At 33.1% G+C, this 217,565-nt stretch overlaps 1 protein-coding gene and 2 long non-coding RNA genes across 9 annotated transcripts; 2 read left to right on the plus strand and 1 right to left on the minus strand.

Moving 5' to 3' along the window:
* The first annotated feature begins 2,023 nt into the window (after positions 1-2,023).
* LOC135843516 (homeobox protein Hox-A7-like) lies at positions 2,024-205,292 on the plus strand. Of its 6 annotated transcripts, none has more exons than XR_010558330.1 (4): positions 2,024-2,240; positions 109,661-109,770; positions 154,255-154,300; positions 204,598-204,734. XR_010558330.1 is itself a non-coding variant. In XM_065361448.1 (2 exons), the coding sequence occupies exons 1-2, from the start codon at positions 199,800-199,802 to the stop codon at positions 205,005-205,007; spliced, it is 867 nt and encodes a 288-aa protein (XP_065217520.1). In that variant the 5' UTR covers positions 199,235-199,799; the 3' UTR covers positions 205,008-205,292. The 6 variants fall into 6 exon arrangements, 1 of the variants encoding a protein (XP_065217520.1); XR_010558329.1 differs by lacking the exon at positions 2,024-2,240 and adding an exon at positions 15,394-15,579; XR_010558331.1 differs by lacking the exon at positions 2,024-2,240 and adding an exon at positions 21,372-21,507.
* On the minus strand, positions 192,348-195,290 carry LOC135844631 (uncharacterized). 2 transcript variants are annotated; one of them, XR_010558588.1, is made up of 3 exons: positions 195,135-195,290; positions 194,840-195,024; positions 192,348-194,749 (listed from the first exon to the last, which is right to left on the minus strand). It is a non-coding gene; the product is annotated as an uncharacterized LOC135844631 (long non-coding RNA). The 2 variants fall into 2 exon arrangements; XR_010558589.1 differs by having other exon boundaries at positions 194,840-195,000; positions 195,135-195,267.
* A 1,356-nt stretch (positions 205,293-206,648) lies between the features above and the next one.
* Positions 206,649-208,598, plus strand: LOC135843518 (uncharacterized). The gene is made up of 3 exons (XR_010558334.1): positions 206,649-206,839; positions 206,916-207,122; positions 207,208-208,598. It is a non-coding gene; the product is annotated as an uncharacterized LOC135843518 (long non-coding RNA).
* Positions 208,599-217,565: the final 8,967 nt, after the last annotated feature.

Raw genomic sequence — 217,565 nt, forward strand, 5'->3', positions numbered from 1 at the left:
AATTGGGGATGAATCAAATTCCATAACTTATTGTGTGGAAAGGACCGAAAAAGATGAATTTTTCAATTTTTTCTTTCGAAAGAAAATTTTGAATTTGAACCGTCCACCAAAAAGATTTTGAAAATTTGAGCCCAACTTGATCAAATTCAGCCTTTTTAATATAAAATTTGGTAAAAATTTTGAAAGATTGGTTCTTCCAGCTCAAATTTATTATATTTCAAACCGTTTTTCCAGAGCTAAAACCACCGGAGACCCCAAAATAGCTCAAAAAGATCATCAACTGATCAGTTTTGGAGATCAAAAATTGGGGATGAATCAAATTCTATAACTTATTGTGTAGAAAAGACCGAAAAAGACGAATTTGTCAAATTTTTCTTTCGAAAGAAAATTTTGAATTTGAACCGCCCATCAGAAAGATTTTGAAAAATTGAGCTCAACTTGATCAGGATGGATGAATAAGATGTTTTTTATTTTTTTTTCAAAAAAACTTATAGGGTGATGATTGAGAAAATTTTAGATTTGAATCTCCTGAAATATATTTTCAAAATTTGTGCCTTAGTCAGTCAAAAAGTCACATTGACGGTGTATCCAAATTTATGGATACTGAATTTCATTTTCGCTATTTTATGGCAATTTTTTTCAAAATAAGAAGTTCTAAAAATCTGCAGCTCGCTTCAGAACGACTTGAAACCATCATCAGTCGGTTTCATAATTAATAAAATATGATACAAACCAAATTTCAGCTGTCCACTTCAATTTGAAAGAATTTTCAGTTTTCCTTAGGAAAAAGGCCAGAAAATTTTCAAAAATTTTCCAAAAATTGAAAAAAATGAACACACGGAATGAATTTTTTTTGCCCAAAAATGTTTCTGCCAGTAGAGCTATCATACTTGTAAGTAGCTCTATTTTCTAAATCATAATTATGTGCTTTAAAAAAAGCACGAAATGTGTTCTAAAAAAAATCATTATAATTCATGATGAAAGGTGAAACAATCCGTGAAAAAATTTTGAGCAGATGCAAAAATACTCGATGTTGCATAAAAAATTGGAAAATTTGTTTGAAATCAGTGGAAAATATCATGAAAGTTACTCAACATTGCATGAAGTTCAAGTGTATTGATAAAAATTTGTTGAAAGTGTTTCAAAAAGGAATTTTGATGAAGCATATGAAATCTTCTTCTCTCCTCCGTTAAAAGACATTAAAATCTTCAAAATTGACGAAAAACTTGAAAAAATGAAAAATTTTCAAATTTAAAGTAGTGAAAGTTGCTGAAATCACGAAAATTGATGCAGGCATGTGATGTTTTTTTCTTTTTTCAAAATTAGCCAAGTAAACTTTGAATAATTTGTGAGAAATTTCGATTTTCAAGACTTTCTTCAAAAAGTTCTATTTGATCAAAAAAATGACTAGGTACCTATACCTACTTTGTATTAAAAAATTTGTTTTGTATGGGTAACTTATGCTGTAATTTTCGCAATCAAAACAAGAGCTTTTCAATCTCTTCAGCTGTCTGGTGCTGCCTTTAAGCTCGATAGGTATATAGAAATCTTCCCCCTCCCCCCCGACCTTATATCAATATTATGTTGTTTGATCTGCGAAAGCTCCGATCTAAATTTTTGTTTACTGCGAGTGAGTAAATAGATAATTAAGTAGGTACGTATAGATAGATATACCTACTTCAGAGCAACTTAGTCTGCGAAGACCTTCCTTTCCAGCTTACGTTAGAAGCACTTTTCTTTTATTTGTTGTTTGATTTCTTACGTACGTCCATAAAATACACATCCTCATTAATCGATGATACAATTTTTAAAGTATGATTTCGTCATCGTTTTAATCGTTCACGAATACTACGTATGGTATCCTAACGTAAGTGTAAGTTCAAACAATAATTAAATTTCGGTACTGCACCATACCATACGTCAATAGGTACCCAATACCTCTCTGTACCTATTCACCTCTTTGTAAATACCATATGAAACAGACAGCACACACCTGCGTTAAATAACAATCGCTTGAAGGTTAAATCGAAAAACTAGAACAATTTTCATATCATCGCATTCGAAACCGTGCTACTGGTATATTCGACTTCGCAGTGTATTATATTTTTTTCGAAATAAAAAATACTAAAATTCCAATGGAAAGCACGAGCATTGCAACGTGTTTAATCGTATTATATTTTATAGTTTATTATTTGACTATGCTGTTCACCATTATGTCCTGGGATTATAAACGGTTCAAGGTAAGCTTAATTAAAACGAAATTTTAAACCAGTTCGAAACGTTTAGGTGGTATTATGTAAAATTGGGAGGGGGAGAGAGTGAGCATATCCAAAGGGTTGAGAATATACATAACAGATTGAAGAATTCATTAAACTCGTATACTATACAGAATCAGTCAAGTTGTCAGTAAAGGATTACTTTGACGTTGGCGTTCAAACAGGCGAAACAATGGAACCCTTTTGGTAGATATACATAAAGGAGAGGGCTGGATGAGTGTATAGTTAATTAAATTTAAAACTAGTTTTGTTGCTATACGATGATGCAGTATCTTGTACAAGGGTTAGAAGAGTATGGTGTTGATTTTTCTGCAATGGCCGTTTTTCGATGGTAGAAAATTTTCATATACGAATCAATTATTATTTTAGATGGCGTTGTATCGAAACGTGGCAAGATTTATACGAAAATGAAAATATAGGTAGGTACACGTATACTAGAAAGGAAGAAGAAGGACGACTCGACAGCACGTATTGTGAAAATAAATGTCACATTCGAAAGGACGTTTTGCGAATGGTTGTCGTGTGCTAGGGAAGTGTTGGGTGTGAGGCCTCTCGCGCTATGAATATTGAAGCAATGAATCTTTGGCTTTTGCGGTGAAACGTTAAACCTTTTACTTAAACGTATTTTAAGTTTCACGCGTCTACTACGCGCCTCTGTTCGCCAAAAGGGAAAAGCGTGTCGGAAAAACGGTACCGGCAGCCAAGTATTTTCACCATGCTATAGCATATACATAACACAACCAAAGAGTCAGGGAGGTATAAGAAGGGAGGTTACACCGTTCGTCGCCCGTTCATCGTAGCCGTTGGCAACATTGATTTATACGAAATTGAGGAGGTGTAGAGGAAAAATGACTTTTCCATATCTATACGAGTTTTCCCTCCGAATGGCAGCACTGTGTTGGAAAAGTTTCGTTCTATTATAACCTCATCCTCGTCTAGCAGGATAAGTTTTTCGAAAACTTTATCCTCGTCGCACTTAGCCAGCCAGCGAGTTCATCAAAACGAGTTAGCTCTCAGCTCTCTTGATGTGGAAGTGATAAAGGGCCGCTTCATAAATTTCGCTTTTCACTTTTGCCGTTTCGTTGAGCTTATCCTGCCGTATTCTGTCGTTGCTATATATTTTTTTCTATATTCGTTCTCGACTCTCTTTCTCTATCCAGCCAACACTGTAGAGCTGTATTCGTCGCTCACCTTTTTTTTTTTTTTTTTTCGCTATTTCTTTATGTACATTCGCAGCAGCAGTAGTATCCCTATCGGTTAATCTTTTACATACTTTTTCATTTTTATTCTAGTGATATTCTCTATATACCTATACATGGATGATTTCCTGTGTTTGTTTTCAGCGTTGGCTCGTTTTAACGCCGAGTTTGCGAAAATACACCCCACCTAATACATTTTTTCTCAACTTGTACCTACCTACAGTTACCTATCTGCAATACGACGAGTTAAATTAAAAAATTAATCGGCTTTGCTACACCGCACCGCAGATTATAACGTCGAGTTGGCCTGGCTATTTCATTTAGCCTGCTGAAATGCTGAATTGCCTACTTTTGTTTTCATACTTTTTGTGCAGATTTGAAAATATCGAAAAATGTTTCTCATTTTTACTGGAATTTCTTCTACCTTATTCCTGCCTACTTTTTCCTCTTCTGTGTTCATATTGCATACAATTTTTCTAACATCTACAGTGTACACCTACAACGAACGTAGCTGATGATAGAAAAATCTCTATAGAATATATTTACGTATCTATCATTTGCGAATAAGTATGCGTCAGCGTCAAGGGAAATTGCATCTTTCACAAACGGAAATTAAAAAATTTTTCGCATCGTTTATCCCATACTAACTGCAAGATGTTGAAGCTGGTTGTGTAATACATTATTTTGCGCTGTTTCCAATCCAAAGCATATGCTAATAAATCTTTCTGAAACTAGCCAAACAGTATAGTGAATTGAACGAACAGTGACAAGAGAAAAGGAAAGACTATACGATGAAAAATGACCGTAAGTTTTTTCTTGGGAGAAAAAAAGCGAGGTTTTCAAATCGTGTATATGTTTTTGATTTGGAGAAGAAAATATAGACATTTTAATAGGAAATTGTTTCACGAACTTGCAATTTCTTGTTAAAAATGTCAAACTTTTTGAAGGCTGAAATGTTAGAAGTGGTTGAACTGAAAGAAAATCTTTTTGTGGTTTCGAAGAAAATGGGCAGAAGATTGGAAATTAGTTATTGAAATTTAAAAAGCTCGAAATCGAATTTTCAGGATGAACGGATAATTTTTTCGAAACTTTTTATAGAAGCAAAGGGATTCAAATTAAGTGTTTTCTTCAACTTTTGCAAAAATTGGATTCGCAGAAACCAGAAAATCACAGACTTTTGTTCATTTTACAAGAAATCCAAACATTTGCACGAAAATGATTTTTAAGCAATTTTGAAGAATTCTGAGCACAAAATCGAACTACTGTAGAATTTTTGGAATTTTTAGAAAAAATTATAAGTGTTGTGCGACTCATCAAAATTAATAAATCCAAATACCTACCTATTCCAATCTACAATGATTTTCAAGCAATTTTGAAGAATTTTAAGGCCAATAAAATTGGATCATGATTTTTGAAATTTTAGAAAAAGTTGTCACGTGACTTCTCAAAATAGACTAAAATCTCAGGTGAAATTTAAATATTTTGACGAAAATAATTTTTGAGAAATTTTGAAGAATTTTGAGGTCAATAATGTGGTCATGATTTTCGACATTTTTGAAAAACATCGTCAAGTGACCTATCAAAATGGGTTAAAATTTCACAAAAAAATTAAATATTTCAACAAAAATCATTTTCGAGCAATTTTGAAGAATTTTAAGCTCAAAACTGAAAAGATTTTGGAAACAGTTAAAAATGTTATGGGTTGAAATCTTACGAGAAATTCAAATATTTCATAGAAAGCTATTTTTGAGCTATTTTGAAGAATTCTGTGCTCAAAATTGAAGTAGGATTTTTGAAAAAAGTTGAAAGTGTCATGCGATTGGTCAAACTTCAAATTGGTAAAAATTGGCTCATCACGTGATCTCATTTTCATTTTTTTTTTTCAAAATTGAAGACCTGAAGGGGTAGGAGAAGGGTCTTGTATAGAAAATAATGGATAAGTATTCGAACTCTGAAAGGAATCTCTTGATCTCTCAATCAGCGATTTTGCTCAAATTTTCAGTATGGTCCAAAGGGGCTCATAGAGTTTCTCATAAGAATGAAAAAATTTCAGTTATCCAGTGGAAAACTTGAGAGTCTTAAGTACAGAGGTTTGAATTTTTCAAAATAGGTATGTTCTCAACAAATTTTATAAATTTCTTCTGAAGGAAGCTTTTTTCTACAAATTATTTTTTTTCATAGAGAATTAATTTTTTTGGACTTTGAATTTCAATTTATCTCGTGAAGGGGAGAGTAGATGCCCAATCAAACATTTTGAAATTTTAATGCCCAAAAATTGGTGTCCAAAAATTACTCATATTGAAAGAGAAGGAACTTCAAAACGTCATGAATGTTGGAATACCACCAAAATAGAAACTTTCTAAAGTTTGTAGCTGCTCAATGGTCCATTTTGGAATTTGAATCTTTTTAGAAAATTTGGGGCCATGTTCTCGCAAAGAGACTGGAAACGTTCTAGCACATAGGATAATATAACAATTTTTCGAATTTTACCCATCTTTTTGAAAAATTCGCCCCCTCCCCCATAACATTTCATTTTGAGTACATTCATCAAAATGTGCTTAAAATGCCAACAGTCGTTGACAAACATATGAAAAGAAACGCCATTTTCAAATAATTTTTTGATCATTTTGTGACATTTTTGTACCACTTTGAAAAATGTTGTGCTCAGTGGGGCTCTCAATTTTTTTTAGAGATAATTGAAATTTTCAGTGAGCTGCATGCTCCACTGACAAAATGAGTGAAATATGCTGACTCAGTTCAATGCCTCCAAATTAATTACAATCCAAATGTGGCTCTACACTTTCGAAAGTTTTTTGAATTTGGATCAAAATTGAGTGCTTTTTGTTCGTTAAAAAGTTAAGATAATGAAGGAGATCTTCGAATAATTTTTTCAAATTTTTAGATGGTAACTTCCAGCATTTGCATTCATTAAGGGAAATTGAAAGTTTAGTTAGCTTTCATCGTGAGAGTAAAATTTTGAGATTTTGGAATCTTAATCACTGGTTTTGAATCACCTGACTAGGAAAATTATGTGTTCTAAATTCAGCATTTCTTGAGATATGAGCTTTCAAAATTATGCAATTCCCGCAAAGACAATCCCAAATACGACGAAAAATGAGAAACCCTTACTCCGACCCCCCTCGAGATTATAGACGTTTACTGTGGGGGTTATTTAACTATAAGACCATATGTATAATGAGAAAACTTATAGGAAAAATTTATTGCCAAACCGAGGAGGGCCGGTCTTCAGACATCCTGGAAGTGGGAGTCTGCTCCATTTAAAAAATTCTCAGCGTTGGTATCCTTTGCAATGGTTCTTTTTGTTTTAACGACTCTTTGGCAAAAAACTCTCACGACAATAATAGCAATTAACCACCACGTGATAGGATATATTGAAAAATGAAAAGAAAACGAACATGTGTTGTGGATCTGGAAAGTTTTCTTCAGCTGTGAATAAAACCAATGTCTTATTTGTTTGAATTACTTATCATGCGGTTATAAAATCTGTATAGTCTATGCTATGCTTCGTTTGCCAAAAGTCGGATTTTGTGTTAATTCGTGGCGATGTGTTCTTTGGTTTTTCACTCGGAACTCGTGATATGTGTGAAGCTTCAAACCGATAGCTGCCAGTTCCATCGATCATCGTTTAAGTATCGTAGAATTTGATTTTCAATCATGCTTGTTTGTGACTGTTGAATCTACTAATTTTTGGTGTGAAAGAATTCTATACAGCAATTTCAAGAATATGAGACCTGCTTCAAAGGAAACTTTTTTTCACTACAAATCTTGGGAACCCATCTTGTTCAATTTTTTTTTTTTTAATATTGGCGTTCGTTAAGTATCAGAAAATTCTTCAATTTCTGTGTTTTTCAACACAGTGTCAGAATAACATTTACCTAGTCAAATAGATTTTTAAAGAATAATTTGGATCTAGTTTGATTTTTCTTACTTTTGGAATTGTTTCATTTTTTTTTTAAATTACCTAACAGAAAATGTATTAATTTTTTGGCATTTCAGGTGAAATATCGATATTTTCTACTAATTTTTAAATTTTTTTCTCAAATTTCGACCTCCCGTCAACTAATTTGCAAATTTTGATTTTTATCTGTTCATTTCATCAGTTTTGAGAATAATTCAGACATGCTAGAATTCCCAGGCTGGTACAAAACACCCCTACGATTTACATTTTCCACCCTCATTTTGTACATATCTATAGTCCCTATATCAACTCTGCAGAAGCCTTACCATCCACATCTCTACATACTCGGGCTCAATCACGATGACGTAATCGAGTTCTCTCTCCGAGTAACACGTGTGTATTTTCTAACCACTCGTATAGGAATCGTACTTTTATCATAATCAATACTTTGCTCGTACAGAACAAGATTATAAAGTCTGCCCATTAATGGCCTTCGCCTTTATCAGTATACACTTTTTCATGTATACCTATCTCTAGATACATAATATTAGATACAATAACCTATGCGAAGAAAATTATTTTCACGCACTGTGAGTTCAAATTGTACGTACTCAGCATCAATGAGAACATATCCTTAATTAGACTTGAACATAGGCGTTGAAAAAATTACGCTTATGAAAAAACAAACATGTTACGATCGGAGATAACACAAAATATTGCGTGGTAGTTAAGTACTTTACATGTATCTCATCTCGCTGCTTTTTTTCCCCACACTCTGATTCGACGTTATTTTGAATAAACTAAAATTACCTAGGTAGATATTATGCTTACGAGTTGCAACAAAATACAGTCTTTCGTGTGTTTAATTATGCTGTAGAAAAATAATTACTGTGGGTTAATTGGTCAAGTTGGTTGAAAAATAAATGTGGATTTTTACTTAAAATATTCGTTGAAAGTCTCTGAGAGGGTGAGGAGGTTCAAATTTTGTTTAAAAAATAATTAAGCACGATTTTCATTCAATAATAAATTCGAAAACTTACCTAAAATGTGACGTAGTGATTAATACATAATTTATAAAACTTGTGATTGATAAAATAGAAAAATAAATTTGAATGAAATTATTTCAATTATTGAACCTAACTGAACAATTTCGATTTTTTTTAAATATACAGGGCTCCAGCGTATCAAATTTTTTCAATTTAAATTAAATTAAGTACATAGGTAAGATAGTAAGCAGAAATTTGGTTTAAAGCCCTATTTTCAACCTGCCAAATCAAACAAGATTTTTTGAAAGCTAGAAAATCCAAAACTCGTTAAAATGCACAATTTTCAAGAAATCTGGAAACCATCATTAATTGAGTGGCTTCACGGAAAAAGGGCCTTAGTCAATTTTTTTCAATGATTTTTACAAGTTCAAAACTGAATATGGTGGAATTAATAAAAAAAAATAATTTTAAATACCTACATTCAGAATTGTAAATATCAGAAAAACAAAAAAAATTGACCAAGGCCCCTTTTCCATGGAACCCCTTAATTGGCCCCTGACGTTGAAAATAGAATTTGAACTAATAATGTCTGCTTTCTGTCACAACTTTATCAATTTTTTTTCATTTTTTTCAAATTCCTGTGATACTAAAAAATGACATTTTCTCCTGAAATTTTAACTGGAGTTGCATTTTTGTACCTAATAATGATCTTCTGATTTTTCTCATTTGTGAGAAAATTCTCATCATTCTCTCCCTCATCAAATTAAATCTTTTTAGTAGATCATTGTTTGGAACTAGAGCTGAATTTCAATTTTCAAACGTTTGTTTGTTTATCCTCTTGTGTTAGTAATTCATTCTCCTTTTCTTTTTCATGGCTCATTAAGAGAGAATTCCTCATCTCGTCAACTTTGAAAATAAAAAAAATAAATTAAAAAAACACGAAACTAAATAAGACAAAAAATTAGAAATCTTAAACAAAAAGATCTCAAAGAGTAAAAAAAAAATCGAAAAAAATATCTTGTATAAATGCCTAATCTTCTAAACAGTTATCTACTCTAATCCAAAGCAAAACAAAACTGAACGAAAGCAAAAAAAAATCAATGCAAAAGACGAAATCTCTCCACAGGTGCAGTTGTCACCATGTAACGGTTTCACCCAACATGTAATTTCTATTCGTACTCGTTAATCTCACCCCATAACTAATTCACACCCCGAATTGTATATAAAACCTTATACATGTAGAAAGCACACGTTCAACGACACGAAATTCCGTACGGACTCGCAGAATACCATCATTGTTAATGTTACCCTCGATGAATTTATGAATCACTGTATGAAGAAGTGAAATCAATCCAATGTGTACACATACAATACCTACCAAGTAGCTACAATATAGCTATAGATACAGCAAAAGGCAAAAACCATATCGTCGAGAGCAAATAGGTATCAGGTATCACGTATAGGATAAAATTTACAGGTCAACGAAAATGTAAAAAGTACACAAATTTTTCCTGTTTTGGTGCGGATTACACGCGATAGAAATAGGTGTACGGTTATAGCGCGAACAAGAATGTCGCAAAGTATTGATTTATGGCGCAACCAAGTTTTTCCCTCCTCCCATAAGCCCATTCTAGTTGGCTGCCTTTACTCTCTATGGTGGTTTGTGAAAAACAGCAGCATTTATGGTAATGGAAAAGCAACTGTTATGACTAATTTATAAAACATGTTGAAATGATGAAAAAAAGCAAATGTTTTCTCATTACCGAGAATTATTACACTGCGCAGACGATGAAAGATAAAAATCACGCGGTTATAGCGAAAATTGAAAATATACAATAAAAAATCAACTCTATTTTATACCATAAATTACCTCGCGACTAAAGTGTTATGTAATTTTAAATACGTTACGGATGGTACTATTTTTTTTTCGCTTTCGCTATATACACGTTGCGAATACAGTTTTAGTGCCTTTTAATGGCCTAGTGTCGTCGAGATTACAAGAAGGGTCTTTTCGTTGGTACATAGTTGGTATTCAAAACGTGGTTAGCATTTTTTTGCGCTCTCTATCTCTCTCTATCGCGTTTTCGTTTTTGGTCTGGTCGTCGTTGTTGTTGTTGTTGTTGTTGCAGACAATACTATGTAGATATCTAGACCCCTCCATCCGTCTCATCTTGCTATATTGAATTTATGGTCGAATATTTTTCAATTTTTTGTACTCGTATTGTCTTTTTTTTTAACTCTTTGAATGAAACGTCATCCGGAGCATAGATTGTTTTTTTTCATCTGTAGGTACTGGTGTAGAAGTTTGATTCTAGCAGGGGTCCATGTATGGTTGGAACAAGTGGAGTAAATGTTTACCTCTGTTGAGATTTCGATTATTCATAAGCAACCTCTCAATTAATGTATTCTATCTTAATCTTTTATCGCTGCTTTTGGATGATCAAAAGTCAACCTTTCAAGATGATGAATTTAGAAGATATTTTTTACCCTCAATACCTCCCTACCTGTGCATACATATTTGGATTTTTTGAAAGGGTGTTTACCTTCATCATTTTTTTATGCTTTCGCGAAAACCATTTTTGAGTAAAATTTGATGACTTGAGCAAATCATTAAGGTTAAGTATCTACTCATATCTACTTGAAAAAAAAATAATATGGACCTGAAAGAGATCAACAAAGCAATGACTCTGTATTTTTCACTAAATTACCATGGTTAATTTCCTTTTAAAAATTAAAAAAAAAATGAAAGATGTCTTGACTGAGAAAGAACAACTTTTGGGCTTTGAGTTAGGTACACATAATAAGAAAAACACAGAACACGTCAAATGCTCTTTTTTAAAGGATTACTTACTACGATGACTTTTTTCCGCTTAAAATGAATATCGCACATACATGATAGAAAATAACTCGATCTTTTCGTAAGATCCTTAGAATAAAATAAACCATTTGAGCTGGATATTGAGTTACAACACCTAATTCAAAACACCTTCCTCTTGCAATCGACAAAGCATCATTTTTCTTCAATTTTTGTACAACATATCAACTTCTTGGTACCTAGATATTTGTTGTTTTAGTTTAGTTTATGAACTGATACATATTTCTGAAGTTGAGTGACCACTTCCAGTAGCGTAATAGAGTTTCACACTGTATGACGACCTCTACTATTATATGACAATGGAAAACCAAATAATTTACATTCTGGGTCATTCCACGTCAATTGGACCAAAAAGTGGTAGGTGTGTTCGGCGATTTTTTTGAAATTTTTCCTGTGGAAAGACCTTCCGAAGGGATGACCAATGGCGCAAATCGCAGCCCTCTAGCCCATTTTTAACGGCAGCCAGGGGGTGTCAAAGTTTTCAGTGAACCTAAAATATCATCCATTTCAGCAGTGGATTGCTCGATAACCGCGATACCTACCAAAATGGAACTTTTTCCCATAGTTAGAGGTTTTGAAAGGCTTTTTGGGGATATCATAAAAATCAGTGTTGCCACTTTTTTTCGTACAAAAAATTAGCTCAAAAAGTTTCAAAACGTAGATTTCATATCGTTCCGACTCTCAAAAATTCTGAAAAAAATATATTGTGGACAACTGTTCATGCTGAACAACATATTAAAAAATTGGGATGGTAACTTGTAACAAAGTCGATTTTAAAAAATTTAAACTTTGCGAAAAAATGTGATTTTTTGATCTAAAACATGAAAAAAGTTTTGATTGGTAAAGTTGACCTATTTGACCCCTATTTTTACGTATCTGTTGAAAAAGTTGAGAAAACCCCTTTCACTCAATAAAATAAAGTCATCACAAAAAAATCAAAATTCAAAAAAATTCAATTTTCAATTTCAAACATCAAAAACAGTTTAAATTTATTTAGTTGTCTTGTTTTGACCACTTTCTGACGTATTTCATGAAAAAGTTGATAAAAATCTCACTTACAGCAAAAAAAAATGAAATTTGCTTTTTTTTGAATTTTTTTGAATTTTGATTTTTTTGTGATGAGTTAATTTCACCGAGTGAAGGGGTTTTTTCAACTTTTTCAACAGATATGTAAAAATAAGGGTCAAATAGGTCAACTTTACCAATCAAAACTTTCTTTCATGTTTTAAATCGAAAAATCGCATTTTTTCGCAAAGTTTAAATTTTTTAAAATCGACTTTATTACAAGTTACCATCTCAATTTTTTGATATGTTGTTCAGCATGAACAGTTGTCCATAATATATTTTTTTCAGAATTTTTGAAAGTCGGAACGATATGAAACCTACGTTTTGAAACTTTTTGAGCTAATTTTTTGTACGAAAAAAAGTGGCAACACTGATTTTTATGATATCCCCAAAAAGCCTTTCAAAACCTCTAACTATGGGAAAAAGTTCCATTTTGGTAGGTATCGCGGTTATCGAGCAATCCACTGCTGAAATGGATGATATTTTAGGTTCACTGAAAACTTTGACACCCCCTGGCTGCCGTTAAAAATGGGCTAGAGGGCTGCGATTTGCGCCATTGGTCATCCCTTCGGAAGGTCTTTCCACAGGAAAAATTTCAAAAAAATCGCCGAACCCACCTACCACTTCTTGGTCCAATTGACGTGGAATGACCCTTCTAGGATAACGTCTTCAAACCTACTCTGGCAGATAATGTACTTTGGTAGGTATTCTTTTAATAATAATTTGTTTTTTATTTTGATTATTCAATCTTGTTTAGTCTTTTTTCAGCTTTCAAACTAATAGGTATATTATTATTATTTTTCAATAACCAATTCACTTAAATTATTCTTATATTATTTTTCAATTTTTTTACATTTAACCTTATTTTTCAATTTGAATACCTACATATTTTGTTCTCTTTTCATTTTTTAAATTTATACAGGCAGCCTAATTTTTCCAGCATTGTAAATCTTTTTTTAAAAAATTTCTTGGCCATTTTTTTTTTAACAACTTGAAGTTGCAATTTTTCAAATACGCATGGCGATGAAGAAATGGTATCATTATTTTATCAACTTGTTTTTTTCCAATTTTTTTTTTTTTTTTTGAATATATTTTTTTTACATTTTTCAAATTTAGCTATATTTTGAAGAACTGTTTTGTTCATCAAAATTTTTTTACGTGCTATTATTACGTTGTTGAATCATTTTTCTTCAACTTTAAAAATTTCTTAAATTCAACATTCAAATTTTTAGCCTAAAACTTTTTTTATAATGTTCAACTATTCTTCCATTAATTTTTTTAAAACTCCACGAGAACATGTTCAAGTTTTGAAAAATTAATAAAAATGTAGGTACCACTTACCTTACTCATTTTTTCCAAATTATGGATACAATTGAGGTAAAATTGCAGAAAATTTTCCTAAAAGCTGCCAACCCCTTCACAGTACTTTCTTAACACTTTTGAAGATTGCTTTTTGCAATGTTTTCAGAAAAATATTGAAATGAAAAGCTTTTTTGAAGTACATAATTATTATATTAATTTTTTTTTTAAAAGGTAAAGGGTAGTTCTAGGAGTTTTTTTCATGCTCAAGCAGGCATATCTGCATCTGAATACACATACATGAAATGATGAACCTCCTCCCATTTAATTTTCAATATTTTGTTTCAATTTTTTTAAAATAAAAATTGTCTTTTGATTTTGAATAATATTTTTTTCAGGTGTCAGACAGTAAAAAATGAACTTGAAAATATACGAATTGAATTGAGAAGACAATTTTATTGAGCAATTATTCCTCTCTCGCCTTTACAATTCTTTAATATAGGTACATGTGTTATTTCAAAATATCATTGATGAAATCAAAAAATTTTAAAAAATTTTTATTTAAAACTTCAATTTCAAATGAAAAATGTAAATCACTCATAGAAAAATTCGCATTCAAGCATAATTAATGTTTCTCGATCCTATCCTCCCCTCCCTCAACAAAAAATTCCTCTTATTTTTTATTCTTATTCAGATATGATAAAGAAAAGCTTTGGATGATGAAAAGAGAATTTTTCTGATGATGATGTAAATTAAAGGGAAATCTTTCCAGTTCAGCTTCTTTCTAAATAATAATGATTCTTTCGAATGTTGTTTGGCTAATACCATTATAGGTCTTGATGATGAACGTTGTGAAAAAATTCCAAAAATTGAACAATTAAAATTCATCATTTCTGAAAAATGTTTTAAAATTTTGAGATAATCTGATTTAAAAGCAATTAATCTCTTTTCTCTCGTTATTCGACTTACGAAGTTATACTCGTATTGTGCATTTTTTCATTTTCCCTTAGTTTTAAATAGACAGGTAAATTAATTAATTTTGAAATAAGATAGGTATTTAAAACATTTAAATGTTTAGATAGGTAAGTACCTATTTTGTTGGGTTTCCAAATTATTCATATTCAGAACTACCTATCGATTCCCTCCACTTCCCCTCGTGCTATAAAAAATTTCGACACTGCCGTTCACCAAACTTCGTATTGATTTTCGTTTACTTTGCAGCACGCAATATGGCTTTAAAAAGGAAATAGGTACTACCTACACATCACTCAAGTTATTCTATAATACCAGTTTTAAAATTCTTCACCCTTTGAGTTGATGTATACACACTTCACGACTTCATCACCGCATCGAAAGACTTTTGTATCGATTGGTAGGTAGATAGGTACTCGTATATATAGCAGTCGAAGTGAAATGCGAATGAGAAATTTGCACCGCTCGTACATCCCCAGCCCCGGTCCACAGTTTCACACACGTTTTAAAAAATTCCATTTGAGGAAAGCGAGCTTATATTAGGTTTGACTAGAATTTTGAATTTGGCGCCACTGCTAGATATGGTAGGGCTATGTAGAGGCCATGCTGGTTTTGGGTGTACACGGAACACGTCACTCCCATTTTCACTTAATAACTGTCAGAATAAAATCACTTCGTAAAGGTTTAGAACCCGCCCAAAAAACCATCTCATTGGTCGGACTAAATTACAGTCATTTGTTGTTATCATTTTATAAATTACCGATAATTTATCACGTGTCGCTACTATACCTTCAATTTTTTCTCTCTTTTTGTATTTGTTTTTTTCCTATTCTTCTCTTCTTCTTCTGTCTTTTTTTTACGGCGCGTTTTCAATTCCAGTTGCGTATTAAAATTTTCTCTCTAAGGCGATGCTGCCATCTGGTGTTGGTTGATGGTATATTCTGGTTCGTTATGGTAATCAGCTGAGATCGCCGCGAAACAGCAGCAGGTAAGATTAAGTAATTAGTTTAGATGATGGGTCAATCGAATGTATGAAAAGGGAGGTTAGATTCATTTTTAAGTCATTAAATTGTACAGTATACGGGGTTTTATGGCATTTATGACGAAAAATTTCAGAGAAAATTGGGAAAATTTTAGGGAAATTGCATATGGGTTGGGAATACATTGTTATTTAATCCAGAAAATTAGAAAGGGAGAGAGTTTCCATATTTTGAATTCACAAAATATCATAATTTGACCAACCTATGTACGTACCTATGTAACTATACCTATACTCTTTATGGGGACATCATTTTAATTTAAGAATATAGACCTTAAGTATTTATTTCTTGAAATTTCATGATGGCCTTTTGAAGTAGACGTCTCACTCTCTACCTCCCTCTCACCCCAAAAAATACAACTGGACAATCATTAGATATAAGTTACCTACTTACATGAATATTTAGCATATTAGGTTCAATTTGTGAGCATTTTATCTCGAACGGATGTGGAAATATTAGAAGTTCTATTGCATCTACTTATCTGTGCATATTTCAAGATAATTCCAAAACCAGTAGAAACATAACCAAATAAGCATAAAAGAATACTCTAAAATGCAAATGCAGCAATAAAGCTTTCTTCGCCATATTTCTGTTAAATAATTACAGAACTGTACAATATACGTATTTGGTAATACCTGTACTGTCTTTTGACCACTCAGTCATTGATATGAGGAACTTACCTATCTCGTACAATAAATCATGTGGGATTTTCGGCAAAAATATAACTTATAGAAAGCGAACTGAATGTAATAAAACTTGATCTATCGATTCACTTTCATTTGGTGCAGACAATTTAATACAAAAAGGTGTTTTTATTAATCACCTATGCTCAAATATTGAAATAGGTAATTATTTACGTTGCATGGAACGATTGATTGATTTTTAAGCATCTGGCAATTTTTCCAATCATCATTAGGTTTTTTTTTCTTTTAATGATGCGAGATTAATATACCTACACCTATAGATACATTTATGTATTTTGTGAGGCGATATAAAATCTCACTTGCATAAGCCAGTGAGAGAGAACCTGAAGTTTATTTCTATTTCCTATATGAACTACACAGCAGTAGCAAGAGAGAGGGCACAATATAACGGATCTTGGATCTAGATCCATACATATTTGAGGAATTTTTTGTGTTTTCTATAAATGAAGAAGTTTTGAGAGTTTCTAATGAATGATGTAACTTCTCATTTCTCCTTTGTTTGTACATCAAAATTATTTGGTTCCTGTATAGGAAGGGAAAACTGGAAAACTCTCTTTAAGTAAATTTATGATTTTGACTTACTTATCAGTATTTCAAGTCTTGACCCTTGGGTTCAATGCGTCATGATAAGTATTCATTCTACAAAGTCTAATAAGACATTTCAGGCAATAAATGTTTACGCAGTTTCATTGTGATCAGTTTTTTGGAGCTGAAAAAATTGAAAATTACTTACATTCCACTAAATTTGAGGTAGAATTCCCAAAAGTAGGTTTAACTCTGCACCTGCCTTCACTGTCCATTTTTTAGATTTTTTTCTATCCTTCTGCTCCATAAATATTCAAATTAGGTATACCTATACTTGTTAGGTAGGTGTCAAATGCAGAACTATGTACAAGACTGAAAAAGCTTCAGAAGAGTCCCAAAAGGGAAAGGAGCTCATGGGAGGTTCTCGTTGACGATTATACTACTTACATTCGCTTTATTTTAAGTCAATGATTTTGTACCAAACTACTTACAATAGAAAATCACTAATTTTGTGAACTCGCGTCCTCTGATTTGGACAAAACCAAGCTAAATCGAAAAAGTACGAAAGTTTATTTTTGAATTTCTGACGAATTTTCAAAAATTTATCAATTTTAAAAACGTTTCTATCATAATTTTTTAGAAAATTGTATCTTATAAAAACAAACAAAATATGTAAATAATGAATCTTCTTCCTTATTTTGAAAACTATCAATTTTAGGCCATTCTGGAGCCTCCTGCGGGTTTTCAAGTTTCTCGAAGAATTTCAGATTGTTCTACGTAGAAGTGCTGAAAATTAACTTTCGCATCTCTATAACTGTAGACTAGATTTGAAATTTTATCTGGTGTGGATAAGTAACTGAACCATTTGAAAACAATGTAGGTATTTGAAAACATTTTGAGACCTCCACAGTACCATACATAACTTGAAATTTTTGAAAAAAAATTCAAAATTTTGCTAATACGGCTTCAAAATAGCCTAACAACGATTGTTTTTGAGTCGATCGGTCAAATATAGCACACCAAACGATATATGTAAATTAAAAAAAAAACACTCGTTATATGATGTTTAAGAGGATTCAATTTTTCCAATTTTTTGTTAAAATTCACAAATTGCAGTCGGAAATTCATTTTTGAACTGTCACTCCTGGAATTTTTGAAATTTCTACACACACACACACCAATTCAATTGCACAAAATTTTTGTGAATTTTTCAAAAGTTTGCCAAAAATTTAAAAATCAACTTTAATACCTAAGTATTTAAACGTTGCTCCTCAGAAGGCAGCCTATCAAAAAATCAATGAAAATAAAATCATTTACCTCAATAAAACATTCAAAATTAATTTAAAATACGCGAACTTCATTTCACTTCGAAAACGAAAACTATCAGTTTCAGGCGATTCTGGAGCCTCCTGCGGGTTTTCAATTTTCTCGAGGAATTTCAGATTGCTCTGGAAGTGCTGAAAATGAACTTTCGCGTCTCTATAACTGTACATTAGAAATTTCCTCTGGTGTGGATAAGTAACTGAACTATTTGAAAACAATCTATGTATTTGAAAACATTTTTGAATCCTCCGGAGTAGATGACTTGAAATTTTTGAAAAAAAAAATTAATTACCTATGCTGAATGCTTCAAAAAATGGCCCAAAAACGATTGTTTTTGAATCGATCGGTCAATATAAATTAACAAAAAAAAAAAACACTCGTGATACGATGTATAAGAGGATTCAATTTTTCCAATTTTTTGTTGAAATTCACACAAATTGCAGTCAAAAATTCACTTTTGAACTGGCACTCCTGGAATTTCTATGTGCTTATTATCTAAACACTCAAAACAGACAATATGGAGTGTTTAATAAGCACTAACCAATAAGTTAATAATTAACACTGAAAGTGATCACGTACTTGATTTTTTTCAAGGTGATTTGAAATTTCTGGAGAAAAATTAACTCACTGGAGGCTTTATTTAGAGTGGCCTAAAAGTGGAAGTTTTCGAAGTAAGAGAGAGGACTAAAATGAAATAATTAGGCACACACACCAATTCAATTGCATAATATTTTTTTTGAATTTTTCAAAAGTTTGCCAAAAATTTAAAAATTAACTTCAATACTTTAAGTATTTAAACACTGTATTCCTAAGAAGACATCCTATCAAAAAATCAATGAAAATAAAATCATTTACCTATAAGTAATTCTATATTCAATAGAATAATCGTAGCTAGTACTTACTTCGATCTCAAATCGGTTACATAGATAAACATTGATGTGAAATAGTAACCTATGTTTCTGGCGAATTATTTGAAGTGGAATTGATTTTTTTTCAAGAACGTTTTTTTAAAAAGATATTTCGTGCAAAATTCAATTTTTTCAATTTTTTGTTGAAATTCACAAATTGCAGTCAAAAATTCACTTTTGAGCTAGCACTTCTGGAATTTCTATGTGCTTTTGTGCTTATTATCTAAACACTCAAAGCAGTCGACAGAATTCACTAACCACAGTTATCAATTAACACTGAAAGTGATCACATACTCAATTTTTTTCAAGGTGATTTGAAATTTCTGGAGAAATAATTAACTCACTGGAGATGGGGGCTCCAGAGTGACCTAGAAGTGGAAGTTGTCGAAGTAAGTGAGAGGACTAAAATGAAATAATTAGACACACACACACACACACACACACACACACACACACACACACACACACACACACACACACACACGCACACATCATTACCGACGAACCCTACCATGATGGGACCCAATTTAATTGCACAAACAATTTTTGAATTTTTGAATTTTTCAAAAGTTTGCCAAAAATTTAAAAATCAACTTTAATACCTAAGTATTTAAACGTTGCTCCTCAGAAGGCAGCCTATCAAAAAACCAATGAAAATAAAATCATTTACCTATAACTGAATTCAATAAAACATTGAAAATTAAAGTTCACCAGACAATTAATAATTTAGTAGGTATAATCTTACGTTGGGTGTAATAATCTAGTAATTATAAACACCAAAAAAAAAAAATTAAAATTCGGACAGAAGTTATAAAATTTAACTTTTGTAGCCATTAAATGTAATGAAAGAGCGTAAATTTTAAAGATTATTCTATTGAAAAAAAAAAACGTTCGATAAGAAAATTTATGAAGATTTGCGCCACGAAACATAGGTAAGTAAACAAAATTGCGGAACATAAAATTTCCAATTGTTGAGTGATGAGATATTTTGAACAAAAATGAAAAACTTGAACTTCGATGGTCATTTTTTTCGCACCAACTTTTCAATTAAGTAACCACTTGACAATCATAACAAAATAATCACCAATCATATTACACACATAGAAAATATAGGTATAAAAAAATTAAGAAATTACACTCGATATTTCCAACAAAAAAAAATCCCCATCCCCTTGTCTTCGAAAAAGAAAAGAAACACCCATAAATCACGCTTTGAAAACTATGTGCAACCTGTGGAAGGAATGGAAACTAGGAAACCCCTTAAAATATATGGGTTCGAAAACATAAATACATAGATAATTCTCGGTGTAGTCTCGTGCATGCACTTTAATGGGTTAATTTTCACACACACACGTTCGCGTAATCCTCGAATGATAATCATTGTAAAATGCTTAATCAATGCAACGTGTATATTTATCACGTACCTATTACCTATACGCGTTATAATGACTTCATTTTCTCAACAACCAGTTCAAATGAATTCTGAATAGAATGATCGTTTGCATTATTACTGCAGAATGGTATTTATCGGCGATTTTTTTCCCTATAACCACCGAGTCTTTAGAGTTAAATTAATACCATATTATTTAGTAAATTGAAAAGTTCAACTTGAACGCAATTAATTGCCTGGAACCGGTTAAGCTGCGAAGATTAATTTAAAAAATTCACGCCGATTGTATATCTTTTATATACTTATAGCTGTAGAAGATGAAGAATTTTTGTGGATTACGTTATACTGCGCCAGATTAATACCTATCTTCTTTTTACTTTTATTTTTTCCGGCGAATTTAAATCATAGAGTGTATAGACCAACTCGTTAAGATTTTACCTAATCAAGGTTTTTCTTCGTAGATCTGTAATCGTTGCACAGGCTACCGTTTGTCTGAACGCAAGCTGAAATCTATAGAGAATTTCAAAAGCATCCGAGATGAGTCGCATATCTACACCTTTTACCTACTATACATCCTGTGATTTTTTTTTTCAATTAGCCTGCTGCATGTGAAATTTACATTCGAAACGAAAGCCGATCGATTGTATAAGTATATGGTAAGCAGATTCTGTGAAAAAAATCATCCCTGCTGGTTCTTTTCTGTACGAGATGTAATCTTATAAGGTTTTGTCCTGAATAACAAAGGATGTCGGTTTTTTTTTCTCTAAAAACATCTTCACGCTTCTCTGTTTGAGCTAATTTTGAATAACTATCGCTTTTTTTGTGTTTTTCTTTTGCTGGCCGGAGTGTTGCGAAACACGACAAATATCTAATTGGTCAGTGACGAATGATACGTGATGTTGGAATTATCGCGAATGTTGTGCTCATTTATATGTAGAAGTCTACCGTCTGTTTTGATAAATTCGACTCATACGAGAAGGGCTTTTCGTACTTGTCGATGTACCAAATGATCGAGTTGTATCGAAGGTAATTCTTGATGGATGATTTTTTTACTTGTCTTCGGTGATCTTGTTATGTGATGAAGGAAATGGATGTTCTTTATTGGTTAATGAATTGTTCGTTCAGAGGTACTTATTCGATTTTTAGTTTTTTTTTTTCGTTTTTAAAAGTGTTAGATTTGATGCGAATGTTTCGTGAAAGTAAATTGATAAAAAAAATCATATTTAAGAGGGTGGAAAAAGTAAAAAAGTTGAAATCTGAAAGGTGAATGAAAATTAAGCTATTGAATCCAAATACATAGGATATAAAAGAGAAGAAGATGTGCCCGTGTGATTTTTCATAAACTGACTAAGTTTAAAAGCAGTTTTTTTTTATGATCGTGCATACATAAACATAAATTATTTGATTTTATGTTTTTGAGAAAATAAGTACATATATCAAAAAACGAACCGTGTTTGAAATTGTTTTCCTGATGACCTCTTTGCAGTTTTTAAAACTTTTCAAGTTATTCTGAACAAAGTGATGGTGAAAGATTTAAATTACTTACTTATTATTTTTTTTTCAAGCTATAAAATTGTTTTTTTTTTCGGTGCCTATAAATGTATTTTTGTATAATGATTATATTTCGTTTTTTCGTTTCCATTATTGTTAGGTACCTAACTACACATAAATAAAGTAGACAAACTTGCTTGAAAAATCATCATAAGGGTAACGGCCCTATATTTTTACCCCCCTAAGGACATTTCTTGAAATTTCTTTTGACCTAATGAAGCTAGAGAAAAACTGAAAAGCGCATTGAAATCAGCGAACATTCTTTGACAAGATTCAGTGTTTGCCAAAAGTTTAATTTCATTAGGTTCGCCAAAAAAAAATATTTTTTGCAAAAAAACGAGTTCGCAATTTTTTTTACCCCCCAATTTTTTTTATGTTTTCAATTGTAATAACATAATTCAACGTTCCCTTACAAATTATTAATTAACCACGCCAAAAATTGTCCTTTTCGTTATCATCAGTATATTCATTGCTTGAAAACGTAATTGAAAATGAAACTGAAAATTTATAAAGATTATTTGAGCAAATTTTCAACAAAAAAATTCAATAATACACGTATTTTTGGGCTTTTGTTCTTCACAAGAAACTATTTTTTGGGAATTTTTTGCAGATATTGGTGGCGAAAAATTGCTGTGAAAGTTCCTGCTCCAATTTTCTGTTTTCATGTTAATGCTATACTCAAGGTCTTCAATTTGATACCCGTTTTTGTTTTGTTTGCTTTCATAGAAAACCTATATTAGAGGGGTATCATTCATTTATTCAATTTTTTTGGTTGATTTTTTACATTGATGTGATCAACTGTAGCAAGTGTTTTTTGGACAATATTATTTACAAAAGTTCAGAGCCGTACATTCAAATACTTCCCCAAAAATGAATAAGATTTATATCACGCCTTTAAACGGTCGTCAACGAGAAAACATTCTGAAAATTGAGGGGGGTAAAAAAATTAGAGAACAAAAATTAATATGGATTTTCTATTTTTTTACCCCCTCTAAAAATTTTTAGAAAACAATTTTGATGAAAAATAACTAGCTCATCTAATAGACAAGAGTGTGTAGAATTCAGCGATGTACTCACAAACTCATTTTGGTGAAAAATCAAAATACACTTTCTTAAAATTTTGTTAATAAAATTGACCAAAACTCACATCACATTTTTCAAAGTCTCCTGAACCATGAACATTGAATGGAAAATGCAGCTTTTCAAGGGCACTGTGTTCCAAAAGAAGCACAACACATGTTGATATGGTTTTCGAATTGATTCATAACTTTGGTGGCTTATTTTTCAGAAAATTCTTGGGGAGTAAAAAAAACTAGAGAGGGTAAAAAAAACTGGGCCGTTACCCCTAAAATACTTACGCAGGCCTACAAAATTTTGAAAATTTTTCAACCATTTCAGAAAATATGTACATATTTTCTCGAAATAGGATAATCATTATTTACCTACCTATTTAACAAACAAAAAAATTGACTTTGAGCCTTCAGTAGGTATATCACACAACTGTAGGTACCTAAGTAGACAATGAGACGATAGATCAATATTCTAGAGAATTGCTGTTTGAATATTTCATAAAGAAGATAGGTTTTTGAATAGTTCAAATCGACCCATAACCCATGACTGTTTTTTAAGGTCTATTAATGAATGTATACTTAATGTGTTGAGACAATTTTGAAATTTTTATTGGGGATCAATAAATTTAAATTACTCACAAAAAATACTTACCTACATTTTTTATATGTATGATTTTTAACGGTGAAAGTATGCTTAATGCGGCAAGGCTATAGCCGATTAGAATCCAAAAAGCAGAAATAACAGTTTTAAACTGGATAAAGTAAATCGAAACAACGTGAAAAAATAAAAATGCGTTTTTCGATCTCCGACGAATTTCGATAAATTACATTTGGGGTGAAAATGGGAAAAACCAAAATTTTAACAATTCGGCCTAGACTGCTGAAATTTTGAATGTGCTCTATTTTCATCGGTCCAAATCGATTGGAAACGATTTTGAACCGTTTTGAGCACTTCTGAAGCCCCCAGCGTATTTTTGATGCATGAAATTTCCACAAAATTTCACCAAATGAAGTTGAAAAGCTAAACTTTACTTTATATCACAATTTCAATACTTTGAGTCGATTGAAGGTGGTTTTAAGTGGTTTTGAAGCCTCCTCCTGTTTTTATGAGAGATCGAGGTTTTCAAAAAAGTTATAAAAATCGTATAAATTAATAAAGCGAGACTTTTTTAGAAAGTTTGATTAAAATAATGCCTTTTTCTGCAATAATTTTGGCAAAAAAAATTGTTTTTGGCAATTATTATTTTAATCATTAAAAGTAGGTAAAACAGGTTTCTTGGCCATTATGACAAAACATGTTTTTTTTTACCAAAATTGTGAAAAATCTTACCTACTTTATTGCATATACTGTGAAAAATTACACGCATTATTTTCTGAGACCGTATTTTTTCACCAGCGATTTCCATAATTGAAACTTTGACAAATTCACATAACCTACTCATACTCGCGTTTGTTTGACGACAAAGAATTTAAAATTCAATTTAGGTATGCCATATTTTTGACAAGTCAGGTCGACTGTAATGATTTTAAATGTTTTGTAACTCTTGGATTTTTTTTTGAAAATTCCAGTTTTCGAAAAAAAAAGATCTAAAATCTGTCCAATTCGAGATGGTTTTTATAGCACTTTTTGAAAATCTGGAGTTTTCAAAATACCTTTGACTGAACGCTCCAGAACGGCTTGAAATCAGCTTCGATCAATTCGGCATGTTGTAATTAGGATATAAAGTAAATTTTAGCTTTCCATTGCAACTTTATGAGGTGTGAGATTATGTAGATACCTATTTCAAATTTTCAAAAATCTGCTGGAGGCTCCAGAACTACTTGAAACGGGGATCAAAATAGGGTAAGTAAGACCCTACCTTGCACACAAAATTTGAACTTTATAGGTCAATTTGGTAACATTTTCATTTTTTCCTATTTTCTCCCAAATTTGATTTTCAAAAATTTCACCATTCACCTAAATACTAGATACGTAATAATGCACCTTAGTACCTAAAATTTCAGCCTAAAATTTCAGCTGGTGATGCATTTTTGAATGCTCTTTTAGATTTGGGGTTGTGCAATCCAAAAAAAAATTTCCAGTTGGGATGCCTCTCTTCTAAGTCGATTTCCAATTTTCAAGGGCGAGTAACTGATTTTAAATATTTTTTTAGACAATTTTTTCGACGTATTTCCTACCATCTTACCAATTTATAGAACTTTTCGAATGATCGAATTAACCTCCAGATCAGAAAAACGTGCTTCAACAGCATCACTTATTCACCCTATATCGATGGTCCCTTTCAATCGACATTTTTTTTCATCGTCATTATTTGGATAAATTCTATACGAATCGAACTTATTCAATTTTCACTCTTTACTCGATAATTCAGCTAAATTTTCAATATTCATTTTTTCCCCTGAAATCTGTAATTTTTCACTAAAAAAATTCCGATCATAAAAATAGTTACACTACCAAACTTGAGGCAAAGTTTAGGTACCTATCGAATTTCATTTTTCCATTTTTGGCAAATTTTTGAATATTCATCAGTATGATCTTTTTTTATTAAGGAGTGAAAGTTTAATGAAATTGGGGTGAAATACTCAAATTTGCTCTACGTTGATTTGTTGGGAACTTCAGAATAATGATTAGAAACTATTCAGACAATTTGAAAGGTCGAATAAAACAAGATACAAGTTACACTTCATAATTTCTGTGTTGATGCATCAACAATAAATTTATTTACTTACTTACTTACTTACTTAGGGATAGGGAAGTATGCCTTCTTTTGTGGTAGTTAATTCTGTTTTGGACTGGATGAAATTGTTATTCATGTTGAGAATTTTATTTCGCAGTTTTTCAGGCTGTTTCCCAACCTGGGAAAAGTCAAAAATATTTGTTCGTTTCTAAAGGGCTTGAAACTACGACAAATCCATTTCAGTGGTCGAAAATATATAGCACAAATCAAGTACTAGCTTTCCACATACCAACCTAATTATTAAATTTCAACTTTTTAAAAATTAAAAATGGGAAAATTTAAAAAAAAAAAATTAAAAATAAAATTCAACCCCTGAAATTTAACCGGGTGTTTTTTTTAAAAAAAATATATGTTTATGTCAAATTTGTAGAACGTTTTAAATTTCTTGAAAATTTGCTTCTTCAAAAATTCTCCAAAATATCATTTCAATTTAGTGGAATCCCGCCGTATATTATCAAGCCGCCGACTACGTCACGCCACGGAAAGCACATACACGCATTCCACTCACTCGCAGTACACGCTTATTATCATAACAATACTGGCTAATTCATTTCATTAGTTCCACGTCGACGTAAACATTCAGGCGGAAATGCAAACAAGGAATATTTTAATTTAGCGTATTGATAATGAAGCGTGGAATTTGACAAGATACTATGTACAGTCGACCTTGAATATATGGGTTAAAGCTTACCGTGTACGAACAGAAGCATCAAACAAACGGACTCATTTAAGCTAAATCGTTCGCATCGTGCTTATGTAAATTTAACACTTTACAGCGCGAACACTCTTCGCGTTACATAATCTGTTAATTATACTCCGCCACCACCACCTCACCTCGTCGTCGCCCTAGAGTATGCTATCTTTACATCAATATGGCATACCTACACTTGACAATGAAACCTCATACCATAATATATTTATGACTGACTATGAGTTTTGCTGATCAGCGGCAGCAGTCATAATATAAACGGTTGCGTTGCTTGGTACCTACTCGTAAATACACACCAGAATATTATGGTATGATATAAATTTCTTGTTCGAGTCGCAGGTACACAAATAAATACTTACACTTAAGGTGGAAGGTGGAACAAATCTAACAATAGTTTTTTATCCCTTGGTCGTGAACACAGATAGTGAACCTCCAGCCCTATATGTTACATGAGACCACCGTTGAATACAAATGATGTCGATGAAGAAAAAAAAAGAGCATCCAACTATTTTACTATTGTATTGTAAATTTTGTTTCGACAATACGCCGCGTAGATACGTTTTGATCGATTGATTAATCGATTTTTTTCTCTCCTCAGCTTTATGTCTACCTATAGGCCAAACCTAAGGTTCCGATGAAATTCACTAATTCCGGATCAATTAGGAGCACATTTGGTGTGGGGAAGTGGTAAAAAGATGGATTACCGATCACCTTTTGCCTGTTTGTTGATGCAGCAGTGAAATATTATTGGATTTTTGGTGGTTGCAGATACGCATCTGATTCGGTGTATCGGGTTGACTTGACTTATAACCCTCTATAGTGAAAATGGTGAATTTACTTGAGCTGGTTCATGAATGAATAAATTGGTGCTGAATTTCATTTTTGGTATTTTTTAGCAGTTTTTCCAAAACTGAGGAATCTAAAATCCGCTAGAGGTTCCAGAAGGGCTCGAACCTTCACCAAACGGCCCATAATGTCGAAAAATGTAAAAAAAAATCAAATTTTAGCTCTTCGTGTTCAGTGTTTACGCTTTCAAAAACAACATTTTTTCATCTTTTTATTTAAAATAGGTACTTAAAAATAATTTACTGGACATCCTGAAAATTTGTGCATAAATCTATCGAAATATCCGAGTTGACCATTTTCAGGAGGATTTTTCCAAAACTGGAAAATCCAGAAATCCACTGGAGGCTCTGGAAAGGCTCGAATCCCCTTCAACGTGATTAAAAAAAGTGAGAAATTGGGTAGTAATTGAATTTCAGCCCTTCGTGTTGGCGCTTTCAAAACCTACAAATTCTTTATTCCCTACAGATATACTTACAAATAATTTTGAATATAATATAACACGAATTATGTAAGGTACCTATTTTTAGACACTGTATAAGTACCTAAAAACGGAACGACGCGACGACGTTTTGTAGATATTACCTATCCTGGATATATGAATTTCTGGGTATGAATTCACTAGGAGTTAAAATATTTTTAAACATCAGAGTTGGACATTGACAAAAAAAAATGTTCAACTTGGAAGGACTAAGCCATGTTCTGGACAAATTTGATCTTGCATGAATTCATTTCATTTTGGCACTTTTTCCAAACAAGGAAAATCTATGAATCCGCTCCGCGCTCTGGAGGTTTTAGAATTACGTAGTTCGAGATCACCGCTATATAAAGTGAAACAAATTGAATTTAAGTAAATTAGATTAGATTGAAATACCTATTTAATGAAAGTAAAATCACTTTCAACTGAATTTAAAATGATTCAAATTAATTTGATGGATTTAAAATAAATCAAACTAAATAAGTAGGTATAGGTAGGTAATAAAATGTTGAAAAATTTATCGAATTAAAATTTCACATAAATTAAAAATAAATAAATAATTTACTAAGTGAGGTTGAATGAAATATTCATAAATAAAACATAAAACTGACTATAATTATAAAATAAGACGAAATTAAAAACTATCCGCTAGAGGTTTCTGAAGAGCTAAAATCTTCACGAAATGGTTCATAAAATCGAAAACATGTAGGTACAGAAATCAAATTTCAGCTCTTCGTGTTCACGCTTTTAAAAACCATTTTTTTTCATTTTTTAATTTTTTTTTCAATACTTAGGTAGGTACTTACCTATCAATGATAATTAATGGACAAATTCTGAAAATTTGTGCCTAAATCTATCGAAATGATCACAAAGACAAAATATCCGAGTTGGCCATTTTCAGGAAGATTTTCTCAAGAAGGGAAAATCCAAAAATCCACTGGAGGCTCTGGAAAGGCCTCTTCAATATGATTAATGAAGTGAGAAATTGGGTATAAATCAAATTTCAGCTCTTATTCGTGTTGACGCTTTCAAAAGCGAAAAATTTTTCATTCTTTACAAATACCTATTATTTACAAATTTGATTCTAAACATAATTTAACATAAATTGTCAGATAAAACAAACTGAACGATTTTTTGTGATTATATGTATTACTCTGGAGAGATTGAAACAAATTGAATTTAAGTAAATTAAACTTTCTATATTAAAATACCTACATGAATGAAAATGCAATCACATCAACTAAATTTAAAATGATTAAAATTAATTTAATGGATTTTTAAAAAATTAAACTAAATAAGTAGGTACTTAAGCTGATATAATTAAGAACCCAAATTTAAAAAAAATTATTGAATTAAAATTTCACATAAATTGAAATAAATTACCTACTGAGGGAGGTTGAATCTGTACTCATTAAATTCTAAATTGAAAATATGAACTAAATTAAACGAGAAGTTGACTGGTAAAATAATTAAAATTACATTAACTAATTAAATCAAATTGAAATAATAAATCAAATTAAACAAATTAATCAAAACAAAATCACTTCTATTCAATTCGATACCTATGGGTCGAAACAAATGTGCAAATCCTGATGTTAGATCGTTTTGTTAAAACACTTGTAAAAACGATGAAATTTTTGAGCATTTTATGCACGTTTTTTCGAAAACGTTCTATTCAGAAGACTTTAGATCTGAACAGTTGAAAACAAATTTTGGAAATTCTTGTTTTAATTGGTCGTATCTATTTAAGGATCACAAAGATGTAAAATCGAAATCCAAGCTTATAGGCGTTGAATATCATTTTGAGCCCTTTTATTCAATTTTTCCGAAGCTAGAAAATACAAAAGGAATCCCCGAAACGGATTGAAACCACTAACGATCGATTCAAGACGTCAAAAATAGTGTAGAAATCTAATCTCAGTATTCTATCTCGATGTGATCAAATTTTGAGTTTTTTTTGCGGAAAAATAAGTAAATCCACCTCAGTTTTGAAAAACTTGATAAAAATTGAAAAATGAAATTCAGTATCTGAAATTTACATAAGTGGAGTACTGTATGTATATTTTCAATGTTCTGATTTTTCTGTATAGCACGATGGCTTTTAAAAAATTTCTGTCACCGAGTCGATAAATAGAGGGGGATGGCTTTTTATAAAATTTCAAAAATTCTAGAAAAAATTTCAAAAATTCCGTGAAAAAATGAACGAAAACTCAAATAATTAACTTAAATTGAATGATCATTGAAAATTGATTTTTAATAAGAATAAATTAAAAATTTTTAATTATAAAATTGATAAAAAAAAATTAAAAATCTTTTATTTTTGAAAAAAAATATTGATTTAATTTTTCAGTAGGGTAAAGTCACCAGTAGTTGACATGATCCAGTAGTTGACACCTACGTCACAAAAATCGCCATTTTGGTGTCCCAGTGTGATTATTGAAAACACTGATTGCACTAAAAATTAATTCATACCTCGCTTATTATTGGCCGTGAGTTAGGTGATGATTATCAGTCATACTTTTTGCGTTTTATCAACTTTTATTTTCACCATGAAAATTTTGCAAAGTGTTTACAATTATTTTTCTACATCAAAAAATTTTGAACATTTTGAGATGGTTATTATACCATTTGAAAGCTAATGAGATACACTTTCTTTCTAACTACTTTTGATTGATTCATAATCACATTTTCATGCTCGATAAGCCGGGTGTCAATTACTGGGGTTTTTTGGACACTTTTTGAAATGATCGTAAAAATCTCAAAAATGCACTTACGAATGTGAAACACAAATCAAAATGTAAGGAAAACTGTGTTCTTTTAGATGTACTTACCAAAGTTTTCAAAAAAATATCAACTTGAGCTGTAGATTGTTTTTCATCAAAAAGTATCAAAAATCTGTTCAACTACTGGCGACTTTACCCTATAAGGGTTTTAAAAAAAGTTTTAAAAAATTTTATAAATGAAAAATAAATAAGGATATTTTCACTAAAAAAAAGTAGATAAAAAATTAATAAAACCCATAATTTAAAATTTAAAAAATAAATTTAATTTAAATTTAAATTAATACTTATTTTAAAAATAATTATTAAAAGGGCTAGTGGTCAGGTTGTCATGCCGGGAAATGATCTTTCTGGTCAAATTTCTACTGCACAGTATGCGTCCATAGCCTCATTCCAATAGGTACTTAAGGGAAAAATTGGTATTTTTGGAGGGCTCAAATTTGTTTTAAACACTTCAAAATGCTGGAGAATATTATTGGGCTAGTATAACTGCTTAGTAATAATTGAGGTTGTGGGTGCTGAATGTGATTTTGAGTCCTCCTTCTGTCATATTTTTCAAAAATGAAACATTGAAAAATCTGCTGAATGCTCAAAAATTATGTTAAAAAACATCTAAAATTGATTCGAAGGATCAAAAATAGAGCATAAATCAGATTTTAGCTCGTTTTATGACACTTTTGCGAACGAGAAATTTTTCATTATTTCTTCTGAAAACAATAATCTTTCCTCTGAAAATTTTTTGAATTTGAGCTGATGTAAAAAAAATTGGAAATTTGTACCAAAATCGATGCTGAAGGCCACTAAAATAGTAAATTCGAAGTGACAGGAGCTGAATTTAATTTGGAGTATTTTTTGTGGTTGATAGGTAGAGTCTTTTCCAAAACTAAAGACCATAAAAATCTGCTTAAGGTTTCAGAAAGAACTCCTTACCACCACAAATCAATTCGAAAGGTCCCTAAAATCAGTTTTAGTGTTCAAAAATGAAAACCGAAGAAAAAGTAATGATTCAGAATCATCATCATCTTATGCTCATTTAGCAAAAATAATTTCCCATAAAAAATTTCTCGAGACCCAAAAGAACTCACTCAAAATCTGATTTCACCTCTCGACGCCACCATGTAAAATTATTTTCCCATTTTTTTCAAGTTTGCGAATCTACAGCAAGCGTGTATTTTGGTATATGGCCAAATTTACAAAACGTTTATCAATTTCAGCTCCGTCGAAACTCATAGGCGCGTATAAAAGAAAATAATCCGCAGACGTCGTATATTTTACAAGATGCCAAAACAGAGCTTGCTGAGTATGAGAAGGATATACACGAAGAGAGAAGGGAAAAAACACAAGACCAAATTGAAAATCGTATAGATATTTATGTCTATGGTCGGTCTCATCATCACAATCATACAGTATGATGTCGATAAAGGACAAGTTGATTATTCGGTCTATATAGTTTACATAATCGGGATCACTTTATATAGAGTTACACACGAGTCAAAGGCTCATTAACTACATCCGCGTACATAGAGGCCGAAAAAAAAAGCGCGCGAGTGCGCTTCGAATTTCATTTAATTTTTATAATTATACCATCGAATAAACGAAGCGTGAGTTTCCGTTTTCTATCCGGGCGGGCATTTTTTACCCCTACGTTCTTTTTAATTAAACACTCCTTTCCATTTATAGTAGTTTCTCCGCATATACACAAAATATGTAAAATTCTCAAACGTAGCGAACTCTCTCGCAAGTCGCATCTCTACTTATAGCGAGGGGGTCCAGCAGGATGGGGGAAAATACAGTCTGATTAATGCAGCCGTCTAGATTCGGGGACACTACCGTCCTCATCGTTGGTTTTCGTGGTATGGAATGGTACGTATAAGTATTATAAGAAGAAAAATACAATTTAAAATCATTTTTTATAATAATGATTAATTACTAGATAAGAACGGCTTGAAGTTTGTACTACAACTTGTGGTTCGAACAAGTTGGTACTGTCAACTTGTTTAAGGCCCCCCACGTCTTGTAGCCTTGTACATATCGGGATCGGGGTACGTTTGGGCGTACGTATGACTATCCCAATCCCAAACATACGTATAGCAACAAAACTACGAATACATAACATGACAGCTGGACTTGCATCTTTTTAGGTGTAGGTACTACGAGCAGTGGTAGTTAAAAAAGCTCGTTATTGAATTTCCACGTTTTTATATTTTAAATTTTAATTTTTATTCTCATAGTTGACAGAATAGATACAGGTACACTTGACTTTAATTTATTCGCCAAAGACTCGGACTTTTATCTCGTTTCGTATTCCATTTTTGATTTTTTTCCCCTCGTTGACTTCTCTATTGGGAAAATTACCGGTACAGAGATGAGAGCGTATAAGAGTACAGATACTAGTGATCGGATGTTCCTCTTCGCCAGATGGTATGCCAAAGCGAAAAGAACCGCTGGTTGTGGATAGTTTTATGGAGTGTTTGCTAGGCGAGCAAATTAATCAAATTGTGATCGCATTCGCGCATCGTAAAACTGCTCTACGAACTATACGATAACCGCCAACATGGTTTTTTTATACATTAAAAGGTGTTACGAATCGGGTCCGGTGCCAAGTGACCATTCTTGGGTATTTCTCATTTTGTAAACACGCCGCACCGAAAGCTATAAGCCAAGCCGCCGTGTACACCGAGACTATAAGAGACCAAGGCAGACGTGTGTGTAAAGTTAATCCGTGAAAATAGTAATTTTTTTCACATATTTGAACTCTAACTTGAAGTAAGTATTATCGATATAAAACGTTCCGTTCCACGCCATCGTGGATCGATTTTATTCCATTTCAGTGGAGTTTACTTAAACAGGTAGAATAAATGGTATAAGGAATCCGATGGCGATGAATGACGATCAATGATCGAAAATAGTGTTTGTTGAATTAGTTGTATGTACTTACATGGTGTTATGAATCTCTGAAAATTCGCTTCATTTTGTGCACAATTATGACTGAGGTCAATAAGTCTTGTTTCGGAGAATTTTCTCTATCATGTTTTGTACGAAGAGTCGAAAAAATACGAATAAACCTCGAAGACTGTATTAAGAGCCAAAATTCGTTAGTTTTTTATTGCCAAAGATGATAATGTTTTCTTGAGAAAAATCTGAACGAATTTGAAAGGTCCCATACAAAAAAAGCAACGAATTACGAATGATGAAATCGTAGAACTTAAAATTACTTACTAGTCGTAGTTATCTGTTCATTTAGATTATAGTTGCAACTGAAAATTAAAATATCCAACTCCACTTTCATATTAATTAAATTGCACTGGGAATCGTTCGTGAACGAATGAATTATATACGTAATTCACGAAATCGAACACGGTAGGTATATCATGGTACAGGAATTTTCACAAACTTTCCAACGGTGTGCAACAAATTGAGATTGCACCAATCCCATTTTGTCAAAGTAGTGGAAATTTATTAAAAATAATGATTGGGTAGGTATATCACCTTATTTCGTCAATTCTTGAATGTGCATAAGGACCAATAGAGACAAAATGAACTTGAGGAAATTGGCCAAAAATTGACAATTTTGTAGGATCAGTTGATGACAGTAATATTTTTTTGACCAATTTAATTCATTATTTTCAAAATCGAATCAATTAGGTATTTAAATTTGATTTTTTAAAAATGGAATCCTCAAAAAATGAAAAAATAAAGGCCGAAAATGTGGGAAATAGCCTTGAAAAATATAAAAACTACGAATCATAATAAAAAATCAAGATAATATTCAAAATACCGAATTTACAAAAATTAAACCATTGAAAGTGAATAAACATTTACATAAGTATATTATACCATTATACATTATATAACTCAGCTTGAAAACTGCGTATATGTTGATGTGAACGACCTCTCTACAGAAATGTCAAACCAACCACTGACGAACCCTCACATCAACTTTATCCTCAAATATTACACCCCTACTCTCTCACCCTTCCATAAAAATATACCTAGGTACTTGAACAAAAATTCTTATTAAAAAAGTTGCAAAATCGTTGTACGTAAAACATGTTTTTTTTAATTTTTTAAAATCCAACAACGAAGTTCAGTTTTCAAAATTTTGGTTGTGGGTATTTTTTTTTAGCATAGGTATGCATACCTATGCTCTTTCAATCTAGCTTCTATATACGTACCTAGCTTGGTTTTGTTCAAATCGAAGTACGTCTGATCAAAAAGTTTCTTTTATAATCAGAAAAACTTACTGGTTTTGATTTTTTTTTTACAAGATCATGCGCAGCCATAAAACAGCTCCTGAAAAATGCTCAAAATAAAGATTAAAGGTTCTGGGAGAATTTGAATCTTTCAAAACAGTACAAAAATTGCTTCCTTAGTTATTATCATCATCGAGTCGTATAACGATTACCTCGTAATTTTCAATAATATACTTAGGTGGATTAGTAAGTATCACAGATAATGTTAGGTTGTATATAACTACATTCTGAACACTGAGTTAAAAACAAAATTTTGACTTTACGTCTCTTTTTTCAGTCAGAAATTTGAAATTTTTCATGAAAAACCTATAGTTACACAATAAACTTCGAGAAATTCATTTTTCAACTCGGAAAGTTTACTCACAAATTTCAGGTACTTACCTATCCACATGATAATGGGAATTTTAGTGCCTAATAAGTACCTACCTATTACAATACTAGATATTTATTAATTTTAAAGTGATTAAGGTGAAAGTAAATGAAAAATTATTGAATACTACCTATCTATAAAATTACATAGGTAAGAAAGATCATTTTTTTAAATTTTTAAATTATAGCTACCTACTTATTTTTTTAATATTATTTTTCACTCTAAAAAATTATGATTTATTGATAAAATAGGTACCTATATGTACCTACGTTACTTAATATTCTCGAGAATTTTCTCAAGGACTACAAAGGAGGATCGATTCATTCTAAAAATCTCACCTTCTTTGGTCATTTCTATAGGAAAATAACGTTCCTACTTCTGTAGTGAGAGGAATTTCCTGTTAAGAAAATGCATTTTTGGAACGAAAATGCTCGCTGGTCTGAATTTTGACTAAGAAGTTCATACAAGCGGAGGGATTGGATGAAAGGTATATTTACAAATGAAAAATAATTTCTGAATAGTTGGGTTCTGAAATGTCCATCTCGAGCAATGATTTTTCAACAAATCTTGAAAATCGAATACCACATTCTAAAAATCTCATCTTCTTTGGTCATTTCTGGAAAAATATAAATGAAGAGTAGGTATAATGGAAGGAAAAACACGAAACAATAATAATCTTTACCAAAAGAATAATTCATTTTCTCTCAAGAATAAACAGAGCAGTAGTCTTTGTACGTAAGTAGGTACGTAGGTATAAATTACCAGCAGATTATAATTACATAGCGTAAATTTTAAATCGTTTATTTCGATTACAATGTTGTCCGCAATCCGCGAGTTTAATTTATTAAAACGATAATTACGCGGTTAATTTGTTGGCAATTTTTTATCGCAGCACCGTCCCGTCCGCGCGCACGATTTTATTGCAAGCTGCATCAACAAGTTCACTCGGCGTAAAGTATCGTCGCTCGTTTAATACAACAACTTTGAAACGGTTTAATAGCCTTAAGATGTTAATCAACCGATAACGGTAGGTTGTTATTAATTCTAAATGTCCGCGTCCTATTACCCGTAGCATGGCCCAATCAACCAGCCCGCCATACAAATGTACGAAAAAAATTCAGTTTTACCAAGTACAAATACAAATTACTGCTGAGCACAGGGCAGATATGCGAAATCATCGTCAGATTAATGGGCGAGGATTTAAACAGCCGCCTATGGTGATTACTTTTTAAACGAGCTTTGAATTTACTCCGCTCTCCGGTGTTTTAATTATTGCTGTATGTAATGTACGCTGTGTAAAGGAATATAACAACAGCATGAATGAAGTGAAGTAGTTGCTATAGGCACATGGTACACCAGAGGGGAGGTTTAAAGATGTTTCAAGTGTGAATTTTGGGGCGAAATGTGAAGGACGTCGAGGTAGCATTGTGTTTGAATTGTTTTTCAGAGAAATTTATGTGAGAGAGCAAGTTTATACAAAACTTCATTCAAAATTTTAAGTTTGAATAAATGACAATTTTTTTGAAAATTATAAAAAATTAATCGAATATTATCAAAATGAAGACGTGAAATTTTGAAAAAATCACTTACTTACCTACCGCAAAATAATGTAGAAGAAAAAATTGTTTCAAAATACGTTGAAATGAGAAATGTTATAAGTAGGTAGAAACTTCAACATGAACTTTATTAAGTATGTATAATCATAAATGAAAAATAAATGAAGATACTTTTACTAAAAAAAAAGTAAAATAAAAAATTAATGAAATTCATAATTTTAAATTAATAAATTAAATACTTTAAACAATAAATTAAATAAAATGTTAAATCATTATTCATTTTAAAAATAAAAAATCTAAAAACTGATGAATAAATCTTGCAAAATTTGACCAAAATACGGCAAAGAATGCTTAAAATAACCAAAAATTGTTCAAATTTTGTAGGTAAAATTGGTCAAATATTACCTATTATACTGACTGATGGGTATCTACTTCTGCAGAAATTGGGTGAAGTATTATGAAAACTTGGAAACTGTTATTACTACTCATAGAAATAAAAAACATCTATTGCAAAAAAATTGCGCCTATAAAATCAGTCAAGTTAAGACATGAATTCAATTTAAGATGACTGGAAGTTGATGAAATAAAGCAAAATTTGGGGGAAAAATTGTAAAAATGTCTGAAATACTTACACGACAAAAAAAGTTGCTTTCTGAAAATTTTATACACCCGATAAATTTCTATTATCTTATAATAGAAGAAATCTTAATAAAATTACCTACTGTAATCTGGTCATTCGAGTTGTCAAGGGTCACCGGATTGTTTATGAGTAATCCTCTGTGCTGCTATACTCTGCCCCACGAAAGAAATGACCGATTCTAAACCGAAAAGTTTCTGTTTGTTGATTTATTGATACATATTTTGCAAAAACGTCATGATAACATACAAACAATCGACATAATTAGGTAACTATTTCTTCACACTGAATCACACTAAATACTTCGTTGATGTAAAAACCATAAAAGTTTACTTACTTATAGGTATCTATTTTTTTTAAAAATCATTAACCCTCAAATGCGACTACGTGGTGAAAATCACCACACCTGTTTTTGAAGCGAGCGTGACATCGTGCAAATGCTGCTAGTTGCTTCAACGTTGGGGCGCAAGATACTATGTACTATTGCGCTAACAGGGGAAATGCATGCGCCATTCAGCTACGATGGCAACTATTTTTTTAGGGGATTTCAAAGTTTTACCTTTTCAACTCGAATTTTCACGTGTGGCGTTGGTGTGGCATTCTAACGGATTTTATGAAAAAACTATGCATCCTAGGGAAAAAATGCCATGAAGGAAATTGTAGAGAATAAAATTTTCTTTCTGCTTAAAGCTGGTTATTTTTCTGTAGGATGCTTTGTTCAAACGATATTCGCATAAAACGTAGATATGGGTAACTAATGTCATATATTTTTATTTTCATTTATTATTTTTTTTTTTTAATGAGCACACTCGTATCCGAGAATTTTACCTTTACCCCACCCCTCACTCTTCAATCTCTTGTAGATGAATTTTCAGTATCCTACAATCCTCAGAGAGAAATCCCCAAAACATCCCTTTATTCATTGGTAAAAAAAAGTGTGTAAAATGCATTGTGGTGAATTTCACCACCTTGTGGCATTTTAAGGATTTTTTTAATGTGGCATTCCAAAGGTTAATACAGTAAAACCTCGATAAGTGCAAACTCAAAGGACAGGAAAAATTATTGCACTTATCGAGTTTTTCACTTGAAAAGGTTTGCACTTGGCAAGGTTATTTTCCCACAATTTGCACTTATCGAGATAAACAGTTCACAAAGGTTGCAATTTCCATTGCCTACGTAATTTTGCACTTATAGAGGTGAAACGTACAGCAACTTGCACTTATAGAGGTTAGATTCACCTACAATTTCTATTGTCTAGGTAATTTTGCACTTATAGAGGCAAAACGTACAGCAACTTGCACTTATAGAGGTTAAATTCGCCTACAATTTTTGTTACAGAGGTAATTTTGCACTTATAGAGGTGAAACGCACAGCAACGTGCACTTATAGAGGTAAAAGTGCTTCCTTCTTCCGAAAAATTGTTGCACTTATCGAGGTTACTATTGCACTTATGAAGGTGAATTTACATGGGAAATTGACTGTAGGGACCGGGGATTACATTTTTGTTGCACTTAACGCGAATTTGCACTTATCGAGGTTGCACTTATCGAGGTTTTACTGTATAACATAATGACGTTAACACCTGTAGAGGGCGTATCGCCTACTTCATAATTTTTTCATCATCGTTGAGCACATTCACATTCACATATATTTTTTCATTTTTACTCCAATTTGATCTGATTAGAAAAAATCGTAAGGGGGTAAAAATTGCCTGGAAATACATACTATGGCGTGAAAAAGTAGTATTCTCACTTGAAAAATTACGTTAAATACCCTAATATATGAATTTATCGTAATATCAGAAACGACAAACCCAACAATACAGCGATAGAAAACTGCTTTAATTACACCACAAACACGATGTCTATCATTAAACTTCAAAAACGGTACCCCCTCTTGGGAAATTTTTATTTTTTTGAAAAAATGTTACCCTCCGTTTGTCGTTCTCAGTAAAATCAGCACCAAATCACGGTAAAAAATTACCCATACACCCTTAAAAGAAAGCTGAGCGTAAAACTTTATTTGAAAATTGATTAAGTATGAGCATTTTCAATACGTTTTTCAAAATTTTCGTAAAAGAAGCTAAGAAACAAATGTCAACGTTTTTTTCATCGCTTAGTTATAATTTCTAGAATTTTATAGATCTGGTTTTAAATGAAACACATTTTTAAAAGTTTACTTACAATAGCCATGAAAATCGAAAAAAAATCGTATTTTGGTAGTACCTGTCCAAAAATAATCCTTCAATCTGGGAACAGGGACGTATCACCAATTGTACCATGAAAATACTCTTATTGTAATTTCACTGCCCGAGGCTTCGCAAAAAAATTTAATGCCCGTATTGACTTAGCTGCTCCAAAAAAATCGTCCAGTGTTGCGAGAGCTGTGAGCTGTGTAAATGTAGATCTATTCATTCAGCAAAAATGACAATCAGTTCTCAAACTACATATATCAACTCCTCTGAGCCGAATTTAATCATTTCCGACCATTCTGGAGCCTCCAGTGCGATTTTCAAATTTCTTCAGAAGAAACAAGTTTCTTGCAAATTTTGAAAATTTTCCAATAAATAAAAATTTTTGATTTTTTATCTCACATAAAAACATGCTCATCAAAAAGCTACACTCGCAGTAGTCGCAGGTGCCTGTGTGAAAATTGGCTCTATGTGGATGAACTTGTTAGAAGTTAAACAGGTCGAGAATAAACCTCTAGATTCTCAGCTGGCCAAATCAATTTACTGTGGCTTCTGAAGGAATTCAAAAATTCTGGAGAAATTTAAAATCACGCCGGATGGCTCCAGAATAATTAAAATTATTGAATTTGGTTTGTAGAATTGCCTATAATGCGGTTACAAGACTTACTTTTATCAGTTTCACTGAATAAATCTGAATTTTCTCCCTTAAAAAGCATCATTTATTCCAACTTCCTGATATGCCTCTAGATATTCTTGAACTATAGGTACATATATGGTCACTGTCTCAGTTGGCTCTAAATGCAGTCTGTCCATATGTTGGTGATTTTCATCTACCTCTCTCCTGTTCAATCTCATCATTTTTTAAACCCCTTTCTACCAATTAAATATCATCGAAAATTGGATAATTGCAATCGAACCCTTGTTCTCCCTTCCAGTCCCAAAATATATTCCCAAAAAATGTCAAGTTCTCTATAACATCATGTGAATATGATACAAAAGTTGTAAGTTGTATGATATGATATGATATAGGGTAGGAGGGGAAAATAGTTAGAAGTAGCTAAAAATTGATGAATAAATCTGACAAAATTTGATCAAAATACGGCAAAGACTGCTCAAAATTACCGAAAAGTGTTCAAATTATGTAGGTAGGTATGCAGATAAAATTGGTCAAATATTACCTATCGAACTGATGGGTATCTACTTCTGCAAAAATTGAGTAAAGTATTATGAAAACTTGAAAACTGTAAAATTCCAGTGGAAATCAGAAAAATCTAGCAAAATTTTGTAAAATTGATGCTCACCTATAAAACCGCTCAAAACACCATGAAATCGATGACTGGATTTACGTAACTTGATGAAATAAAGCAAAATTCGGAAGAAAATCTGCATAAAAATTCTAAAATACTCACATGACAAAAAAATTACTTACTGAAAATTTCATACAAAGCAAAATTTTATTTTTCCGTCAATTTCTAGACCGTGTCTGCAAAAAAAGTGGCCCTACTTACAAAATAGCGGCCATTTTGATTGAGGGGTCAGTCGAAATCGCAGATTTTGCGTACAAACATAGGACTTGCAAGAAATTTTTTAAGCCTTACAAATGCTGAAAGAGCAGGCAAAAATTTATCACCTGTCAAAATTTTAAGTGCCAAGATCGTGTCTTTTTTGATTTTTGGCAAATTTTTGAAAATCAAATTTAGGCCAAAAATGAGGGGAGAAAAACAAAATTTTATTAAATTGACCTAGAAAGCTGAAAATTGGCATATACTGTATTTTCCACCTGCTAAATCGCTTGAAAACTGTTTCAACCCATTTTTAGCAGTTTTGCTGAAGCCTCCAGTAGATTTTTGAAACTTGAAATTCCCACAAAATTTTATCAAATGGAGTTGGGAAGCCGAAATTCATTCTGAAAACTAATTTCAATACGCTACGAAGTCGACTGCAGATGAATTCCAAGTAGTTTTGGAGCCTCCAGCTACTTTTTGAGAATTACTGGAGCTTCCAGTTCCAGTACATTTTTGAAACTTTAAATTTCCACAAAAATTTCATCAAAATGAAGATGGAAAGCCAAAAACTCTGCACTTCAATTTCAACACCTTCTGAAAACGACTTCGGGTGGGTTAAAGTAATTTTGGAGCTTCCAGCGACTTTTTGAAAATTACTGGAGTCTCCAGCAGATTTTTGAAACTTGAAATTTTCACAACAATTTATCAAATGGAGTTGGAAAGCCGAAAGTTACTCCGCGAACTGATTTCAATTCGATATGAAGTCGACTGCAGGTGGTTTCAAGTGGTTTTGGAGCTTCCAGCTACTTTTTGGAAATTTCAATTTTCCAATAAACATCATAAAACTTGTTCAATTAATTTTAATCACGCGTGCTCGAGATTGGTGCTTGTTAATGACCTTCATGACAAATAACATAATACCCTCTATTTTTTTAAAAATAATTTGTAAAAAATTCACTCTTCTGCCACTGTTTGAGCTAGAAAGATGATGTTCAGTTGGCACCTTATTTTTGGGCTTATTTCGAAGTGGATTGCAGGCAGTTTCAATCCATTTTGAAGCCTCCTGCGCCTTTTTGGAAACTTCGTTTTTTTTTAAAAATGACACAAAATTTGTCCAAATTAACTTTAACACGTAGCGTGCTGTGCAAAATGAATTTCCACAATTTCAAAAAGTGTTTGCCTTGGAGAGATCTACACGTTGGCATCACACTCATCTAGGTCTGCCACACTACCTGTGGCCGGTTATCAGTTTCACTGATGAATATAAATTTTCTCCCTTAAAAAAGCATAAATAACCGAAAATGGGAACACTTTGAACGGTTTACTCGTCAGTCACTAGTAGTGATGTTATGAGCATATGCTCACCGAGCAAATGCGCGCAATTGCGCGCATATGCGAGCATTTGCGCCCAAAAATTTTGAGCAAATGCGCGAAATATGCGCGATGAAAAAAGCATGTGACATATCAAAATACACGCCAGAGGTCGCTATTAATGAATACACTAATAAAAACGCTATCAACTCAACTCACCTCCCCCCAAAGTCAGAAAATGAAATGATTTGAGCCATTTTTACTTTTATTCCACAACACTTACTTACTTGGTAAAGAGTGATGAATTTCTGTTTTATTTGATTCCCAACGTTTAAAATATTTGAAAAAGGTGTCCTTCAGAAAGTTCTGCTATTTTCCCCTTTTTTCATGATGTCCTGTTTGTTACACAATTTGTAGCCAACTCACTTCTATTTTTTAATCATAAAACAAAATTTGAGACTCTCCCTTCTGAAAAATATTGAAATATTTTTGGGAGAAAATGGCAAACCTTTAACGATGATCCCAGGTGATTTTGATAGGGTTCCTTCACTTAGGGGAACCCTAACAACTTTTGTACTTTCTACTTATTTTTTCTTCATATTTTTTTTTCTTTCTTTTGAAAATATCAATCAATCAATCAATTTTATTTATTTTGAATAATTTCTAAAAAATTTCTGTCAAGTGCGATAATAAATTTGAGGGGGGAGGGGAACATCTAAACATATAAAAATTTTGAATTGGAAAAAACTTGAAATGCTTTCTGAACAATTTTTTAATCATGAAACAAAAATTTAGGGGCTCATCTTACTAAAAAATATTGAGGTAGGTATTTTTGAAAAAATGTATTTTTTCATATTTTGATTCAAATTTTTTGAATTTCCTACTTATTTTTCCCTTATTTTGCTAATTTTAATTTCTAAAAATTATGACTCAAGTGATGATAAATTTGGGGGAAAATATCTGAACATTTTGAAAATTTTGAATTGAAAAAGAAATCGAGATATTTTCAAAAGTCGTGAAAAAAATCGATTGCAATAATATTGAACCACATCCCCCTGCCTCTTGAATAAAACATGAGAAATTGTCCTACTTTTGCCCTATTTTTTCATGTTTTTCTGTTTTTTGGACAACTTTTCTTGTTGAAGATCACAAATAGAAGCAAATAACATCAATTTGTGGAATTTGCGGGCAAATGCGCGCATACGCGCGCAAATGCTCACCTTGCGCGCAGGCAAATGAATATGCGCGCATTTTAACATCACTAGTCACTACCAATATCATGTTATTCCAATTTCCTGCTATGACTCCAGATAATAGATATCCATGAACTATGGTCACTGTCTCAGTTGGCTCTAACATGCAGTCTGTCCATATGTTGGTGTTTTTCATCTACCTCTCTCCTGTTCTATCTCATCATTTCTCCAACCCTTTCTACCTATCAAATTAAATGTCATCGAAAATCGGATAATTGCAATCGAACCCCTTCTCCCTTCCAGCCCCAAGATATATTTCCAAAAAATGCCAATTATATCTACATACATGAGTACATGACACAACTAACAGTTCTCTAACATGGTGTGAATATGATACAAAGCTACATGATATGATATAGGATAAGAGGGGGGGGGAAGTGGGTGAGAGAAAGCACTAAAGGTTTTCACGCAGAGGCAACGCAACGCAGCATCGAAGCGCAGACGGCGGGGGTGCGTATCGTTAATTTCATAAAATCGAAACTCTATAATGCTGGAAATATTGGAAGAGGCGCCAACAGGAAACGAAAATACTACAAGGATGGTGAAACGAACGAATACAGCACCACACAGAGGTACATAGATGTGAAGCCGAAGCGTATAGGCCTCCCTTTGGGGCTCGCTGACGTATGATGAATTGTGCCAGCCAAACGTCACCAAATGGAAGTACACGATACGAATAAGGATGGTGGATTTGTTACAAGGACGAGATGGCCGGAGCGGCGAAGCGGAGGCAGGCTGGCAAAGACAAATAAGGAGGTACGAGCGAGCGGTGTGGTGCAGCCTGAGCAAGGATGGAAGAGAGAGAGTGAGGTTTTTCAGTCAGTGAGTGTGAGAGAGAGCTAAAAAGGGAACAGCGAACGTACAGCATAGTATAGTACAACTGTACAAGAGGGTTGTTTTCTCCAACACGACAGAATTTCAGACATTGATAAATTCCTCAGTTGGGACGAAGCGTCGCATCGCCTTTCCACCTCTACGCTGCGTACTGTTGTTTGGAATTTGATGCTGAAATGACAAAATCAACCCTTATATTATTTATCAAAACTGCCGTACGATTGTTTCTTTTCATAAGCTTATATATTGTGATTTGTATTCGGTAGCATGAGAACGAAAGGGAATTTGCGGAATGCGTTTCGTTATAGAAATTAACATAAGATGAAGTATTTGCGGCCATTTATCATATACACCGAGAGCCGCCGCAGCGCACACTTTACCATATTATGTATATATTCGTATAAAGTGTATACGAGCCTTGTACGTGTAAACTCGCGCGAGCGCGCAAGTTCTTTCCCTATCTGGGTGTCTTTCTCTCTCTCTCGTGTAGAGGTACTCGATCTGTTCGTTTTTATTTCTCGCGAATACACTCTCGTTAATCGCCCATAAACGAGTACAATTTAATCTTCACGCTTATTTTTCTACGTGTTGGCGAAATTTTTCACGTAAATGGCGCCCTGTACCGTTCCATATATACCTGTTCCTAGTATGTAGTTATGTCGAGAATAATCGCACAGCCACCGTTGTTGTTGCTCCATAATCATGCTATGTAGCTTTACCTTATATCTAGTCTGCTATCTAGGCGTGGGAATTTTTCGACGTCGGTACCTATGGATAATACCCCTATCTGGCAAAAATAAGCGTACATCCTCTTGAAAGAGAGAAAATACAGATCTTGTTGTTTCAGTTGAAAAACTTCGTTTATGTACGTACTTTTTAACGAGTAGGTAGGTATGTGTTGCATGATGAGTATACCTAGAATAATCTCCTGCGAGGAAAAGGAAACAGAAAATCAATCTGTACAACATATGCCAATTTTTACAATTCATTTTCAAATCAGCAGCTGTTTAAAATGGAAAATTACTCGTTCAACTTTTATGTAGCCAGAAAAGATCAGACTGATTTATTTGAAAACTGATCGGCATTATACAGGCCTGATCGAAATCAGTCGCTCAGATTGTTTGATTAAATTTTCGAGTATGTAGAAATCAACCCCCGGAAAATGAGGTCAATTTGAAATTACTTACTCATGTCATGTACTTTTAACTTATTGAGTATTTAAATTGTAATTAATCGTTCTACATCAGCTGGAGTACTATCTACACATATTTCTGACCCTTGAATCAAACAGCTCAATTTTTTTTAAAAAGGTAATTTTTTATAAATCAAAACTTACACACACATTAAGGGTGAAGAAAAAAAACTAGTCCCGGATTTGGGCGAAAAGTGAGGAAACTTACTTCAAGTGGGACGCTATCCTGAAAATTTTTGAGCTCTCTATCGGTACAGGGACTCAGTTAGGAATGCTCAAAGTAGCGTAATTTTTGAAAAAAAAAAAAAAATCTTTAACCACTTTTTGGCCCTGTCACCCGTGCAAGCACCGATCACCCCCCCCCCTCCTTCTCCCAAAAGGTATGATTCGACTTTCTGAACAGTGAACCTACCAGTAATCCATTGATTTTTAATTTGAAATTTTGAAATCAGAATAATGTCGCGATTAATTTTGTAGCAATTTAATGGTACTTTTTAACAATTATAGTTATCTTTTGGGAAAATGTAAGGCTGAATTTGCACTCAACAAGTAGAAATGCCATTTTTTGAAAAACATCTGCTGAACTCGTAAGTCGCTTTGAAGAGGATTAAAAGTGGTACTACTTAAATGTCGAAGTCAATGGGACAGGAAAGTTCAGAAACTCAAATCGCATGATGTTTTCGGGAGTGACTGCTGTGACCAGAGTTCTGTACAGGTAACTGTATACCTAATCAAAAATGGTAGATAATAATTCACGTTCCAAAAAATTTACCCCACTTTGATGACATCTGGCTCCCGCTAAGGGTACTAAAAAATTTCTGGATTGTCTTCCACTAGCTCAAAGTGAATTTTCCTGCTACCCTAATGCACAAGGTGTCCCCTTTATGAGAAGTCACAAAAATGTATTTCAATCAGTGCTGATAACAAAACATAAATAAGAGAGTCATAAAATACAAGTGAGTGCATGCATTGTATGATTATACGAGTATGTAAAAAATAATAAAACTTGCAACAATGAAAAAAAAATGAAAATTAGTGAAAAAATTAGGCAACTATACTTATTGAATTATGATTTTGATTCTGAATAATAGAAATATGTACCTACTTAACTACCTACGTATTATCTAAAAATTCACTTTTTATTGAAGATAGTTCTAGGTACATTATTAGAGCTCGGATTTTTATGCACTTAAAAAATCATTTTATGCGCATAAAATATGCATTTATTCTGATCAAATTATGACAAAATATGCTCTTATCCATCAAAATATGCACTTTTATGCAACATCAATATTGGTATATATAGAAAGGATTTTTCATTTTAAATGTGGAAGAGAAGGCTAGAAAATTAAGAAATTCAAAAAAAAAGATGTTAAAGTCTTCAATTTTACTTTGAATAATCAATTCTAAGTTAACATACTACAAAATCACCTGAATGTGATGAAAAAATTTTTAAAATCTTTTTAAAACTTTTTTCAAGTTTTTACGTTTTTAATGAAAAGTACTACCAAAAAAAAATTTTTTGGCCAGAATTTCCTAAATATGACTGAAAAAAGGAAAAAATGGCCAAAATATGACGAATATGCGTTTAAAATGTCCAAAATATGCATTTATATGCATTTATGCCCAAAATATGCAAAATATGCACTAACAAGTTGGGCTCATTTTACTCAGAATTGAATGATTCACAAAAATCCATAAGATATGCGCGATCTTCTGCGATGAATGAAAATATGACAAATCATAAAAATCCGAGCTCTATACATTATATTAAATTTGTTGTTAGAAACTTTAAACGTAGTTGCTCACTGTGACTGATAAATCAAAAATCATCTTTCCCAACTCAATAGCCAAGTGGATTATCTAATTTAGGTATAGTTTTTTTGAGTGTTTTCGTGTCGGACACATGGAATGTTATTCACTAATCGAATAAACCATTATTGAAGTCAAAGCTCACTTGTATTATTTACCCAAGTAAAAGCTTGTAGAGTTGAGACAAATTCTCACAAAACCTTTAAATAAGTATTTAATACGAGTAAGTAGGTATTAGTTTTTTTTTTGTTTTTTTGATTTTCAACTTTTATGTGCCCTGAAAAGATCAGATCTGATTCATTTGAAAACTGATCGACATTATACAGGCCTGATCGAAATCAGTGGACCAGATTGTTTGATTAAATTTTCGATTATAGAAATCCCCGTCCAAAAAATTAAGTCAATTAGAAATTACTTACTCATGTCATCGCGGAAAACGGTTTCATTCTTTTAACAGCCGTACTCCTTCCATTTTCAATTTAAAATTAAAGAGTTGAAATATTCGAGTAGGCATATTTCTGACCCTTGTATCAAACCGCTCAAGTAAATCTTTTCTTTTGTATTAAAAAAGGTCAATTTTTATAAATCAGAAATAGGTACACACACAATAAGGCGGAGGAAAAAAAACTTGTTCCGGGATTTGGGCGCAAATTAGTGATAAAACTTGCTTCGAGTGGGACGCTACTCTGAAAAATTTTGAGTTCCGTATGCGGTACAGGGGCTGAGCCAGGAGTGCTCAAAGTATAGCGTAATTTTTGAAAAAAGAGTTCTTTAACCATTTTTTGGCACTGTCACCCGTGCAGGCCCCGATCACCTCCCCCCTTCTCCCAAAAAGTGTGATTCAACTTTCTGAATAGTAAACCTACTCGTAGGTACCTACATATATAATCCATTGATTTTGAATTTAAAATTCTTGAAATTAGAATAATCTCGCGATTAATTTTGTAGCAATTTAATGGTACTCTTTAACAATTAATTAAAACATCTTTTGGGAAAACTTAAGGCTGGATTTGCGCTCAACAGGTAGAAATTCCATTTTTTTTTTTTTTCAAATATCTGCTAAACTTGTAAGTCGCTTTGTAGAGGATTAAAAGTGGTGCTAAATGTTGAAGTCAACGGGATAGGAAGGTTCAGAAACTCAAATCGCACTGTTTTCGGGAATGGCTGCTGTGATTAGAGTTCTGCAGCTACAGATGTAACTGTACCTATTCAAAAATGGCAATAATTCACGTTCCAAAAAATTGACTGCACTTTGATGACCTCTGGCTCACCTTATATATGGCTAAGGGACAAGGGTACTAAAAAAATTTCTGGGTTGTCCATCACTAGCTCAAAGTGAATTTTCCTACCAATTTTCGTCAAAATCCCGGACATGTTTTCACTTTTCACCCTCATCCTAATGCATATTGAGGTGTCCCATTTATGAGAAGTCACAAAAATATGTAGTAGACCTATGAGGAAGATGATTTTCGAATCGAAAATATTTGAAAATCGCCTAAAAGAGGTTTACTTATTTCGATCAGTGCCGGTAACAAAAAATGAATAAAATGAAAGAACCGTAGTTATGTAAAAAAAATAATAAAACTCGCAAAAATGAAAAAAAAAAAAAAAATATGAAACTTGGTGGAAAAATTAGGCACTATTAAATCAAAATACGTATTAAGTATCTAAAAATTTACTTCTTAATATAGGTCCCGTATATTAAAGTTATAACCTATAGGTACATATTAGAAACTATATAAAGGTAAGTATTAGTAAGTACATAGTTGTTCACTGTTCACTGTGACTGATAAATTAAAAATCATCTTTCCCAACTCAATAGCCAAGTGGGGTATCCATACTGTTGAGAGTTAATTTTCGTTTAACAAGTTTTGATATTGTAATTTTTGTAAATATGTACATATGAAATACAGAAATGTACGCTCAATAACGTTGAAAAATCACAGAGTGGCCTAATACGGACTACCTGTAGATTTGTTGTGGCTTAGAAAATTTCACATAGGTACGTTATTCTGCAGAAAGTGATCCATATTAGGAACCCAAAATCGACTTTTCAAATTTTGACTCATTTCAGGAAAAAATTTACTTGACCCTCTTAGAATTTGCTATTATTGTCTTAATTGAACATCTTTCAATGTTAGGTATTTTATTGATTAAATAAGTTTTTATACCATTGCAGTCTTGGTTTTTTGAATTTTTAAAGTGGTCCATATTAGGGACCCAAAATTTACTTTTCAAATTTTAACACTTGGAAAAAAATTAATTTGACCCGTTTAGAATTTTTTGAAAAGTTTGCAGCTATAGAATATGATACTAGATAGATGTAGGTAGGTATGTAGGTACATTTTAAGCTATAGCAACAAAGTTTTCAGCTTAATTACAGCCACCACGACATTCAAAAACAAAAATGTGATCCATAATCGGTTACCTTACCAACCAACCAATCAGTAATCACTAATCACCCATTTAGCTGGTATAAAAGATTAGAAACAATATGGTGCATAAGGACCCTGATGCACCAATTTTTTAAGTACTTATCAGATATTATGGATTAGTAGCAGATTTACTCAAACCAGTGCTATAAATGCTGGTAAAAATTAAATAAGTATCAAGTCAAATCTTTATCATTGTGTCACATTTGCATGTACCTATACCAGACATCACCTTAAACTAATATGTACATATAAAAAGAGAGCACCTATAGTATGCACAACTATACACATATAAAATACTCATACATAGGTACTTGCAGCAATAAATATTAATGATACTGATAATTTAAACTAAAATTGAACCATTCAACATAAAGTTAATAAAAACAATTTACCAGTAACCATGGAGGCAGCCTACTTATTATGTATAGAGAGCCCAACGAGGAGTAAATATACCTACTTGAACATTAAAATTTTTATTGTTGCTATACTTACTACGTATTTTGGTATTGCATCAATGCTGTAGAATGCATACATCCTTGCAACATTTTTTAAGTTTGTTTTGAACAGTTTGTCAGACGTTATTAATTTGAATTCTTGTGGGATTGTTAGGAACAGATTTTGAAAATCCATGTCTAAATTAATAGAGAAGATGGCAAACTATTAGGATAAAATTACAAATAAAGAATTTGTCCAAAATGGAAAATCCAAAAATTCGCTGGAGGCTTCAGATTTACTTGAAAGTCGAAACCACCACCAATTGATTCGATGAGTTAAAAATGAGATACGAGTAGAAACTAAATTTCAGATCTCTCTCGATTTGATTAAATTTTTAGTTTGTGGAAAATAGCCTGTTAAATTTCAAAAATCTAAAAATGAAATTCAGAAGCTGAAATTCAGTCTGGTGATATTTTATGGATGCTCTTTTGACTTTCCTCTATTAAGTCTGAAAAATCGTCTCCTGTAAATAGCATGAATTTACTCTCTTCCCTCCTAACTTCCAAACTTTGGTTCCTGAAGATCAAACGAGTAGCTAAACGAAGTTTTATTTTTCAATTCTCACTTTCATCTTCTCCCCCCCCCCACCACAAAAAATACAAAAATGCTGAACGTTTAGCATATACTTACATCTACATTGACAAAGAGGTACCTACCATATTTACGAGTATTTCCTAACAATATTTATAGTTATATGGTTTTCCTCTGCAATAAATCATGACTTTCGATGTTTCAATACTACACAGACATCTAATAGATAATTTACTTAATTATTGTTCCAAGTCCAAATCGCTGTTTGGAAAAAGTCTTCCTGTACAAAAATAAAAAATAAGATGTAGGCGTAGGTAAGTAGGTATACGAGTATGTATGATAGATATAGAAATTGAAAACACATAACATTTTCTTCTTATTCCCCTATTATATCAACAATCCTCGTGGATGAAATAAACGGCCAAGTAATGGCTAATTGAAATGAGACATGTTGATATTTTGTTGGGCGAAATAAGAGTACCTTGATGTATTTTTATTCCTTGCAATAGGGTAAAAAATCTCGCGCAATTTTCTTTTTATTAAATGGAATTCCAATAGAATGGTGTGGTTAACAAACAAGCTTTCATTTGAAATGAAAAAACAAAGGTGTTTTGAACATTTTATCGATACCTTCTTGGAGAGTTTATCGTTCGGTGAAACTCTATACATTTAATGAAGTTCACCCAAAGCAATATGATTTTACCAAGTAGAATTCATCGTATAAGTATACGGTGAGCCGAAAGTTTTCCAACAAGTGTTGAAAACATATTCGTAGACGAAAAAAAATGACAGAATACTTACTTATGGAAAATTTTGAAAGCATATTGTCTGTTTTGGTTATCTCCGATAGTATATAAGGCTGGATTTTGAATTATTTACAGTTGAAAAATATTTAAAAATCTTCACAAGCAATGCCTTTTGGTACACCTCCTGTGCATCACTTCGAGAACCCCAATTAACATTCGAACAACTTTATTTCTCTAATCGTCAACATTGAAATAGAAAAAAAAAAGAAAGAAACAGAAAAAAAAGTCCACGAGACTAATTTTTAATTTCCAATTCCAACTCACGTATACGAGATTTAATAAATGAAACGACATTAATTGAACAAGAATATGGATTTGGTGAGTGGAAAAAAGCGACTGCAAAGATGTCGGCGTGTAGCTGAAACAACTTTATCCGTGTATCTGATATCACAGCCGATGGAGGCGAAAATCGAAAATTAATTGAAACGATATTCGAGTAGATATACGATAAATTGAAACATAATACGACGTATGTATAAGTAAGTATCTATACCAAAGATTTTAACCTATGATTTACACGTACAATGATGGAATTTCAATTATCAGTTTTTTTTATGCCATTCAAAAATAGTATGCAGTGAAAATACGTAGGTATACACTTTTTCGAAGTGAAATTGGCTGTGGCTACAAATAGGTGGAGTGAACTGGTGAGACTGGAAAAAATCTTTCGTATAATGGTGTCGTGAGAATCACACATCTTTTTTTTTGAACTTGGAATAGAGTGAAAAAAAGGCTATAAGTCGATAAATTGATTGAAAGGCTTTACTATAATAATTAATAATTAATAATTAATAATGAATATTATGATGATTTTTGATTTGGTCTTTGACTCGGATCTTGATTTTTATGTTATTTCTCCTTCAGTATTGCCAAATGATAATTGGGGTGTTATCTCTAAAAATGTATTGGGGGGGGGGGTTGCCTTATCTCAGACTTGTACTCAATCGATTGACTTGAAACATTGGTATATCTACTAAAGTGTAGAAGGCAATGATCTCGATTTTTCTCAAATTTTTTAAATCCCAACAACGACCTTGAAATTTGTTTTTAAACTATCAAATAAAATGTGAAAAAGGGTCCAAATTCGAAAAATTTTACATTATTTAATATTTTTGCAAATCAAACGATGGAAAAATTACTATTTATTTTTCAACCCTCTCGACACAAAAACAATTAATTTTGAGCCATTCTGGAGCCTCCAGCAAGTTATCAATTTTCTGGAGGGATCGAATGTAGACTTTAGCACCTCTATCTTTAGTTGGTATTTATTTTGTGGTAGCCCATTCGAAAATTTCAAACCGTCAACACTACTTTCCGAAGAAAAATTCCAAAAAAATCTGAGTTTTTTGAAACGATAGACTAGAAATGACTTACTAACTGTCCATGCAGATGCTTAACTCGAAAACAAACAGATTTAGGTCATTCCAGAGTCCCCAGCAATGAATTTTCAATTTTCTGTCGGAATTTCAAATTGCACTGGAAAGGTCAAGATTAACGTTTAGCGTTTATAGCTTCATGTCAGAGTTTAGAGACGGCCCTCTTGACCATTCTAGGCCGTTTCTGCAAAATTCCAGGGTTTTCAGGGCCAAAAGGGAATTTTTGACCATCAAATTAATTTTAGAAAAATGAAAGAAGGTGTTAAATTTTCCAAAATGACATCGCACAAATGACTTATTTATACATCGCCTGTTAAATTCAGTCATGTGTAGCATTTCGACTCAGGGAGTAGCTTAATTCGAATGTGAATTTCTTTCCAGAAAGGCTTAAAATCGTCAAAAGAGCCACCATTAAACCCTATCCAAAGTTATAGAAGCTCAAGTTCATTTTTGATCCCTGTACATGCATCTTACATTCCTGGAGAAAATTAAGATTATTCTGCTGGAAACTCACGAATCCAAAGTGATTGTTCTGCTATATTGAGAGGTTAAAATAATTAATCGCAACATTTCATTCAGAAAAAAAAACGTGAAAAGGGTTGGAAATTTGTAATATAGGTACGAGTAATATAACTTATGTAGTTTGTCAGCTTTTTTGAACTTTTGAAAACCCACCAAAAATCCAAGAATGAACTTATGTTTTTTCCCTCAAAATTGAACCCCCCTCCACAATGGTTAGAAAGTTCAAACTTGAATTTCAAAGTCGTTATTGGGGTCGACAAAATTTGGAAAAAAAACAAGACCATTGCTTTCTATAATACAACTGTACAGGTGAAAGACCTTCAAAAATGTAAAAAAGCAAATTTTTTCATGGCTTTTCCTTCTTAAATTGGACAATTTTAGCCGACATTTTTTTTGAACTATACGTGCCTTCAAAATGCACCAAACTTGTTATTTCAGAAAAAAATGTACGTCCTGAATCGATTTGAAACGGTTTTGAACCGCTTTGAGCAGTTCTAGAGCCGCCAGCTGATTTTCAAATGCACCAACAAAATTTTACTAAAAAGTCGTTGAAAAGCTAAAATTTCCTCTATACCCCAATTCTAACATGTTGAGTCGACTGGGGCTGGTTTCAAGCCGTTCTGGAGCCTTTAACGACATGGTGCTAGTTATTGACCCGCCGCTAGAGGAACCAAAACCGTTTGAAACCACCTACATAGAATCAAATCCACAAGTCAAAAGTAAGGTTTGAACTCAATTTCAGCTTTTTTTGGTCCAAAGTAAATGTTTTAAAGTTATGAAATCGCCGGACAAAAATGCTGTTCCGAACTGGCAGATATCAAATTTGGAAAAATGACGAGTATACTCGTATAATCGGTCAAATCAGTCTCCGAACAAACATCAATCGCGATCATCCATCCAAAAGTGAATTTGAACAGGTTTTAAAGCGTCTTTTTTTTCGAAAAGTAAAATTTCCAAGAAGTCGCTGGAGACTATAAAACGGTTTGAAACCAGCTCTAGTCAACTCTGCAAGTTGAAATTAAGGTGTAGGAAAAATTTCAACTTTCCAGCTTCATTTGTTAACATTTTTTGGCAATTCGAAGTCTCGAAAATCTATTGGAGGCTCCAGAATTGCTCAAAATGGTTCGAAACCGTTTCCAAACAATTTTTAGCAGGAGCAGGGGGGGTCGAAAATAGATAATTCATTTTTCAGATTTCTTAGGTCAATTTTTGAAATTTTGATTTTCATTTTTGGTTCAAATTTGAATTTTTAAACTCACCAAAAATAAAAAAATGCACTTGAAAATCTGAAATTTTGGCAGGTGATGTATTTTTGCACGCTCTTTCGATCTAGCTTTGTCTGGTTCAAAAATTTTTCTGTCAGTTAGGATACTTCCTCTGTTAGTACACTGAGAGAAATTTTCTTCGTAATTTTTGCTAAAAATTATGAGATTTTGGATGGAACCGAGAAATGGTATAAAAATCAAAATCTGAGTCGAAGGCCGAACCACTATATTTCCTAAACTATAGAGTTTTTCGTTTATGGCTACTTAAAATTCGTGTCAATCAGTCATCTTGAAAATTTCTCAATTTCACTCGTTCATATTTTTCTGTTCAAAAACACCAAAACAGGTATTTTAAGTAAATAATGGTCACCGATTTTTCCAAAATCAATTTCCCCTACAATTTTGTACGAGTAGTTAGGCAATATGTTCATCAGATACATTTTCTCGATGGGACCTCATTTAATCGAAATTTGCGGCTAGACATTCGCTACCCTACGCACGTATTTTTTTACACTGCGGTACAAATTCTTTGAGCGACTTGATAAACGAGAGATTTTCACAGTTGAACTTTCGTCTCGCAAGTTCAACTTTACACTAGACAATTCCCGAATGTTTTTTTAATTGCGTAATTTTACAACATTCATTTCACGCTTATTACGCTGCAACGTTTGTTTTATTCTTCACCCTGCCCTGCTGCCCTCTCATTACCCTGCAGCTGTACTTCTTGCGTTACCAGCGCGAAGGATCGCATCGGTCGTTTGCCTAACGTAAGAACTACGGAGAAGGTATAAGCACGAAGGGAGAGGGGAGTATTCCGAGTAAAAATGAACTCTTTTCTGTTGCTGCTCTATCTTGTTGCCGAACATTAACAAATTTAGACGTTGAGTCATTAGAAAGCGGAAAATTTTTTCCTTTTTCCTTAATTTCGCGCGTTTAAGTAATTAAAAAAGAAGAAAAAAAAAAGAATCTGCGAAGAGGACGCGAGGCGAATGAGCATGGTGTGTAAAGGAGAAAAAAAGAATGAGAAGAAAAAAAAAGGGAAAATCCATCTAATATTGCAGTAACTTTTCTTTGGTAAATTACAAGGCAGTCGAAAAACGAAAACTTTTGTTTTTCGCATTAGTGGAAGACTGTCGGAGAACGTAGAGTGGGAGGGCGGTTGGGAGGGGTGGGAAAATTGCGCTCGGTTCAGGGGGCAAGTTCGTTTTCGGGTAATGTGGCGGTGGTGCAGGAGGTGTAGCGGAATAGATTGATTGCCAGAGCTCTTGATTGAGGAACGCATTAACTTCTGCTCCCTTAACACTGGCAAGTTTTTCTTTGTGCCGTTTCCTTTTTAACATTTACTCCTGGTTTTCTAGTTGCTTCGGCTAGAAGCCATCTATCATCTGGAAAACAAACAACATTTCGTTTTCCTTTCTGCCCCTCTTTAATCATTATGATAGTTCACCCCTTTTACAAACCATTATCAACGTTTTAACCATTATCTTCGCTTGTAAACAGCGTTACTTAAAACAATAACAACCGAGTAAGGAAAATTTTCCAACAGCCCCACCACCACCCCTCCCACGTCTTTAATTAAATTACCAATTCGCCAGTCGGCAATTCCTCCTCCTCCTCGTGTTTTGAGGACACCCCCGAACTTTCGCCTTTTCCAAGGTACTTTTAAACTCCAAGAGATGACATCGCGAGTGCGGCGGGGCCCACCGTCGTCGCCTGAGCTGCGTCGCGACGCGATACCGTGATTTTCATCTCCACCTCATCATCGCGCAGCTCCGCCGCCGAGTTTTTGATGAATCGCGTTTTTCCCTAATTATTTTCTTTTATTAAGTTTTAATTTTTCGGTACAGCGACGGTTCGTCGGATTGCGCCGCCGAAAGACGCCCTCAAAACGAAAACAACGCGGCGGTATACAAACGACGAGCTTAATTAGTTTAGTTTTATATCGCGATTAGAGTTGAAATTGAAATATCCGTTGTAGTTTTAAATTAATAGTTTTCGGATTTTCGTCGAGCCACTTTCAGCTCTATATGTACTATACATTTAAAGATATTCTCGAGATGTTCTCGTGGCTGTTCTTTGAATGCAGCCAGGGACAAAATTAAAGGTTTTTTTCGAAGAGTAAGGGAAGGGGGTGATAATTTGCCGACTGATAGGGGGAAAAAATACCAATTTTGTCGAATAAAACGAAAGGTGAGAAAACAATTCTGCCAATTACATGATGGATTTTTTTATTTTGTAAGAGAGAAACAAATTAGCCTAATCCCCTTCAGTTTTGTCCCCGGTTGAATTGGGGGAATTATTCACACTGATTCATTTTTCTTTAAAAAAAATAAAATTATAGTTCATGAAAAAATTTAAAAATCGCGAAAAGTTAAGTGTTGTCTTACCTGATTGCATCGATGTGAGAAGTCAAGTTTTTTACTTCAAACTTTGTGAAAAGTCGATAATTCGAAACGTAAAACAACATTGTTCTTTGAATTCTCGATGATGATGCAAAAAACTGGTTTTTATGGCTTCAGCATTTTTAGTTTTCCGGAAAGTATAATATTTTTCAATGATATGAATAAGGCCCGAGCGAAGCGAGGGCGAGAGCTTCTTAAAATTCACAATTGTTTATTTTTTTCGGTACATAATTTTTAAGTATGTGTTCAAAAGAATCAACTTTTGCAAAAGTCAGAAATTATTTCCGAATTTTCTGCGAAAAATAGGGCATTTTTTTGATATTTTTGAGCAAAAATTGGGACCTTCTGGCAGTTTAGATTGGAATTCTAATAACTCAATATTATTTTTGATGTGAGTAGGAGAAGTCAATTTTTTTACACTTGAACTTTGTTCAGAGAAAGGAATTGAAGAATGATTTGGCCCGAGCGAAGCGAGGGCGAAAGCTGATTATATTGAATCTTAATGGGGAATGGTTCAAATCCCCATCCTTAGTTTCATCCCTGAATACAGCTTTAGGACCTGAGTCAGGATTCTTCTAGAGTGGAAATTTCCAAAAAGCTAGACCCACCACTTTTTGCTGGAAATTTGCTTCCGTATTCATTGTTTTGAAAGCTTTTCGGTTCGGTTTTACACGATTATAATACGTAAGACGTAAGAAGCAGACGCCTGTGCGTCACCTTTTCCTCCGAGTATTTTGTGTACACAGCTCATTTTCCTAGCACCGTTTTTCAGTCTGACTTTTGAGTCGACCGTGGTGGGGAAATTTTAATTTATGAAATTTCAAACTTTTTGACGCCTGGAAACCTGCAACGCAACATTCTGAATGTTTATGTTAGATTTAAATTAGATTAAGTACATATATAGACAAAGAACTGAATGGTAAATATTGAACTTTAAACATTCTCTAATCAATTATAGTCGGGGGCCCGCATAAGGATCAATTACACCCCCCCCCCATGAACCTCCGGGACAACTTTTTTCTCAAAGGAGGAGTCCTAAGGAACATTTCTAGCCCTTTTCCTGAAAAAAAGCATGGCCCTACTCACAAAACGGCGGCCATTTTGATTGACAGGTCATCCGAAATCGCAGATTTTGCGTTCCAACATAGGACTTGCACGAAACTTTTTAAACCTTACAGAGGTAGATCGAAAGAGCAGGCAAAAATTTGTCATCTGACAAAATTTCAAGTGCTAAAGTGTCTTTTTCGATTTTTGGTGAATTTTTGAAAATCAAATCAAGTCTGAAAATGAGGGGAAAAATCAAAATCTTACCAAATTGACCTAGAAAGCTGAAATTTGGGATATATCCTATTTTCGATCTGCCAAATCGATTGGAAACTGTTTCAGACCATTTAGAGTAGTTCTGGAGCCTCCAGCAGATTTTTGGAACTTGAAATCCCTACAAAATTTCATTAAATGTGGTAGATAAGACGAAATTCATTCTGAAAACTAATTTCAATACGCGACGAAGTCGACTGCAGGTGGATTTCAAGTCGTTTTGGAGTCTTCAGCAACTTTTTGAAAATTACTGGAGTCTCCAGCAGATTTTTGAAACTTGAAATTTCAATAAAATTTCATCAAATGGAGTTGGAAAACTGAAATTCACTCTGCACAGTACGTGCTAGAATTAATTCAAACAGATTTTGTGGCATTGGCATTAAAAAAAAAAAACTGAAGTTTTAAAAAAAGCCCAGGAGGTTCCAAAATACATAAAAAATAGGGTGTCAACTGAATCTCATCCTTCTACCTCAAATGGAGGTGAAAGGGTGAATTTTTAAAATTTTCAAATAAGTATGAAATCGATGCACAAAAAATATATGTTTCGAATTGGCGAAGTCTGATGCGATGGTCAAATACGCCGTCTTAGGAATGGGTACTGGGTAGGTTTTAAAATTGAAATGCATCGTAAATTTCGGTTTTCTAACTTCATTTGATGAAATTTTATTGAAATTTCAAGTTTCAAAAATTTGCTAGAGACTCCAGGAACTTTCAAACAGTCGCTGGAGGCTCCAAAATGACTCGAGCTCACCTGAAGTCGTCTTCAGAGTGTACTACAATTTAAGTGCAGAGCAAATTTCTGCTTTTCATCTCCATTTGATGAAATTTTGTGAAAATTTAAAGTTTTAGAAATTTACTGGAGGCTCCAGTAATTTTCAAAAAGTCAGTGGAAACTCCCAAAACGACTTTAAATCCGCCTGCAGTCGACTTCGTCGCGTATTGAAATTAGTTTGCAGAATGAATTTCGTCTTACCTACTCCATTTGATAAAATTTTGTGGGGATTTCAAGTTTCGAAAATCTGCTGCAGGCTCCAGAACTGCTCAAAACGGGTTGAAACGGGTTCCAATCGATTTGGCATATCGAAAATAGGGTATATCCCAAATTTCAGCTTTCCTGGTCAATTTGGTAAAATTTTGATTTTTTTCTACATTTTTGGCCCAAATTGGATTTTCAAAAATTCACCAAAAATCGAAAAAGACACTTTAGCACTTAAAATTTTGTCAGATGATAAATTTTTGCCTGCTTTTTCGATCTTCTTTTGTATTAAGACAAGGGCTAGAAATGTTCCTTAGGACTCCCCCCCCTTAAAGAAAAAAGTTGTCCCGGAGGATCGGCAGGGGGTGCTATTGATCCTTATGCGGGCATCTCGATTATTACTTACAATAATACGAGTTTTATTCGATCACCTTCCGATTGGCTACCCAATTTGTGAGATTTTTAATCACGAGAGAGGTGATCCAACCAGCAGAAATTCTTTACATCGGGAACAGAAAAAAAAATTAATATCATACAAAAATACATTTAGGTAAAATTTTAGTTGCTGAATTTCATTTTTTCGATTATTTGGTCAATGACCGAGTATTTTTTACGAGAAACTCGAAATTTGATCAAATGAGGATAGAAAATTAAAATTTGATTCATATGTAGGTACATTATTATTTAGTCAACATGACTGAAACAATTTTTGAAAATTTGCACCTAAATCGATCAAAAGGGTCTCAAAGATGACGAATTTGACGAGTTTTCCATTTCAATTCGACCAAATTTTGAGTTTTCAGTGGCAAATAGTAGCTTTCGAACTTTCAAGAATGTTGGTGTATTTTTTGGACTTTCTTGTACTTAGATTTTTTTTCTTGCTCCTATTCGAAGATTTTTCTGCTTTGGAGAAAACAAAATAATATAAAACGAAACAAAAACAAAAATAAAGAGAAAAAGTGCCTTCCCGGGAACCTTTTGATCATATCCCTTAATTGATTAGATAGACATACACGCAATAGCTATCTGTCATTTTTTATTCTGAAAATGTAAATTTTAAACAAACTTACATCTGGTGATCAGAAAATTAGGGCCTTTGCATAGAGCAAATTTTTTGGCGAAGTATCCCAGAGTTTTGACCAAAAATTAATATATGAGGCATCAATAGAAATAGAAGCTTTATCCAGCCATTTCTTCTTATCAGTTTCCTATTTCTTTATCTTCTTTTTCTTTAATATTTCAAAATATGCCTTTAAAAATTGGTCAACAAAGTACCAGAACACAGGTTTTCTACACTGAATACATTTTTGGTAGAAAAACTGTTTCTCCGATCGTTTTGCTTTGCCTTCTTGATTACATAAATTTTTCCCAGAAATCAAAACCTTCAAACAGTTATAAAAATTCTTCGTCTCCAAAACTTCCAGAATTTTTTTTAGAAGTTGGAGAATTCCAGAGGAAAATTTAAAAAAAAGTTGAACATTTGAATAGAAATGGGATCTAAAGGAGAAAATATGACCAGATAAATTTCTTTTCTGATTGACTCCTAATTTACCTACCATGTTTTGTACAACTTGAACTACAAAGGCCCAAAACGTGTGATTTTTTGCAACCTAAATTTTTCAACAAGCAGATTAGCTCCTATGTAAAAAAAATAAAATAAAAATAATTCCTTATCAAAAGAGTGTGCAAAATAAACCCACATATTATTTATCCTAAAATTATGTCGATTAACCACTTGACCTGCAGCTCTCCATGAAGACTAAACAGGCTCGTAAATTCAATGGAGAAAAAAAATCAAAAGACCAATTTCTACCTTACAATATCCCTGCCACCAAAACGATCACCGTAAAAAATAAAAGACAATCAAAGACCAGGGGTAAAAAAAAGCTAGCGAAAAAAATCATTTCATATAAAAGCACACGAGGTTTTTCGCGAGCTTTTGGAACTTCGTAATTAAATTTGCGGTGATCAGTTGGTTTCTGGCAAAGAAAGAGCCTTTGTTTATGTTGATAAATTACTTCTGCTTTTCTATTATGAATTCTCGACGTTTGCCTGGATGATTTACAGTTTTGCGTTTTGTACGGCGCGCGTCCCCGGCAAATATAATGCTTTATACCAGGAGTGTATGTAATATCGTTCCAAAACAAGCCAAGACGTTTTCTGTGGTCCTATTCTCTAGAAAAACGGAAACAAAACAAACCACTACACCGAACCACCCTTATTTTTGTCGCCAACACCTACTGCGATTTGAAAATCCGAGAAAAAAGACACGCGAACTCGGGATAGCTTTTTCTTATTAAAAAGCCGTCGTCGTGTACGCGTTTTAAAATACATAGGGTAGCTGTTGGGTTCTCTCTTTCTCTTTTTTTTATTCATTTTTTTTCCGCTTTACTTTACTCGGCAGCTCTTATGTTATATTTTTGATCGTGTGTAGCCTCTGGCTTTCTCTCTCAGTCATTTTCAAATCGTGTGGTGAACGGTATCCCTTCTCATATGCTAGTATTATAATACATATGAACAAGCCAGTGGTGAATTTCTCCACTTGGTCGATTGAAATACTCCGCCGTTATAGCTACTTTTGGTACAATATGCTTTTCATATGGATATAGACTGTATCAAAAAGTAGCATTTCTAATTTGCATGTCTGAGGGAAATCCAACTGTGCTTTTGTCTTCGTTCGTACAATTTCAACTTCGGTTTCTTCTTTTATGTACATTGCCAAAGTCTTTATCTTATCGAACGGATGCTGTCAATGTTTAGTTTCACAGCTTCGTATATGTACAGCTGAAATATCCCGATTGAATTTTTCTACGAGTTGATTTCTTGACATGTGTATCTACGTATGATCACCTACCTCCTCGATATTGAAAACCAGTCTTTCATTTGGTTTGGAAATGTTGAAAAAATTAAAAATTAAAAAGCTAAGGTGAAAAAAAAAACGTGTGAGGTTTCAAAACAAACGCACATAAACGTGACTTGTAAGTCGAATTGATTTTTATCGATTCGAGTTCTTGGTACAGAATTCTTCGGTCATGTATACCTACCTATGGATTTCGATTAAATGCCATCGTCTTTCAGTTGCTCTGTGATTGCATTTTAGTCATTTTTCGTACGATGAAATCTTTTTAGTATAACTATGTGGTTTGCATGAGACGAAATTAAAGATGGGGGGGGGCTGAAAATTTGCTGACTGATACGAGAACAAATATATGTACCAATTTTGCCAAATAAAACGAAAGATAAGAAAACAATTCTACCAGTTGACATTACAGGTAGGTTTTCTTTTAGCCTATAAGTAGTATAGGTACGGTGTGATACGTTGCTGAATAAAAGAAATTACCTATTCACATTTCACATTGATTCATTTTGCTTAAAAAAATTATAGTTCATAAAAAAATTTTAAAATCGCGAAAAGAACCTAAAGTGTTGTCTTACCTAATTGCATTTTTAATAATCGCGACATTTTTGGTAGTCTCTTCGAAACAACGCGATATTTTTAAACGACGACGCGATCATCTACGTGAGTATAAGATACCTACAGACCTACACTTACCTATAACTCAGATTGATTTAGATCGCGATTAATTGACAAACTACTAAGGGATTCCAGAAGAAAAACAAAAAAATCAAACTTTCAAAAATGACATGTCACGAGCAGTTCATTCACTTAGTTATTGTCTGTTGGGTTTTTATAACCTTTTATCTCATAAACTGTCAATTTTAGCCGTTCTGAAAACTCTGACAAGTTTCCAAGTTTCTGCAGAAACCTCAAATTGAAGTATAAAAGCTAAAAATAGGTTATTTTGGGATTGGGGAGGGGTTGGGGTTGAAATGTAGTTATCATTCACACGGGTTCGTTTCATTTTTTTTAAAAATGGAGAACTTAAAAATTCACCACAGGTAGTAGCAATTTTGAAAAATTTCCAATTTTCAAAAATTTGCCACAGCAATATCATTTTAAATAAAATTTTCAAAAACTCGCCAAAAATTGTGAAATTGACAGCAGTAGCTCAAATTTTTGTCATAGAGAGGTTTTCACCCATATTTTACCAGAATGACTTTTTTTTTTTTTACTTTTTCAAGATGAAAAATAATGGGATATTGATTTAATTGATCAGATTTAAATTTTAAAAAATTTGCTAAAAATCGGAAAATGAATATCAGGTCTTGAAATTTGACCTGGGGTGCATTTCATTCCCCTCTACCATCACTCTAGCTCAAATTTCAGCTTTCCATCTGAATTGTGAGGGGGGTGCAACCGAAAATATGCTGACTGATATGAGAACAAATACCAATTTTGTCAAATGAAACAAAATATGAGAGAACAATTCTACCTGTTGACATTATAGGCAGGTCTTTTTTTAGCATATAACTTAAGTACTTACCAATTGTTAGGGTGTGATAGCTGAAAAAAGGAATTATTCACATTTCACAATGATTCATTTTGCTTGAAAAAAATTATAGTTGATAAAAAAATTTGAAAATCGCGAAAAGTAAAGTGTCGTCTTACCTTATTGCATTTTTAATAATCGCGATAATTTCAGGACTCTATAGGTATTATATACGTACCGTTTATTGATTTAGATCGCAATTAATTGACAATTGTTAGTGATGTAAACAATTTTAATTTCATATGATCGGAAAATGAGTAGTTTCCTAGACAGTTTTGTGGTTGGAAAATACGTCTTTAACGCATCTATCAAAACAAGTGCGGAAAGTAGCTATTCTCCTCCCTAGGGAGGAAAGTAACTGTTTTCCGCACATGTTCACAAATTCGAAATTAGCCATTTTTTAAAATTTCAGCATTTATTTTCCTCTCATATGAAATGAAAATAGTATACTATTTCGTATTGTTCGTCAAACTGGGAACTCGAAATATAAACAAAAATTGCTTAAAATTCGTCAAAAAATTATGAAAAATCGATAAAAATACTCAACCCTTCAACTCAGAAATAACAACTTTTGGACCATTCCAGAGCCTTTAATAACTTCGCTTTTAATTTATTAGGGACTTCGTCAAATACATATTTTAGGCTGCCATAGGCTGTTGCTCGAGATTTCAACACGGCTTCGTTCAGAATTGAATTTTTGACAAACGAAAGGTATAGTTATTGTTTGTTGGGTTTTTATAACCTTTCATCTCATAAACTGCCAATTTTGGCCATCCTGAAGACTCTGACAAGTTTCCAAGTTGCAGAAACCTCAAATTGAAGTGTAAAAGCTAAAAATAGGTTATTTTCAGATCGGGGTCGCTCACACTGGTTCTTTTTATTTGAAAAAAAAAATGGAGAATTTGAAAAACACCATAGGATGGTAGCAATTTTTAAAAAATTTGCCAGAGCAATATTAAAATTATAGTACGTACTGTCTTATTCCCTCTATAAATGAAAATTTAATTGTTATACTTCTGTTCTTCGCATTTCATAGGATTCAAAAAAATGGCAAAAAATTCACTTTGGAGCCCACGCTCCTGGAATTTTGCGATTAGCACCTAAAACGACCAAAGGGGTATCCAATAGGCACCCACCAAACTTATAAGTACGTTCTAAGGTTCATTTTTGGCCCTTCCATGGAATTTAAAATTTCTGGAAAACATTTAAAAATCTCTTTAGGCTCCATAATGGTCCAAACTAGTACACTTACTAGAAGCCCGTCGCGACATTGTCGCGAAATCACTGCATTCTTTTTTTTTAAATAAGAAAAACAAAATCAATTTAAATTTTGAACTACCTACCAAAATTTTCAAAAGCATGTCTGGTGAGTGGATATTAAAACTGTGGAGGTGGATAGCAAAACGCAATAACTCCAAAATTACGAAAATTGAGTTTGATATCTATCCTTATGTAAAATTCAACGGGGAATCCATTCCCGGTGTCAGATTTTGTCCATCAGTTGAATATCATAGCGCAATCGAGGAAAACAAGTCTGATTTTAGAGCTAAATGCATTGAAAAATGAGATTTTGTTTGCAAAACGCAATAACTCCACTACTTTTTATACATTTCAGTTGCGCAGATGTGGTAACACTGTTTTTTTTCATCGGGTGGGTACTGAAAATCGTTGGGTAGGAGTTACTTAAAAAAATGGTGCTATCGTTGCCACTCTCTGAATGCCATATCACACACAGGAATTGTTTGAATTTCACATTTCATTTTTTTAATTGTTTTTTATCGAAAATTCTCGATTAAACATCAATTTTTTCAAATAAAAAATACGTTTTTTTGCAGAAAAACACCAAAAAAAAATTTTGCGTTCAAAACGCAATAACTTTTTTTTTTTTTCCTCACTGTGCTTACCCAGGTGACCGAAATTTTGAAATTGAGTGGAAATTTTATTTGTGGCACCTTCCCCTTTCATTTGACACCAATTTCGGAACTCGACCCCCCACCCTTCCCCTCCTGACAATTTTTCCTAATTTCCCAAAAAAACCAAAAATGGAGTTATTGCGTTTTGCTATCCACCTCCTCAACTATAGATTTAGATATAACCCGGTACGACTTGAGAAAAACGTTATTATGGACAAGTTGCCTATCTTTGAAATTTAAGGGGCAACCGAGCTTTTAAAAAAATTGCGAAAAACATATTTTTGAGCTTAGAAATGAGCAGTACTTAGGAAAATGAACAAATTTTGTTATTATGAATTTTTGTCCAACTTTGAAATTGAAGAGGCTAGAAATATTTTAGAAGAAATAATTGAAAAAAACGTGTTTTTGACATAGGGAATGGGCAGTACTTTGGAAAATAAACAAATTTTGTCATTATGAATTTTTGCCTAATTTTGAAATTGAAGAGGTCAGAAATATTCTAAAAGAAACAAAATATTTCTAGTCCCCTCAATTTCAAAGATAGGCAGAAATTCATAATAACTAAATTTGTTCATTTTCCAAGGTACGTACTACCCATTTCCAAGATCAAAAATACGTGTTTCGCAATTTTTTTTCAAAACTCGGTTGCCCCTTAAATTTTAAAGATAGGCAAGTTGTCAGTATAACGTTTTTTTTCAAGTCGTACCCGGTTATATCCAAATCTGAAGGTTTGACATCCACTCACCAGACACCCTGTATAGTTCACGAAAAAATTTAAAAATCGCGAAAAGCTAAGTGTTGTCTTACCTGATTGTAAGTATTTTGAACATTCGTTAATGCGTCTTACTTGACCCTCTCATTTTTTTGCACTTCCAGTGTAGTTTGATGCAATGTTCTGGAAAAAATACGAAGTTGAAAATATTGATAATTGATCGATTGACAAAATTATTATAATATCAGGAGATCAGTAGGTATGTTAAGTAAATATTATTTTTGCTCAGTTCAGTCACGTGGACTTGGGTCTTGAAATTTTTGTGACAGACTGCCGGTGCAAAAAACGTATCGTCGTTAAAATTCCTTTTGGTTGCTCTCATATTGATAAATTGACCTCAAAATTCTCAAAAATTTTCACAATTTTTCATGCGTAGCAGTTGGGTCTTAAAACACTCATTTAGCCACTGATATGTATTGGTAGAGTGTCTCAAGGTGGTGCAGAAAAATCAAAATTGCATTTTGCAAACTGGTAAAAATTTAATAAATTTTTTAGCCATGCAATTTTGAATTTTTTTTTAAAGTGCTAGTTAATTTTTTTAGGATTAGAAATTTCTATTTGGTGTCAATTTTCTTCTGCTCATATCCAATTTTGAAAATCCAAAAATGATGAGAGCCCTCATTTTGAAAAATTCAAAAATTTGTGAAATCCTAAATTTTACACTTGATTAACCGATAAGTTTAATGTGGACCGTCGTCGTACAACTCTCCTAATTTAAAAAATAAATCGAGGTACACATGAGCCCGGGTAAGATCCTTTTTGATATGAAACATCACATAATTGATCATGAAATCATTCTTCGAATGAAGATGGTCTCACTGGATTCCAAACTTACAAATCTCATCCACAAAATAAGTAAACTTGATTTTGTAAATTAGCCAAACTATCGTAAGTTCAATCTACTTGAAACAAGTTGAAAAACTTACGATTTTGCATATTCAACCTACCTACGTACCTAGTTCAAGTTTATGAAATTATTGTGAAGACAATGATATTACATGAACGATGTAATAATCCCAGCGATACGATCTAATCCATTAAAACGTGCATACAAATTAACAGTATACGCGATAACGTCGCTGTTGTTGCTCGTTTCCAAAAACAAGAGAGCTATCTTTCATTCTCAAACAGTAGTCTCGGCTGCTTGTTGAAGTAATTACAGATGGGGTGTACTCTTTTTGAAGTACCTACATTAATTATATCACCAACTATGATATCCTTTTTACTGGTTGGATCTTCCTTATGTGACGTTTACAAAAATAGAGCTGTCTATAGTTAGTTTATTGATACGTTGAAAAAAAGAGATGAGAAATTCCCAGCAAATATCAAACTTTCTATGTATGAAGAGGGAGGGGGACTTTGAAAATCTTGAAATTATTAGATGCTGAAATGTGCAGGATGCAGCTACTCGTATATGCTCTTTTAAAAAAAAATATGCTCTCAAAAAAATGAAAAAAAATTTGATATTGAGAAAGAAATTGGAAGAAATTCATAAAGAATGAGGTAAGGTAATTGAGGTTCACAATCGACCATTTTCACAATACGCCTGTTCAACAATTCCTCTCTCTGGCTCTTTCAGTCGAGTTTCTCGAGCACACATACTTAATTATAATTACAGTAAGTACACCGGTAAGTGTCGATGTGCAATCGATACAAGAGCTCCGGTTCGGATACCTTTTTTTTTTTACTCTGGTTCAAGTATCGAAGAAGAAAAATAGCCAGACTACGCGAGCTTTACGTAATCCCCGACTCGTAAACGTTTAATAATAAAGCGTATACACGAGAATGATTTTGAAAAAAGGAAACTAAAAACAACTTAGCAGGCGCGCGGGAGCGAGCGAATGCAAGAGGCGACGACGAAGAAGGGTGGCAAAACGTTGGCGGCGGCGAAAAGAAACGCAGCAGCGAATAAACCGGGGTACATAGAGAGAATAGCAAAGCAAGAGGCGGGGGATAAAGGTTGTAAGTGCTAAGTAAAGAAGGGTAGAGTAAGAAGCCATTAATAAAAGTGTCCAGAGTGTCAGGGTATTAATGTGAGTAATCAATTCAAGCGAGCTTTCTGTGTCCCTTCGCAACTTTTTCTTTATTTTTGCTCTCGCTCACACTCGCGAAAATAGTTTGCATTCGCCGTCTCTCTCGTACGTATGATCGCCGGAGCTTTTTGAAGCTTACAAATACATTTTTTTAGTCGAAAGATATAAAAATCTATCCGTGATAAATATAGTTCACTTTTCTTCCTATTCTTTTTTTCCCCGTAGTTTGAAACTACTTTAATGTAAATTAAGGCCTATATTTCACGTTGTATGATTGATAAATTCAATTATTTTTAGTCGGCTGGTTGTGCTGTTTTTTTCCCCTCTGCCTTTGCTTTCTCTTACTCTCCCATCTTTTGCGATGCGAGCGCGATCCGTATTCGCGAAATGTACACCTTTGCCGAAAAAAATTCACGCCGATAATGATATTTTTATCCTGTGTTTTACATGATGAGAGTAATGTGGCTATGATACGATGGATGTCTCATGGTTTTACAATTTTCTGGGCATTTAACTACAATACAATGCATAGTACTGTAAAAAAGGTGCACTATACCACAATTGGGGGGGGTACCTATCTCAATTATAGCTAAAAAAATTGTTGTTTTTGAACCGGTTCAGAGGAAAATTAGAAGAGCACGCAAAAATAGGTCGCCATCAGATTAACTTTGATAAGAGCTTATTTTATTTTTTCGATTTTTGACGACATTTTAAAAATTCAAAGGCTTATTTCCCATTATTTAAGTAAGTATTCAAAATTTTATCAAATTGAAATTCGACCAATTTCCGGAATACTTTTTTCCTCGAACCCCATCATCTCAAATGCACAAACGTGAGCAAAAGTTCAGTTTTTTGTCAAAAATGTAAAAAAATATTATCTGAGTACGTTTTCAATAAAAATTGCCAAAAAGATCTGTTTATTGTTGTTCAAATTGAAAATCAAAAATGCTGATTGTCTTTTCATCAAATTGTGAAAATTTTTTGTCACCCCTAACTATCCTAAAAATCTAGCTTTTTTTGCTGAAAAAAACTTTTTTAGGTCAAAATTGCCATAAAATTAGTTTTTTAAAATCACCAAAAAATCTTGTTTTTTTAAAAATCAAAACTACAAACATTAGGTAAAAAACTATTTTTTGGCAAATTGCCAAAAAAATACACACTAGGTATTCTTTTGTCAAAATTTCCAAAAAAAAAAGTTTTTTTCTCAGTTTGAATGGTTAGAAAGTCTAGTTTAGTTTCCAAAATTTCAAAAGGGCCAATTTTTTCTTCGTGATACCCAAGTAAATGTCTTGCTTTCTGTTTGTCCAAAAATGGCAAAAAAAATTCTCGGTACATGTACCTACTTAAATTTTTTATAAAAACTGAAAAAAAACACTCGTGTTTTCCCAAAATTGCCAAAAAAATCCTGTTTTTTTTTGCCAAAACAGAAGTAAAAAAAACTTGGAAAAAATTTCCAGGACTTCTTGCTTTATTTCTCGAAAAAATTTGGTTTTATTGTCAGCCAATTATACTCCCCCCCCCCCCAAAAAAACAAAGAAAAAGAATTAGTCAAAATTACCTAAAAAAATCTCAATTTTTTGACAAAATTACGAAAAATTTCATTTTTTTGAAAAAAATAGCCACATTTATTATAAAAATGTCCAGAAATTCCGATTTTTTGTCCAAATTCCAAAAGGCTTGTATAAAGTCCCAAAAAGCTTTTTTTTACCAAAATTGCAGGGAAAAAAACGTTTTTATGGTTAAAATTTTCCTAAAAACTTTGTTTTTTCTCGTAAAAAATCTAATTTTCTTTTCAAAATTGCAAAAAAATGAGTTTTATATCAAAATTACCAGAATATCTCAATTTTTTGCCAAAATTTCAAAATATACTTACTTATCACTTATTTCCATTAACTGTGAAAAAGAATCATTGTTTGTCAAAATTATCCAAGTTTCATTTTTCTGCCTAAATTTCCTCCCAAAAACGTTTTTTTTTCTCGTCACAATTTGCCTTGTTGCTGGTCAAAATTGCAAAAATTCCCCATTTTTTATTGTAAAATAACTGTAAAAAAAATACGTTTTGTCAAAATTGCCAAAAAAAAGTGTTTCTGTATCTATATTATCCAATGTAGCCGAAAAGTCTTGAGTTTTTTTTGCCAAAATTGCAAAAAAAAATCAAACTTTTTTGGATCAAAATTTTTAAAAAATTGTACCTACTTCAAGACTTATTGTAGCTGTTCAGAACTGCAAAAAATTCGTTTTTTTTTTCATCAATCTAACCAAAATTGTCATCTATTCCCGCAACTTTTTTGACAAAATTGCAATTTTGGGAAAACAACAGAAAAGTAAGAAAGTATTGAAAGTAGGTACCTACCTATTAAATTGTTTAGGAACCCCAGTAATTATCTAATTTTCAATTAAATTAAATCCCCTCATGATAAGTATGCTTAATTTGATCAAATTATTTACTCAATTAAAATTGATTTCGATAAATTATGCAACCTTTAAATCTACCTGTAGACGAAGATAATCCACTCATAAAGCAACATTACAGAAAATAGGCACATTTCAACGGAATTATCAACATTAAACTAGAAAATCCTCATTCGTATATAAAACAAGGCGATAAATCTTTTTTACGCGTGCATTTCTTCAATTGTTCGTATCGTGTAGGAAAAAGTTGAAAAGAATAACATCTAGATTGTATACATTTGCTTCAGTGTCAGTGTTACTGTTGCCCCTCGTATTGTCGAAGGCCATGATCAAGATCGCCATTTCTCTGAACAGCACATTAAGACGCGGTAAACGCTCGGCTAGTCGGTTAAATATGTATGATTTATAATATGAGTTTAATTAAAGCCTTTAATTACCAGTTAGCTGGCGAGTTTAGCATGTAATGAAGATGTTACACGATGGTTAACTATTTTACAAGCGTTTGTTGTGTATTTTTTTATTTTATTTTCGTGAATGCGTTTCTTATACAATTTGCGGTATTATTTCATTTGCTTTGCGTACGTATGTAGTAGATGTAGGTACATAGTATACGTAGGTATGCGTACAAGTATACTGTATTTTTTTGTGTAGGTACTGACGTCTATAACATTGTCTAGAAATAATGGCAAGGTATGAGTGATTACGTTGTAGTATAAATATATTATTTCGTACCATATAAATCATTCGACGAGAACCTAACGTTAGTTACAACATAATTACGTGGTCATGTATACTATTTATATACAAGGTGTCACAAAAATCCACACACCTATTTATAATGGATTAGTATGTATCTCGTTTTCAATTGATACCCATTTTTTTTGCACTTAGGCTCAAAATATTGAAAACTGTTCCATTTGGTAAAGTCATAATTAATTTTTTTTAAATCTGAAATGAAAGGAAACTTCAAATAAGCAATTTAAAAAAATATATCAATAAAATTATTTAATATGAACATTTCAAAAAAAAAAAAAAATACCCGAAAGGATGGGTACAATAGGTGAAATGCCTCTGTGCTCGAATTTTTGAAATTTTGATAAAACGTAGTTGGGTACTACCTTTAAAAAAAATTTGGAGCCAAAAAAATTCCCCTACCCCGCCCCCTGCCCATAATGGCAAAAAAAACGTTTTTTTTTCGGAGTAAAATCGTACTTCAACGAGTTTTGAATAAAAAATTTTGAATCCATCCAAAATATATGGGGGACACACGAGTCTGGCAACGTGAATTTTTTCAACTTTTTTGATCCCCCCCCCCCTCTTTAAAGAGGGACATATTGACAAAAGAAAATTTGAAAAAACCGGCGTATCTTCTAACGTAATTCTGATATGCGAAATTTTTTTCTTTCAAAAATACGTACTTACATAATACATATAATGTATCTATACATAAGTACTATATTTGGTATTTTTTTTTTTAAATTTTCATCCAGGTGGGTCGCCTTTAAAAACTCAAAAACCACTCAAAAATGTGTTTTTTGTGTCACGGAATCACCAAAAAAAGCGATATACTACCAATGACATAATTCTGAAATTTTGCACGAGGGCCCCCAAAAACAATAGAAAACCAATCAACTTCTTGAAACACCAATTTCAGAGGTTATAGACACTCTCTCCCATAATTTTGTGGCGATAGAAGATTGACGATATGGGTTTCGTTATCATATAAATCGAACTCGCTGAACACGAATAGGTATTAAGTTGGATTTGCAGTTGGACTCTTGTAAAGGTCACATTGGAGAGAGGGGATGCCCAAAAATTGAGGTTTTAGTGAAAAATGCTTCATTGTGGCATTATTTACGCCATGATCAGGAAGTTACCTGGTACGTATATAAACAGCGCTATATAATGAAGCATGTTCCACAAAAAATTCAATTTTTGGGGAACCCAACAACGCCTCGAGTGTGGCCATCAGAAGGTTAATTTCAACTTGAAATACAATTTCGTATTCGTGTTCAGTGGGATTCTTCGTAAATATTTCGCATCAATGATGCCAAATATATTGAAAGATATCATTTCTAAAACTGAAGAAATAGACTCACGTTTCCGCCTTATTATATTTTGGGTGCTGAATTCAAAATTCGTTGAAGTATGGTCCCCCCCCCCCCGAAAAAATGTATTTTCACCATTGTGGGCAACGGTGGAGGGTGGTGTGTGGGAAATTTTGTTGACTCCCACATTTTATTTTTTTTTTTTGAAAGAACCTAACTGTAACTAGGTATGTTTCATCAAAATTTCAAAAATCCGAGGACAGGGTCATTCTACCTATTTTACCCGGGAATATCCTTTTTACAAAATCAAAAATTTGAAATATTACTTACTTCTGTACAGCTGCCAAACTGGCTACGAGTATCTGTCTAATAAATAATCAATCCTGCGTACGCGGGTTGATGAAATTTCCTCAAAACAATAAAATAATATTAATAGAAAAAACAGCCTGCCTATAAAAATATGAGAAAATTAGAAAAATTATTATTTTCAAAAATCCAAAATTAGGTCTAAAGGAAAATCGATTTATAATGATTTGTTAACATTTTGAAATGAAACAAAACCATAAACAAAAAACATTATACATATGTACTTGGAAAATATTTTATACAAAATTAATTGAAGTAAGAAAGAAAATGAAGTGAGGTATCGTTGCATGTTTTCGTTCATTAAAAAAAAACTGAGACGATCAAGAAGAAAAACTAAAAAAAAATATTTGAAAGTGTAGTATACCTAATCTAACATCTCTAATTTCTCTCCACCAATTACGTAAACCATATACAAATAATTATGTCTTCCGACACCTACTTAAAAAAATTAAAACAAAACTTTTATTTAAAAAATCATATGATCATACTTGATAATAAAAAAAAGAAACAGAAACAAATATCAGGCAAGTTTTTCTAGTACATATATCTAAAAATGGATAGATATTATGTTTTAAAAAAAAACAAAAACAAAACAAACAAACAAAAATTTACCTATTTCATTTTGAACAATCTCTTACATTTTAACGATTATTATCTTAATAATTGAAACACTTAAAATTAAGGCAATATCTTACCTAACGAAAAAATTGCAACTTGAACATGACAGGTACATTTGTTGTTCTCTTTCGTTTTGCCGAACACAACCCTAGACATTTAATCCGGGAATGTTGAAGTTGATTATGAAATTGAGTTTCCTCAACCTTCACAAGAGAGGTATCCCACTTGTCAGGAAATTTTTAGAAGTGAACGGAGAAAAATCTAAGGAGCATCCGAAAATACATCCTCGGGCCAAATTTTGCGTTTCTTGATGGGAGATAGAACCTTCTCTGAACAATGAACATTCCTTAGGCCCCTCCTTTGAGTTTTGGCGAATGCTTCTTGTGCTTAAATAATTCCGTTTGGGGTCTTATTTCAATTTTTTTTTAATACGAATTCACCCCTTTTCCTATGAAAAGTCCATATTTAGTTTTATCAAATTAAGGCAGAACAATGAAATTTAACATACCTAAGTACATTGTATCTAGACTACTTCCAATCATCCAAATTAATTGGTAGTGGCGTGGGTTGTTCTAGAGTCTCCAGAAAATTCTTTGATTTTCTTATTTTGAAAATGAATGGCCAAAACTTAAAACGATGAGTTTCAAGTTTGAACCAACTTACAAAAAAAATTGCATCTTTTCAGCGTGATGCGCAGATGGTTGTACTGAAATTTTTTTCGCGATTAGAGGCCTTAAAAAGGTGTAATTAAGCTTCAAAGTTTTGATAAAATGTTTATACCGTTGCTGGAGGCTTCAAGATGAGTTTCAACAATTTTACGCCAGTTTGAAAAATTTTCAAAATTTTGATTCTAAAATACGAGGACGTTTTTGTGAACACAAATGGCATGAAGAAAATTTCAATGAAATGTGTTTTAGAAACTGGTTACTCTGATGAAAACATTTTCCTTTGCTTTCTAACCATCTATGCATAAGTGACAACTATCTAAAAGACTCAGAAAACAATTCCTTTTTTGGAAATCAAGGACCCAGCCAAGATATGGAGGAGGAGGGGGATCCAACGTATGAAAGTTTAAGTAAAATAATATACAAAGATGGGAGTTTTTCGCTCCGTGAACAAATTTTTTCAAAAAATTGTTGCCCTGTCTTCGCTTAAGCAGAATTTGACCTTCATTTTCATAAAGTAGGTAAAAGTAAGTACTACGACTGATTAAGTACCTAGGTATGGATTTTCAAAAAATCTCCTCAAATTTCAACGTTTTATGCCCAAACCCATCAAAAGGTTTTGTTTTATCCTCCCCTTGGAAACATTTTGGCTAGGCTACTATGTTAAGGTTACTAGAGATTACACAATTTTGAGGATCCTTGGCTTCAGCTGGGACTCCTCTTGCCAAGTTCTCTGGACCTCACGCATTGTTCTTCTTATCATACTTTCAAATTAGTAATACAGGAATACTTATACTTTAAATAAATCTTAGCAAATGATTATTTTTTAAACGCTGTTTTAATTCACTGAAACTTTCTTGAAATGCCTCATGCATATAGCGCCCAAATTTCAGCGAAAAAAATTCCCTTCTAAATCTCGAATTTGTAAAATTTCAAAACCTGCAATTCATAGGTACCTATAATTTAATTCAAAGGAAACTCAATGATACGAGTATATTATATCCTTTTTGCTTCCCTCATTCAAAACGAAACAAGAAGTGTGCCACACCAATCACTTTCTGGTATCCTTCGAAGGAAAAAAAAAATCCCAAAAAAAGAATGATGATGATGAAAGAAATTATCACCTAAGTAAACCACGGCGTTAACCTCTTAACGCGTACATAATAACAATACAAAAGCGGCAAGCAATTACAAAACGATAAATAATAAACACCTCGTAAATATATCGGTGACGATGAGGGAGCAAGATAGGAGAGAAATACTCTGGTATAGTAGCAGTTGAAAAAAAAAGCGCGCTCGGCGCAGCATTCGAATGTTTTCGTTGTTTACAAACAAAAGTCTACACCGAAAGCCGTTAAAGAGGTGTTGTAAGCCGACCATAAATTACTTAAGAGGAATTGAGCTACGAAGTAGGATCTCACTTGAACAAGAAGGGCAGCAAGTGGCTCATATATTTTATTACCCGAATAAAGAGTATACAGGGGCTCAGACTATCGTTAGCCCCCTGTGACCCGTACTAGACACCTTTAATACAGGTGCTGCAGACCTGTTTATTTTGGAAATCATTGAGACGTTAAAAAATCTATCTCGCACTATGGTGCAATTGTTTTATCGCCCATACTCGCGTGCTACATTAAATTTATTGCATTCGAAGAATACTCTCGACGTCTTTTACTATATATTTTATTTTCGTGTTTGTATTATTTTGTAAAACACCAACGTCGCGCGTCACCTCCTTTCATGCTGCTGCGGTTTTCCTCCCAGCTATACGTATTATGTACAGTGAAATCGTCTCTCCCTGCCCTCTTACCCTGTGCTTAGGATTTTGCTACTCTATCCTGTGTACCTATCTATAGTGTAGTGCTTTTATAACACCTCTCGTCACCTTCTGTATAACTGCACGAAAACGGTAATTTAATTAAAATTTTTACCACTCTACGTGTGTCCTGTCGTCTGCCTCTCTCGTAACCGATAAGATTTATCGTCGGAATTTGATTTTCTGCTGTTTTAATCTCGTTCGTCGTCATCGTCGTTCCTACTCCGGCGGATATTTTCGTTTAGACGCGCGTCCTGTCAAAATTATTATTTCGCTGTTTCAATCTTACACCGAGGTAAAGTTGTTGTGAGTCTTGTTCCGTAGGTAATATATAGACTTATAATATAGATTCGGATAATTTATGATTTTGTAAATAAACAAATATTGCATATGTATAAGGAAAGAACCACTATGGATGCATAGATGTGGTATTCTTACGCATCTTCACAATATACTTCTACTTGTGAGCCTATTTTCTTCGTGTAGGTTAAGGATTAGTATTTTTACTCGTACAGATGGGGGTTCCTTATAGTTTCAACGACCTCCTAAGAAGTTATGTAAATTTGCGAGGCATTTAAAATCTAATTGAAGAGCGAAAAAGACAGAAAGTTGTTCGAGTTGATTTTGCATAAGTGTGTTTATATTATTGCATAGATTAGGTATACCTACCTCTACTTGAAGTAGGGTAGAAAGTACATATTATGAAATTATTTTATAACCGCTTACAGTGATCCTTTTCGTCCTTCAGAGATCTAAAATGCTTAATTTGATGAATCCATTTTGAATAGGTTCTGTAGGAATAAAGAATATTCTTGTCAAAGATGAAAAGACATCTTTATTCAGATATACACCTGCAATCTGCAATTTTCTGGAGTATCTACTTACGTACGAGGAAACCTCTTTGGTCAGTCATAATTCATAAAAAGGGTTAAAATGAAAGTTATTTATGCCCTTCTATTACTTTGCTAATTTCAAACTTTGATTTGTTCTGGAGAGTTCTACATATTACTTTCAAATTTCTCTGAGAACGTCCTCGTGCTCTTAATACATTTTTTCAACAAAAAAATGATATTACATACCTGTATAATAAGTAGCTATCTAATTAATTGAAATGTAAAATATCTGGCAGCCTTGCACTGCACTTTTGCCAAGCTAAATAATAGAGAAAATTGAGCTTGAGTGACGACCAAAATTAAATTAAAATCAAAATAAAAAGATAGAATTTAAATTAAACCAAAAAAATTTATATAATACAATTATACCTAAAACAAAAAAATAAAAATTGAATAAAGCTGAAAAACGGAAATAAAACTAAACTCAATAATAAATTCCAAATTGAAACAAAACATAAAAATTAAAAACGCAACCTAAATTGATCTAAAAACAAAAAAATAGAATCAAATTACTCAAGTTACACTTGTTCAAAAATCAGAAGTGATACCTAATTACCTATACCTATTTGAATATTTCGAACACAGTGGAGCTGGCATATTTACAAGAGTCGTGTAAAACTCACATTCCTATGACTACCCCTCGTACAGTGCACGTGACAATCAAAAACATGAATTTACTACCTTCTAAACAATGATCAAATTTTTTTTTCTAAAATGACTTACTTACCAAGTAAAAATTTAAAAAATTCGAGATGAAAAAAAATTACTTACATTGCTTACAAATCCGATGTTAAGGTAAAAACATCGTTTTTGAGATCTGAGAAAAAATAATTACTTACAGCGTTTTTCGTGACAATCCGACAAATTCACCACTGCAAGCAATCTACGAGTAAAATGCGCTCGTGCATGGTTTAAAAAAGTGTAAACATTGATAATGAAAATAGTGAAGATTTCAAAACACCAACGTACTGTGTAAATACAAGTACATATTTTTCGTGTAAAAAAGGGAATTTCTTTGATTGTTTGGAAGTTCAGGTGAAATTTTATATATTATCAAAATTAAAGAGAACGAAACTCTCTATCGAATGTTGTAAAATTTTTATAATTTTGCTTAAGAATAACGATTTTATGAACACTTATATTTACCAATTTTTTCATTCTACAATTCTACATATCTCAACTTTAAACTAAAAATGCTCAAAATTTTCATCGAGCACACGAAAAAAGTTGACGGATTACGACCCAAATTCAGCAGAGACCTTTATTTTGAGTTGACAGTTAGGTATGTATAAGGAAAGAACCACTAGGGTATTCTTATGCATCTTTACAATATACTGTTAGTAGTGAACCTATTTTCTTCGTGTAGGTTAAGAATTATAGTATTTTTACTCGTACAGAGATGAGGGTTCGTACTTCCTCATAGTTTCAACGACCTCCTTAAGAAGTTATGTAAATTTGCAAGACGGAAAGTTGTTCGAGTTGATTTTGCACAAGTGTGTTTATATTATTGAATATATTTAGGTACTTATACCTCTACCTATATGTATGTACTTTAAAAAGGGTAGAAAGTATAATGAAATTATTTTATAACCGCTTATGGTGATCCTTTTCATCCTTCAGAGCTCTAAAATGCTTCATTTGATGAATGTACATATGGTGAATAGGTTCTGTAGGAATAGAGAATATTCTGTCAAATTTGATGAAAAGACATCTTTGTTCAGATACATCTGCAATCTGCAATTTTCTGGAGTATCTACTTACAAGGAAACCTCTTGGTCAGTCATAAAATAAGATAAGTATGTATTAAAGGTATTCATGTTTCATTAAATAGTTTAATCTGATTTGTTCTAGAAAGTTCTACTTACATAATTATTACTTTTAAATTTCTCTAAAAACGTCCTCGTGCTCTTAAAAAATTTTCTCACCAAAAAAAAAAAAAATGATAGGTATTACATACAGTAGGTAAGTATATAGCTTCCTAATTACGAGTAATTCAAATGTAAAATATCTTGCAGCCTTGCACTGCACTTTTGCCAAGTTTAATAAAAAGAAACTGAACTTGAGTGACGACCTAAATTAAATCAAAATCAAAAGATAGAATTTAAATTAAACCAAAAAATTTATATTAATACATAATAACTAGCACCTACCTGAATACTTACAATTAGAAAAAAAATAAAAAATGAATAGAACTGAAAAACAGAAATATAACTAAATAGGTAGGTAATAAATTTCAAACTGAAACAAAACATAAAAATTATAGACCCAACCTAAATTAATCTATAAGAATCAAATTAACATGAATTTACTATTAAACAATGCTCACATTTTTTTTTTTTAATGACTTACGCATACTTACTTATTAAGTGAAAATTCAAAAAATCCAAGATATAGAAAATTACTTACAATCTGAATTTTAGGTATTATAGATTGGTAAATATGTACTTACTTACTTCTTATACATTATAAAACAACGATTAGCGTTTTCGCGATGAAATAACTAATTGCAAAATACAAAATACATAAAATCAAACTAGAAAATAAATTTCAAATCAGAACGAATAAAATGGGTATAAAAAATCAAATTTGAAAAAATGAAATGGTAAATTTAGCAAAACCAAGACATGAAAACTAAAATAAAATTAAAAATACAAAATAAAATACAGGTAAAAAATGAAAACTGAATCACGTGAAAGGAGATTCACGATTATTCCTTATGGAAACTTTGAAAGATAAAAGTTCTCAGTGGATGCTCAATTTTCAAATTTAAGCATGCTAAATCATGAGAGCAATTATTTCAAAATTTGAACAAAATACAGTAGGATGTGTCGTTAGTCAGAAATTTAAAAAAAAATTCAATTTAAAAATACGTGACACAAAAATTTTTTTTTAAATTACTTATAATAAAATGTCCTCGCATCTTTTCATAACAAACAGATCTAATACCTTACCTATGTAGATAGATACGAGGGGTGATCAGAAAATTCTTGGACAATTGCTCCTATGTCGCGACTATTATAGCTATAGCGAGTCGAGTGAAGTGGCATTTGATAGCTTAAACCTTCCTCTTTCTAACGAGCTACTGGCGACCTTGTCTGGATGTTTAGTTTCAGTTGTACAGGCGGTTGAATGAGGTAGTGTCAGTATAGTTTTTCGATTTTTTTTTCTCAGTAAACATGATGATTTTCAAAAAACGAACAATTTTGTGTTTTGCTCGGGAAATCTTTCACGCAGTGTCTTGAAATGATGAGATCGGCTCTTTGGTGATTCAGTGAAGAGGACTACTGTTCATTTTTGGTACCAGAAATTCGCGAAAGACCGTTATTGATTGCAGATGATGCCAGAAGGGGGTGACCTCAAAATGCTCGCTCTCCAGAGCAAATTTCTCGAGTAGGCACTTTAATTCGTTCGAATAGATGTTTGACAATTTGAGAATCAAGTTCTTTTTTCAATTTGAGCTATGGGACCGTTCAAAAAATTCTCAAAGACGATTTAGAAATGACCAGGATTTGTGTGAAAATGGTTCCTCGGAAACACCTGTTTACAGATGCGCAGCCCCACTCCCGACGAATACGCGAAGTGCTTTGAAAAAAGGATCGTACGTTGGAAGAAGGTGGTTGCAACGGAGGGGGAGTATTTTGAGGGGGATAAGAATGCCTTAGATAATGAATCTCGTGATATTTTCAAATAAAAAAATTTTTTTTGCACTTCTATACTCCATTTTATAAAAATCGAAAAACTTTTCTGAGGTGACCTCATTAAAAGCACATTAGTTCGTGAACCACTGCATGAAATTGGTTCGTAAACTGCTTGTTGGAAAGAGGAAGGATTAAGCTATCGAATGGCACCTAGCGCAACTCTCTAGCTATAATAGTCGTGACATACGAACAACAATCCAAGAATTTTTTGATCACACCTCGTAAGGTACCTACGTTTTCTTTTAGGAGTTTGAGACCCTCAAGAGAGATCGTGTTATCAGGTATTTGAAATTATCAAGCGATAGAAAAACAAAAGCGCCGTAAAATTTACCTCCAAGTATGTACCTTGGGATGGATCGCCACCCCCCCCCCCCCCCCCAGTTTGCGGATTGTGACCAAATTCAGCAGAGGCTTTAATATTGAGATGACAGTTATAGGTACTCAGAAAAAATGTTAGCTTCGGAGGTGCTCCTGGAGAGTAGAAATGGGCCCTCAAAGAGAAAGCATTTTCGAAGAAATCTCGGTTTTTTCGCTCCTGTCGCTACCCAACCTGTTTTGGATAAATGACCCGTCTCAAATGAAAGTATCTGGATTACGCGTCGATCTATATATGCTGCTGCTGTCAAAATCCAAGAACACTTTTAGTGTTCTCCTAAATAACAATTGAAAATTTTAAATTCGCTCATTTTTGGATAAATTCAGGTTTTGAAAATTTCATCTTCCCAAAATTTCGCATTAATTTAACCAAAATATTGAAAAATATCATTTCTAAGACTGGGGAAATCTTTTGGAACGCAGTGGTGCCAATTTTTTGGACATTACTACCAATTTCAATAAAATCGAGAAAAAAAGCAAAAAATTCGGAATTTTTTTGGCAGCAATAGCATAGATCGACGTATAATCTGAAATAAATACTTTCATTTCGGACTGGGCTATTTTTCCCAAGACAGGATGGTAGCGACAGCAGCAAAAAAACACGAGTTTTTTGAAAATGCCTAATCTTTGAAAGTCCATTAATTCTTCCCTCCATTGGGAGCACTTTCGAAGCTAAAAATTATTCTGAGTAACTTTCAGCTCAAAACGAAGATCTCCGCTGAATTTGGTCATGGTTTCTCATCACATTTTGCATTTTTTGGTGCAAGAATTTTAGGAAAGATTACCTCTAAAGAAGGGGAAGACATTGACATTGACATTGACATTGACATTTATTTTTAAAGTGCTTACAACACAATAATATTTTGGTTTTAAAAGCACTTATACTATTTTTAAAAAAAATTAAACTAGATGGAGTAATTTTATCATTTTTGATTAATTTAATAATAATTATTAAAATTTAATTTATTATCAATGAATTTGTTTAAATCATCTTTTAGATTTTGAAGGTTTAAAAAGGGGCAAACAATCAAGTGGTTAAAAAAAATATCCAAACAATAAAAAAAAAATGGTACCAACTTATCTATAGGTATAATAATGTTAAATTAAGCTATGTTTTGGAAGGCGTTAATTCTGAAAACTGTTTGACTGCTGAATCAAAACTTTCACTTTCAACCAAACGTATGGCATTTTTCTAAATTAGGTATGCATCCCCAACCCTCCTTTCAAGCTTTCAGTTTTTGTTTTGTCGGTAAAGTGTTCCCAAATTATTTCAATTTACTTTTTTGATATATACCACTTGGATTCGCTGATAGGTACCTACCAATTTGTCCTGAATTAGTGGAAAAATTGCATGACGTTTACTTATAGTTGGCTGAGTTTTCAGAGAAGTGATTTCAAATTCCAAATTCGATTTTTTCATGTGAGCCCCCCTCACTCTACAACAATTCTGACCTCAAAAAATAGAAGAGAAAAATTCATTCTTCTGTACATGATTTGCTGTGTTCCTGTACATGATTTGCTGTGTTCAAATACGTGCAAACTTTCCTCCCTCCCCTACCCTTTGATCGAGCCTTTTGACCGTATCGCTTCGAATTCGAATGCATTTCCGATTGATGAAAAAACATCCTGAATTTTGACCGAAATCGAGAGAATTCCTACGGATAATTCGACATGATGCTTTTTTCCTTCATTCTTTCTCCTTTCAATTTAACCATCTCCGCAATTATTTTCGTTTTATTGCGGAACTTTAAATTTAAATGAAACCTCGTTGCATCGCGACTGCTGCGGTGAAATTTATACTTATAAAACATTGGTAACAAGTTGTAAAAGCATTGCACCTGACAACTGGTGCCGGCTGAATACGTGCCATAATTTTCGCGCACACCGCATTATTACGGTTTAAGCGTATTCAATTATCGAGACAAACGTTAAAAATATTAATCACTTTGTAACGAAATTTATTGACACCCTGTATAGGCGGCTTTACATTTGTAAACTCATAAATTAATACTATGGTAACCAACGTTATAAAATTAATATCGCGTGAGCTTGTATTATGAAAACCAATTATACTCTGCGAGACGAAGACCCTTTGGCGCGTTTACGTGGTATGTATTTTAATCCATTTGTTATATCAAAGGTTTTCGTATATATGTGGTATAGTAGGTCTAGGTACGTAGATGTACATACATACGTAGCTTATACTGTACAAAACTACGTACAAATGGGGAAAACAAAACGACCCAAAATTAGTAATCAATATGTTATAATTCGTGAGGTTGTTTTGAAAAGTTCCATCATTGTTTCCGTTGGCAACCGCGAAATAATTTAAAAATGATGCCATCGTAATTACCACAGTGCGTTAAAATTATGAATTTATGGGTCTCTTCTTCGAGCGTTACTCATCCGAGAGCCAATTTGGAATTTAAAATTTCGATGAGACTTTGGTGAGTTCGATTTCAATATTTGAGTCATATTATTAAAATTTTCATTGACAAAAATGCATAAATTTAAAACAATGATCTCAAATTCAGGAGAATGGGAGATGCTTTCATTTACCTACATGAGATAATTATTATTTATAATTAGATTATTTTTTCTATCTCTAGTCCAATTTACTTTTTTAAAAAAGAACGAGGAGTTGGGTGAAAATTGGTCGCAAAATAGAGAAAAACGAAATGAAAACAAAAAAAAAATCGAAAAAACGAAAAAACACCATCACGTTTTAAAAAGAACGAGCCCCGCACTGTCATGGGACGAAAATACTCGGTAAGTTGTTATACCGGATGAAGATCCAACGGTTTACCGTCAAGCAGGTTTATACGCAGAAGAACGCGATAAGAGGGAATAAGAGGGTGATATCATCCATCTTGGTTGCAATGAATCATGGGAGCGCGAGTTGAATGATGGAACAGCGAGTTCCGGGGATACCCCCTCGTACACCATGAACTCTTATATTCCGAAGGGATTACCGAAGCTGCCGCGCGCGTACAAAAGCACACCGAAAAAAAAAGAAGAAGAAAAAAAAGAGTAACCTAAAACAGAACACGAAGAAAAAAGAAACACGAAAATAAAAACGATACGTGGAAGAGGGAGCTACCCTTCGCTTGGTACCACCTTGCTATTATATTGCTAACCCTTATTCTTAACTATAGATTTCTTTTGATTGCATCATTAGTCTTTATTTAAACTGGATCAGACACAAGGCGGCGTAATACCGAAATATTCTTACAATAAGAAATCGTGCTTCGTTCGAATTAGTAAGGCGATACGCGTATACTTTTTTCGTTTTTCTTATTCGGTCTTCGATGATTTTGTTTCCCCTCTCTGGTTCCCTTGCCATTCTGCTTCGAATTGTTGTCATGTTCGAGCTAAACCTTTGCCTTTTTTTACCTAAATCATGAGAAAATGAAAGAATTATCCGTATCGAGTAATTATGAATGACTCTGTATTCCTTTAGGGTACTTATAGGACTACTCTATACCTAGGTACTATTTTCATTATTAAGTATATTTTTACCTGACTGAAACTACCCCCACAGCCGGAAATAATCCATCCCTAACAAATTATGTCTTTATCTTTATAGAAATATCGAAAATCATTTGAAAGATTTTGAATTTACCTTGACTTTTTCATTTAGTAAATTCTCTGCATTTCCATCTTATTGGAGAAGGAAAAAAGAATGAGAAATAAACGTATTGAAGTACTTACCTAACAACCATTAGCCAATTAGGGGAAAAAAAGAAAAATTAATAGGTATACTTACTTACTCATAATTAAATATTACGATTAATAAATTAACGTAAATGGAGAACGCAGCTCAACGAATACAATATTTTACAAAAATAAGCACCTCGCAGTTTTGATAACGTAAAAGTACCCTTACTTGCACTGTTTAAGACTCGCTCGTCAAATTTTTGATGTGTTTTGACAGTAGTCAGTATAAAGAAAACAGACCCTGAAATTGGTTTTTTCGAAAAGATTGTAGGTACAATGACCTAACGATGATAAGTGTACTGAGCGTCAAAACGTATAGGTACATATAAAACATACTTAAAAAATGATACATCAATGAATGAACGCTTCGCGTCAACATAAGCAGGCGAAATACGCGATTTTGAGTAACAAATTATAAATGGGCAACTATTTACCATTTCGTGTAATTTGAGCTTTGGCGCAGCCATATAAAAATATGATAAAAAAGAAAAGTTCGTCAAATTTTAGCAAAATTGGCACAAAAAATTGCGTAAACATGTTAAAAACGATATAAAAACACTAAAAAAAAAAAAGACGAAATTTTAGGAAATATTTAGAAAAATTCAGTGAAAATCAGGTAAAACTTTATTAAAATATGCTTAGTGACATGAAAATGCTCAACAAACATCAAAATCATCCAAAATTATCAAAAAAAAAAAAAAAAAAATTGAAAAAAAAATCGCAAATTTAGCATAAAACAGCATTTGAAGCTGTTTAAAATGACATTAAAACACTAAAAAGAAATATTAAAAATGATTAAAATTATCAAAAACTGGTGAAAGTTAGCTAAATTTAGCTCAAATTACTTAAAATGTTGTTAGATGAAATTGAAGTCACAAAAAAAGAAGTCTAAAAGCATTGCAATTGATAAAACATTAGGCTACATAGGTAGGTAGAGGTACCAATAGATAACCGATGGAATAGAACTAAACGTAAGAATTCAGTGAAACCTAAATAGGTACAGTATAGTGAAAAAAAAAAACATTTCAAATGACACGAAAATACTGATAGAGCATTTGAATCATCCAAACTAACCAAAAACTGACGACATTTCAGCAAAATTTGTCAAAATTTACCAAAATTCGCCAAAAACATTGAGTAAGTAAATACAAAAGTTAAAACCTGATGAAAACATGAAAAAAAATGATATAATGAAATAAAATCACTATTAATTATCATAAAGTGATAAAATTTGACCAAAACTCAGTAAAAGTTGCATAAAATTTTATTAAATTGCATTTAGTTTTTGAAAAATGATCAAAAACCGATGAAATTTCAGTTCAATTAAACAATTTTCGGGTAAAATTGCATAAAGCAGCGCTAAAACTTGTTAAAATGCCATGAGACCAGTTGAAAATGTCTAGGTATAAATGAAAAAGTTGACTCAAAAATTTGACCGATTAAAAAAAAATAATTAGCCTGAATTATTAAACATCACCTTACCAATAAAATTGAGGTCTTTGAATTTTTTATAAATGCAATTCTAATTATTTTTCTGTGCTTCCTTTTTCTATTATCATTTTTTTTACTCATTTCCCCATTTATTCATCATGCATTAATTTCCATTCTTTTTCACTCTTCGTTTTATTTTACTTCAAGCATTACTTGGGGGAGGGGATTAGTGATTACTGATTTTTTTCCCTTGTGTTTATAATTATTTTCGTTTTCAAACACCACAGTATTTTGATTTTCTCCACTTCTTTCTGTTTTTTTTTCTCTCACTTCTCCTATACAAAATGTTGTTCGTTCATTTCATTACATTGATAACTAGAGCTCGGATTTTTATGATTTGTCATATTTTCATTCATCGCAGAAGATCGCGCATATCCTATGGATTTTTGTGAATCATATAATTCTGAGTAAAATGAGCCCAACTTGTTAGCGCATATTTTGCATATTTTGGGCATAAATGCATGAAAATGCATATTTTAGACATTTTAAGCGCATATTCGTCATATTTTGCGCATTTTTTCCATTTTTCAGTCATATTTTGGAAATTTTGGTCAAAAAAAAACTTTTTTGGTAACATTTTAATTAAAAATTAAAAAACTGGGAGAAAAATTGAAAAAACGATTTTTAAATTTTTTTCACCATGTTGAGGCGATTTGCATGTTAACTTAAAATTGATTATTTAAAGTAAAATTGAAGACTTTAATTTCTTATTTTTGAATTTCTTAATTTTCTAGCCTTCCCTATACCTTTAAAATGAAGAATCCTTTCTATGAATACCAATATTGATATTGCATAAAAGTGCATATTTTGATGAATAAGGGCATATTTTGTCATTATTTGATCACAATAAATGCATATTTTATGCGCATAAAATGGCTTTTTTAGTGCATAAAAATCCGAGCTCTATTGATAACAAATACAAAATCTTATCGCATTTAAACAAAATGGCAGCGAAATGAAAGCCTAAAGTTATGAATGTTGAAAGTAATGCATTTTTAATTTTTTTAACTCAAACTAAAAAATTTTGAATCCTAAATATTTCATACGTGCCTATACATTTACATATCTAAACTACATTCACCTTATAAGGGACATTTTTAAAGCAAAAATAAGCGAATAAATCGGTCTAGTGCGAGAGGCTCGTTGATTGGGTCAAGACTTTCACAATTTGTTTCATATAAGGTACCTACATATTATCTAGATACTTTTCTATGTTTAAGTTTTATTTATCTCGTAAGGCAGCACCCAAGCGTTCCTCCTTTTATCTATAAAAGTGTCCTATGTTCATCTGATTTTATGCGAGTTTTAATCATCATAATTTATTTCATTTGAAAAAACTGACAAAATGAAATAAAATTTTAATCATTTCGAAAAAAAAAACTAATTATACCTTACCTACATTAAAATCTATAATGTAAAACTGGTGTAAGGCATTTGTGATCTTTTTCAGTGTCCCTATTGATGAAATATCATTTTTGATCAAGTGGAATAAAACTCTGCAAAAATTACACGATGTACGATGCACATAGGCTAAATTATAAATGCAGTAAAATCTCAAGAGAAAATGATCGGATCTGATTACCTACAATTAGCTCTGAACAGATCTAATCTTGTATGGTCAGATTCAACATGGATCTGGAGAATGTCAGAATCTGATCGAGTCTGATCTATAGATCAGATCTATTCAAGTCTCGTCAGATCCATTCAAATGTCCGGATCTGATCAGACCTGATCACATGGTACAATCATGTTCTCCAGCAATGAGCTTGAAAATAACTGAAAATGACTAAAAATTGATGAAATTTGAGCAACAATTGTTTGAAAATATTGTTCACATTCGATAAAGTATCTCAAAGTTGAAGTAAAAATGTCGCTAAAATCAAAAGTAATGTCTTCTTTGTGAAGAGAACGAGGAGCAATAAATGAATCGTGAACGATGATTTATATAAGTATGTAGTTAAAAATTATTATGAATCACGAATCACAGCTTTAAACAAAAACAGATTCGAAACATCGAATCAAATTACAGATTTTTTTATGCCTTGTGACTCGACTCGAATCGAATCATGATTCGGATTGCACTCAGTTCAGGTTTTGTTCATATAGTATGTAATATCAAATGAACTTCACTCCATAGTGCAGGAAAACATAAAAATACCAAAAAATAAAAAATACCTAATTCTCTTGTCATCAAAATCAAAAAGATTGAAGCCATCTTCAAAAAAACAGAAAACAAAAAATCTTTTTACATACATCTTTTTGTCATTCCTCGTGAATTCTTTTTTATTAATATGCAGTATCTACCTAATTATTAAAAATATAGGTACTCTAATTTTTTCTATTTCCAAGTAAGTACCTACCTACCTATATCTACATACCTACAGGGTGGACAGAAATATCGTGAACCCCAGAGAAAGTTTTTCATTGGAAATATAGGTTGGCAACGTGAAATAGATGCATATGGTTGGTGGAAAGTTATCATCTCCGTCCAACAACCAATCATATGCTATCATTATTATCTATCATTCACTGTGACCAACTGAAATACTTACAATTAGTGACATAAAAATGCTCAACAAACATCAAAATCATCCATAATTATCAACAAAAAAAAAAAAAAAAAAAAAATGAAATTGAAAAAAAAATCGCAAATTTAGCATATATGTAACAGCATTTGAAGCTGTTTAAAATGGAATTAAAACACTAAAAAGAAATATTAAAAATGATTAAAATTATCAAAAACTGGTGAAAGTTAGCTAAGTTTAGCTCAAATTACTTAAAATGTTGTAAGATGAAATTGAAGTCACGAAAAAAGAAGGCTAAAAGTATTGCAATTGATAAAACATTAGGCTACATAGGTAGGTAGAGGTACCAATAGATAACCGATGGAATAGAACCAAACGTCAGAATTCAGTGAAACCTAAATAGGTACAGTATAGTGAAAAAAAAAAACATTTCAAATGACACGAAAATACTGATAGAGTATTTGAATCATCCAAACTAACCAAAAACTGACGACATTTCAGCAAAATTTACCAAAATTCGCCTAAAACATTGAGTAAGTAAATACAAAAGTTAAAACCTGATGAAAACATGACAAAAAAAATAATGATATAATGAAATAAAATCACTATTAATTATTATTAAGTGATAAAATTTGACCAAATCTCAGTAAAAGCTGCATAAAATTTTATTAAATTGCATTTAGTTTTTGAAAAATTATCAAAAACCGATGAAATTTCAGTTGAATTGAACAACATTCGGGTAAAATTGCATAAAGCAGCGCTAAAACTTGTTAAAATGCCATGAGACCAGTTGAAAATGTCTATAAATGAAAAAATTGACTCAAAAATTTGAGCGATTGAAAAAAAATAATTAGCCTGAATTATTAAAGATCACCTTACCAATCCACTTCTTTCTGTTTTTTTTCTCTCACTTCTCCTATGAAAAATGTTGTTCGTTCATTTCATTACATTGATAACAAATAGGTATACCTACATACAAAATCTTATAACATTTAAACAAAATGTCAGCGAAATGAAAGCCCAAAGTTATGAATGTTCAAAATAATGCATTTTTAATTTTTTAAACTCAAACTAAAAAATGTTGAATCCTAAATGTTTCATATGTGCCTATACATTTACATATCTAATCTACATTCACCTTATAAGGGACATTTTTAAAACAAAAATAAGCGAAATCGGTCTAGTGGGAGAGGCTCGTTGATTGGGTCAAGACTTTCACAATTTTTTTCATATACATATTATCTAGATACTTTTCTATGTTTAAGTTTTATTTATCTCGTAAGGCAGCACCCAAGTGTTCCTCCTTTTATCTAAAAGTGTCCCATGTTCATCTGATTTTATGCGAGTTTTAATCATCATAATTTCATTAATTATACCTTACCTACATTAAAATCTAATGTAAAACTGATAATAAGGCATCCCTTACATTGACATTTTTGATCAAGTGGAATAAAACTCTGCAAAAATTACACGATGTACGATGTACGTAAGCTAAATTATAAATGCAGTAAAATCTCAAGAGAAAATGATCGGATCTGATTACTTACAATTAGCTCTGAACAGATCTAATCTTGTATGGTCAGCTTCAACATGAATCTGGAGAATGTCAGAATCTGATCGAGTCTGATCTATAGATCAGATCTATTCAAGTCTCGTCAGATCCATTCAAATGTCTGGATCTGATCAGACCTGATCACATAGTACAATCATGTTCTCCAGCAATGAGCTTGAAAATAACTGAAAATGACTGAAAATTGTTGAAATTTGAGCAACAATCGCTTGAAAATATCGTTTACATTCGATAAAGTATCTCAAAGTTGAAGTAAAAATGTCGCTAAAATCAAAAGTAATGTCTTCTTTATGAAGAGAACGAGAAGCAATAAATGATTCGTGAACGATGATTTATAAGTATGTAGTTGAAAATTATTATGAATCACGAATCACAGCTTTAAACAAAAACAGATTCGAAACATCGAATCAAATTACAGATTTTTTTATGCCTTGTGACTCGACTCGAATCGAATCATGATTCGGATTGCACTCAGTTCAGGTTTTGTTCATATAGTATGTAATATCAAATGAACTTCACTCCATAGTGCAGGAAAACATAAAAATACCAAAAAATAAAAAATAATTCTCTTGTCATTCAAAAAAACAGAAAACAAAAAATATTTTTACATCTTATTGTCATTCCTTGTGAATTTTTTTTTATTAATATGCAGTAGGTATCTACCTAATAATTATTAAAAATATAGGTACTCTAATTTTTTCTATTTCCAAGTAAGTACCTACAGGTACCTACCTATATCTATACATACCTACAGGATGGACAGAAATATCGTGAACCCCAGAGAAAGTTTTTCATTGAAAATATAGGTTGGAAACGTGAAATAAATGCATATGCCTGGTGGGAAATTATCATCTCGGTTCAACAACCAATCAAATGCTATCATTATTATCATTGGCTGTGGCCAACTGAAATACTTAGCAGAAAACTCTTTTTAGGGGTTCGCGATATTTCTGTCCACCCTGTATAGTCAAAGATCAAAAATAAACTTAATTTACCTACTTTATCTGATACAAAACATAAGATATTCATTTCAATCACATTTCTACATTTATTGACTATAGACACTGAACAATCAAATAATTATGATTGTACATACCTACATTGTACTTAAAAAGTTTTCTCACATTCTCTTTTACAATAAAAATCGTGGATTTAAAAAATTGGGACTTCATCCTCAAATCTCAAAGAGCAGATATAAAATCTGCATCAAAGGTACATTTTTGGAAGACGAGAATTTTGTTAGCATTTAAGCATTTACGTAGGGTACCTACTTATCTACATATAAACATCACATACAAAAAAGTATTCGCTCATTTTCAGAACTTTCTTCATCCTAATTATTTTTCATTTAGATATACAAAAGTAATTTCGAGCTGTAATGTTGCGTACCTACATTTTTATAATTACAACTCGAAGTTGCTGACTAGAATTAAATCGTTTGAAGTGCTGTTTAATGCGCATGCGTTAATCACTATAGAATTTAATAATAGTACTCATCAACCTGTATAGTATCTGTTTACTTCACAAGTATGTAATTACATGACGGTCCGATCTTCCATAAATCTCATTGGTCGTTGGCTAGTTACAAACGCGCGAGTATTAGAGCGAACAAGTACATGCATCCTTTTCCTATAGGTGTACTCGTATAGTTGTTATAGAATTAGAAGAGCAACAAAGTATCATATACGAAAGTTAGGTACTCGCAAATGAATGGTTTTATGTATTCCGACATTTTACTTTTGCAGTTGAAACCTAGGATTATCAATGCCAAACTAGCGTATATATTTCTACTTATAGGTCTATCTAATTAAGTAACGAAACGTCTCAAATGTACAGAATTTCTGGTCAGTGGGAAAATACCTTCTCAGTCTAAAGGAATAAGAATTCGTGTATTGTCCTTGGAATCCATTTTCTGGTTCACATAATCACTTATATTTGTCCGTGAACAAATATCAAATATCCGAAAATGTCGTAAATTTAAATTTCATCACACGCGAACTTTCGATACGGTCGTAGAATAGGTTTGAATTTTTAATTGCCAAATATACGAGTAGATGAGGCGAAGCTCGCGACGCACAAGGGTAGTAGAAAAATTCCCATCGGATACGGAACGTCGGTACGCGTTTTACGTGTCATTTTGTATTAGTGTTTAATTCGGGGCAAATGCGCAACAACGAGGTAAATTTAAAATGAATTAAGTTTAATCGCCATTGCCATTAAGCACAGTTTTGATGAATTTTTAAACGAAATCGATACTATTCGGGGTATTTGGGAAAAAAGTACGCGGATATATAGGGACGAAAATATAAAGCATAAGCACGTATTGTATTGCATAAATTAGACGGCGATAAATAATACAATTACGAAGACAAGTTTGAATTTCGAATTGGCGATTGGGTTGTCGATTTTCGACGAAATTATTTCAAAATAGAAGTTATATGTACAATCTATTACTGTGTGTGCCCATCATTGGATAAATTACGTTAAACGGCGACCTTCTGAATGGTCAACGATTAATCAGCACGTATTGAAAGAGCCTGATGATCGGTTATTTTGCAGTTATTACTCGTATAGTATGGATAACTACAGCCTGTCAGTTCAATTCTGCGACCAAAAAACAATTTTTTTTTTGAATGTGGCGTAGAATATTGATTAGAAGAGAAAACTAATTTTAGGAATGTTGAAATGTATAAGTACCTATATAAGGCTTGGCAGTAATAATTACCGCAAATTTACCTTTTCGACCCAAAAATCTTATTTTTTTGGATAAGCAGAGGTAGGTATCTAATCTAAAGGTGGACATATTTTTCTAATGACAAAAATGTAGGAAAAATTGAGGTGAAAATATTATTTAAAATGTGAGAAAGATGACAGAATACCTACTACACTGCCAGAATTTAAAACGCACTTTAATAAATAAATAATGAAAGGGCAAAAATTTTATAAAATTTATGAAAAATTTTCTATACCAACAAGGCGTTTGTGCAAAATATGCTATTTTTATTTTATTGAAAAATTTTATGTTTTCTGCCATAAATTATCATTATCGATCTAATCATAAGCGTGTGACTATTATCTGAAAGCCCACAATGTTATAATCGTTTCGTTTTCTGGCGCAATCGCCATGCTTTTGAAACGATAAAATGAGACAAGAATATGTTTCAATCGAATGAGTGACATTCAGCAGTTTAGGCAAATACCACAATAATGGTTTAAAATATAAGTAAGATTGGTTAAACATTTTGAAAATTAATGAAATACGAGTAGTAATAAAAATGATTAAAAATTATGAGCATACGACAATTCCAGCAATAGGTAGCAATATTTGAGAATTTTGGGAGGGAGAGGAATGGTATTTTTTGAAATTTTTGTCGAAAGAGCGATTTTTAAAAAATTAATTGTTAGTGAAAAAGTGAGGCTTTTTGGCGTTTTTTGGCGAAACAAGCGAGATTTTTCTATACTTAATAAATTAGGAAATAGAAAAAAATGAATTTGAAATTTTTTTGAAAAAACAACTTTTTGTCAGTTTTTGAAACAACTAGAATTTTTTACAATTTTTAAAAAAGAAGCAAGGCTAGCAATTTTTTGGTAAAACGTGAAACTTTAATATACTTTTTTGAAATTTTTACCGAAAAAGCTACAGTTTTTGAAATTTTTTGGTAAATACGAGTAAAAAAAATGAAACTTTTAATAATTGTTGGCGATTTTTGGCAAAAATGCGAGACTTTTGAACAATTAAAAAAAAATACATCAGTTTATTTTTATTTGTAAAGGCAATCATCCAACATAAAAAAACTACTCTCCCCTGGAAAAATCTAGGCCACCTGAACAGAAAAGAAGAAATCCTGATTACCAGACTAAGAATTGGCCACACAAAAATTACTCATAACCACTTATACCAAAAAGAACCAAAACCCTCATGCCAATTTTGCAGAAACGAACCCATATCCATCCAACACATACTTTTCAACTGTCCCCAACTAAAACAAAACAGACTTACACTACAGATAAAAGAAAACCCACCTACTATCCCTGACGATCCCTCAGAAATACAAAAATTCATCTCCCTAGTAGAAAACATCGGCCTCACAAACCAAATCTAGCCCCCCCCTTACGGGTGTAATAATCTTGTAATTATAAACACCCCAAAAAAAAAAAAAAAAAAAAAAAAAAAAAAATCAACTTTGGGTTCCTGCAATGTTTTTAAAAAACATTTTACCCTTCGCGGCATTCTTTGTTGGCGTTAGCGATGCATAAATTTTATGCATTTGCGCTAATCGATGCATAAACTTATTTGCGCTTCCGATTTGCTTTTTTTTTTTTGGTAATTTGTGCTTGCGATGTATGTACGCCCAAATATAGGTAAAATGTACTTATTGAAATAGAAGTTGAAAGTAACAACTTTATAAAAATCATAATGAATTTTTTTTTTAATTCCATTGTATAGGAAATATATTGAGAATGAAAAATTAGCTGAATTTATTACTTACAAGGTACCTATAGGTACAGAAGAATGAATTAAATTTCATAAAAATTTCTGTCCAGGTTGATGCAAAGCACAAAAAATGTAATTGATTTGACGTGCCCCTGGGTTTGACAGTAGCATGTGGCACATATTACACAAATTAAAAACAATTAATTGAGTAAAATTATTAATGACAAAAATGTAACAAAATTGAGGTGAAAATTATTTAAAATTCTAGAAAGATAACAGAATACTTGCTTATTAAAAGTACCAATCAATATTGAAGTTGATGGGAAAGTGACGTTTATAATGAAAAATCAAATACTCAAAAGTTCATAAAATACCAGCAACATGAACAAAAATTAATAAAAAAATGATGAATAATCGATTAAGTGATATGCAGTAGTTTGGACCAATACCGCAATTCTGACCAAAAAATATAAGCAAAAATTTATTGCAATTGACGAAAATGAGCAAAATTGTCATAAAAATGGTTAAAAATTATACGTATGTATGTAAGTAATAAAAATACTATCGCAAAAATAAAATAAAATCAAGAAAAATCATCACTTTTTAAAATTAAAAAACAAATTTTCATTCAGGACTGGGTCATTTTTCTCAAAACAGGTTAGAGAGAGCTCAAAGCGGAAAAACTACTTATACTCGTACAATTTTTTTGGAAATGTCCCTCTTTGAGCGCTCATATCTCGCCTCCAAGAGCACCTTCGAAGCTGGAAATTCGTTTCAGTAACTTTCAACTCGAAGTGAAGGTCTCTGCAGAGTTTGGTCCAAATCCGTTGACCTTTTTTTTTCGCGATCCATCCTTTTTTGTGTAGGTACATTTACGGTGAGACATTCCGAATTTTCAACATAAACGTGCGTATCTACATTAAATCGCTCAAAAGAGGTCGGTTCTGTTAATTTTGATTAAAATAGGCTCAAGAAACTCACTTGAAACAATACATATAAAATGAAATATATATACCTAAATGAAAAAAAGAAGTAATGATAGCGGACTGATTAGGTACATTAGAAAAAATAATAATAAAAATTCAAACGCCACTTTACTTGTCTAATTTTGTCAAGCAATTCACTCTGAAATACAAATTTGAGGAGTTTCATTCTTTAGAGAAACATTTTCAATCTTTTTCAAGATGGGGACCCCTTTCTTTTAGGAAATATGTTCCCACAATGTTTATAGCCGGTCAGTTCAATTATGAGACTGAATACCTATGGCTTAAAATAATTAATTAGAAGAGAAAACTAATTTTAGGAATGTTGAAATGTATAATAAGGCCTCGAGGTCAGTATATTATCACCTCTGCAAGAGTATACTTATCTACCTTGTCGACCCAAAATTCAAAAATTTGTGTTTTTTTTTTGGATAGGTACCTATAGATTTTTCTTTAGGTAAATAAATGTATTCTCACTTATCACAAGGTAAGATTTCCTGTATGATTTTAAAATCAAGTCTGAAGATACATACAGTAGTTTTCCCTCCTCAGTGGACTAAAAAAAAAAGATTCAAAAGTTTGAATATAGGTAGGTATTTAATGTATTGAAAAAGTAGATAAAAGTAACTACTTTGAAAAAATCATACTAAATTTTTTTTAAAAAATCCATTGTAGGAAAAATTGAGAATGAAAAATTAGCTGAATTCATTACTTGAATAGGTACATGGAAATGAATTAAAGTATCATTGAACGACACTACTCAAGATAAAAACTCATTTTTCATTTCTAGTATAGATATGTAAATACCTACGTATTATAAGTCCATCCACATTGAAATCAAATTTCATAAAAAGTTCGTTCCAGGTTTACGTAAAGCACAGAACATGTGATTTGATTTGATGTGGCCCTGGGTTTGACAGCAGCACGTGGCACATTACATAAATTAATAACAATTTGAGTAAAATTATTGATGACAAAAATGTAACAAAATTGAGGTGAAAATCATTTAAAATGCTGGAAAGATAACAGAATACTTACTTATCAGAAGTACCAATCAAAAAAAAAAAGTGTAATTTTTGTTAAGAATAATGATTGTTGTTCTATGATGCAACTATAGGTATATACTTAGATACCTTTATGTGAACTAGTGGTGGCAGCTTAAATATTTAAGTAGTGTTCAACCCCCTCCCCCTAAAGGGTGATTTCTACACCTTTATTCAATAAAAGTTAACAAAACAGAACAGTTTATTTAAAACAAAATTTGAAACACGATAATTTGTTCTTTTGAAATCCAAATATCCATCAAATTCTTGATTTCCTTCAATAATATATAATATACCTAAATTTTCAAGTTTAAACTTATGGAAGTACATTACAGCAATAATAACTATTGTTTAACCTTTTTGAGGTAATTTTTTCGTAATTTCATAATTTTTCCAAACCCCTGACTTTAGCCCATAATGCCAGACTTTTTCAGAGTTGTGCCAGTCACTTTCCCCGCGGTGCTACTGGCAGTGGCAACACAGGCAATACGAAGGTTGCCACCCTTGATTGTGAACGTCACAAAAAATTAGGTTTATTTACGTGAAGTTTACTAAAAAATTAAATACTTAAAAATTCATGAAATACTAGCAAAATGAACAAAAACTAATAAAAAATGATGAATAATCGATTAAGTGATATGCAACAGTTTGGGCCAACACCGCAATTATGGCCTAAAAATATAAGCAAAATTCATTGAAATTGCCGAAAGTAAGCGAAAAATTGCCATAAAAATGGTTAAAAATTGTATGTGAGTTATAAAAAATACTACCGCAAAAATAAATAAAACTAAAATAAAACCAAGAAAAATCATCACTTTTTAAAATTGAAAAACAAATTTTCATTCAGGACTGGGCCATTTTTCTCAAAACAGGTAATTTGAAAATCAAGTCTCAAGATACCTACAGTAGTTTTCCTTCCTCAGTGGACTAAAAAAAAAGATTCAAAAGTTGGAATATAGGTAGGGTAAGTGCAGGTAATATGGGGTACATAAGTTCAAACTCTTCCTGAATGGAGAGAAATTGATGAAAAATGAAAATTTTTGCGACATTCGAAAGTTCAAACATTTACCCATCTGTGATAAAAATTGTGGCCACTAAAAATCATTTTTACTATTTTTAATTTTTTTTTGAAAAAAAGCTCAAAGTTCACGTTTTTGAAAAAGTGCAGGTAATATGGGGTACCAATAAAAACTACAATAAAATGACTTTTGAAAAGCCAAAAAAAATGTTCTCCAGTTTTTACATTTATGTCACGCACAAACCATGGTTTCCCATGATTTTTTTCATAATTTTTTGATTTTTCCAAAAAGTTGTTGAAAATTCACCAAAAAATGGCAGATAACATGAAGTATTTGTAAAAATTAAAATAAACGAATAAAACAAACAGGAAAAATGATTTTTATTCATCATTTTTACATTTGTTAGTGTTTTGGTTCAGAATATGTCAAAAATCTGCGAAAAAACAAGGTACCCCATATTACCAGCATGTGAAAATTTCAACGCCAAAAATGTTCTATTTTTTTTTCAATTCAGAAAAACGACTCACTGAAAAAGTAAAGTATGAAATAGATAGTAAAATCATGGCTCTTTCAGACACTCTACTTGAAATTTCAAAAAAATATGTATTTTTCGCAAAAACGTTCAAAAAACTTGACGTATCTGTTTTGGGGTTGCATGAGAAAGTCACCACCGACGAATAAAAAAGAGTACACGTGACCAATCGCCTCCGGGTCTGATCAGATCATCTTAGAATCATTTAAAAACACTCCTTAAATTTTTTCCTGTTGGATAGCACCCATAGAATACGAAAAAAGCGGGTACCCATATTACTAGCAACCCCATATTACCTGCTTTTACCCTACTTAATGTATTGAAAAAGTAGATAAAAGTTACAACTTTGAAAAAATCATACAAATTTTTTTTTTTAAATCCATTGGTAGGAAAAATTGAGAATGAAAAATTAGCTGAATTTATTACTTGAGTAAGTACAGGGAAATGAATTAAAATATCATTGAACGACACTACTCAAGATAAAAACTCATTTTTCATTTCTAGTAGATACCTACGTATTATAAGTCCATCCACATTGAAATCAAATTTCATAAAAAGTTCGTTCCAGGTTTACGTAAAGCACAAAACATGTGATTTGATTTGATGCGGCCTTGGGTTTGACAGCAGCACGTGGCACATTACATGAATTAATAACAATTTGAGTAAAATTATTAATGACAAAAATTTAACAAACTTGAGGTGAAAATTATTTAAAATGCTGGAAAGATAACAGAATACTTACTTATCAGAAGTACCAATCAAAAAAATATAATATAACTTACATACTTACGGAGTTGTAACTTACTTTAATGAAACTTAGAATAAAATTTTAAAAAATCATCGCCAGTATTTAAAATTAAAAAACAAATTTTCATTTGGGACTGGGTCATTTTTACCAAAACAGGTTGGATAGAGGCAAAAGCGAAAACACCAAGATTTTTTCGAAAATGCTCCCTCATTGAGGGCTCTTTATTATTTCGCCCCCAAGGACACCTTCGAAGCAAGCATTTTTTTTTGAGTAACTTTCAACTCAGAATGAAGGTCCCTGCAGAGTTTGGTCAAAATCCGTTGACATTTATTTTCGCGATCCACCTTCTTTTGTGTACACAAATGTACACATCGAATATGGCAAAGTCGATTATTGAGCTTTTTCGAGCTTATACGGTGAAACCTTTTGAATTTTCAACATAAACCTGCACGTCTACACTTTAGAACCGTTCTATCGTCGAGAGGTCGTTTATCAAAATCGGTCAAGAGAGGTCGGTTCTGTTCTGTTAATCTTGGTTAAAATAGGCCCAAGAAACTCGCTTAAAAAAATATGTAAAACATTGAAATCCATTCTGAATTCGAAACTCATTTTTTATTTCTGTAAATATTATAAGTACAAATATCCCCACATTAAAATCAAATTTCATAAAAAGTTCTTTCCCGGTTGACGCAAAGCACCAAAAATGTACCATAATTGATTTGACGTGCTTCTGGGCTTGGCAGCAGCACTTGCTACATTACCTACATAAATTGGCTTATCAGTTAAGTAATTGAGTGAAATTATTAATGACAAAAATGTAGCAAAATTGAAGTGAAAATTATTTAAAATGCTGAAAAGATGACAGAATACTTACTATCGGAATTGTTTATAAACGTGTCAAAGACTTGTTGTTTGGTCTCAACTAATAAAATGGAAAAATGCAGCACTTAAATGTACAATGTTTTCGAAAATTCCATCTCATTGAAGGCTCATATCTCGCTACCAGGTGCCCTTCCAAAGCTAGAAATTTTTCTGGTTTACTTTCAACTCCAAATGAAGGTCTCCGCTGAATTTGATCAAAATTGTGTACACATCGAATACGGCAAAATCGATTATTAGGCTTTTTCGAGCTTACGGTGTAACCTTTCGAATTTTCAACATAAACCTGCACATCACATCTACACTTTGGAACCTTTATATCAAGAGGTCGTTGATCAAAATCGGTCAAGAGAGCTCGGTTTTGTTAATTTTAGTTAAAAGACACCCAAGAACCTCGTTTGAAAAAATATGTAGAACATGGAAATTATCCATTCTGAATTCGAAATGAAACAGAATAAAATAAATATATTACAAAAAGAAAATTTTACATTAGAAAAAATAAATACTTGAATAAAAATTTGAAACGCCACTTCACTTGTGAAATTTTGCCAAACAATTCACTCTGACGTACAAATTTAAGGACTTATTTTTTGGAGAAATATTTTCAATCTTTTACAAGATGGGAACCCCTTTTAGGAAATATGTTTCCACAATCACGCATCACAGACACCACTATACACCAGAATTATCCAGGTAAGCACGACCTTTAGTTTCTTGTTGCTTTCTGCCTTTCTAACTAACAACCTCTTCGCAAATCGCAAAACATTAATTGACCACACCGAACCATAAAACGATTAACACATCGTACATATTTCTACGATGATAAGAAATGCGCAACATGCATCATACTGCAGCATACAAGACGTATACCATCATACACATAAGCAGCAGAAGAAATACACCCTGCCCTCATCCGCCACGTCCTTGATATAGACGTGACTTTCGGTCGAAACGCGGTCGGCTATAATAACTTTATTAAACTTTTCAAATATCGTTAATCACCGAAGGTTGAAGGTGCTCGGTTTTTTTCGCCTTTATCCGTTTCCATCAGTCATAATGTTCTGGTCGAGTTCAATTTAAGAGACTGACATTTAAAAATTGCCTGTTGTCATTAAATGCCGCCATAGTTACACAAAACTAATAGGCATAAACTAATTACTCGCTTACCGTACATTAAGTTGAACACCTATTTGCACTTTAGAAAGTCAGAAGAGCTGGGAAATTACGTCGAGCCTCGCGCAAAAATACGCGCCCGGCATTAATTGCGCTCCGCAAGTACACAATATTAAACTTTCCTTTTAATTTTTCAAAATGACTCGGCAGATATTCGGACGAAAATTTTTTCACCGCGTGTGAATTTGATTTATGGCGGATGCTGGCCAAGTGTTAATAACTTAATACATTTACCGTTATAAGCTGATGGGCGGTATCTGGAACCCTGATGGAGATTAGAAATTTAGGTTTGTGTCGAATATATACTTACGATGTTGTAGATTAAGTGGAAGTGCTCAAAAGGGATGGATTTTTGTTATTATGTACTAACAAGGGTACAGTTTGCCACTCATGACGTTTACTTCGATTGAGCTGAAATTTTGCTCACTGGAAGATCATGACGTCCACACCTTTGAACCGAATTTTGAGCTGGTGATGCTGATGTTTATTTTAAAAAATTATTGATGAAAATTGTCCATTTGTAGGCATAATTTTCTACAAGAAAAATCAAAAGACATGAATCTGAAAATCCATTTTTATGCTGGGGTGGATTTTTCGAATCGATTTCCACCATTTTTGAACCAATCTGGAGCCTCCAGTGAAAATTTATTTTTCTCCAGTAATTTCAAATTGCTCCAGAAGGCGTTCTAATCAACTTCGGAAGCTGAAAATTAAATCCTGCTAATGAGTTTGACATTCTGAATTCATTAGGGCAGGTGAGTTGCAAATCGGGGATGAAGGTTACAAGTAAGTTTTTTTTCAAGTCAACAACCTCAAATTTTGAATAAATTCCAAAATTGGGTGAAATTTTGCGGAAATTCCAAATTTCAAAAATCTGCTATCTGAAACCGTTTTAAATCGATTTTGAGGATCGAAAATGAGGCAAGTGGTTACTAAATTCTAGCTTTCTGAGTCAATTTGGAGTCATTTTGATTTTTTTGCATTTTCGGGAGAAAGGGTATTCCCAGTTAAAATAGGTGAAATGACCCTGTTCCCAGATTTGGAAAATCATGATGGATTATTGTTGGGTACCTCCAATAAAAATTTTCGAGTGGAATTTCCGCCCCCCAACCTACCCCCTTGGTTTTTGCGTGAAAAATTCTGTACTTATCCGCGAGTAATGGGGATAAAATTCTGGTACCACGTGGAATGTGTAGGGGAAGCCTGGGCCTTTCAACACAATTTTTTTCAAAAATTTTTATCATAGTGGTGGGGGTAAAATTGACAAAAGAAAACTTTGAACCGCCACAGCTCCGAATTGAAGGGTTGGGCACCAAAACTGTTTTCGCCAAAATAATGTCTTTTTGCATGTATGTACTTTCTTTCTGTCAATCCATAAAATTGAAATTTTGTCTGCAAAAGGCATATTTGCAAAAAAAAACACTAAAAAATACACGTTTTTCGCGTTTTTTTTGCAAAATTATGCGAAATATGCGAAAAATGCATAGAACAAAAAATGTTGAGCGTCAAATTTTACTCTAGAAAACGTGTTCTAAAGGTTGTCAAAACACTCATCTACTGAAGTTAGCAAGAATGGTAATCATGAGCTCTGTGTAGAGATGTGCAGTCTGAAAAGTTAAAAGAGAAAAGTACTTTTCTTTCAATGAAAAGTTGAAAAGAAAAGTTCCTACTTTATCATTTCATCACTTTTCAGTTTTCACTAAAAAAAAATCGAGTGACCAATCAATTTACTCATCAGAGATCACATGACCTCATTGATGAAGTCAAATATCAAGTTTCACTCTTAACACTCCTCCACCTTCGCAATTCAGCACCCATTTTTGGTATTTTTAACAACATTTTTTCAAAACTGGAAAACCCAAAAATGTTAGAGGCTCTAGAAAGGCTCAAAACTACCACTATTCGATTAAGTACCTAGGTGAGAAAAAATGATTTGGTTTTTTTGTGTTTTAGATAGGCCAAAAATACATCAATTCGAAGCTCTTACAGAGAGCTTTAAAATGAGGCTCACACGATTTACTTTTCACAACTTTTCACACTTTTCAATGAACTTTTCACTTTTCATTTCACTAAAATTACTTTTCTGAAAAGTGCACATCTCAAGCTCTGTGAATGAAAAAATACAAACAAAATTCAAATTGAGGTCAGAGCGATTCAGTTGCAATTCTCAAAGTCTGTTCAATAATTTAAACACGTTTCCGCAAAGTTTGGTGAAAAAAATCCTTCAAAATGAAAATATCACAAGTAAAACTTACAAAAATTTACCAAGAATGGGCAAATTACCCAAAAATTGTTCAATAATCTAACTCAAAATCAATAATTGTAGATGATACAAATTTAGATTTGAATTTCAATTTTCAAAAATTTAAACCAAATCTTTTTCAAATCCAAAAGGTACCATACACACATGTTCAACAAATCTTACCAAAATTCAAAAACTTTGAAAAAATCCCAAAATTATACTAAAAAACTCATCTAAAATTCATTCTAGATCATAGATGGGTTCAAAATCAGATTATTGTCCCAAAATCAAGAGGTACTTTACGCGATTATAGAAAAATCAGATCAATTTCTCAAGAAAGTGAATGAAAAAAAGTGATTCCAAAAATAACCAAATGATGAATTATGCAATTTATATTTTTCAATGGAAATTATAAACCATAAAAAAATTGACTAACTTGATCCAAATTTGGTTTGACAATGAGAGGGAAAAAATTTTCGACCAAAATTGACCATGAAGAGGCACAAATCGTTTGACAATTTTTGAAAAAGCTGTACTTCCGGACTATTTCGGCTAACAACAAGATTTTATTGACCATTTTGGCATAAAACAGAATTTTTTGCATAGCTGGTGAATAAAAGGTATTTTCCCACAATATTCTGTTAAAAAAAGTAAAACTTGCTGACAATTTTGACAAAAAGCAGGAGTTTTGAAAATTTTGGCTATGAAAAATTTTGGCTAAAAGCAAGTTTTGTTCATTTTTCAAAAAATATTAGAACTTTTTTGGCAATGTCAGAAGAAAATGTATTTTTCAACAATGTGACCAAAAACAGTAAAATTTGACAAAAACAAGAATTTTCTGAAAATTTTGGCATAAGCAGGAATTTTTGACAAGTTTGCAGTAGCGATTTTTCGCCCCCCATATATGTAGCGACACGACCAACGTGACAATTATCGGAAAGCGCATGTGGCATAAATACCTCATCTCAAGACTTTGCTGCAAAGACGCGGTGCGTGTGCGTGCTTAGCTCAGTAGATGAGTGTTTTGACAACCTTTAGAACACGTTTACTAGAGTAAAATTTGATGCTCAACATTTTTTAATCTATGCATTTTTCGCATATTTCGCATAATTTTGCAAAAAAACGCGAAAAACGTGTATTTTTTAGTGTTTTTTGCAAATATGCCTTTTGCAGACAAAATTTCAATTTTATGGATTGGCAGAAAGAAAGTACATACATGCAAAAAGACATATTTTGGCGAAAACAGTTTTGGTGCCCAACCCTTCAATTCGGAGCTGTGGCGGTTCAAAGTTTTCTTTTGTCAATTTTACCCCCACCACTATGATAAAAATTTTTAAAAAAAATCGTGTTGAAAGGCCCAGGCTTCCCCTACACATTCCACGTGGTACCAGAATTTTATCCACATTACTCACGGATAAGTACAGAATTTTTCACGCAAAAACCAAGGGGGTAGGTTGGGGGGCGGAAATTCCACTCGAAAATTTTTATTGGAGGTACCCAACAATAATCCATCATGATTTTCCAAATCTGGGAACAGGGCCATTTCACCTATCTTAACTAGGAATACCCTTTAATTTTTTTTAGATCCCTCAAAAATCAAAAAATACACATTCAGCCTCCAAAATTTTGACTTTCGATGTACCTACGTATTATTGCGTGCTCTTTCGATTTGCCTATCTTACTTTTGTCCAAAAATTTTCCTTCCTTACGAGATCCCTCCCTCGTCAGTATACAGCTAACGCGATAGAGGTATGAAAAAATTAATTAAAATTCGTCGGTACGAAATATACGTCTGTTTGTGGAATACGTAATCGAAAATTCAGGAATTGATAATTTTTGCACAGTATAAAAATACCGTAGAAGGAGTAAGGCGAGCAATACGGCACGCCGGCGTCATGAAAAGTTTGCCAGAATACGAATTTTCATTTCGTATATATTTTGATAATAAGTATTCAAGAGGAAAGGGCATGATAAAACTCGAGAACCCTTTTGAATTTCATATTGTTTTAACGGATAACGAGGAAAATTTAATTTCCGAATGTCTAGCTCCTCATCTCCTGTTACCCTGATGAGTATCTCATCACGTCTACGTTCATCTCATTCAAATGAATAAACAGCAAACAAAACGAAAGCTACTCCCGGACTAAAACTTGTTAACTTTTAACCCTTTGCAGATTTTCCGTGAAGTACGCCTCTCAACCGCCTCGTCACTTCGGAGCTCGTTTTTCCATTTCGAACGTCGCCGTCCCACCTACACGCCACCCCCTCGTCCTAGTGCAGTATACTTTTACACGGGCCCGGTGACGCGCAAGAGACGCGCGAAATTAAAATAACTACATTGTTAATCTTATCACGTTATAAATGAAATTAATCTAACTTTCGCCCTTGTTAAGGTTAATAATTCGGCGTGATGCGATTTTATACGTGTCGTTCGTGTGAGGTGCAGATAGATATACGTAGGTACTTCATCGTATGAGAGGTACCTATAAATTATGGGAATTTCGATTTTTAAAAAATTATCGAGTGGAAAAAATATCTACTTATTAGTGAGAAGCGATCTTAAAGTTTTGTTCAAGGCCATCTTAATGAAGATTAGAGAATGGGAAAAACAAGAAAAATCACCTTTTTTGATATTTCAAGAAAATTTTGTTATTTTGGAGCCGAAATAATTCCCCTACCCCTCATAAAAAATAACATCAACTTTTGGATTTTGAATTGAAAAAAATTACGAGTGTAAGTAGAGACTTTAAGGGTGAGTTGGTGAAATCCACACTCTCACCAAACTAGACAAGACGGGCCCGAAAGGTTAGTTTTGATGTAAAACCATACCTACCCAAGTACCCAAGGAATTTTCGAGTCGATCTTCCGACCATGACCCGAATAATATGATCGTATAGGTATCTATTCCCAAATTTCAATATGTACCTATCTTCCAACTCTGGAGGGGATAATTAATTTTTTTTTTAATTCTCACTGAACACTCCAAATTAATTTTTTTTGAATATAAAAGGTTTTCTAAAGAGGGAGGGGGGGTGGTGGTTAAAAATGTTAAAAATTTGTGGAAAAAATGGGAGGGAGACATGACTGAAATTTTTCAAAAATTTAGACTATTGACTTTAAAGTTCAGCATATATATATTTGGGGGGGGGTGGAGCAAAAATTGGTGCAACTCATGTGCAACTTTAAAAAAATTATTATATCATTGTGCTTACCGCACTGATGGAAAATTTCAAAAGAATTTTGGGCCACCCCTCTAGAGATATGACATTTGATTTTCACGTGCATAAGAAGTCGTCACCTCGAAAGCAAAGAAGAGGGGAAGTAGGGAGGGAGTCAACATTTTGACAGAAGTGTTTCAACATTTTTGTGCCTTTTGACGCTAGTTTCTAAAAATTAAAAATTTCAGAAACGTACATGTTGAAAAAATCTCCATGAGTCTACCGAGAAATCTTGATTTCCAAGTAAGAAGGCTCGCAAAAGAGGTAGGTGCAAAGAAATGAGGAAAATTGCAATGAACGAAAACTTTCAATTTCTGAGCCCGAATTTTTTCAAATAACCCATTCTCAAAAAAAAGACTTCCAGTCCTCCTAGAACCTCCTTTTCAAAATAAACCATGGGAGCCAAGGGGAGGTTTTTTCTTGAAAAGAGGGTCCAATTATTTAGAAAAGTTCTGACCAGAAAACGAAATTTTTGGAAAAAAGTTCACAAAAGTATATTTTTTTTTCAGCAATTTTTTTCAACTTTGAAGTGTTCTAAGTACACAAAGGAACCAGCAGTTTTTTAGGAGGGGAAACGTGGAACGTTTTTTCTCAAAAGGTTGGCCAGAAATCGATTTTTTTTTTTTGAAATAACAAAACTACCTACGTGTAGGTAGGACTTATAATTTTATACTTTTCAATTATTTTTTTTCAATTTTGAGGGGCTGTATAGAGAGGGCTCCATCATATTTTCTCGAGAGGGGGAGCGAGGAACGTTTTTTCTTAGAAATATGGTTATTTCTAAATAATATGCATTTTGGCCAGAAATGAAAAAAAAAAAATTAAAAAGTTTACAGACTTCAATTTTGAATTTTTTTACATTTCTGAGTGGCTTTACACAAAGAGGACCAACACTATTTGGGAGGACTGAAGAAAAATTCGGACTCAGATGTGGGAAATATTTAAAAAAAAAAAACAACAACAATTTTGATTTAATATATTTTTTAAAATTTTTTTTTCTCAATTTGTGGGGCATTATTAGAGGGGCACTTAAATAGTTTGAAGGACCACAGAGAAAGCTTATTCTTATAGAAGAATTCAGAGGAAGAAATGAAAAATTTAGTTAAAGGATAATTTTAATTTTTTTTTCAAACTTACCATCAGAATCGAGGCTTCCCAGCATAACTTGATTTTATTCGTGAGTTGATGGCCTTCAGGAATTGTTTCCCATGAAAAGCAACAACTTGAGTGAGGTGGAATCAAAAAAATATTTATCTAACTAGATACTTAAGTATTTATTTACAATTCAGGTCTGCTTTGAATTCAAATTTTTCAAAAATACTGACCTTAAAAGAATAAACTGGGCAAAAAACGATGAAAAACACATTTTTGTACGTTTTGAATTATTTTCTAATGTGTTGTTCCAACTTTTAAGCTTTATGTTGTTCCATTAGGGTACAGCTTACTTCTTTAAAATTGCAAGTCATGACTTCCCTCTCGTTTTTTTCTATTTTTCAATATTTTCGACTCTCCCTGCTTCCTTAAAAAAAAAAAAAACTCTATAAATACGAAATTGAAAAAAAAAAAAATTTTGAAACAGACCTTCTAAAGGTGAAAAAAAATTGAACTTCGAGCAAATCATTACTCAAGGTAGAGTAGAGTATCGACTCAAAAAAAACTTCAGAGATGGTTCGGCAATAAAATTGACCGTTTGTGTGAGTTTCGTCCAATTTAATGAGAGTTCAGATTCAACCATTTACTCATGAAGGCTCATTTTTGAAAAACTGTGCACATTTTGCTCAGATCACAATATTCGCATTCAATTTTCGATCTCTATATAAACTTGCACCTTTCCTTTGAATTCACAACCATTTTATCTCCGCGCGTAATCTGGTAGATATGCCATTTCATGGCACGTGAGACAGGCTATATAATCCAAAAACCTCACACATTCGAATTACAATGTAATAAAAATACGTACATCTGTGATTTAAACCGACAATACTTGCCAACGTAATTAATTCAAACAGACGTACCTACCATAAAAACAGAAGAATGGAAAAAAAGGAAAACCATTGCCTAAATTTAGCTCATTAAAATGAATTATGCATCAACGAACACTTTCAAAGTCGTGTTTAAAGTCACATAATTCATATTAATTAAAATTAAATCGAAATTTTAAACTAATTACGATTATAATAAGGCCGGATATAGGCTCAGCACGGCGAGAGTATACCAAACGTTTATTGAAAAATGACAAAAAATACTGAGAAAGAACCGGTTGGCGAGATGCAACCATAAATACCGGTTGATGACTTCTGTCTCGCTCTCACACAGAAATAATTAAGAAAAAATTAATTTTTCGGTTATTAGTTAATTAAAAAGTATACCTAATACGAATGTTGTATATTTTCCAGGAGCTCAGACACTCGAACGATTTATTCCACGATAGTCCGGTAACTTACGTGGATTCGTCGAGGAATTTTCGCCTCATCTAATTCGCATCACATACCACACAACATATACGGTAAGTATCGTACCTAATACTTAGCTAATGATACTCACCTGGAAATAGACATTATATGAAAAGAAGTTGAAAAAAAAAACGCCACATGTCATTGACTCTTCAGGTAACTTGGTTACTTCCTGAAACATAAAAGAAAAGGAACAATATGTTCAAAGGTGGGCTATTTTTTTCAATACCTATTCAGGTGATCGTGGGAGCGAGCTAAGAATGAATACATTTGCATAATTGATTTTACAAAAGACTTTTTGTATATATTTGATCTCATATGGACCATCGATGACCATGGCCCAGGTAAGAAGAGTTCTTTTTCAACGACTGCAGTCTACTTCCTGGTATAGAATTCGGTCAAACGTTTTAGTTCGCGAAATGTTCGTTAGACTTGGGTGTTTTTTTTTCACTCTAAAAGCAATTCTGAGTAAGTAACTTGAAATATTACGACCTTGGCGAGTAGATGTGGACGGTGGCGTTATGAGGTGAAAAATAATTTCATAATTGAAAACACAGACTGGCTTTTACACGAATAATGTATTGTCTAGCCAGCAATAATTTTTCATTAAGGGTTGAAAAGCTCGCGCGAAGATTTACGCATGCATATTGTGGTGTAAAAAGCATACCGGGTACTGTCGTTCTAACTCAACTTATCTGTCGTTATCAATCCTCCTATACACTCTATTTTGCTTTTCTCGTATATTCGTATGTTACGTTTGTGTGCGTATTATTTAAAAACATCGTGTCTCTCATCTACACACATATGCAACCACCCGCGTAATGATAAATGTACGTAGATATGTTACCCACAGAACAGGGTGTCATAGGCTTAAGTACTGTTAGAAGGGAATATCGTACCGTAAACAAATGATAGCAGTAATAATAACATAAACGGAACGTCTAAACAAATTCCTCTCTACTGTCTGACAAAACGGTTTTAAAATTTATCGAACGTTTCTTCTTAGGTTTTTGTCAAAAAAAAAAAACAACACAATGCTGGTATCCAAGAATCGTGATCGACTGGGATTAAATTTTGTGAACATGATTAGGTGCCATTTTTATAGATATAAATGGGTACCTACCCATCTACGTCTATTCATTTTTACGATAGAAAGTTAATATTTCTATACAGAAATTTAATAATTGAATTTGGACAGCTAAAATTTACTCAGCACCTTAATTTCAACGTGCTGAATTGATTGGAAACGGTTTCGAGCCATTCTGTGGAGCCCCAGCCGCTTTTTGGAAATTTTTATTTTCGAAAAAACACCCGAAAATTATGTCAAAAATCCAAATTTAACTTTAACTTGAATAACTAACGTGCTGAAGTTAATTTAGACGGTTTGTATGGCATTTTTTGAAAATCTGGAATTTCCAAAGTATAGCTAGAGGCTTCAGAACGGCTTGAAACCATCTTCAATCGATCATAAGACGTTGAAATGGGCGTATAAAGCAAACTTTTAATCTTTTCAACTTCATTGGGTAAAATTTTACGAAAATTTCATCTTTCAATATTTACTGGAGGCTCCAGAACTGCAACTGCTCAGAATGGTTTCGAAACTGTTTTAAATCGATTTGAAGAATCGAAAATAGAGTGCGTACCTTTCAGATTAATTCTATACGTCAATTTTTAATTTTTTTGCATTTTTGGGTCTTTAATTTTTAAAAATTCACCAAAAATCGAAAAATGCACTTTTGCTCCAGAAATTTTAGCTGGTGTTACGTTTCGTGCATGAAATAGGAAAATATCCCACTCATGATTGGCCATCAACTTACCTAGAAAAATAATACAGTTCATTCATAATAGAAATTTCCAGCATCAATATTGCAGTCCATGCATACCTATAACCAAAATAAAAATTTTCATCATTTTCCTCCCTCTCATCATCCCTCTTAACACACCCAAATCCTTCATCAAACGATTAAATATTTATAAACAAATTAAACTCAGCTTATAGTCAATGTATCAAAAATTCAGAATCTCGTTCAATTCAAAACCCATCATAGCCCATTACATTACCCAGCTCTTTTCTTTTCTCGTATTTTTATTTTTCTTCTGCAACATTAAACGTGAATTTTCCACCTTCGAAAAGCAAATATTGATTTATTAGCTATTGAAAACATGCTCGATGAGCATGCCACGTAATAAATGAACGTTTCTGAGAAGCAGGTATCCGCGATAGTGTTCCAAGTGTGTGTATATGTGTAGTGGTGATTCTCAAGTCGACTCGACTGACATCCAAATGAATAACGTGTGAATGTAAAAATGACGAATGTCGGGCCGAAGGAAAAATACAAATACGCATTCGAGTACTACAGAATTGGCTTACGGGATAACGGAATTGATCTTGTTGATGTGTGAAAAGTCACGAGATGATTGATAATGAACGTGAAGAAATCTCTATACGGTTAACATCTCCTTACCATAGGTGCTGTGAGTTGGGCTGAAAAAGGAAACGAGGAGAAGAAATTAAGAAAGGAGAGTTTTTACTCGAGTGAAAATTTAAAAGCTTGGTATCTCTGGTGAAAATTTACCTGAGTGACTGAAAATGTCAGGAACAGGGGAAGTGACATGTTTTATGGAGCCTTTGAGAAATTGTGCCTGATTAGGTTTTTATTTCATGATCAAATAAGCCTAATTAATGAACGAAAGTGTGGAAAAAAGTGGTACGACAGGTAATTTCCGGTAAATTATTGTAATTTCTGGAAAATTATGGGTAATTTCTGGTAAATTACGGGTAATTTCTGGTGAATTACAGGTAATTTTTGGTAAATTACGGGTAATTTTTGGTAAATTACCAGGAATTTTTGTTAAATTATTGGTAATTTTGTACAATTTCTTTTAGGTGTTTGTTTGGTAGTTATTAGTGTTTTTTAACTAAATTGATGCCAATTTCTGGTAAATTACAGGAATTTTTGTTAAATTATGAGTAATTTTACGGGTACTTTCTGGTAAATTGAATTAGAGGTAATTTTTGGTAAATTATGGGTATTTTCTGGTAAATTACAGGTAACTTCTGGTAAATTACAGGTAACTTCTGGTAAATTACAGGTAACTTCTGGTAAATTACAGGTAACTTCTGGTAAATTACATGTAATTTTTGGTAAATTGCGGGTAATTTCTGATAAATTACCGGTAATTTTTGGTAAATTACCGGTAATTTCCTGGTTAATTACTGGTAATTTCATGGTTAATTACAGGTAATTTCCTGGTAAATTACAGGTATTTTCCTGGTAAATTACAAATAGTTTCTGGTAAATTACGGGTAATTTTTGGTAAATTACAGGTAATTTTTGGTAAATTACCAGTAATTTTTGTTAAATTATTGGGAATTTTTTACGATTTCTTTTTGGTGTTTGTTTGGTAGTTATTAGTTTTTTTCAACTGAATTGATGCCAATTTCTGGTAAATTACGGGAATTTTTGTTAAATTGTGGGTAATTTACAGGTAGTTTCTGGTAAATTGAATTAGAGGTAATTTTTGGTAAAATGGTAAATTATGAGTAATTTTTGGTAAAATGGTAAATTATGAGTAATTTTTGGTAATTTACTGGTAATTTTTGGTAAATTACTGGTAGTTTTTGGTAAATTACAGGTAATTACCTGGTAAATTACAGGCAATTTCTGGCAAATTACCGGTAACTTCTGGTAAAATTTGGTCAATTACTGGTAATTTTAATTAAAGGTTTAAGGAACTGATCACATTTTAAAGATTATTTTGTCTAACTTTTGAATCTTAGAGAGATTTATGACTTGAGCTCTGAACATGTCAATTTTTTCAATTCCATAATTACCTACTTTCGAGTATCTGCAAAAAATATCCATGACCATGATTTCAACATTTCTTTCATAGGTAACTTTCACATCAATTTTTCTTCTAACCCCCTCACCCCCACCGTCCACGGTATAAGATATTTATACACATGCCCCGTATATGCCTCAAAGAATTTTTTTCCTTTTTTTGAGCTTCGAATTCCAAGCTGAATTTCGCCCTTGCATTTGCATTTTGTCACCCCTCCACCCCATTTAATCCATACTTTGTAAGATTACAATAGCATGGGCTATTTTCTCGTGAAAACCGAGCTAAAAAAACAAATAAACATAACACGTAGTCGTTTAAAAAATTATCGTCACTGTTTTTAACCTCGCGCAACAACAAAATATGGCAAATTACATCGCCGAAAATAGGTGAATAAAAATACACGCCGGCTCATCCATCATCGGTGGTAACACAAGCTGTACATAAAATTAATATTTGATCCGACGCATACGTCAGCTATTAGAATGATTTTCATATCGTATGTATAAACTTATTGCACGTATTACATATACGTAGTACAATACAGTGTAGCAAAAGCAAAAGCTCTGGGCGGGCCGCAACGCTGAAAGTTTCCATTGCAAATGCGACTAGCGAGTCTGAGGGGTTTTGGGGGGTTTGGGTTATACGCCGGCACACTTTCCATTTCGACGCAAAATTCCATTAGACGCCACCGCACTGTTTTTTGACAAAGAGGGTGCCACGTACACACGTTATTTCACTGGCGCGGCCTACGAACCGTGACATGTCAAAATGGACAAATAATAACTACTCATTTATTTTGGTAAATCTTTCACTCTGTTTAATATTTCTGCTGTATATGTTTTCGTCTCTTTTCAACTTTCTCCTTTATTACCTCACTTTGTCGTTTGTGTTTGTCGAGTCTTTTTCCATCGGTTTCCACGCTGTATTCGGGTATACCCTGCTTGGCGTTTTGTCTTCTCTCTTGTGTGTCTGTATGTGTGACTGGTACTGGCGTACCCTGTATAGTATCGCATTTCCCTATGTATAAGCATATTTCCAGGCTATATAGTGTACAATGTAGCTTATACCTTACCTACTCTTTGGTAAAAAAATTAGCCCGATTGAATAATGTCCAACGGTAAATTATAATCGTACTTTCAACACCACGTTGTTCATTTTCTACAGAAGCAGCGAAGAGCACACGCAACGATAGACGAGGGAGAAAAATATATGGCACGTTCGAGAGCTCACTCGACTATACAACTATCTCGGCCCAAATTCCATCATAACCTATATCCATTTGTCAAGCGAAGGGAAAAAATCGGCAATGTATGAAAAATGAATACTCGATTAAAACAATCGAACATATTTCATCAAAATCCGCGCACCTTACGTCCATTCATTCCCTGGGCGCAGTTTGAATTCCATATACGATTAATAAATGACCGCACGTCTACTCGTTTCTCTTCATTTGAATTGAATTACTTCTCGATAAAGAGATCTCTTAGGTAAGCTTTTTTCCTCTTTTTCTCTCTCTTTCACTGTCTCTTGGACGAGAATTGGCAGTTGCCATAGAAGTGTGCTTGTGTGTAATTAACGTAAATGTAGCCGAAGATACAGAAACACAAATGGATTAAGCTGTCTCTATGTAAGTACAAGGTTGTTAATAAACGTGTCAATTGAAGAGGAAGTCGTTAAATACGTGTATATGACTTAGTTTATGTTTAAAGCCTCGTTAACCGACAATTACTGTTACACTGTGCGTTCATTTTAATTAACCGAAAGGTTAAGCCTATACCGAATCTGTGATTGCAACGAATTTACCGCATTTTGTCGCAGTACGTAGTCTAACAAAACCAGTGTCAATTAAACATGCCGAATTGAAAATTTTACCAGTTAAGATGTTTTTGGTATACGGAAATGCAACGAAATGGAGTAAAAATGGGGGGAGGGGGGACAAGTAGGCGTATAGACAGAAATCTTAAAAATCGATAAGCTTAAAATAGCTAATTACATACATTACCTGATTTTAAGTTCAAAATACTTTAACGTACTTACTCAAAAAATACATATCTATTATTTTTACCGAAACTTCATCTAGTGAATAATCTGGTGTGGTCTGTCAATCAAGACCAGGTTTTCAGCCTATACTGACTTGTCTGTCTGGCCTCTTGAAGCCATTAACCTGTATATCTGAACTCTCAAGGTCACTGACCTACCTGTCGAGTCCCCCAACGTCGTCTGTGTGTCTGTCTGTCCGGCCTCTCAAGGTCATTGATCCAACTACCCGGCATCCAAGAGTCGCATAACCTATTCGTTTACCTGTCCAATTTCTTAAGGTCATTGACCCGTCTGATCTGTACTCTCAAAGTCACTGATCTATCTGTTTATCCTCCCAAGAATGTCTGTCTGTCCTCTTAAGGCCATTGACATGTCAATATGACCTCTCAAGGTCGTCTGTCTGCCTGTCTGGACTCGTAAGGTCATTGACTCGTCTGTATAGCCTCTTGAGCTCACTGACCTACCTGTATAGCCTCTCAGAAATTCAGTAATTTTGTATCAAGTTCATATAAATCAGGCTTGGTATCTAAAAAATCCTTTTCAATATAAGTAAACATTTCAAAGATAATTTTTTTCTGAATTTTTAAGAGTTAGAGAGAGTTTTCAAAAGGGTGTGATAAAATTTTTGGACTGACCCAACCCCCCCCCCCCAAACCACAATCCTAGACCACTTTTAGAGTTCTCTACTGAGCTGTTGAAAATTTGCAAATCGCTCATTTTTGGGTAATTTTGTGCTTTAAAAAGTCATTTGTGAACATTTTCTGAAATTTTTTTTGAAAAATAAATAATAAATAAATATTTTTTATTAATTAGCCCTTTGTGGAGCAATTTAAGAATACTTGACCAATTTTGACCAAATTTTGTGCATATGCTATTCAAAGGTACCAATTTCAGTAGGTATAGACTTTGAAAAAAAATCTAGGTCAATTTCTCACGAAGTTTGAGGGGGTGGTTACCCATCAAAACCACTGCATACTAGGTGTTGAAAAAAATACATATGGATACTTGAAAGTCATAAGTTAATGAACTTTGAAATGAAAAGAAAGCGTTAAAAACGAAGAAGTAACGATAAAAAACGATAAAAGAAACTATAAAAAATGTTAAAAACCAAGAAAAAACAATAAAAAACATTAAAAAAACTGTAAAAAATGTTGAAAAAAATGATAGAAAATTTTAAAAACTAAGAAGAAACGATAGAAAATGTTGAAAGAAACGATAAAAAACATTGAAAACTAACAAGAAACAATGAAAAAAATTCAAAAAAACTATTAAAATTGTTAAAAGAAACAACAAAAAATGACAAAAACTATTAAGAAACGATAAGAAACGTTGAAATGAATGATAAAAAACATTAAAAACTAAAAAGAAACCATAAAAACATTAAAAACTCGAAAGAAAAAAACATGATAGTAGGTATCCTTTTGACACTACTGGCGCAGTGGTTTCATACTGTGACTCATGTAAAACTTCTCAGTAAACAAAATGTAATCACCTATTTGTTCTAAATTTTACTTTAATTGCTTCTTAATATCATAAAGTTGATGAAAATAGGTACTTAGCGCACTCTAGTGGATGGTTCAGAGGTGGTTTTGATGTGAAATCATGTCTAGCAAACCAGTAAAAAAATAAAAAGTAGGTGGTTTCACTGTGATACAACCTACCACTGCGCAACAAATGGGTAAACATTTCAAAGATAATTTTTTTCTGAATTTTTAAGAGTTAGAGAGAGTTTTCAAAAGGGTGTGATAAAATTTTTGGACTGACCCAACCCCCCCCCCCCCCAAACCACAATCCTAGACCACTTTTAGAGTTCTCTACTGAGCTGTTGAAAATTTGCAAATCGCTCATTTTTGGGTAATTTTGTGCTTTAAAAAGTCATTTGTGAACATTTTCTGAATTTTTTTTGAAAAATAAATAATAAATAAATATTTTTTATTAATTAGGTACATACCTGTGCCAAAACATTGAAAAATGCCATTTCTGAAACTGGGAAACGATTTTAGAATGCAGTGTTACCAATTTTCGGTCATTATTTCCAATTCCAAAAAAATCAAGAAGATGACCAAGGTTATTTTAAAATTGGCAATTAACGGCCGAAAAATTGACACCATTGCATTCCAAAACATCCTGTTCCCTGTCACTTTTTTACATCCCAAAGCAAATAGTTACAATTACATACAAAGCTTTCAAGGTCAAAATCTAGAATAACCACAACCATTCTATTCCCAATTCACATTTTTCGACGACGAGAAAAGAATAGCCAGATATTTAAAACGCTAATTAGTAATTTCACAAAAGAACACACCATCTTGGAGGTTGCCTTTTTCAACTCAATGTTGATTTTTAATTCGTCGATTAAATAAAATTGAAAATGTACCCTTTAAAAAGGAACATTTTACGAAATGACTGACATTAGGTTAGACTGCTATGCAATAAGTCAACGTTATAAGACGGCGTTTTATTATAAAGGAAGGGGCTCGGTAAACTCGCGTATTCACAGTGTACCGAGATTTTCATACTTTTAAAAAGACGCTTTTGTAATTTTTCTTCATAACTGTTAGCAATTAGATTCTTACGCGGAGTTGCAAAAATAAAAAAAATATATAGGTATAAAAAACTACGATTATTTATTCCGAGCAAGGGTGGCTTTTTTTCTCTGACCTACGTACGTCTAAGTTATGAAAAAAGGAAGAAGAAATAATGAAAGTGTAATTTTTCAACGTTAAAGATTAACTTATTTTGGGGGTTTCTTGTACACGTTGCTGTGGCTTTTATTTGAAAATATTTTTAGTTTCGCACTTAACGCTTCTTTTTTCTCTCTTAGGCTTACTAGGTACAACTTTGGCAAAAAAATAACGTTTAACAGACGACAATGTATTAATAAAAATTTTCACTTCATTATTATTTTTATTAATTTATGCGTTGTGGTAACTTTACGTTGAAGGTGATTCATTCTACGGACGAGAGAAAGAGATGGATAGGGTACGGATTATAGAATGAGTCGAGGTGCAGATTTAATTGCAAAAGTCAGCCGAAGAAGCAGATGTTGGAGAGGGTCTATGGGGGATTTTGGTTCAAGAATCGAAATATTTTGTATAAGATATTCAAAATCGTGTTTTTTTTTAAGAGCTGTAGCTTCCTGTGTTCTCAAATTTTTATACAGTTTTCATATACGAAAAAACAAAGTAAAAATAGCACAATGTGTCATTTATTTTTCAAACCAAAATTTAAAATTTAAATTTTACAAGACTTGTAATTGGAAGTTTTCATTTCCCCTTCCCGTATAACTTACCCTCGAAGCTTTTCAACTTCAGCGTTGGAAATTCACGAAAGAGTAGCTAATTAAAAAATATTCACTCAAACTACAAAAACTCGTAGAATTATTCCGAAAGAGTAAAGTTCTCGTCTGATTTGCTTCCTCTGTTCCAAACTATACGAGACGAGTAGAAAAAAAAACAACTATAGTACCTAAGCTAGAGATTTTCATTCTTTTTTTTTACCATCGTACCACTAAAAGTTTTTTCATTTTAAAGCGTTTTTTTTTTCAAAGTTCTCCGGAGATTTTGCGGACATTGATTGATTTTAAGAACAAATGACATTTTGAACAATCGCAAGTAAAGTTTTTCCATTTGGAAAAGTTAGCGGAGCGTTTATTGGACTCGCGAAAGCGTGTTTATTATACAGACCTTTTAAAAAAGGGTAAACGATTTTGACACTTTTTCAAAAACGAAGAACCATACGAGTCTCTGTCACTGTCCATCGAGATGGATTTTTACTGAAAAAGTTTCACGAACAGCAGATGTAGATCTTAATAACGCTGGTAATTTTTTAATTTGCTGGATATCAATGAATAAAGTTTTCAAGGGAAAGAATTTCGGATACGATACGGAAATTTGATGACGTGAAAATCAAAATATAGACCTTTTTGAGGGCACTGAGTTCAAATAATATCTCTTTTAATAGAAAATCAGGAAATAATACTCGTCTGTACCCCTTCAATAAGGGTATATAAACAAGCCATTTCAATTGCTCGTAACTTGATGAATTCAGGCAGTTGGGATAATGGACTTGAAAGTTGGATTTTTCGCAAACCTTTATCAAAAATTAGGCTGTGGTTTCAATAATGAGACAGATAGAGATTTCAATATCCTAATGTATCGCACAAGTGCCCAAATAAGATTCGATCAGAACCTCCCCGAGGCAGACTAAATAAACTAAGGAATTTTCCGATGATTTATTACAAATAGAAGTTACCCTCGAAGTGAGAAAAAATACCCAAAGCTTATAGAGAATCTCGTATGTGAGTTTACAAACATGGATGGCGTTCTCCCTTCGACTCGTAAGTATACGCATGATAATGGTAAAATCACGTATATTAAATTGGCGGCGTACCGAGAGCAGAGAGAGCGAGAAACAACCCTTATTTAAAAACTCACCCCCCTAGGAGAGGAAAAAATACACCCACAAGTTCGCAATTAATAAAAGCGAAAAAAACGCTTACTATGCACTGCGATTCAATCCAGAGGGAGACTGGAATAGGTGAAGGGGGAGGTGGTTCACCTTGCGAAACCTGTGCGTTTGTAATTACGCGTAAACTTACGGTACATTGAGAATGTGCGATGGTAAAAAGCTGGTGTAATTTTTCATCGTCATACGCAATGGCTTCCAGAAAGGTCGTTTTTATTTTAAAGTCAATTTCTCAACTGACGTACGATGAGAGGGAAAAGGAGGCAGAGAGGGCCTCCTCGGCAAGTTTTCAACCTCTGAGAAGACGGTGTGGTGCTTGCGGAGGGAACGGAGGAATGGATCCAGAGTATAAAAAAAAAGCGCTGCATTGAAAAACTAGGGTATAAGATAAAGACGAAAAAGCGATTTGTTAGTGACGGAAATACCGTCGCACAAAGTTACAGCCCTCGGTTTTTCACAATACTGCATACAAAATAGCGCGCGGCCCGGACGGCGAACGCGGTACGCGGGTACGAGGAGCCGTACCGAGCAGCCACGAAAAAAATATACACAAAGATCGGAGGAGATGCGTGATTTCGGTTTCAGCATGGCCGAAGTCTGTGAAACAAACTTGTCAGTGACAGAAAAGCACGTCACATTGACATGACCCACCCTTAATGACATATACTCGGGTATCCCTTTTTATCTGCTCCCGCCAGCCCGCGCGTACTCCCTAAACCCTTCGCTTCGTGTCGCTCTGGTCTGACAAATGATCTTTATGCCTGGCAGCCAAAGCATGACCGATTTCAGCCTCTCGCTGGCCCGATTCTAGAAGCCATTTTTATCAGCTGTCATTTTTCATAGTGTACTTTCGTGTTATCCGATATACACCCCCGGATATAATTCAAAATTTACCAATACCTGGCAAGTTTGTTTACTTTACATGAATATTGTTTACTTATAAGCAACACTTGAGCGTTTTGTCAACCATTTTTTTCCAGATTCTATACGTAGGTACTTTTTTCCCCCATATAGTATCCCATGAATGATCCTTAGGTACATTTTGTAGTTGATATTATCATTTTGTTTTCTCTGATTGTACTTGACTTATAGGTTGATGTATCTTTAACAAGTAAAAAATCAATTTATTGAGACATTTGAACAAGAAATCATTTAGCATAAGTACCAGTGATTTTTAAATTCACGAATATTGAAAATTTTAAAGCACTGAGATATTCGGTTTTGAACCCTATGTCTGATGAATTTTTGGAAAAGCTTGTTTCACAGCCAGCATAGCCAAAATTTCAGAATATTTCCCAAGTTAAAATTTGGCCATCCCCCCCCCCCGAAAAAATCAAAACATTGAAAATTCGTTGAATTAAAATATGTAATAAGGTGAAATTTGATTCATAGTCCATATTTAACCTCCTGAGTCGACTACTGGAACCTACAATAGATATTATTTAGAATTTTCAATTTTTAAAATTTCTTTCAAGACTTTCATAAGTAGGTAATTTTTAACAAAAAATTAAAATTTCAACTAACGAAGCACCCATGAATCATGGAGGCTTCGTAGATGATTTTCATCAAAAAAACAAAATTTCAACCTCCGAAGCACCCATGAATCATAGAGACTTCGTAAATGATTTTCAATAAGAAATCAAAATTTCAACCTCCGAAGCACCCATGAATCATAGAGACTTCGTAAATGATTTTCAACAATAAATTGAAATTTCAACCTACGAAGCACCCATGAATAATGGAGGCTTCGTAGGTGATTTTCAACAAGAAATCAAAATTTTAACCTTCGAAGCACCCATGAATCAAAGAGACTTTGTAAGTGATTTTCAACAAGAAATTGAAATTTCAACCTACGAAGCACTCACAAATCATGGAGACTTTGTAAGAGGTTTTCACAAAAAATTGAAATTTCAACCTTCAAAGCACCCATAAATCATGGAGGCTTCGTAGGTGATTTTCAACAAGAAATCAAAATTTTAACCTTCGAAGCACCCACAAATCATGGAGGCTTCGTAGGTGATTTTCAACATGAAATCAAAATTTCAACCTACGAAACACCCATGAACCATGGAGACTTTGTATGCGATTTTTAACAAAAAAATTGAAATTTCTACTTGCTAAGCACCCATGATTCGGAAGCTTCGTTGGTGACTTTGAACTAATAACAATTAAAATTTCAACCTCCGAAGCATCCATGAATCATGAAGACTTCGTAGGTGATTTCAACAAAAAATTAAATTTTAACCTACGAATCACCCATAAATCATGGAGGTTTCATAGATGATTTTTAACCAAAAAAAAATCAAAATTTCAAACTCCGAAGCACCCAGAATCATAGAGACTTCGTAGGTGATTTTCAACAAACAATTAAAATTTCAACCTACGAAGCACCTATGAATCATGGAGACTTTGTAGGTGATTTCAACAAAAAAATTAAATTTCAACCTACGAATCACCCATAAATCATGGAGGCTTCATAGGTGATTTTTAACAACAAAAAAAATCAAAATTTCAACTAACGAAGCACCCATGAATTATAGAGACTTCGTAAATGGTTTTAACAAAAAATTGAAATTTCAACCTACGAAGCGCACCTATGAATGGCTTCATAGGTGATTTTTAACAACAAAAAAAAATCAAAATTTCAACCTATACGAAGCACCTATGAATCATGGAGGCTTCGTAGGTGATTTTCAACAAAAAAATTGAAATTTCAACCTACGAAGCACCTATGAATCATGGAGGCTTCGTAGGTGATTTTCAACAAAAAAAAATATAAATTTTAACCTCAAAGGCACCCATGAATTATAGAGACTTCGTAGGTGATTTTCAACCAAAAAAAATCAAAATTTCAACCTACAAAGTCTCTTTGAAAAAGTTAATTTTCCAAAAAAGGAAAGTAAAGTAAACAACCAACTATATCTGCCTTTATTTTTGTTTTGATAAATAATCCTTTTTCATAGAAAATAAAATAGGTAAGGTTGACAATGAAATTTTTGATGACTTCACAATTGATTAAGCCATATAAAATTTTGGTTGCGAAGTTTTGAAACGTGTTTTTTCCAGAAATACAACTTTTTTAAAATTGAAAACAAACGCTTCCAAGTAGTTACCTTTTAAAAAAAATTGAAAAACCTGCAGTTTTTCCGCTTTAGTTTTTACTGAACCTGCATTGAAAAAAATGACCGGTTCCAAAAGATACCTATATACTCGTAGTTGAAACCCAAGACGACATTTAGGGTTTTGAGCGGTTGAAAATTTTCAAATCTCTTATTTTTGGGTAAATTCGTGTTTTGAAAAATATTTTTTTCTAGAAAAATTACACTTCAACTATGCCAAAACATCGAAGGATATCATTCCTAAAATTGAGGGAATGTTTTGAAATTCAAAGGGTAGGTACACTAATTTTTTTGGTCATTGTTGCCAATCATCTCTCTCCCCTTCTTTCGAAAAAAAAAAGAAATATGAAACAAAAATGAATAATGTTTTCAAATATTTTCAAATCAAAATGATAACTGATCCAAAAATATGATACATGCACATTTTCTCAACCGCCCATTGCAGTATGACCCGTAAGGTGGTTTTGCATTTTGATGATAAATGGCCTAAGGTAGTGGAAATGAGTAATTTTCGCCAAAACGGCTTGAGGACCTGCAAAAACGAAAAAACCACGATTTTTTTTCTCGAAAATACCTTTTTTTTTTTTTTGAAATCTCTCATCTCCTCTCCAGGATTACCTCCGGCCCTAAAAATTTCCTAGGTGGCTCTCAACTCAAAATAAAAGGCCTCTATCAATTTCTACAAAATCCTTTGACTTTTTTCACGAACCACTCTTCTGCAATTAAGGTAAATATGCATTATGATTGAGTACATTACATTGCAGCAGAGGTAAGAGCACTTTATTCGATACCACGTGTACAACCTCACACAATGTTACAGTCTGAAAATCCGCCTAAATTAATCAATTTCCCTTATTATTTAATCAATTAATAATATTTGACGTTTACGGATATGGCTGCGACTATGTCCATGCTCCTTTACCGCACAATTCTCTCGATAACTTGTAAATTCATTAAATACTGAAGCGAAAACGCGCGGTATGCGCATAATATCGTCGCTTGTACAAACACACCGAAATACTCGCCGCTCGTGCTACGACGATTAATTTATACTCGACTATGTGAAGGGTACTAACTACCCTGAAATTTGTGTACATTCACTTCTTGCAAAGGAAATATTATGTACTCTGGTGGTGCTAATGGCGTTCAAAATTCTCCGACTACAGTGAATCAATTTTGATCTGGGTTTCAACTTTGCAACCAGTTAATGACACCGCCATGAACAGATCCATTCTAAACATTACTTACTTAAATAGATACCTTCTATAATTTTATACTAAAAAAAAAATATGAATAAGTATTGAATAGTTCAATTATTTATTCATAGCCTATAAGTTCCATTAGTAAATAATCTCAGCACATATTTCGTAATATACATATTTTCAAATCTCAATCAACTATACAAACACTCAATTTCTAACATTTCTATGAACTAGAAAATAACTCCGAAAATCATGTCTGATAGACAAATAGGTCTAATTTTCTTCAATGAGTAACGTTATATAAAATGAAGGAAATCACTACATACACCCGAAGTTGTGTCGTATTTGATTGAATCCATTTCAGATAATTCATCATTTCGCTCCCTCGTTCACTCGAAGAAGTCGGAACTGTATGTAATTCGTTATGCGACGCACACGAGCCTGACTGCCTGAGCCTCCCACATCGTCGTATATACCGAATTCTCGATTGTGTAGTAAAATTTTTCCCTTCTTTATATAAACAGTTTTCAAGTCTCGAGTAGGAGTGTAAAATTGTCGAGGATTTACTCGATGATTTGTGGAATGGAAGAAAGTCACTTAGAGAGCGATGTAAAAGATGTAATCTAAAATACATAAAGACTAACAGTCGAGCTTCTTTTAACATAATCTTTAAAAATATATTCCGCGATTTTGTATGCGTATACCTATGTTCTATAACTTGAGCATATTAAAATCTCATGTACAAATTTTTCATATCGAATACAAGCATTCGAATAATGGGAGGGAAAGAGAGATGAAAAACAACGAAAAGCCTCGCATACGTCGAATTACAAAAATAAGATACTAGATACGATTTAAAAAAATAATGTTTACCAAATTAGGGACATAATTTTCGTGCATAAATGAAGACATAGGTATTTTGTAGATTCTCTTTGAAGTAATTTCATTTAATTACCGGTCATTTATCTCTATTAATACGTATTTTACCGCGACTACTTCCAAAAATATAATTAATGATCTCATTAAAATTGAAAAAGGCAACTGGAACTGATGCGGTCCGAAAAACGAGAATATTTCAAGTGAAACGTGTTTATGTACAAATCAGTTGCGATAAGTAATATAAGTGATTGTAATAATATAGGTACATTTACTTCTGTGTAGGTAATAGATAGGTATACAGTTTTACAAACTTACATACCTATAATCGATTTGCATTGTAAAAAAATTTATGTATTGAAATGAGGCGAGTTGCTCGTACAATTTTTTCAAAACCGTACCTACAAATTTTGCTTTAAATATCTGCCATCAATTTAACGATTGGAAATCCATAAATTTGGATGTTGAAATGTACAATTAAAGGGAGGAGTAGGATGCATAAAATTACATCAAAATTCATTAAAACATTCAAAACTCTGAAAAGAGATTAGAAAAATATCAGCACAATTGATTCAAAAATCACCCAAAACTGTTGGTTTTGATTTCAAAAAATACCTGAAAAATTTAGTTTTTTAACTGAGGTCCCTGAGGTCCCTGAAACTCAATGACCATTCCGGATAACCTTACTGAAATCCAAATATTCAACCCTGCTACAAATATCTAGGTATCTGATAAATCGATTTTAAAACACTCTCTGCGTGGGTGTAATATGTAATTTCGCAATTATAAACACCCCTCTTTCCCTCCCCCGAAAAAAAATTCTCAAGACCCAAATGGTGCTGGAAGTCTTTAAGAATTGAAAACAATAAAAAAAAATGTGATATAAGTAAGTAAGAATGTTCTGTGCACCAGAATTTTTCTGAATTTTTTCCAGCAATGTAAGTTCTCCAGTACAATCCCTTCAATTTCAAAAAAAAACTTCTCTATGTCCCAAAAAATGTCGTTTCTTTATTTTAAAAAAAATAAAGAAATTAATTTACAAAGGATTAGCTTTTACCTAACTCTTTTTGTTACTATGTTGGAATCTCTCTATAAACATTTTTTCTTTATGAAATAAATTGGTGTAGAATCACCACCTCAAGGAAAGTTTCAAATCGTTGAAACGCTCCGTAATTTACCAAAGATTACCCCAATATTACCGTACTTTACCAAAATTACCTCTAATTTACCAAAAATTACCCGTAATTTACCAATATTATTCCAATTTACCAAAAATTTAAAAATGACTTGTAATTTACCAAAATTATGGTAATATACCAAAATTACTGTATACTTTGTAAGGAGCAGTTATGGCCTGACCGCCTCAGGGGGTATTACTAGAATACGTCCTTGAGGAGGTCTATATTGTACTCGTCACGTATGTGAGGATTATGGTATACACCTCGAGAGGGTACTCCCTCTAGTGAGTAACGTTTTAACTACGATCAGACGATCTGAGGTTAGATCCAAGGATCGTCTAAGCTCGATCTTCACTTGTTCGCGGAGTGGCCAGCCGTGTGGCAATGTCTTTGAGTGATTCTTGAGGTCCTAGACCTCCCTTGCTTTCATCATTTATCGAACCATCTTTGATGGTAAATTCTTTTAATTATATTCAATTGATTAACTCCTCGTCATACGAGTATTAGTCGTTTGATCGCAATGATGTGGAGGTATTTTTATTAAATTATGCATGAAACTACCCAGTGAGTCCGGACATTGAGGTAAGTCAATCGAAATAAAGTGTACTTAAAAACTAGTGCTGTCGCTAAAGGTCTTATTTATTGGGGGACCGCGGGAGAGACAGTAAATGCGTACATTCATTTGAGGTTGATTTAATTGATCTCCTTTATCCTCCTGAGATTGATTGTAATTACCTAACCATAATTACAATCAATCTCACATCTTTCAATGACCCCGAGAACCATTGAATTTCCTTACGTACATCCACGAAATAGATAGGAAACTCAATTTATTGTGTTTGCCTTCTAGTCCCCTACCACCTTTGTGGTATAAGGAGTACCCTAAAGAAGTCTTCTATGACCGGTGAGCCTCCCAGCCCAGGCACAACTGGCTTAAGTCCTCTGAATATTTATGCATGTATTGTTGTATCATTTATAATTGCAATAAATAATGTATAACTATTCGATTCTTTTGCTTGGTCAGTGTGAGTGATTAAGTATGAGAGTCCAATTGTGAGATGAACAGTGTCATCTAGATTAATCTAGATAGGTATGTGAGCTATCCGAACGTGCAAAATTATTCACCCCCTTAGGAATAATTTCCATCATCCCCTCCTGGCATAAATTATTATAATCTTCACGTATCTAAATCATGACAGATCGCACTGTTACAACTTTATCAAAATTACCGTAATTTACCAAAATTACCTGTAATTTATCAAAATTATCGTAATTTATCAAAATTATCGTAATTTATCAAAATTATCGTAATTTATCAAAATTACCGCAATTTACCAAATTTACTTTAATTTGCCAAAATTAAAAAATTACTTGTAATTTACTAAAATTGCCCAATTTTACCAAAATTACCCGTATTACCCATAATTTACCAAAATTACCCGTAATTTACCAAAATTACCTGTAATTTATCAAAATTATCGTAATTTACCAAAATTACCTGTAATTTATCAAAATTATCGTAATTTATCAAAATTATTGTAATTTACCAAAATTACCATGATTTATTAAAATTACCGTAATTTACCAAAATTATTTCAATTTGCCAAAATTAAAAAATTACTTGTACTTTACAGAACTTGCCCAATTTTACCAAAATTACCCATAATTTATCAAAAATGACCTGCAATTTACCGAAATTACCTGAAATTTATCAGAGTTTTACAAAAAATCAGCAATATTTTGACAAAGAATCGCCCAACATTGATTTACAAGAAGATACACATACTGCAGAATTGGAGGGAAAAATGGAACAATTTTCTGCAAGAGGGCGAGGGATATTTTTTTTATGAAAGGGGATATTTTGAATATTCTCACACAGAACGGAAACATTTTTAAAAAACGTTCACATTATGATTATTGATTTTTATTCAATTTTTTTGATTTTTGAGGCTCTGCACAGGAAGACTGATATTGCTTGGGAGAAGCAAGACAATCGAGTTTTTTTTCGGAAAAAAAGTAATGCAAAAATTTAGAACTTTCAAGTACTATTTTTTTTTTTTTTTTGAGTTTTAGGGAGTTTATACAGGAGAGGGGTTTGCTTCAAAAAATGAGTTATAGTTTCGATTCGTAAAAATTCGTGTGTTCTTGACTTATTTTTTTTTCAACTGAGAGAGGCTCCCAGTACCAGTTTTTTTGGTTTTAAGGGAGAATCAAAAGATAGGAATTACTTTCTCATAAAATCAGGGAGTGAAAGCGTATTAAAAAATAAACTTCGAAACGATCAGTACACTCGATTTTCTATCGAGAACAATTTCGGGTCAAAGCTCTGCGGCCTTAATGGGTTAAATGGGAAGAAATATTGGGTATTTGGGCGAACGACAATCGAACCCTTGGATTGAAAATTCCGCCAGCGCCAAAACATTCCTGGTGAAAATCATCGCACAGCGAATAAGTAGGTGGTAGAATTGAACACAGTGTCTCTTTCAGTACATAAACTACACCACACAAGTATAAACGCCGACGAAGGAATTCAGCTAAAACGCATATTTCCAGCATAAAATTACTTATCGTAGCCTCGGTTATCGAGCATCGTATTAGAGAAAAAAAATCCAGCCAATAATGTAAAACGTACTTGCGAGAAAAGTTGCATTTTTGAATAAATCATTTCGCGTATACTGCAAACCGCGTTGCGGGTGTGATTTTCTATACAAGAGACAAGAGCTCGGGTGAAATTCACTTAAGTTGAATATTGCGATAGCTCGCAAAGAAATTGATCTTGTACCTTAAAGAATACTCGCGCGCCAAAGTTATTGTTTCAAATTGTAAATAATTTTTTCGCGCAGCCCAGAAGAAAAAAAACTTTTCAAGGAGGCTGCGTTGGTTGTTACAGTTTGAAAATGTACGAGACGAGAGAACTTTCAAGTTATTGTTTTGTTTGGCGAGAAAGAGTAAGACGAATGAATAAAGAGAAAAAGTAAATCTAACCTACACTTTCCAGTTTCTCCACTTTTATACTAGAAGACGCATTAGGATAAAACCCCGGTGAAAAAAGATGCTTCGACTCTTTGTCATATATACGAGATACCACGTTTTTACACTCCCATCACGAATCCTTTTCTGATGTTTTCATAACACATTATATTTATTCCTCGTCTTTTTCTCGCTCTCTTTCCACCATTATACGTCTTTCTCGCTCAGTTCCACATCGTCTCATCGTCCTGTTCTTATATATTTTCTCTCGTCGTTTCTCTTTTTGCGGTTGTTGTACGAGAAAAAAGGGGGGTGGTTCTTTTGCCGCTTCATTTCACCGCATAAACCGATACCTGATCTTTTCAGTAAGTTCCTTGAATGGAAACGTTGATATAAATCCTCCTTTCTTCTATACATTTTCACTCATTTTTCATTTTTCTTTCTTCTTTTGTTAGGTTTTCCCTTTTGTTTTGGTATTTTTTTGTGTAGTTAAGTTTGTACGGTCATTTTTCATCAAATTCTAATACTTGCAACATTTTTTTCTTCAGAATTGCAGAAGAGGTGGTGGCTATAGAGGGAGGGATTTGAAATCGAAAAGCGTCAACGAATGTATCTCTCTTTTCAATAAAAGGTATGCCTACTCACGAGTACCTTTTTTCTGGCAGGTTTTCAGCCTTCGTATTCAATTTTTATTTGTTTGCCAAATTACCTGATAATCCCTTGCTGTTTTTTTGGGCATGGTATATAAATAATTGCATAATTGATAATTTAAGGAGATCGCTCGACAAAGTATAGTTGTATAATAAGTGAAGAATGGCGAATTGGCCCTCGCAACTGATTTTTTTATGATTTTCCCCACCTAAAAAAATTGAATCGCGTCATTTTGGGAATCTCTAATTCTCTTCTAAGATGTGTCTACATCAACTCAAAATACGAGTACATTACCAGGACCATCGAGGGGGGGGGGGCAAAGGAGGAAGTTTGACCCGAGTCTCCATTTTCTGGAAGGTCTGGCAAAAGGAGGACCTGTGATGAAATAAAAACATTGTTTTTTTTACTCTCGAAACACAAATTTTCGAAAGCGTTTGCCCTCGCTTCGTTCGAACCTGTTTTCTTTTCATTTTCAAAAATTAAAATTTCTGAAGAAAAAAAATATCATTCAACCTCTAAAGTTTTAAAGCCAAAAAATAAGGGTTTCAACTCGAAAGACCAATTTTTGGAAGCTATTGCCCTCACTTCACTCAGACCTGTTTTCTTTTCCTTTTCAAAATTTTACTTTCTAAAAAACATCATTCAAATTCTAAAATTTTAAGAGCCAAAAAATGAACTCTTCGCATAGAAAATATCGTTTTTACGTTTCTTGGAATACAAGTGTATTTTTTTACAAATTGAAAAATCTCAAATTCGAAAAAAAAAATCTGAAATCGTCGAGTCAACTTTTGCTAGAGGTTCTAGATCGGCTCGAAAATGGTGGCAATCGACTCGAGAGTCGACTTTAGAGGATCTATAAATGAAGTTTTGAGCAGGGTTGGGCGAAGAGTTTTTTTTTCAACTCCATCGTTGGATTAACTGAGAGTCAACACTAAGTCAAGTTTTCGTTTGATTGTTTTCAAAAATGAGTTGAAAGCACTGTCGAATCACATTTTTTACAAATTGAAAAATCTCAAATTTGAAAAAAAAATCTGAAATCGTCGAGTCAACTTTCGCTAGAGGTTCTAGATCAGCTCAAAAATGGTGAAAATCGACTCGAGAATCGACTTTAGAGGATCGATAAATAAAGTTTTGAGCAGGGTTGGGCAAAGAGTTTTTTTTTCAACTCCATTGTTGGATTAACTGAGAATCAACACTAAGTTAACTTTTCATTTGATTTTTTTCAAAAATGAGTTGAAAAAGACTGTCGAATCACATTTTTTACAAATTGAAAAATCTCAAATTTGAAAAAAAAATCTGAAATCGTCGAGTCAACTTTCGCTAGAGGTTCTAGATCGGCTCAAAAATGGTGAAAATCGACTCGAGAGTCGACTTTAGAGGATCGATGAATAAAGTTTTGAGCAGGGTTGGGCAAAGAGTTTTTTTTTCAACTCCATCGTTGGATTAACTAAGAGTCAACACGAGTTGAAAAGGACTGTCAAATCACAGTATTTTTTCAAAAAGTTTGGTCAAATTCCTTTCAACTCTTTTTCAATAGGCTTGGGTACATTCAAATTTTTTCATTTGATCATTAGAAAAGTGCTTCGTTCAATGAATAGATTTCAAAAATTTTAAATCGAGAAGTTGGACTAGAAAATTATGCTTTTATGATTTTTGAAAAAAAATCAATTCAATTCATCACTCATTTTGTAAAATCGAGAATTCCTCCAACTTCCACAAAATAACATGCTTTCCAAAGCCAAATTTAAAGATGCATAAACGTCAATAAAAAATCAAGTTGACAGAAATATAGCTATACAATTTTATCTCCTGAAAATTCTTCCAAATTCTTTCTTTAAAATTTTTTTGGAACTTATCAAGTGAAGAAAAATAATTTTAATGCAACATTTCATTCTCTTTTTTTGACGACTTTATGTCAGCTCACATACGAGGCCATATCACAGGGGGAATTAATTTCGAAACATTTCATTCAGAATTTCAAAATCAGCTACTTAATTAAAAAAGGATAGAAAAAAATCTGAAAATTTTAAAAAATGTTGACAAATGGGCCATTCTACGTCAATCGGACCAAGAAGTGGTAGGGGGGTTCGGCGATTTTTTTGAAATTTTTCCTGTGGAAAGACCTACCGAAGGGATGACCAATGGCGCAAATCGCAGCCCTCTAGCCCATTTTTAAAGGCAGCCAGGGGGTGTCAAAGTTTTCAGTGAACCAAAAATATCATCCATTTCAGCAGTGGATTACTCGATAACCGCGATACCTACCAAAATGGAACATTTTCCCATAGATAGGGGTTTTGAAAGGCTTTTTGGTGATATCATAAAAATCAGCGTTGCCCCTTTTTTTCGTACAAAAAATTTGCTCAAAAAGTTTCAAAACGTAGTTTTCACATCGTTCCGACTCTCACAAATTCTGAAAAAAATATATTATGGACAACTTTTTATGTTGAACAACATATTAAAAAATTGGCATGGTATAACATGTTGCAAAGTTGATTTTAAAAAATTTAAAGTTTGCGAAAAAATGCGATTTTTTGATTAAAAACACAAAAAAAAGTTTTGATAGGTGAAGTTGACCCATTTGACCCATATTTTTACGTATCCGTTAAAAAAGTGCCCTTTCATTCGATGAAATGAACTCATCAAAATCAAAATTCGAAAAAATTCAATTTTCAATTTCAAACATCAAAAAAAGCTTAAATTTTTTCACTTGTCTTATTTTGACCTCTTTCTGACGTATTTCATGAAAAAGTTGATAAAAATTACACTCACAACAAAAAAATGAAAATTGGTTCATTTTTTGAATTTTTTCGAATTTTGATTTTTTGTGAGGATGAGTTCATTTCATCAAGTGAAAGGGGGTTTTCAACTTTTTCAACAGATACGTAAAAATATGGGTCAAATGGGTCAACTTCACCTATCAAAACTTTTTTTCATTGCAACATGTTACCATCCCAATTTTTTAATATGTTGTTCAACATAAAAAGTTGTCCATAATATATTTTTTTCAGAATTTTTGAGAGTCGGAACGATGTGAAAACTACGTTTTGAAACTTTTTGAGCCAATTTTTTGTACGAAAAAAAAGTGGCAACGCTGATTTTTACGATATCACCAAAAAGCCTTTCAAAACCCCTATCTATGGGAAAATGTTCCATTTTGGTAGGTATCGCGGTTATCGAGTAATCCACTGCTGAAATGGATGATATTTTTGGTTCACTGAAAACTTTGACACCCCCTGGCTGCCTTTAAAAATGGGCTAGAGGGCTGCGATTTGCGCCATTGGTCATCCCTTCGGTAGGTCTTTCCACAGGAAAAATTTCAAAAAAATCGGCGAACCCTCCCCCCCTACCACTTCTTGGTCCAATTGACGTGAAATGACCCAAAAATGAAAATTATTATGTTGTTGAATTGGAAACAATTTCCATTCTGAATAAAATAAAAATTTTTTGTTGAGAGCAGAGGCGTAAATACTTTTAAAATTTGTTGATTTCATTTAGGAATTTGAAGGGGAAAATCAGATGTGAGTATCTCGTTCCAGTGTAAGATTTTACAAATTGCCAAATTTTCAGAATCAAATTACAAAAATGCTTCATGTAAAAAAATTTCTTGCCTGTAAAGTTGTCAAAAAAAAGGAATGAAATGCTATGTTTTGGATTATAAAATTTTCTTTTTCAATCCTCTGAACTTATTTTCATGCAAGGACGTTAAAAGGTTTTGAATTTATTTCTTCAAATCTCATCACTCTTTTTTGGATGATTCTTCACAAGTACGAAGATGCAATAACATTGGTGAATAATTTTCAAAAACTGGAAAAAATGGTTAAAAAAGAGTTGAAAATCGAACTCATCGATTGAGAGTTCGATTCTTTTCAAAAAATAGTTTTAAAAGAGTTGAGTTGGACCTCTCTTGGAAATAAATTGAATCGACTAAAGAGTTGATTCGGTTTCAAAAAAACTTTGACCAGTCCTATTTTTGACCAATTAGTTATAAAAATTGGGAATTGTTTTGAGATTTTTTAACTTGCAAAAAATATATTTTCCAACTCGTCTCCTAAGATTTTCGATTCACCTGCTCTAATCGATTTAGAAGATTGAACTTCTGAGAGGATTACATTTTCAGCTGTCGAAGTTGATTTACAACGTCTTCTGGAGCAATTTGAAACTGCTGGAGAAAAGTCAAACTTTTGTTAGAGGCTGCAGGTCGGCTTGAAAACAGAAACAATTGACGGAGAAGGGGGAGGGGGAGAGTTCAACTTGAGTATACAAACCATGTTTCAGATTTTCATCTCTAGAGGTATTTGCACTTTTTCAAAAATTCGCCAAAAATCAAAAAATTAACTTCGGCAGCTGAAAACTTGGTTCTGAGATCTGGGGGACATGACATGTTCTTCCAGTGAGCCAAATTTCAGCTCGATGAGAGTCGACGAGTTGCAAAAATTCCCTCGTAAGAAGAACGTATAACCAGAATTCAATTCGCCTTATTATGTACGTTCCCCCGAATTAATTCAAGCGAAATCTTGAGTAACGTTTTGTATTGACGTGGTTGTGGCTGTATGAGAATGAGCTTGGCATAGAGATAGAGAAGCACCGGGCCAACCCCATACGAGTAGCAACATCATTAATAATCTGGAACAATAAGACGTCTTATAGGGAATTCACGGCTTAGAGTAAAAATTTCTGTTGCTTGTTTACGTTCGCGAATACACGACAAAAGATAGCGATCTGTCAAAACATCCTTACGTAATATCCGGAACTAAATGAAGATTAAATGAGTTTGAAAATTTATACGGCGATTCTTTACAGTATGTGTATACTCGCTATACCTAGATATACGTAAACTAGAATAAAAACACCACCTAGCGATCTGGCTTTTTTTCTTCTTCATCTTCCCAGTGTTTTCACATTCGCAGAAAACTACATCTCTGGACCACCGACGCGCCATCATCCAGGGTCGTTGCAGTTCGCATTATTATTACGCAAACTGACCGCACTCGCTGGCGTCCTTTAAAAAATACCGGAAACTGGGAATTTTTCAAATGTTGACTAAAAAACTCTATGCGAGCTGAGAAATAATGTTGTATTATACACGTAGCACGTTATACACAAGTATAGTCAAAGAACCGAACCCGCTCGCGTCTCCTTATGGGTGTACGAGTATAAGTACATAAGAAACCAAGATAAAAGAAAATAGTGTTATCCAAAAAGAGTTGTCAAAGTGATAAATATCAGTCATTTAGTACGAGCCTGCTGATCGTGATTATTTTCTTCAGTGTACCGAAGCTCAATTGGGAGAGTCACTTTAACGTATACTTCTTTCTCTCTATGTATCTTTCCCTCTCGACGCGAGTCTCGCCTATGCGATGAAAGCACGTGAAGCGGAGGTTCTGCTAGAGCACTTGGCTCACGTACTTTCCGCCTGTTCTTATCATATAGAGTTTTTTACGCGGACATTGATGGATCGTGCCGCGGATAGTAGACTCATACGGTATGCCAATTCTATTTACATTTACATACATCAAATAATCGAGCCAGAATAACATTTTTCACATCTATAATACAATTTCGCATACATTAAAATTATCTTTTGATTTTTAAGAATGCTCCCTTCAGTTCGTCGTATTTATGACGTTAATAAAGATGCTAAATTTTTCTTAAAAACTGATAAATGTCTTTTAGTTTTTTATGTACTTTTTGCAACTGTATAACTATACAAAAATATAGGTTTATGGAGTAGATACATTTATATACAATGATAATTTTTCATATACGAATTTTTAAACCAAATGAAAAAATTGTTCGCACCATGTCAGCTACCTACGATGTGGTAAAATTCAGCCAAAATAATTTTTTATACAAAAAACCGCCTTGTTTGCGGATGTTACAAGTACATATTTCTCGACGTGAGTGGTAACTGGTCTTGATAAATTGTCGAATTCATTTTCGACTTGGTTGCGAAAACAACTGCATGACAAAGGCGGATTAGCTGCTGTTTGAAAAAGTTGAACGATTGTCGAGTAAAGAGATTTCAATCGTTGAATCATTTTATAACATAAAAAAGTAAAATATGATAACTACTCGTACGTAAATGGAACAAGGAATTGGAAATTTTCAAATCGAACTTGCAACAGATCCAGTCCTCTATCCCACCTCAAGATCTATGTGGTAAACTGGTAATCACCGATAACTATAAGAAACATTGCTCACGACATACTCAAGTGCTCAAAAAAGAAAAACTTACCTACTCTAGTGCATCCTGGCCTTGCGGACAAAGGGCCAAACTGAGTTTCCAACTTGCATTCTAAACTCGAAAGTTTCATATTGTTGCACTAAGGAGTAGTTTGACCAATGTGTCAATTTTTTTGATGAAGGCAACTCATTCGCTTTCCATTATTAACCATTGATAATATTTTTTCTAGCTTGAAAAATTTATAATGATGAAATGAAGCAGGGAAATACAATGTCGGCTAAGTGCCAATCACGTTTTTTACGGGAGAGCGTAAACGAGTTTGCATAACAGGTACATCTTATAGAAAGCGCTATCTCTCGGTGTTCCATAGTACAACTTGGACTCCAAGTTGTACTATGGAACACCGAGAGATAGCCCTTTCTATAAGATGTACCTGTTATGCAAACTCGTTTACGCTCTCACGTAAAAAACGTGATTGGCACTTAGCCGACATTGTATTTCCCTGCTTCAAATAGTTCGAGAGTGAACAGATTGGCCCTTTTGTATTTGTTGGATGCTTATTTTTAATTAAGTATTCAAATTCAAATAACTTATTGTTGTAAGGGACCGCAAGCGACATTTACAAGTCATTTACATTACATATCTGGTAAGTATTACTTACTGAGCTACTTTACAATAATCAACATTTCTTCTATAGAATTTAAATGAAGATCTATAGTAATCAATAAATACCTACTTACAGCAATGAAATAAAAATAATGAATTAAAATCAAATAAAATAAAGTAATGACTAATGAATATAAATATGTAATTATAATAGAAGGTTAGAATTTACTACCATTGGATACTTATTTTACAATTCTGAGTTTCAGGGGGAGGTGTTGATTTATGGAAACTCAATATTTCGGTTACGTTATTTTAGCGTTTCCGTTTCTAAATTTAGGTATATATTGATGGCTACTTTATTTCATATTTATTTATGTATTTAATTCGCATAATAAGAGTTTCTTTAGAGTTACCTACCCCCTAAATTAGTATGATTTTATGAGAAGATAATTTCCCATTTTTTGAATTTTTCCGATTCTAAACAAATGATGACGCCAAGGTTCTGACAATTGAAAAAAAATCAAAACAAGTAATAAAAAATTTCTCATTAAAAACTTGTTCTATTTTTCCGTCATAATTCTCCTGAGTGACCCCCTTTTCAATAAAACACTTCCTCATCCGGTTCCCTAAAAAATAATTTTAAATGACAATTGAATTAAGTACTTGAAACTTGATCTTCCTCGCCCAACCCAAAAAATTATTTCGATGATCAGATGATTAATTTAAAGGGCCACACAAAAGAGCCTTTTCTTAACGTGCAATTTCTGGTTATTGGTATTTTTCACCATTGAGCGAGTAGGTAATGGTCAAAAATACACTCTCTAGGTATCTGCCTGGAAATCGGTCAAAATTTGGATAAGCTCGCGAAACAGACCGAAAATATAGAGAAATTAAAAAATTCTGGAGAAATTGGAAACTTTGCTGGAAGAATGACCTGAAATGGTCAAATTTTTTCCGTTTAAAAAAAAACAAAACATAAATTATCAAAAATTGTGAATTTTGAATTTCTAAAAATTTGCCAAAAACAGAAAAATCAATTTGGACAGTTGAAAGTTTGGTTATGGGGTTTCAGACCATTTTCTTTCCAAAAATATTCCATTATGATACTTAGGTCACGTGACACTTTTTCAAAAATTCTAAAATAGGTAAGTATATGGACCCAATTTTGACCTCAGAATTATTGAAAAAGTGCTCAAAAACATTTTCTTGGAAATATTTGAATTTATCGTGAAATTTCAACTCATTTTGATAGTTCACAAGACACTTATTTAAATATTCTGAAAATAATGATTTAATTTTGGGCTCACCATTTTCCTCGTTTCTTTAGGAGAGGAGGTGAAGTGGATACAAAAAATGACATTCTTCCTTTCAAAAAAGTGAAAGAAGTCGTAAAATAAAAAAAAAATCGATTTTTTGTTGGTAAAATAATTTATTATTTGACTAATTTTTAAAATAATCGAAAAAATTTTTTTTTTTCGATTATTTCAACCAAATTGATTGAAAATTGCCCAACACTTCAATTCAACACTTCGTTACTTATTCTTATTATAATTAACACATACCTACTTACGTTTTCCATTAAAAAACTACGTTTTTATGAATGGCTCATTCTTTAAAATGAAAATTTACCGAAGAATTGAGGATGGAAATAAGAAAAGGGGGGAGGAGTGGCAAATATCCGATTGCCTAGGGGCGCGAAAATGTTAAATCCGGCCCTGCCAAGTAGCAGAAATGTTTTTGAACCGATGAAAGAAAAAAAAATCAAAAAAGCATCGAAAAATGGCACCAAGTAAAACTTCAAACCACTGAATATAACTTTTTGAATTTCAGAGCAATTTTAAATTAAAAAAAAAAATTAATACCTATTCAATTAAATTGAAGAATAGAAACCTGAAATTTGCTGTAGGTATGTCCAATTTTCGACTTCATGAGCAGTAAATTATGGTTTCACGACGACGAAGCCTCAAGCAGTTCACTTTTCCAGTTATTTACAAATTAAGAATCTGCATAAAAATGTTCAAAACCAAATTCATCGCTTTGAAACTCTGATAAATTGTGACCCCCCCCCCCCCAACGATCAACTTTCGCATTCATCATTCAATATCTTTTTCGGTCGTTTCTATTCGAAAGTGTTAAAGTGAAAAGGTCAACTTAAAGTTCCAATTCGGATTTATCAATTCCTAAATCGAGAGAGTTAGTGGTTTCGAGTAATAATAATTCTAAATTGTTATTCATCAACTGAGCTACTTATCAGAATTTTTGATCAATTTTTCGGATGAAAATATGAACACGAGAATCGAATTGCCAACACTTATACTGTACTCATCATGCAACACCTTGCAGCGTGTAGAACTGGTTGCATAACCATTCGAAAAAGGCGCTGTTCACGTTCGTTTGAAAGTCTCATAGCGAGCGGCGTGAGCGACATATTTACAAGAATAATAAAAATTACTCTAATCTTTCGGTGTAAAACGGTGCAGAAAAAAACATTAAATTTAATGTTGAAGCGATGTTAATTTATATTCTATTATTCAGTTGTTCGAGGAAAAATATTAATAACTTAATACGATTTATAAAGCGATAAATTACTCAGCAATATACGAATACCAGACGGGTAACTACAGTACCCAGAATACTACCATAGCGAAACTGGTTTCGAAGATTTCATGCAATCAAATTGTACTTGACGTGTATAGTAATTCTGCTGCATGTACATGGCACGATCTCATATTATATAGGTATCGAACATATCACGATATTTTTCTTTACATTGTAGGTATATTCGTCGTATATACTTTACAGAGTATTAAAGTGGAAAAAAGAAGAAAAAATGTAAAAAAAAACGCGACACCTTTGGAAAAGTTTTTTTTCCTCGCTTTTCTTAAATATGGCGTTCATTTTGACGCTGTTAAATGCATTCATTTTTTCGCCATACTCTCAAAAGATTTGCCGAGTTCGTTTCGCATCTATGGCCCAAAAAGGGACCGGTACAAGCTTCTTTCAAATTTCCCAACTGTATAAGCCACCGTCATCCATCAACTGTCAAGGCGTCTTCAGACCACTGAACCCTGTATTCCTCATTCCATCTGTTTGTGCGTCTTCTTAAACATCTGTCCTTTTCTATCATTTAATCTTGTAGCTTCTTTTATATTTACAATGCGTCCCTTTTTTTTTTTGGGCGCTTTTTTTTCTTCTTATTTTTCGGCTCTATATATAAACGTTGATTTGCATAAAAAGGGTGAAAAAAAGGATTTTCATGAGAAGACGTTCCGAAAACAACTTGATCTCCTTATACCGCCTACTTATCTGCCTTACTGAATATATTACTATGCAAACACAACGTAAGACCTCGATCGGGGCCCGATAGAATTATTTTCAACTTTAAATACCACGATGAGGTTAATTCTATGTGTAGTGTACTACGATGCTTGTATAACATTGCTGTTGTAAACGCCCTCTTCTCCCTTCAGCTCGCCTCTGTCTGGCTGTGTTCGTTTTCAATTTGGCTATATTGGCCGAAAAATTCACTCGATTCGGGAATTTATATTAGTGGCGAATTAAGCCTTTTGTTCAACTTGTTAAGCCCGCAAGGTTATATTTTATGACAATGGCTACGTAAAAGAACTTCGTAGACCGGATCGTTTGATTTTTTTTCATTTTCCTGTTAATAAAGAGGGGTCAGAATAGCCAGTTTGCCTATGACATGTTCAGAGAAATAGACACACAAAAAAAAATTCTACAAAAAATTTTTCGAAAACATTCTTTGAATTTTTTTATAATTTTCAGTTAAAGGTAGGTACACATATGAAACTCCTTCAATTTTCAATGTATACCCATTATTTTGGCAGAGCACAACATTTTATGTTTGCCCCCCCCCCCCCAACAAAAGTTGCATCAGGTTTCCTGCTTTGAATTTTCATTTTTGAGTAGGTATCTTCTTTTGCTCCATATTATTTCCCAACTTCCATTTATTCAAAAAAAAAAAAAAAAAAAAAAACGCTGAAAATTTTAGCTCCTCTCAGATGAGAAGTTTGCCACGCTTTTGAATCCCCTTCTCAATAATGAAATACTCAAAAAATGGGCTCTGAAACTTTTTACTTACTTTTTTAAAATTCTTCATCTCTCATCAGAATTCTTTCAAAGAACTCAATTTTCAAAAAAACGCTTCTCTTCAATTTTTCAAGCAATTGTTACTCCTCCTCATAACTCGGAAGGAAATCAAAAAATTAAAAGAAAAAAATCCGATTGAGACATATTTTTGAGTTTCTCTAAATGCCCCCCCCCCCCTGAAAGCAAAAATAAAATGGAAGTAAAATCTCTTCTTCAAGAAAAGTTTTTTGATCGCGTTAAGTGACTTTTTTTTTGCAAATCGTAAAATCAACCTGAAAAATTTGAAGTACTTACTTAGTGGTGAAGATCCATCACGATGCCAAATATGTACGTAATAGTCAAATCTTGATCCAATATACTTGTGTTACTTGAATTACATAATGCAGTGAGAAATCTGATGATTGAATTTGGATTACGTTTTCGACATTACAAACCTATATTGATGGCGATGTATTTGAACCATCTAAAGCCTCCAGCGAATTTCTGAATTTGAATTTTTGGAAGAACTCTTTTAATGGTACCTATTTAGATAAAATTTAGTTAGAGACAATTCAGATTAATTGCACCTACCTACTCACGATGCTTTTCGTCAATTTGGGAACAATTTTCCAAAATTCACATCTTTCTTCAACAATTCACTTAACTTTTTATTCAAAGGGGAAAACGAAAAAAATAAACGAATTTCATCGCCTCTTCAATTTATTACACTGCAATATTTGCGGCTTCCCCGAAAATTTTAGTCTTCTAAAGACAAACTAGGTATTTTGAGGTAGACATTGATTGTTTTTAAAAATTACGCCAAAATCCCACAAAAATTGCCATTTTTGAAAATTTTTAAAAAATGGCCCCTTCATCTCTCTTTACGGGCAAATTGAATGGAATCCAAATATGGGAGAAGGTGGGGTAAAGTCATCCCGTCATGCACAAGTGATGAACAAAATGATATTTTTTAGAACAACCATCAGACCCTTTTCCAGTGACCCCCCTCCCCACAGAACCTTCAATTTCGAAAATCACTACTTTTTCACTACCTTTCAAAACAAAATCATCACCTTCCAAAATATTTTCAACACTCCTCTTGCCAATCAAGATCTATTTTTTCCTCTTCTTTTGTAGGGTGTCTGTAACAAAATTTCAAAATAAAACATCAAGACTTCAGCAGGACGTTTTTTAAACACTTGAAGATTATTTTCTGAGGGGAAGGGACTGTCAAAAGTGAATACTACAGATTGCATCAAAACGACCGAATTTTCACGTTATGCAGGGTGTCCGGGGAGTGGTGGTACAAACTTCAGATTTGAATACATATAAGTAACTGGGTACGAGTAAAAAAAAAAAGGTAAAATAAACAAGTTGCCTATTTTGAAATTTGAAGGGGCAAAATACGTTTTCAAAATCCAAGAGCCAAAATCCAATTTTGACCATGGAGGTCGGTACTCGGTAGTACTTTGAAAAATTACAAAAATTACCTGTGATGACTTCTTGCCCAACTTGAAAATTGAAGGGGCTACAAAAATGAATTTTAATTTCAAAAAATCACGATGAAAAAAATGAATGTGGAAATGAATACCACTAATTGTAAGTCAAAAAATAAACAAATTTTGTTGCAATCATTTTTTTCTTACACTAAAATTTAAGAAGTTTTTGAAGCTCAACAATTTTTGAGCTTCAAAAAAACTTCTTAAATTTTACAGTAAGAAAAACATGACCGTAACAAAATTTGTTTATTTTTTGAGGCAGTATTCATTTCCGTAGGTATTCATTTTTTTCATCTCGTTTTTGTCAAATTAAAAATCATTTGTAGCCCCTTCAATTTGAAAGTTAGGCAAAAAGTCATCACAGGTAGTTTTGTTTATTTTTCGAAGTACTATCGACCCCACCGTTGTCATTTCCTTATAAGCAGTAGGCCTGTTGGTCTGTCTGCTATGGTGTGGAACTCGCTGAGGATGAGTTTGAGGTATTGGTGAGTTTCCTCCTTGGTCTTCCTCTGCATCTTTTCCCCGTCGGTGTATCTTGGAGGACCTGTTTCGGCGATCTTGTTTCCTCCGTCCTTTTGACATGATTTCTCCAATCTTTCCTATACTTTTTTATCCTCTTCATGATACTGGCTTCACTCCGAGATCTGCTGTTATTTGCTCAGATGGAACCTGTCTCTGAGAGTCATCCCTGCCGTTCTCCTCATGAATTTCATCTCCGCTGCCATTATTCTTCTTTTATCAGATTTCTTCAGTGCCCATACCTCGCTTCCATAAGTCATCATCGGTATTGCAAGAGAATTGTACACTTTCAATCTTGTTTCTTTTCGCACCTTACTGTTTCTCAGGGTCCTATTTATCAGTCCCATGACTCTCAGGAACTTTGCAATCTTTCCACCAACATCTACTTCTCCCTGGTATGATATCGTGTTTCCCAGGAATTTGAAATTATTGACCTGTTCGATGATTTTTCCATTTATTACAATCTTGCTTCTTACTTGTTCTTTTCCTTTGAAAGCCATTGTTTTTGTTTTCTCTGATGATATTCTCATATCATACTTTTCCAATGTCTTTGTTAGATTGTACATAAAATATCCCTATGGTACCCTCTGCCTGTCGTAGAAGGCGACTAAAAAAAGATCAAGCAAGCACGGAGGCCTAGATAGCAGCCCTATCACCGTGATATAATCTGGCATAGCTGGTAACCAAGTCAGATGAAAATCAACCTTACTCCTTACTCAAAATCCGCAAACTACCGACTCTCATGGTCAAAATTGGATTTTGGCTGTTGGATTTTGAAACCGTATTTTGTCCCTTCAATTTTAAAGATAGACCACACCTTAACATAACCATTTTTCTTAGTTGTACCTGGTTGTATCCAAATCTGAAGTTTATACCACCACTCCCGGGACACCCTATATGCGAGTCACAAATTGCAATTGTTTTGTGGTAAAAATTTCAACCCCCCCTCCTCCTATAAAATATTGCAATTTGTTGTTGTTGTTGTTGTTTTTTAAATTTGCAATTTCTTTCAACTCCTTTAATTTTGAAGATAGGTCGTTTTTGATAAAGGACCATTTTTGTTAATCTTCAAAAATGATGCCAAAATTCATTCATAAAGTTTCAACTTTCATCAATTTTAAAATAATGGTTCCTTTTAATTTATAACTAAGCAATTTTAAGCATACACACGCCATTAGAAGTTCTGAAAAGTGAAAATTCTCTCATGAAAGCAGATCTCCCAAATGCATCTTCTTTTGACATAGATACAGCTGTACTTGACCTCGTGCAAATTCTCCTTGAGCGAAAAAAAAGGGTTGAAATAATCATTATAAAAAACTTTCAGAAAAATTAATCAAAAAAGAAGTCGATTATTTCTGCACTTTTGATACCGTGTGGTATAATTTTAGTACCTATTTAGTATTCATAAGTTTTGTGATGTTTGTGTGAATGGCTGACGTGCAGGAAGAGATGGGGAAAAAGTAGATACATTAGATGGGACACATTGAAATACTTTACAGGTGTATTTAGGATGGATAATACGACTCACCTGTTAGCGTCAAGTTCACAGCTAATACGTGTATAGGTGAATGAGTATTATACGAGTACGATCGTTTAAAATCAGCAGACATTTTTATTAGGTACCTAATACGATATATTTCATCATGTTGCGAGAAAATCGTATTTTAATGGGCGTTACTCCATTCCCTAGTCTAGATAGTCCGTTCTCGCTTTGGAAACACTCGCAAATACGACGAACTTTTTAATTCGCGTAAATAGAAATAGTTTGGCTGTTTTATAAAAAAGAGGAGACCTGCTCCCCTTCTCGTCTCAGCCCAATTGATCCAAAGCTTAATTTAAAAGCTGCCACGCAGAATAAAAAAAAGCTACGTACAAAATCAAAAAAGGAGAAAAAAAGAAAAAAATTCTCTTCTACGTGGAACATGGGTGTTCTTGGTGGGCTCGTCGTCGTCGACGAGGAGAAATAGAGATGAGGAAAAAACGCCGAAATTCTGTTTTTCGGGCGATGGCGTGGCGACGACCGAGTATACGAGCACGCGGGAATGGAAGTATAACGACATGGAACCGAGTGACGTCAAATGATTGAACGAAACGTAGCTTTAGAAAAATGAGTTTGTCTGGAGGCGGGTAAGAGTTATCCGCTTGGTAACACTTGATGGATTACTAGATACTCTCAAGCGGCTTCTGCTTCTTTTTTTTTTCTTTCTGTGGTGGTTTCTTTACCACGGCCTCGATCCCGCCTCACCTAGCGAGGGCGCGGAGGCGGCGCGGCATCAGTTGGGAAAAAAAGAAAGGGTGAAAAATGGTCGAAGTTAAAGAAAGAAGGAAAGAAAACGCGTTGCTAGATTAAAATGTCGCCTCTGTCAGACAATGAATGCTTCTTAAATGAAATGCGAGACTTCAAAACACCAGCGTGTTCGTCGTGTTTTTTTCCTATTTTTTTTTCGTCCCCCCGCACTCTTCGGCTTCCCTCCTCATTCCATTTAAATAGCGTCGAAGAAAAAAATTACGCGAGGCAGAAAAAAAATTGTATCGAAACGCTTGATTAATTTTTTCTTACGCGTCTTTAATTTGCTCGACGCGGCGTATTTTAACTTCAAGAAGTATAAAACGAACGAGCAGGGAGGGTCTAATTTGAAAAAAAAAAAATCTGCAACTGAGAGTCGAGTATTTTCAAAGAGCGATTCGTCGAATAAAAGTTGACTAATTCGAAATGAATTTCCGAGTCAGAACTCAGAAGTATGTTTCTCAGGAAGTAATGCTTCGACAAACTTGCCTTTTTTATCCTCTTTGAATCACCGATGATTCGTCTAATAATAAAATAAACCTCCAAAAATTTTCTAGTTCGTAATAAAAGTTGAATTTTCTTCGTATATAAGTTGCTACCTTGGTACGATTTTCATCCTATAGTATTGCAAACGATGAAATTGAATTTTCCAACTCCAACCAGAGAATTTCCACGACATAAATGTACCGGAGAATGAACAGAAACAGTCGCTTTTATACAGGGTTAAAGTCTTCAAAGCAAGCGTATTTTAATCATATACGAGCAGACGTGCGGTGCCATTTTGAGAAACCCTATCCGTTTGTTGACTTTTCTGCGGTTATCTTACAAAGATCAAATGACAAGCGAATTTAATATACGCCATATTACAAGACGACGTTGGTGGAGCTTATTAAATAAGACGTTAAACTCGCATAAATTTATAGTTGTACATTTTCGATCTTTCGTTAAAATCCTTAACACTTTGGGAAAAAGATTAATTATTACATTGCGTTTTATTTTTACATTATTATTTACAAACGATCCATATATTAATTATTATAACGCTGTGCGGCGGGGCAGCTCAGCTTGGCGTTTACTCGTGTATGCATTTTTATAAGTCAAGGTGTTGAACGTACACGTATACTCGAGAGTGGCCCCTCAAGGGGTATACCTATCGCCTCTCGCGCAGGCGAGAATCCAATACACCGAATCGTGAACCGGCCTTTAATGAAAAATGCCACTTAGGAGAGATAGTGTGGTGTGTGTGTGTCTAGGTAGGTATGGAGAAAAATAAAATCCGCACCGTATGGTGCCTTGAATTTAGATGTGATGGTTACAGCACGTCAAGGTGTTTTGTGATATATCTCAAATTTGTTGGCGCAGTTATGTCGTTTTGAATATTCGAGCTTTACAGATTGAAAAACTATGTTCGCGTCTGATTTCGATTCTTATCATGAACGCTTATGTACATTTATAGAATAAAGTTATGTGTATACTGTGGAGAAAAGAGATACTTTGGTGGTTGGGTTCATTTATTCATGGCATGTTTAACGGTACGATATTTTTTCTTTATTTTTTTCGATGGTCGAGTGTTTTCTTCGACTGAAATCTAGATAGGTAGGTAAATAATGAAATGGTACAGCGTCATTAAATAGTTGACCTATCTCGAAAAATGTGCCTCAAATTAGTCAAAAATTCATTTCAAAAATACCTACTTACGAAAATGGATAAAAAATGAAAATTTCCAACTGCTAATCAAACTTCGAGTAATGACGAAGTTTCCAACAACCATCATAGAAAAGTTTTGGGAAAACTTGACCTTTTTTTCTGAAATCCACTGCAAATAGATTGGTCTTATAGAAAGATGAAGAAATCAAAGGCAACTGAACAGAAAGTAGGTATAGACTGATGAAAATCAAAGATTCAGTTTTTTCAAAGTTTGACAGAGCTTTTGCATGAAAATTAATCAGCTATGACTACAAAATTAATTGACAATAACGATTTTTAAATTCAGTATTTTTTTCCCCTCCTCCCTTGCCCTTCTAACAAAAAATCAATGTTTCAATAAATTTTGAAAAAATTGTATACCATGCGAAGTAGTTTTTGATTCATTTTTAGGTCATGCATGTAAAATGGAATTTTTCAAGTGATTTTTTTCAAATTTTATCGTACGTAGAAATAATGAAGAAAAATTCTGGAAATAAATTTTAATCGAAGTAATCGTGTCACGGTTGTTTTCTTTCACGAAATCCATTTTCAATTCGCCCCCCCCTCTTTTACCAACTCTTCTTTCAAGAGTTCACAGAGGCAAAATAAAATTGTATTTTTTAGGCACACCCCCAACCCCTCCCCTTCCCCTATAAAAAATCAGGTAATTTAGAGTGGATGAAATTCTAGGTCCAAGTGCATACATCGATGGTGATTTTTTTGAACAAATTTTCCTCATTATTTGCTAAAGTTTGAAAAAAGACACTGAAAAATCACAAATCCCATTCCTTTAAAAAATGAGAATATTACAAATGTCAGGCATTACCTATAGCAAAATTGAAAAAAAAGTATACCTATGCAACCAAAGTTAAACTTAATGAATCCCTGGCGCCGGTTCTGATTGATCAAAAGAGGCCAAACTCGGGAAATGGGGTTCTTTTGGCATCTGTATTGTACCTTTTAAGCTGGAAGCGATAAAGTTTAAAATTACAGAACGGTCATTTTTTTCAGAGGACCATGATAACTGTACTCGATCTCATAAAAATGATCAAAATTGGACCTTGGAGGTAACATTTATTATATGTACCTTCACACCTTCACTGTCACCAAAATATTCTAATTTCAGTATTTGAGTACATCTGCACTTCATTTCAAGGTGAAAAAAGGAAGAAAAATTTAATTTTCCTTTTGTTTTTGATCCTCTTCTCCAGCCATCTCAAATCAAAATTCAAATCGACCGGAGCAGTTGAAATTTGACACAGCCAATGAATAGATCCACAGATGTGCTTTTAGTTTTCAATATTCCAACTTCATTTGACCTTCTCCCAAATTCGAACTCGAAAAAATCTATTTTTAGTGTTATTTTATAGCTTTTAGAACAACCATTCAGACCCTTTTCAAGTGACCCCCCCCGCACCTTCAATTTTTTAACTGACAGGGGGTCTACAGGAATTTGTTGACCAAAAATCAGTATATCTTTTCACTACTCTTTCACCACATTTCAAAAAGAAAATAATCACTTTCTAAAAGATTTTCAACCCCCCCCCCACTCCTCAGGGTCGATTTTTTTTTCTTTTTTTTTGCAGGGTGTCTAAACATACCTAACAAATTTGATGCAAAATATGAATGATTTTTGAGAGAAAAAAATTGCCAACTTTTCAAAATAAAACGGCGATGATGATTTTTTTAAAATTCAAATTTGAAAAAAAAGCAAAAGAGCCTGAGTGAATAAGGCCAAAAGCTTTCAAAAATTCATGTATTGAGAGGTAGAAAAAAAAAGGTTCTTTATGCAGGGAGGAGTTTACATTTTTCTGATTCAAACTTTGAATATTTCTTGGATTTAAACAAGAAGCTTTTCATTTGGAAAAAGAAGGCAAAAGCTCTCAAAAAATGTGTAATTCAAGTGTATAAAAAGATTAAAGCTTTAACCTTACGGTTAAAAGTCTTGCACTCAATTACTAAGAAAAGATACACTCAGCTCTGGCAGTCAGTGGGCTGAGATTGATGCACTACAAGCGAAGCTCAAAGGAAAGTTATTAAAAGATAACACCAATTAATGTGGCAGAGTTACCTATAATGTTTCATAAGCACAGAACAATAAAAAGTTATTATAACAAAAATAGCAAATTAACGGTCTTGCAATTACAAACAATGGTACTTATGTGTCGACCACAAACACATAAGCACAGCACATGCACGATAATTAACGAGAATATCTCAGCTAAAGCGATAGAAATACATATACTGAAACTACACTAGATAAAAGCTCAACGCTGCAGTTCAGAGCCAGACCGCTGTACCTAATCGGTTCAGCTGGGTGCGCATTTTTTTTTTTTTTTTTTTTTTTTTACATTTTTTTATACTGGGCGTGTATAATTGCCAGGATTTTTACGCCCATGATAAAGCACAGAAAGTTGCTCTAAGGAAACTTTCCGGCGCAATCCTACTCGTTACACAAGTTCTAACAAAGTCGAAAAATGATCCTTTTTCTACAAATAATTTTTTAAGTGCGGAAAATTGGATTTTCCACTTTTTTCATTTTTCACTACTTTTTAAGCAAAACTGCTGAAAATCATTACTTTTTCACTACTTTCGTTACTGACTTTCAAAATCACTATCTTTTCACTTCTTTCACCACCCTGTAGACATCCTGACTGACCAGTGACAATTTATTAGGTACCAAAGCTATACTTTCTTTAAAAAAAAAAAACAAAACAAAACAAAAATAGCAGAATCGATAACTCAGCAACTGAAAGATTTTGCAGTAAAAGTACAACAAAGTACATCGCACTCAAAATCATTGAGTCAGATAGAAAAAAAAACAACATCATGTCTTACTAAAAAATGTGAAAAGACTGCTGCAACTTCAAAATAGGTACAGTTCTAGTCATATCTCATCAACCCTATTTTCCAGATATGAATAAAAACAAGTAATTCAAAGACTTAAATTTTAAGAAAAAAATACAATGTACAATAAATTCAAGAAATATTCTGCTCTTAACACATTTTGAGGTCTATTAAAGAAAACCACATTTCTTTAGGACCCAAATTTTAAAAAAAAAATACCATAAAACGTAGAACAGTCCAATTCAAAGAAAATAAGAACACACTTTTCCCATGCTTTTCTCATTCATGTTAAAATTATACTTGAAAACGTTTTTGAATAATGACTTCTACGGAAGATTCTTGAAGTCGGATTGGGTCCCAAAAAATGATGTTTTCTCAACTGATTTCAAAACTGACCCTCCCCCTTCCCATAGAACCTTTAATTTTGCAATTAAGCAATAAAAATTTATTTCTAAAGTTACACTTTCTGAAAAAAAAGAGCAGAATCGATGTCTGAGCAACCGAAAGATTTCCCAATAAGAATTACATTTTGTTTCAACATACAAAAGCACAAGAAAATACATCGCATACAAAACCATGCAGGTATAGCGAGCCTGGACATTTTTTTAATAAAGATCCATCAACCACAGAACAAAATATTCAACCACGTCGAAAAACTCGCAAAATTCACCAAAAATGAAAAAAATAGACACCTCGTACACGACGATTTGAAAAATGACGCCGAATTAAAAAACAATCATAAATGAGGAAAAAGATGATCGGCGAGCGGGGTCTTTTAAAGTACAAATCGCCTCATTTAAAGACGGCAACAACAACACTTCGTCAAAAGATCCAACACAGCTACCGATTAAATTCATCTTCATTATTACAAAACATGCGATATATACGAATGGAAATAACCTCGTGCTCATTCAACACCGATCCAATTAATATATAAGCGCCAGAGCGCGAGCTGCGAACCGACGTTATAATATTTAATATGCGACCAGCGGCGATACTCGTATTTGAATCACAGAAAATAAGAAAAATTTCAATCCACTGCCTTATCACGGTGCTGTTGTTTTTTCTGTATTTCTCGCTTATTTTACAAGTTGACATAACATCTTTGACTCTATATCTCTACGCAGAGTATCGCTTATTATTTTATTTTATTTCCCTCTCTGTATGCCAGAGCCAGAGAGACAACAAGTATAAAGATAAAACGAATTCGTTGCGTGGTAGACAGAGAATAATCGTTACAAAATATTTTCCATCATCGAGCCGAGTGTATCTTATTTCTAACGAGAACTCGACCCCCATCTTTACCATAATACTTATACATACAACTAAGTGGTAAAAACAGCGACCGCGACCGGTCTACAATCGTCGGGTTTATAAGTATGTGATTCCAAAAGCTAAGAAATTTGTCACTCTGCTTTTTTTCCCTCTTCATTGCCTTTACGTTGAAATAAGATCTTTCGTTAACGAGTGAATTTCCAATATGGAATCAAAAGATTGAGTCGTGAACGCGAAACCTATACCTGGAGTTTGGAATGGAGATGTTTTATACTTGTAGACTCCTCTCGTATGCCTCGATGTAAGTCATTACTCACGTCGTCAGCGATTAATTACATCGTTGATCTAGGTACCATGGTCTATGATTGTTGATCGTAGGATCACCTAGCTCAGAGTGCGTCCTCTTGCCTCAAACATAGAAATTGGTACGAAAAAAGAGTAGATTTTTTGCCGAATTTGAAAAAAAAAATTCCCTTGTTGAATTAATTTTTTTCTGCAAATTTTTTTTTTTGATTAATGAGTAAATCAACGACAACGCTCCATCGCACCACTGACACATACCTGTTTTCGAGTTGGTATTTTTCTCTTTCTCTCGGGTATAGTATATAAGTACTTAGCGAAATTTCTTTTCACAGAGGAAGTCATTATTCAAATGTTAGTGCCGCTGAAACTTCGTCTTGAGAATTTATAATACAGCAACGCGGTCTGTTTTATCATAATTTGTCAAAATGTAGACGTCTACACGTATATACGCGATATCTGATAGGTAAAAGATTTTTCGAATTATGAGCTGCGGAATGATATGGCTTATCTACGTTTTAAAATATTCGCGCTCATTAATAAATTGTAACGCACTGACAAATTTTAACAGTAAAATCTGTCTTGTTTTTTCAATGGTTCGCTGTGCACGCCGCAGCACCGTTTACGTGTATGAATCGTTTACACGATGGCTGGCGGGTGTTTGTTGCTTTTTTACATATTTTTTTTTCATCGGCTGGTTTTGTTCCATCGATCGTCGCCAATGAAGTGATTGGCGACGACCAACGTATGTATCTTGTAAGCAGTTTATTATATAGCGCGAGATGTCAAAAAGGGTGTTGACCAAATGAATGGGATACCATAAGGTTCATTGATAGCCGTAGAGACGCAAATAGATAGGTAGTTTTGATCGTGGGTTGTGGTAGTGTGGTAGGTTTTAGCCTATAGGTAATATGGTTTATTGCATGGGCATATTGTATAGGTACTTAGGTACCTACATATTATAGACAAGCAAAATTACCTGCCCTTCGGGCAGGGAATAGAATTTGATAATGTACGTATTGAAGTAACCTTCAAATTTTTATGAAGATATGTAGTACATATAATAATGGAAGAAAATCTCGCAAAATATCATATTAGTTACTGAGAAATTATAAAAAATTGATATTTTTTGACATTTTTGTCATTTTTTGGCTACATTTTAAAATTTGTGATTTCATCGTAAGGTTCATTTCTCCTGGACGAATCCCAAATGGATGGCATTTTTGAAAATCCAAAGTCCATTGGACCATAATCTACCTTCCAACTTCACCTATAGTCAAAATTAAAAATTGTGCGATTTGAATCGCAGAAATGAATCGCGAATTAATTTTGAATCCGATTCAGAATCAGACTCTGAATCGTATTTAGAACAAAAGTGAATCGTTGTAGTTAAATCGCAGCATCGCAATCAACTTTTTCTTATAAGTTTACCCATCTTTCCAATCGGTAGGTGCAAGTCATTTTGTAGCCTCCATCGATTTTTAAAAAATTTTCAAATCCTTCAGCAGATTTTTGAAATTTGAAATTCCCACAAAATTTCATCAAATGGATTTAGAAAGCTAAAATTCAATATGCAAACTAATTTCAATACCTTATGAAATCTAGTGCAAGTGCTTGCAACTCGTTTTGAAGCTCATAGTTAATTTTTGATCCTTCAAGGTCGACATACACGAAACTATGGGGGATAAACTTTGATCAGACCTCCCTCCCTAAATTTGTTAAATCTTGAAAATGTTTTGCCAGACTCGACGAAATCGTTAAGTTTTGTGAATTTTTAGTCTTAATAAAGGGATTTATTTACCAGAAAAAAAAATTTTTTTTTACTTCTCGAAATACAAAATTTTGAGAGCTTTTGCCCTGATTGGGTCTTTTAGCTTATGGTTTTTAAAACTGAAATTTCTACAAAAAATCACTCAAATTTTTAAATTTTCAATCCAAAAACTCGAATTTTTCCCAAATCTATTATTTATTCAAATTTAAAAAAATAGATAAATAAATTTCTCACTTAGAAATTTTTTTTTTACAATTCTGAGAGCATTTACCCTCACTTTGTTTGGGTCTTTTTGCTTTCGTTTTTTAGAACTGAAATTTCTATTTTCAAGCCAAAAAAATCAAATTCTTCCCATAACAAAAACATTGTTCTTTCAATTATCAAAATTAGAATGTTCAAATTCAATCTTGCATCTTTTCTGTCATGCATAGTGGTGCATCTATTCATGAGATTAGGGCAAGATTAGCATTTTACCTACATAAAGGCAACTTGGCAATTTTTATCAAGTTTCTTGTATTGAAATTGGTTTTATGCAAGGAGTAAAAATACTTAGTTGACAATCAAAAAAAAATCTAACCATTTTGGATAGGTATACTACTTATCACATTTCCCGTTTTTTTTAACTGATTTTTATGCAAAGAGTAAAAATTCCAAATTGACTAAGTAAAAATAAAAAAATTGAAGTTGAAGAGATATGATTGGCCAATGAGCTCACCCATACTTTTCGAGTTTCTTCAGGAATAGATTCACCTTCGATCTCCTATTCTCTAAGTAAGTACCTATGTTAAAAATTGAAGCTTTGATGATTTTGTAAAATGCTTAGCAAATCGGAAATATTCGGCAGCGAAATGAAAGCTCAGATATTCGTGACGTCATCAAAACTTTTAAGCTTAATTACAGCTTTCTAAGGGCTCTAATCGCGAAAAAAATTCCAGTACAACCATCTACGCATCACGCCGAACATTTTGAGTATTTTTTCAAAATTTTCCGTCCAGCCGTTTTGCAGTGATTGCGTTACAAAGAAAATACCACTTCAATTTATTAAGTAGATTTTGGATATTACGGGCACATTACCTGTATTTCTGAAAAGTAAGCACTAATCAGTATCGTCTGCTTTATTTTTTCTAGATCCGATTCCGCAATTGAGCTCCTGCACAGACAATACAAAATTAAGGTAATAAAGTAATTAAGTACGTGGGTAAGTATATTAATTTAAAATTACAACTACACAGTCAGTTTTTGATCATTCGATCCTATCAGATTGTGATATATGTTTTATGAGTATGGAATCTATTAAATATACCTATGCTTAAGGGAAGTATTCACTTACAGTGGAGAGATGAAAAAAATCAAAAGAATAATTACCTATACATAACGGAAAATTTGAACATTTATTGGATTTTATTGTTGTAAATTTTTAGAACTTTTTTTTTTTTAAAAATGTCCTTTTTTAAAAAAAAGAAAATTCTTGAGAGAAGAAAATTTTAATTTGATTAAATTCGAGATAGAATTCAGATCTCACTACAATTTACGACCTGAGCTGCTTCAATTAGCAGCTGTTTTGATCTACTCTGAAGCCTCCTGAGTATTTTCAAAACTAGGTAGAGGTACCTACCAGAGTCCTGCACGGTATAGTTGATTCAACTAGTTATCTGTGGGAGTATTCGAATAATCTAAACTATGAGTTGTCAACTAGATAACTATTGACAGCGCGCGCATCAAATAGTTACCAACTACTCCCAACTCCAGTTACTTTGTACGGTATAGTTAACTAGCTAGTTGATCCAACTATTTCTCGTTGTGTTAGGAGTACATAGGCAAGGGGTGACGAGCATACCTATTTCCGATAAGATTTCGGATAAATATGCTATAGGTGGGGATAATTCAACTAGTTGGAATAGTTATTCCAACTAGTTGAATAGTTATCTGAATAACCGTCCGACGATTAAGTTAGTTATCTGCGCGTCAAGTATAACAACGCATCGTTAGACAGGTTGACTATTGCCTGCGATGAGTCACCTCTATAGTTAACCGTAGTTAGCGTTGCCGATTCAACTAGTTTAACTATTAACTATACCGTGCAGGACTCTGGTACCTACCCTTAAGAAAAAAAAAAAAAACCGTTAAAAAAGGCTCCAACAAAGCTCAATATCTTAAAACTGAAATTAACGAATTCCAACCTCTCTGTCACTCAATCGTCAATTTAGATAATTTTTTAACCCAGAGTATGGAGATCCATGGGATAGCTTTTGTAATAATTTAAGCAGCCAAAACGGAAAATTCATTTTTTTGTCAAATAAATTTTCTAAAACAGTTTTGAAATTTAATTCTGGTCTCACTTATAGTCCAAGAGCTATACCACTGCGATTGGGACGAAATAACTGAAAGCTGGGGATGGTCTCAAAAGTTAGTATACATACATACATACCCCTATTTTGAAAGCACTTGGTCTGCCGATCCGCAGCTGCTACTTTAAAGCTCAGTGAAAGCTCGAAAGTTCAAAATTTTTCTGAACTTTCAGCTGAGAAAACTGATGGCTAAAATTGGTGCAGTTTAACGGAATGCTCTATGGCTAAGTTGATTTTTAGGCACCGAAATTTTTCAAAATTTTCACGTTTTGGGGGGTGGGGCTCGAGGAGAGTATTAATGAATTCAGAAAATATGGCCTTGTGATACATCAAAATATATGTTTTTTGACCGTATTTTCCTCCAATGTGAAAAATATTGCCATAATTGAATTCTACGACCCAAAAAACATATTTTTTTGTCACCATAATTTTAGAATTTGAATGTTAAGTGATTGAAAATTTCAAAGTTGAATTAAAAGAAAAGTAAACAGGCCCGAGCGACGCGAGAGCAAAATCTTGCGAAAATTCAAGTCTAGAGAAAGTGAGATAGAATAGTTTTGGTTTAAACATAACCCCCCCCCCCTCCGAGGCCCCTACCGATAGCCAGTCAACATCACAGGCCAGGTCATCCCTGTGAACATCCCAGCATAACATTTCAATTTTGATACTCTGAAGTCAATTCATAATTTATTCAAATTTAGTAGGTATATATAGGTATCCTTTCTAAATCCTATCCTATATGTCAACGCTTTTGCAGCTGAGAAAAAAAGTGTATGTACATACCTACATAAGACGTCTATTTTATAAATTTTTTCTCTGGAAAATTTCTCGTGAAAGTTGATCCGTTGATAAGAAATTTGCATCTACCTATATTAAAAATGCAAATTTTTCCCAGGCCTGTACAATTTTACTTTTGCGAAAATCTTCTCAAAACCTTGAAAAATAGCACCGTATAGGTAAATTAATTTTTCCACTAGAGCTCTTGTTTCGGAAAAGTTATGCATACTCACAGCTATAGATAAATACAATATAAATTAAAGTATTCAACACTAAAAAGATTTAGGTTTTAATTTTAATTTCACTACCTGGCTGAAATTGTAGAAAAGTGATAATAATGGCTTACCGCTTAACTCATGAGGTGTATGTATAATATTGAACTACAAATACCTATTCGACATTTTAAGCAATACCTACTGATTTTTTTAAATCCAAATATCAAAAATGCACTTAAATTTCTGGCTTTAAAAGGAAACCTCGTGATCATTTTTCAGCCTGAAATTCAAGTAAGTGCCTAGGTACTTTTACTAAAGTTTAATAAAACCAGAAAAATCGTCTTCTATCAGACCTTCGCTTACAAATGAACTTGTAATTTTTGGAAAAATTCCACTCAGTTCTCAGGTAGATTTCAATTTAGGCAAGTACCAGCTAGGTACCGGTACTCGAGAAAAAAATTATAACATTATCTCGCTATTACAACCTAATCATTATACAATTCACATGCCCATGCAGCTACAGTGGGTGGATAAGTACGAAAGAAATAAAAACAAAACAAACAAAATTACCTACAAATACGCGAGCTGCACAAAATAATATAAGTACGTACTATCTATGGTACAAAGTATCCGAGTAGATACTTCTAGGTAAAATGGATCATTATTAATAGTCTATAGGAGTTAATAATTCGTTCTGGTTTGCATCTCGAAATAATTACTATATTAACATACATGAAAAAAGAATTCTAATACGATTTTAATGATACGAAGAATCAACATTGTGAGCCGAGAGTCACATGCATGCGATTTTCAGTACCAACTAAATATTGGCCAGGTAGCGCGGACATTAGGTTTCATAAACCGTGAAATAAACAATTACTATAATTACTTTCTCATTTACAATAATGGATGTTTAACACAACGTTTATTGTCCATTTAAAAAATGCTTAGTTTTTTTTTTTTGTAAACATAAATAAAGTCGAGGAAATTTTTCGGGTATAGCGTCATCTTGGTCATTTGTTATATTTAATAATCGAAATGGAGCGTGTAAGGATTATCATTTTTTTTTTAATTTCGTCGATGTACTCGCCTCATCCGGCCATCATCCTTTTCTATAACGAAACAAAATATACATCGAATAAAAATTAGAAATTAGGTAAAAAATAAAGTAACGCCTACTGCCACTTCTATATCTATCAAAAAAAGCATACTCGGTAGATATTTTTTTTTTTTTTCAAAATATACCGCAGACAAACGTGGACGTTACATCAGGAGCATTAATTAACTCGGTCCACGACGAATACGTATAATTGTTCTTCTACAGTGTATTTGGAATTAGAACGAAACCAGTCGTAAAAGGCTCCTCCTCGGCCAGTCATTTGTGCAGCACACCGATGATATCTATCATTTTGTGAGGGGAACATCGTTGATGGGTTTTTAATAAATGTTTAAAACGCCATTAAGAAATAACCGGGTAACTTCTTTACTGCGTGTAGCATGCTTCGACCGTAATCCATCATTCGTGTGTACTAAAGAAAGCATATTTTTAGTTTTACCGCATATACACAGTACACAGTACACACAAGTATTTAACACGCGATCTTAACGTTACCTATGGTACCTGTAACGTGATGGTGGGATTTTGACGGGTGTGAGTGCAAGTTCCTATACCATGTGAGCTGATTTTATATTTTGTGCATGGTTCTTTTTTCGTTACTTAGTTTCCTTTCAAAAAAAAAAAAAACCAAAACTTTGTACACATAAAACATGGTAAGTAAATTACTGGTTACAGTAAAGTTGCGCAAAGGCTAATTACAAATTCGTCATTAGAATTTTACATCGATACAGTATGACCAAAAAATACTAAAGAGTTTTAATAAATTTCGAATTGATGATGTTTTTTACACATAATCTCTCTGATTTATCAGAATAAATAAAATAACAGTATATAAGTTTAAAAAATGAAAATTTTAACACGAACGTGTATCGAAATCTGCATTCAAAAAAAAACACCCCTCCCTTGCCTCCCAAAGGAACACATTCCCTGTGAAATTATCAATCTTTAGAACCTATTAGAATCACATAAAAGTGCAACATTTCATTTCGCATGTTCAACGTAAGTATTGCATACTTACTCTTTTATTTTGAGGGGTAAAATTTTTGAAAAAATCAGTCAAATGATGCTTTTTGAATCACAATTTGTTTCATGAAAAAATAAAAACTTTTTAAAAAAATAAATGAGAAAAAATGTCAAAAAAATGAAAAAATTAAAGTATGTACTTACATTGAAGTTCACGTCATTGCTCAATAGATTGTATTAAGTATTATCTTTTTTGTAGCCTATGGATGGAAAACATGGTAATAATAAACATCCAAAATCTCAAAGATGATTTAAACAAATTCCTATATAATAAATTAAATTTTAATAATATTATTAAAGTAATCAAAAACAATAAATTACTGCATCTAATTCAATTTTTTTAAATAAATAGTAGGTATACCTATAAGTGCTTTATAAAACCAAAATATTATTGTGTTAATTGTAAGCACTTTCAAAATAAATGTCTATGTCTATCTTTGTCATTTCATTTATTTGAGCTCCTCTCTCGAAAACTCTCGCTGCATCAACATAATCAACAGTCGTACTAGAAAATTGCAACAAAATTAATTGTTGAAATGTCACGAAAACAGTGGAAAATGGTCAAAAGCTACAAAACATTGTAAACTTGAAACAAAATATTGCATAAAATATCTGAAATAACAACAAATAAAAATCGATTGAAATTGCAAAAACCTGATGAAATATCTCCAAAACAAAGTTTAATTTTGCAAAAATTACTCTATACCTTTGGCATCTTGAAAACATCTAAACTTTGCATTAAAATTGCTGAAAACCAAAAAAAAAAAAATTGATCTTGAAACGACAGCAATATTTCTCTGAAAACTCCTTCTACCCCTCAAAAGTCGACCCCTGAATCGTGTGCCAAAATTTTTGGACAAATCTGGAACCTCCGACAGATGTTGCAGATGTTGACTTTTCTCTAGCAATTTCAACTGGTTTTTGAAGATATTGTAATCAATTTGAGCAGCTGAAAATTTAATGCGGTGGTTAATAAGTTGAACGTTCCGAATCAAATAGGCCAGGTGAATCCCAAATCTGAGGTTACGTGTTATTGAAATATTATGTATTTTTTTACAAATTGGAAAATTCCGAATTTTAAAAATTCTAAAATATTGTAAAATGATGATGGGGTTGACTTTGGACTGTAAAAGAAGTTTTGAGAATTTTTTTTGCAGGAATTGATGACTTCGAAATTTTTTCAAAATTTGAGATTTTCAACTCTTGAAAAAATATTTCTTTCAAAACTTATAACAGGATTAAATCATGAGCTACTGAAACCGATGTTGATTACAGCACCTTCTGGAGCAATTTGAAATTGCTGTAGGCTTCAGATCGGTCTGATACTAGTGGAAATTGATTTGAGAGATCGACTTTGGGGATGGAGGAAGGTGTAGAAGTTTTAAGAAATTTGTATCAAAAATTGAAGATTTCAGTTTTTTCTTTTTAAATTTGAGATTTTTTATTTTATTGTAAAAATACACTTTTCAATTCGCCTACTTTTATCGACTCGGAATGTCGATCATATGATAGGAGTTAATTTTCAGTCGCCGAAGTTGATTACAAAAGCCTTCTAGAACGATTTAAAAATTACTCGAAACGAATCAAATTTTGCTGGAAGCTTCAGATCGGCTTTAAAATGGTGGCAATTTAATTCGAGGGGAATGGGGTAAACTGCAGTGCACAAACAAAGTTTCAGATTTTCATCTCTGCATTTATTTTTATTGTACCTAAAGAAAATTAATGCATAGTTATCCTTATCCAATAGGCTATTTTCGCCATTTTCAAAAATTTACCAAAAAGGTTTCCTTGTTAATATTATGATGAGAAATCAAAACTTTACTTTTCCTCCTCAGCAGTTTGAAATTTTTGGGAAAAATTGAAAACTCGCTGAAGACTTCAAAATGACCCTGAAGTGGCTGATTTCGAGTTGGATGGTTAAAATGAAGTAATTAATATTCACATTGATTTGTTCATGTTCAAAAATTCGACTAAAATTGAAAAAAGAACTTACCTAATTAAATTGGTTTTTCAGGTTTTAGGTTACGTATGCTTTTTTTGACTGGTTTGATTTATAGTTCAATTCATGGAGATTCATTTCAAGTGATTCCCCTGTAAGAATTGAAAAATATGAGGGTTAAAAAGCAATTAAATAATTCATTGAAATTAAAGAGAAAGCCCCGAAGTTGACCACCCCAACCACCAAAAAAATACAAAAAAAAATAATGGTGCGCAATGCTGCAGATGCTATGCAATAATTTTTTCAGCCTTTAGATTTCAAAAAATTTTACTGCAGATAATTGCCATTCTACGCAACAAGTTTGAAAAGTCCCTCCGCGAAAAATTTTTTTGACCCTAGAAAGGGGTCAAATAGGGTTGGAAGGTTCAAACCTACAAAAGGCACTCAAATGGCACCATCCCATTGTATGCTGGACATTGGGGCTCCTTAGGTCAATTTTGTGAGTGGGGTGGGGTCAAAAATCAAGTAAAATAGGGTCAAAAGCAGGTTTTTCTATCTTTAATGGGGTGGGGGTGACCTAGGAATCTGAAATTTAGATATGTTGTTTACAATGGCGGTACTCACCAATGGTGTGAATTTGGACCTTTTTTTATCAATTTGGGGCCAAATTATGCTTCTCCAAAAAAATGACCTGTCTTGTTATTTTCAACTTTGACCCTCCCAACTCCAGGGATCAAATATATCTTACGAGAAAACCCTATTTCCCAAGTTTGAGCTTATTTGATCAAAATGAACAGGTTCCAGATCATAAAATGTGACGCTGAAACTTATAAATTTATATAAACGTCTGGCCTACCGCAAATAGCCCCATTTTTTAAAAATATTTGGCTAAAAAAGGTAAAAAATTTTCAAAGATACCTATAATAAAATTTTACACAAAATTGCATCTTTCGATAACTGCTGTAAGTAGGTAGGTATTTTTGTAGTGAAATGGAGTGCCCTTGTAAAATTTGAATTTCAAGTATGAAGTGAGGGTTTATACATAATTGAAAAATAATTGTGTAAATCCTGACAAAGTCCAAAGTAGTCAAGTTGTTTATCTCGCCATTACTACTGGTTCAAAAGTTATTAATTATTTAGAACTTTAGGGTCACACTGTATGACAAGGTAGAACAGTAATCTATGCCACGCCTTATAAATAGCAAAATTTCCAACATTCGACGCTTCTGTACCGCTGTACCCCTTCAGAGGGAAGAAAAACAAAAACGTGGAATTTTCTTTCACGAATATACCAAAACACGCCACACGATGAAGTTTAAATTAAATTTAATTCGTCGGTAAAACTCTTATATATACGAAAGCAGACATCGAGGGCCAGAAGAGCAGGGGCGCCAAAATACGATAGGAAAAAAATGCACGTCGACGACGACGACGACGACGTCGAAGGAAAGGAAAGGAACAACACAGCAGCAAATAAGAAACTTATCGTATACGATGATTTGGAAGTTTCTGAAAAAGGCGCGTTGCGACGCATGCGGCAGACTGAGGCAGGAAGGCGGGTACAAGACGAGCTATACACTTTGGAGTGTGCAAGACAAAGACAAATATGTAGTAATCAGTCATCCGAACTCGCCATTAGTCATGCGGATAAATCGAAATCCGTAAGGGGGCTCGATCCCCTTCTAATTTTCCACGTTTTGTAGTAATACGCTCCGCCGCAGGCATACACAGCCATCTCGCACCCCCTTCACCCCCTTCGAAAAACATCCGAAGCCGCGTACTCATTCTCAACAACGCGTTATGAAGTCTTTAAGAAAATACTCCGCCGCTCGGTATTAATTAATTTTCGTGCTTAAGATTGATTAAGTAATTATTTACTTCGAAGCGCGACGTGAATATACAATTTTTTTCTACCTTTGAGGTACCGGGGAGAAAAAATTTTCACTCAGATTTGTTTCGAATAGCAGTTACACATCGTTGAGCACGTTCGCTGCAGCGCAGTTATTTATCAATCGAAGCCGATAATTTATTCTGTTTCGGGTACACTCGTGAGTCGTGATACAACTTTTAGGTTTAGGCTTTGGCTTTTTCCCCTTGCAATCTCTTACCCTTCACGATTCAATAGTAGAGTGCTTGAAAGTTATTGCAAGTTTATAGGACGTTTTTCTACACAAGATGGTTTGTAAATAGATTTAGGTACAGAACTAAAAAATTAATCGGAGGAGTTTTCTTATCCTGGATGAAATAGTTCTTTTGTGCACTGGCATCTAATATGGAATGACTTGTCTTATTTGATTTAACATTTTTTTTCCTTCTTATTGAAATTGGTCAGGAAGCTCAAAATTTTTAAAACGTAATAGATTGGCGAAAAATAATCAAAAAAGTCTCTGAAGAAATACATTCCGGAAAACATAAACTTTTTATTTCAACTGGGCGAAAAAAGAAACACATTTTTTCTCCCCACCCTCAAACTTCAGAAAATCTGATTTTTTACCCAAAATCTACAAAACTTTAAATTTCTATTCACCTAAGTCACATTTCTACGAGTACTACCTCCACAGTAAGCCTTTTTAATGATGCTTCTGAATATCTACTTGGCATATGTAGACAATACATTTCTATGTACATAAACATGCTTGAACATAAAATCAAACCCAGACTTCAACTTGAAGTTGCAATATACGAGTAGGTATAATTCCTATGCATTCACTATCTGTAGAATTCCAATCTTTTCTTCAACAAGTAGAAGAAAATAACATCAAAATACACCATTCTATACTCCACAAAACTAGATAAAAAATTTTAAATTAAACATTCAAAACCCAGATAGCCCATCTCACTGTATTGATTGTGACTTTATTTCTAAAATAATTATGTATAAACCTTAATCATAAGTTTGTCTTAATATAGAGCACCTAGCCTCAGTTGCACTAAATGGCTCTTAATAAATAATAAAAATTGAAAAATTAAAAAATTTCTTACTAAAATTGTTAAAAGTTCTAATTTTTATAGAAATTGGAACTTGAAATCTATTGGTTCTTGGTAAAAATTATCAGGAAGTCCCATTTTTGACTAAAATTGTGAGCCAAAATTACTTTTGAAATTTCTGCTTTTCTGCCAAACCATCCAAAAAAGACTGTTTTTTGCATTAGCTGTCTGAAAAGTAAAGTTTTTATTGCCTAAAAGGTCCTTTTGTTTCTTCACCAAAATCTCCAAAAAAAAATTTCAAAAAGAGATCATTATAAATTCTGGAAATTTTGTTTTCCATCAAAATTGTCAGCATGTCCCTTTCTTGCCAAATTTGTCTGAAAATCTGATTTTCTCGCAGAATTGACGGAAAGTCCTAATTCTATTCAACTAGTGTTTCTTCCTTTATTAAAGTTGCCAAAAATGTTTTGTTTTTTCTGTGAAAATGGTTAAAAAATCCCGTTTTAGCCAAATCGTCAAAATTCTTGATTTTGCCAAAATTGATCAAATATTTCTGTTTTTTTGCTAACTGCACGTACAAACCAGTTTTTCATAAACTGTCTGAAAATTGCTGTTTTATTGCTTATAAAAAGTCCTAAACATTTTCTGTTCCACAAAAATTTCCAAAAAGAGGTCCTATTTTTTGACAAAGTGCATAAAAATCCTTTTTTCTGCCAAAATTGACAAAAAAAAGTTTTCCATCAGAATTGCTGGAAAAGATCATGTTTTCTATCAAAATTATCAGAAAGTTTAATGTTTGCCTAACGTCGACAAAAAGTTCTAATGCTATTCGAGTCACATTTCTTGTTTAAATGGTCAAAATTTTCTGATTTTTGTTAAAGTTGCCACAAATGTATTACTTAATTCTAAATCACCTAAAAAAAATCATTTTAAATTGACACTACAAAAATTATTCTCAATCATCGTAACAAATTCACTTAATTTACCACAAAAAATTACTCGAGCAATACTTTGTGCTCAAACTGGAGGTATAACACATAATGGGCTTCAAAATTTTAGTCACTATAGAAATCAAAGAAATGCATTCTATTTTGAACCTGAAAATTTGAAATGGCGTTAAAAATACTTGAAATGGGCCCCCTCCTCCATCACCACACACAAATAACGAAACATATTATTCCCAGATGATGTATTCTCTGTAGATGTTGAATAGAAAAGAAAACTATGCATTATGCAATCTTGACAAACTCTTTTTCCTGGGTGGAATTTTCCTGACGTTGTTCTGTTAGCCCGGGTATTAGCTGATCCCTTCTCATTACAGTTGTTTGATCAGCCACACTAGATGCTTATAATACGTACCTAACTTCCTAACCTCTACTAGGTATTCCTAATTTCTCTGAAATTCATTTGGATCATAAATACATACACGGAATTTTAATATCAGATCCTTCTGTTTCCATTGATAATTTTATCCAAGTTTTTGACTAAGAAATTTTATTATTAATTTCTTGAATAGATTTATGTAATTCTAAAACAGGTATAATTCTGTCATAAACATTCTCTTCTGCCAAAATTGCCATAAAATTGTTTTGTACCAAGATTGCCGGAAAAACTCGTATTTTCTATAAAAATTGTTGGAAAGTCCCTTTTTTGCATAAACTGTCAGAAAGTTAGTCTAAATGTCTGAAAATTTCTGGTTTCTTCAAAATTGGCGAATAAGTCCTATTTCTTCATAAAAATTGTCCAAAAAGTCTTGTTTCATGCCAAATTTTATCAGAAAGTCTCATTTTCTGCTGAAATTTTCAAAAAGCCATAATTTCAATCTATGTACATGATCAAAAAAGTTCTGTTTTTTGCTGAAATTGCCAAAAAAAAAAGTTTCATTGTTTTCTCAACATTTTTAATAATATCCTGCTCATTTTCTCATTCTTTCAGAATTTTCATTTTTCTTTGATTTTTTTCTATTTCTTCTCAAAAATGGAATCATGTTGATTCACTTAATTCCAAAAATTTTCGACTTGAATAAATTTAAACCCTTCTCTCCCTCCCTCCAATTGAACATTTGAAAAAATGTACTGCCAGAAGGTCTTGCTTTTGTCCTGTTTTAGCATACTTTTAATGAATAGAAATTCCAACAGCAGAATACAAACAAATTCTGTGATACTTACTTCAACAGTGAACATATTAATGATTAAAGAACAGAAATTCGCATAAAAATTGAAGAAGTAATATTTTAAAATACCCAGGTACTTTAAATCTTTCAAAAACGTAGAGAAATGATACCTTACCTACATTTTCCTATCATTTAGGTATTTTTAAGTATATAATACACTTCGTACAGCATTAAAATTCTGGTGTCGAATTTTTACATCAAAGAAACTTCAGATTTACAAAATTTTTATCAGTTTCCTGAGCGAAAATTGCGATATCACTAGGTAAATAGTAGGTAGAGAGTCCTCCTACGCCTTGGAATTGGTTTGAAATCGCAAGTTAGACTTGAAGTTGACATCATAAAAGTTTTTTCTTTTTTCTTCACAGTTCACAGCTTGAAAAACTAGACGTAAGTACCTAAATATATTTTGTTTTGGGATTGGGCAATTTGTGCATTTGTAATGTTTACTTGCACTTTCCTTCCTCCATCAAATTTTGAACTACATAAAATAATAATTATAATGTAAATTCACCATAAAAGAATCAGAATTAAGTCATCAAGTATACCACAATTTCGATAAATTTTCAGTCCATGGTTCGGTTTTTCATTCTACATACAAAGAAAAAGGAATAACAATTGTCGAAAATTCGAAATGATTCACGACATGGCGTTATGTAGTTTAGAGTATTAGGCTATAATACTTTAAATTAATTAAATTTTTGGCTTTGACCCGTTTCCGCGTTTTGTTACCGTTTAAACACTCTCATCGTGGTAATAAACAAAAACTTGTACGCGTTAATCGAAACACCACTTAGAAACGTTTAAGTTTATTTATAGTTTCGAGAAAAAGACGTTGAAAAGGCAAGATCTAGTGCTCATTTTGCTCTCTAGCACACGCACACACCTTCGCCTATTAGCTCGTGATTCGACTATTAGTTACTTATATGCATATACGATCGAATAACTGAATTCACATTTTCATGAAATATTGATTATGTCAACAGAGCATTACGTTTTACATAAGAAATTACACGAGGATTACAAACGTGCCAAAAACTTGTCTATATGTACATACGCGAGGCTAAATAAATTGTTAACTATGTTATAAAAGTACAGCCGCGGTTTCATTCTCATTCTAATGTATATTTCATGTAAAAATCATACTTAAACTCTAACGACATAAATTATTATTTTTTCGCAAAGAGAAGTTGATACCGTAGAGCGTGTACGTATGTATGTAATGCAGCAGATATAGAGGCACTCGTAATACGTATACTTGCACCATAAGCACGAAGTTTATACGAGTAAGATATACGCAGACACAAAGCACGCTGAGATGTGCGAGAAAGAGGTGAAAAACTCTTACGAAAATATCGTTATCATTTTAACAACTCAACTTTGCACATACCTACCTACTACTCGTACAAACGCCGCATCCCTCACACCCTGTTAGAAAAATTTCCAACCTCTACGAATCGGGACTTTTTTCCCAGTTGTTTTTTTTTCTTATACTTTATAGCACGTTGCTCGACGTATCTTGAGTTGAGTTGAGAAGAAAAAAAATGCCACGAGGGGAAAACAAATGAGGAAAACATAACGAAAGTAATGAAGAAAATATTAATCAAGTAGGAAGGCGGCGAGGTCACACGGTCCAGATATAACCTTCTCTTCATTTCGGAATTCGATGACTAATTGTGAGAAATTAATCAGAGAAGGCGGCTGTCCGTCTTGGCAAGCCCCAATCTCTTTTTGGACGCGGATTCTAGCAAACCGAATTAGAAAACTGAGACAAGAAACAAAAGACACAAACGAAAATAAATTAACTACTAGGCGAACAGCTATTTGTTATTATGCGCGATAATGACTACTTACGTCATCTGTGTGTACAGGTAATCGTACTGTATTTTGCCAGAAGTGTATTTGATAATAATAAGTATTTTAGGATATGAATTTCCAAAATTTTCATTCTTACCTGTCGTCTGGGTTCAGTGGGAAAGACGATGTACCTACGAAAAGTTACAAATTCAGGAAGGTTGTTTGGTGGAGCAACTGTTGATGGCTGAGAGCTTTGGGTGACATCCTAAAATCAGCATACGTACGTGAGCTGATCAGAAATAGGTATACCTCTACCTACTCTATCTCATGAAACGTCACGTGCAGGTACAGAAAGAAACTGAGTAGGTATAAAAATTTGTATGACTTCAAGTGATGACGTAATTGAGTAGGAATTTTTTTTAAAATTTCAATCAAGTTTTTATCTTTACCCCCCTCCCCCCACACACACAAATTGTGAAAAATAAGCCGCCAAAAGCACGAATCAATTTGGAAACAATATTAATATGTTTTGTGCTTCTTTTAGAACACGATGCTCTTGAAAAGTTTCATTTTTCATTCAATGTTCATACTTCAGCAACTTCCAAAAAGTGACGCAAAAAGTCGTCCTTTTTAAAAATTTAAAAAGTGTGTTTTGATGTTAAGGATTGGAGGTGCTATAATTTCCATTAAAATGAATTAATGAGTACATTGCTAAATTCTACAGACGTTGGTCTATAAGATGAGCTACATAATATGTAGTTATATTTCATCAGAAGTGTTTGCAAACACTTCTGATTTTCACCATGGTGAAAATATTAAGAGGGGGTAAGAAAATAGTTAACTATTCAAGCCCAGTTTTATATTTTCAGAATTTTAGCTCACTGACGACTGTTTAAAGGATATGAATTTTATTCATTTTTGGCGAAATATTTGAATCATGTCCTTGACTTGAACAGTTGTGAATAAAAGTGTACGAAAAACACTTGCTACAGTTAATATAGGTGCATTAATGTGAACGTGAACGATCGTAAAATCAACACCAGAAGCATTAATATCTATGTAATTTTTGCTTTTAGCCCAAGGGTGTTGGAAAAATAAAATCCCTAAAAGAAAAATTACTTATTTCACACACCCAATATAAGAAATGCTGGTATGAATTAAGTACATATGAAGTACCTACTCGTAGTATCTATGATTATATTATACTTTTGAAAAAATCCCAAGAAGAAAAATTACTTATTTCACACACCCAATAACATAAAAAAGATTGTTGTAAATCTTTTATGCTTGAAGGATATCAACTCAGATTTCAGTTCAAGCACCCTATTGCGTTTTTATTTGTGCTGATCTGTGCGACTTTTGCTTTTAATGTCAAAGTGTTGAGGAAAAAAATCACAAAAAATTGAATAAATTATTGATCCTCCCTCCTCAATATAGGTTTTCTATGGAAGAAAACAAAACAAAAACGGGTAAAAAATTGAATACACAAATACTTGGGTAATTCTCAGAAAAAGGTAAAATTCGTGTACATGGCAAATTTCTCAACGGTTTTAGCATGAATTTTTTTTTTTTTTTTTTTTGGTCCATTCAAGAATGACCCCGCACACATTTCACACATGGTATTGAGGTTTTTAGACCCTCCTTTCATTGGTGTACATTTGATTTTATACCCCAAATGTCCTTCGACTTGGCTGTCACACATCATGTTTTTGAAAATGAATGTTATAAAGTGTCATGAACTTCATTTTTTTTTTGGAAAAATTGACACATTCTCATTATCATAGAACATGAAGGTCTCTTATTGTGCAAATTGCAATTGCAATAAGTCTATAGGAAGCTCACAATTCACATTTGAAAACTGTCACACACTTTTTGCGCAAATTTTCGAGCAATTTTCAATTATTTTTGGTAGCTTCCCAATCCAACATTTTTTTCTGGCGAGTGGCTGCACTGGTTCACTGTCCTCATAAAAATGTTACCCCGCAATGTTTTTTTCAAAACCTACGCAATAGCTCGTTCTGATCGTACTTGTCTCTGAAAATATGATATTTCGCAAAATCGGTGTCCTTCGGCTTGCCTTTTTATTTACCCTGATGAACCCGCCAAAAACGATAATTGAGAAAGGGAAGTTATTCTACATGATAAGTACACATTCATTACGTGTTAAAAATCGAATAATGTCCAGTAGGTAACGCTAGAAACGAAAAAACGTTGAGATTGTCCTTCGACTTGTCCAGCGCCCATTTGTCCTTCGACTTGGCCAAATTTCAGACAGCTGTACTTTTATCGCGCTAGTCGGCATATTACACGATAATACAAGCAAAATTTTACATTTTCTCCCTCCCCACACTTCACCTCTACCCCTACCAAAAAAATAAGTCCAGATTCGAACTCTGCGGCCTGAAAAACATAAATCGACATATTACACGATAATATAAGCAAAATTTGACATTTTCCCCCTCCCCACGCCTCACCCTCCACCTCTACAAAAAAAATAACTCCAGATTCGAATTCTACGACCTTGAAAACATGTCAATCGACATATTACACATCGATGAGGGTCGAATTCTAATTATCGCCGTTTTAGGGGGGCCGGGGTCCACAGTGGGGGGGATTGAATTGAGGCCAACACTAGAAAAGGGATCTGGGACACATATACAAATGATTCCCACTTGAAATTTTCCAAAAAAATGATTTTCGTTTTTCAAAATTATGCATATCAAAATCGACCCTTTTTCTGAGAATTACCCACTTACACACATATTATTATAGCAGCAACTTGAAAAAATAAATTTTGAACAGGAATTTATACCTACAGCAAATTTTCATCACCATAGTTTCTAGTGAAAAACAATGCGGTGGTGCTCAAAAATACAAGCATTAAATGTTTTCAATAAAAACTTGAGCAAATAGTCTTTGGAAATTTGTCAACTCAATTTTTCAGTCGATTTCAAACAATGAATACAAAGGGCTGTTGAGAGCCAATGCAGCCTATGGCAATGGTTTTTGAGAGGAAGAGCGGTTAGATGCAAATTTTTCGACTGATGAGGGAGAAAATGGGTACCAATTTTTAGAGGGGCTTTTACTTTATCTTAAAAATATTGTTTATAAAAAGAAGCTAAAAATATATATACCCTGCATCAAGCCCGTATCCAGGATTTCCTCCTGGGGGGCGATGAATGACTCATAAGTAGGGGACAAAAATCACAAAATTCCCAACTGGCTCATATGTATAAAAATTTCAGTAGTAGGCACATTTCAGACATTTTCATGGTGAATTTCAGCTTGAAAAACGTGTTGATCAGAGTGAGGGTTTTTAAATTTATCGAGTAAATTGTGTATACCTATTTATAATAAAATTCAGACAAGCACGAGCGAAGCAAGGGCAAAATTTTGGAAATTTGTCAATCCAAAGAGTAAAAAATACTACATTTCTGATTGTAAAATTGATTTTTCTGGATTTAACTTGACACTCTTCACGTCCTCAGACTTGAATTAATATAGTTTGTTCAACTAGGGAGCGATAATGATTTTTGACAATTTTCAAGGTTTACTGCCCTGTCGTGAGGAAAATAATTCAAAATTGTCAAAAATCATTTTTACTCCTGAGTTGGATAACATATTTTTCGTTATGAGGGAGAAAAATCCCAGTACCTATTCAATTCCAATAATGATCAGTAAGCTGGAGCGAAAGGAGCACTTTTTCTCCCGTATAATAACGAAAACTATGCTTCCAGACATTTCAATTTCAAAAAAGGAAAGCAAACAAAAGAATTGGAAATTCATAATTCAAGAAAAAAAATAATTAGTACATTGATTATGCAACTAGGTACCTATGGAGATATTAATGTGATTTTCAATGAATTTTGAAGTTTGTAGGAAATTATCTCACTAGAAACATAAAACAACATTAATTTTTTTCCAGTTATTCAATGCAAGAAATCGTAGGAAATTATATTAACCTAAGGATTTTTTGGCCCGGGGGGGGGGGGGGGGTGATTGTACCCCAAATCACCCCCCCCCCCCGAATACACCCTTGACCAGCATTCTGTATTCAGTAGGTAATTTTCTATTACATATATTCACATGACTTTAAAAAGTTTTCATTTTTTGTTTTGGATTTTCGAGGGCTCAAATGCGATTTTGTTTCATTTTAAAACAAGAAACAAATTGGCCCGAGCGAATCAAGGGAGAAAGTTTTTGAAAATTTGATTTCAATTAAGGACCTAAAAAACTATGTGTTTTTTATAAAGTTGGTTTTGAGAAGAAAAAAAAGACAGGTCCTTGTATTACTATGAGAGAAATTAAAACAATGTTTTTTAGGCAAGGAGTTTATTTTTTAGCTTTAAAAATTTTAGAATTTGAATCTTAATTTTGAAAATGAAAAGAGTACAGTCCCAAGTGAGGGCAAAATCTCTTGAAAATTTATATTTTGAGAGGCATAAAAATGATACTTTTTAAGCGAGAAGTTTATTTTTTCACTTTAGATTTTTTTTTAATTTTAATTTTGAAAATGATAAGAAAACAACCCCGTCCAAAGCAAAGGCAAAAGCTTTTGATTTTTTTTTTGAGAAATAAAAAGACAGATTTTTCTTTTATCGCAGACCCTTCTTTTGCTGGGTTCTCCAGAAAGCGCGGCCCTGGGACAAACCGCCTCCTTTTTCCTCCTCTCAACCACCCTGCGAATACACCAATGCTAACGCAAAGAGCACTTTTTGGCGTGATTAATTATTAATTTTTGAGAAAGCATAAAATGGGAGAGGGGGTAAAAAAAATAGCGAACCCGCTTTTTTGTACTTGATAAGACTGATTTGAAAAAAACTGAACTCGGTGCAAAATCAAGCACTTCAACTAGTCCAATAGCCAAGCTATTTGAAGAAACTAGAATACTTCCTCTATCACAAAGGAGAGATCAGCTTCTAAGTATGTAGAGATCTGATGGTCAATCTACACATAGATCATAATGACTTGAATTCCATAAAATATCAAGTGCAGCAAACAAAGCTCTGTTCTAATACAAAAATTACATCATATAGAAAAAGTAGGAGAGAAGAAAACTACATAGATTATGAATTGGGCATACTTGTACTGCCTATGCTCATTCTCCACTTTTCAAAAACAAGTACATAACTAGAACAATGTGACCTTTATGGAGAACCAATCACCATCATGCACTTGAAAAATTCCGATTCCAAATACGAGAAAGACAGAGAGCAGCTTTTAAGGGAGCTTGCTTATGAATATATTCACACAGATGATGAAGATAACTGTCAAACATTTTTCACCTTTTTAAAATGTATGTATTGGAATCTATGACATTATTTAATGAAACTTTATTTTTTACTCGCTAACTTGTTCATTGTTATCTGATTGTCAATGATTGTCTATACGTACCGGGTGACCAAGAATAATGGGTTTTGGTAATGTTCTGATAAGCCAAAATGAGAAAAAAATTCCCTTAAGTAAAAATTGGAAAATGAAATAACAATCGAGAAAAAGTGCTTTCGAATTATTGTTTCAATGCAAAAAGATATATTATTTCGTGTTTCATGGAAACAATCACTCAAACGCCCATTTTTTACATGATTATTTAATTTTCTAATTTTCATAATGGGAATTTTCTCTCCTTTTTGAAAACACCGAAATCTTTTATTCTTGGTCACCCGGTAGGTACATTTTGTTCATTTGAGTCACTACACCAGTATCTGTAAAAAAAATAATTAAAAATAAACAAAAAAATAATAATGTAAACAAATTGACCCAAATACTTGCCTTAAATAAAGAATTTATCCATTCATTCATTTATTCATAATTTTTTCAGCCAACTAATTAAATTGAAGCTTTTGCAAATATTGAATCTTGTTAAGAAATGCATGCTAATTTTAACAAGCTTTTTAGTTTTTCTCTAACTTCATAGGATAAAAGATATGTTCTTAGGGAGTAAAACAATAGGTTGGTATTACCCCTGTGTTAATTTCTTTCTCTGCTGATCGACTAAATATGGCAAACTGATAATACAGCGGCGTTTCAAGACTTTATTCATTATTCTGAATAGGTAACCAAAATTTCAGAAATAGGTCTTTTCTATTTTTTCCAACTTTTCAAAAGCCTGACAGACATAAATGAACCTTCTGCGAGCACAAAATGCCATAGCGTCAGATACCCATCTTATACTTCTATAGCTATTCTGAAATGAATCACTGTTGCATGGCTACCGTGAACAAGGAGGGATTTGGATCAGATACTTACATCTTGGGCTGATTGTTATACAAGTACCCATACTCTAACCAATAATTAGAAAAACTCGACGGTCCAGTCCGCTAGACGAATCCCCCACAGCAATGCGATAGCCACCCTCTTTAAGACCTTTCACCCTGGACGCATAAACGCCATTAAAGTTGCCTATACAGAAGGGCGATAAGGCGAACCGCGAGCATATTGCCGTACACTGTAGGTAGACAGGGTGTAAACGAGGGGGGTAATTGCTGCTTCCTACGCAACGTAGGTAGATGTAATTTTTAAACATTTCGCGCGCTTAATTCTCATCGAAGGTAAAAATTTCGTATCCATCTTGACAGCTGGGGAGAAGCTTGGTCAGGTAACTCAACGCATCAACTTTCAGTTGAAGAGAATACTTTAATAAGCTTTGGGAATTGACGAGTATGAGCGCCGAGCGCAGCAGATGAAAATAACGAGGCGAGAAGATGCCGCGTAAAGTTCACGCGATGTGATGCTGGTGTAAAGTTCAAAAACGAATGGTTATACGAGAGAAGCCGTATCCAATTATTATGTAAATCTCTAGCGAGTTCTCAAAATCTTCGCATAGTTAAGATGCTGTCAAGAGGTACTTTTTTTCATATCGAATGAAAATTTTCTTAACGAGAATCCGGCGAAATGTCGATACGTAATTAAACTTGGTACGAGGTAACAAATTTTTTCCCCCTCATTTCTACGCCCTTTTTAGGAATGCTATATCCTTACGACGACGTGTACGTATATCTCTGCTTATACTTTGTCATAATGAAGATGTTAAATCTATAAGGAGGAGTACACGGGGCAGGGTAATACAACAAACGGTGTCTTATCCACCGCTGAGAAAGTTTTCAATGAAGAATTACCGCATACGCGTTTCTTGATGGAGATTAACACGTTTATAGATGAACAATAGGGTCATTATACATGTCGAGTTGTTGCTAGGATGGCAGCGGCGTGCTTTTATATAATGACGTCCGTCTGTATATAAAAATATAGGTACTCCGGGTACCTACTACTATTAAACCATAAAATATGGCTAACCAAATAAAACGGACATTATTTTCAAATTAGCCCACATAAAAGACCCATCCGTATTGTTACAATACGCCGCCAAATTGTACTTAGTTAGTAGGCATATCGTAGGTATACCTACGCTACAAGGTTCGTCAAACTGACCCATAACTGCATATAACCGATTCGAATTCGTGAAATTTCCAACTTGCAAGACTCCGATGTCATTACACGGGCCAGCCTGTGGCACTCCAAACAGTACATTCTCATCGTTCAATTGCTAGTTTACCATTGAAATACTCTATACCCCCTGCTCCCTGCCCTTCTTCAGCACCAACCAACACATTTTCCACATACTAAGCAAGCTCCTCTGGAGTATTATAATAAATTTCAGCGATTAATTATTCGCATTGTACTCGTATTATATGTAGGTACGATATTTGCCACCAGTGCCCCCCTCCTCGGTCTCCACCTTCTATAAACATCTTCGCTTCCAAGTTCCAATACGCCGCGATGCGATTTATGATTAAAAGTCGTTAACTGTTATTACGGGGCAGTTTTTTCCTCTGCTTCTTCTTCGAATGTTACATCACATCATTATAATGTTGCTTCTCAGCTTATAAAAAATATTTATCCGAAAATATGGTACGTAGTAGGTATACGAGTACGTAGTACGTCTACGTACCCCCTCTGAACCTCTCACGTCATAAATATTGGCCGGTGATTTAGCATCAGTCACCGGAGGCGTTTATGAGGTGGATTTGATTTGCGCGGTGATATTTTGTTTTTTGATGATTCATCATACGCGTTTTTATTTTGTTTCAAATCAAGCTGGCTCGTTGATGACCGCGAGTGTCCAGAAGTAAATCATACTGAAATAAGGTCTTTGCAATGATCTTTTGTCGGAGAGTGTTTCTACGAGAGAAACGTGGTAAAAGAGGCCAGTGAGTAAATGTGAAGAATGTTGGAGACCTCGATTGCTATGTTATATACCTAAATTCGGATTTTCAATATTTTATCAGAATTTTTATAGAATCATAATGAATTTCGATGAAACATTTGAAGAATTGAGCTTTTTAATTTTGAGCTTTGACAAAGGAGGTTAAACATTTAAGTAAAAATTTGAAATGTTTTCTACGTGTTGTAAAAGTTATTTGGTGATAACTTTTTGCTATAAACTTCCATCAAATTAAAGAAAAAAAGTGACTTACCCTATAGTACGAGGATCATCCAAAAAGTATAAGATCGTAACACTGAGAAAAAAAACCGTAGTGCAATGTACTACATTAATGTGGTAATTTGCCTTCAGTTGGAGAATGTGGTACAAAGTACTATAAGTGTAGTAGTTCATGTACTACAACTATAGTACTTTTTAAAGGCAAGTACTACAACTATAGTACTTTTTAAATGCGAGTACTATAACTGTAGTACTTATTTTTGAGTAACCACAAATTATAGCACTATTAACTACACATATCATAATCATTAAAATGCGATAATTTTAATTTTTTAAAATTAATTTTCAAAAATAATGAGCGTATATGATACAAGTTTTGTTATTACAATTGCATTTATGTTTCATCTATGAATTCACTGATGCCTTATCCTTACGAATTCATCAACGAAAATTTCCTACCTAAACTGGGATTCGAACCTGCGACCCTACGTTCCTAACTACGTAACCTTAACCACTAGACTATGGGGGCTTCTTTGAAGATTGCACATTTTGAACAATATAAGTATTTCATTATTCAGAAATTCTTTTTTCTCAATGTATAGTGTTTTAAGATACGAAGAGAGACGAGAGTATGAGTATTTTCTCTCCGCTCGTTACTCTGGCACTGGAAAATTATCATATGAAAATGGTCTCTAAAAAAGAAAAACCAGTCTACTCGACTCAACTAGACTCTTGACTCAATACTGAGCGAAATAATGACAAAAGAGTGTATATCTGCACAATAATGTTTGCAACTTACCGATAGATGATGGCTTTGGTGTGTTTTTTTTTTCAAAGAAGTATGATTTAAAATTTGTACACCACAAATACCACAATTACTTAATTGATTTGATCAAAAAACTTGGTTAATTTTTCAATAACAAACTTGACACATGTATGAATGTACTTATTAGGTAGTAAAATACTTATTACCCACGACATTCAATATATTTTACACTAAAATAATTGTATAAAAGTACCTACGTTTCTACTAACTAAAAATTCTGCCGATCAAATGGAATGATAACGTAATTTGGACAACCACTATATGTGTATCACAATGTGCTATAGTTTGTAGTCAAATGCGCTACACTTTGTGGTCAAATGAACCACAGAATAAATTGTACTATGTTTTATAGCATTTTCAACTACATACTATAGTAGTTATGGCTTATGACTATATTTTGTAGCTTAAAACCTTATAAACTGTAGTTGAAAATACTACTCTTTTTTCTCAATGAAGTTTTGCAGTTGAAAAAAAAACATTTTTTTAATAATTGCGTATATGAAACGCGTTTTACAAAATTATGGTATTTCATCACAATTCTTAAAAATCTGAAGAATTTTTTACATTCGGGTTAGTATTTTAAAAATACACGTAGGTACTGGCGTACTCACTAAAAATATATATTTTTTCAAGGATCCTATTATACCTATGTATTTAAAGATAGAAAGCTTTTCAAGTTATTCTTGTTATTGAAGGTAGGAAAGTCGGGAATAAAAATATCAAATTGACGAAAAAAAATTCCGAGTACTTAATTCAATCTATCAATCAATCAATAAATTAAGTAATGAATTTTTAAAATAATATTTGATTCTTAAGAATGAAAACAAATTTAAAATGAATCAGTGAAACTGAAAAAAAAATGAAAAAAAATCTGAACAAAAAAATTAATAATACTTTTGTAGTGGGGACTTGGGACTCCAAGTTACCCACCTAAGGAGGGAACTTGATGCCCAGGCTGGGGGTAGGCTCCTCTGGTGGACTGGTTCCACCAGAGCTAGCCGCAGCCGATGGTACCTGCCTCCATGTAGTTGTTTATCATACCTTGACGTAGTAGCTCCGCTAGCCTCTACCGCTATAAGCAACGCTCAGCAGAATAATACTATCTGTATTGCATCGTGTCACACGTATGACCGTGTGACCACTTACCATTATATCTAATAAACGTTATATGAACAGTGCAATGCCTCTTCATTAGTGTATTGGGTATAAGGGTCCCCAAATATCTGTTGGGTCTGACGTAGTATCACCAAGTTGGTGGTGCCCCCGGGAGCGGATAGAGCAGGGAGTGGCACCCCTCAGTGGTGAAAGTTGGATTACCCCCCAACACTTTGAGTAAAACTGGCGAAAAATGCACAAAAAAGTGCAATAATTACAAATTAAAAAACATTGAAATTTTGAAAAAAAAATTGCTGAAAATCTATAAAATATTGGTGAAATTTGCCAAAAATGTATGAAAAATACTGAAAACGTGTTAAAATTACTGAACCTCCCCTCCCCCTCACCAAAACCAAAAAAAAATGCATGAAAATCAATACTTACTTAAATAAATCACGCATTCTCAAGTTTTAGGACAAATTTTTGATAAAATTTGAGCTAAACACTAACTTACCAAATCATTTTAAGACTTTGATGCGTTTAAAAAATATTCATTTCTAAAAATATCTAATACATTCTATTTATTCATAATTTTTCCAAATTATTTCAAAATTGAGTCACTGGATGTAATTATTTTGGTAATTTGGTTTTTTGAGGTATCAATTCATTCATTAATTTTTGGAGAATTTTAAGAAATTCAAAATTGGGTAAGGTTTTCAATGTGCTGTTTGAGTACCTAAATAGGTAGATACATATGTACTTACTTACTTACAATTTTTTTCAAAAAAAAAAATAATTAAAATCAGTTGCAAATAAATTTCTTTGTACATATGAGACCTCATACGTATATAATTGTATAATATACGTGTAAAATATTAAAATTAAATAATCTTTTGATAGGTATCAAAAATTGAAGCAATCTTCCACAAATTATAAAAAATTAAAATAAATGTAAGAATCCTCCTTGTGGAAAATGATAAAGATCTAATCAGATCTTGTCAGTTCAAAATTCTGATTGAATTATATCTGTTCACGCCTGATCAGATTCAATGGATCTGACCTGATTGGATCTACACAGTAATTATACATACCTGAATGAGTCAAATCAGACCGGTTTAAGGACACTCCCTGGATCCAATTCTATAGTTGACCAGATTTAATTAGATCAGAGTTTTAATCGGATTAGATCTGTTCAGATCTACTTTCTAAAATTAAATAAAAAACTCCATTTTAAGAGACCAAAAAATCAGGTTTAGAGGGAAATTTCCCCGGAACGCAATTTCTAGGAGGGCCTGAGAAATTAATGGATCATTACTCATTAGATACCATTAACCGTTAGAATATCAAAGTTTCATAATTCGTTTACAAATTTCGATTTGTATGCTTTTTTTAAAAATTGGGTAATCTGGAAGAGGGGTTGCCCTGGACTCATTTTTACTCTAATCCCATTTCAATAGCTTGATTTTTCCAAAATCTCAGAGAACGATTCCGAAATACCTAGACTAGAATTTGAACAAAAATTTGCAAATTCACTCAAACTATGCAAAAATTTATGTGGATTTAGAAACTCATGAGTCATTTAAAAATTATCAGTTTAAAAATCATAAAAAAAGATATAAAATTTTTCCAATATCAATTCTCAGCTATTTGAAAAATCAACTCAAAAATCCATTTAAAATCGAAAAATTACACTCAAATATGAAGGGCAAAAAAATTTGCTCGAAATTAAAAAAAAATAATTCCACGAATAATATTGAATTTAAATTAGTATTTTTTTATGCCAAATAAGCTTAGTTCATGTTAAAATAGATTTGAATTAATTTTCAATCGAAATCAAAAAAATCATTCAAAAACTGTTTAAATTTTGCATCAAAATGTTAGAAAAATCATCTCAACTTTTCTTGAGAGATTAGTTCAAAATTTGTGAAAAAAATCATGAAATTGATTCGATCAAAATCAATAAATCTTCACAATTTGTTGTGAAATCAGCTACAAATACGCTGTAATCTAAACAAACGTAAAATAAAATGAATTTATTCAAAACAATAGATAACATTGAGAGTTCGATAAACTCAAAAATTGTAAAGTGCGTAGATATACACAAAAATATTTACATTTACGTTAACTCGACGGAGTTTTACATTCGCGAATTCATACTAAGTGGCTGACATCTGGCGGATTTTTGTGTAAATGCTGAAAGGGGGGAACTGTGCAAAATTGTGATAAGACATTTTTATATATTGTGGAATATTTTTCAACTCAAATTTGCAACTAAATGATTCGGATTTGAGTAATTGAAAAAATTCACGACACCAGAACTCATTTGCAAACGTATTTTAAACAAAAATGAGAAAATTGTATATCAGCAAAAGAGTCGTTTGATGTCTTTGAGTAAAGAAAAAAAATTGTTGGCCACTAAATTATTAATTTTTGCGTTGTGAATTGTAATCTAATTGGTCAATAGTCTCCAGTTCCCCCTTTTCAGACAATAACAACAGCGATCCAAGCGATTCGTGAATTCGCGAATAGGAATGAAAATTTCAAAAAGATTCAACAAAGAACAAACAACGATCATAAACATTAACAAAACGCGAAATAACCAACTATTTTTTTTAAATAACTTACCTTTTATGAAATAACACAACCAACTATTTTTACGTAATACAAACAAATTTTAACCCGATTTTTTTAGCAATACATAGTTACATACTAAGAAAAAAGAGTATTTAGCGCTCAACTCGGGCAAATAAGTAACAAAGTAAAGTAACTACTTACAATCATTGTAAAATCATCATCATTCTGATCTGGCCTTGTAATGGTTGTAGTTAATTTCAAGGGGCGTATACACGATCCAATATATTTGACAAACCAGGTTTGTCAAATTGACATCGTTGATAAAATTTAGGGTGCAATTTATCGTTACTTTAAAAAAGGGGGTTAGCACGATAACAGTAGTGGGTTATCACGATAAATAAGTATTCACGATGAAAAAGAGGATTGCACGATAAAAAAGTGTATTTCACAATAAAAAAATGTATTGCACGATTTCTTAAAAAACGAACGATAAATTAAGTGGTATCCACGATAGATATGATAGTAAGAACAATAAAAAATAAACAATTTCCACGGGAAGTTTTTGACAGAATGAACGATAAATAAGTGATGTCCACGATAAATAAGGATAAATGAACGATAAATAAGTGATGCTCACGATAAATAAGGATAAATGAACGCCAAAAAGTATAAGATTTTTGCGAGTGAATAAAAATGAAGTGTTCTGGTAGGTACCTATTTCAATAAAGCTTTACGAGATAACGCCGGACGACCTCGTTTATGTTTTTGACCCAATGGGATTGGATTTTGCTGTCAAGGGAGTGTTGAAATTCGGTAAATTTTCACCTGAGCCTAACCCTAACTTAATACTTTTTCTCGAAATGTCCTGATTCTCCTCTAATTGAACTTGGAAAAATCACAGATTTTTAATGAAATTACAAAAAATTCTATTTTTTTACCTATTTGATGGCCTTCGCACCCCCCCCCTCCCGGTGCCCCATTTGAGTTTCGAACCAAAATAACGTCAAAAATGAATTCTGGAGCCCAAAAAACATAAATATCGATACCCCGCCATTCGACTCTTCCAAAATATTTACCCCTTTGCACCCTCCTCCTGGGGGCCCCATTAGAGGTTCGAACCAAAATAACGACAAAAATGAATTCAGTGCCTCAAAATACCTGTGTATTAAAAAGATTGACGTCCAAATTCGCATTCATTTCTGAAATATGATTTTTGACACCCTAAAAAATGAATCTGTCCCACTGTGTGCCAGCGTTTTCTTTTGTCAATGAAAAATATCGTGCTAATCAATGAAAAATATCGTGTTTATCAATGAAAATTATCGGGCTAACAACCTTTTTCAATGGTTGAAAAATGCTGTGCTTACCACCTAAACTATCGTTCCTAAGCCACGTTTTATCGTTCAAATGGTTATCGTGCTAACCACCTTTTTTATCGTTCGATTATATATTTCCCTAAAATTTATCAACATATAATCAACATATATTTGGTTGCATGGAAAGTCAAATATATTAGATCATGTAAACGCTCTGATAATCTAAGTTTTTTTTCCAAATTTTCAACATTTTGTTGATCGATGACACCAATTCTGAAAATAGAAATTATTTATATTTTCAGAATTATTTTCAGAGTTGTGTCTATGGTGTCTCCGATCAACAAAACGTTAAAAATTTGAGAAAGACATCATCAGAGCGTCCACACAACCGAATATGTTTGATTAAATTCAATTTGATTTGACAAATCGAGTTTGTCAAATATGTGACGCGGCATACGAAAAGGTTACCCCAAGCAAAAAAATCAAAAAAGTAGTTTTCGATAAAAATGCGTTTAAAGTGTTCTACTGTCAATTTTACATAAAAATAGCAAATGAAAAAAAAATCCATTTTTTGGTTGGGGTAACCTTTTCGTATGCCGCGTCACATATATTGGATCATGTGTACGCCCCTTCAGGTTAAATTAGTCCATATTAGTGACCCAAAATTGACTTTTCAAATTTTGACTACTTTCAGGACAAAATTCATTTGTCCCACTTAGAATTTAATCTTATTGTCTTAATTAAACATATTTGAACGGTGTTTCAGCATTTAAATGTAAATATTTTTATGACATCTCAGCGCTTTTTTTTTTTGATTTTTCAAAACAGTCCATATTATCAAGAACCCAAAATTCAAAATTCAATTTTCGATTTTTGACACTTTTCAGAAAATTATATTTTTGACAAACTTGAAATTTCTCAAAAATGTTGAGGCTTTGGAATATGGAACTACCTAGATAGATGTAGGTACATTTTGAGCTATCAACCAAGTTTTTAGCTCAATTACAGCAGCCACGGCAATCAAAAACAAAAAACCTGTCCATATTAGGCGCCCTTACCCTTATACTCCGTGTCTTTTTTCTTCTTTTTTCTTGTTGGAGAGAGAGCAAAAAAAGCTCGTCAGCTTCGTGGGCCCTAGTTCCGGAACTATTGGAACTAATGGGTAAATCGGAACTGGCCACAGGATCGAAATACGCGCCAAATGATTACGTACTTATGCATCTCGGTCGACATCTGTTGCGTATAGGTACGTTGTTTTTCTCATTGATGGAAGGGGATGAGAAGGGAAAGAAAAAATTGAATTCATATTACATGTATGGGTAAGTTAAGTATGAATTCGCCACAGACTTTCGAAAGTGAACTTGAGACAGACACACGCCTACACAGGTGTGTATCTGTAACGAATCAATTGAATATTTTGAGAATCTTGTACCTACCTACGTCGTACCTAGGCCTATTTCATTTATATTCCATCGTAGGCAAATACTTATACACTTGTTTGTGGAGATGTCGAAGCGTAGGTGGAGCGGAGTAGGTAAAACTTGGAATATGATATTTTTGCCCTTTTTCCCTACGCTAATCCCAAGTACCCATCTAAAGTTTTTCCGCAGCGCGTATTAACGATTTCCATCTGTTAACATCCCGTGACGCTCATATATCACGATAGACTCATTTGGAAAACGAAAGAGATTGTAGTCGACGGTATGAGCTTGAGCTGGGGGCAGGGAACGAACCCAGGACAGGAGGACGGGTTAAAGGGTAGAGCGTTACGTTTAGGCTTGCAGAATTTTAAGTTTAGCAACAAGGCAACTGTAAAGAGTTTTCCTCGATGAGTAGTGTTTGTAATGACTGAGCGATTAAAAGTTGGCCAAAACGCAAATGTCTACTCGGGCAATTATCTTAAAACCTCCGTTGGGTAACTACTACGTTAACCTCAACTTTGGAATAATAATTGCCCTTCGGAATGTTGCAAGCATCTCGTTCGAATTTCCGAATGATGTTTAATTTAATTAAATCCGTATAGTTGGTTTAAAGGTGAAAGTTGGAATTACGTTTGGCAATTTTTATCTTATTTCTTCGGCGAAGATACCGGAGCCGTTTTTAAACTACGAAGATGAGCTTTTTTCCTCCGCGGCGCAGAAAAACATCATCGCGCGAAATCTGAAGATGAGCTGTGTTCGTCGTTGGAAAATTATTCAAAATGTTCAACGTTGGCGGTTTATCGTCTGTCGGTCGTATTTTCACGGAATTAATCACCTTTCGAAATTTCTATATACGCGTTTAAGTTACGCCAGTTACGGTAGTCTTTATATCAATGAAACCGCATCGAATGTCGACTTTTGCCAATTTTAATTTTAAAAATCACCATTTCGACGCGTTAACCAGTTTTATACGACGACGAAAACCACTGCCATGCCATCTTCCTCGAAGTAATTTTTAATTTGTCAACGGGCGATTTTCAGCATTCTGTATGGTATACTTACTTATATTCTCGCAGCGTATATATAAATTCGACGTGATTATTATCTCGCGGTTAAATTATTATCCGTCTTCAGTCAGCTATCCGACCGAGTTAATTAAACAACTTCATCGCTCAGCCAACTACCGAAAATTAACACGCGCTGAAATTCAACACGTCTTTTTCGTCGAACAACCAAAACAATCAACGAACAGGTGACTGCTGTTTGCAGTTGATAAAATTGAAAAAAATTGACGTAGATTTAAATTTATTTGTTGGATATTTATTTGTATGGCGAGTGATTAATCTTTTTATGGGGAAAAGTCCATGTTGGGAAATAACTGATTTGAAAAAAAAATTATACAGGGTGTCTCGTCAAGAATCTACACCATAGGTATAGACCTCAATTCCATTGAACAGACTGCCTGTCTTGATATTTGATGGAGAAACAATTTCAGAAATTTGAAACGTGTTTTTTTGATACAACTGCTCAAAGTAGAACAAAAAATGTTGGAAAAATTGCAAATATTGAAACTTTGAAAACGAACGTCTAAATCGATCACTAACCTCACATTATTGCTCAGGATTTTTCATTCTTTTTGATTCCTGATTTTATTCTGATCAACTTCTGGATATTGGATTCAAAAATATTTTCAAAGATTCCCAATCAAGAGAAATTTCTCCTGATTTTCTGAGCCAACAAAGCAACTTATTTCCTTTTTTTTTGTTTTTTTTTTTTTTGACATATTTATTAATATTACAATCTTAAGATACTTCTTAAATAAGTAATACATACATTTAACTTTAATTTTATTTAGTAACATGTGCCGATTTGTTCCAGTGAACCACTCTGCTATATACATAACATGTTATATTACATCACTAGGTCATGAGGCTTTTGACGTTTAAGACGCCTAACCATCATACTAGTATCTATTAGTTGAAAAGCTTCTGGGTTGATGTGCCCATGAAGTCGCTCCTCATGCTTTGTTGCATATTCTCAAACGACTTCATCCACCCACTTTATTTCAAGATCTTTATGTAGTGCTTCATTGGTCTGAAACCATCTTGCACCCGTGATTGTTCGCAGAGTTTTGTTTTGAACTGTTTGAATGATTTTTTGATTTGATGGTTTGGCACATCCCTATCCCATATGTCCATACTGGTTTAATTATCATTTGATAAATTAGCCTTTTACTCTCAATCTTCATTTTTGAATGATGTCCAATCAACCAGTACATTTGGCGGAGTTTCAGGTTGATTTGAGTCTTCTTCTGGTCAATATGGTGCCTCCAGGTAAGACTAGAGTCAAGATGAATACCCAGATACTTAGCATGGCTGGCAGCTGGAATTTTACTCTGTTTAATGTAGACTGAGTATTGAACATCACATTTTCTCTTAGCAAATGTGACATGAGTTGACTTTTGCTCATTTAGCTTGATTTTCCATTGATCTGCCCATCTTGAGATCCCATCAAGGGCTTTTTGGAGATTCTCTGTTGCTTGGGCTTGGGATGGATGAACTGATAAAATTGCAGTGTCATCAGCAAACGTTGCAGTTTCAGTTTCTTCTGTTGTTGGTATATCAGCTGTGTAGATTAAATACAAGATTGGTCCCAGAACACTACCCTGAGGCACTCCAGCATGTCTTACAAAAAAAAAAAAAAAAATTGGGGGGGGGGGTGGTTTCAATCACTAGATTATTACACCCTTCGTAAGGAGAATTGCATAAGGTTTAAAATTTTCTATCAGTTGATGTGATTATTTTTCTAAAAAGCTCATAAAGCAGGTTCTCGAGGTGTTCGCCTCTGATTTGAAAAGGACTGCGATTTTTAGGATGATCATGGTCTAAAACCCCTATAACCAAAATTTCAGCTGCCCAAATCTACCTATTTTTTGACTTTTGGTGAACGTTTGGAAATCCAAAATTGGCCATTTTCAGAGATTTACTTACGTTTTTATTTATTATTATTTTTTAATAGCATGTACATTGCACTTGATTAGAAAAGGTGATAAAAATAAGTTCTAAAACTAATATTAACCTCTCCCCCATCCAAATTTCACCGTTTCCAGTCATTCGGAGCCTCCAGCGCGATTTTCAGTTTCTCAAAAATTTTGAATTTACTCTTGGGCAGCTAAAAAGTCGAGTTGTGCTTATACTCGACCTATCCAAGTCCTAATTTCGCCGTTTCAAATCATTTCGAAATCTCCAGCGTAATTTTAAAAATTCTGGAGAAACTTAAAATCGCGCTGGAGGCTCCAGAATGGCTGAAAGCGGTGAAATTCGGATGGGAGGAAGGGGTAATACATATTAGTTTCAGCACTTTATAAAGTTTCATCTTCTGTTATGATGAATATTTTGAAAATTAAGCTTCCTATACAAAAAAATTGTATACGATTTTTCTAATGGAAAATTTAATGGCTCATCTTTTTCTCAAAATTTGAAAATTGTTCCATTTTTGCCAGAAATTTCAAGGAGTACCATTTTTTACTAAAGTTGTAAAAAAAGCCTAATTTTAGGCATTTTTTTCAATATTTACCTGGTCTCGTTTTTTACCAAAATTTTCAACAAAAAAAAGGGGGAGATTTCCATTAAGAGTATAACACTTTTTTTGAGCTTTCAAAATTAAAATTATAGGCAGAATATATGAATGATTTTTTTATGTGAACGATCAACTTCACCTATCACAGGTGTAGATGGGACAAACCTGTTTCTCACAAACCCACACAACTGATTCAAAATCCGTTGAAAAAATTATAGTTAATTTTTAAGATTTTAAAAAGCAGTAGGTAGGGCAGGTGCATCACTTTTAAATTTTAACATTGGCACCGTTTTTGTAGTCCATCACTACTAATATCTAGGTACCTAACTCTAACCAGGACACCCTGTATATCGCGCAAAGGTATAGTTAATAACATATTCGACGGTAGATATTTTTGAACATAAGTAAAATCCATTTTCCATACACTGTAATTGCAACATTATAAATACATTTCGAATAAAAACACACTCGTTTGCATTTCTTTGTTTTAAAATGTTTTACAAGCAGTTGTTATATACAACTCAACACGCGATAAATAAATTAATAAACGACTTTAATAAATCAAAAACTAAACAACATTATATGACCCGGTTTTCGGACCATATTACGTAGGTACATCGATATTATAACGTTTCCTCTTTCTTTCTGTTTTTTATTTTCTGTGTTCATTTTGTGTTCTTCGAGATTGATGTTTGATAGGTATAATATACGAGGTATTATTTTTAATGAACTACGATAATTTCTAATGTCGTAGAGATTGTCACGCGGTTCATCCTGCGTTTAGGAAAATAGCAAAAAATAAGTTGAAAAGTGTCGCGCGTCTCCTACAGATCGCGTAAGCTTGTTTTCTAACGCGAATTCCTATTTTTGCCAACATTTTGCAGATACTGCTAAAAGCAGGATTTTTTCGTTTTTTGAAATGCTGTTGTAAAAAATTAATAATGAGAGGAGTTTTGTAGCATAAATGATGGGTAGAATTGATCCATACACAAGTTTTCTTTAAAAAATCTTACCTCAGAATAATATAAATTTTTATAGAATATGATGTTTATGGTTGCTTTATAAAATCGTATGTGGGCAACGTCTGTTGTCAAAAATCACTGATCCAAATAATAATAAATCTTCTTCTTCATCTTATTTTTATGTGTTTTAATATTACGATGTAAATTAAACTAATTTTGGTAAATATTCATTAAAATTAGTAAGATTATTACTCCATTTTTGTTAATGGCTCATCATGAATGGTACTCAATTACTGACTAGCAAGTTATCTGACCCAAAAAAATTTTTGGTCCAGATGAAAGAAAATCGAAAGAGCATCTATGTGAAACTACTTCCATTAGACAAAATTTCATGTACTGAATTTCATTTTTCAGTTTTAGATAAACTTTTAAAAATTCATATTTTGGGCTATTTTCCAAAAAGATTTAGTCGTAATCAATTTAAATTATGTAACGTAGAATAGATTGGAAGCTGAAATTTGGGTTATATGCTGAAATTATTGATATTGCAAATCGATCAATCGATGGTATAGTTTCAATTATAGATTTAGACACAAATTTCAAAAATTTGTTTCTTTCAGTTAGTGAGCAGAATTTTCTCATTGTCAGATGATTATTTTTGAGAGAAAAAAAATTTCGTTCGCGAACAAGCTAACATAAAAATCTAAAATTTGATTCATTTTCATTTTTGACCTCCAACAAAATTGCTTGGAAATACCATTCTGATGTTTGGAGTCTCTCTGTGGATTTTTATGTTTTTCATTTTTTGAAAAAAAAAATGAAAAGTAGGTCTACTTACAACCTATTTAAATTATAAATTTGAACCAGTAAGAGCTGGTTTTAAAAATATTTATCAACCTATAAATTGATCAAAAGGGGTCATGAGGACGATAAATCTTGGTTTAAGTGCACCTATAGGTTCTCTACTTCATTTCCACATTTTTAATGACAATTTTTCAAAAATTAGAAAATCTAAAAAATTACTAGAGACTCCAGAACAACTCAAAACCTCCACGAATCGATCCAGGAAGATTGAAATAAAGTACCTATGAATTCAATTAAACCAATTTTCAGCTTTCTAGATGTATTTGAACAAATTCTAATTTTTTCATGGAAAATTATCAATTTTTGAAAATTTACCGAAAATTGAAACATGAAATTTAGTAGATAGGTACTTTAAATGTGGTCTGGTGGTGTCTTTTTAGGTACAGTAGACCTAAAATTCATTCGATTTTTCTGTGACTGATCCAAAAAAAAATTTTGCAAGTTTATTTTCAAATTTTCAAAATAGGTATTCTACAATTTTTTTACTGTTCGTTGATGTGTTTTGAAACTTAGCAAACTTATTTAAAACATAGTGAGTAATAGCAAGAGCCGTCTCTGACTTTTTTTTTGGAAATTCGGAGGAAGAATTTGATAAAAATTGTGGGGGACCTCAAAAGACAACCCACAGGAAAAATTTTGGATCTTTGACGTGAAGAGCCATCTTTTTTCTGCAGGGGTTTTAAGTTTTAAAATTTACATTGAAAATCAAAACGTATTTTTTCTGAAGATGATAATTGATGAGTAAATTATATTCCCTTTGGAAGCTGGAAAACCTTTTTTGAAATTTGTTACTTTTCCAGAGGTTTTGCGTGATTAACAAAAATAATGTACAATTTTGGATCCATCTAAAAGCTACTTAAACGACCTGAAAAAGTGGGGAAAAAATAAAAATCGGTGTTATCATTTCTAAGCAGTGTTGCCAAGTTGGTATAATGGATGCTAGATTTGGCATAATTTTTTTTCATCTACTATCTGGCACCTTGTTTGGCTTAATTATTTTTCTAGTCTAGCATCTCAACTTGATTTTAGCACCTGAATTTTTCTTCCAAAAATGTCGTTTTTGTTGCTCTGGAAGCAGAAATTTCGAAATTTCTCCCAATTTATAGTGAAATTTGTTACCATTTGATCCCAATTTTCCAACATTTCAAAGATAAGTTATAAGCAAAAAATCACCTGAAAAATTTAGCATCTTGAAACGCATCCAATTTTAGCATCTTTTTTGAATTTTAGCATCCATCAAAATCGAACTTATGGCCACATTTTCACTGATACTCCTAAAATGGAGGTTAAAAACGAAAAATCCTGTTTAGCATCCAATCTACTAAATCGCATATTTTCTCGATTTTGGCACCCAAACAGCATCTTTCGACTTTCGGACCTCAAAAAGCACGTGATCAAAAAAAACTTTCAACACTGCTTTCAAGTGGACGTCATGATCAGTCATCATCTAAAAAAAAAGTTTACGATAAAAGTTTTTTGATTTTCGCAACGTGAATTTTGAAATATGAAACCCCAGTTGAGCAGTGATAGTTCAAGTCCGGAATCCACAATTTTTGCGGTTATTTTTTGAGATGCCCTCATATCTTTTTAGCGAATCTCCCGCCAATTTTCTCGAAAAAAAATCTAAGAAGGCACAAACATTATTGTCCTAGCCAAAATGACTGAATTAGATCAGATCAGATCAGATTTAGACATTCCCCGGATGTAATTTGATCTGACCAGATTTAATCAGATCAACGTTTCGGCCATTGGTCAGATTAAGTAAATCTGTTCAGACCTGATCAGATTCAATCGGTGACACCCAAGTGGATCTGATAAGATCTGAATCAGACCGGATACAATTTGATCAGATCAGAGTTTTGATCAAATATAGATTTGTTCGAACCACATTAGATCCAATCTTTTCCCTCGAGAAGTGCAGGAAAGCTCAATATCAAATAATTTTTTATTGAAATCGTACATATATATAATACCTACATTACATACGGACTGCCCTGTGCATTAATGATTGAGCCTCTTTTCTCCTCCTTCCTACTTGGCTCTTTGAGAACTTGAATTTCATCATTGCAAACCATTTTAGAGGAATTAAAAAACAATGAAAAAATCCGGAATCCGATTTGATTTTGTAAAATGGAAATTCAGTACTTGGAATTTTGTACAGTGATGTATTTTCGAATGTTATTTCAATTTTACTATTATTATTATTTTTTGGTCAGCGCCTAACATTTATCCACCTTCTATTGAAAGAAGACGTATAAAAGTTCCATAGCTGTTGCACTGATACCACGTCATTAAAATCCTACCTCATCGTACTCTCTAAATTTGAAACAGTGAAATTTAGAGAGTAGAAATTAGCAAAAAGCCCGACATTCACCCCTCTACTTCTCCACCTGTCTTCGCAGCGACAAATTTAAAAGCCAAGTCGAAAAATGAAACAATCGTTTATCGAGTTCGAGCCAATAAATCAACGATAGCTAATCCGAAAGACCGAAACAAACCAACGAATGGAATTTTTGTGCCAAAAAATTGGCAACTTGCGACTCGTCGACTCGTATTTTGGGCTAACAACGCGCTAAAATAACGCAAATTATTAATGAAACGCGGTACATATAGCGATGACTGAGGTGCAGGCGATGGCATTAAACGCTGGAAACAAATAATAAGTAACGTTGACAGACTATAAGTCAGTAATTGCAGTCAATCAGAGGGAACGAGAAAGGCGCAGGAGGTAGCGAGGCAGGAGTTGAAAGGTAAAACTAGACGGTTTGAATTATGGTCGGGTAGAATATTACGAAAATCTCGGTGACAGGTTAAAGATAGGCAGCAACATTGTTTCGCCGGCAAAAGCTAGCTGCCAGTTAATTGGGAAACTATGTACCTTGCCACAAACATAACACAATTCCGTCTGTGTTATCTGGAAATTTAACGCGAACGCGACGCCGACGACACTGAAATCTATCGCCTATTTGGCTAATTAATCAAACGACTACTTCGATATAATCGCAATCGTAAGGGCTTTTTTAAACCCCTGCCTTATGCGCCACTTCACCACACAATGGGGTATTAATTGTATACAGATATGCGTGAAATTACAACACGAACAACTTGTAGGAGGATGAAGCAGGGAGAAGAGAACATACCGCGTATAAAAAAGCACATGTACACATAGCTCCGATATACGCGGCCCAAATAATATATTTCCTAGCGCATACTTGGCCTTTTTTCCTCTCTCTATCTCACTTTTTAAAACAAACGAAATCACGATGTGAGAAATGGAATTTAAAACTACCAAAGAAACCGTAAAAATTGTTAAATCAACTGAATGTTTCTCGCTTTTTCCAATATCGATGCACCTTCTGTTTCGCATTTATTAAATTCAATTTCCATGTTCAGGTTCTCACTTCTCTTCATTCCTTATTCGTCCGTTGGTTTAAGAAGAGGAAAAAAAAAGTGAAATAAAAAGGTTCGCATATAGTACAGAAAGTCCAAAGAATCGATTTATCAAAAGCCGCCTTCCTTCGAATTCCGTCACAAGTCAGTAGTAGCAAATTCTTTCCAAGTACATACAATGGATTCTAATAGTGTAGTTGAGAAAGACTCCGCAGGTTACATATTGTTCTTTGGTAATAAAAAGATTCGAAGTATCGAACTCTAAACACGTTTCTGTATTTTTGATCTTTTTTTTTTCGTCTTCTTTTTTCATGTATTGGGAGTACACGAGGATGGTCTTATGGTATGTATACGTCGATAGAGCAGTTGACCGAATTTCATAGTGTTGATTCTCTCTCTATTATGTTTATGTTGGGCGTAAGAAAGTAGCTTGCACGGATGTTTTTCTATTGATAAAATGTGTATTTGAATAGGAATTGTTGGAGATGTCAAACTTTTAAATTATTTTTACTTGGAATGGACAAAATACTTGGCCAGTGTCGTGGTCTTCGTCTTGCTACGTTGTTGTTTTCATTAGTTAGGTAGATATTTATGCAAATGTGGGTAAATGGTTTCGAAAATTTTCAAAGATGAAGAGGTAAAAGAGGGGGGGAGGAAAATTATTTTATGATTTATGCGATCACAAGAAGCTGTAGTCAATGGCTAGAATATTTCATTAATAGGCAAGCCAATTCACAGCAATGAGACAAATTTCGATGATTTCCTTTTTTGGAAATTTTTTTATTATGATGAATCGCATTTGCCAAAATAAAATTTAACTGAGCTGCGATTACATAAAGCATTGAAATAATTGTAAGATTGACCGTAACATCACTGAAATTTAGGTACCATAAAATTGACCAAAAAAAAAAAAAAAGGCAAAATTCTGCGAAAATTATTTAAAACTTCGTTACAATACCACGAAAACACAGTCAAAAGTAAAAATAACAGTTGATAAAACATTAGTGTCTGAAATGCTAAAAAAAAAAACAATTTTTAAATTTAAAAAATAAACGGAAAAAATATTACAAATACATTAACATTGAGTAAGTATTGAATGAATTCTTGCAAGAAATCTCATAAGTGAAATAAAAACTGTAAAATCAGCATTAAAATCAAATTTTTTCGAAACGTTTCACAATTTTTTGCAATTTGAGTCACTTTTGCAATTTTTTTTATATTTGAAGAGTGATATTCCAAAACTCGCTTTGTCCATTTTCACAACTTTTCAGGAGAGAGGAAAAACAGTTTCCCTTTAAACGGGTAAATTGGCTTTTTAGGCAAGTTTAGCACTTTATTTGGGCGGATTTATGATGTAGGAGTGTAGGTATACATTTCATCCACTAAATACTGCTGAAAAAAATTTCAATAAAAATGGATAAAGCGCGTTTTGGAAGATTATTTTTTTTTTTAAATTTAGTGAATTGGCTATTTAGGTGAGTTTAACACCTCATTTTGGTAGGTTGATGATGTAGGAATGTGAGTTAATACTTCATCTACCAGGTACCACTGAAAACCCAACTTTGATAAAAATGGACAAAGCGAGTTTTGGAATATCACTCTTCATTTGCAATGTTTCATCAAGTTTTATTCATTTTCAACCGTTTTTATGACGTGCAAACAAATTTTTGAAATATTTTTGAAAAATTTTGCTAAATCTAATCCGATTAAACATCAGCTGGCTCAATTAATTAGATCTGATCGGATCTAATCTGATTTCTTTTATTGGACCTGATCCTGATCACGTCTGAACAGATCGAATGTAATCAAAACTTTGATCTCATCAACCAGATCTGATTATATCTGGCCAAACCTGATCAGATCAATTTGAATTCATGAAATGTCCGGATCTAATTTAACCTGATCAGATCTAATCATTTTCTGCTGGGATTAAACAAAGCAAAAGTTTGGTGCAACCTCAATTGAAGAGATGATATGCGAATCTTTTCATTTTATAAAATGGGGTTTCATTGCACGAATGACCTTAAATTTTCATTATTTCTCACGGAGTCTTCAAAGTTGAAAATTCGCCATTTTTTACTAGCAACTTTTTGAAAATTTTTTGAATTTTTAAAAATGTATCGAAAAAAAATAATAAACTGGCCTTATCTTATTTGGTTATAATAATCAGACAAACGTAGCCTATGTATAATAGGTTACAAAAATTGAGGAACTACATACTTACAGTAAATTCCAATTTTTGCTGATTGATTGTACGCGTATCATTAATATATACCTATTATAGATACTAGAAGAATTTCGCGAAAAAAGGTAATTACCTACTCATAAATTAGTCGAGATACTTATACATAGGTATATATTGATGAAAATAAGAAAAATGAATTTACATAAATTGGATAAATTTCTATGAATGAAAATAATATACCTATACTCTCTCATACGTATAAACTACAAAGTAGAACATAGAATATATTTGGCACTCAGCAAAGATTTCAAAAATTTCACCAGCTTTAAAACTTCGAGAATCACATAACAGTTCAAATAAGTAATTTACTAGTTTGTGAATCAAAATTTAAAGAAAGAGTACTTCTTTAAATTCAATTCACGAACTATTAACATACATATTCGAACTTTTTTTGCAATTAAAATATGTAAGAGTCCAAATAGTCTGCGAATTTTTTTAATACAATCATGCAATTCGGAATCACCAACACCATCACTATAGTTGTCGATGAAAATCATCTGTAGGTATGCAGTATCAATATTGTAATACCGGATGTTCATTGAGAGACATTAAGTTTTCCCCACAATGTTGTGACAGAGCTCAATTATTGAAGTTCTAAACAGTACAGATCATACAAAACTACTCGTATATCAATAGAATAATAGGAGAAAAATCTATTCAAAATGGGTACACAAAATGACTTACCTATACTTTCATCTTGGGTACTTTATAAGACTATAGATATTTATTCTTAAATCGTTCTTCTGAAATTCCTCGATGAAATATCACACTCCATGTTCTGCAAACGTACAAATAAGTAAATTCTGCATTCTTTTCTTTAGATGAATTTTCATGCAAACATCGGTCTGAGACAAATTAATGAAATCTACCTATACAAGTATACATATTATATGTACATGAACGAATTCACTCCTAATATGACTATAGAAATTTTTTTTACGAAAAACATTCTGGGACATTAACTGCATAAAATACTTACCTATAGATGGTAACTCATTTGAAGTATACTTCTTGAACAAATGAAACTATGGACAAATCTGTTGAGTGAATAATCTCTTACTGAGATGCCAAGATGAATCTATGTTGTAATTGAATTGAAATTCTTCAAATTATAATCGTGGAACTATAGGTTAAATAATTTCCTAATCGAGAAAACTTTATCTACTTGTAACAAGTCGATAGGGTATGATGTCTGATATTCTCGAATAAGAAAGTTCTCGAAGCACGGTATAACTTTCAGACTGAAAAAAAAAGAAATAGAAGGATGATAATAAAATTTAGATACACCTAATTCATTCAAAAACACCTCTGCCAGAACGATCAAAATCAAATTGTCCCAAAGAAACAATCCGCATTGATAAAAAAAAAAAATTACAATAAAATGCGTATCTGTATGTTCTTGCTCAATATTATGTTGTGAATTTTCACATCATTTTTGAAAATTTGTAGGTTCCATTGCTTTCTTTCTTCGCTCATTTCTTCTTTCTTTCCGAAACCGTCAATTGACCCAACTAAACCAAATCGGTGCATGAAAGAAGTACCCACTAAATTCTGCAAAAATAACTTTTTCTTTATCTACAAGTACATACGTTGACGTCTATTCAAGACATAGGTAGTGGATTTTTAAGAGACTTTTCATTTTTATTTTTTTGCCTGAGCGATGGGTATCCTAAAACTTCTTTTAATTGATTTTGTGTTATGTACCTACCATTAACAGACTTTCAAGAAAAATGTTTATAGGAAGGGGAAGAGGGAGAAGAACAGGAGTAAAATTGAAGAATCGAAAAGAGAACGTTCTAGATTTTTGGTTATCCAGCAGAAAATGATTGGATCTTACCATCGTCTGATTACATTTAAGCAGTCTAGATTGATCAGATCTGGACGTTCCCAATAACCTAGATCTGACCAGATTTAATCAGATCCAAGTTTTGATCGGTTTAGATATGTTTAGACCTGATCATATCCACTTTCCTCTGGATAACAATAAGGAAAATCTGTGGTTTCTCAAGTTTGGATTCATTCAGTAAGTATATTTTAAAATGAAAAAATTTGTTTCAAAAAAAAAAACATTTTTGATGGTTTCAATTTTTCTTCATTAACTACCTACTTAATTTTTTTACTTTAAAATTTTTATAAAAATTCAAAATTGAAATTCTGTTTTTTTTTTCTTCTGAAATTCGGTATAGTCTAGGGGTTGTATTGTTGGATGCTTTTCCGATTTTTTTTTTTTTTTTTTGAAGGGAAGAAGGAGGAGAAGACGAACAGGAACACGGCATTGCCAAGTATAATACTTACTGGTGAAAGAATAGGTGTTTCAACATTGCCACTCTCTAAATTTGAAACAGTCAATTTCACTGCTTAGCAGTCACGACATTTTGCCTTTTTAAAGCAGTAGTTTTTTTTTACTGCAAAACAGTGAAAAATTACTGCTTTAAAAAGGCAAAATGTCGTGACTGCTAAGCAGTGAAATTGACTGTTTCAAATTTAGAGAGCATCTAACAGATATTTTTTTGAAAAAAGCACTACTTTTTCATCCCTTTTTCCACTATTTTTTTTTCAAACAAATTTTCGGAAAGCTTTCCGCTCGACCCCCCCCCCACCCCCCATAACCAAAAAAAAATAATCAAGTCAAAATTTTCAAAAAAGAATGAAATTTGAAAAAAATTGGTTATAAAGTATCTTTTGATTTCATCGATGATTTGAAGGTTTTTCAGGGTGTCCATTATTTTTGGTAAGTCATTTCCACTGACCTTTCCAGGTTTTCCAGACCAATTCTGCAGAACATTTTTCCAATTTTGTATGCTTATACCTACTCCATACGTTAATTGAAGAAGAAGTGGGGGGAAGGGGTTTCATAAGTTTCTCTTTGAACTGGATACTTCTTCGGATACTTTGAAATATCTTTTTAATTAAAAAAAAATTTAATATGCAAGCTGGGGCGTTACGCTCCAAATTTTCTGGAGGGAGGGAGGGGGAATTGGGTACAAAAATGCCGAATGAAAAACCAACAATAGCCATTATTTTTTACAAAAATTTGTCTAAAAATAGAGAATAATTGTGACTGACAGAACTCCGATATGAAAATGACAAAAAAATAGGAGAGCCGATTTGGGGCCGGGCGGATATCATGTGTTGGGCCCCATTTCTAAGGTAGAAGCTATTTCTAAGTTTTTGAGAGGGGGTGCTGTGGAATAAAAATTTGTGGATTGATGTGGTAGGAAAACATCAATTTTGCGAATTAATATACGAATATTCATAATATTATGACTTATGAAAATTTTTCTCTTCTTTTTTGAATTTTCGAAGGCCTCAAATATGAAATTTTTTAGGACGAGAGCTTTTGAAAATTGTTATTTCGAGATGCCTAAAAACGATATTTTTTGTGAGTATGTAGTTTATTTTTTGGTCTTAAAACTTGATTTTTATTACTTATCTAGAAATTTTCACCTTGTTCTCGAAAGCATTCGAAAATCTGTGTTTCGAGAAGTAAAAAATAATGTCTTCCTTTCATCATATGCCCTTATCCGAAATTTGCAATTGATCATTTTTTCAAAATTCCAGGGATTTTGCGTGAAAATTACAACATTCCCTGACTTTTCCAGACGACCAAATTCCCCAAATTTTCAAGTTTTCCAAGAAAATGGACACCCTGTTTTTGTTGTGTGTTTGAATTTTTTCATTTTTTCACTACCTTTTTGAAGTAAATTTACTATTTTTTCACTACTTTCACAACCCATTAGATACCCTGTTCAAGCTTGGAGAAATTGAATCCAAAAAGTAAACCAATATTTGAACTCAATGTCTTCAAAAGTTGAACTTTTTTAGCTTGAAAGTTCAACTTTTAGCTTTTTAAAATTTTAACAAACCACCGACTATTTTCTATAAAACTTCATTAATGAATTGTTACAAAATTCAACCAATCTCGACTTGAGATATATGAGCTTTCAAAATTTAGCTGTTTTCACAACAAAAAAATTACAAATGTGCAAAAATAACGAGATTTGCCACCCAGCTCCCCAAACTTCGAAGCTTAAGGAGTTTAGAATGCGAATCTATGGTGTTTATTTTACCACCTTATAATTTTTGAAATCAATTGTCCAACTTTACCCAACCCTGTCAAAAATTCAGATAACTTGAAAAACTTTAATACCTATCAAAATCATCACGAATTAAAAATCTGAACCAAGACTTCCAGCTTATTTTACATCAAGTTTCTTTAAATAATCAAATACCCACCAATTTGGCACCAAATTTCACCCATCACATTCTACATTGTTGCATAATAAGTATGCAAATTTAGGGATCTCTCAAATTGAAAATATACGTGTTTAAAATGAGAACGAATTAAAGCGCTCATGAATAGAGAGCTTGGCGTAGGTAGGTACTACATAAGGGGTAACCCTCAAATTTGGCTATATGGTGCGCAGTGTCGGGTCGGGAGTAAGGTAGCATATGATAGACGAGGGTCAGAGAAAGAAATAGTTACTCTGGGCGTTACGTCGCTGTCTTTTTTTCCAATATATTAACCGAAAGTTATTGATGAATATAAGAGACGTTCGCTGTGCACGAGGGTGTGCGGTTCGACGATATACTTGTATAGAAAAATCATTTATTTTTCATGCGTCGCAATAAGGTATATGTTTAGCCAATGCTTAATATAAAAAAGAACACGTATACAGTACTCTACTCTCGTATTTTATATGTACGTATATGTTGTGACGAAAACAGCTGTATTAAGTTGGCCATGCATATCTGCGAATGATTACTTTTTTACCAGATTGGCTTCTTTTTTCCCTCGTTATAGGAACTAGTGTGGATATGAAAGTGAAAATTTAAAAAAAAAAAAAAAATCACCTATTTCCAACTTTCAGATAGAATTGTTACGAAAAGGGTACTTCTGTAGGGGTCAATGGACAAATTTATCAAATATTTGACCAAAGATGACGTGAAAGTAGACAAGTATCTACGTCATCGTACATTTACCTCATTGAAGAACTGGTACATCGCACAGTCGAGATGAAGCTACCAGAGATCGATGATTTCACCTTGAAAAACAGTACAGTGATATCGTATTCATCGGGTGTAGAATTGGAAATCGAATATAAAAGGATGGCGATATCACACTTGCCACTTGGTTCGTGATTGAAAATGGACGGCGCGACGCACAGAGGCGAATTTCAATGTCGTGGGAGAGGCAGCTGGCTCACCCCGTAAACTCGGCGAACAATTGATAAAGAAAATCCGGCTATACGCGTTCTATTGTGTAGACCGCGAACGTAAAAACGTCACAGATCAAACAATACAACCCCCACTAAACCATATACCCATTTTTGTATTGACACAATGCGCTGGGGTTCGGAACCGGTAAATAGAATCGTACGCGTATTTTGACCAAATTTTCATCACCAGCGCCAGATATCATTTTCACAATCAAACCACGCAGGTTCATAAAACAGTTATAACGTTTTTTTCCGGTCATGCTATTTAGCGTTGTTTTATTCGGCTCATAGTTCGCGATTTAAATCTGCTCTCCTGTTGCTATACTTATATTTTAAATACGATCGATTCGATTTTACGCGGTGAAGTGCGCTCTCGTAGATTCGCGTGCACGTCGAATTAGAGGTGTACAATATCTTATAGGAAAATGTCACATAACACCAGTCCGATGGTATCGTACGCCGGTTCTCTAGGATACTATAATCATCATCAGCATACGCAGCATCACTATCATCATAATCATAATCATCATCACAATCACGACAATTACAACGTCGAACAATACGGACGCGATAATTGCCCTTCCTCGTATCATTCCATCGCTGATTTGCACCACCATCATTCTAGTCAAAACACCACCGCTGCATTCTACCAGTCTCCAAGTAAACACCAGTATTCGGAGGATAGTAAAAATTCAAAATATTCTGCACCGTCTTTGGCGCCTGACTTCAATGCCAATGTATCCGCAGTACCGCAAAATACAAGTACACTACCCGATGCTAGTCCACCAGCTCAACCGCAGCTTGTCTGCGAAGCCAATCAAGCCGCTAAACCGGCTTCGACTTTACCGACGTTTCCTTGGATGAATTATTCTTCCGAAGATGGTAATACTTATACAAAAATATCTATGTACTCGTACATGTGTGTTGGGATGGAAACAGAAATAACTTCAAAATCTGTCTCTTTCTAGTCGACTGCTATACCTATCTCTCTGTTGCTATCTGCGCGTTTTTTTAATTAATACCTCGTGATTATGAATGGGTGCGGAATGAGAAGGTGATACGGTAGAAGCGTTGCGAAGTGCCGACGGTAAATGTGTAATCGATAATTAATGATTTATTACCACGAGCCTATATAGTTTGGTTATGACTGAGTCTTTTCGCATATTGTGCGTATATTTTCAGTATTGGTGTGATTAGAAGTAAGGCTACACATGGTTAAAGCATTTTGGACACAGGTATAGGCTCTGTAGGTAGGGGAATGAAAAGTAAACAATAGGATGGAAGTGTCCAACGCTGTTTTTTTGCAGCCTAAACTATTATGCTTTTAGTGAGATGCATCGTTCGAACGATATATCCGTAAACATCGTGTCGAACTTCGAAGATGTTTTTGTATGTGAGTACTTACGTTCGGCATCAACACTGATTTTTTGAGAAAAGAAGGCAATCTAGGAAAGAACTGCTCGAAATCAAAATTGAAGAGCGTGAAATTATCTTTCTACGATCAACTATCACTTTTTTTGTGAGATGCTTCATTCAAATGATATTCATGAAAAATGTGAAATTTCTGGATATTTTTTGCAACGAATATAGTTAGGTAAGTACCTACCTAAGATAGGTATTTACGTGAGACTCAAGATAACAATAATGGATGTTTATTAGGGGGGGGGGATATCAGAGGATTTTGACCAAATTCAATGAAGATCATCATTTCGACTGAAAAGTCTCTGAGAACAAATTTTAGCTCCGGAGGTGCCTCTGGACAGTAGATACCTATGGGCTCTGAAAGAGGAGATATTTTCGAAAAAATCATGGGTTTTTTGCTTTAGCAGAACCCATCCTGTTTTTGAAAAAATGGTCTATACTTACTTAGTTAGATACAAAATAATACTTGAAATTCTGCTTCGCCTCAGGTCATTGCCATCATAGTACCTACAAGGCCCTTTTTAATTGGCTAAACGTAAAAAATGTATAGGTACTTGCGCAAATTTTAGGTGATGGGCAAAAAATTGGCACTACTGTATAGTGTATGCCAAAATATTTGCTCAGCTTCAGAAATGATACCTCACGATGTTAGGTTGGGTAGGGGCTACACCGAAAAAAATCACAATTTTTTTGAAAATTCCTCCTGTTTGAGGACCTAATATCTTCCCTCCATAAGCAGGCCTCCCAAACTAAAAATTTTCTGAATGATTTTCAACTTAAAATGAAGGTCTCCAATTCTCCACTGCATTCGGTCAAAATCCTCCGACATTTTTTTTTTCGCGATCCATCCTAATTTTTATGCATATTTTACTCCACTTTTTGATCGTACCATAAGAAATAAGGTGAGATTTACCCTTAGAATCCATCAGAGTTATGATCCCTTCATCTCACAATGGAGGAATCCTAACTACCAGTATAGAAAAATTTTTAAACCGAACAAAGCTAAATAAAGAGCATTTCGATTTGTGGTGAGTTTTTGAAAATCAAAGGCCTTGAGTGACGAAAACCCAAAATTTTGCCAAATTAACCAAGAAAGCTGAAATTTGGTATCTATCCTATAGAAGACCCCCCCCTCCTTCACACCAGTCGATTTAAAACGATTTCTAATTGTTTTGAGCAGTACTGAGACCTTCGAAAGATTTTTTCAAGTTGTTCACAAAATGTTATTCAATGAAATTGGAAATTTAAACACTGATTATGCCTTCTGTTGAAAATCTGAAATTTCCAAAACATGACAGGATGCTCCAAAACGGCTTGAAACTGCATCCAATCCACTCAGAATGTTGAAAGTATACGGTATCAAGATAGTTTTTAGTTTTCCAATTGCATTGCGTAAGATTTGGAGAAAATTACATTATATTAGCAAAAATTTTCTAGAGTCTGCAGAACTGCTCAAAAGGGTTCTCAACAGTTCCAATTGATTCAGTTGGGGGGGGGGCGGATTAAAAATAAAGTACCTATCTAATTTCAGATTTCTACGTCAATTTTCTAAAATTTTGAGTTCTTTCCTTGACTCAATTTTAATTTTTTAAATTCTCCAAAAATTGACTAATGCACTTAAGGATCTTAAATTTCAGCTGGTGATGTATTTTTGCATACTTTTCAACTCACGATTGATCTGGTTATCTTCCTTGTCTGACTGAAAACTTGTTTCCGCCTTTTTCTCGAATTATGTTTCTAATGAAGTTGGCCTCTTTCCCATGGAAATACGTGAAAAATAAATCCGAGAGGTTAAAATTAGTGTTTGGTAACTGAAATTTTAGCGTTTCAACTCAATCGTGACGTAATTTCAAAACTTTCATTTTTCGTATATTTTTTGAGTGGTAAAATTTGAGAAATGAGACGTTCAGAATGACTTGAAACTATTTTGAAAGGACGCAGCATGTAGAAATTAATGTGTGAAGTGACAAGTGAAGTTCAACTTTCCAACTTCAGTTTGTGGAAAATTCAACTTTTAAAAATCCACTGGAGGCTCTAGAAATACTCAGAATGGTTTGAACCTCTTTTGAATCTATTTCGTATGTCAAAAATAGAAGTCGATACCAAATTTCAGCTTTCTAGGTCAATTCGTCAAAATTTTGATTTTTTTTTACATTCTTGTCTCAAATTTGGTTTTTAAAAAATTCAACAAAAATCTAAAAATGGACTCGAACTCCTGAAATTTTGACTAGTGGTACCTATTTTACATGTTTTTTTCGAATTAGCTTTGTTCAGTCCAAAAAAATGTTTTTCTGCTTGGGATAACTCCCTTGTTAAACGTAAGTATCAAGTACCTATTAAAAAGGTCGTGTTAATCCAAAATTTCAGCAGATCAAGGGGTCAACATTTTTACGTTTTTGACCGCAATTTGATCTTCAAAAATTCACCAAAAATTGAAAAATTAATAATTATTTCAGTATTCGAAATTATGACTGATGAAGACGTGATGATGTTCTTTATCATTCGGTTTCAATTGAACTTTGCACAATTAAAAATTTTTCGGCCAATTGGGATGTCCTCTTAATTGGGGAAAAATTAATCACCTATGTAATAGGGAAAAAGATCACTCCCCAAAGAAGGAAAATTTAACATGCTCTGTTTTACATTTTTGCAACGACTCATTTTTTTGGAGGGGGAGGGGGGCTTTTTTTTGAGATATTTCGTAGAAAACTTGAAAAGTTCAACTTGAACTGATTTTTTTTTAGGAAACAAAAAATTTTCCTTTGATTTTTTGCCACAAAAAATTCATGGTACAGGAAAAACAGAAAGCAAAGGTGCAACAAAAGAAATTGATTTTTGAAAGAAAAAAAAAACAAAAGTGGCTACAAAAAAGTGAAGAATAAGAACATTTCGAAGCATAAAAAATAATTATGATGAAACACTTCAGATTTTTAAATCCAAGCCAAGATTCATATGAAAAAATGACGAAAAACGAAAGTTTAGAGTATGCAGTCTCATCATGAAAATAATTTTAAAATCCATAGTTGATGTTTATATCAGTTTCAATGGATTTCAAATCTGAAGATATTCCTGGTGTAAGAGGGGGGGGGGGGATAAAAATGATCAAATCAGAAAAATAAGTACCTATTATTATTACAGCCAGCGATGATTTCTCAAATAATTTTAAAATAATTATAAACGAAAAAATGTTGCAATTTTGCTTTTTTTATATACACATGCTGTGGAATTCGATTCCCTCACCCTCCTGCCCTCTCTCCCCCCTTCAACTAAAGATACTATCAACAATTTCTGGTGAAAATAATTCCATACTTGACCCATTGAAAAATACATTAGATTTCGATAAATCTAGACTCATTCAAAACATAATCATATAAAAATGGCCGAATATATAGCGAATTAAAAAGAGGGGATAGATGATTGACAGTAGCTGCGCTACAAATGTCATCTCATTCTCCATAACTACAGGCTCATTGGTACACATGTAGTCCGACCTTTACCCTAATTTTCATCTCTCGACGACTTAACACACAATAATAATAATAATCACAACCTATACAATGCAACGGTATTTCATTTTTAAGTAAATTATAGTAATTTTACGCGTCGGTAATTTATTCATAGTATAGGTACTCGTGTACAGGGAAGGCCTAACACGAGAGTATACTATACATAGACCTTACCTACAGCCTATGCAGAACCAAAACCGCGCTCACCCTCCCATACACATTCTCTTCACCCCCTATACGCACGTATAATCAACCCTATATTTCAACCCATCTATGTATTTTGAATTGTTCGCAGGGAAACGTAAACGTCAATCGTACACCAGGCGACAGACCTTAGAACTGGAAAAAGAATTCCGCTATAACGAATACCTAACAAAGAAACGACGAAGCGAATTATGCCACATGTTACAATTAAGCGAAAAACAAATCAAGACTTGGTTCCAAAATCGCCGCATGAAGAAGAAAAAAGAAAAACAGATCGATCCCGCGATCAAATCCGAAGACGAGATCGATATTTTTGCCGACAAAAGTAACGAATCGCAGGATTACGCTTGGGATAAGACATCGGTAACTAGTCCGTTAATTATAGCTGAGGAATCTGCTACACCAACTGCAGCTAGTCTTAATCCAAGTCCACAATTTGTGCAGAACACGCCTCATTTCTTTTTTAATAATCCTTACCAGGTGAATTTGAATTATACGTGATAGGAGTTCGATGAAGAGTTTATCGTATATTATGTGTATGTATTATTTTGTTAATTTTTTCTTTTCTGCGATTATTATTATTTTAAAGAAAGGTGCATTTTCTAGTCGATATAATTTATATAATTTTAAAACAATCATCGTAATTTATAAATAATTTTAAAACGTTAAATAGGTACCTACCTACTATAGGTATTTAAAATATTTCCAATGATGTATTATGAAAAAAAAAATTGAACTCTGTAAAAATGTTTCTTTTTTGCCAATAAACAGGTATTCTTCTGTTTATATTTTATTTTGACTTATTTTGAAAGAAAAAATGTCAAAATATTTGCAAAAGGTATAAAAAGTGAAAGTAGTAAACGTTAAAAATCCGCAACACGAGCGTGAAGGTCGGACAAATATCCATCCCAAGGGTACGTTTAAGCCTTTGTTGACAAATAGATAACACAGTTCTTTCACCCTTTCTCGGATACGTTGTCAAAACTAGATCATTAAAGAAAGACAAATTGTTCTCTCATACCAGTTAAACCGTTTAAAGTTATTTCTAGTCTACTCCAACTGCGGGTGGTTTTCGGTTTTGGAGCAACTAGTTGTCAAATATGGCGAAATATTTTCTCGATATTTATTTTGCAAATTTTCATGAGTATTTTTTTTTCTGAATACGAAATTTTGGACGAAAAAAATTACGTGAAAAGAATTCACCTAGTTATACTAACCAATGTGCTGTAAATTACATTCTATTCTTCTTGTTCGTGTAAATTACACTTTGTTTGTTCTGGCAACATCGCTTCTAACCTTGAATTTCCATTCAGTTTTAAAAAACCATTAATTCTGAAGTGATGTTACCGCACATTGTGTACCTATATACGATCGCGAACCTATATACGAGAACATACTCTCTTTACAAAAGGGATGAATGGTTTCGAATGGTTTTGTCTTTTATTTAAAATAAGGATATTACGACTCTCGAGATGAACGATTCGCGCGAATCGTTCCTGGTTTTTTGGCTGATGTGAGTTTGGCAGTGAAAATTGTCAAAAAAAATTATTTTTGGTCTTCCAATTCCATTTTTGTATCCAAAACTTTCTCAAGAATATTTACAGCGCCGAAATTGCAATAAAAATATGAAAACGTCTTTCGTCTTATTTCAATTGAACTTATAGCTTTTAATAGGCCACAAATTAGCTGAAATTTAGATCAAGAACACTTCAATGGCCTTTGCATAAGATTATCACATTGAGGCATATCAAAATGTCATTTTTTCCTCGTTCCAAAAAAATCAATCAACCTACCTAATTTTGAATTATTTATTTCAGGCAATCGAAGCTTTTCACATGACCTAAATTTTCAGAAAATTAACATGATAAAAGTAAAAAATTAATGGAATGTTCGAAAAATCCCCTTGAAAATTTTACGAAATTTCTCTTATGTTTTGAAATGATTTCAAAGGACAAAGTGGACAACGAAAGTAAAAATTGAATCAAGAAAAAGATCATTCTGGAGATAAATAACATTTTGCAATAAAAATTCTAAAATTGCCAAAATGAACAGGACTAATTAAAAAGATGACTTGAAGAAAAATGATTAGATTAAAAAATTCTATCTATTGATTGAATATTTCTCAACATTTAATATCGACATTATATGTATGTACTTATGTGGTTATTAGTCTAGCTCTCAAAATTTCCACAGTTTTTTTTAATCTTTGGAAAAAGCATAAAATGTTTCCAATTTTTAAAATTTTTGTCGCATATCTCATCATTCTATCACCAACTAATGTTGATGGAATTGGAAACACAAAAACTTTCAACAGTGAGGAACTTGTAGAAAAAGTAAGTCGTGTTTGTTAACCTTGATCAAAAATTCATTTCAGCACTTCATTAGGTACAAAATTATTTATATTTTTAGGAATGGGCCCCAATTAGGGATACCCTGAAAAAGATTGCGAATTCATTAACCAACAATGAATTGAAATTTGAGTTGGGAGAAGTTCAGCGTTCAATGAAGAAAGTAATTGAACGAGCCATCAAAGCAGAATATGACGTGAAACAGCTACAAATAGAATGTAAAATGAATCGCCTTCATGAAGAAAAATATGCTTTGATGGCAGAAAAAGTAATTTGATTTTTGAAATTTTTTGGCATCATGTCCTTGTTGAATGAAGAATTATCTTCATTATATGTATTTTAATTTATTTTAGAGCAAGACAAGATTGCTTGAAGAGAAAATTGAGGGTCTGACTAGACCACTGTCCATCAGAAATAAAGCTACAAAAATTGAAAATAGACATCCAGAAATTCAAGGCACTATCCCACATGAAATTTTAAAGAAACTGAAACCGTTCGAAAAACCACTCATTCAACGACAATATAAATGGATGGAATTGCTGAATTGTAAAGATGACTTGTACATTCAAAAACTTGGAACTGATTTGAAGATAGCGTTTTCAAAAATTAAATCTAAAGCCGAAGACTCGTATGAACAGTTTAAATTGGATTTTTGCTATGCTCTTGCAACGGCGATCGAAGGAATAAATGAAAATATTGTAAACTATAAATATGAAGGGATGCAAGAAAACCTTGATGTAGGTGTAAACGATGCAGTTATTGGCCCCTACATAGATATTTTTTTTAATTCTGTTGTTTATAGCACGAGGGAAAAAAAGAACAGTTTGTAGTAGTATTACTGTAATGACCAAACCAGCGATCCAAAAACCGAAAAAAAAGTTAACAAGCATTTTTTTCGGTGGCAAACGAAATCGTTGAACTAGATAACAGTTACCGAAACCAAAAAATAACGGTTTCAGTTTCGATTTCGGTAACTGTTATCAGATTTAACGTTTTCGTTTTCAGCTTCGATTACAACTAAAAAAAAAAAAAAAAACAAAAAAAACTGCTGATTAACCTTACTTATTGATTATAACAAAATGCTGTAAGACGTAGAAAAAATATAGACATAAAAATTATAGGTGAATTAAATTAATATTACTTACTTCTTCAAAATTCGAAATACGTAAATCATTTTTTCATAAGACTCCGATTCGAAATAAGAGATGGAAATAATTATGTACATTAACACATTAAATTAAATCAAAACAGAAATTGACCAACCCAAAGAATTCAGTCACCAAAATTTTTGTTTGGGGGGATGTATTTTTAGATATTCATATCAATTTTCATTCAATTTTGACCCAAAATCGTTTCATCAGATGGGTGTGGACACCCTTGTCCTCTTCCTCTTTAGACTTGAGTAGAAAAATCTGGAGACAGACAGTTTTTTTCTTCAATTCCAAAACATATAGCCCTATTACTTCTCATTTGTTTGTGGAATTGGGGCTACCTATCGTAATTTTGGATCAGTGCACTTCTCTGATTGTATACAATTAATACATACCTACATGTTGAGAACCTCCATATTACCCTTCCCTCTCTTCACTCTGGGGATAGTTTCTTAAAAAAGTCAGTAATCCCCCCAACAATTTTTTTACAATATATACCTAAGTATGTATGGAAAAAATGGTCGTCTTGAACATAGATAAATTATTGTACAATGATAAGCAATGAATTCTGATAATAAATGCAAAATAAATGTAAGCAGGGGGTAAAGGAGGAGAAGAACACCTGCTTCCAGGCTGAGAAAATATTCTTCAAAAAAAGGCATCCAAGTACGACGAGAATACGTCAATTATATGTACATTTTCATAGACGACCTTCAAATAATTTTACACCAGCAAAAAATTCTCCAACGTAATGAAATCTCGATCAAAATTAACCAGGTAGGTACACGAAAAAGGAGGTATCTTCAAGATTCAACGATTCGTTAATGAATCTAAATAGACTGAGCATTGCAACTGATGTTCTTCAAGCAGTCAAGTGGAAGTATCATACCTAAGTCTACAAATGAGCCTAACACCTACATAAAAAAAACTACATAAATGGTGCAAGGTGCATAATCATACAAGCAATGTAGATAAGTTATGAACCCGAGACATAATTTTACCATGCTGAAAAAAATCCAATTTGTGAAAGGGGAGGGGAGGCACACATCAGGGCGAAAAAAAAACCACAAAAGGATTTAATCAAAATTTTAATCATGAATCTCATGAACTGATCAATTTCTACTTCTAGCATCCAATTTTTTCAAAAAATTTACAACAGGGTAAAATTTCCAAAATCTTTCTTCGATCTACATTAGATATAGTTACATAGGAACAAAATAAACTCATCGAGTTCGAGCTTGAGGCATCTAAATCTGCGTACAAATCGTTTGCGAACGACGAGCTAAGCACCTCTTGTGTTACGTCTAATGGTCGTTTACGTGGCTCAGGTAATGGCGGGATATTATTCTACCCTCTTCTATTTAAAAAGAATAAAAACTCGCAATGATCTACTTCCACTGCTGGGCTTTGAGTTTGTGTGCGTTAGCTCTTTTATCATTATGCACAGCCAACAGTTGCAGTACGTATAAAACGTATACCTAGTTTACAAACTCGTGTGCATTCTGCAAGACGTTATTTTCTAGTGGTCGAATTTTTGTATTCTGGTGAGTGGCTGTGCTGAAATGACAATTTGGGAAAGTGATTCTAGTGTAGGAGCCTCAAGAATTGATCGTGGGGTGGTCGTGGAGACAGAGCTGATGCCATCTTTCCGATGAAGTCTCGGTAAGTACCGAAAATTGTATCTCAAAGTGCCTCAAATTTATTCAATGCTGCTGTAGGTTCACTCACAATCAACACAGTAGCTATGTAAATTCACTAAAAAATGATCAACGATCTCAATACAAACATGATACATTGATACACAGCGAAGCATTCAAATCTGAAACGACTTCCATAGCACGAGTTTAGGCCTATAGGCGAGAAAACACGACGCTGAAATCGTCCTCGTGACTTTCCCTCTTTTTTTTCTACACAGTCATATTCCATTTCTATGACATTTCATCCCACAGGATTACTGCTACTCTTTAAGGGGTGACTGCAGACAATCTATAAATCCACCCCATGCTTGAACCAATGTTAAGTACAGATAATATGGTTGTGTTTATGAAACACGTATGAATAAAATGACCTATCCCAATCGCCTTTTGCGAATACCGCCAAAATTTCGCACACTAGACTAATACGATTAATATAATTTACGCTATGTGTCAATTTATTTTGGGGTAATCGAGTTCAAAAAAACATCACCGATGGAGAAAAAAGCCAAGCCTTTGGCTACGTTTAGAAAAAAATTCGACCGTATAATTTACATAATGTAAGATAGGTACTCGTAATTACAGGTTTTAATGTGGCCAGGGCGCGAATCGTGTCCAGTCTAGGTGTTCTTTTTTTTTTCTTTTTATAAAGCAGCCGCCATCGCTGACGTAAAAAATCCTCTATAAGAGTCCCGAGTGCGTACCTAGAAAATCCGCTTTATAAAGCAAATCATTTATATCGAACTGCACATGGATTAGTATATACTTTCGAGTACCTAATTCTACCGTTAGATATAGGTATAGGTAATAGGTATACCGTTCCATTACTACATGGTACCATACGAGACTTGAAAGGGTATCTTAACCCAGTGATCAGCTGTGTGGTTGGCGATAAAATGACTCATCCTTGGTATATAAACAGTACACATACATACAAGGTACCTCAACGTGATGTGATAACGTATCACTTACCAGTTACACTTTCGTATAAACCGAAATATACACCCTGGTGGACATGCACAACGTACGCAACGTCCTAAATCATGATTAATGAATATTTGGTCTAGACAACACTCCTACCATTAATATTAATGGCTTTTGGTTAAAGTTTAATGATCGTTGTTCAAAACAAATCATTGTCAATACATCGCTCTAATTTGATATTTTTCCTCTGTATAAATGTCCCACATACACACCATCATTGTCATTGATTGTCGTTCACTCACTCACACATATACGCAAACAGATGCACAGCACCGTACCATCTTTTATGGAAACCATTCTGTGTAATAGCAGATAATGTAACTACTCGTGATGTTTTAATCGTGATGGGATCAGTGTTGTGGCTAGGACACTGCCAAGCCATATTCCACGGTCAATTTTTCGCTATTGAGTATATAGCAAGAGATTGGGGTAAAGGAGGGGTGACTTTTGGCTGGACAAAATCCATAATTTTTTCGCTATGGATTTAGTTCTACTAGTTAAATAGAGGAAGATGTATAGCTCGTTATAGTACCTATTTGTGTGGAAAATTTGAACCAAAAAATGAAAAAAATATACGTAAGACTTAGGTACGATTTTTTAGCATGGGATATACCACGACATCCACCCTCTCCCTTCTTACTTAACCCTGAGTTTAAAACGGCTTGTTTTAGATTTTCAATGAGTGGAATAATAACAGGTGATGAACTGATGATCCTTCAACTCCCATCCACTCCGACTGATCTGAAATTTGGCTCACCGAATTTTTTCCAGTTTCAGGCAAAAAAAAACAATTTTTGTCAAAAAGCGAGACTTTTGACAATTTTAATCAAAGGAAGGGCTTTTTAGCAAATTTTGAGTAAAAAAAATTTCTTAGACAGCTTATTGAAAAAAAGACAGACTTGAGCAGTTTCGAAGAAAAACGAGGATTTTTGACAATTTTAGCAAAAAGCAGAACTTTTTGGGAAGCATTGACAAGGAAGTAATCTTTTTGGGCAATTCTGGCAAGAAAGCGTGATTTTTAGGATTGTAAGTAGGTACCTAGAATTTTCAAAAAAAAAATTGAAAATATTTAGCAATTTTGCTGGAAAGCAAAAAGTCGACAATGTCAACAAAGACGCAACATTTTTTGAAAATTATTGACAGAAAAAATTAATTGATTCACAATTATTTTCAAACAATTAATCTTTTCTGTAGTTTTTAGGTTTTAAAAAAAACTTTTTGGAATTTTTTGACAATTCTAGGTACATAAAAGCAAGACCTTTGAATTGCTAAAAAGTTGCATTTTTGGTAATTTTAGGCGAAGAGCAGGACTTCTGAGTTTTTTTTTTCAAAAAACCATAATTTTCGGCAATTTTGCAAAAAAAAATGAGATTTTTGTCCAATTTTTAAAAATTTGAAAGAATTTAAGACAATTTTTGGCAAAAAGCAAGACTGACAATTTTAGTGAAAAGTAGGATTTTTTTCCAGAAAGTATAGTGAGACTTTTGTACAACTTTGTAAAAAAATGAGAATTTTTGAAAATTTCTACAAAAAGCAGAACTTTTTGGGAAACACTGGCAAGAAATTGATCTTTTTGAGCAATTCTGGCAAAAAAACGTAATTTTTAGAATGGGACGATTTTCAGAAGAAAAAGCAAAAATATTTAGGTAGCATTTTGTTGAAAAGCAAGAAGTTGACAATTTCAACAAGAAGCAGCATTTTTTGGGTATCATTGGCAAAAAAATTCATTTATTCACAATTATCATCAAAAAAGCAGTCTCGTAGTTTTTAGTTTAAAAAAATCGAGAGTTTTTGGAATTTTTTTTGGCAATTTTAGGTATAAAAGTGAGACCTTTCAATTGCTAAAAAGTGGAATTTTTGGAAATGTTAGGCAAGGTGCAAGACTTTTCGGATCTTTTTTTCAAAAACCACAATTTTTAGCAATTTTTCAAAAAAAAAAAAAACCGAGATTTTTTCATTTTTTGAAAAGTCGAGAATTTATGACAATTTTTGGCAAAAAGCAAGACTGACAATTTTAGCGAAAAACAGATTTTTTGGCAATTATTGGAAACAAAAATGATACTTTTTCACAAAATTTCGGTTAAAAAGCGACACTTTTGGGAAATTTTCAGAAAAAAATTAGACCATTTTTCAATTTTTCGAAAAAAAGCGACTATTTATGGAGAGAAATGAGACTATTCGGAAATTTTGTAAATATATAGAAATTAAAATCTTAAAATCGGTTTATATGCTGAAGCCAACACTCTGAATCGATTGCCACAATTTTCAAGCGAATCTGGAATCTCCATCAAAAATTAACGTTTCTCCAGCAGCTTCAAAACGGTCCAGAAATCGTTTTAGTCAACTTTAGCAGTTGAAAATAAATCCTGTTAAAATTTAGAAATTCAGAATCAATTATTAGGGAATACAAGTTAGGAATCTCAAATTAGAGCAAAATTCATAAAATTGTTAATTTTCCGACAAATTGTTCATCTTATGACAGAATTAAATTTTCAGCTGCGGAAGTTACTCACAATATTTTCAGGAACAATTTGAATTCACTGGAGAAAAGTCAACTGTTGCTGTAGGTTCCAGATCGGCTCGAAAATAATCGTAATAGATTCGGTAGTCGACTAATTGAAAGAGTAGAGAAAGCTTTGAGTAATTACTGAACGAGTTCACGATTTTGGATTTTTTTTCAAATTTGAGATTTTCAACTGGTGAAAAAAAGTACACTCTTCAACTCATAACCTTGGATTTGCGAGTGATCAACTATCGGTTCGAAAATATGCCCTTCAATAGTCTACATATTTCGTCAATTTTCAAAAGTTCGCCAAAAATCTAAAAATCAATTTGGAGAGGTCAAAGTATAGATCTGAAGTACAGGTGACTTGCTCTTTAATTCGTAGATTCGAAAACAATCACAATCCGGCATTTTCGAAGCCTCCAGAAAATTTTCAAATTTCTTCAAAATTTTCAAATTACTGTACGGAAAATTAATTTTCAGGAATTATTCACATTGGTTCACTTTGCTCAAAAGTTCCCTTGTATAAGTTATAAGGTTGGTAGCCATTTCCACATAGAATTTTTCGGACATCAATGTATGCTTCGAAATCAAATATAGAAATTCATTTCAAGCACTTTGCGAGTATCTTGGCTGAAAATCACTCAACTCACTCGCGAAATGAAATTAATGGCTTATAATGAAGTCAACATGAATACACAGCAGCCAGATTATTATATATGTATATATACAATGGTTGATAAAATGAAATTGCAACATATGGGGTTGCCTATACTATACACGCAAACGCACGAACAAAGCACCTACGAACAATAACCCAGTTTTGATCAGTCTTTTGACCCTGTTTAATCTGTGCTTCTGCAAAAATACTGCATAAACTATGGAGGTCTACAACACTATGTGCCTTTGTCGTACAGTGGGCATCAAAGTTATATGCATTTCTTGCAAACCAACCACCTCGTAGACCAACTACTGTTCCAAGGTTCTTTTAAATGTTAATTTTTTCACGGTAAGTATGTAAATTTGAAACGCTGCGGGAGTCTGTGTGTAGCCTTTTAAGGTTTCTTTTTCTCAAAAAGAGATGTTCATCTTTCAAGTGTAGGTTTATAGATACCTAAGTGTATACAGGTTTCAATAATTCGAGATTTTTGATTCGGATTTAAGTAACCCTGATTACAATATCGGTATACTGTTTTAGGGGTGTTAATTCTTCGCACCCTCTACTCTACTCTTGATGTAAACCAACGACGATGGAAACGGGGAAAATTCAAAATGGTTATATTTGCGCTGTGTAAGTTGAAAGAAAAAAATCATCTATCTTCCCTTTGACAGATTTCGAATTCCCTTTTTGCCAAATATACGATTCTGTGTAGCAAGTTGTGACGAATTGAGTGTTTTTTTCTACTTTTTTTTTCCTATTTCTTTCTTTTCCAAAAGGGGGTGAAATGTATTGCGAAATGCTGATATATTTTTAATTATCGAATTTTTTCTGCAAAAAAATCTAGGTGTGTTTTGATTTGGATTTCGGTGGGATTTTCAACCAGGTGAACCGAAATAAGGAGTCTTTATTTTTAATTTTAACAAATGTGTTTTTTATTGCTTTGGTTAATAAATTTTTACTATTGGAGAAGGAGTTTCAGACTTGATACTTTTTGAAGAGAACAATTTTATAAACAGTTGCCTTCCTCACCCTTCCCCTCCAGAATCATTCTTCTTACGTTACTTCAATATTTTCAAAATTGAAAAAAAGACTCGCCGGAGGCTTTTTCTGAAGAAATGTTTTGAAAAATTCGACAAAAATCAAAAAAAACTTCAGGATCTGAAATTTTGATTCGATTTTACTTTGTTTTGTTCAAATCGAGAGGGTATAGCCAGGGTACTCACCAGTTCAAAAAGTTCCAGATTCAAAAAAAATGATTTTCAATTGTCAACGAGCAAATATTACTCGAGGAGTGAAAAAATACAAAATCTCATTCATAGAAAAAAATTTGATGTGGCTTGTCCAAGGTCAAGGGAATATCCCAAACATCAGGGGTTTTGGGGATTTTCAACTTCTCAAATAAATTCGTAATTATTTCAAATCTTTTGGACTCGCCAAAAAATATTGGTGGATTTTAATGACATTTTTTGAAACCTGGAAATTAATAAAATCTGCTGTAAGTTTCAAAACGACTAAAAACTGTAGCCGATTCAGAAGTGAGTTTGAAAATTCCCCAAAGTTTGAAAAATGAACTTTGTAAGTACCTAGCTTGAAATGTTGATTGGTGATGTACTTTCGAATACTCATTCGTTTTGTTGTTGTTTTCACTCAAACATTTTCTACTAATTGAAATACTCCAATACATAAATAAGTAAGTCAAACTGTAGATGGGACACCCTGTATAACAGGCAAACCATACATACATACACAGTCTATAAAATGACCACATGCTGCGCAACCATCTTCTTGCATCACAGTAGAGCCCAGATCACCAATACATCCGGAATCCTGATCCTGGTCACCAACATCTGGTTCAACGTACAGTATAGCAGATACAAGTTAGCATTAGCAGAAAATCACGTAAAGGTTTTTTTTTTCAATGCACTGTTCGCTTTATACGAACTGTCAGGCACGAAACCATCATCGCGAAGAAAATTTATAGCCGTTTGGTTTTGTTTTTATAGATTGTAGCGAGAGAATTTCGCTGGAAAAAGATCTCCCAACGAGTTCCGGTAATAAAACAGGTCATCTCGGGTGCCAGAGATGATATGTTAATGGTATAAATTTGTCCCCTGGTCGTGGGTTCCGCCCGGATACGTAAATCAGTTCTATCGCTGGATATCGCGCAAGCAACAGCGTCAATTAATATGGCAGAGAAGACGAACGACGTAAGCGAGGCGAGAACTCACCTATTACAAATGAAGTACACACTTATCGCACCCTGAATCTTACTTAACATCTTTTAAACTTTCACAAACAATGGTATAGGGTGTGTAAGAAGTAGCGAGGCAGACATTTCTCAAGGGTGTTCTTTTTAAAACAAGAATTCGTGTTTACATTTTTACCCCCTAATATACGCGACCGACTAGCGACTCCAACTCCCCTTAGTCTACAATCTCTACCCTATCTATACACATTCTTCGCAACTTCGCTCAACTGCATCTTTAATTAATCGTACGACTCTTTCTTATAGATTTTCATTTACACAGATTAACCTTCCATTATAAGCGCATTAATTACCAAATTTAAACATGCCATGTAATTAATAACGTGTCAACACGTTCAGTTCACCTTTTTCTCTTATATGATACCTACTGGTCGTCATCGTTGTCGTTTGTCGTCGTAACTCCTAACCCAACCGAAACAACCGTTGATCATTTTGTTAGTAGGTACCTTTGATGAACTATTGAACATTATTCTTAATATTTTCTCTCTTCCTCCATTCCATTCATATTCGTAACGTGCTGGGAAAATCATTCGCATGTTTACAACGTATACTTAGGTAATTATATTAATCGAGAGATTTTCATTATAGTATTGCCTTTTTTTTTACACGATACTTGTCACGTAATCGTATAAATAGGTACTTAGTAATCATGACTAACTTATACGATGTGTCAGAAAATATTTGAAAATGCTGAACGTATCCTATTATACGTTTAAATCAACGGTTAAAATATTTTTATCTCAGGTTCATTTAGATAATTGAAATTCAGTTAAATGATGTGTGCATTTAGAATAGATTAGTGGGGCTGATAAATGATAATTAAAAACTTTTAAATAGATATTACGAGTAAGTTGAATTTTTTTTCGGGTGGGATTTATCGGCACGACAGTTTAGGGTGTTTCAACGACGAAAAAAGGTAGTTTTCACGACGACGTAATATAATGCCCGGCCACATAAGAATTGAACGACGAAATAAGTTTATTCAGCGACCACATAAAAATTGCACGACAACATAAAAAAATCAGTGACGGAAATTAAAAAGTCGCCCGACAGCAGTCAACGACAGATTTTTAAAAAATGCACGACATTCTTGTATAAAATAACGACGAAATCTCAAACATGTGTTTCTTTCTTAAATATAAAAATTAATCAATCATGTAGATATGTAATGGGACGAAATACATCCATCTACCTCTTCACTGCTTCAGCAACGCTTTCTTAGCCTTACTTGGCCGGCCTCTTTTACGTTTTTGGCCTAGAGGAATCGCTTTGGCCTCTTCTGGAATAGCGACAAGTTTGAGTCGAATGTGCATCCCTAATGCATGTTTGCAGATTCTATCTTTTGCAAAAGAGGGACAGGTGAAGTCGTGTTGTGTGTTTATTGAATTATTGAATACGATCTGAACAGAACTTGAAAGTTGTAAGTACAAGTAGGTACATATTTTTTATTTG

This window comes from Planococcus citri, chromosome 4 (assembly GCF_950023065.1).
Source record: "Planococcus citri chromosome 4, ihPlaCitr1.1, whole genome shotgun sequence".
NCBI lineage: Eukaryota > Metazoa > Arthropoda > Insecta > Hemiptera > Pseudococcidae > Planococcus > Planococcus citri.

Bases quoted from the DNA above. Each gene is read 5' to 3' on its own strand.
- LOC135843516 (XM_065361448.1), top strand. From the start codon at position 199,800: ATGTCACATAACACCAGTCCGATGGTATCGTACGCCGGTTCTCTAGGA. The intron at 200,257-204,597 runs GTAATACTTATA...AATTGTTCGCAG, and splicing joins GAATTATTCTTCCGAAGATG to GGAAACGTAAACGTCAATCG.